The sequence below is a fragment of the Salmo salar genome, chromosome 18 (genome assembly GCF_965601325.2).
Source record: "Salmo salar chromosome 18, fSalSal1, whole genome shotgun sequence".
NCBI lineage: Eukaryota > Metazoa > Chordata > Actinopteri > Salmoniformes > Salmonidae > Salmo > Salmo salar.
In genome coordinates, this window is record NC_138308.1 from 35,143,301 (window position 1) to 35,394,713 (window position 251,413).

Sequence of the window (251,413 nt, forward strand, 5' to 3'; positions counted from 1 at the left end):
AATCAGCTGTCTTGTGACAAGGTAGAGGTGGTAAACAGAAGATAGCCCTATTTGGTAAAATACCAAGTCTATATTATGGCAAGAACAGCTCAAATAAGCAAAGAGAAACGACAGTCCATCATTACTTTAAGACATGAAGGTCAGTAAATCTGGAAAATTTCAAGAACTTTGAAAGTTTCTTCAAGTGTAGTCACAAAAACCATCAAGCGCTATGATGAAACTGCTTCCCATTAGGACCGCCACAGGAAAGGAAGACCCAGAGTTACCTCTGCTGCAGAGGATAAGTTCATAAGAGTTACCAGGCTCAGAAATTGCAGCCCAAATAAATGCTTGACAGAGTTCAAGTAACAGACATATGAATCAGGCCTTCATGGCCGAATTGCTGCATAGAAACCACTACTAAAGGACACCAATAAGAAGAAGAGACTTGCTTGGGCCAAGAAACACGAGCAATGGACATTAGACCGGTGGAAATCTGTCCTTTGGTCTAATGAGTCCAAATGTCAGATTTTTGGTTTCAACCGCCGTGTCTTTGTGGGACGCAGAATAGCTGAACAGATGATCTCTGCATGTGTGATTCCCACCATGAAGCAAGGAGGAGGAGGTGTGATGGTGTATTTTGTATTTGTATTTATTATGGATCCCCATTAGCTGTTGCCAAAGCAGCAGCTATTCTTCCTGGGGTCCAGCAAAATTAAGGCAGTTTATACCATTTTAAAAACATTATTATACATTCACAGATTTCACAACACACTGTGTGCCCTCAGGCCCCTACTCCATCACTACCACATATCTACAGTACTAAATCCATGTGTATGATGTTATCGTGTGTGTGTGTATGCATGTGACTGTGCCAATGTTTGTGTTGCTTCACAGTCCCCGCTGTTCCATAAGGTGTTTTTTAAATCTAGAGTTTATTGTAGTCATGGCTCTATGTAGTACTGTGTGCCTCCCATAGTCTGTCTGGATTTGGGGACTGTGAAGAGACCTCTTGTGGCATGTCTTGTGGGGTATGTATGGGTGTCCGAGCTCTGTGCCAGTAGTTTAGACAGACAGCTCAGTGCATTCAACATGTCAATACCTCTCATAAATACAAGTAGTGATGAAGTCAATCTCTCCTCCACTTTCAGCCAGGAGAGATTGACATGCATATTATTAATATTAGGTCTCTGTGTACATCCAAGGGACAGCCGTGCTGCCCTGTTATGAGCCAATTGCAAAACTAGGGCCTGTAGGACCTGCCTTGTTGATAGTGTTGTTAAGAAGGCAGAGCATAGTTTTTATTATAGACAGACTTCTCCCAATCTTAGCTACTACTGCATCAATATGTTTTGACCATGACAGTTTACAATCTAGTGTTATTCCAAGCAGTTTAGTCATCTCAACTTGCTCAATTTATTTATTACAAGATTTAGTTGAGGTTTAGGGTTTAGTGAGTGTTTTGTTCCAAATACAATGCTTTTAGTTTCAGAAATATTTAGGGCTAACTTATTCCTTGCCACCCACTCTGAAACTAACTTCAGCTCTTTGTTGAGTGTTGCAGTCATTTCAGTCGCTGTAGTAGCTGACGTGTATAGTGTTGAGTCTTCCGCATACATAGACACTCTGGCTTCACTCAGTCAGTGGCATGTCGTTAGTAAAATTAAATTAACGCAAGGGGCCTAAATAGCTACCCTGGAGAATTCCTGATTCTAACTGGATTATATTTGAGAGGCTTCCATTAAAGAACACCCTCTGTGTTCTGTTAGACAAGTAACTCTATCCACATTATAGCAGTGAGTGTAAAGCCATAACACATACGTTTTTCCAGCAGCAGACTATGATCAATAATGTCAAAGCTGCACTGCAGTCTAATAAGACAGCCCCCACAATCATTTTATCATCAATTTATCTCAGCCAATCATCAGTAATTTGTGTAAGTGCCACGTCCTGATCAAACTACAATAACAAATAACCTCTTTACTGGTCAGGACGTGACAGTCTGATTCAATGAATGAAGGAGCCTAGTTGTCTTTTTTTCCCAAAATTTCATTTAAGGTGCCCCAAAGCTTTTTACTATCATTCTTTTATTTAATTTATCTTATTTCTGTCTTTTCGGTAGATGTTGTAACCATGTATTGCTACCACTGTATCATCAAATGTATTATCTAAGTGAGTTTCAGAGATAATCAGAATATGAATGTCATCTGTTACAAGAAAGTTATTGACTTCATGTACCTTGTTTCTTAGGTTACATATGTTAATATGGGCTATTTGTAGCACTTTTCTGGATTGCTTGATTGTTTTTAATGGTTTACTGGGAAGCTTATCAGAGGTAGACTTACTCATGTTATTTACATTGGAGCTGATAGTGCAGAGTGAGCTGCATAAAGTGGTCTTCCTACTATTGCACACCGCCTCAGTGCTAACAGTGGAACTCATGACTACTGCTTACAATAGCTGTAGGATAAACAGATGTATTCGGTACATAAATTAAATTACTTACATTGTGTTTTCCAATGCCCCTAAGATCATGTACATTTCATGCAGCATTATGACGACTCATTGTCACAATGGTAGGGATTAACTGAGCTGGTCTTGGATCATTTACCAGTCATTGTTTCAACGCAGCCTTGAAATGCATGGACAGAGTCCAGGAGCCAAGATGATTTGGATGGACTCCGTCATTCCTGTAGAGTATCTTCTGTTTCCAGAAGGTGTCAAAGTTATCAATAAAAGTGACTCCAGAAGAGCTACAGTAGTCTTTTAGCCAGATGTGTAAAGCCAGCAGTCTGCTGAATCTTTCACACCCAACGATGGTACTGGACCTGAAATTATTGGCCCTTTTTTGGAGTCTTTTAATGCTAAAATCAGTTCTTTAAAATCCATTTTCAAATGTTCCGAGCTAGCCCTCCTGATGTCGTTTGACCCCACATGGACTACGACAGTGTCAGCTCCCTGCATCTGTGGTAGAACAGTCGACACGCCCTTGTTATGTCCTGTTCTTTTGCCTTGGGGACCGAGATGTTTCTCACCATAGAGCTGCCTATGATGACAGCTGGTGATGTTGAATGGGCCGGTCTCTCAGGCAGCCTCACGGTCTGGTGAGCTCCGAAGATCTGAACCCGAGGTAGAAGCCACCGGAGAGGGAGACAGAACCGAGGACGAAGATGCAGGTACCTCCAGATCCGATCTTGATTGGGAAGCCACCGAGAACGAAGGCTCCGGAACCTCTGGATCCAGGGCGGCAAAGCTGTTTTTGGTCTGTGTCAGTTCCTGGCTCAACATCTCCATGGAGACCCCCGTTGCCAGAGGACGCCTTCTTCGACTTCCACGGCAAGTGACGTACCTCCATGGCTGGTTGGCTGGGTCGAGAACAGCTCGGTTCTCCAGGGAAGGGGGAGACCACTTCGGGGATGGAACCCTGCCTAGCACCAGCCAGTCGGCTGTGGAGAGCCGACACAGCGGCGAAACTTCCACCAGACCAGAGCGCTGTCCGGCTACTAGAGTGGAAGAAAAATCAAAAGTAGGTGGGCGTGGGTTCCCCAGTAGCTTATGTAGGTTTGCTACTTGCTTGCTAAGAGTAGCCACTTCGCTCCTGTAGTCCTCCGCAAGCAAGCAGTTGCTACATTGAAAGTCAGCGCAGTCCGCTTTGTCCCGGAACAACGCAAAGTAAACACAGCTCCTGCAATGCTGGAAACGTTTAATGGCGGCCTCCATTTGAGACCTTTTTTTTTGAGGCCACCGAGTGTAGGGGTGCTTTGCTGCTGACGCTGTCTGTGATTTATTTAGAATTCAAGGCATACTTAACCAGCATGACTTCCACAGCATTCTGCAGCAATACGCCATCCCATCTGGTTTGCGCTTTGGGACTACCATTAGTTTTTCCACAGGACAATGACCCAACACACCTCCAGGCTATGTAAGGTCTATTTGACCAAGAAGGAGAGTGATGGAGTGCTGCATCAGATGATCTGGCCTCCACAATCACCCGACCTCAACCTAATTGAGATGGTTTGGGATGAGTTGGACCGCAGAGTGAAGGAAAAGCAGCCAACAAGTGCTCAGCATATGTGGGAACTCCTTCAAGACTGTTGGAAAAGCATTCCTCATGAAGCTGGTTGAGAGAATGCCAAGAGTGTGCAAAGCTATCATTAAGGCAAAGGGTGGCTACTTTGAATATATTTTGATTTGATTAACCTCTTACATCTAGACGTTCTGCTAGCGGAACACCTGCTCCAATATCCAATGATAGGCGTGGCGCGAATTACAAATTCCTCAAAAATACAAAAACTTCAATTTTTCAAACATATGACTATTTCACAGCATTTTAAAGATAAGACTCTCCTTTATCTAACCACACTGTCCGATTTCAAAAAGGCTTTACAACGAAAGCAAAACATTAGATTATGTCAGCAGAGTACCAAGCCAGAAATAATCAGACACCCATTTTTCAAGCTAGCATATAATGTCACAAAAACCCAGAAGACAGCTAAATGCAGCACTAACCTTTGATGATCTTCATCAGATGACAACCCTAGGACATTATGTTATACAATACATGCATGTTTTGTTCAATCAAGTTCATATTTATATCAAAAACCAGCTTTTTACATTAGCATGTGACTAGCATGTGACTAGCATTCCCACCGAACACTGCCGGTGAATTTACTAAATTACTCACGATAAACGTTCACAAAAAGCATAACAATTATTTTAAGAATTATAGATACAGAACTCCTCTATGCACTCGATATGTCCGATTTTAAAATAGCTTTTTGGTGAAAGCACATTTTGCAATATTTGAAGTACATAGCCCAGGCATCACGGGCTAGCTATTTAGACACCCGGCAAGTTTAGCACTCACCAATATCAGATTTACTATTATAAAAGATTGATTACCTTTTGTTGTCTTCGTCAGAATGCACTCCCAGGACTGCTACTTCAATAACAAATGTTGGTTTGGTCCAAAATAATCCATCGTTATATCCGAATAGCGGCGTTTTGTTCGTGCGTCCCAGACACTATCTGAAATGGTAAATCAGGGTCGCGTGCATGGCGCAATTTGTGACAAAAAAAATCTAAATATTCCATTACCGTACTTCGAAGCATGTCAACCGCTGTTTAAAATCCATTTTTATGCCATTTTTCTCGTAAAAAAGCGATAATATTCCGACCGGGAATCTCCTTTTAGCTAAACAGAGGAAAGTAAACAAAGCTTTCGGGCGACGCGGGCACGAGCCTGAGTCTCACAGTACTGTAACCAGCCACTACCCAAACGCGCTACTTTTTTTCAGCCAGAGCCTGCAAAGCCACGATTCAGCTTTTTACCGCCTTCTGAGACCCTATGGCAGCCGTAGGAAGTGTCACGGGACAGCTAAGATCCTCACTCTTCAATAAACAGAGACAAGAAGAACGACACCTTGTCAGACAGGCCACTTCCTGCATGAAACCTTGTCAGGTTTTTGCCTGCCAAATGAGTTCTGTTATACTCACAGACACCATTCAAACAGTTTTAGAAACTTTAGGGTGTTTTCTATCCATATGCAATAAGTATATGCATATTCTAGTTACTGGGTAGGAGTGGTAACCAGATTAAATCGGGTACGTTTTTTATCCAGCCGTGAAAATACTGCCCCCTAGCCATAACAGGTTAACACTTTTTTGGTTACTACATGATTCCATATGTGCTATTTCAAAGTTTTGATGTCTTCACTATTATTATACAATGTAGAAAATAGTAAAAATAAAGAAAAACCCATGAATGGGTAGGTGTGTCCAAACTTTTGACTGGTACTGTATATTTTTTGCATTAATCCACCAGATAATCCACCAGATACTATAGCTGCAGTCCTGCTCCCAGACTGGCAGTCAGAGCAGCGCTTCAGTGGTTATATCCCAGCCTGGCAGTCAGAGCAGCGCATCAGTGGTTATATTAATGAGATTTCAATCAAATCCAGTCAGTCAGTATAGCTCTCTGGTACAAATTGCCAAGGAACATTGGGCTCTGGGGTGAGCTCATTTAAATGAATCCATATTCAGTACACTGTGACCTGTGACCTGTTAGAACTGGCTGCGCCAATAGGTTCAATTAGAGAATGACATTGCATAATAGCCTACTGTGGCTATAGCCCTCTGTCTCTTACCAATTCCCTTCCTACTCCTTCCCTTTGGCCTTATTCCTTCCCCTTGGCCTTACTCCTTCCCCTTGGCCTTACTCCTTCCCCTTGGCCTTACTCCTTCCCCTTGGCCTTACTCCTTCCCTTTGGCCTTACTCCTTCCCCTTGGCCTTACTCCTTCCCCTTGGCCTTACTCCTTCCACTTGACCCTAACCCTTCCCTTTGGCCTTATTCCTTCCCCTTGGCCCTACTCCTTCCCTTTGGCCTTACTCCTTCCCCTTGGCCTTACTCCTTCCCCTTGGCCTTACTCCTTCCCCTTGGCCTTACTCCTTCCCCTTGGCCTTACTCCTTCCCCTTGGCCCTACTCCTTCCCTTTGGCCTTACTCCTTCCCCTTGGCCTTACTCCTTCCCTTTGGCCTTACTCCTTCCCTTTGGCCTTACTCCTTCCCTTTGGCCTTATTCCTTCCCTTTGGCCTTACTCCTTCCCTTTGGCCTTATTCCTTCCCTTTGGCCTTACTCCTTCCCTTTGGCCTTACTCCTTCCCCTTGGCCTTACTCCTTCCCTTTGGCCTTATTCCTTCCCTTTGGCCTTACTCCTTCCCTTTGGCCTTACTCCTTCCCCTTGGCCTTACTCCTTCCCCTTGGCCTTACTCCTTCCCCTTGGCCTTACTCCTTCCCTTTGGCCTTACTCCTTCCCCTTGGCCCTACTCCTTCCCTTTGGCCTTACTCCTTCCCCTTGGCCTTACTCCTTCCCCTTGGCCTTACTCCTTCCACTTGTCCTTACTCCTTCCCCTTGGCCTTACTCCTTCCCCTTGGCCTTACTCCTTCCCTTTGGCCTTACTCCTTCCCTTTGGCCTTATTCCTTCCCTTTGGCCTTACTCCTTCCCTTTGGCCTTACTCCTTCGCTTTGGCCTTACTCCTTCCCCTTGGCCTTACTCCTTCCCTTTGGCCTTACTCCTTCCCCTTGGCCTTACTCCTTCCCCTTGGCCTTACTCCTTCCCCTTGGCCTTACTCCTTCCCCTTGGCCTTACTCCTTCCACTTGGCCTTACTCCTTCCCCTTGGCCTTACTCCTTCCCCTTGGCCTTACTCCTTCCCCTTGGCCTTACTCCTTCCCCTTGGCCTTACTCCTTCCCTTTGGCCTTACTCCTTCCCCTTGGCCCTACTCCTTCCCTTTGGCCTTACTCCTTCCCTTTGGCCTTACTCCTTCCCCTTGGCCCTACTCCTTCCCTTTGGCCTTACTCCTTCCCCTTGGCCCTACTCCTTCCCTTTGGCCTTACTCCTTCCCCTTGGCCTTACTCCTTCCCCTTGGCCTTACTCCTTCCCCTTGGCCTTATTCCTTCCCTTTGGCCTTACTCCTTCCCCTTGGCCTTACTCCTTCCCCTTGGCCTTACTCCTTCCACTTGACCTTACTCCTTCCCTTTGGCCTTACTCCTTCCCCTTGGCCCTACTGCTTCCCTTTGGCCTTACTCCTTCCCCTTGGCCATACTCCTTCGCTTTGGCCTTACTACGTACCCTTGGCCCTTCTCCTTCCCCATGGTCATACTCCTTCCCGTTGGCCTTCCCCTTGGCCCTACTCCTTCCCCTTGGCCCTTCTCCTTCAATGTTTCCAGATCTGAAGGGTCTCCTGAAGCTTCTCCATGGTGCATACATTCTTTTGACTCATCACATACGCTGCTGTTTATTATCTATCCTGTTGCCTAGTCATTTCATCCTATTGCCTTGTCTCCGGTTACCTATCTACCCCCGCACATGGACTTGGTATTGGTACCCCATGTTTATAGCCAAGTTATCATTACGCGGTACTGGTACCCCATGCTTATAGCCAAGTTATCATTACTCAGTACTGGTACCCCATGTTTATAGCCAAGTTATCATTACTCAGTACTGGTACCCCATGTTTATAGCCAAGTTATCATTACGCGGTTCTGGTACCCCATGTTTATAGCCAAGTTATCATTACTCAGTACTGGTACCCCATGTTTATAGCCAAGTTATCATTACGCGGTACTGGTACCCCATGTTTATAGCCAAGTTATCATTACTCATTGTGGATGTTTTCATTGAGTTATTATTTTTCTCTCTGTGTTGTTGGGAAGGGCCTGTAAGTAGGCATTTCACTGTTAGCCTACACGTGTTGTTTACCAAGCATGTGACAAGCATGTGACTTTAGAGATAAACAAACATTGAAGATCTGCAAATATAAGTAATTACATTATTGCCGCGCACCTGCAGCAAGAAAACTCAGATGTGAGAGTGCTTTATAAAATGGTAGATCTGAAAAGATTGAAGGCTTAGGGCCAACGGAAGGAAAGTTAACGTTTATTGTCATGAGTCTTGTCCTGGGGCAGAACTGAACGATTTCCACTAGATAGGCCAGCTGCAAAGTCAAAATTGGCTATATTGTAAAAATTCATGAAAACTAAAATTTGCTTTTTGGTCTATGGTCAGGCATTAGGGTTAGCAGTATGATTAAGGGGAAAGATATATGGATAGAGGGGGGAGGAGAGACAGAGAGAGGGATAGAGGGGGGAGGAGAAACAGAGAGAGGGACAGAGGAGGGAGGGGAGACAGAGAGAGGGATAGAGGGGGAGGAGAGACAGAGAGAGGAACAGAGGGGGAGGAGAGACAGAGGGGGAGGAGAGACAGAGAGAGGGACAGAGGGGGGAGGGGAGACAGAGAGAGGGATAGAGGGGGAGGAGAGACAGACAGAGGTGGGAGGAGAGACAGAGAGGGGGGAGAACACAGACAGACAGAAAGCAGTCGGGACAGAGGGATAGAGAGAAAAATAAGCCATTGTCTGAGGGAAAGAGGAGATGAAAATAAATGTCACAGCTCAGTGTGTCCCACTATCTCCAAGCTTACCGCATTTTATTTAACCTTTATTTAACTAGGCAAGAGCAAACCCGACGACGCTGGGCCAATTGTGTGCTGCACTATGGGACTCCCAATCACGGGCCGGTAGTGATACAGCCTGGCTATGTTTTATGATAATGTTATTACGCAAAATACAGGGCTCTATGTATTACTGTAGTAGGACTACTGTATATAAAACACAGGGCTCTATGTATTACTGTAGTAGGCCTGCTGTATACAAAACACAGGGCTCTATTTATTACTGTAGTAGGCCTACTGTATACAAAACACAGGGCTCTATGTATTACTGTAGTAGGCCTGCTGTATACAAAACACAGGGCTCTATGTATTACTGTAATAGGACTACTGTATACAAAACACAGGGCTCTATGTATTACTGTAGTAGGCCTGCTGTATACAAAACACAGGGCTCTATTTATTACTGTAGTAGGCCTACTGTATACAAAACACAGGGCTCTATGTATTACTGTAGTAGGCCTGCTGTATACAAAACACAGGGCTCTATGTATTACTGTAGTAGGCCTGCTGTATACAAAACACAGGGCTCTATGTATTACTGTAGTAGGACTACTGTATACAAAACACAGGGCTGTATGTATTACTGTAATAGGACTACTGTATACAAAATACAGGGCTCTATGTATTACTGTAGTAGGACTACTGTATACAAAATACAGGGCTCTATGTATTACTGTAATAGGACTACAGTATACAAAATACAGGGCTCTATGTATTACTGTAGTAGGACTACTGTATACAAAACACAGGGCTGTATGTATTACTGTAGTAGGACTACTGTATACAAAACACAGGGCTCTATGTATTACTGTAGTAGGACTACTGTATACAAAACACAGGGCTGTATGCATTACTGTAGTAGGACTACTGTATACAAAACACAGGGCTGTATGTATTACTGTAGTAGGACTACTGTATACAAAACACAGGGCTCTATGTATTACTGTAATAGGACTACTCTATACAAAACACAGGGCTCTGTATTACTGTAGTAGGACTACTGTATACAAAACACAGGGCTCTATGTATTACTGTAGTAGGACTACTGTATACAAAACACAGGGCTGTATGTATTACTTTAGCAGGACTACTGTATACAAAACACAGGGCTGTATGTATTACTGTAATATGACTACTGTATACAAAACACAGGGCTGTATGTATTACTGTAGTAGGACTACTGTATACAAAACACAGGGCTGTATGTATTACTGTAGTAGGACTACTGTATACAAAACACAGGGCTGTATGTATTACTGTAATAGGACTACTGTATACAACAGGTTCTCATCTTCAATCTGATAAAACAGGAGTTTGAGAATATACAGATAAATCCAATAACGTTGTTGTCATAAGCAATAAGAATTACACTACAACTCTGAACAAACCTTACACATTTCCATATTACTCTGGTTCTTCTTGATGTTATGAAGATAAATCTTCATAGTAACATTAGCCATTTTTTGTATCCTGTTCTTGTAAAAGTAATTTCAGAACCAAATGAACAAGAAAAAATATTCTAAAAGTATTTTATACATTTTTTATGAGGTTTGTATTTCTCCCATTCTTGTTTGTTTCAGCCATGGCCATCAGTGACCCATTCTTCAGCAGTAACCAGTCATCCTGGATGTCTTTCCCTCCAGTCAGCATCAGACACAGGACAGACCTCAGGCTGCAGTTCCAGACTCTGTCACCAGAGGGCATCCTCTTCTACACAGCACAGCACCTCAGTGCCCGGGCCGGTAGGAACACAGTAACCATTCTATCCCTCTACACTGTTTTCCTGTCATTTGTGGTTTATAGAAATGTGGTAATAATATAAATACATTCAGAATGACAACATTAATGACCATCGTATCCCTCTGTCCCTCTCTGGTCATGTCATCCACAGGAGACTTCTTCTGTGTGTCCCTGACATCGGGGTTGGTCCAGCTGCGTTACAACCTGGGTTCTGGAACCAACGTGTTACAGTCCACTAACAGAGTGGACACCAGCGGAGGGACCTGGCACACGGTACCATGTCAAATCACATTTTATTTTATCACATGCTCCGAATATAACAGGTGTAGATCTTACAGTGAAATGCTGAATATAACAGGTGTAGATCTTACAGTGAAATGCTGAATATAACAGGTGTAGATCTTACAGTGAAATGCTGAATATAACAGGTGAAGATCTTACAGTGAAATGCTGAATATAACAGGTGTAGATCTTACAGTGAAATCCTGAATATAACAGGTGTAGATCTTACAGTGAAATGCTTACTTACAAGCCCTTAACCAACAAAGCAGTTTTAAGCGAAAAAAGACACACAATTGGTTAGGTGGCCGTATAACAGCAGCCATCTCCTCCTGCCCCATTATGTTCTTACACCTGTACAGAACAGACAGGAACATTCCAGCTGCTTACATGTGCTGAAAACACATCAGATATTTACAGGATCTGGCTAAATAATTAGAAAACACACACGCAATTAATATTTTCTGTAACAGTTTGATGTTTATCATTCCAGGTGAGGGCAGGCAGGACGGGCCACCAGGGGTTCCTGGTTCTGGACGGGCTGGAGGTGAAGCAGAACGACACCGAGGGAGGGATGTCCACTCTGGACGTGGCCACGGACCTCTTCGTCGGCGGGGTCTCCGACCTGAGCTCCATCTCTACGTTCTCCGTGGAGAGCGAGCCTGTGGGTTTTACCGGAGGCGTGAGAGAGCTCGTCTTAAACGGACACGACTTTGACCTGACGGAGACAGGGGCCCTGGGAGGGGCCAACGTGGGCGACTGGGACGGGACGGCGTGCGGGTACAAGGTGTGCCAGAACGGCGGCCGCTGTACTGCGTTGAGCGGCGCCGATTCGGACTCATTTATGTGCACCTGCCCTCCTCGGTGGACAGGTCCTGTGTGTAACCAATCGATGTATTGTGTCAATAACCTCTGTCAACATGAGTCATTGTGTTTCTCTGATCTTGTGACTGGCTCATACGACTGTTTCTGTCCTCTCGGGTGGGAGGGGAGGTACTGCGATAAGCAGGTAGGCCTATCCATGACCACTCTGAAGTTCGTTGGGAAATCATATCTGAAATACAGGGATCCTAAATTCAACACAAGGAATCTGAGGTACACGCAGGTTTCGTTTAACTTTACAGCAAGCAGGAACGAAGGGTTGATTCTGTGGATGGGAAGAGCGGAGCATGATGACGACGATTACCTTGCTGTCGGGCTTCAGGCGGGCCACCTCAAAATCGCAGTCAACCTCGGAGAGAGGCTCTCCCTCCCGCTCACTTTCAGAAACGTCACGTTGTGTTGCAACAAATGGCATTATTTATCTCTCTCTCTGAACAGTACCCTTATTCAGGTGTTCCTGGGTGATGAGAGGGTCCTTTTCGAAGATGTGGACCCCTTCGAGCGTTACGTTGCCATGAATTACGGGGGTCTGTTGTACTTGGGAGGGTTCGAGTTGCATAGGAACATCTCAACAGTGACATCTGGGCTGTTTACCAAAGGGTTTGTGGGAGATCTTAAAGATGTGCGTTTGTATCAGGACCCCAGACAACTGCAGTTCCTCCAAAACAGCAAAGGATTTAATGTTTACAAAAGTAATGAGTAGTTCTGTAACTCGTGAAAATAGGTAATTAGTGTGTTGTGATAAAGAAATTCATAGAATTGGTTTCTAGAATGTAATAGTTTAAGTTCTTTATACACTATTTGTATGGCAATCCAAGTTGTATTCATTATGCACCAAATGGAAGAAAACACAAACAAGGACAACTTCCTGGAATTGTTAATAAGCTCGTTGTTTTTTTATCCATTGTGTGCCCTGATGAACACAACTCTGTTGAAACTGCCAGCTCCTCAGTAGATGGTTAATACCCTAAGTATTCCAAACATTAAGAACACCTTCCTAAAATTAAGTTGCTCCTCTCCCTTTTACTCTCAGAACAACCTCAATTCTTTGGGGCATGGACTCTACAAGGTGTCGAAAGCATTCCACAAGGCTGCTGGCCCATGTTGACTCCAATGATTCCCACAGTTGTGTCAAGTGGCTAGATGTCCTTTGGCTGGTGGACCATTTTTGATACATACAGGAAACTGTTGAGCATGAAAAACCCAGCAGCATTGCAGTTCTTGACACACTCAAACTGGTGTGCCTGGCACTACTACGCCATTCAAAGGCACAAATCTTTAGTCTTGCCCATTCACCCTCTGAATGCCACACATACACAATCCATGTCTCAAAAAAAATGTTTTACCTGTCTCCTACACTGATTGAAGAGAAACTCAATAAGGGATTCACCTGGTCAGTCTGTGTCATGGAAAGAGCAGGTGTTCTTAATGTTTTGTCTACTCAGTAAGTCTGATTAGAATATACATTCCTCTCATAAAAAGGACATCTTTCTTCTCAACAATACAAAGATCAACTTTATTACCAGCTGTACATGAACACGGTGCAGAAGGCACACTTGATTTTCCAATGTCCTTGACAAGCCAAAATGTACATAGACAATATTTGTCGATAGAAAAAAAACAATTTATTTCTGTATAGCAATTTTAAAAAATAAAATGGAAAAACCAGAACAAGAGAAGCTGCTTTAATTAAAATGTTTTGTTTTCTGCTACTCAAATGGTTAGTTTCTCTCTCCGCTGTATTAAATTCATGTGAAACTGCTGAAGTCACCAGAACTTTCCCTCCATCTCTACTCCAACAGTCCATCTGGGTATGCCTGTTATTGTGTTTCATGCTATAGAAAACATTAAAAGAATAGTTCAGCCATTTTACATATTAAGATTTGTTTCTTTACCCTGAAAACAATCTATGGACAAGGGGACCGACTACAATCCACACTAAGTATTAGCAACATTAGCGTTTTGCGATCATTTCCCTGTCTAAGTCAATCTACCGTGTTTAGCATGTGTTAAATATCATGCCCAAATCATTGCTGCCTCCTTATCCATAGACTGATTTTAAAAGGTATGGAAACATATGTCAAATCATTGAGCTATCCCTTTAACCACTTGTTGTGATCCATATCAGAGCACAATGCTCAGTGCACCAAGTGACACGCAGAATACAGAAATATACGGTAAAATTAACACTTAAAAAACTGGAGATGTTCAAAACTTGAAATATCACCTCAAAGCTTTAACGGTTGGTTTTTAAGAAAGCAGATTTCAGAATGTGTTAATAATCCTACTGAAAGTGTTGACCTCTACTGGATTTTAAAAAGAACATATATAAAAGGGACAATGCCAGTAAAACTGTTGTAGGGTAGACCATCTCGGGGTGGGTAGTACAAAAGAAAACTCATGAGTGACTGTCTTTGGAACTTCTCCTCGATTTCTCATAATCAGAGTCTCTCCTGCTGTGTTTGTGACGGTTCCCGTGGTCACCGTCGCTATGGTGACGTTCTTTCCTCCTCTCACTGTGACCGTGGCGCTCGTCTTTAGAGTGGTGCCGGCTCCCTCTGTGGTGAGAAGAAGAGTCTTTACTCCGATCTCTCTCTCTGCTCCGGCTTCTATCACGTTTCTTTCCCCTCTCTTGGCTGTGGTTCCGGCTCTTCTCTCCGTGACGGGACTCACTGTGGTGCCGGTGCCTCCCATACTGGTCCCTGTCCTCCTTCTTGTGGCCCGACCCGGGCTGCCTGTCCCAGGGGTCGCTGTACAGAATCCTCTCTGCTGCCCCCTTCTGGTCCTCTTTGGCAGCGGCAGATGGGGGCAGGTTCAGGTTGGAATTGGATGACTCAGCAGAGGCAAACCTCTGAGGGTCACCACCATAAGCTAACGGTAGCCCCCCGGGGAAAGAGTTGGGAGATGTGGGTCCTGGACCAGGCTGAGCCCACTGTGTTATTCCAGCATGATTCTGCATCTGTGGGTCGTGAGGTGGCGGGTACATCATGGGTGGTGGGGGGCCAGTAGGGTAGCTGAAGTTGGTGGGTAGCTGGGGCGGGTGCTGGAAAGGTGGCGGTGCGGTGTTACAGAAGGGGGGGACAGGTGGTGCTGGCTGGTACTGGAAGTCTACAGGAGGTCCTCCAGGCTGGAGAGGGATGGGACCATAGGGACCAACCTGTAGTGGGCCATGGTCTGGAGGTGGGGGGCGTCTGTAGTCAGTCTGGTGGTGGTGGGAGGGGTATCCGTGCTGAGCTGCCATAGGACGATACTTCCTGGTGGTCAGAACAGGAACAGGTTGGGGGTGATCCTGTGATCCTGCTGATTGGACAGCAGTTGGTTCTTCAGTCATATTGGAATACGCAGAGCTTTTCTTCAGGATTCCACTCGGAAGGGGTTTTGGTGTGGGGACGCTTTCCTCGACAGAAGCGTTGGACGTGGCTGTAAGAGACAAGAGAATAGGTGTCTTCTCTTCTTTGGATTTGTCCTTTTCGCACAACGCCGAATCTCCTTTGTTTAAGGAGCCGTCTGTGTTGAGATCCGTGGAGAGGCTGGCCAGGAACGACTCTGTCGAGACGTCTGGAGGTTTGTCTTTCAGAGAGACCGACGGGCCTCGGTAAGCCACACCCTCCTCTTTCACCAACGCGTTGTTGTTAGCGGTAGACGTTTCAGCCAAGCTGGAAGACACAGGTTCCTCTGCTTTGACCGGTTTGGGTTCCCTCTTCTTGATGACAAAACCAGTCTGTCTGTGAGCACCAGCGCTGGGAGTCTTAGTGGTGGTGGAGCTTCCTGGAGTGGTTGCTGCTCCTCCGTCAGCCTTGGAGGTCTGTGGAGCCGAGGGCTCTCGACCATCATCACCCAGCAGTGGAGGGTTACCTGAGGAAGGAAGGAGCAAGCCGAAACGTAAGGTGTGGTTCAAAGACATGTTGCTATTATGAGTTAAAAGAAAAATAAACAAAGCTTCAAAATTGCAAATGGTGTTCAAGTGAGCACAGGCCTTTTATGTTTAGGTTTACCTGAGAAGTCTGGCAGGGGCAGAAGCTCCCCGCCCCAACTACGCAACACCCCCGGAAGGAAACGTAGTGGTTGGTACCCCTCTTCAGTATCTTCAGCTTCAGCTTTCTCAGAGATGTCTGTACTAGACTGTTCTGCTGTGACCACTTCCTCAGCTGTGTTCAGCAATGGTATCTCTTCTCTGTCCCTTTCTTTAGTACTTGAAGCGCACAGAGAGGAGATGTAAGAGTTCTCCTCCTCCTCCCGGGTAACTTCTTTGTCGTTTACAGTAACCGTAGTTGTCGCCGTCTCAGGTTTGCTCTCCGGTATGAACCTGGCCGTTTCGTTGATGTCGACGGGCAGGAAGTCCCGTTTACGCCTCTGGCGAATGATCAGGCCCAGCAGGAGGTTGGGGCGGTTGTTTTCCAGTCCTGTTAAAGAGCAACACCAATGAAAAGTAAAACATTTATGAAATAAAATCATAAAAAATGATTTTATAAATGAAACATTGGTTGGCCACACCCATGTATTATTTAGACAGTCCATTCAGAATAGATTCTTATTTGACAAAGACAACCTAATAACATAAAAGTAGGCTAAGTAAATGTTTTTAGATATTAAAGCGTCATGATTTACATTGTGAGAATATTGCGCATATTCCTTCATAAAAAGGTAAATGGGGTGTGGAATCATCATGGGTTGGTTTCCCAGACCCAGATTATTAGCTAGAACAGGGATGGGCAAACGTTTTGGCTCGAGGGACACAATGAGATTTCCAAATTCAACAGAGGGCTGCACATTTTTTGGGGGACCAATTTGTCAAAATCTATTTGCGGGACAGATAAAGGGCAGTTATTTCAAAATAGATACTTCTCAAGCAGCCTAGGTGGAGTAGACATTATGGTGCTCGTGAATTTCCTTTCTTTTTCAGCTTCAGACCAACGCCTACTACGAGTTGCTCGACCCGGTGTTAGAACTTTTAAGCTTCGGCTGAAAAAAGGTGTTAGCATGGTCAGAAATGCTACAAAAAAGGTAGCACATCGTTGGTTCTTAAATGGAATGAAATGGGCACGTGAGAGCGATAAGTTACGTAATAAAAACAGCTGCACCTATGGTGCCTTCAAAAAGTATTCACATTACTTTTTCCACATTTTGTTGTGTTACTGGCAGAGATGTTTGTCACTGGCCTACACACAATACCCCATAATGTCAAAGTGGAATTGTGTTTTTCAAAATGCTTAGAAATTAATAAAAAATGTCAAGTTGAAATGTCTTGAGTCAATAAGTATTCAACCACTTTGTTATGGCAAGTCTAAATAAGTTCAAGAGTAAAAATGTGCTTAACAAGTCACATAATAAGTTGACTGTACTCACTGTGTGTAATAGTGTTTAACATGATTTTGAACGACAACCTCATCAAAGATTTTTTCCAATGCCTCGCAGAGAAGGGCACCTATCGATCGATGGTTTAAGCTTGGTAAAATTATTAATTCACTTCATGAATAAACCCAGTCACTAGAAAAATACAGGCGTCCTTCCTAACTCAGTTGCCGGAGAGCAAGGAAACCGCCAAAACTTTAAATTGGATAATGAAACAATTTCTGTAATCCAAACATTTGGAATGGTCCGTGGGTATTTAAACAATAATCATGTCAAATCAGTTGTTGTTTTGTGATATCATTAACCTGTTATGGCTAGGGGGCAGTATTTTCACGGCCGGATAAAAAAACGTACCCGATTTAATCTGGTTATTACTACTGCCCAGAAACTAGAATATGCATATAATTATTGGCTTTGGATAGAAAACACCCTAAAGTTTCTAAAACTGTTTGAATGGTGTCTGTGAGTATAACAGAACTCATATGGCAGTCAAAACCCTGAGACAAATCCTGACAGGAAACTGAAATCTGATGTGTGGATATCACTTCAAACATTTTCCATTGAAACACACAGTGGCTTGTGAGTCATTTAGCACTTCCTAAAGCTTCCACTAGATGTCCCCAGTCTTTACAAAGTGTTTTGAGCCTGCTACCATCAAAATTGACTGAAAGAGAGGATGTTTACCTTGGTCACAGGAAATGGGCCATTACCATTGTGACGTCGGCGCCCATGGGTACTCTCCCTTTTCGAAACGTTTTGAAAGACAATGCAACCATCCCAATGGAATATTATTGAAGCCCTGGTTGAAAAAGCCCCTAAAGATTTATGTTATACAACGTATGACATGTTTGAACGAACTTAAATATATTTTTTTTGCCAGACGCACACGGTACATTTTCACTAGCCTTCGGAGCGCGCTAACGCTATTGGGACATAAATTAACTTTTTTGAACAAAACTACATTTGTTATGGACCTGGGATTCCTAGAAGTGCCTTCTGATAAAGATAATCAAAGGTAAGGGATTATTTACAATAGTATTTTTGATGGTTGATCGTTCCAAGATGGCTCAAAACATGTATAGCCTAGACTATTTTTCTGGGCATACCACGTCGTTTATTGCAAAGTGTGATTTCCCAGTAAAGTTATTTTTAAATCTGGCAAAGAGATGGCATTCAAGACATGTTAATCTATAAGTCTTTGACTGACAATATTACATTTTAACAATGTTTTCGAACAGTAATTTTGTAAATTGTAGCGCTAATAAACCGGAAGCATTTGAGGCAAAAGATTTTCTGAACGTCACGCGCCGATGTAAAATGCTGTTTTTATATATAAATATGAACTTTATCGAACAAAAAATGCATGTGTTGTGTAACATGATGTCCTAGGAGTGTCATCTGATGAAGGTTGTCAAAGGTTAGTGCTGCATTTAGCTGTGTTTTGGGTATTTGTGATGCATGCTAGTTGCTTTGAAAATGGCTGTGTGATTATTTCTGGCTGCGTACTCTGCTGACATAATCTAATGTTTTGCTTTTGCTGTAAAGCCTTTTTGAAATCGGACAACGTGGTTCGATTCAGGAGAGGTATCTATAAAATGGTGTAAAATAGTCATATGTTTGAGAAATTGAAGTTATAGCATTTGAGGTTTTGCATTTAGCATGACGCGATTCCACTGGCTGTTGATTAGGGTGGGATGCAAGCGTCCCACTGGCCCAGAGAGGTTAAATGAGAATTGTTTTACCCAGTCAGTAATCGTGAGCAGACATTATGTCAGCGTCATGGAACGCCCCCTTTTGCCAGAGTTTATAAAAGGACTCCTAACGAGATTTACATTAGACCAGACAGCATGGAGCGGTGGCTACACAGCTGAGAAATGGTTTAAAACTTTAGACCAGAAAATGTGGAGCTTTGATAATGGTTGCCATTTAACTAAAGACCAAAACATGCCGGGTTGCTGCCGGTGTGGACAGTGGTGTTAGCTGTACCCTGAATAATCAACCAGTTAGACCAGTATACGGACATCACAAATGTTTCTTAAACTACAAGATCCTCTGAAACTCGACGAGTGAAGAAGACTAAGACATGCACCACTTGCAGCTCTGCATGTAAAGTAATATAGAACTTTGACCAAAGACACGAGGAAGATTCCATCAAATGACCATTGGAACATCTGAAGGACCCAGGCTAACGGACAACCGTAGACTTAAAACAACCAGAGATTCTGTCAACTGACTTCCCAGAAAATGGACTGGGCGATTCCAATAGAGAGACAACAAAGACATCCAAGCGTAAATATGTGCTGCATTTCTAAATCCGAATGAACGGTTGTTAGGGTGCTAAATATCCATATTTATGATGAGCATATTATTCAACTGTATGTACGGTAGTTGAATTCCTTTGTCTCCTTCTTTTCCCACCCCTTTTATTAAAATGCCATCATATCAGGTTAGTCCACTAGGGACTTTTCATTGCATCATGTTAATAATCAGTATTCAATACTATATTGTGTGTGTGTGTGTGTTTGTATTTCTGTGTGATTATTTCATTAGTTAGTAAATCAATAATTAAGCCAATTTGTGTAAGCTGATTCATCATGGAGACTAGGGTTCGTGCAGATTTATGGGATATTACGACGTTCAGAATGAGACTGAAATAGGAGCAAATGATTAATGGATGACAGATAGCATGTCAAGTTTCTGATATTCTTGGGTTAAATCAGGGATTAACTTTTGGGTTCAGTTAAAGCAATTAACTTTTGTCCTGAATACAAAGTGTTACTTTGGGGCAAATCCAATACATTACACTACTCTCCGTATTTTTAAGCATAGTGGTGGCTGTGTCATGTTATGGGTATGCTTGTAATCGTTAAGGACTGGGGAGTTTTTCAGGATAAAAAAGAAACGTAATGAGCTAAGCACAGGTAAAATTTTAGTTCAGTCTGCTTTCCACAAGACAATGGGAGATTAATTCACATTTCAGCAGGACAATAATCTAAAAACACAATACCAAATCTACACTAGAGTTCCTTACCAAGAAGACAGTGAATGTTCCTAAGAGGCAGAGTTACAGTTCTGATTTAAATCTACCATTGAACTTCAACTTATTATACAATTGTGGGAGCCATTAGACTAGAAAAAGATTTGAACAGAGACAAGTGAGCATGCTTTTCAGTCTAGGAGTAGGCTTGATCTGGGTCTGGGTAACCAGTACCAGATTAATCCAACATATTTTCTTTGTTTATTAGGATCTCCTTTAGCTAATGAAAGTCTATTCGCCCAATATACGTAGAGAGCAGTTGGTTGTTACCTGGGCCATCAAAGGGAACCAGTTGGTGTGGGACTTTCTCAATAGCACCCAAGGGGATGAGATACATGTCTTTGACTTGTTTCAAGTTGTTGGCGACCACACCGAAGCGTTTACGGCTACTGAAGTAGGCATAGAGCAGAGTGTAGTGGATCTCATCCTCGTCGGTCTCAGGGGAAAAACGAATCAAACACACCTCCTGAAAAAAGATCAAAATAAAGGAGGAAAGAAGTTCAATTTAACTTAATACATTTATTTAACTAGGTGGGAGAGTTAATAAGTCATTCATTGTAAATAATAATTTAAGTGTCAGGGAACATGTACAATCCAAACAAATCTCAGACTACATTTTATGCATCGTACCCCAAACATAGCTACTAGCTAGACCGCTACTATTCATCTCCAGTTCAGGCACAGATTGTCTTGGAAAGATGAATATACTTTTACTGCCCAGGCCACCCATATGTAAAATGTTTGCACACATGACTTAGTCGCTTTGGATAAAAGTGTCTGCTAAATGGCATATCATATTTGTATATCATACTTGCTCTCGCATCTAGGCCAGGTTACTGTAAAAGCTCTTCATGACAACTTCTGATGTTTAAATTCATTTATCATATTTCAAGCAGGTCGGCCTACACTTTGAACGTACCTTTGTTCCAGTGGCTCTGATCTTGTCCAGGTAGTCCCATACAATCTGTGGGGAGATCCTCCCACCCATCTGGAAACTCTCCGGCAGATCCTGATAACAGGGATTATCACCATTTCATCCGATTGATTTTATAAAAAAAAAAACTTGTCATATTCCTTTGAGCATGGTGAAGTTATTAATTACACTTTGGATGGTGTATCAATACACCCAGTCACTACAAAGATAGAGACATCCTTCCTAACTCAGTTGCCGGAGAGGAAGGAAACCGCTCAGGGATTTCACGAGGCCAATGGTGACTTTAAAACAGTTACAGAGTTGAATGGTCACGTTAGGAGAAAACTGAGGATGGAACAACAGGAGGAAGCCTGTACAGAATAAAAATAATTCCAAAACATGAATCCTGTTTGCAATAAGACACTAAAGTAAAACTGAAGAAAAAAAAAAGAAAACAAAAAGGTAAATAAACTAACTTTATGTCCTGAATACAAAGTGTTGTGTTTGGGGCAAATCCAACACATCACCGAGTACCACTTCATATTTTCAAGCATGGTGGTGGCTGCATCATGTTATGGGCATGCTTGTCATGGGCAAGGACTAGGGATGGATATATATATATATATAATTATTATTTTTTAATAAAAAGAAACGGAATAGAGCTGCTTTCTAACAGATACTGGGAGACATTCACCTTTCAGTAGGACAACCTAAAACAATGCCAAAAGTACACTGGAGTTGCTTACCAAAACAACATTGAATATTCCTGAGTGGCCTAGTTACAGTTCACTTGAAAATCTTTGGTAAGACTTGAAAATGGCTGTCTAGCAATGATCAACAGCTAGCTTGAAGGAATTTTTTTAAATAATGAGAAAATATTGTACAATCCAGGTGTGCAAAGCTCTTATAGTAACCCAGTTTTGTTATGCTAGAGTTTTTCTTCAACTTTGGTATTGTATTGTGTTGATCGTTGACAAAAAAAAATCGAATGAAATCAATTTTAATCCCACTTTGTTTCAACAAACTTTCTGAAGGCGTTGTATTTCCAAAACGTTGGTTTACTTTAATGTAGCTGGTAGCTAGGTGTTGATAGAAACTGGCTGACTCATTTAGTGCTAATGTAGCATTAGCAGGCTGGTAGGGCTAATGTTAGCAGGAGGGTAGGGCTAACGTTAGCAGCCTAGTTGGCTAGCAACCTTGGAAGTTGATTTGTAACAATAAATTCATAAAGTATTTGCTTGTGGTTACGTTTATGCTATCTACCCTTCAACGTGATAGTTTGTTGAGTTGTTAATATAAATGGCATTTAGATAAAGGCATTCCATAACTAGAAAATCTAAAAGCTGTTGTAACACTATCACTTTCATGAATAAGCATTAGAGGATTTATAAACACATTTACACTATTTAAAGCATTATATTTCATTGAAGAAAAACAAAATATATGATGCATTTATATGAATTAATAAATATCTTTGTGCAGTTTTACCTCTGTCAGGTGGTCCAGGACACCGGATACAGGGAAGGCTTTAGTGAGGAGCTTGGCCACAGCAGGCATGTTGACAAGCCCTCTCCATAGAGGCTGCAGGTTGGACAGGAAGGAAGCCTCGCCATCTCTGCCACTCATAGACACTGACCTGGAGTCCAGGAATACAAACAACTTTAGAATAACCCTGCACTTAATTCTGGTTTATCGGTCATTTAATAATAAACAGTACCAGTCAAAAGTCTAGACACATCTACTCATTCAAGGATTTCTTTATTTGTGCGATTTTCTACATTGTAGAATAATAGTGAAGACGGCAAAACTATGAAATAACATATGGAATCATGTAGTAACCAACAACAAAAAAAGTGTTAAACAAATCCAAACATATTCAAAGCAGCCACCCTTTGCCTTGACGACAGCTTTGCATTCTCTCAACCAGCTTCATCAGGTAGTCAGTCACCTGGAATGCATTTCAATTAACAGGTGTGCCTTGTTAAAAGTGAATTTGTCTAATTTCTTTCCTTCTTAATGCCAATCAGTCGTGTTGCGACAAGGTAGGGGTGGAATACAGAAGATAGCCCTATTTGGTATAAGACCAAGTCCATATTATGGCAAGAACAGCTCAAATATGCAAAGAGAAAAGACAGTCCATCATTACCCTAAGACATGAAGGTCAGTCAATCCAGAACATTTCAAGAACTTTTCACGTTTCTTCAAGTGCAGTTGCAAAAACCATCAAGCGCTATGATGAAACTGGCTCTCATGAGGACCGCCACAGGAAAGGAAGACCCAGAGTTACCTCTGCTGCAGAGGATAAGCTCATTAGAGTTAACTGCACCTCAGATTGCAGCCCAAATAACAGACACATCAACAGTTCAGAGGAGACAGCGTGAATCAGGACTTCATGGTCGAATTGCTGCAAAGAAACCACTACTAAAAGGACACCAGTCCTTTGGTCTGATGAGTCCAAATTTGAGATGTTTGGTTCCAACCGCCATGTCTTTGTGAGACGCAGAGTAGGTGAACGGATTATCTCCGCATGTGTGGTTCCCACTGTGAAGCATGGAGGTGGTGCTTTGCTGGTGACACGGTCAGTGACTTATTTAGAATTCAAGGCACACTTAACCAGCATGGCTACCACAGCATTCTGCAGCGACAGGCCATCCCATCTGGTTTGTGCTTAGTGGGACTATCATTTGTTTTTCAACAGGACAATGACCCAACACCTCCAGGCTGCGTAATAGCTATTTGACCAAGAAGGAGAGTGATGGAGTGCTGCATCAGATGATCTGGCCTCCACAATCACCCGACCTCAATCCAATTGAGATGGTTTGGGATTTTTTTATTTAACTAGGCAAGTCAGTTAAGAACAAATTCTTATTTACAATGACGTTCTACCGCGGAACAGTGGGTTAACTGTCTTGTTCAGGGGCAGAACGACAGATTTTTAACCTTGTCAGCTCGGTGATTCGATCCAGAAACCTTTTGGTTACTAGTCCAACTCTCTAACCACTAGGCTACCTGTCGCACCACAGGATGAGTTGGACCGCAGAGTTAAGGAAAAGTAGCCAACAAGTGCTCAGCATATGTGGGAACTCCTTCAAGACTGTTGGAAAAGCATTCAAAGGTGAAGCTGGTTGAGAGAATGCCAAGAGTGTGCAAAGCTGTCATTAAGGCAAAGGGTGGCTACTTTGAAGAATCTAAAATCTATTTTGATTAAACACTTTTTTTGGTTATAACATCATTCCATGTGTTATTACATAGTTTGATGTCTTCACTATTATTTTACAATGTAGAAAATAAAGAGAAACCCTGGAATGAGTAGGTTTGTCCCAACATGACTGGTACAGTATATTTTCTAAATACATTTAGAATGGCCGTGTAAGTAACTCAACACCACTTTACTTTGTATGTTATTTTTTGTGTGACAATTACATTGATAGTCTTTGTGATTCCAACACAAGGACGAGAATGACGAAGAACAATATGGCCACTGTGCTTTGCCTTCTCTTTGGGTTGGAGGCCGTGTTACTGGAAATTGACTAACATTTGCGGATGTAAACAGGGGTAACTGACTGACTGTTCTGGGTAATTGACTGATTGATCCACATACCTCCCCTCGTAGTTGGAGAAGATTTTGGCGCTGAGGAGGCTCTCCTCTAGGACTTTGAGGTGAAGGTCGTCGTCCTTAGCAGATGAGGAGGAGGAGGGTGTCTCTCCCTCTGTAGAGGTAGTGGTGGCAGACGGTGTGTTCTTGGTCTGTCCCTCTGTATTGCTGGAGGTAGTGGTTGTAGACTGTGTGTTCTTGGTCACTGCCTCTGTAGTGCTGGTAGCAGACCGTCTCCTCACTACAGTAGTGGCCACTTTCACCACTTTGGTAGGAGCCTCCTCCACAGGTGGAGCCATACGACCTTCAGGATTTACAATTCCATTTAGTCCAATAGAAAACCACTGGTTAGACTTGACTTAAAGCCACAATTCTGAGTTTGTGGGGCTCATTTGGCATGTTTACCTCTTCTCCTCCTAATCCATCTCCCCTCTACTTCCATTCTATCTGATCAGGCATCAACACATATCTATAGTACTTCCACTATCCTTCAAAATAAAAGCAGAAACTGAAAGAACAGAATCAGGGCCTACCTGTGCAGATCTTACAGTTGAGGTCAAACAGGTGAGTCTTATGCAGACTGGTTGTATCTTGGAAAATATTGACGCTCTCTGCTGTTGTCGTCGACAACAACGACTTCTCTTGGGGAACTTCCACCGGCTCCTCTGTCACTTTGGGAGCAACCACAGGCTCTGGCTGGAAGAGTTCAAACAACAACAGTAAGAGTTCATAAGAAATGTATAGACACACTGGGTAAACGTCAATTGTATTTCCTTGATTCCTCATTGTCCTCACTGATGCATGTTGAGGTGGAGGCAAGGATAGACCAGGGCATGTTAATTTGAGTAAATACAATTGAGATTCACCCAGAAGTGATTAAAGGTATGAACTATTTCTTAGGAAGAGGACATGCTCAACACTAAATCCTGTTGAACCAATACTCCAGGAGGTCCATAAAGTTGTTAGCAGAACATCTGCAGCGTGTGGGCCTGTCTGTTCATGTCCCTTATTAACCCAGCTTCAATTTTATAAGGACTATGACTAGAGCTGTGGCGGTAACACGGTCACAGTAACATCCCTACCTTTGACCACTAACTATTCTAGAACCCAAAATATAATCACAGAAAAATTTAAAAAGGACCAGCACTCACTTGAACAACAAGCGTGGTGTTTCTTTACATGAGCTGTGTCTTACCTCCGGCTCTATGGCTTCTGGTGCCTTCCCAGGCTCCTGGCTCTCAATCTCTATCTCTCCTTTGTGTGTGATCTTAGTGATGGGTCGCCTCTCCACCTCTCTCTGCTCCTTCTCAATCATCTCAATCGCCTGGGGGGGAACAAGAACATATTGGTGAATGCATCTCACACAGAAAGAGCAATGATCACAGTCCATTTTGGTGAAAGGTCATTCATAGTTCACTTCACACAAACCGTTTTAACTTGTCAACGATAAAGCAATATGATTTGGTATGATGACTAAGTTTAACTTACAGGGAGGTGTGATCAACCAATGAGGTAAGCTATTTTCATTCTACATTGCCTTTTCTATACAGTGTTTTTAGGGCAGTTTTACCAGACATAGATGAAGCCTTGTCATGGACTAAAAACACACTCAATAGGGGCTCTCTGCTGAAAGTCCTATTTAGTCCAGAATTAAGATGAATCTGTCTGGGAAACCTGTTCTTAGAGAATTAGTCAAATACTTTGAAGGAGGGCAGGCAGTGGGTTTCAGTGTTGGAGGGCAGGCAGTGGGCGTTCAGTGTTGGAGGACAGGCAGTGGGTCCCGTGTGGCTCAGTTGGTAGAGCGTGGTGTTTGCAACGCCAGGGTTGTGGGTTCGATTCCCACGGGGGACCAGTACGGAGAATAAATGTATGAAATGTATGCATTAACTACTGTAAATCGCTCTGGATAAGAGCGTCTGCTAAATGACTAAAATGTTGGAGGACAGGCAGTGTGTGTTTTAGTGTTGGAGGACAGGCAGTGGGTTTCAGTGTTGGAGGACAGGCAGTGTGTGTTTTAGAGTTGGAGGACAGGCAGTGTGTGTTTTAGTGTTGGAGGACAGGCAGTGTGTGTTTTAGAGTTGGAGGACAGGCAGTGTGTGTTTTAGAGTTGGAGGACAGGCAGTGTGTGTTTTAGTGTTGGAGGACAGGCAGTGGGTTTCAGTGTTGGAGGGCAGGCAGTGTGTGTTTTAGAGTTGGAGGACAGGCAGTGTGTGTTTTAGTGTTGGAGGACAGGCAGTGTGTGTTTTAGTGTTGGAGGGCAGGCAGTGGGTTTCAGTGTTGGAGGGCAGGCAGTGTGTGTTTTAGTGTTGGAGGGCAGGCAGTGTGTGTTTTAGTGTTGGAGGGCAGGCAGTGTGTGTTTTAGTGTTGGAGGGCAGGCAGTGTGTGTTTTAGTGTTGGAGGGCAGGCAGTGTGTGTTTTAGTGTTGGAGGGCAGGCAGTGTGTGTTTTAGTGTTGGAGGGCAGGCAGTGTGTGTTTTAGTGTTGGAGGACAGGCAGTGTGTGTTTTAGTGTTGGAGGACAGGCAGTGTGTGTTTTAGTGTTGGAGGACAGGCAGTGTGTGTTTTAGTGTTGGAGGACAGCCAGTGGGGTTTAGTGTTGGAGGACAGGCAGTGTGTGTTTTAGAGTTGGAGGGCAGGCAGTGTGTGTTTTAGAGTTGGAGGGCAGGCAGTGTGTGTTTTAGAGTTGGAGGACAGGCAGTGTGTGTTTTAGAGTTGGAGGACAGGCAGTGTGTGTTTTAGTGTTGGAGGACAGGCAGTGTGTGTTTTAGTGTTGGAGGACAGGCAGTGTGTGTTTTAGTGTTGGAGGACAGGCAGTGTGTGTTTTAGAGTTGGAGGACAGGCAGTGTGTGTTTTAGAGTTGGAGGACAGGCAGTGTGTGTTTTAGTGTTGGAGGACAGGCAGTGTGTGTTTTAGAGTTGGAGGACAGGCAGTGTGTGTTTTAGAGTTGGAGGACAGGCAGTGTGTGTTTTAGTGTTGGAGGACAGGCAGTGTGTGTTTTAGTGTTGGAGGACAGGCAGTGTGTGTTTTAGTGTTGGAGGACAGGCAGTGTGTGTTTTAGAGTTGGAGGACAGGCAGTGTGTGTTTTAGTGTTGGAGGGCAGGCAGTGTGTGTTTTAGTGTTGGAGGACAGGCAGTGTGTGTTTTAGTGTTGGAGGACAGGCAGTGTGTGTTTTAGTGTTGGAGGACAGGCAGTGGGGTTTAGTGTTGGAGGACAGGCAGTGTGTGTTTTAGTGTTGGAGGACAGGCAGTGTGTGTTTTAGTGTTGGAGGACAGGCAGTGTGTGTTTTAGTGTTGGAGGACAGGCAGTGGGGTTTAGTGTTGGAGGACAGGCAGTGTGTGTTTTAGTGTTGGAGGACAGCCAGTGGGGTTTAGTGTTGGAGGACAGGCAGTGTGTGTTTTAGAGTTGGAGGACAGGCAGTGTGTGTTTTAGTGTTGGAGGACAGGCAGTGTGTGTTTTAGTGTTGGAGGACAGGCAGTGTGTGTTTTAGTGTTGGAGGACAGGCAGTGTGTGTTTTAGTGTTGGAGGACAGCCAGTGGGGTTTAGTGTTGGAGGACAGGCAGTGTGTGTTTTAGAGTTGGAGGACAGGCAGTGTGTGTTTTAGTGTTGCTTACGTGTCGATTCTCTCTTTGTCTCCATGCAGCCAGTTCCTTTGAGGCCAGTTCCTCAGGACTCATCCTTATCAAAGTGCCAGGAGAAATCTCCCCTTTCAGAACCCTCTTGAATAACACCTGAAATACACAAGTTATAAAGTCACATAGCTAGATGAACTGATATCAAAACATATTTTAGATTATGTTTGCGATGTATACGTTTCATGTAGTTAACGTTCAAACGTATATAATTGAAACAAAGTACCTACTACAAACTGGGACAAAATCCAGTATAATGTCCATAAAATGTCAGTATCAGAAGAGTCAGTATTGTCTAAAAGAGAATTCATTGCATCAAAATTGTTAACATAACGACTTACATTGTTTTTGGTGTCTTTGAGGTTGAACATCAAGCTCCGGTACTTGCTCTTGTATTTGCAGTCTGTGTCTCTGTAGAAGGCAAACAGCTCTCTCTCAGTCTTCTTGGCCACCTCAGCAGCCTTCTCTGGTGACGCCTGGAAATCAGACTCCTTCAGCCTGAGACAATGTAGGGCACAATAGAGGATTACACAGGAGGAATATAGAGGATCACCACCCTGCTCTACAGGCAGATACACTACATGGCCAAAAGTATGTGGACACCCCTTCAAATGAATGGATTCTGCCATTTCAGCCAAACCTGTTGCTGACAGCCATGCAATCTCCACAGCCAAACACTGGCAGTAGAATGGCGTTACTGAAGAGCTCAGTGACCTTGAACATGGGACCGTCATAGGATGCCTCCTTTCCAACAAGTCAGTCAAATTTCTGCCCAGCTAGAACTTCCCCGGTCAACTGTAAGTGCTGTTATTGTGAAGTGGAAACGCCTCTGGAAGCAACGTCAGCACAAGAACTGTTTGTCTGGAGCTTCATGAAATGGGTTTCCATGGCCGAGCAGCCGCACACAAGCCTATCATCACCATGTGCAATGCCAAGTATCGGCTCGAGTGGTATAAAGCTTGCCGATATTGGACTCTGGAACTTGCTGGATGCCAGGAGAATGCTACCTGCTCCAATGCATAGCGGCAACTGTAAAGTTTGGTGGAGGAGGAATAATGTTCTGGGGCTGTTTTTCAAAGTTCGGCCCAGGCCCCTTAGTTCCAGTGATGGGAAATTTTAACGCTACAGCATACAATGACATTCTAGACGATTCTGTGCTTCCAAATTTGTGGCAACAGCCTGGGGAAGGTCCTTTCCTGTTTCAGCATGACAATGCCCCCGTGCACAGTCAGGTCCATACACAAATGGTTTGTCGAGATCGGTGTGGTAGAACTCGACTGGCCTGCACAGAGCCCCGACCTCAAATCCATTGAACACCCTTGGGATGAATTGGAACACCGACAGTGAGCTTGCCTAATCGTCCAACATCAGTGCCCAACATCTCTAAAGCTCTTGTGGCTGAATGGAAGCAAGTCCCCACATCTAGTGGAAAGCCTTCCCAGAAGAGTGGAGGCTGTTATAGCAGCAAACGGGAACCAACTTCATATTAATGCCTATGATTTTGAATGAGATGTTCGACAAGCAGGTGTCCACATACTTTTGGCCATGTAGTGCATCACCAGACTGTTATAATGGTTATTAGACTAAACAGATTATAAATGTTGTTAAGTTACTGTTATAACATGTTTAATTACCTCTTCAGGAGGATGTCCTTCAGGGCGTCACGGACGCTCCGTCTGATCTGGTCAACAGACACGGGTTTCTTAGAGGAGGGAGACGACGACACCTTGGGCCTCTTGGTCTCCTGTTTCACTGACACTCCTAACGGGACACAGCCACAGAGAGTAGGAGACGTCGCAGAGTAGGGCATGTTCATTAGGACACCTTGTAGTAAAACATTTTAAATGTTTTTTTCCAATGGGAAAACAAGCGTTTCTTATTGGACAAATTCATATAGTCCCTCCCCTTTTACAGTTTCATGCCTACTGAACACGACTCCTGCGAGGGACATGGACAGCAGAATGTAGAAACACACAACACTACAACACACCTGATCTCTGATTTGAATCTTTGACTTCAGTCGACTGTCTTCTTTCCACAGAGTCCTGTTACAGAGTGAGACACAGAATATCACCTCAGTGAGATTCAAAATAATCTTACAAATTCAATTGTATATTAAATGTTTCTTTTTCTTGTTGGGCAGGGGGCTGTGCATCGTGGTGCTGAAAACATAACCACCATTTTAAAATGTCCTCAAAACAGACGTTGAATAGAATCACCATGGTAACCTAACACCCTTCCATCCATGTGTACACATGCAGGGAATAAAGAGGAAGTGAAAAGAGGTCAACCAACCCTTGAGTAGTGCCAACACTGGCTTTCATACATATCAGCTGAATAAACTGAAGAGGACTAAATCTGCACCACTACATTTAATCAATGGTAGGGCTTGTTGAAGATTATGTTTCTAAAACATTTGAGTTAAATGTAAGATTTTGACAACAGATAATATGCATATAAAGGTTTATCATCCAATCTCTTCTCATAGGCTTTAATATCATAAATATGCACTGCCTGATGGTAATCCGATATGTTACAGCTCCATTTAAGATTATTATAATATTATTATCCTGTATTCAGGCCTACATTACATTTACAAAAAAAATAATAATAAAGCATGCATTGCAGACTACTAGCAGAGTGAACCTTACCTTTCTGAAGGGCCTGACTCCCCCGGAGGTGACAGGATGTGGGGTTGGCTGTTTCTGCTTTGCGGCCATCTTGTTGTCCTGGGTCTCAGAGGGCTTCTGTTGTCCCTCTGTCCTGGCCTCCCCCTGCCCAGCACCGCCTGGCTCCTAATGAGGAGAAGAAGATAAATAACATGAAATATTTTTATTAGTATCTATATTATTTTTGTATTTTCAGGACACCATACATTCAAATCAAACCACAAGTTAAAATAAACTTTGAGATAGTGCAACTTAAAATCAATCTATTGACCTTATAGCACTTCAGAGAAATATACTCCCTTCTCCATTAAAAAGTCCATTCAAATCTAAACCCATTCCTAGTGCAGTAGAAATCCATCAACAGACCTTGGTGGTGGTGTACTGGTCCTTGGAACAGCACTGCAGACAAACATACTCCTGGTCCCCCCCCTCCATCTTCTTCACCTTGGCCAGGTCCAGACCAACACAGTCCCCATGGAACCAGTCATCACAGTGCCCACAGCCCACCATGAACCTGAACAGAACAAAACACAGACGTACACAGATGCACAAAACAAACCTGTTTAGAAGAACACGAGCTCACTTCCCAGGGAATATTCTACATGTTCATTGTGATAATTTATCCTAAGATGTAACAACTTAGTAATAACAGGTTTACAATGTTGCATAAGTACTACATTGAATATTCAACTCTAATCACTTTGGTGTAAAGAACACAACTCTTACTTGTTACTATGAGGTTTCTGGCACAATCCACAGTTCTTGTTTGGATCCCACACAACGGTCTCACTGTCTGCGGGTTCCTTCTCTGGTCCCTTCCCGGATTCTTTAGCCTGTTCTTCCTCGCTGGTTTCCTTCTTCACGACAGCAGGAGCGTTGTCGGGGATGAAGAGCTGTGGTTCCTCCACAGAGATGCTTCTGCTGACGTTCCTGCTTCTCTGTTTCTGAAGACACTTGTCTGGCTTCTTCACTTTAGGCTCGTCTTGCTCCTCCTCCTTCTCCTCCTCCGATGTCTCCTTCTGAGGATTGGCACGTTTACATGGTGTCCATCCAAACTGGGGTTGTGGTTGGGTGTCGGCCACATGAGAGTTGGACAGTTTGGTTGTAATCGTCGTCCCTGGCGACATACCAGCAGGACGCTTTCCAGAAGGCAGTGTTTTTTTGACCGGACCGCCACGGCCCATGTCAGGTAATCTCTGCTTTAGTTTCACAGGACGTCCATCTTGCGTCCTCTGAATCTTAGGGCCGGGTTGAGCTGGGTTGAATTCACCTCGCCTTTTCAAGGACACGATGACTTGTTTGGCTTTCATTTCGTCCATCTTGTGCATGTTGCCTCTCTGGTGGAGCTTCTTCCCCAGTGTGTGTTGTTGGGTTCCTTTGGGCCCCTTACCAGCTACCAGGTGCTTGTTCTTAGCTGAGGACAGTGCTGACAGCTTCAGCTTGGGCTGCTGCTTTTTGGCTGGATTATTAGTGGTAGGAACTTTGCTGTTTGGCAGGTGATGCTGCGCTGCTTGCTTGATACTGGCATCTTTCCTCACCCCCGCTGGATCATGCTTCTGAGAGTCACTTTGGTCGTCAAGTTTGGTCTCGACCAAGCAAGGACTACCTGGAAGCGCCCCGTTGGAGACCTGAACGTCATTGGGGTTGACGTAAGGTCCTAGCCCTAGGGGCAAGTCGTCAGCACAGTACTTCACGAAGAGCTGAGCAGCACCCACGCCTCCTCCACCCCCTGCCGTGGGATTCTGTACGTGTAACGGTTCCTCTTGCACCATAGTGTATTCCATCCCTTCACCGTACAGCGAGCCATCCTCATAACATTCGTCAGTGTTTTCAGCTGATGTGAAAGCGGTAAAGGAGGGTCCCGGGAGAAGCTCGATTTTGAAACCCCCGAAAGTGACCGTCAACCTCTGTAACACAACAACGGGCTTCATGGACGAGCCCAAGTCAAGGTCGTTGATATTCACCCTGCCGTCACCCAGGTAAAGCTCTCTCCTTAATTCATCAGCAGTAGTGATCTTCTCACTCAGAGTGGACTTCTTTCTTGGTCTCCCAGGTTTTCCCGGGGGCTTTTTGTTGTTGGAAGACCCTCTGCCTGCACTTCGCTCTGGAATTTAAAAGATGGAAAATGGAGCGTCACTCTCATTTGACAATATAAAACGAAGCAATAAGCCAACCAAAGTGAATTAAAAACTATGCACAACATCAACTTTTCATACTAGGAAAATGAAAGGGTGGAGGGGTACCATGAGTTTGCATGGCTTTTTATTTAGTGTCCTATCTTGTCAATGATAATAGCTGTATTTAGTGTTAATCACAGTAATGCTCCCGGTGTAGTCCTATTTACATAAAGTCCACTCCCACCGGAGACCAAGGTTCAATCCTCGCTCCAACCCTTCAAACTGCTTTTCCCACCTGCCTGTCTCCCCGCTTCCATCCCTTCAAAAACTGTTTCTCCCACCTGCCTGTTGCCCGCTTCCAACCCTTCAAACTGTTTCTCCCACCTGCCTGTCTCCCCGCTCCAACCCTTCAAACTGTTTCAACCACTTGCCTGTCACTACATAACAGCGCAAAAAGAATATATACACAAAATACACTCCATTGTAAAACGGAATTGTTGCTAACCTGGGGTAACTCCTAATGCGTATTTCCTGGGTCTGCCAACAGACCGTTTGACTGGCGGAGTCTCTGTACCAGCCAACCCACCACCAGCGGTACCGAGGATACCCTCTGTTGCACCAACATCAAGATCTGCAACTACGGGGAGAGAAGATTAGAGATTAAATAATAACTTACATTTATTTTAGAAGCATTAACAAACATCAGTAGTTACAAATAGTGGTTTCTATAAACACCCGTCGACTTAGCTTGTACTGTCAATTGAAGTTGTACAAAAGTCATTCTGACTACAAATACCTGTTGCTTCAGCAATCTGGAAGTTGGCGTCTTCATTATCTAAGATATTGAAGTGTGAACTTGCAGATCCAAACATGGGATCTTTATCACTAAGCATGTTCCTCAGTGAGTCTCCCAGCTGGTCGACACCTGTTCCAAAGTCATTACTTGCTTCACATTCCAAGTTCTGCCCTATCAGCAAGGAGTCATCTAACTGGTCACTGGGAATCAAATGGTTGAAAGTGTCCACTACATCCATGAATGCTGTTCCCTTCCTGTCAGCTCTGCAGGAATAAGAGGATAGGGTATTAATAACATAGGCTACAGTACAGACAACAGAAATGGCTCAGATTCAGAACAATCTATTTCAATCTTCAGACACTCTATATCAAATAGGTCCCCTATACTGGAGTCAACAGCCATGTAGGCAAGATCGCTAGTACATTAACTTTCATGACATTTCTAAAAACAGTTCCCGTACAGCAAATGCAACATTGACAAGCTAAAGTTAACTACCATTATTCAATAACAATCAATGGTGGATGACACCGGACATGTGTTGGACATTTGGGTCAGACAAGAGTGGCTGAAAGAGTAGATAGCTGCTGAATGAACAATAGCTAATAAGGATCCTAATAAACGAAAAATATTTCAGAAGAACATCAGTTAGCTAGCTAGCTAGCCAGCCAGCTAGGCTAAAATATATGACGTTGCTAGCTAGGTAGCTAGCATATTAATGAGAAATCAGCTAATACTTACTGTCAGGACTGACAGCTCCAGATAACTTCATTACAGGACTGCAAACACTATGTGTTTAGCTCCGTTTATGATATCTAGAAAGAGTCTAAAACCAAAACTTTCATCAGAGTGGCAGGAATCAGATGCAGACTGGTGCACAAGGTACGGGTCGTTAGCAGCTAGCTACTTCCAGTTAGCATAACAATCCAGCTAGCTAGCATACCTTAACGTAACTTACTGAGGGCGAGGATATACATGTATGCATTTGCGCCAAAACTACCTCATCTTCATGATTTGCTAGTTGATGCTACCAATGGATGCATCTGTGCCATATGCATGGCAGCCTTCGTTGTAAAGTTAGCTAGGCTACTCCTGTAACTGCAGCTAAACATATTGGCTAACCAGTTACTACTTAGCTAGCTGGAAAACAAGCTAGTGCAGGCCTGACTGTGACAGCGACGTGATAAGCTTTACTTAATAAAAGCACCATTCCCATGACGAAATACTTAGTTACTTGGTTGTACAACCACATAATACATGTAGTTAGTTAAGCATGCACAACAAATCATAGCCTATAGAAATAGGCTCGTTTAAAAAGAAATAGGGAAGCTAGCAATTGTACATGTTAGTTAGTTAGTTATCCAGCAGCGAGGAACATGATAGGCCGCGAGTTTGTTTGTAGCCTGCAGCTACCGAGCACATTCAGCACCACTGATCACGCCCCCAATTCGTCTCATTGGACGCCTCCACTGAGGACGTTTCAATATTCACAGCGAGATAAATGTATAATGGCACTTACATTTCTCTACTGTGTCAACGCCACTGCATTACGGAGCGATTCTAGTAGCTTTACACACTGTTTTAGCTAAATCCCCGACACTTCCTCGCTGCGCACCGCCGCCATTCGCCCCTGCCTGCTGCAAAGCTACTCCAAAGATTGTAATAACTAACCCAAGAGAGACCACAGCCTGTCGTTTCCAATGGGAACTCATGAGTCATAGTGGGCAGAACAAGCAAGGAAGGAGGGGCAGAGTCAAGAACGAGCCAGCAAGATCCTATTTGCTCGTTCCTGCATGTATTTACATATCTCCGTTGGGGAACGCCTATTCTGTGAAGTGAGCGTGGACAAAAACTAAATTGCCCGAGCACTCCTTCTGAACAACGCAATTTTTTGGGAAACTTTGACAGAGGGTAAAGTTTACAAATTCTAGTTTTGTGAACAAAAAAATGTATTTAAATGTTTAATCGAAGAGAACATTTCCAGAATATTGGTCAAAATCCATCTTCTTCATTTCCGGCCACTGGGCGTCCTTTCTCCACCATAGTTGGTAATGAGTGGAAATGCCAAGCGGATGCTTCACATTTATACATCTGGTGAAATATCTGTCTCATTGTTATTTTTGTGGCTACTCGGGCAAGTGACGTTGGTGTCACATGCCTCGTGTTTACAATGGCCCACGCAACAGGCGTCAACACTGCGTGGAGTACAGAGTACAGTGTTGATCATCAATCAAGCAACAAAGCCCTTTTTACATCAGCAGGAATTACTTTTACAGTAGCCTAATCCCAGTACTCCAAATAGCAAGCAGAAGCACAGTGGCCAGGAACAATTCAGTAAGTACATTGAAACTAAGAGACGAACCAGGGTCAGAGGGGAGGCCCTCCGGTGGTCAACGCATATAGCAGACAATGAAAGCGCTTACAATATTCGATGATTACATTTCTCTAAGACAAGCAATAGGCTACATGTCCACCACCAAGTCAAATCAAATTGTATTTGTCACAGGCGCCGAATACAACAAGTGTATTCTTACAGTGAAATGCGTAAGTACAAGCCCTTATTAACCAACAATGCAGTTTGAAGAAAAATACGGTTTAAGTATTTACTAAATTAAAAAAGTAAGAATATAGAAAAATAACAAATAATTAAAGAGCAACAATAAAATAACAGTAACGAGGCTATATACAGGGGGGTACCGGTACAGAGTCAATGTGCAGGGGCACAGGCTAGTTGAGGTAATTGAGGTAAAACGTACATTACCAGTCAAAAGTTTGGGCACACCTGCTCATTCAGGGGTTTTTCTTTATTTTTTACTATTTTCTACATTGTAGAATAATAGTGAAGACATCAGAACAATGAAATAACACATATGGAATCATGTAGTAACCAAAAAGTGTTAAACAAATCAAAGTTGAATTTAGATTCTTCAAAGTAGCAACCCTTTGCCTAATGACAGGTTTGCACACTCTTGGCATTCTCTTAACCAGCTTCACCTGAAATGCTTTTCCAACAGTCTTGAAGGAGTTCCCACATATGCTGAGCACTTGTTGGCTGCTTTTCCTTCACTTTGAGTGTGCAAAGCTGTCATCAAGGCAAAGGGTGGCTATTTGAAGAATCTCAAATGTAAAATATATTTTGATTTCTTTAACACTTTTTTGGTTACTACATGATTCCATATGTGCTAAACAGTTTTAGCTAAACAGTTGGGGCTCAAAACAGGTGTCCTGAATGATGGGTCTCCACTGATTTGTCCTATATCGCTATCTGTTCTATATTTCTATCTGTTTTTTATCTGTTCTGTATCTCTTCTATATCTCTATCTGTTCTATATCTGTTTCATATCTGTTCTATATCTCTATCTGTTGTATAGCTGTCCTATATCTATATCTGTTCTCTATCTGTCCTATATCTCTATCTGTTTTATATCTATATATGTTCTATATCTGTTCTTTATCTCTATTTGTTCTATATCTTTATCTGTTCTATATCTCTATCTGTTCTATATCTCTATCTGTTCTATATCTGTATATGTTCTATATCTGTTCTTTATCTCTATTTGTTCAATATCTTTATCTGTTCTATATATGTTCTATATATTTATCTGTTCTATATCTCTATCTGTTTTATATCTGTTCTATATTTCTATCTGTTCTATATCTATATCTGTTCTTTATCTCTGTCTGTTTAATATATATTCTATATCTATATCTGTTCTACATCTATCAGTTCTACATCTATATCTGTTCTTTATCTCTATCTGTTTTATTTAAAAAAGTCCACAGACCCACTCCAAAAAGGCTTTCGGAGCCATCATCGACTCACTGGGTCTTGTCCAACATGTCTCCGGACCTACTCACTGCCACAGTCATACTCTGGACCAAGTTTGTCCCGTGGAATAAATGTTGTGGATCTCAATGTTTTTCATCATAATCCTGGACTATTGGACCACCATTTTATTACGTTTGCAATCGCAACAAATAATCTGCTCAGACCACAACCAAGGATCATCAAAAGTCGTGGTATAAATACTCGGACAACCCAAAGATTCGTAGATGCTCCTCCAGACTCCCTCCGTCTACCCGAGGACGTCAGAGTACAAAAATCAGTTAACCACCTAACTGAGGAACTCAATTTAACCTTTCACAATACTCTAGATGCAGTCGTACCCCTAAAAACAAAAAACATTTGTCATAAGAAACTAGCTCCCTGGTATACAGAAAATACCCGAGCTCTGGATCAAGCTTCCAGAAAATTGGAACGTAAATGGCGCCACACCAACCTGGAAGTCTTCGGACTAGCTTGGAAAGCCAGTACCGTGCAGTATCGAAGAGCCCTCACTGCTGCTCGATCATCCTATTTTTCCAACTTAATTGAGGAAAATAAGAACAATCCAACATTTATTTTTGATACTGTCGCAAAGCTAACTAAAAAGCAGCATTCCCCAAGAGAGGATGGCTCTCACTTCAGCAGTAATAAATTCATGAACTTCTTTGACGAAAAGATCATGATCATTAGAAAGCAAATTACGGACTCCTCTTTAAATCTGTGTATTCCTCCAATGCTCAGTTGTCCTGAGTCTGCACAACTCTGCCAGGACCTAGGATCAAGGGAGATACTCAAGTGTTTTAGTACTATATCTCTTGACACAATGATGAAAATAATCATGGCCTCTAAACCTTCAAGCTGCATACTGGACCCTATTCCAACTAAACTACTGAAAGAGCTGCTTCCTGTGCTTGGCCCTCCTATGTTGAACATAATAAACGTCTCTCTATCCACCGGATGTGTACCAAACTCACTAAAAGTGGCAGGAATAAAGCCTCTCTTGAAAATATAAAAAACTATCGGCCTATATCGAATCTCCCATTCCTCTCAAAAAAAAATGAAAAAGCTGTTGCACAGCAACTCACTGCCTTCCTGAAGACAAACAATGTATACGAAACGCTTCAGTCTGGTTTTAGACCCCATCATAGCACTGAGACTGCACTTGAGGAAGGTGGTAAATTACCTTTTAATGGCGTCAGACCGGGGCTCTGCATCTGTCCTCATGCTCTTAGACCTTAGTGCTGCTTTTGATACCATTGATCACCACCAAAAATCAGAAACGTTCTGTCCAGAAATGGTGCAGAAAAATATATCCATGCTTTTGTCACTTCTAGGTTAGACTACTGCAATGCTCAACTTTCCGGCTACCCGGATAAAGCACTAAATAAACTTCAGTTAGTGCTAAACACGACTGCTAGAATCTTGACTAGAACTCAAAAATTTGATCATATTACTCCAGTGCTAGCCTCTCTACACTGGCTTCCTGTTAAGGCAAGGGCTGATTTCAAGGTTTTACTACTAACCTACAAAGCATTACATGGGCTTACTCCTACCTATCTTTCTGATTTGGTCATGCCGTACATACCTACACGTACGCTACGGTCACAAGACGCAGGCCTCCTTACTGTCCCTAGAATTTCTAAGCAAACAGCTGGAGGCAGGGCTTTCTGCTATAGAGCTCAATTTTTATGGAATGGTCTGCCTACCCATGTGAGAGACGCAGACTCGGTCTCAACCTTTAAGTCTTTATTGAAGACTCATCTCTTCAGTAGGTCCTATGATTGAGTGTAGTCTGGCCCAGGAGTTTGAAGGTGAACGGAAAGGCACTGGAGCAACAAACCGCCCTTGCTATCTTTGCCTGGCCGGTTCCCCTCTCTCCACTGGGATTCTCTGCCTCCTATTTTTCTAACTTAATTGAACGGGGTAGGCAGACCATTCCATAAAAATTGAGCTCTATAGGAGAAAGCCCTGCCTCCAGCTGTTTGCTTAGAAATTCTAGGGACAGTAAGGAGGCCTGCGCCCTATTACAGGGGCTGAGTCACTGGCTTACTGGTGCTCTTCCATGCCGTCCCTAGGAGGGGTGCGTCACTTGAGTGGGTTGAGTCACTGACGTGATCTTCCTGTCCGGGTTGGCGCCCCCCCTTGGGTTGTGCCGTGGCGGAGATCTTTGTGGACTATACTCGGCCTTGTCTCAGGATGGTAAGTTGGTGGTTAGAGATATCCCTCTAGTGGTGTGGGGGCTGTGCTTTGGCAAAGTGGGTGAGGTTATATCCTGCCTGTTTGGCCCTGTCCGGGGGTATCGTCAGATGGGGCCACAGTGTCTCCCGACCCCTCCTGTCTCAGCCTCCAGTATTTATGCTGCAGTAGTTTATGTGTCGGGGGGCTAGGGTCAGTTATATCTGGAGTATTTCTCCTGTCTTATCCGGTGTCCTGTATGAATTTTAAGTATGCTCTCTCTAATTCTCACTCTCTTTCTTTCTCTCTTTCTTTCTTTCTTTCTCACCCAGGTGGGACGCCAGGTGGTACCCCTAGAGGGGGTACTGTCATGCCTGTTCCCACTCATCCTCCCCCTTGAGGGTGCCAGTCTCTCCAGGATTACGCAATCAAGCCACCATTAGTACGCACACCTGCCTTTCCCAGTCGCGCGCATCTGCGCTCATTGGACTCAGCTGAACTCTATTACTTGTGTTTTTGCCTTCCCTTTAACTGTCTGTTCCCAAGCTCTGTTCCATGCTTTGGGATTTATGTTTGTCATATGTCCTAGTTTACCCGTGTGCTAACGCTGTTCCTGTCGTGTTCTATGTCCGTCCCTGATTAAATGTTTGACTCCCCGTACCTGCTTCTGCTGTCCGGCGTCACTCCTTACAACATCTATATCTGTTCTTTATCTCTATTTGTTCTATATCTTTATCTGTTCTATATCTTTTCTATATCTCTATCTGTTCTATATCTCTATCTGTTCTATATCTGTATCTGTTCTATATCTGTTTTTTTTTTATCTCTGTCTGTTCTTTATCTCTATCTGTTTTATATCTGTTCTATGTCTATATCTGTTCTATATCTCTATCAGTTCTATATCTGTTCTAAATCTATGTCTGTTCGTTATCTCTATCTGTTCTATATCTGTTCTCTATCTCTCTGTTCTATATCTCTATCTGTTTTATATCTGTTATAAATCTATATCTGTTATATATCTCTATCGGTTCTACATCTCTGTCTGTTCTATATCTTTATCTGTGCTATATCTCTGTCTGTTCTCTGTCTCTATCTGTTTTATATCTCTATACCTATCTGTTCTATATCTATCTGTTCTATATCTGTTCTATATCTCTATCTTTTTTATATCTGTTCTATATCTGTCTGTTCTCTGTCTCTATCTGTTTTATATCTCTATCTCTATCTGTTCTATATCTCTGTCTGTTAAATATCTCTATCTATTCTATATCCTACCTGTGTATATCTCAATCTGTTCTATATCTATATCTGTTCTATATCTCTATCTAATCAATATCCTACCTGTGTTTTATCGCTATCTGTTCTATCTCTATCTGTTCTATATCTATATCTGTTCTATAGCTCTATCTAATCTATAACCTACCTGTGTATATCTCTATCTGTTCTATATCTCTATCTAATCTATATCCTACCGGTGTATTTCTCTATCTGTTCTATATCTCTATCTAATCTATATCTATATCTGTTCTATATCTCTATCTATTTTATATCCCACCTGTGTATATCTCTATCTGTTCTAATCCTACCTGTGTATATATCTATATGTTCTATATCTCTATCTGTTCTATATCCTACCTGTGTATATATCTATCTGTTCTATGTGGTTGTTGTGATCTATGCCATGTTTTCTGTAAATGTTGATGGTTTTATGTCTTTGACATAGTGCTCTTGAATGCTGGACAAATTTCCTGTAAAAGGCCTAATAAATGAACTGAACTGATTATGGGGCATGATCACTGAGCCAACCATCTGTAGTAGGCTGAGATACCTCTCAATTGGCTTTGCAACGTTAAACAAGGCACAAAGAGACTTGTAGCTGTTGTGGTCCATTTTAGCTAAGTTGGTAGAGCATAGCGCTCGTAACGCCAGGGTAGTGGGTTTGATTCCCGGAACCACCCATATATAATATGTATGCAGTATGACTGTAAGTCTCTTTGGATAAAAGCGTCTGCTAAATGGCATATATTATTATATTATACAGTGCCTTCAGAACGTATTCACACCCCTTGACTTTTTCAAAATGTTGTGTTACACGGTGGGATTAAAATGGATTGAATGTCATTTTTTGTCAACGATCTACACAAAACACTCTGTAATGTCATAGTGGAAGAACAATGAACATTTGTTAAAAATGTTTTAAAAAAAACCACTAATATTCCGTTTTTCTGGGTAAGTCGCTAAAAGATTTGCACATTATTCTTTAGCTTTTCAAGCTGATTTAAGTCAAAACTGTAACTAGACCACTCAGGAACATTCAATGTCATCTCCAGTGTTGTCACATCCTGACCAGTAATAGGGGTTATTTGTTATTGTAGTGTGGTCAGGACGTGGCAGGGGGTATTTGTTTTATGTGGTTCGGGCTGGTGGTGTTAGTAGTAGGGTGTTTGATTTATTATTCCGGGTTTTGGGCACTGTTCTATGTTAATGTATTTCTATGTTCAGTCTAGTCATTTGTATTTCAATGTTTAGTTAATTGGGGGTTGGACTCTCAATTGGAGGCAGGTGTTTTCTCGTTGCCTCTGATTGAGGGTCCTATAAATAGGTATGTGTTTGTGTTAGTATTTTGTGGGAGATTGTTCTTGTTTAGCTGTGTGTGCCTGACAAGACTGTTATCGTCGTGTTTTTTATATACGTGTGTTTATTTTGGTTTTCCTTTGTCCGTTAATAAAAGATGTGTACATTTTCCCGCTGCGTCTTGGTCTCAACCCTACGACAACCGTGACAAGTGTAGATTTGGCCTCGTGTTTTAGGTTATTGTCCTGCTGAAAGGTGAATTTGTATCCCAGTGTCTGTAGGAAAATAAACTGAACCAGGTTTTTCTCTAGGATTTTTGTCTGTGCTTAGCTCTATTCCGTTTCTTTTTATCCTAAAAAAAACTCCCCAGTCCTTGCCGATGACGAGCATACCCATAACATGATGCAGCCACCACAATGCTTGAAAATATGAAGAGTGGTACTCAGTGATGTGTTGGATTTGCCCCAAACATGGCACTTTGTATTCAGGACATAAAGTACATTTCTTTGCCACATTTTTTGCAATGTTGCCTTATTGCAAACAGGATGCATGTTTTGGAATATTTTTATTCTGTACAGGCTTCCTTCTTTTCCCTCCTGTCATTTAGGTTAGTATTGTGGAGTAACTACAATGTTGTTGGTCCATCCTCAGTTTTCTCCTATCGCAGCCATTAAACTCTGTAACTGTTTTAATGTCACCATTGGCCTAATAGTGAAATCCCTGAGCGGTTTCCTTCCTCTCCGGCAAGTGAATTAGCAAGGACGCCTGTTTTTGTAGTGACTGGGTGTCTTGATACACCATCCAAAGTGTAATTAATATATTCACCATGCTCATATTCAATTTCTGCTTTTAAAAATGTTTACCCCTCTACCAATAGGTGCCCTTCTTTGCGAGGCATTAGAAAACCTCCCTGGTCTTTGTAGTTGAATCTGTGTTTGAAATTCACAGCTCGACTGAGGAACCTTACAGATAATTTTATGTGTGGGGTACAGAGATGAGGTAGTCATTCAAAAATCATGTTAAACACTATTATTGTACACGGAGTGAGTCCATGGAACTTACACTACATATTTTCATCCAAGCCTCACTGGGGCACATAACGCCGTCTAGACAGACAGGTTGCCTTCCACAATGTACCAGCATAGGACTGGGATTTCCAAGACTTACCTATATGCCCACCTAAACATGTATTTTTGACATGGGTACACCTCTAACCTCATCTCCAGTCTGATTCTGGTATACCAACAGACTAGGCTGCTATTCAGACAATCAGCAAACACCAGCAAATCATCTCTGTTGCGTGAAACACACATTTATATTTAATGGTAAAAGACAGAGACAAGTAAAAGAGACAGCTGTGTTACAAAGATAGACATCATCATTGCACAGGAAACATAGTAGTTATTCCTGTTGGTCAAAATACCACAAAACAAAATGGAGGACATACTTTCTAGCCTGCGTGCCAGATCTGTTTGTGCTACCATGTCATGCCACTCATTGCCATGCCAAACAGATTGTCTTGACAATTATAGCAATGGAGTTGGCAAGAGCACAACCAGAGCTGGACCAGGCTACATACTTTAGGCTGTAAGAGAAATAGTTCCACATCAGAGAAAGGCGTTAGGAACAGATGTGGCAACTAGAAATTGAGAGAAAATACCTAAATCGTATTTGAAATATACAAATTATACAAAATGTTAACGCAATTAGAATAAATAAAAATACCTTCATATAGCTTATTCAAGTACATATCTGTGATTGTTCCAGATTATTTCAACATATTCTCACGAATACTTTCAATTCAGTCAGCTTCAGGGTGAAAAAAAGATTTACAAGCATTATAAAAGTAAAGGGTTGTTCGATTGAAAGATGATCATGTTAAATAAAGAAAGAATATTCAAACGTAATGCTCCTTCTCACAACCAGTTTCTGTTTTCCAAAAAAGACATCATTCACTGTCAAACTACGTAGAGCCACAGTATTCCAATGACAGACTGGCAAACTTTTCACATTTTTAAGGACATGTTTAGAGTTTAAAGAATTCCCAAAGATCCTTACAAATCAGGGTGCATACAATTATGTATAAAACAGTTAATAACATAATTGTCCTTGCTAAAAACTGCTTCAACAAACGATTAGTCTGAGTAGAAGTGGAATTGGAACAGAGTTGGTACATTAGTGAGTTAGTGCAACATAATTTCCCCCATAAATCAGAGTAAATCATTTCTAGCAAACAGCAATAGTGATTCATTACAAAGAAATAAGAAATCAATTTGACCAGATAAACTAGGCCACATTGGCCCATATAGGAACAAATTAAATGAAAACGCTGTACTTTCACGTGCTTGCTCCATTCTCATGACAGAACTCAAAACATTGAGCCACGCCACCACAAGGTGGCAGCAGAACCACTACACCACGCCACCACTAGGTAGCAGCAGAACCACTTCGCCACACCATGCCACCACTAGGTGGCAGCAGAACCACTACACCATGCCATCACTAGGTGGCAGCAGAACCACTACACCATGCCACCACTAGGTGGCAGCAGAACCACTACACCATGCCACCACTAGGTGGCAGCAGAACCACTACACCATGCCATCACTAGGTGGCAGCAGAACCACTACACCATGCCATCACTAGGTGGCAGCAGAACCACTACACCATGCCATCACTAGGTGGCAGCAGAACCACTACACCATGCCATCACTAGGTGGCAGCAGAACAACTATGCCATTGCTGTAATATGATCATTATTTTGTACATTTTAGTCATTCGTAAAACATACACGTATCCCATAGATGTATCTAGCAACAGGAAAAGGCTGCTCTAACAACTTTGGCAGTTTCCTTCATGTCCAGGGATATAGATAAATACTATTAGCAGTCAATAATGAGAGCATGCCTTTATCAATGCCCATGTGTCGTCCCAAATGGCTATTCCTTACATAGTGCAATGCTTGTTAACCAGCAGCCCTATGGGGCAAAATGTAGTGCACTATATATGGAACACGGTGCCGGGCTCAGGTTAAAAGAAGTGCACTATATAGGGAACAGGGTACCATTTGTAACACAGCCCGTCTAACCATCCTTCCTCTCAATTCAAAAAGAAAAAGTTCCAAAGAACATATGTTTTGGTTTCTTCAGTAAATGAAACCCATAGTAGCAAGGGTCTGGGACATCACTGATGGAGGCAACATATATTCTCACAACAATAGAAGGATAGGACAGCCCTTGTTGGCCTCAGTCTGCACTTTAACAGTTCAGTAAATGGAGTGTGCTCACCACCATCTTTCCATGCATTGCCCAAGGGGTAAATCCTACTGTAACTTCCATTTAAGGCAAATGTCCACTTAGTCATGCATTGATGTCAATGTGAGACAAAGTGAAAATTAAACTTAAGTAGAAGTTAGGATTTGCCCTAATTGAACCTGCACTATATCAACACAGATCCTTATGGTCCTAAATCCAATATTAGATACAGGCACCATAGCAGGCCATTGGGTCAGTAGGTTCTAATACATAAACAGAAGGTCAACTGTGGCTCTTCCTCAATATTTACCCAAAATATTTGAGAGACTTTTGTCATTCGAGGGGTTAATGTTTCACGTTCTGGGTTGACTATCGACAGAAAACAAACAAAAACCTCCAGGTCAGTTAGTAAATGATTCTCCTTCCTATCTGCCTTGTGAGGTCACAGCCACGTCACGGTTAGGAGAGATTCCCTTTTTTAGATTCTATGTCTAACAGACCACTCTCACAAAACCAGAAAGCAGCCTGGATTCAATTTGAGCAAGATTCATTCTAAAGGGCGAGGCTAACCTTCTTGTGGCTTTTAAATACACTTTTACAATACTCCAAATAGGAAGTACCACAATATAAAACAAACATGACGTCACCTCACGAGAACTTTATCTAGGGCACTTTTTTCCTAGAAGTGAAATGACTTATGAACTGTTTTAAGAGGTATGGTGAAGGTGGTCAGAGTTGATTCAGAGTCGATTCACAGTCGATTCGGTTGACTCGGTTGTGTGTCAGGAGTAGCAGCAGCAGCATCGTAACCTTAGACACCAGAGGAGGCTGGTGAGGGGAGGACGGCTAATAATAATGTCTGGAATGGAGTGAATGTAATTACATCAAACACAAAGAAAACCATATATTTGATGTGTTTTGATATCATTCCATTAATTTCGTTCCAGGCCTTGCTATGAGTCCGTCCTCCGAATTGAAGTGCCACCAGCCACCACTGATTGTAACCATAGAGACCGAATTCACAGTTGTTTTACGAGTTCACAGGACAGACTCAATGGCTTCCGCGGTCTCCCTGGGGGATTGGTCGCCCGCTGAACCCAGGGTTTGGTGCGTGACGAGCGGGGAGGTCTCCTCGTCAGCCTGGGCGTTGGCTACCGCTTCCACCAGGACCTCCGCTAGCTCCTCCCCCAGGTGCTGTTGTTTCTTCATCTCCTGTTGGTTGATGTGGTGGAGGATCCCCGCCCCCAGGGCGTCTCCCTCCACGTTCACTACGGTGGTGGTGCGGTCCCTGCAAACACACACGCACATAAGTACATGTACATACGCACACATACACACGTACACACCCAAACACACACAATTTATTAGGATACTTTTTGTCAGAAGCTAAGCAGTAAATCAAGTCTGCTAAGATGAATCAGGAGCTCTCTTTAACTGTTAGCATACATCTAATGTAACATAACCCTAGTTGATATGATGAATCAGGAGCCCTCTTTAACGGTTAGCATACATCTAATGTAACATAACCCTAGTTGATATGATGAATCAGGAGCCCTCTTTAACGGTTAGCATACATCTAATGTAACATAACCCTAGTTGATATGATGAATCAGGAGCTCTCTTTAACGGTTAGCATACATCTAATGTAACATAACCCTAGTTGATATGATGAATCAGGAGCTCTCTTTAACTGTTAGCATACATCTAATGTAACATAACCCTAGTTGCTATGATGAATCAGGAGCTCTCTTTAACGGTTAGCATACATCTAATGTAACATAACCCTAGTTGATATGATGAATCAGGAGCTCTCTTTAACGGTTAGCATACATCTAATGTAACATAACCCTAGTTGATATGATGAATCAGGAGCCCTCTTTAACGGTTAGCATACATCTAATGTAACATAACCCTAGTTGATATGATGAATCAGGAGCCCTCTTTAACGGTTAGCATACATCTAATGTAACATAACCCTAGTTGCTATGATGAATCAGGAGCTCTCTTTAACTGTTAGCATACATCTAATGTAACATAACCCTAGTTGCTATGATGAATCAGGAGCCCTCTTTAACGGTTAGCATACATCTAATGTAACATAACCCTAGTTGCTATGATGAATCAGGAGCCCTCTTTAACTGTTAGCATACATCTAATGTAACATAACCCTAGTTGCTATGCAGAACACATCTATTTCTGTACAGGTCTACTGTCTACTGTACAGGTCTACTGTCTACTGTACAGGTCTACTGTCTACTGTACAGGTCTACTGTACAGGTCTACTGTCTACTGTACAGTCTACTGTACAGGTCTACTGTCTACTGCCTACTGTACAGGTCTACAGTCTACTGTACAGGTCTACAGTCTACTATCTACTGTACAGGTCTACTGTACAGGTCTACTGTCTACTGTACAGGTCTACTGTACAGGTCTACTGTCTACTGTACAGGTCTACTGTACAGGTCTACTGTCTACTGTACAGGTCTACTGTACAGGTCTACTGTACAGGTCTACTGTCTACTGTACAGGTCTACTGTACAGGTCTACTGTCTACTGTACAGGTCTACTGTACAGGTCTACTGTCTACTGCCTATTGTACAGGTCTACTGTACAGGTCTACAGTCTACTGTACAGGTCTACAGTCTACTGTACAGGTCTACAGTCTACTATCTACTGTACAGGTCTACTGTACAGGTCTACTGCCTACTGTACAGGTCTACTGTCTACTGTACAGGTCTACTGTACAGGTCTACTGTCTACTGTACAGGTCTACTGTCTACTGTACAGGTCTACTGTACAGGTCTACTGTCTACTGTACAGGTCTACTGTCTACTGTCTACTGTACAGGTCTACTGTACAGGTCTACTGTCTACTGTCTACTGTACAGGTCTACTGTCTACTGTACAGGTCTACTGTCTAGGTCTACTGTACAGGTCTACTGTACAGGTCTACTGTCTACTGTACAGGTCTACTGTCTAGGTCTACTGTACAGGTCTACTGTACAGGTCTACTGTCTACTGTACAGGTCTACTGTCTACTGTACAGGTCTACTGTCTAGGTCTACTGTACAGGTCTACTGTACAGGTCTACTGTCTACTGTACAGGTCTACTGTCTAGGTCTACTGTACAGGTCTACTGTCTACTGTACAGGTCTACTGTCTAGGTCTACTGTACAGGTCTACTGTACAGGTCTACTGTCTACTGTACAGGTCTACTGTCTAGGTCTACTGTACAGGTCTACTGTCTACTGTACAGGTCTACTGTACAGGTCTACTGTCTAGGTCTACTGTACAGGTCTACTGTCTACTGTACAGGTCTACTGTACAGGTCTACCGTCTAGGTCTACTGTACAGGTCTACTGTCTTTTTATTTTATTTATTTTATTTCACCTTTATTTAACCAGGTAGGCAAGTTGAGAACAAGTTCTCATTTACAATTGCGACCTGGCCAAGATAAAGCAAAGCAGTTCGACAACATACAAAAACACAGAGTTACACATGGAGTAAAACGACATATAATCAATAATATAGTAGAAAAATAAGACTATATACAATGTGAGCAAATGATGTGACATAAGGCAAAAAAGGCCATGGTGGCAGAGTAAATACAGTATAGCAAGTAAAACACTGGAATGGTAGATTTGTTATTTGAAGAAAGTTCAAAGTTAAAATATAAATAATATGGTGCAAAGGAGCAAAATAAATAAATACAGTAGGGAAGAGGTAGTAGTTTGGGCTAATTTTTTGATGGGCTATGTACAGGTGCAGTGATCTGTGAGCTGCTCTGACAGCTGGTGCTTAAAGCTAGTGAGGGAGATAAGTGTTTCCAGTTTCAGAGATTTTTGTAGTTCGTTCCAGTCATTGGCAGCAGAGAACTGGAAGGAGAGACGACCAAAGGAGGAGTTTTAGGGGTGACCAGAGAGATATACCTGCTGGAGCGCGTGCTACAGGTGGGTGCTGCTATGGTGACCAGTGAGCGGAGATAAGGGGGGACTTTACCTAGCAGGGTCTTGTAGATGACCTGGAGCCAATGTGTTTGGCGACGATTATAAAGCGAATGCCAGCCAACGAGAGTGTACAGGTCGCAGTGGTGGGTAGTATATGGGGCTTTGGTGACAAAACGGATGGCACTGTGATAGACTGCATCCAGCTTGTTGAGTAGAGTATTGGAGGCTATTTTGTAAATGACATCGCCGAAGTCGAGGATTGGTAGGATGGTCAGTTTTACGAGGGTATGTTTGGCAGCATGAGTGAAGGATGCTTTGTTGCGAAATAGGAAGCCAATTCTAGATTTAACTTTGGATTGGAGATGTTTGATGTGAGTCTGGAAGGAGAGTTTACAGTCTAACCAGACACCTAGGTATTTGTAGTTGTCCACAAATTCTAAGACAGAACCATCCAGAGATGTGATGCTGGACAGTTGGGCAGGTGCAGGCAGCGATCGGTTGAAGAGCATGCATTTAGTTTTACTTGTATTTAGGAGCAGTTAGAGACCACGGAAGGAGAGTTGTATGGCATTGAAGCTCGTCTGGAGGGTTGTTAACAGTGTCCAAAGAAGGGCCAGAAGTATACAGAATGGTGTCGTCTGTGTAGAGGTGGATCAGAGATTCACCAGCAGCAAGAGCGACATCATTGATGTATACAGAGAAAAGAGTTGGCCCAAGAATTGAACCCTGTGGTACCCCATAGAGACTGCCAGAGGTCCGGCAGGTTTACTGTACAGGTCTACTGTCTACTGTACAGGTCTACTGTCTACTGTACAGGTCTACTGTACAGGTCTACTGTCTACTGTCTACTGTACAGGTCTACTGTCTACTGTACAGGTCTACTGTATAGGTCTACTGTCTACTGTACAGGTCTACTGTCTACTGTACAGGTCTACTGTCTACTGTACAGGTCTACTGTATAGGTCTACTGTCTACTGTACAGGTCTACTGTCTACTGTACAGGTCTACTGTCTACTGTACAGGTCTACTGTACAGGTCTACTGTATAGGTCTACTGTCTACTGTATAGGTCTACTGTACAGGTCTACTGTCTACTGTACAGGTCTACTGTACAGGTCTACTGTCTACTGTACAGGTCTACTGTACAGGTCTACTGTCTACTGTACAGGTCTACTGTACAGGTCTACTGTCTACTGTACAGGTCTACTGTACAGGTCTACTGTCTACTGTACAGGTCTACTGTACAGGTCTACTGTCTACTGTACAGGTCTACTGTACAGGTCTACTGTCTACTATACAGGTCTACTGTACAGGTCTACTATACAGGTCTACTGTACAGGTCTACTGTCTACTGTACAGGTCTACTGTATACTGTACAGGTCTACTGTATAGGTCTACTGTCTACTGTATAGGTCTACTGTCTACTGTACAGGTCTACTGTACAGGTCTACTGTCTACTGTACAGGTCTACTGTCTACTGTACAGGTCTACTGTCTACTGCACATGTCTACTGTCTACTGTACAGGTCTACTGTCTACTGTATAGGTCTACTGTCTACTATACAGGTCTACTGTACAGGTCTACTGTACAGGTCTACTGTCTACTATACAGGTCTACTGTACAGGTCTACTGTACAGGTCTACTGTATAGGTCTACTGTCTACTGTACAGGTCTACTGTACAGGTCTACTGTATAGGTCTACTGTATAGGTCTACTGTACAGGTCTACTGTACAGGTCTACTGTATAGGTCTACTGTCTACTGTACAGGTCTACTGTATAGGTCTACTGTCTACTGTACAGGTCTACTGTAAGGTCTACTGTACAGGTCTACTGTATAGGTCTACTGTCTACTGTACAGGTCTACTGTATAGGTCTACTGTCTACTGTACAGGTCTACTGTACAGGTCTACTGTATAGGTCTACTGTCTACTGTACAGGTCTACTGTACAGGTCTACTGTACAGGTCTACTGTACAGGTCTACTGTATAGGTCTACTGTACAGGTCTACTGTACAGGTCTACTGTCTACTGTACAGGTCTACTGTATAGGTCTACTGTCTACTGTACAGGTCTACTGTACCGTCTACTGTATAGGTCTACTGTCTACTGTACAGGTCTACTGTACAGGTCTACTGTACAGGTCTACTGTATAGGTCTACTGTACAGGTCTACTGTACAGGTCTACTGTACAGGTCTACTGTACAGGTCTACGGTATAGGTCTACTGTACAGGTCTACGGTATAGGTCTACTGTACAGGTCTACTGTACAGGTCTACTGTACAGGTCTACTGTATAGGTCTACTGTCTACTATACAGGTCTACTGTACAGGTCTACTGTACAGGTCTACTGTCTACTATACAGGTCTACTGTACAGGTCTACTGTATAGGTCTACTGTCTACTGTACAGGTCTACTGTACAGGTCTACTGTATAGGTCTACTGTCTACTGTACAGGTCTACTGTATAGGTCTACTGTCTACTGTACAGGTCTACTGTATAGGTCTACTGTACAGGTCTACTGTATAGGTCTACTGTCTACTGTACAGGTCTACTGTATAGGTCTACTGTACAGGTCTACTGTATAGGTCTACTGTCTACTGTATAGGTCTACTGTCTACTGTACAGGTCTACTGTACAGGTCTACTGTCTACTGTACAGGTCTACTGTATAGGTCTACTGTACAGGTCTACTGTATAGGTCTACTGTACAGGTCTACTGTACTAGGTCTACTGTATAGGTCTACTGTACAGGTCTACTGTACAGGTCTACTGTATAGGTCTACTGTACAGGTCTACTGTACAGGTCTACTGTATAGGTCTACTGTATAGGTCTACTGTATAGGTCTACTGTACAGGTCTACTGTACAGGTCTACTGTATAGGTCTACTGTACAGGTCTACTGTATAGGTCTACTGTACAGGTCTACTGTATAGGTCTACTGTACAGGTCTACTGTACAGGTCTACTGTATAGGTCTACTGTATAGGTCTACTATACAGGTCTACTGTATAGGTCTACTGTATAGGTCTACTGCACTGACAGGTCTACTGTACAGGTCTACTGTATAGGTCTACTGTACAGGTCTACTGTATGTTACTGGAATGAACGTCTGATATTTTGATATAGCAGCTGGCCAAAATGAGTGAGTACATTAAGAGTGTGTCTATGCGTGTGTGTTTGTGTCTGTGTGTGTTTGTGCGTGTGTGCGCATGACCATGCATATATACAGAAATGTGTCTGTGTGCTTGTCTGCGTGTGTGTGTCTGTCCATGTGTGTGTGTGTGCTTGTCTGTGTGTGTGTGCTTGTCTGTGTACGTGTGTGTGTGCTTGTCTGTGTGTGTGTGCTTGTCTGTGTACGTGTGTGTATGCTTGTCTGTGTGTGCGTGTGTTTATGTCTGTCCGTGTGTGTGTGTCCATGTGTGCTTGCTGTATTGGTTCTCTATACTGTACATGTGTTACTTACACGATCCAGTCGACGGCCAGCATGAGTGACAGGTCGTTGGTGGGCAGGCCGATAGCCTCCAGGATGATGGCAATGGTGATGATACCCCCGGCTGGGATGCCTGCTGCGCCCACACTGGATGCTGTGGCTGTCACACTGTGGGAACAGAGCCACTGCATGTGATACATTGTCAGAGCATCAGACATAGGGTTGCAAAATTCCACTAACTTTCCCAAATTTCCCAGGTTGTAGGAATCTGGATTTCTGGCTTATTCCCTCCTGATTCCCGGGAATCTTCCAACTGGAATTTCTGAAAAACCTGGGAATTTTGCAAACCCCCTACCCACCATTCCTTCTGTCCCCACCCACCCTTCCTTCTGACCCCACCCTTCCTTCTGACCCCACCCACCATTCCTTCTGACCCCACCCACCCTTCCTTCTGACCCCACCCACCCTTCCTTCTGACCCCACCCACCCTTCCTTCTGTCGACACCCACCCTTCCTTCTGACGCCACCCACCCTTCCTTCTGACCCCACCCACCCTTCCTTCTGACCCCACCCACCCTTCCTTCTGACCCCACCCACCATCCCTTCTGACCCCACCCACCATCCCTTCTGACCCCACCCACCATCCCTTCTGTCGCCACCCACCATCCCTTCTGACCCCACCCACCATCCCTTCTTTCGCCACCCACCATTCCACCATTCCTTCTGACCCCACCCACCATTCCTTCTGACCCCACCCCACTCACAGGATGGTGAAGATCTGACCGGCGTTGAGCTCTATGTTGTTGAGCTGAGCGATGAAGACAGCCGCGACGCACTGGAAGATGGCCGCCCCGTCCATGTTGACGGTGGCTCCGATGGGAAGGATGAAACGACTGATCCGCTTGTCCACTCCGTTGTTCTCCTCTACACACTTCATCATGGAGGGCAGGGTCGCCGAGCTGAGGAGAGAGAGGGGGAGGGGTGGAGGGAGGGAGGGAGGGACCAGTAAGATACAGTGGTTAAATTACAGCATATTAATCTGGAACATTTTACAGTACTTTACTAGCAACTTCAGTTCCTCTGCTTTGACAATATTTACATGAGTATTCTGCAAGTGAAGATGTATTGAATAGCAAGAGAAGGAAGGGGAGAGAGGGAGAGAAATAGAGAGAGAATGAGAACGAGAGATAGCCACCCGAAAAACATATTGTAGTGTAACTTAAACCAAAACCCTTCCATACAGAGAGAGGGTAAAGACCACAGAACTAGAATGAATAGAAGTCAGAGGTTACCATCCCTTCTACTCATTCTATTTCTATGGTAAAGACCCTCCAGGAATGTCCTGGATCCCCATGGATTAGATAGAGAGGTGGTGGGGTCCAGGGTCTAAAGATTGAGGTTGGAACAACTCAGCCAAAGGTTTAGGTTACTTACAGCAGGCTACTTACAGCAGGTTACTTACAGCAGAGGATACTTGGAGACAATGTTTGTGTCCCAAATGGCACTACTTTTGACCAGAGCCCAGGTGTATGTTCAGGCTCTAGTCAAAAGTAGTGCACTATAGAGGGAATAGGGTGGGGTGTAGCCTTGGAGACAAAGCCTGCTAGCAATGCACTGCTAATGGACTGGGTTCATAGAGGTGGAGGGATTTACTGGGTAATCAGGTCACACTGGGTTCACAGAAGTGGAGGGATTTACTGGGTAATCAGGTCACACTGGGTTCACAGAAGTGGAGGGATTTACTGGGTAATCAGGTCACACTGGGTTCACAGAAGTGGAGGGATTTACTGGGTAATCAGGTCACACTGGGTTCACAGAAGTGGAGGGATTTACTGGGTAATCAGGTCACACTGGGTTCACAGAAGTGGAGGGATTTACTGGGTAATCAGGTCACACTGGGTTCACAGAAGTGGAGGGATTTACTGGGTAATCAGGTCACACTGGGTTCACAGAAGTGGAGGGATTTACTGGGTAATCAGGTCACACTGGGTTCACTGAAGTGGAGGGATTTACTGGGTAATCAGGTCACACTGGGTTCACAGAAGTGGAGGGATTTACTGGGTAATCAGGTCACACTGGGTTCACAGAAGTGGAGGGATTTACTGGGTAATCAGGTCACACTGGGTTCACTGAAGTGGAGGGATTTACTGGGTAATAAGGTCACACTGGGTTAGGGATTTACTGGGTAATCAGGTCACACTGGGTTAGGGATTTACTGGGTAATCAGGTCACACTGGGTTCACAGAAGTGGAGGGATTTACTGGGTAACCAGGTCACACTGGTTTGTTAATGTGTATACATTGATTGGCTGCTTTGTATGTTTGAGCTGATCTGAATCTTATGCAAAAAGCTCTTAAACGATGCCGAATGATAATTATCTTCCTGACACTGGTCAAAGACCCAAACAAGATGACTTTGAAGCGCCTCATCTGCTTCCTTCTATCCACCCCGTCTGACCAACGCTCTACAACCAGCGCCTCATCTGCTTCTTCCTATCCACCCCCGTCTGACCAACGCTCTACAACCAGCGCCTCATCTGCTTCCTTCTATCCACCCCCGTCTGACCAACGCTCTACAACCAGCGCCGCATCTGCTTCCTTCTATCCACCCCCGTCTGACCAACGCTCTACAACCAGCACCTCATCTGCTTCCTTCTATCCACCCCCGTCTGACCAACGCTCTACAACCAGCGCCTCATCTGCTTCTTCCTTTCCACCCCCGTCTGACCAACGCTCTACAACCAGCGCCTCATCTGCTTCCTTCTATCCACCCCCGTCTGACCAACACTACAACCAGCGCCTCATCTGCTTCCTTCTATCCACCCCTGTCTGACCAACACTACAACCAGCACCTCATCTGCTTCCTTCTATCCACCCCCGTCTGACCAACACTACAACCAGCGCCTCATCTGCTTCCTCCTATCCACCCCCGTCTGACCAACACTACAACCAGCGCCCATCTGCTTCCTTCTATCCACCCCCGTCTGACCAACGCTCCACAACCAGCGCCTCATCTGCTTCCTTCTATCCACCCCCGTCTGACCAACACTCTACAACCAGCGCCTCATCTGCTTCCTTCTATCCACCCCCGTCTGACCAACGCTCCACAACCAGCGCCTCATCTGCTTCCTTCTATCCACCCCCGTCTGACCAACACTCTACAACCAGCACCTCATCTGCTTCCTTCTATCCACCCCCGTCTGACCAACACTACAACCAGCGCCTCATCTGCTTCCTTCTATCCACCCCCGTCTGACCAACACTCTACAACCAGCGCCTCATCTACTTCCTTCTATCCACCCCCGTCTGACCAACGCTCTACAACCAGCGCCTCATCTACTTCCTTCTATCCACCCCCGTCTGACCAACGCTCTACAACCAGCGCCTCATCTGCTTCCTCCTATCCACCCCCGTCTGACCAACGCTCTACAACCAGCGCCTCATCTACTTCCTTCTATCCACCCCCGTCTGACCAACGCTCTACAACCAGCGCCTCATCTGCTTCCTTCTATCCACCCCCGTCTGACCAACACTATAACCAGCGCCCATCTGCTTCCTTCTATCCACCCCCGTCTGACCAACACTATAACCAGCGCCTCATCTGCTTCCTTCTATCCACCCCCGTCTGACCAACACTACAACCAGCGCCTCATCTGCTTCCTTCTATCCACCCCTGTCTGACCAACACTACAACCAGCACCTCATCTGCTTCCTTCTATCCACCCCCGTCTGACCAACACTATAACCAGCGCCTCATCTGCTTCCTTCTATCCACCCCCGTCTGACCAACACTATAACCAGCGCCTCATCTGCTTCCTTCTATCCACCCCCGTCTGACCAACACTACAACCAGCGCCTCATCTGCTTCCTTCTATCCACCCCCGTCTGACCAACACTACAACCAGCGCCTCATCTGCTTCCTTCTATCCACCCCCGTCTGACCAACACTACAACCAGCGCCTCATCTGCTTCCTTCTATCCACCCCCGTCTGACCAACACTACAACCAGCGCCTCATCTGCTTCCTTCTATCCACCCCCGTCTGACCAACACTACAACCAGCGCCTCATCTGCTTCCTTCTATCCACCCCCGTCTGACCAACACTACAACCAGCGCCTCATCTGCTTCCTTCTATCCACCCCCGTCTGACCAACACTACAACCAGCGCCTCATCTGCTTCCAGTGACAGTTTTTTATCCAACGAGAGACTGGGCCGACGGAAGCGCGGAGGTGGCCGCAGACAGGCGCACCGACGAGATGCTGCTCCCGACGGGGTAAGAACAAACAACTACCAGAGGCAGAGGGGACCGTTCACACGGTTCCAGAACCCACGAGACTGAGTGTCTTCAATTTATCAAGCAAGATATTGAGCCCTGCCCATGTCTCCTTGCTTAATAAAGGGTTATCTGTTGTATCTCAGTGCAACGATTTCGATGTTAAGGTAAACATCCATTTAAGGCAATACTTTAGCTCCCGTAATCGTGATATTTCTACTGAACATGTAGGTTGCTCACCTGCACATACTCTGACTCCTTTTAGAAGAGTTATTTTGTACCTCCAGCCAATCGCAATCAATCTATGGAGACATATTGCAGACTTGTTGAAAAAGATGTTGTTCATCTCCTTAAGAACAAACAGGAGTACATATCTTCCATAATTTACCTAAGAATGAAAAACAAGCTTTGCTTGATTTACAATCCGATACGTCAGTCCTTACCCTCCCTGCTGATAAGGGTGGGTCGGTTGTACAATCTGATACGTCAGTCCTTACCCTCCCTGCTGATAAGGGTGGGTCGGTGGTACAATCTGATACGTCAGTCCTTACCCCCCTGCTGATAAGGGTGGGTCGGTTGTACAATCTGATACGTCAGTCCTTACCCTCCCTGCTGATAAGGGTGGGTCGGTAGTACAATCTGATATGTCAGTCCTTACCCTCCCTGCTGATAAGGGTGGGTCGGTGGTACTGTCCGATACGTCAGTCCTTACCCTCCCTGCTGATAAGGGTGGGTCGGTGGTACAATCTGATACGTCAGTCCTTACCCTCCCTGCTGATAAGGGTGGGTCGGTGGTACAATCTGATACGTCAGTCCTTACCCTCCCTGCTGATAAGGGTGGGTCGGTGGTACAATCTGATACGTCAGTCCTTACCCTCCCTGCTGATAAGGGTGGGTCGGTGGTACAATCCGATACGTCAGTCCTTACCCTCCCTGCTGATAAGGGTGGGTCGGTGGTACAATCCGATACGTCAGTCCTTACCCTCCCTGCTGATAAGGGTGGGTCGGTGGTACAATCTGATACGTCAGTCCTTACCCTCCCTGCTGATAAGGGTGGGTCGGTTGTACAATCTGATACGTCAGTCCTTACCCTCCCTGCTGATAAGGGTGGGTCGGTGGTACAATCTGATACGTCGGTCCTTACCCTCCCTGCTGATAAGGGTGGGTCGGTGGTACAATCTGATACGTCGGTCCTTACCCTCCCTGCTGATAAGGGTGGGTCGGTTGTACTCATGGATAGGACTGTTTATGTAAATGAGTGTCATAGACAACTGTTTGACAACACCTTTTACAAGAAACTCAGAAGTGACCCCACTGCCCCATTTCACCAGCAGTATGATCTCTATTATTGAATGTCTTGATCCTCTCCCTGACAACTTTTGATGTTGAGTCATTATACACAAATATTCCACACAAGGGCAGTATTGAAGCTATGGAACATTTTCTTCTGCATCGTGACTCTAATGAACTACCTTCCAGTGCTGCATTATAACACTGGCTGAAATAGTACTCACACACAACTACTTCATGTTCCTAAGTGATTTCTTTATTCAGACGAAGGGTACTGCTATGGGATCCCCCATGGTTCCTAACTATGCTAATTTGTATGTGGGCTACATGGAGAAACAGGCCATTTTCAATCCTCTCAAAAAAAAAATTTCTTGCATAACATCATTATTTGGAAACGGCATATTGATGATATTTTTTTTCAATGGAGGGGTGATGCAAAACAGCTCCAGGCGTTCCATGCTTTTCTTAACTCCTGTTCTGAGCATCTGAGATTTACTATGCAATCTGATACACGTCAAATCAGTTTTCTTGATCTTCTGATCCTGTGTGAGGATAATGTTCTATACACTGATCTTTACAGGAAACCTACTGATCATAACAGTTTGAGGGCTGATAGTTGTCACCCGCTTCCCTTGAAAAACAGTCTGCCCTACAACCAATTCTGTCCAATCAAAAGAATTTGCAAAAAACAATCAGATTTGGACAGAAATATGGCTGAGACACAAAGAAAATTCAAGGAGAGGGGGTACAAAAATGGTCAGATTAATACTGCCATTGAGAAAATTCAAAACAAACCAAGACATGATCTTTTTCAAGGACAGTCTCGCAAAAAAAAAAAGCATTCTAACTACCTGCTATTCAAAGTGCTCTGAACAAATTAAGGGAATCGTTGGCACATTCTATGCTCCGATGACAGTATCAGTAATGTGGTTTCGGAGCCTCCCTTGATCGTATTCTCGCGGGGCAGAAATTTCAGAGATCAATTGGTAAACTCTGATTTTACCACCCCAAGATATCCCTACACAACATCTAATGGCTGTGCTCAATGCAATGGCACTTCTAAATGTAGATCCTTCAAAACACCCCCAAACAGGGAAACAGATCCCAATCAAAGGTGTTATTACGTGCTCCACTAAGGCAGTTATTTATCTTATAACTTGTCCTTGTGGTAAAAATGATGTGGGTAAAACAAAGCTCGAATTAAAAGGTACGAATCTCGGAGCATCGTAGCACCATTAGGTGATAAAACTCGATTTACCCAGTTACGGCCCACTTTTTGGAAGCAAACCACTCGATTTCGTCACTACGTTATATTGGTATCGAACATGTCACCCTCCCTAGGAGAGGGGGTGACCTCGACAATTTATTGTTAAAACGAGAGGCTGCCTGGATCTTTAATTTAAAGACTCTTGCTCCCTCCGGTCTCAATGTACTTTGATCTGAAGCCATTCTTGTGATTATTGCAAATGTTGTAGGCCTATGTAGCCAAATTGTATCTATGATTGTATGCTATCCATTCATGTTTTTGATATGTTATTTCTATATCTGAGAATTAACCAATGATATCCTTTGACATTATATAAACGAGTCACCCTGCAGTGTTTGTCATTATACCCTGATGAAGACAGCTTGTCTGTCGAAACGTTTTTCAAGCGTTCTACTCCGCTAACCAGCACCTCGCCTAAATTGGTGTGCGTTTCTTTTGCCTCTAGATTATTATGTTGTCACGTCTTCCCTAGACAGGTAGGCGGAGGAATACCTAGTACCCGGACAGGCAGAGGGATAGTACCCGGACAGGCAGAGGGATAGTACCCGGACAGGCAGAGGGATAGTACCCGGACAGGCAGAGGGATAGTACCCGGACAGGCAGTGGGATAGTACCCGGACAGGCAGAGGGATAGTACCCGGACAGGCAGAGGGATAGTACCCGGACAGGCAGAGGGATAGTACCTGGACAGGCAGAGGGATAGTACTGGTGGAGGGATAGTACCTAGACTGGTGGAGGGATAGTACCTGGACTGGTGAAGGGATACAGTAACAGAGGCCTACCTGGAGCAGGTGGCAAAGGCGGTGGTGAAGGGCGTGATGAGGCCGGACAGGAAGCTGAAGGGGTTCTTGCGTGTGAACCCAAAGTAGATGAGAGGCAGGACGACCCCCCCGTGGATGATATGACCCAGGACAGAGGCGAATATGTATTTCCCCAGACTGGTCACCAACAGAACCACATCCTCCATTTCCACAATCTTACTACCCACCAGGAACATGATGCCGAACGGGACGTACCTGAGGTAGGAGAAATATCGAAAGTATACCATTTGGTGAGGTGATGACTAACAGAATATTTATTTTTGCTGCAGATTTATATGAAAGGAAAAGCTAAAACATTTATCAGAAATGTAATTAAATGTTTAATTTGATTCAACATAAGTAGGCAGCTTCCCAGTCAAAAAGTAGCTTCTCATTTCAGTGTCAAATGCATAGCGTCAGCAGGCTACAACACCTCCTGCAGTTCTTAAGGAATAAACAGTACAGACTTTATCTAGTGAGCCATCAGAAGCTCCTCTTGTTTTCCCTTGGAAATAGTCTTGGGAACCAGGAGAGGCTAATCACATGATCTGGGTTGTTTAAGGTCACTCACCACATGATCCAGGACACCAGTACCATGGTGGCTTCATTGAAAGCGTTGAAGAAGCGTATGAGCTCCTCCCCCTCCTCTCCCAGCTTCCTCAGTGCCACCCCGAACACCATGGCAAAGAGAACCAGGCCCAAGATGTTCATACCATCTGGTTCTGTGCCCACAGGAACCTACATAGAACACATAACACACTTTTGTTTATGTATGGATGTTATTTAAAAAAAATTAAAAACACAGAACATCATAACACAGAATATCAAAGCATCAGAAAATAGAACATTAGAACATCAGAACATAGCCTTTCATTTAATTTGATTCAGTAGGCTACCGTTTAAATAGCCTCCTCAGATGATATTCAGCCCAGAGAAAAGAGCTATGCTCCCACTGACCCCTTCATGGGGGACCCACCACTATTGGCACTGGTCGGAGGAGGGTCTGCCATGTCTGTTCATCAGTACCCCTCAGACTGGTAATTCTCTGCCAATGAATGAGCCAAACATTTCTATGAGTGTCCCAAATGGTACCCTAATCCCTATAAATCATCATAGAGCCCTGGTTAAAAGTAGTGCACTATATAGAGCCCTGGTTAAAGTAGTGCACTATATAGGTAATAGAGTGCCATTTGGAACGCATGCCCATGTCAGTCTGGCAGCTGGGTACAAGAGGGTGATTCAGAAAGGGACTGGCCCTGTCCCCTCCAATCCTTGTCACCCCTCCCAGTCCCTGGTTCCTGTCTTCTCTTCCTCTACGGGCCCTGTGACGGCTGGGCCAAACTACCCAGCTGAGTGATGACATGGCTGGGCGTCCTTCCAGCCTCGCTTGGAGGTCAAGTCAACAAGTCAGAAAAATTGTCACGATCCAAGCCGAATACAGTGCAGTCGAGCTGCGCACATTAACCCTTGCATGCTGGTGATCTGTGTAGTTTGTTGGTGTTTCGTTTCTTTGGGACATCATCCCCTGTGAAGTGCTGTGCCTGATCAAAATGTTGTCAACAGAGGTGATAGTTGGGAGCATCTGCAGGAACAGGATGCGCAGGCCTTTCTGTTCTTTTTCCATCTGTAGGCTTTTAAAATGGTAGACTACTGAATGTTCCTCAGACAGGTGGGTGGGAGCTCATATCATCTGTGCTGACTGGACCAAGATATAAGTATCTTGGTGACAGAATCTCTTCTCCGTTTTTTTTTTCTTCTTCCCCAAACGTCTTCTGAAATTCACACAGAAATAAAAACAGATAAAGAATTCTGTGTCACCACGTTTTCCTGTAGCGATGATTGACCTTCTCACCCCAGCTCTGTACATATGCACGCATACACACAGACAAACACACACTCAGCAATGCCAACCAGCCACTACGTCTGAGTGTATCTGGCCAAAGCCCAGGGTGCTCCAGGAATCCATCCTCGGACCGTGCCAGACCAGGGTTCCCTGTTTGGACTCTCTCTCTTAAAATCAGAGTCGTTGGTCAAACTAACATGCTAGCTGGCCAACAGTCCGAGCCTGCCTGGCTATATGAGGGCTGAATATGACACGTGTCATGACATTGCCCTCTTTGGGTATAGCGAGTACCCTCCCCCTCTCTCTTATCACCTCTCTCTCCCTCCGACACCCAGGTTATGTTATCTCAGGTTGTAAATTCCATGAGGAGACTCTCCTCAGGGCTATGCAGTATAGAGAGAGAGAGCTTCACAGTAGAACAAAGGAACTTCTACATCACAGAACTTGAGAACTGAACAATATCCATGTTTTGGAGAATGTGTAAACGGTTGGTGGAGAAGCCAGCTACGACCGGTCTGTTTTGTTTAATGTTTGTGACCTCATGAAAGACAATACAGCCACATTACCACAACTCTGTTTATACAGGAGCCTCCGTTATGAGGTTTGCATCTAATTATTGTATAAAATTAATGAGTAAAGATGAAACTATTTGTGAAATTATGTAAGGTGATGTTGAACCATTAACGTGAGAGAATTGTATTCCCTTTAAAGTTTAACTAAGTCATTGGCCCGCCCCATGAGTACAGACATCGATCTGGCGTCATGGGACAGTCCTTTTCTACTGTTACAAATAAAACCCCCACCTGGAGAAATCCTCTTGAGACCATGTGTACCTCGATCACCGAGAGGGCGAAGGTTGAGTAGAGACCACAAAAACCTCAGTATAAGCTAAGGTTGTTATGGTTGAATGGTTGAATGGTTGAAAGTCTGAAACTATCGATCCCGACAGAATACGAGCAAATCTTAGATACTAATTACTAGTCTGCAGCTAGAAACTATGTTAACCTGAGATGTGAAGACCGACAACCGCCAAAACATCTATTCTATAAGAACATTTCTGAATGGGACTCTGAAGTGTCCGTTGTAACCACGAAAGACTTCTTAGAAGCAGATGGAGAGACGAGCGGATGAACTTTCCAACAGAAAGACGGACGATTCCAACAGAGATCTCTGACAACACACTGAGCGTAAATACACTGCTAAAAAAAAATAAAGGGAACACTTAAACAACACATCCTAGATCTGAATGAAAGAAATAATCTTATTAAATACTTTTTTCTTTACATAGTTGAATGTGCTGACAACAAAATCACACAAAAATAATCAATGGAAATCCAATTTATTAACCCATGGAGGTCTGGATTTGGAGTCACACTCAAAATTAAAGTGGAAAACCACACTACAGGCTGATCCATCTTTGATGTAATGTCCTTAAAACAAGTCAAAATGAGGCTCAGTAGTGTGTGTGGCCTCCACGTACCTGTATGACCCCCCTACAACGCCTGGGCATGCTCCTGATGAGGTGGCGGATGGTCTCCTGAGGGATCTCCTCCCAGACCTGGACTAAAGCATCCGCCAACTCCTGGACAGTCTGTGGTGCAACGTGGCGTTGGTGGATGGAGTGAGACATGATGTCCCAGATGTGCTCAATTGGATTCAGGTTTGGGGAACGGGCGGGCCAGTCCATAGCATCAATGCCTTCCTCTTGCAGGAACTGCTGACACACTCCAGCCACATGAGGTCTAGCATTGTCATGCATTAGGAGGAACCCAGGGCCAACCGCACCAGCATATGGTCTCACAAGGGGTCTGAGAATCTCATCTCGGTACCTAATGGCAGTCAGGCTACCTCTGGCGAACACATGGAGGGCTGTGCTGCCCCCCAAAGAAATGCCACCCCACACCATGACTGACCCACCGCCAAACCGGTCATGCTGGAGGATGTTGCAGGCAGCAGAACGTTCTCCACGGCGTCTCCAGACTCTGTCACGTCTGTCACATGTGCTCAGTGTGAACCTGCTTTCATCTGTGAAGAGCACAGGGCGCCAGTGGCGAATTTGCCAATCTTGGTGTTCTCTGGCAAATGCCAAATGTCCTGCACGGTGTTGGGCTGTAAGCACAACAACCACCTGTGGACGTCGGGCCCTCATACCACCCTCATGGTGTCTGTTTCTGACCGTTTGAGCAGACACATGCACATATGTGGCCTGCTGGAGGTCATTTTGCAGGGCTCTGGCAGTGCTCCTCCTGCTCCTCCTTGCACAAAGGCGGAGGTAGCGGTCCTGCTGCTGGGTTGTTGCCCTCCTACGGCCTCCTCCACGTCTCCTGATGTACTGGCCTGTCTCCTGGTAGCGCCTCCATGCTCTGGACACTACGCTGACAGACACAGCAAACCTTCTTGCCATAGCTCGCATTGATGTGCCATCCTGGATGAGCTGCACTACCTGAGCCACTTGTGTGGGTTGTAGACTCCGTCTCATGCTACCACTAGAGTGAAAGCACCGCCAGCATTCAAAAGTGACCAAAACATCAGCCAGGAAGCATAGGAACTGAGAAGTGGTCTGTGGTCCCCACCTGCAGAACCACTCCTTTATTGGGGGTGTCTTGCTAATTGCCTATAATTTCCACCTGTTGTCTATTCCATTTGCACAACAGCATGTGAAATTTATTGTCAATCAGTGTTGCTTCCTAAGTGGACAGTTTGATTTCACAGAAGTGTGATTGACTTGGAGTTACATTGTGTTGTTTAAGTGTTCCCTTTATTTTTTTGAGCAGTATATATATATTGATTGCAATGATTCCCGAATGAGTGAGCGTGCATGTGCAAAGGATTAGCATTTCAATTAATAATTATCAACTGTTTAGTGACTTGTAATTCCCGCCCTTCTCAGTCCACACCCACTTCCCTTTGTCCACCAAGCCGTCATATCGGCTTAGCCCACTAGGGAACCTCCCCTATCATTTCCTTGTAACCATATTTACTGTTTGATTGTTTATGCATGACATATGGCATATGACACATGACATAACTCAACAAACACAGGACAGTGACTGACATTGACGTCACAACAGAGTAGCTTGGTCTGATCAGGGTTAAGGATGTGGATGAATACTGATCCCTGAACGGTTCATCACTGATCACTTTTTAAAGAAAGAACCGTTAAACTTGTATTGAGTCCTTTCTGTTTGTTACCAGGCTCCAGTGATGTTGCTATGTGTGTTGCTATGGAAACGGATGGTCACTTGCGTAGTGTATTGTGACAAGTGTCTTCACCATTGGACAGTGAACCATAGAACAGTACGTTGTACAACACGTTGTGCTCCTCTTCTGTGTTTGCTGTCCTCCCACTGGTCTCTCATAGCTGTTTGGGACGTGCCCCCATTAACAGACCCAGAGCTGTTTGGGACGTACCCCCATTAACAGACCCAGGGCTGTTTGGGACGTGCCCCCCATTAACAGACCCAGGGCTGTTTGGGACGTGCCCCCATTAACAGACCCAGAGCTGTTTGGGACGTACCCCCATTAACAGACCCAGGGCTGTTTGGGAAGTGCCCCCCATTAACAGACCCAGGGCTGTTTGGGACATGCCCCCATTAACAGACCCAGGGCTGTTTGGGACGTACCCTCAATAACAGACCCAGAATATGCTGACTAGGATCTTCACTCCATTTCCACTTTCTTCCTATCTGTTTCATTATTTGTCCTGTCCGTGGACCAGCCCCCTCCTGTCCGTGGACCAGCCCCCTCCTGTCCGTGGACCAGCCCCCTCCTGTCCGTGGACCAGCCCCCTCCTGTCCGTGGACCAGATCCCTCCTGTCCGTGGACCAGATCCCTCCTGTCCGTGGACCAGATCCCTCCTGTCCGTGGACCAGATCCCTCCTGTCTGTGGAACAGCCCCCTCAACCATCTCCAACACAGACACCTGTTCTTTTATAGTGTATGTTTCTAATGTGTCTTTGTTCTTACTGTACTGTGGTTGTAATTCCACTTCCTTAAAAGTTGTCATTCGTTTTGTATTTTGGTTTTTCTTGGATGAATAGCCTATGACAGGCTAAATGAGACCCTAACAAACAATCAAACAAACAAACCAACAACTATGAGGGATCTCATAATCAGTACCTTCTGGTAGAGGATGGTTCCATTGGTGTCGTTTCCCACAGCAACCATCTTGTAATCAGTGGCATACTGTGACATGGAGGAAGAGACAGAGAAAACATGAATTGAATATTTTAAAAAGTAATAACTTTATTTAAACAACAATTATTTGGAAGTACATGTATGTTAACAAAGCCATTCATAAACAAGTAACTAGTTATATTAAAGTACTTAGGATCAGGTATTTATTGTCAGATGTATTAAGCGTTTGCACCTGTGCAAGGTTTGCTCCAATATCCTTCAGATCGGGTGGGAATGAAAGCTAAAACCATGAGTCATTTTTCCATTCTAGCTCTATGATTGTGTTCCTTCTGAACTCTACATTCTATGTTTTATACCCTTCAATAAATAACAGCTTAGCACCAGAACATGCAAACACTAAGCAGCCGAGACCCTGTTTCAGAGATGTCTTTAGTTCCTGTGCTGATGAATGCCTGTTTCAGATATGTCTTTAGTTCCTGTGCTGATGAATGTCTGTTTCAGATACCTGTCTTTAGTTCCTGTGCTGATGAATGTCTGTTTCAGATACCTGTCTTTAGTTCCTGTGCTGATGAATGCCTGTTTCAGAGATGTCTTTAGTTCCTGTGCTGATGAATGCCTGTTTCAGAGATGTCTTTAGTTCCTGTGCTGATGAATGTCTGTTTCAGATACCTGTCTTTAGTTCCTGTGCTGATGAATGCCTGTTTCAGAGATGTCTTTAGTTCCTGTGCTGATGAATGCCTGTTTCAGAGATGTCTTTAGTTCCTGTGCTGATGAATGTCTGTTTCAGATACCTGTCTTTAGTTCCTGTGCTGATGAATGCCTGTTTCAGATACCTGTCTTTAGTTCCTGTGCTGATGAATGCCTGTTTCAGATACCTGTCTTTAGTTCCTGTGCTGATGAATGCCTGTTTCAGATATGTCTTTAGTTCCTGTGCTGATGAATGCCTGTTTCAGATATGTGTCTCTAGGTCCTGTGCTGATGAATGCCTGTTTCAGAGATGTGTCTTTAGTTCCTGTGCTGATGAATGCCTGTTTCAGAGATGTGTCTTTAGTTCCTGTGCTGATGAATGCCTGTTTCAGATATGTGTCTTTAGGTCCTGTGCTGATGAATGCCTGTTTCAGAGATGTGTCTTTAGTTCCTGTGCTGATGAATGCCTGTTTCAGAGATATGTCTTTAGTTCCTGTGCTGATGAATGCCTGTTTCAGAGATGTCTTTAGTTCCTGTGCTGATGAATGCCTGTTTCAGATATGTGTCTTTAGTTCCTGTGCTGATGAATGCCTGTTTCAGAGATGTATTTAGTTCCTGTGCTGATGAATGCCTGTTTCAGATACATATTTAGTTTCTGATAAACAAAAAAAAAAAAAAAAAGCAACTTCAGAGATGTGGTGGAGAGGACCTGGCAGCCAGAGACCAGCAGACAATGGCAGAGACCCCTGTCCCCTGTCCACACACACTCCTTTTTCCTCTCTGTCCATTGAGGCCCTGCGCTCTGAAAGATCTGGACCCCCCACTGCCGTTCAGCGGACCCCCTACCCCCTACAGGTCCTTTCCTGTTTCAGCACGACAATGCCCCCATGCACAAAGCAAGTTCAACAAAGAAATAGTTTGTTGAGATTGGTGTGGAAGAACTTGACCGGCCCGCACAGCGCCCTGACCTCAACCCCATCGAATACCTTTGGGATGAATTGGGATGCTGACTGCGAGCCAGGCCTATTCGCCCAACATCAGTGCCCAACCTCACTAATGCCCTTGTGGCTGAATGGAAGCAAGTCCCCACACCAATGTTCCAACATCTAGTGGAAAACCTTCCCAGAAGAGTGGAGGCTGTTATAGCAGCAAAGGGGGACCAACTCCATATTAATGCCTATGATTTTGGAATGAGATGTTTGACGAGCAGGTGTCAAAATACTTTTGTTTTTGGTGTTTTCTAATAAAACTGTGTCCAAATAGAATTTATATTTGTTATCCTGATTTCCTTACCTCTCTTGGAATATCATTATATTTGTTTTCTTTAGGTTAACGGTCAGAGCCCAGGTCTGACAGAACCCGTGGTTAACGGTCAGAGCCCAGGTCTGACAGAACCCGTGGTTAACGGTCAGAGCCCAGGTCTGACAGAACCCGTGATTAACGGTCAGAGCCCAGGTCTGACAGAACCCGTGGTTAACGGTCAGAGCCCAGGTCTGACAGAACCCGTGGTTAACGGTCAGAGCCCAGGTCTGACAGAACCTGTGATTAACGGTCAGAGCCCAGGTCTGACAGAACCTGTGCAGATGATCTAGGTGCTGCTGTAACTCCTCCTTAGTGGGAGACAGTAGAACCAGGTCATCTGTGTACAGCAGACACTTGATTTCAGTGTTGTTGTAGGGTGAGACCAGGTGCTGCAGATTTCAGTGTTGTGTAGAGTGAGACCAGGTGCCCTGATTTCAGTGTTGTGTAGAGTGAGACCAGGTGCCCTGATTTCAGTGTTGTGTAGGGTGAGACCAGGTGCCCTGATTTCAGTGTTGTGTAGGGTGAGACCAGGTGCCCTGATTTCAGTGTTGTGTAGGGTGAGACCAGGTGCTGCAGATTTCAGTGTTGTGTAGGGTGAGACCAGGTGCCCTGATTTCAGTGTTGTGTAGGGTGAGACCAGGTGCCCTGATTTCAGTGTTGTGTAGGGTGAGACCAGGTGCCCTGATTTCAGTGTTGTGTAGGGTGAGACCAGGTGCCCTGATTTCAGTGTTGTTGTAGGGTGAGACCAGGTGCCCTGATTTCAGTGTTGTGTAGGGTGAGACCAGGTGCCCTGATTTCAGTGTTGTGTAGGGTGAGACCAGGTGCCCTGATTTCAGTGTTGTGTAGGGTGAGACCAGGTGCCCTGATTTCAGTGTTGTGTAGGGTGAGACCAGGTGCCCTGATTTCAGTGTTGTGTAGGGTGAGACCAGGTGCCCTGATTTCAGTGTTGTTGTAGGGTGAGACCAGGTGCCCTGATTTCAGTGTTGTGTAGGGTGAGACCAGGTGCCCTGATTTCAGTGTTGTGTAGAGTGAGACCAGGTGCCCTGATTTCAGTGTTGTGTAGGGTGAGACCAGGTGCCCTGATTTCAGTGTTGTGTAGGGTGAGACCAGGTGCTGCAGATTTCAGTGTTGTGTAGGGTGAGACCAGGTGCCCTGATTTCAGTGTTGTGTAGGGTGAGACCAGGTGCCCTGATTTCAGTGTTGTGTAGGGTGAGACCAGGTGCCCTGATTTCAGTGTTGTGTAGGGTGAGACCAGGTGCGCTGATTTCAGTGTTGTGTAGGGTGAGACCAGGTGCCCTGATTTCAGTGTTGTGTAGGGTGAGACCAGGTGCCCTGATTTCAGTGTTGTGTAGGGTGAGACCAGGTGCCCTGATTTCAGTGTTGTGTAGGGTGAGACCAGGTGCCCTGATTTCAGTGTTGTGTAGGGTGAGACCAGGTGCCCTGATTTCAGTGTTGTGTAGGGTGAGACCAGGTGCCCTGATTTCAGTGTTGTGAGACCAGGTGCCCTGATTTCAGTGTTGTGTAGGGTGAGACCAGGTGCCCTGATTTCAGTGTTGTGAGACCAGGTGCCCTGATTTCAGTGTTGTGTAGGGTGAGACCAGGTGCCCTGATTTCAGTGTTGTGAGACCAGGTGCCCTGATTTCAGTGTTGTGTAGGGTGAGACCAGGTGCCCTGATTTCAGTGTTGTGAGACCAGGTGCCCTGATTTCAGTGTTGTGAGACCAGGTGCCCTGATTTCAGTGTTGTGAGACCAGGTGCCCTGATTTCAGTGTTGTGTAGGGTGAGACCAGGTGCCCTGATTTCAGTGTTGTGTAGGGTGAGACCAGGTGCCCTGATTTCAGTGTTGTGTAGGGTGAGACCAGGTGCCCTGATTTCAGTGTTGTGTAGGGTGAGACCAGGTGCCCTGATTTCAGTGTTGTGTAGGGTGAGACCAGGTGCCCTGATTTCAGTGTTGTGTAGGGTGAGACCAGGTGCCCTGATTTCAGTGTTGTGTAGGGTGAGACCAGGTGCCCTGATTTCAGTGTTGTGTAGGGTGAGACCAGGTGCCCTGATTTCAGTGTTGTGTAGGGTGAGACCAGGTGCCCTGATTTCAGTGTTGTGTAGGGTGAGACCAGGTGCCCTGATTTCAGTGTTGTGAGACCAGGTGCCCTGATTTCAGTGTTGTGTAGGGTGAGACCAGGTGCCCTGATTTCAGTGTTGTGAGACCAGGTGCCCTGATTTCAGTGTTGTGTAGGGTGAGACCAGGTGCCCTGATTTCAGTGTTGTGTAGGGTGAGACCAGGTGCCCTGATTTCAGTGTTGTGAGACCAGGTGCCCTGATTTCAGAGTTGTGTAGGGTGAGACCAGGTGCCCTGATTTCAGTGTTGTGTAGAGTGAGACCAGGTGCATCAGATTCTTCTCATGATTTGGCCAATTCATTAATGTAGATGTTAAATAGTGTTGGACTAATTGAGCAGCCCTGTTTGTTGCCAATTTTAACCACACATTTGTTTTTAGTATACATTGATTTAATAAGATCACCAGTTTCAATTAATTTATCAAAAATACCGTGTGCCAAATGTAATCAAATTCTTTCTTGAAGTCTACAAAACATGAGTAGATGAGTGTGGAGGGGATAAATGTGGTCTGGTCTCTCTCTCTCTGAAACATGAGTAGATGAGTGTGGAGGGGATAAATGTGGTCTGGTCTCTCTCTCTCTGAAACATGAGTAGATGAGTGTGGAGGGGAGAAATGTGGTCTGGTCTCTATCTCTAAAACATGAGTAGATGAGTGTAGAGGGGATAAATGTGGTCTGGTCTCTCTCTCTCTAAAACATGAGTAGATGAGTGTGGAGGGTATAAATGTGGTCTGGTCTCTATCTCTCTCTAAAACATGAGTAGATGAGTGTAGAGGGGATAAATGTGGTCTGGTCTCTCTCTCTAAAACATGAGTAGATGAGTGTGGAGGGGATAAATGTGGTCTGGTCTCTCTCTCTAAAACATGAGTAGATGAGTGTGGAGGGTATACATGTGGTCTGGTCTCTCTCTCTAAAACATGAGTAGATGAGTGTGGAGGGTATACATGTGGTCTGGTCTCTCTCTCTAAAACATGAGTAGATGAGTGTGGAGGGGATAAATGTGGTCTGGTCTCTCTCTCTAAAACATGAGTAGATGAGTGTGGAGGGGATAAATGTGGTCTGGTCTCTCTCTCTAAAACATGAGTAGATGAGTGTGGAGGGTATACATGTGGTCTGGTCTCTCTCTCTAAAACATGAGTAGATGAGTGTGGAGGGTATACATGTGGTCTGGTCTCTCTCTCTAAAACATGAGTAGATGAGTGTGGAGGGGATAAATGTGGTCTGGTCTCTCTCTCTAAAACATGAGTAGATGAGTGTGGAGGGGATAAATGTGGTCTGGTCTCTCTCTCTAAAACATGAGTAGATGAGTGTGGAGGGTATACATGTGGTCTGGTCTCTCTCTCTAAAACATGAGTAGATGAGTGTGGAGGGTATACATGTGGTCTGGTCTCTCTCTCTAAAACATGAGTAGATGAGTGTGGAGGGGATAAATGTGGTCTGGTCTCTCTCTCTAAAACATGAGTAGATGAGTGTGGAGGGGATAAATGTGGTCTGGTCTCTCTCTCTAAAACATGAGTAGATGAGTGTGGAGGGTATAAATGTGGTCTGGTCTCTCTCTCTAAAACATGAGTAGATGAGTGTGGAGGGTATAAATGTGGTCTGGTCTCTCTCTCTAAAACATGAGTAGATGAGTGTGGAGGGTATAAATGTGGTCTGGTCTCTCTCTCTAAAACATGAGTAGATGAGTGTGGAGGGGATAAATGTGGTCTGGTCTCTCTCTCTCTAAAACATGAGTAGATGAGTGTAGAGGGGATAAATGTGGTCTGGTCTCTCTCTCTCTAAAACATGAGTACATGAGTGTGGAGGGTATACATGTGGTCTGGTCTCTCTCTCTAAAACATGAGTAGATGAGTGTGGAGGGGATAAATGTGGTCTGGTCTCTATCTCTAAAACATGAGTAGGTGAGTGTGGAGGGGATAAATGTGGTCTGGTCTCTATCTCTCTCTAAAACATGAGTAGATGAGTGTGGAGGGGATAAATGTGGTCTGGTCTCTCTCTCTCTAAAACATGAGTAGATGAGTGTAGAGGGGATAAATGTGGTCTGGTCTCTCTCTCTCTAAAACATGAGTAGATGAGTGTGGAAGGGATAAATGTGGTCTGGTCTCTCTCTCTCTAAAACATGAGTAGATGAGTGTGGAGGGGATAAATGTGGTCTGGTCTCTCTAAAACATGAGTAGATGAGTGTGGAGGGGATAAATGTGGTCTGGTCTCTCTCTCTCTAAAACATGAGTACATGAGTGTGGAGGGGATAAATGTGGTCTGGTCTCTCTAAAACATGAGTACATGAGTGTGGAGGGGATAAATGTGGTCTGGTCTCTCTCTCTCTAAAACATGAGTACATGAGTGTGGAGGGGATAAATGTGGTCTGGTCTCTCTCTCTCTAAAACATGAGTAGGTGAGTGTGGAGGGTATAAATGTGGTCTGGTCTCTCTCTCTAAAACATGAGTAGATGAGTGTGGAGGGTATAAATGTGGTCTGGTCTCTCTCTCTAAAACATGAGTAGGTGAGTGTGGAGGGTATAAATGTGGTCTGGTCTCTCTCTCTAAAACATGAGTAGGTGAGTGTGGAGGGTATAAATGTGGTCTGGTCTCTCTCTCTAAAACATGAGTAGGTGAGTGTGGAGGGTATACATGTGGTCTGGTCTCTCTCTCTAAAACATGAGTAGGTGAGTGTGGAGGGGATAAATGTGGTCTGGTCTCTATCTCTCTCTAAAACATGAGTAGATGAGTGTGGAGGGTATAAATGTTGTCTGGTCTCTCTCTAAAACATGTATGTTTTTGTCCATCAGTACCTGTCTCTCTACTTCTATCTGTCCATGCTGAACACAGATTACATATGTAGGCACTGCCCACTGAGAATGGCATCTCCCTCTAATAGAAACTGGTGATCTTATTAAATGTACTACAGTACATAAAAACAGGTTTTACCATGATGTAGTACTACAGTAGATAACAACAGGTTTTACCATGATGTCGTACTACAGTACATGACAACAGGTTTTACCATGATGTAGTACTACAGTACATGATGACAACAGGTTTTACCATGATGTAGTACTACAGTACATGATGACAACAGGTTTTACCATGATGTAATACTACAGTAGATGACAACAGGTTTTACCATGATGTAGTACTACAGTAGATGACAACAGGTTTTACCATGATGTAGTACTACAGTACATGATGACAACAGGTTTTACCATGATGTAATACTACAGTAGATGATGACCACAGGTTTTACCATGATGTAATACTACAGTAGATGACCACAGGTTTTACCATGATGTAATACTACAGTAGATGACGACAACAGGTTTTACCATGATGTAGTACTACAGTAGATGACGACAGGTTTTACCATGATGTAATACTGCAGTAGATGATGACAACAGGTTTTACCATGATGTAGTACTACAGTAGGTGACAACAGGTTTATTAAAACTGAATTATAGTAATGATTAATTGTTCTTCGTGTTGTTTTGTTAATGTTTGGTATCAGTAATATGAATGAAAAGGTGTTAAGTGGATGTCATTTCTCATTCCTGGCCTGCTGATGATTATTATTCAGCTCTGTGTGTGTATCTTGTTCTTCTATCCTCGTGGGGAGCTGCAATCCCCAAATGTCCCCATGAGAACATGGTTAAAAGGACACATTTGTGTGTGTGTGTGTGTGTGTTCCTCCCCAAACGTTGAACCCTCCTGACCCTCTTTCAGCCTTAATAGACAGACACTCACACAGTTCCAGGAAATGGTACCAGGCTGCCACTGGGCACATTAAAGAGCAACGAGGCGAGACAGGTTGCTAGGCTGTTTGGAATGGAATCACCTCACTATGGTAACGGTTGGTGAAAGGAAGATGAGAGGTGCTAAGACGAGAGGGAGAGCAGAACTCTTTATTCTGAGTCTCTTCATTCATGAATTTACATAGACTTTTAACGCTAAGGAAAGGATTTATGGTATATATATGAAGAGGTGAGCATAGGACAGTATGTGTGTGAGAGAGAGAGATGAAGAGAGAAAGAAAGTTAGAGAAAGAGATGAAGAGAGGCGAGAGAGAGAGGAGAGAAAGATGACGAGGGGTGAAGAGAGAGAGATAGATATACTTACAGAACGGAATGCTGCAGCCACAAGGTTAGCTGGGAACAAATTCCTGCAGAGGAAGACAAGATAAACAGGAGAGGTTTCATTAATGTGTTAGTCTTGAACCAGGGGTACATCCTAATAATATGCCCTTTCCTGAAGTGTGCACTTGTTCACTACTTCCCACAAATCATGAAGCATTGGATTAGTGGAGGCATGGATTAGTGGGAGTTTCATTCATATTTCTTAAACCAGTAATCTCCTTGTGAATGATTTTTTAAATGGTTTTGTTTAACCTTTATTTAACCAGGCAAGTCAAGTTAAGAACAAATGTTTATTTACAATGACGGCCTGCCGGGGAACAGTGGGTTAACTGCCTTGTTCAGGGGAAGAACAGATATTTATCTTGTCAGCTCGGGGATTCAATCCAGCAACCTTTCAGATACTAGTGGTTAGAAGTGATGGGAAGTGAACAAGTGAACACTTTGATGCAGGAGACATACTTGGGACAAAGCCCCTCTCTCTGGTTCATCAGTAACACAACAAGAAGCGTTTAACCACTACAAAGCAAGCCTTACACGATGAACAACCACAGAATCTGTTGTAAATTCACAACTTCAATCATGTTTTTCTCTGATTACATAATATTAATGATGGCAGAGGTTAAGAAACAAATTAAATGTTTAAATCAATTGTTCAATGAGGCCATGGAATTTATTTAACAATGGAATTTATTGAACTTATAAACCAACAACTCTTAAAGGAGAAGTTTACCCAAAATCCAGGGACTCCCAAGTGATTCCATATATTGAAACTATTTCAGTGGAGTTTGCCCTCTCCCCTTCTCTCCCTCTAGTGGAGAACTGAAACAGCTGCGGGTCATGTGACTAGTGACGTTGCTGGCTCTGCTCTGTGGTCAATGAATGCACAAATACGCAAACTGTGGACAAATTCATTGTTTTTTTGAAAGTGTACAGCCACATTAGCTAATTTTGTCAAAAGTACTAGCGGTTTTGAATCAGGAAATGTGTACTTTTCTACCTAAAATATTTGTGATTATTTTATATAATATTTTATGTAGCCGACTGCCATATCAGCAGAGATACCTAACAACTGACCACAGAGCAGAGCGAGGCCTGCATCCAGCATGACCCGTTTTTGCAGCTGTCTCAGTTCTGCACTCCAGGGGAGACAGAGGGGGAGAGGGCAAACTTCACAGAACTACAGTACTTTCAATGTATGGAATCACTTGGCAGTTCCTGGATTTTTTGTAAACTTCTCCTTTAATTTACCCACATAGTTAAACCACATAATGCTGGGGTGGTTCACTACCCACATAGTTAAACCACATAATGCTGGGGTGGTTCACTACCCACATAATGCTGGGGTGCAGCATAGTTAAACCACATAACGCTGGGGTGCAGCATAGTTAAACCACATAACGCTGGGGTGCAGCATAGTTAAACCACATAACGCTGGGGTGCAGCATAGTTAAACCACATAACGCTGGGGTGCAGCATAGTTAAACCACATAACGCTGGGGTGCAGCATAGTTAAACCACATAACGCTGGGGTGCAGCATAGTTAAACCACATAACGCTGGGGTGCAGCATAGTTAAACCACATAACGCTGGGGTGCAGCATAGTTAAACCACATAACGCTGGGGTGCAGCATAGTTAAACCACATAACGCTGGGGTGCAGCATAGTTAAACCACATAACGCTGGGGTGCAGCATAGTTAAACCACATAACGCTGGGGTGCAGCATAGTTAAACCACATAACGCTGGGGTGCAGCATAGTTAAACCACATAACGCTGGGGTGCAGCATAGTTAAACCACATAACGCTGGGGTGCAGCATAGTTAAACCACATAACGCTGGGGTGCAGCATAGTTAAACCACATAACGCTGGGGTGCAGCATAGTTAAACCACATAACGCTGGGGTGCAGCATAGTTAAACCACACAATGCTGGGGTGCAGCACTGCTGTCCTTGAGTGTTTCCATTCTCACCTTTCAATAAGTAACTGATTTAGACATGAGAAACCAGGTGTTTACTCGCTCTCTAATTGTCAATTAGTGACGTTAATAAGTTAGACAGCCATGTCATCTTAGGACAGCTCTCCTTTGTTAAATAGATATTTGATCTGAACTGAGTCACCTAGTAAAGTAAGTAAGTATAGATAAAACAAATTTAAATATAACCTTTACTTAACCAGGCAAGTCATTTAAGAACAAATTCTTATTTACAATGACGGCCTGCCGGGGAACAGTGGGTTAACTGTCTTGTTCAGGGGGAGAACAGATTGTCAGCTCGGGGATTCAATCCAGCAACCTTTCAGTTACTGGCCCAATGCTCTAACCACTAGGCTACCTGCAGCCCCAAGTTAAAGGTAAAGTAAAGTAAGCCAGTTATAAATGAAGTGTCAGTGAGATAGGATATATCAACATCTAGAATGTGGCACTTGAGGACGGAGTAAAACTAATAATCATCTGTATTCTCAGTTTGTAATAGATCACTAATACTTCAGGACAGGTGGTTTCTTGTCCCAGACAGTTTGTAATAGATCACTAATACTTCAGGACAAGTAGATTCTTGTCCCAGACAGTTTGTAATGGACCACTAATACTTCAGGACAGGTGGATTCTTGTCCCAGACAGTTTGTAATGGACCACTAATACTTCAGGACAGGTGGTTTCTTGTCCCAGACAGTTTGTAATAGATCACTAATACTTCAGGACAGGTATATTCTTGTCCCAGACAGTTTGTAATGGACCACTAATACTTCAGGACAGGTGGATTCTTGTCCCAGGCAGTTTGTAATAGACCACTAATACTTCAGGACAGGTATACACATGGCTATGATATATGGCTATGATACATGGCTGGGATATATGGCTATGATATATGGCTAGGATACATGGCTGGGATACATGGCTGGGATACATGGCTGGGATACATGGCTGGGATACATGGCTGGGATACATGGCTGGGATACATGGCTGGGATATATGAGGAATCTCACTGGACCCTTTGATCACTCGGCTAAGCATGCCTCTCCTTAATGTCAATATGCCTTGTCCATTGCTGTTCTGGTTAGTGTTTATTGGCTTATTTCACTGTAGAGCCTCTAGCCCTGCTCATTATCCCTTATCCAACCTCTCAGTTCCCCCACCCACACATGCTATGACATCTTCTGGTTTCAATTATGTTTCTAGAGACAATATCTCTCTCATCATCACTAAATGGCTAGGTTTACCTCCACTGTATTCACATCCCACCATACCTTTGTCTGTACATTATACCTTGAAGCTATTTTATCGCCCCCAGAAACCTGCTCCTTTTTCTCTCTATTCTGGACGTCACAGACGACCAATTCTCATAGCTTTTAGCCGTACCCTCATACTCATCCTTCTCTGCTCCTCTGGGGATGTAGAGGTGAATCCAGGCCCTGCAGTGCCTAGCTCCACTCCTATTCCCCAGGTGCTCTCTTTTGATGACTTCTGTAACCGTAATAGCCTTGGTTTCATGCATGTTAACATTAGAAGCCTCCTCCCTAAGTTTGTTTTATTCACTGCTTTAGCACTTTCTGCCAACCCGGATGTCTTAGCCGTGTCTGAATCCTGGCTTAGGAAGTCCACCAAAAACTCTGAAATCTTCATCCCTAACTACAACGTTTTCAGACAAGACAGAACGACCAAAGGGGGCGGTATTGCAATCTACTGCAGAGATAGCCTGCAGAGTTCTGTCCTGCTATCTAGGTCTGTACCCAAACAATTTGAACTTCTACTTTTAAAAATCCACCTCTCTAAAAACAAGTCTCTCACCGTTGCCGCCTGCTATAGATCCCCCTCGGCCCCTAGCTGTGCTCTGGACACCATATGTGAACTGATTGCCCCCCATCTATCTTCAGAGCTCGTGCTACTAGGTGACCTAAACTGGGTCATGCTTAACACCCCAGCCATCCTACAATCCAAGCTTGATGCCCTCAATCTCACACAAATGATTAATGAACCCACCAGGTACAACCCCAAAGCCGCAAACACTGGCACCCTCATAGATATCATCCTAACCAACGTGCCCTCTAAATACACCTCTGCTGTCTTCAACCAAGATCTCAGCGATCACTGCCTCATTGCCTGCATCCGTAATGGGTCAGCGGTCAAACGACCTCCACTCATCACTGTCAAACGCTCCCTGAAACATTTCAACGAGCAAGCCTTTCTAATCGACCTGGCCCCAGTATCCTGGAAGGATATTGACCTCATCCCGTCAGTAGAGGATGCCTGGTTATTTTTTTTAAATGCCTTCCTCACCATCTTAAATAAGCATGCCCCTTTCAAGAAATTTAGAACCAGGAACAGATATAGCCCTTGGTTCTCCCCAGACCTGACTGCCCTTAACCAACACAAAAATATCCTGTGGCGTTCTGCATTAGCATCGAACTGCCCCCGCGATATGCAACTTTTCAGGGAAGTTAGAAACCAATACATACAGGCAGTTAGAAACGCCAAGGCTAGCTTTTTCAAACAGAAATTTGCTTCCTGCAACTCAAACTCTAAAAAGTTCTGGGACATTGTAAAGTCCATGGAGAATAAGAACACCTCCTCCCAACTGCCCACTGCACTGAGGATAGGAAACTCTGTCACCACCGATAAGCCCACTATAATTGAGAATTTCAATAAGCATTTTTCTACGGCTGGCCTTGCTTTCCACCTGGCTACCCCTACTGCATTCAACAGCACTGCACCCCCCACAGCTACCTGCCCAAGCCTCCCCCATTTCTCCTTCTCCCAAATCTATTCAGCTGATGTTCTGAAAGAGTTGCAAAATCTGGACCCCTACAAATCAGCTGGGCTTGACAATCTGGACCCTTTCTTTCTGAAATTATCTGCCGAAATTATTGCAACCCCTATTACTAGCCTGTTCAACCTCTCTTTCGTGTCGTCTGAGATTCCCATAGATTGGAAAGCAGCTGCTGTCATCCCCCTCTTCAAAGGAGGTGACACTCTTGACCCAAATTGCTACAGACCTATATCCATCCTACCCTGCCTTTCTAAGGTCTTCGAAAGCCAAGTCAACAAACAGATTACCGACCATTTCGAATCCCACCGCACCCTCTCCGCTATGCAATCTGGTTTCAGAGCTGGTCATGGGTGCACCTCAGCCATGCTCAAGGTCCTAAACGACATCGTAACCGCCATCGATAAGAAACAATACTGTGCTGCCGTATTCATTGACCTGGCCAAAGCTTTTGACTCTGTTAATCACCACATCCTCATCGGCAGACTCAGTAGCCTTGGTTTCTCAAACGATTGCGTCGCCTGGTTCACCAACTACTTCTCTGATAGAGTTCAGTGTGTCAAATCGGAGGGCCTGCTGTCCGGACCTCTGGCAGTCTATGGGGGTACCACAGGGTTCAATTCTTGGGCCAACTCTTTTCTCTGTATACATCAATGATGTCGCTCTTGCTGCTGGTGAATCTCTGATCCACCTCTATGCAAACGACACCATTCTGTATACTTCTGGCCCTTCTTTGGACACTGTGTTAACAACACTCCAGACGAGCTTCAATGCCATACAACTCTCCTTCCGTGGTCTCTAACTGCTCCTAAATACAAGTAAAACTAAATGCATGCTCTTCAACCGATCACTGCCTGCACCTGCCCGCCTGTCCAGCATCACTTCTCTGGACAGTTCTGTCTTAGAATTTGTGGACAACTACAATTACCTAGGTGTCTGGTTAGACTGTAAACTCTCCTTCCAGACTCACATCAAACATCTCCAATCCAAAGTTAAATCTAGAATTGGCTTCCTATTTCGCAACAAAGCATCCTTCACTCATGCTGCCAAACATACCCTCGTAAAACTGACCATCCTACCAATCCTCCACTTCGGCGATGTCATTTACAAAATAGCCTCCAATACCCTACTCAACAAGCTGGATGCAGTCTATCACAGTGCCATCCTTTTGTCACCAAAGCCCCATATACTACCCACCACTGCGACCTGTACGCTCTCGTTGGCTGGCCTTCGCTTCATAATCGTCGCCAAACACATTGGCTCCAGGTCATCTACAAGACCCTGCTAGGTAAAGTCCCCCCTTATCTCCGCTCACTGGTCACCATAGCAGCACCCACCTGTAGCACGCGCTCCAGCAGGTATATCTCTCTGGTCACCCCTAAAACTCCTCCTTTGGTCGTCTCTCCTTCCAGTTCTCTGCTGCCAATGACTGGAACGAACTACAAAAATCTCTGAAACTGGAAACACTTATCTCCCTCACTAACTTTAAGCACCAGCTGTCAGAGCAGCTCACAGATCACTGCACCTGTACATAGCCCATCAAAAAATTTGCCCAAACTACTACCTCTTCCCTACTGTATTTATTTATTTTGCTCCTTTGCACCATATTATTTATATTTTAACTTTGAACTTTCTTCAAATAACAAATCTACCATTCCAGTGTTTTACTTGCTATACTGTATTTACTCTGCCACCATGGCCTTTTTTGCCTTATGTCACATCATTTGCTCACATTGTATATAGTCTTATTTTTCTACTATATTATTGATTATATGTCGTTTTACTCCATGTGTAACTCTGTGTTTTTGTATGTTGTCGAACTGCTTTGCTTTATCTTGGCCAGGTCGCAATTGTAAATGAGAACTTGTTCTCAACTTGCCTACCTGGTTAAATAAAGGTGAAATAAAATAAAATAAAAACATGGCTGGGATATATGGCTATGATACATGGCTGGGATATATGGCTATGATACATGGCTGGGATATATGGCTATGATACATGGCTGGGATATATGGCTATGATACATGGCTGGGATATATGGCTATGATACATGGCTGGGATATATGGCTGGGATACATGGCTGGGATATATGGCTGGGATATATGGCTATGATACATGGCTGGGATATATGGCTATGATACATGGCTGGGATATATGGCTATGATACATGGCTGGGATATATGGCTGGGATATATGGCTATGATACATGGCTGGGATATATGGCTGGGATATATGGCTATGATACATGGCTGGGATATATGGCTGGGATATATGGCTATGATACATGACTGGGATATATGGCTATGATATATGGCTGGGATATATGGTTGTGAGCATGCCTGTGTAGTTAACATACGCCAGCTGTGGTGTAGCTTGTGCTTCCCTACAGATAACTTTTCCTTGTGCAGAATATAATCCCTGGTTTAACAGCTGTCAGCTTCCCCTCAGATGCAGACAGACAGATGGACAAGCGGGCAGACAGACAGGAAGGCAGACAGATAGATAGGAGAGCAGGCAGAAGGTTTGACGGGCAGATAGTTGGACACAGACCGACAGACAGACAGTCATTCAGGTAGAAAGGGAGTTAGGTAGGCAGACACACAGACGGGCAGACAGGGAGTTAGGTAGGCAGACACACAGACAGGCAGCTATTGATAGCGAGAGAGACAGACACCCAATGACACACTGTGTAAGAACCTTTGTCTCGTGGGAATGCTATAGTTATTTCGTTTTTTTGCAGTGATTCTTCCTGTCACGGTCTGTTTTGTTTTTCTTACTGTTTTATATCGTACCATTATGCATAAACGAATCACGTAAATGAAAAACATATGTTGACTAATTCCCCCCCAAATATTGATCAATAATCATCTATATCCAGACCTTGGTCTGTTGATTTCTGAGAGCATGTAATCCCATGTAAGTACTGGAACAAGCATGCGTCTGGGCTCTCACGTGGGTAACCTATATAGGCTACAGTACTGCGCCCGGGTGAATTAGTGGAGCATACATCTACTCCACTACTACCCGCCCCTCAGTCATCTCACCCCCTCAGCCATGCTAGTTGATTTCCTTTCAAGAAACACTCTTTAACAGAATACATGTATTAGCCTATTGAAACAATAACCTCATCCCGCAACCGTTACCTTGCAAGATCTAAAAACGAATCCGTGGTCTCCTTGTTGGTATTGACGCTCTCGAGACCTAGATTATTTGTGTTTAGAGCCCCGGCACCGACTCCCGGTTTGATAATGAAGGCGAGGGACACACCGATTCCCGATGCGATGAGTGTGGTCACCAGGAAGTAGGAGACCGCGATGCCTCCTAGTTTCCCCAGGGAGCGCGTGTCCAGGCTGGCGGCGCCGGAGATCAGGCTGCACACGACCAGAGGAAGGATAATCATCTTCAACATCCTCAGAAGCATCTCACCGGGGAAAGCGAAATAAGTCATCTGCGCCCGGGTTAGGTTCATATTCCGAACCATCATTCCGAGGCCGACGCCTACTAGAACTCCAGACACCGTCATTATCACTAACATATTCCTATTCAAAAATCTCATCAACTTGTCTTTACGGCTTTTCTTCTTATTTCCATTCTTCTCCAAGATTTCGTCGGTGGAGACCGAATTGGTCATTGTGTGTCCGTTTATCTTCTCAATTTTGATGGAAATTGTGGGGCAGAACTCTGAATAACGGTAATTCGTGAGAAAATTGGCAGTTCCTGGAGAAGCTTGGGAGAACACACACTCAGATGAGTAGCAATTGCGAGTAGGCTGATGCAAGCGTTATTAGTCCTGTCAAACACAACGTGTTTCTCCACCAATGGTGAGAGAGGGGCTATACACAAAAAAAGAGGACATGCGCACTTCCTCCTTTTGCTCAATATTAAGACCATCTGATGCAACAGTGGGAGAAATTGCCTGGGTCTGCAACTGTGCATTTGTATTGATAGTGTTGTGACTGGAAATTTGAGAAAAATGTAAACATTTCAAAGATCTGAATCATGCCTATGGGGCACTGGTCATGTGCAAGCTATTGGGATGGGGCCTACCCTTTGACTTTTTTTTGTTGCCTGAATTTAAAATGGATTAAATTTAGATTTTGTGTCACTGGCCTACACACAATAACCCATAATGTCAAAGTGTAATTATGTTTTTAGAAATTTGTACAAATTAATTTCAAATAAAAATAGGAAATGTTGTGAGTCAATAAGTATTCAACCCCTTTGTTATGACAAGCCTAAATAAGTTCAGGAGTAAAAATGTGCTTAACAAGTCAAATAATTAGTTGCATGGACTCACTCTTTGTGCAATAACAGTGTTTAACATGATTTTTGAATGACTACCTTATCTCTGTACCCCAGACATACAATTATCTGTAAGGTCCCTTAGTAGTCGAGCAGTGAATATGAAACAAATTCAACCACAAAGATCAGGGATGTTTTCCAATTCCTCGCAAAGAAGGGCAGACATTGAATATACCTTTGAGCATGGTGAAGTTATTAATAACACTTTGGATGGTTCATCAATACACCCAGTCACTACAAAGATACAAGCGTCCTTCCTAACTCAGTTGCCGGAGAGGATGGAAACCGTTCATGGATTTCACCATGAGGCCAATGACTTTAAAACAGTTACAGTGTTGAATGGTCGCATTAGGAGAAAACTGAGGATGGATCAACAACATTGTAGTTACTCCACAATACTAACCTAAATAACAGAGTGAAAAGAAGGAAGCCTCTATAGAATAAAAATATTCCAAAACATGCATCCTGTTTGCAATACGGCACTAAAGTAAAACTGCACAAAATGTGGCAAAGAAATTAACTTTATGTCCTGAATTACAACGTGTTATGTTTGGGGCAAACACAACACATCACTGAGTACCACTCTTCATATTTTCAAGCATTGTGGTGACTGAATCATGTTATGGGTATGCTTGTCATCGGCAAGGATAAGGGAAATTTTGGGGGGATAAAAATAAACGGAATAGAGCTAAGCACAGGCAAAATCCTAGAGGAAAACTTGATTCAGTCTGCTTTCCAACAGACACTGGGAGACAAATGTACCTTTCAGCTGGACAACAACCTAAAACACAAGGCCAAATATACACCGGAGTTGCTTACCAAGGTGACATTTAATGTTCCTGAGTGGCCTAATTACAGTTTTGATTTAAATGGGCTTGAAAATCTGTGGCAAGACTTGAAAATATCTGTCTAGCAATTATCAACAACCATCTTGACAGAGCTAGAAGAAAAAAATAATGGGCATGTATTGTACAATCCAGGTGTGCAAAGCTCTTAGAGCCTTACCCAGAAAGACTCACAGCTGTAATCACTGCCTTACATAATTCTAACATGTATTGACTTAATGGTGTCAATACTTATGTAAAATGAAATATTTCTGTATTTCAGTTTCAATACATTTGCAAAAATGTCTAAAAACATGTTTTCACTTTTATTATGGGGTAGTGTGTGTAGATGGGCGAGAAAATAAATACATATAATCCATGTTGAATGCAGGCTATAACACAAAATGTGGAATAAATCAAGTGGATTGAATACTTTCTGAAGGCAGTGTATATGCTAGGAGCTAGGTGGTAGTCCTAATGGCTATAGGCTAGGCTACAGTTATTAATCATATAGCCTATCTCGGATATATTTAGGTGCTCCTAAAATCCGTGCATCGATGTGTACTGTCAGACCATTCAACTCTTATGTGCTTCATGTTGTCATTGAGACCGAAATACTTTGTTCCCGATCCCAAAATAACACGGGCAGTTGCTAAAGAAGACGAGGGGTGGGTTAACCGCACACCCACTTCCCAGTTCCCCCAGCCCTGCTAATAATCCATTCAACACTGTATGCAGTGTTGCCAACTCCTCAGTAAGGAAAGTAGCTATTGGCTGTCCTAAAAGTTGCTAAATGACGTCATCACCTAATTTGCATAATTGGCCATGTGCATGTAATAATGATGGACGCTGTAGGAGAGAGGAATAACGTCGCTAGTTGCTTTTTTTGAATATGTGTCGCTAGAGGGGTCTGAATACTCGCTAAATATAGCGACAAAGTCGCTAAGTTGGCAACACTGTCGAGCGGACAGGCCTTTTAAAGGCGGAGTAGTCTGCGTAGATCTCAGTCGTCCTACATCTTCAGATATTATGTAATGTCAGTTATTCTATAAGATTGAAAGTTGCAGCAATGTTATTTTATAGGCTATACATGAATAAATTGTAGGCTACAAAACAATCTCTGGTGATCTTGTGTTGTGTCATGTATATTATGGTGTAGCCTATAGGCTCTCATCATCATTATAATATGTCAATATGGAAAACAGTGCAACGATAGGCCTATTGCATTATAACAGATATTGGCTTGGCCAAATAGCCTGCAGTAATTTAATTTCCTATAGGCTTTGTGTGAATGATTGATTATTCAGAGATTTTTTATCTGGACTTCTGCCTACTTTGAGTGACACGGAGGCAGACTGTCATCTCTCCTATAATCCAACTAGATGGTGCCATAATAAAGGTTATTATTGGGAAATGTGTGCTTTTTTTCTCCCACTCAGAGATTCCTGTCCTCCTCCCAATAGGCCTACTGCCAGTTTGAAGTTTTTAAACATGCAGCCTTCTGATAAGTCCTAATTTACAGTCACTTAGAAAAGAGAAAGATATTTTGTAACTAAATCTGTCAGTTAGCTAAATGGCTAGGGTGGTAGGCCTAAGTTACTTACAGTAATGAACAAACGTAATAGGTCATTTTGGTATGATTATGTTATATATTTTATATGAGATTCATGTTGTCTATTAATCAGGTTCCAGATTTAGATATAGATTATCTTGATCAGCTGATTTCTCTCCCTGTCTGATGTTGATTTGTTATGTAACAGTGATTTTGTTATTTCCATTTACACTTTAGATTGAATATTCATAAAACTGTAAATTGTTTATATTCCATTGTGAAATCTCCGTCCACACTCAGGCCACAGGAGAGCTAAAACTACAACACCCTTATAGACTAGTGGGGATGGATGTTGTCATCTACAGTTTGAACTTGTGCACTAAAGCAAGTCTACAGGCTGCCATACTCTACAGTCTTTGAGACTACATTACATCTAGGCCTCGGTCATGACTCTCAGTTCCATTACATTACATCTAGCCCTTGGTCATGACTCTCAGTTCCATTACATTACATCTAACCCTTAGTCATGACTCTCAGTTCCATTACATTACATCTAACCCTTGGTCATGACTCTCAGTTCCATTACATTACATCTAACCCTTGGTCATGACTCTCAGTTCCATTACATTACATCTAGCCCTTGGTCATGACTCTCAGTTCCATTACATTACATCTAACCCTTGGTCATGACTCAGTTCCATTACATTACATCTAACCCTTGATCATGACTCAGTTCCATTACATCTAACCCTTGGTCATGACTCAGTTCCATTACATTACATCTAGCCCATGGTCATGACTCTCAGTTCCATTACATTACATCTAACCCTTGGTCATGACTCAGTTCCATTACATCTAACCCTTGGTCATGACTCAGTTCCATTACATTACATCTAGCCCTTGGTCATGACTCTCAGTTCCATTACATTACATCTAGCCCATTACATTACATCTAACCCTTGGTCATGACTCTCAGTTCCATTACATTACATCTAGCCCTTGGTCATGACTCTCAGTTCCATTACATTACATCTAACCCTTGGTCATGACTCTCAGTTCCATTACATTACATCTAGGCCTTGGTCATGACTCAGTTCCATTACATTACATTACATCTAACCCTTGGTCATGACTCTCAGTTCCATTACATTACATCTAGCCCTTGGTCATGACTCAGTTCCATTACATTACATCTAGCCCATGGTCATGACTCTCAGTTCCATTACATCTAGCCCTTGGTCATGACTCAGTTCCATTACATTACATCTAGCCCTTGGTCATGACTCTCAGTTCCATTACATTACATCTAACCCTTGGTCATGACTCAGTTCCATTACATCTAACCCTTGGTCATGACTCAGTTCCATTACATTACATCTAGCCCTTGGTCATGACTCTCAGTTCCATTACATTACATCTAGCCCATTACATTACATCTAACCCTTGGTCATGACTCTCAGTTCCATTACATTACATCTAGCCCTTGGTCATGACTCTCAGTTCCATTACATTACATCTAACCCTTGGTCATGACTCTCAGTTCCATTACATTACATCTAGGCCTTGGTCATGACTCAGTTCCATTACATTACATCTAACTCTTGGTCATGACTCTCAGTTCCATTACATTACATCTAGCCCTTGGTCATGACTCAGTTCCATTACATTACATCTAGCCCTTGGTCATGACTCTCAGTTCCATTACATTACATCTAACCCTTGGTCATGACTCTCAGTTCCATGACATTACATCTAGGCCTTGGTCATGACTCTCAGTTCCATTACATTACATCTAGCCCATTACATTACATCTAACCCTTGGTCATGACTATCAGTTCCATTACATTACATCTAGCCCATTACATTACATCTAACCCTTGATCATGACTCTCAGTTCCATTACATTACATCTAACCCTTGGTCATGACTCTCCGGTCCATTACATTACATCTAACCCTTGGTCATGACTCTCAGTTCCATTACATTACATCTAGGCCTTGGTCATGACTCAGTTCCATTACATTACATCTAGCCCTTGGTCATGACTCTCAGTTCCATTACATTACATCTAACCCTTGGTCATGACTCTCAGTTCCATTACATTACATCTAGCCCTTGGTCATGACTCAGTTCCATTACATTACATCTAGCCCTTGGTCATGACTCAGTTCCATTACATTACATCTAGCCCATGGTCATGACTCTCAGTTCCATTACATCTAGCCCTTGGTCATGACTCAGTTCCATTACATTACATCTAACCCTTGGTCATGACTCTCAGTTCCATTACATTACATCTAGCCCTTGGTCATGACTCTCAGTTCCATTACATTACATCTAGCCCTTGGTCATGACTCTCAGTTCCATTACATTACATCTAACCCTTGGTCATGACTCTCAGTTCCATTACATTACATTACATCTAGGCCTTGGTCATGACTCTCAGTTCCATTACATCTTGCCCATTACATTACATCTAACCCTTGGTCATGACTCTCAGTTCCATTACATTACATCTAGCCCTTGGTCATGACTCAGTTCCATTACATTACATCTAACCCTTGGTCATGACTCTCAGTTCCATTACATTACATCTAACCCTTGGTCATGACTCTCAGTTCCATTACATTACATCTAACCCTTGGTAATGACTCAGTTCCATTACATTACATCTAACCCTTGGTTATGACTCAGTTCCATTACATTACATCTAACCCTTGGTCATGACTCCGTTCCATTACATTACATCTAACCCTTGGTAATGACTCAGTTCCATGACATTACACATAAGAGTCATTGGAGGAAGGTGTCTTCTGTAGGGGGGAGTTTTGTTAAGATCCCTGACATTAACATGCATCACTTGTGTTACGGTTTTAAAAGCATAAGGACCTTATCTTTCATATCAGCGAAAAATTATTTTCAAAAAACAAAGGGTTAAATTGATACACACCCTTATAGGATGAGGGTTAGTGTTCCCACATGACCATATCTCCATGTAACAGCACATGTTTATAGATGACAGATGGAAGACAGAGAGACCACCTGTGCTAATTAGCTATCTAGCATGCTTCGGACACCTGTGTGTAATGGAAGAAGACTGCCAGAAACATGTTGTCACTGAAAAACACTGTCTTCTAGAACTGTGATAAAGCCGGTTAAAACATTGTACAGTAAGTGTATATTTAGCATTTGTGAAATTATTTTCATGTGACATGAAAGTAAAGCGCTTTATGATTCTAGAACCATATCGCAATTAAGAATCGATTCACATTTATATGTTTTGGCTGCCACACCAGCCTTCGCTTTGGTTCCCCCTCATGTCCAGCTCAGGCATTCGGCATCGCCGGCCTTCTAGCTGCTGCCGAACTTACTGCTGTCAAACGCCCTTCACTCATCAACCCAGGACTTGTCTCGTCATCATTACACACACCTGGTTCCAATCCCCACTATCACTGTATATATAATCCCTCTGCCATTTGTCTTTGTCGGTCATTGTAAATGTTACTTGTTTTCCTGAGAGGAAGTTCTCCTACTATTTCCTGAGTACTTTATATTTTGCACTTTGGGTTCGCTCTGTGCCTTGTTTATGAAGATATATTTCGAGCAAAACAGCATTTGGGTTTTGTCACGCTTTCATCTATGGTGCTTAAATAAATTCAGTAGTTCTAAACCTGCGACTTCTTCCTGCCTACTCCTCTCTACACCAGTGACAGCCACAGTCAGTATACTGCTGAAAATAACATATACTGAACAAAAATATACATGCAAAATGTAATGTGTTGGTCACATGTTTCATGAGCTGAAATAAAAGATCCCAGAAATGTTCCATTATGCACAAAAAAGGTTTTTCTCTCAAATTTTGTGCACATCCTTGATAGTGAGCATTTCTCCTGGGCCAGACTACACTCAATCATTGTACCTACTGAGAGATGAGTCTTCAATAAAGACTTAAAGGTCGAGACTGAGTCTACGTCTCTCACATGGATAGGCAGACCATTCCATAAAAATGGAGCTCTATAGGAGAAAGCCCTGCCTCCAGCTGTTTGCTTACAAATTCTAGGGACAGTAAGGAGGCCTGCGTCTTGTGACCGTAGCGTACGTGTAGGTATGTACGGCAGGACCAAAATCGGAAAGATAGGTAGGCGCAAGCCCATGTAATGCTTTGTAGGTTAGCAGTAAAACCTTGAAATTAGCCCTAGCCTCAACAGGAAGCCAGTGTAGAGAGGCTAGCACTGGAGTAATATGATAATTTTTGGGGTTCTAGCCAAGATTCTAGCAGCTATGTTTAGCACTAACTGAAGTTTATTTAGTGCTTTATCCGGGTAGCCGGAAAGTAGAGCATTGCAGTAGTCTACCCTAGAAGTGACAAAAGCATGGACTAACTTTTCTGCATCATTTTTAGACAGAAAGTTTCAGACTTTTGCAATGTTACGTAGATGGAAAAAAAAGTTGTCCTTGAAACAGTCTTGATATGCTCATCAAAAGAGAGATCAGGGTCCAGAGTAACGCTGAGGTCCTTCACAGTTTTATTTGAGACGACTGTACAACCATCAAGATTAATTGTCAGATTCAACAGAAGATCTCTTTGTTTCTTGGGACCTAGAACTAGCATCTCTGTTTTGTCCGAGTTTAAAAGTAGAAAATCGGGTATGTTTTTTATCCGGCCGTGAAAACACTGCCCCCTATCCCAAACAGGTTAAAAGTAGAAAATTTGCCGCCATCCACTTCCTTATGTCTGAAACACAGGCTTCCAGGGAGGGCAATTTTGGGGATTCACCATGTTTCATCGAAAATACAGCTGTGTGTCGTCCGCATAGCAGTGAAAGTTAACATTATGTTTCCGAATGACATCACTAAGAGGTAAAATATATAGTGAAAACAATAGTGGTCCTAAAATGGAGCCTTGAGGAACATTGAAATTTACAGTTGATTTGTCAGAGGACAAACCATCTACAGAGACAAAGTGATATCTTTCCGACAGATAAAATCTAAACCAGGCCAGAACTTGTCTGTGTAGACCAATTTTGGTTTCCAATCTCTCCGAAAGAATGTGGTGATCGATGGTATCAAAAGCAGCACTAAGGTCTAGGAGCATGAGGACAGATGCAGAGCCTCGGTCTGACGCAATTAAAAGGTAATTTACCACCTTCACAAGTGCAGTCACAGTAATATGATGTGGTCTAAAACCAGACTGAAGCGTTTCGTATACATTGTTTGTCTTCAGAAAGGCAGTGAGTTGCTGCGCAACAGCTTTTTCAACATGTTTTGAGAGGAATGGGAGATTCGAAATAGACCAATAGTTTAATATTTTCTGGGTCAAGGTTTGGCTTTTTCAAGAGAAGCTTTATTACTGCCACTTTTAGTGAGTTTGGTACACATCCGGTGGATAGAGAGCTGTTTATTATGTTCAACATAGGAGGGCCAAGGACAGGAAGCAGCTCTTTCAGTAGTTTAGTTGGAATAGGGTCCAGTATGCAGCTTGAAGGTTTAGAGGCCATGATTCATTTCATCAATGTGTCAAGAGATGTAGTATTAAAAAACGTGAGTGTCTCCCTTGATCCTAGGACCTGGCAGTGTTGTGCAGACACAGGACAACGCAGATTTACTCGCAGATTTAAAGTGGAGCCCGTAATTTGCTTTCTAATGATCATGATCTTTTCGTCAAAGAAGTTCATGAATTTACCACTGCTGAAGTGAAAGCCATCCTCTCTTGGGGAATGCTGCTTTTTAGTTAACTTTCCAACAGTATCAAAAATCCATTTTGGATTGTTCTTATTTTCCTCAATTAAGTTGGAAAAATAGGATGATCGAGCAGCAGTGAGGGCTCTTCGATACTGCACGGTACTGTCTTTCCAAGCTCGTCGGAAGACTTCCAGTTTGGTGTAGCGCCATTTAATTTCCAATTTGCTGGATAATTGCTTCCCGGTCTCAGGTATTTTCTGTATACCAGGGAGCTAGTTTCTTATGACAGACAAATGTTTTTTGTTTTTAGGGGTACAACTGCATCTAGGGTATTACGCAAGGTTAAATTAAATTTGTCAGTTAGGTGGTTAACTGATTTTTTACTCTGACGTCCTTGGGTAGGTGGAGGGAGTCTGGAAGGGCATCTAGGAATGTTTGGGTTGTCCAAGAATTTATAGCACGGCTTTTGATGATCCTTGGTTGGGGTCTGAGCAGATTATTTGTTGCGATTGCAAACGTAATAAAATGGTGGTCCGATAGTCCAGGATTATGAGGAAAAACATTAAGATCCACAACATTTATTCCATGGGACAAAACTAGACCAGAGAAGGCTCGGCCTCTGACTCCGACCCGTTGCTTAATGGGGAGAACCGGTTAAAAGTTTCTGTCGGATGAATGAGCAACACCGGTTGAGCATTCCTACAGCATTTCCTTCCAGAAGCCATGAGAAAATTGTCTGGCTGCGGGGACTGTGCGCAGGATTTTTACTACTATCTGTACTTATTTGTGGCACAGACGCTGTTTCATCCTTTCCTACACTTAAATTACCCTTGCCTAACGATTGCGTATGAAGCTGGACTTGCAGCACAGCTATCCTCGCCATAAGGCAATCGTTCTCCTGTATATTATGAGTACAGCGACTGCAATTAGAAGTCATACTGTTAATGTTACTACTTAGCTTCGGCTGGTGGAGGTCCTGACGAACCACGTCCAGATAAAGCGTCCAGGGTGAAAAAGGTGAATGAAAAAAAAATGAAAAAGTAAAAACCGGAAAGTTGGCAGGTAGCAAAGTAAGGTTAGCAACAAACTGCACAGCAGCACATAAACAAGTCTACAGTCCTCCAACCGACCTCACAACCACAGACCATGTGTAACCACGCCAGTCCAAAACCTCCATATCCGGCTTCTTCACCTGCAGGATTGTCTGAGACCAGCCACTCGGACAGCTGATGAAACTGAGGAGTATTTCTATCTGTAATAAAGCCCTTTTGTGTGGAAAAACACATTCTGGACCTGGCTCCCCAGTGGTTGGGCCTGGCTCCCAAGTGGGTGGGCCTATGCCCTCCCAGGCCCACACATGGTTGTGCCCCTGCCCAGTTATGTCAAATCCATAGATTAGGGCCTCATTTATTTATTTTCATTGACTGATTTCCTTATATGAACTGTAGCTCAGTAAAATCTTTGAAATTGTTTCATGTTCCGTTTATATTTTTGTTCATTGTACCTTATAGAGTAACGGTAGGTTACAGCACGGTATAGCCTAGGTTACTTTCGGTTTCGGATTTGAACTCAGGGTTGCCATGTCCACTTTTTTCTAGCATATTGGGCTACTTTGAAAACGATGTCGCAGGTGAAAATGTACTGGTCGCAGTTTTTTGGGAGGGGGTCAACTTCTAGATTGCACCGCGGCCGCCATAGCATTTCAAAAAGATATATTTCAATGTGATCTGTTGCTGCTGACTATCAAACGGCTGTTGAGTGAGTGAGTTTGGGGAGAGTTGGAGCCTTCTAGCCATGATCGGAAAGGTCCAGCCCCCAGGCGCTGCAGCAGGCAGCTGAGTCACGTGAGTGAGAGACAGAGAGCACACGCGCACGCCATAAAAACGTTTTACCAGTTGTAAGTAGACTATCTAAATTGTCATTTTTTTCCATAAAACATTCATGCGCTAGCACTGGAAAAAAAACTTTTAGCCCACTAGAACCCATTAGATGATTTAAACTGCATTATAATGTTGAATTTACTTATGGAAAAGCTTATCAAGCTATGGGTTTTACATGGGTTTTAAGCATGCTCTGTTCTTGGGTCTCGAGCGCTACACAAGTGGACATTTGAAATTGAAGTAATGGAACTCCCTTGCATGCTTCTGTTACAGAGAACAGTCCACAATGAAACTGACATTAAATGTGGAGAATGATACATAACATATGCTGGCCATCATGTAGCCAATTCAGTTCTATGCCATTGTAGGCTACTGTAGCCTTAGCCTACCATTTGATACAACAAATATGTTGAAATTATGGTATTACTGGAGTCCGCAAATCAATTCGTGCCAATTGTGTAGACTACATGGAGCTGGCAAACTGATTTAATAAATAGTCTTTAACTCTAATTTATTGTTGTTGTAGCCTTGTGTTATTATGCAATTATTAATGGCCATGTTTGTTTAGTTAATACATGTGGAAGTTATCAATTGTGATCATGGTCACAGATCGATGGCAACTGCCAGGTGTTGTTAGAATGCATTAGATTGATTTTAACAGTCAGACAGATTAGGCTACAGGTAAAAATAAAAAAAAACGCTGGCTGATGTTGTCAAGCATATTCAGTTCATATCCATATTATTAATATTTGTTCAGTGATTAAAATTAAGACCCCATCCTCAGTAGCCTATTCCAGCAGGCTATTGGACAACGCAAGCAATTTGTACCACAAATTCGCCTATCTCTACAAGTTGAATAAATGTGTCTGTCAATTTGAACTAAGCAAGTTGCTAAATCGTTCAGTTTACATCTTTAAATATTTTTTTATTTTTTTACATATAACCTTTCTTTAACTGGACATCTTGCCTACAGCTTGCCTAGACTACTGTATCTGAAATGAGATGTAGGCCTATCAGCGGCTATAGGCTACCTGCATCTAGTTAAGCAAACCATGGCAAAATTGAATTACAATCATAAACCCAGATTTGAGTCAGTAGCCTATGCCTATTGAAATGACAAGTCAGTCTTGCAAGTAGTCCATTTATAACGGGTTGTAGTCTTAACATCTAGAACATAATGAGGCACAATTGCCAGAAAAATTGTCTAACATTCTTATTTTTCTTATTTTTTTTAAGTGTTTTTTGTGAAGAGATTTCGAGAACCTCTGTCCAACTTTCATCACTCAAACGTTCCTGTCGGATTTAGTTATGCACATTTCAAAAGGGATTTATTGTCACGGTCGTCGTAGTGAATGGACCAAGGCGTACATGAATGCTCATGTTTATTTTACAAAATAAACCACGAAAACAATGAACGGACAACAAACAGTCTTGCAAACACAAAGCTATGCAAAGAACAACCTCCCACAAATCCCATGACAAACACATTCCTAATTATAGGACCTTCAATCAGAGGCAACGATAGACAGCTGCCTCCAATTGAAGGCCCTAATCCCAATTATCTAAACACAGATCTAAACACCCTAGAACAGACATAGAAATATACAAACATAGAACAATGACCAAAACCCCGGAATACATAAATCAAACACCCCTCTACATACACACACACCCCGAACCATATAAAACAAATACCCCCTGCCACGTCCTGACCAAGCTATAATAACAAATAACCCCTTTACTGGTCAGGATGTGACATTTATTGACAATCAAAGCAGTCAAACAAGTTAAATCGACATCCACTGATGGAAAATTATCTGTCGAGTTTAATAAGGTCAAATTATAATTTCTCTTGGGACATATTCAATTTCCTTTATTTCTTCACGCTAGCTCTGCAATTTTTATTATTTTGATGGAAAACCGAATTTTGATAATTACGTCGTTACAAGTTACACAGATATTCCTACTTAAATTCACTTGATTATGTTATGGAAAAGGGTTTATTGGGTTTAATGTGTCAACTCCTTTCTTGCTGGGCAAAAACATTTTGGCTAGTTTTCAGGCCTTTTGTGCGGGTTTTGAGTGGTCATTGGACTAGAAATTTGAGCTGAACCTGGCAACCCTGCTTGAATTTCACAGAAGGCTACTTTATTTTTCCGACATGCTGTAAAGACGGTAAGAATATTTCTAACTGCAATTAAAAGTGGATTATGTTAAACGTAGGCTGTCCTTGTTGGCTATGCTTTAAAACTACAACCTAAGCAGAGCTCAATAGCAGTTAGGCAAATAATAGTCGATCATGAAACGTTAAACATTCGGTGAAATGTAACATAAAGTAGCATGCGTAAAAGAAAACTGGAATTGTTGTAATGTATTTATTCTATTATAAAAAAAAGACTAAACCACATCCAATTTTTTTATGGACAAATGTGAGGTGAAATTAGAATTGGATTTAGTCTACTGTTTAATCACTTGCGTCTACAGTCTATCAAGTCCTCCCTTACAGTGCAACTCATAACAACCTAAGCATTACGAAACTTCTGTTAGATCAAATATGCCTTGTGTGTACCAAAATAGCAATACTTTTTTTCTAGACTAGCATACATTCGACCTTCTTTCATCGCCCCCCATACAAAACTCATCACTTCTTTAATAATTCAGGATCTGCTTAAGGTGGACAGCTTTTGGACAGAGATGGGTCTCTCGCTTCGCCTCCCTCTCTCGGCCATCACTACCACCAACAACCAGCGGTAGGTTGTTGGTTGCAAAGCACTATACGTCAAAAGTGATTTTTATACTCCCAAGTGATGATTTAAATGTACAGTTTATATCAATTTATGTGTAAATGTTATTCGAACATCACACATAAGATGCAGCTTTTTTTGGTGAGTGTTCGTTGAGTATTTTGTTGTAGAGAATTCCAGCTAATACTAGCTCGCAACTTACTATGTCTGGTGGGGGGGTTGTATATTTTGTACAGTGCGTGAGTGCAGAGTTGGATGGTGAGCCGTGCATTGCATGACGTGTAATTTTGTGCTGTTCCTATCAGAATAAAGCTCCATGACTGGTGTTACAAGTTCGAGTTCGTGTCGATGATAGATTGTACACAACGCAAGAAGAGTACTGTTACACTTAGAAGAACATATGCTTCCTTGAAGAAAAAGGAAGAATTAATATTAAGAGTAGTGCCTCATTGGGTGATCAAGTCAAATTACACCCCACTTTCACAATACCACAATGCAAACAAAAGCCACTATTACTAAAGGGGTTTTCAGTGATATCTAGAACTACTCAACAAGTCATCACGACTATTATATATTGCCATGCATCAAGCCTTCAGCATTACACAGTAGACTACATACCCAGTTCACAGCTCCCAGTTCGCCGTGCATTTTGTTTTCAGTATCGTCTAGAAAGAAAACAGATGGTGGTCATTAAGTAATGTAAGGGAACCTCTAGGGATGTGTGTACAAGAATGCACCTTACTTTAGCTAATAGCCTGTACAGTACCTGATCCTGCAGAGCTGGATGCTGATGTGAGGAGGGGGGGGGGGGGGCGTCATTCACACAAAAAGTCCTCCAAGGACTTTATACTCCAGCATACATAACAGTTTTGAACACAGTTGGAACTGAATTAGCCCAAGTATTTTTCACAATCGACTGCAAACACTATTTCTCACATCAATGCACTAACATGCCAAAAATCTTTCCTTGGACACTGTTTCAAAGCAATGTGTATGCTTTCTTCGTAAATATGTTTTTACGTTTTTCTTATTTAACTTCAGTTTACAATGACTTTTCTTGACTTGCCATGTATGTTGGGACTAGGTGATTTCATTATTGTATATACTATTGTATATACTATTGTATATACTATTGTATATACTATGGGTACTACTTAACGCTATGCTAACATCGGTGCGGTAGTTGGTCATATAAAAATTACAAAGAACATTATGCATAATGACAGTCTCACTTACTTCCATTGTTTATATTTTTATCAATGTAGGTTAGGTTCGATTAAGATTTGCTTTCGTTGACGTTGATACCTTCGACATTTACCTCAACTTAGGTGACTTTGATGAAGACGGAAAGAGTTCGGGTTAAGCGATTTTGACTCCGCCCACATTGAGCCCAGCCCCGACGTTTGACTCCGCCCACATTGAGTCCAGCCCCGACGTTTGACTCCGCCCACATTGAGCCCAGCCCCGACGTTTGACTCTGCCCACATTGAGCCCAGCCCCGACGTTTGACTCTGCCCACATTGAGCCCAGCCCCGACGTTTGACTCTGCCCCACATTGAGCCCAGCCCCGACGTTTGACTCTGCCCACATTGAGCCCAGCCCCGACGTTTGACTCTGCCCACATTGAGCCCAGCCCCGACGTTTGACTCTGCCCACATTGAGCCCAGCCCCGACGTTTGACTCTGCCCACATTGAGCCCAGCCCCGACGTTTGACTCTGCCCACATTGAGCCCAGCCCCGACGTTTGACTCTGCCCACATTGAGCCCAGCCCCGACGTTTGACTCTGCCCACATTGAGCCCAGCCCCGACGTTTGACTCTGCCCACATTGAGCCCAGCCCCGACGTTTGACTCTGCCCACATTGAGCCCAGCCCCGACGTTTGACTCTGCCCACATTGAGCCCAGCCCCGACGTTTGACTCTGCCCACATTGAGCCCAGCCCCGACGTTTGACTCTGCCCACATTGAGCCCAGCCCCGACGTTTGACTCTGCCCACATTGAGCCCAGCCCCGACGTTTGACTCTGCCCACATTGAGCCCAGCCCCGACGTTTGACTCTGCCCACATTGAGCCCAGCCCCGACGTTTGACTCCGCCCACATTGAGCCCGGCTCCGAACTGCACACTGAAAGACGGGCGCGGGCCATTGGAGCGGTCGTTACTAGTTACCAAAAACACTGCATGTTTCTGCATGTTTCTACAGTATATCTTAAAAAATGATTTAAAACCTATCCTTAACCACACTGCTAACTGTATGCCTAACGCGAACGTTAAATTAAAAAAAGTAAATCTTAGTTTTTATAAATACATTTGTACGAAAGGCCTATATCCAATTTTGACTTTGTGGCTGTGCTATCTAGTGGAAACCCTTTGCAGCGTATAGGCTATGTTACAACGTGCTATAGCTTCCTTTCGGTGTCGAGGCCTAAAAGGCTAATTTTATTTTCATGCTCTATACACTTTTCTTTTCCAACGTGCTGTAAAGACGGTAAATATATTTGTAAATGCAATTAAAAGTCCTTGTCGGTTATGCTTAACTAGAACTGGAAGCAGAGCTCTATAGCATAGTTAGGCCAATACTGGACGGTCATGAAGAGTTAAACATCCTGTGAAATTGTAAATTGCCATTTTATGTCTTTTCTAAGTTATTCATTAGATTATAAAAAAAATCTATACTACTGAACCACTTTTTTATAGAAAATAAATTAGATTTGGATTTTTAGATTTTTAGATTTAGGGAACTGTATAAATCACTCTACTCTAATCTATTGATTTTAGCTGAAATGGGCCATAGTACTGAAGTCAGGTCTACTGGTTAATATCTGTTTTTGAACCATCAACCTTAAGAAAGAACCTTTTGAAGAACTCTTTTCCAAATGTATACTGTTACGGTAGGTAGACTACCTACAGTTGAAGTCGGAAGTTTACATACACCAAATACATTTAAACTCAGTTTTTCACAATTCCTGACATTTAATCCTACAAAAAATTCCCTGTCTTAGGTCAGTTACGTTCACCAATTTATTTTAAGAATGTGAAATGTCAGAATAATAGTACAGCGACTGATTTATTTCAGCTTTTATTTCTTTCATCACATTCCCAGTGGGTCAGAAGTTTACATACACTCAATTAGTATTTGGTAGCATTGCCTTTAAATTGTTTAAATTGGGTCAAACATTTCAGGTAGCCTTCCACAAGCTTCCCACCCTAAATTGGGTGAATTTTGTCCCATTCCTCCTGACAGAGCTGGTGTAACTGAGTTAGGTTTTTAGGCCTCCTTGCTCACACACTTTTTCAGTTCTGCCCACAAATTTTCTATAGGATTGAGGTAAGGGCTTTGTGATGGCCACTCCAATACCATTTTGCCACAACTTTGGAAGTATGCTTGGGGTCTTGTCCATTTGAAAGACCCATTTGCGACCAAGTTTTAACTTCCTGACTGATGTCTTCAAATGTTGCTTCAATATATCCACATAATTTCCCTTCCTCATGATGCCATCTATTTTGTGAAGTGCACCAGTCCCTCCTGCAGCAAAGCACCCCCACAACATGATGCTGCCACCTCCGTGCTTCACAGTTGGGATGGTGTTCTTCGGCTTGCAAGCATCCCCCTTTTTCCTCCAAACATAATGATGGTCATTATGGCCAAACAGTTATATTTTTGTTTCATCAGACCAGAGGACATTTCTCCAAAAGGTACGATCTTTGTCCCCATGTGCAGTTGCAAACTGTAGTCTGGCTTTTTTATGGCGGTTTTGGAGCAATGGCTTCTTCCTTGCTGAGCGGCCTTTCAGGTTATGTCGATGTAGGACTCGTTTTGCTGTGGATAGAGATACTTTTGTACCTGTTTCCTCCAGCATCTTCACAAGGTCCTTTGCCTTTGTTCTGGGATTGATTTGCACTTTTCGCACCAAAGTACATTAATCTCTAGGAGCCAGAACGTGTCTCCTTCCTGAGCGGTGTGATGGCTGTGTGGTTCCATGGTGTTTATACTTGCATATTATTATTTGTACAGATGAACGTGGTACCTACAGGCATTTGGAAATTGCTCCCAAGGATGAACCAGACTTGTGGAGGTCTACAATGTTTTTTCTTAGGTCTTGGCTGATTTCTTTTGATTTTCCCATGATGTCAAGCAAAGAGGCACTGAGTTTGAAGGTAGGCCTTGAAATACATACACAGGTACACCTCCAATTGACTCAAATGATTTAGCCTATCAGAAGCTTCTAAAGCCATGACATCATTTTCTGGAATTTTTCAAGCTATTTAAAGGCACAGTCAACTTAGTGTATGTAAACTTCTGACCCACTGGAATTGTGATACGGTGAAATAATCTGTCTGTAAACAATTGTTGGAAAAATTACTTGTGTCATGCACGAAGTAGATGTCCTAACCGACTTGCCAAAACTATAGTTTGTTAACAAAAAATGTGTGGAGTGGTTGAAAAACGAGTTTTAATGACTCCAACCTAAGTGTATGTAAACTTCTGACTTCAACTGAATATTCAGTAGGGCCTATAGTGTAGTCTATTGGTTTTAGCTGAAAGGAGCCATAGTAAGATACTGAAGGTCTATTGGTTTTAACTGAAAGGAGCCATAGTAAGATACTGAAGGTCTATTGGTTTTAGCTGAAAGGAGCCATAGTAAGATACTGAAGGTCTATTGGTTTTAGCTGAAAGGAGCCATAGTAAGATACTGAAGGTCTATTGGTTTTAGCTGAAAGGAGCCATAGTAAGATACTGAAGGTCTATTGGTTTTAACTGAAAGGAGCCATAGTAAGATATTGAAGTTCTACTGGTTGATATCTGGTTCTGATCTTTATAATTGATGTTTATTTGTTAGAACAATTGTCTCTTTCAGGAATAATGGAGACTGGACCAGACAGTCTGTTTGTGACCCTCCTGCTTCTCCTCCACAGTTCACACTCTGAGTCAGGTAACTACAGTGTTAATTCACTCTGTGTGTGTGTGCTGACACAGGCAGCAACTAATGCTTCCTATTTGTGTGTGTGCATTATTGCATAGATCTTTGGACGTTTTGAATGGCACGTTTCTATCAATTACATTTGACAGTCTGTGTATCTTTAGTGATGGGTAATGTACCTACAGTCTGTGTATCTTTAGTGGTGGGTAATGTACCTACAGTCTGTGTATCTTAAGTGGTGGGTAATGTACCTACAGTCTGTGTATCTTTAGTGATGGGTAATGTACCTACAGTCTGTGTATCTTTAGTGATGGGTAATGTACCTACAGTCTGTGTATCTTTAGTGGTGGCTAATGTACCTACAGTCTGTGTATCTTTAGTGGTGGGTAATGTACCTACAGTCTGTGTGTCTTTAGTGGTGGGTAATGTACCTACAGTCTGTGTATCTTTAGTGGTGGGTAATGTACCTACAGTCTGTGTATCTTTAGTGGTGGGTAATGTACCTACAGTCTGTGTGTCTTTAGTGGTGGGTAATGTACCTACAGTCTGTGTATCTTTAGTGGTGGGTAATGTACCTACAGTCTGTGTGTCTTTAGTGGTGGGTAATGTACCTACAGTCTGTGTATCTTTAGTGGTGGGTAATGTACCTACAGTCTGTGTATCTTTAGTGGTGGGTAATGTACCTACAGTCTGTGTGTCTTTAGTGGTGGGTAATGTACCTACAGTCTGTGTGTCTTTAGTGGTGGGTAATGTACCTACAGTCTGTGTGTCTTTAGTGGTGGGTAATGTACCTACAGTCTGTGTATCTTTAGTGGTGGGTAATGTACCTACAGTCTGTGTATCTTTAGTGATGGGTAATGTACCTACAGTCTGTGTATCTTTAGTGGTGGGTAATGTACCTACAGTCTGTGTGTCTTTAGTGGTGGGTAATGTACCTACAGTCTGTGTGTCTTTAGTGGTGGGTAATGTACCTACAGTCTGTGTGTCTTTAGTGGTGGGTAATGTACCTACAGTCTGTGTGTCTTTAGTGGTGGGTAATGTACCTACAGTCTGTGTATCTTTAGTGGTGGGTAATGTACCTACAGTCTGTGTATCTTTAGTGGTGGGTAATGTAGCTACAGTCTGTGTATCTTTAGTGGTGGGTAATGTACCTACAGTCTGTGTATCTTTAGTGGTGGGTAATGTCCTAAATGCTCCTTCCTTTCTGTCTGTTCTCTTCAGAGAAGTTTGAAGTTATTGGTCCAACTGATCCTATTGTTGCTGTGGCTGGTGATGACATCATTCTGCCCTGTTACCTCAAACCCAACATCAGTGCTGAGGACATGACAGTGGACTGGCTGAACCTGGACTTCAAAGACGGTCGTGTCTTTCGTTACCAAAACCACAGAATCATACGAGAGGATCACATTCCCTCCTACATTGGAAGAACTGCACTGTTTGAAGAGGAACTGTGGAGGGGAAACACCTCTTTAAAACTGACCAGGGTACAAGGCACTGATGAGGGATTTTACACATGCGTAATTCAATCAAAGCCCTGGAATTGTAATTTCACTATTCAAGTCCTCGTTGAAGGTGACGTTTATTTGTATGTTAATGTAATAATCTAACTACAGTACAATGACATCACCTCTTTCCTTCATATTACTGGATACAGTATGTGTCTATTTGTTCACAGCCTGTCACCAGTTAACATCCAGTCTATGTGTGTCTGTAGCTGTAGGATCCAAGCCAGTGGTGTCCATTGAGGGACACAGAAAGGGAGGGATGGGTCTGCTGTGTGAATCAGAAGGCTGGCACCCTCAGCCTGAGCTGCTGTGGCTGGACAGTAAAGGAGTCAATCTCTCTGCTGGTCCTCCTGAGATACATAGAGACTTAAAAGGATTCTACAAGGTGAAACAACATGTCATTGTCCAGGAGACTAACACCAACCGCTTTACCTGCAGAGTCCAACAGAGCCGGATCAATGAGAAGATGGAGACAGAGGTTCACCTCCCTAGTGAGTAAAAACATAATATTATTTAGACATGAAACACTAGAGATATTGATGTGTTAATGTACAGTATATGTTTTAACCAAAGGCTTTGAGACAATACAAAAGATTAGTGTTTGTTATGATACACTCCAGTGCTGAGTGGTAGTATTAGTACCAAACCCTGTTGTTGATGTGTAATGATGTGTGGTAGTATTGGTACCAAACCCTGTTGTTGATGTGTAATGATGTGTGGTAGTATTGGTACCAAACCCTGTTGTTGATGTGTAATGATGTGTGGTAGTATTAGTACCAAACCCTGTTGTTGATGTGTGGTAGTATTAGTACCAAACCCTGTTGTTGATGTGTGGTAGTATTAGTACCAAACCCTGTTGTTGATGTGTGGTAGTATTAGTACCAAACCCTGTTGTTGATGTGTGGTAGTATTAGTACCAAACCCTGTTGTTGATGTGTAATGATGTGTGTGGTAGTATTAGTACCAAACCCTGTTGTTGATGTGTAATGATGTGTGGTTGTCACGGTTGTCGTTGGGAAGGAGGACCAAAATGCAGCAGGTATGTGGTTGCTCATCTTGAACTTTTATTAACTCAAAATGAACACCAAAATAACAAAACGAACTCACGATCAACGAAACAGTCTTCTCAGGCTCACACACGCTAGACAAGAAACAATCTCCCACAAAACAATTACCCATATATAGGACTCTATATCAGAGGCAACAAGGAAGCACCTGCCTCCAATTGAGAGTCCCAACCCCCCCCCCATTAACCTAACAGAAAAACACTCACTCGACTAAACATAGAAATACCTAAACATAGAACATAAACCAAACCCCGGAAATAATAAATCAAACGCCCTTCAACAAACACACCACCCCGAACCACATAAAACAAATACCCTCTGCCACGTCCTGACCAAACTACAATAACAATTAACCCTTATACTGGCCAGGACGGGACAGTACCCCCCCCCCCCCTAAAGGTGCTAACCCCGGAAGCACCTCAAGAATAACGAAAACCCCAAACAACAACAAAAAATCCCCCTAAACTAAAGGGAGGGAAGGGAGGGTGGCTGCCGTCACCGACGGCACTTGTGCTACACCCCCCCTCCCCTATGCAGGTGGTGGTTCAGGCTCCGGCCTATTGTCCTCCAGAGTGCCGACTGACCCGATCAGCCTCGGACCGTAGGCAGACTCCCCCTGCTCCGGATCATGGGCAGACCTCTTCCTCTCCATCCTGTAGGCAGACTCATTAATTAAACAGTTAATCACTTTAAGTTCTGAATTGTCAGGCTTACTCAGTTCAGGGTTGCTGCTAGACTCCCTTGGTTTTTGGTCATCGGCAGACTCCTGGCCGACGGGCCACTCTGGCTGATCCTGGCCGACGGGCCGCTCTGGCTGATCCTGGCCGACGGGCCGCTCTGGCTGATCCTGGCCGACGGGCCGCTCTGGCTGATCCTGGCCGACGGGCCGCTCTGGCAGCTCTGGCCGACGGGCCGCTCTGGCAGCTCTGGCCGCTCTGGCATCTCCGGGCAGCTCTGGCCGCTCTGGCATCTCCGGGCAGCTCTGGCCGCTCTGGCATCTCCGGGCAGCTCTGGCGACTCCTGACTGTGCCGACGCACTGGAAGCCTGGTGCGTGGTGCTGGTACTGGGGTTATCAGCCTGGGAACACGCACCTCCAGGCTAGTGCGGGGAGCGGGAACAGGACGAGTCGGACTGGGCTGATGCACTTGAAGCCTGGTGCTGGTACTGGACGTGCCAGACTGGGAACACGCACCTCCAGGCTAGTGCGGGGAGCGGGAACAGGACGAGTCGGACTGGGCTGACGCACTGGAAGCCTGGTGCGTGGTGCTGGTACTGGACGTGCCAGACTGGGAACACACACCTCCAGGCTAGTGCGGGGAGCGGGAACAGGACGAGTCGGACTGGGCTGACGCACTTCCGGGTCCGCACGAGAGACAGGAACTGGAAACACCGGGCCATGGAGGCGCACAGGCGGTCTTGATCTTACCTCCTGCACAACCCGTCCTGGCTGGATGGAACTAGTAGCCCTGTACGAGCGGGGTGCTCGTACAGGGCGGACTGGGCTGTGCAGGGGCCTGATGGTTGCCGTGCGTAGAGCGGGAGTTGGGTAGCCGGGTCCTAGGAGGCGTACCGGCGACCAGATGCGCTGCGCAGGCATCCTCCTACCAGGCTGGATGCCCACACTAGCACGGCACCTGCGAGGGGCTGGAATAACTCGCACCGGACTGTGCGTGCGTATGGGCGAGATTGTGCGCTCTTCCGCGAAACATGGCGCCCTCCACTCCATACGCTCCTCCATATAATCACGGGTAGCTGGCTTCTGGCTCTTCCTTGGCCTAGCCAAACTACCCGTGTGCCCCCCCCAAAATGTTTTATTGGGGGTGCCTCTCGTGCTTCAACGCTAGTCGTGTTCCTCGGTAACGTTCCCGGTCCTCACCCCATTTTCTCCATGGGCCCTCTCCGGCCATAATCTGTTCCCATGTCCATCTTTCTCGTTGGTCCAACTCAATTTCCCACTGCTCCTTACAATCCACCTGTTGCTCCTTCCTCTGCTGCTTGGTCCTTTTGTGGTGGGAGATTCTGTCACGGTTGTCGTTGAGAAAGGAGGACCAAAATGCAACAGGTATGTGGTTGCTCATCTTGAACTTTTATTAACTCAATATGAACACCAAAATAACAAAACGAACTCACGATCAACGAAACAGTCTTCTCAGGCTCACACACGCTAGACAAGAAACAATCTCCCACAAAACCTACACCAAACAATTACCCATATATAGGACTCTCAATCAGAGGCAACGAGGAAGCACCTGCCTCCAATTGAGAGTCCCAAACCCCCCATTAACCTAACAGAAATACACTCACTCGACTAAACATAGAAATACCTAAACAAAGAACATAAACCAAACCCCGGAAATAATAAATCAAACGCCCTTCAACAAACACACCACCCCGAACCACATAAAACAAATACCCTCTGCCACGTCCCGACCAAACTACAATAACAATTAACCCTTATACTGGCCAGGACGTGACAGTGGTAGTATTAGTACCAAACCCTGTTGTTGACGTGTAATGATATGTGGTAGTATTAGTACCAAACCCTGTTGTTGATGTGTGGTAGTATTAGTACCAAACCCTGTTGTTGATGTGTGGTAGTATTAGTACCAAACCCTGTTGTTGATGTGTAATGATGTGTGGTAGTATTAGTACCAAACCCTGTTGTTGATGTGTAATGATGTGTCGTAGTATTAGTACCAAACCCTGTTGTTGATGTGTAATGATGTGTGTGGTAGTATTAGTACCAAACCCTGTTGTTGATGTGTAATGATGTGTGTGTTTTAGGTGAGTTGTTTTATAGAACCCCATGGAGAATAACCTCTATTGTGAAATGCTGTCTGGGAGCCATCGCTGTGATTGGGTTAGCTCTGGCTATCTACTGCATATGCATTAAGAAAGGTAATGTAGATATGATATGAATGTTTAATTGTTAGAAAAAAATGTCTGCAATGTTTTTTTTCAACCCCAACACGTTCACAGTGGTTGTATTCTATGGATACAGGATAATATACTACACCTGCAGGTGATTAACATGTTAACACTGATGATGGATTTTAATCTGCAGGTGATTAACATGTTAACACTGATGACTGATTTTAATCTGCAGGTGATTAACATGTTAACACTGATGACTGATTTTAATCTGCAGGTGATTAACATGTTAACACTGATGACTGATTTTAATCTGCAGGTGATTAACATGTTGACATTGTGACTGATTTTAATCTGCAGGTGATTAACATGTTAACACTGATGACTGATTTTAACCTGCAGGTGATTAACATGTTAACACTGATGACTGATTTTAATCTGCAGGTGATTAACATGTTGACACTGATGACTGATTTTAACCTGCAGGTGATTAACATGTTAACACTGATGACTGATTTTAACCTGCAGGTGATTAACATGTTAACACTGATGACTGATTTTAACCTGCAGGTGATTAACATGTTAACACTGATGACTGATTTTAACCTGCAGGTGATTAACATGTTGACACTGATGACTGATTTTAATCTGCAGGTGATTAACATGTTAACACTGATGACTGATTTTAATCTGCAGGTGATTAACATGTTGACATTGTGACTGATTTTAATCTGCAGGTGATTAACATGTTAACACTGATGACTGATTTTAACCTGCAGGTGATTAACATGTTAACACTGATGACTGATTTTAATCTGCAGGTGATTAACATGTTGACACTGATGACTGATTTTAACCTGCAGGTGATTAACATGTTAACACTGATGACTGATTTTAACCTGCAGGTGATTAACATGTTGACACTGATGACTGATTTTAATCTGCAGATGATTAACATGTTGACACTGTGACTGATTTGAATCTGCAGGTGATTAACATGTTGAAACTGATGACTGACTTATCTTTTTAATCTGCAGGTGTGATAATAGATCAACTCAAACTGCAGCAGGGTACGTAGTGGTTTTATTGTCCCTAACCCAGATTACACACATGACTGTAAAGATTCACTAAGCAGACTACACCTTCTAGTTGACATGCAAATTATGTTCGCACTGTCTTCCATCTACTCTACACACATATCTTGCCTTCCTGTATTATACTGATGCTAAAATATTTATTCTAATGAGCCACTTACTTTATGTTCGTATTCTTATCTTTTATTATTTCTTATTGTTGTTGAATTGTCCAGAAGGAGCCTGCAAGTAAGCATTTAGTTGGACGGTGATTACCATGTGTATGCCGTACATATAGTGGCAAGAAAAAGTATGTGAGCCCTTTCTGCATAAATTGGCAATCAAATGTGATCTGATCTTCAGCTGAGTCACAACAATCAGGGATGCAAACCAGTCACCTTTTGGAGAAATTCACCGTTTTGAATCCAAAATAGCTAAGCTAGGCTAGCTAACGTTACAACATCAGATAAGCTAACGTTAGTAACCTAACCAATTCACCGTAGTATTAACTGGTGTACAACTCCTTGCAGTAACTCAAGTTATAACGCGTTAGTTGCTTACTGGACCCTGGCAATCTGTGAAATGTTAACTAGCTAACGAACTAACTACTGTCTGTGAACTAATGTTTTCCCTCTATAGTATGTGTTTATTTTTCAGAATGAGAGAATGAGGTGAATATTAGGATTTGCTTGTTAAACTAGTGGATTCAGGGATCAAGTGTAGCTGGAGCTGGGCCTGGCTTAAACTGGATGCCACTATAGAAGTGAAAGGAACACCACACACTTTCCCTCTTTCTCACTTTTTCAATACAGCGAATAAAAAGGAGTATGCCAGGTGTTCTCTGCCTGAAAGAGATCAAGTATACCAACAAAGGGTATCATGCTCTGCTGGCACATTGTAGAACAGATGTCCACAGGCTTAAAGTGTACAATGTAATAATGTGCAATGTAGCCCAAATATATTGTTTTGGTTGTGTTGAACTTGACAGTAACACGTGTGTGAGTGAGGGGGGATTATTTAATGTTTTACTCTGTGAACATTATTTTGCACACATGTAGGCTTGTGCACTTGATCGATGTCTACTATGGTGGCCACTATAATAAAGCAGAAATAGAATGCTTGTTTGTTTCATTCTATTTCTACGTAAGATGTTTTTTCCCCAAGTGCAATATTTAGATGTGTGTGGTCACACCGTTCTATTATAAAGGCTGTCATGGCTAACTGCAATATTAGTGGATTGTTTTTTTCTCAAGACTTGAGTGTCATTTGCAGTAAAGTCTAGGCAACAAATAACATTGGATTGCTTTCTTTACATTTTTTAGCTGTGAGTCAGGTTCACATGAATCACTTTTTATTTTACACACAGAGACTGATCATGTAGATCATATTCTTTGTTGTTTATTTAGTTAAAACCTGCATTTCCCCCTAGCAGGGATTTTCTTGCATGTTTCAGTGCAAAAAAAAGTGTCACCTTTTTGGTACCTTACCAGTTTGCATCTCTGTACAATAGACACACATAGTGTGCTTAAACTAATAACACATAAATTATTGTATTTTTTCTTGTCTATATTGAATACATAATTTAAACATTCACAGTGTAGGTTGGAAAAAGTATGTGAACCCCTAGGCTAATGACTTCTCCAAAAGCTAATTTGAGTCTGGAGTGAGCTAACCTGGAGTCCAATCAATGAGACGAGATTGGAGATGTTGGTTAGAGCTGCTTTGCCCTATAAAAAACACTCACAAAATGTAAGTTTGCTATTCACAAGAAGCATTGCCTGAGGTGAACCATAACTCGAACAAATGAGATCTCAGAAGACCTAAGATTAAGAATTGTTGACTTGCATAAAGCTGGAAAGGGTTACAAAAGTATCTCTAAAAGCCTTGATGTTCATCAGTCCACGGTTAGACAAATTGTCTATAAATGGAGAAAGTTCAGCACTGTTGCTACTCTCCTTAGGAGTGGCCGTCCTGCAAAGATGACTGTAAGAGCACAGCGCAAAATGCTCAATGAGGTTAAGAAGAATCCTAGAGTGTCAGCTAAAGATTTACAGAAATCTCTGGAACATGCTAACATCTCTGTTGACGAGTCTACAATACATAAAACACTAAACAAGAATGGTGTTCATGGGAGAACACCATGGAAGAAGCCACTGCTGTCCAAAAAAAACATTGCTGCACATCTGAAGTTTGCACAGCACTACTGGCAAAATATTCTGTGGACAGATGAAACTACAGTTGAGTTGTTTGGAAGGAACACAACACTATGTGTGGAGAAAAAAAAGGCACAGCACACCAACATCAAAACCTCATCCCAACTGTAAAGTATGGTTGAGGGAGCATCATGGTTTGGGGCGGCTTTGCTGCCTCAGGGCTTGGACAGCTTGCTATCATCGACGGAAAAATGAATTCCCAAGTTTATCAAGACATTTTGCAGGAGAATGTAAGGCTATCTGTCCACCAATTGAAGCTCAATAGAAGTTAGGTGATGAAACAGGACAACATCCCAAAACACACAAGTAAATCAACAACAGAATGGCTTCAACAGAAGAAAATACACCTTCTGGAGTGGCCCAGTCCTGACCTCAACCGAATTTGAGATGCTGTGGCATGACCTCAAGAGAGCGGTTCACACCAGACATCCCAAGAATATTGCATAACTGAAACAGTTTTGTAAAGAGGAATGGTCCAAAATTCCTCCTGACCGTTGTGCAGGTCTGATCCGCAACTACAGAAAAGTTTGGTTGAGGTTATTGCTGCCAAAGGAGAGTCAACCAGTTATTAAATCCAAGGGTTCACATACTTTTCCCACCCTGCACTGTGAATGTTTACACAGTGTGTTCAATAAAGACATGAAAACGTATAATTGTTTGTGTGTTATTAGTTTAAGCAGACTGTGTTTGTCTATTGTTGTGACCTAGATGAAGATCAGATCAAGTGTCATGACCAATTTATGCAGAAATCCAGGTATTTCCAAAGGTTCACATACTTTTTCTTGCAACTGTTTGTCTAATTAAACTTGAAACTTGAAGTGGTGTCCATACATACAGTGCATTTGGAAAGTATTCAGATCCCTTCCCTTTTTCCAAATTTTGTTACGTTACAGCCTTATTCTAAAATTGATCAAATTATTTTTTCATCTCATCAATCTACACACAATACTCCATAAGGACAAAGTGTAAACAGGTTTTTAGAAATGTTTGGAAATGTATTACAAATAAAAAACAGAAATAACTTATTTACATAGGTATTCAGACACTTTGCTATGAAACTCGAAATTGAGCTCAGGTGCATCCTGTTTCCATTGATCGTCCTTGAGATGTTTCTACAACTTGATTGGAGTCCACCTGTGGTAAATTCAATTGATTGGACATGATTTGGAAAGGCACAAACCTGTCTATATAAGGTCCCACAGTTGACAGTGCATGTCAGAGCAAAAACCAAGCCATGAAGTCAAAGGAATTGTCCGTAGAGCTCCGAGACAGGATTGTGTCTAGGCACAGATCTGGGGAAGGGTACCAAAAAATGTCTGCAGCATTGAAGGTCCCCAAGAACACAGTGGCTACCATCATTCTTAAATGGAAGAAGTTTGGGACCACCAGGACTCTTCCTAGAGCTGGCAAACTGAGCAATCGGTGTAGAAGGGCCTTGGTCAGGGAAGTGGACTAAGAACCCGATGGTCACTCTGTGGAGATGGGAGAACCTTCCAGAAGAACAACCATCTGTGCAGCACTCCACCAATCAGGCCTTTATGGTAGAGTGGCCAGACAGAAGCCACTCCTCAGTAAAAGGCACATGACAGCCCACTTGGAGTTTGCCAAAAGGCACCTAAATTACTCTCAGACCATGAGAAACAAGATTCTCTGGTCTGATGAAACCAAGAACTCCTGAATGCCAAGCGTCACGTCTGGAGGAAACCTCGCACCATCCCTACGGTGAAGCATGGTGGTGGCAGCATCATGCTGTGGGGATGTCTTTCAGTGGCAGGGACTGGGAGACTAGTCAGGATCGATGGAAAGATGAACGGAGCAAAGTACAGAGAGATCCTTGATGAAAACCTGCTCCATAGCGCTCAGGACCTGAGAATGGGGCAAAGGTTCACCTTCCAAAAGGACAACAATGCTAAGCACACAGCGAGACAATGCAGGAGTGGCTTTGGGGATAAGTCTCTGAATGTCCTTGAACCCAGAGCGACGCTACCCATCCAACCTGTCAGAGCTTGAGAGGCTCTGCAGTTAAGAATGGGAGGAACCCCCCAAATACTGGTGTGCCAAGCTCGTCGCGTCATACCCAAGAAGACTCAAGGCTGTAATCGCTGCCAAAGGTACTTCAACAAAGTACTGAGTAAAGGGTCTGAAAACTTATGTAAATGTGATATTTGAGTTGTTGTTTTTTTAAATTTGCAAACATGTATAACCTGTTTTTGCTTTGTCATTATGGGTAATTGTGTGTAGATTGAGGGGGAAAAAAACTATTTACAAATTTTATAACAAGGCTGTAACGTAACAAAACATGGAAAAAGTCAAGGGGTTTGAATACTTTCCGAATGCACTGTAACTGTATTCCTTTCAGATTGGTTTCATTTCTCCCTCAGCTGTTTATCAAAACCATGGCGAGGTGGCCTTTATTTTCATTTGAACTGCAGATAGCCCCTTTAAGGTTATTTTAAGCACATTAAAAGTGTTTCTTCTGATGTTGGAACATTGGTATGAGACAAGGAGTCCCAGAGAGAGACTACATCTTCTAGTGTTCATGTTAATGATGTTTTCACTGTCTTCCATCTATGTGCTATGACCATACATTATCAATCATCATTGATACTATTAAGGCCTATATAGCGTTTACAAAGTCAAGAGCTATTGCTTCAATTCAACTTGGGTAGTTCCATCTGTACCAATGACTTCTCCTGGTTTTAATTCCCGTTTGTTGTTGGATTCACTTCTCAACTAAAAATCTACGTTAAAGAATATGACTAAATCAGAATCAAACTGTATTTATAGTTTGATTTTGTTATTCTAAACATCAGATTTTGAATCCAACACATTATTAATTTACAGACTAACTAGAATTATGGCACAGATAGAACTATCCAAACAGGAGATACATCTCCGTCCAATGTTGATTTTTGGTTGTGTTGACAACCAAACACAATTCAATATTACTTTTGAAATATAAAAAATAGCCTATTAACGTGTTAACAAATTAGATGTTGGATTAATGTCTCCAACTCGGCCAAAAATAAAAGTTAAAGAATGGGATTAAGTCAGTGGCTCAGATGAAACTATCCAAGCAGTAGATACATAGGTTGTAATCTCAATGAACAACGTCAGTTATCCACGTTGAAATGACGTAGTGTGCCCAGTGGTTCGTTTCTGATACACCTGGATCACTGATGGACCAGTCACATTTATTTAATTAAATTAAGAGGTGGAGGTAGGGTAGAATATCTTCATTGGAGAAGTCGTCTCACAGAGCTGGACTCATTTAGGTGGTGGAACTCATTTAGGATTTGTGACGTTAGTGAAGTGATATGAGACAAGGAGTCCCAGAGAGAGACTACATCTTCTAGTGTTCATGTTAATGATGTTCTCACTGTCTTCCATCTATTCTACATATTTACAGTTGACTTCAAAAATAAGCTAGGTAAGTAGTGTCTTCAGATCATTACTTTGTTAGAATTATGTCAACCATTTTATGTTTTTCTTTGTTCGGAGAACATTAAAAATGTTCCTTCTGATGTTGGAACATTGATATGAGACAAGGAGTCCCAGAGAGAGACTACATCTTCTAGTGTTCATGTTAATGATGTTCTCACTGTCTTCCATCTACTCTACATGTTTACAGTGAACCTCATTGTGAAGCTAAGTAAGTAGTGTCTTCAGATCATCATTTTTTTCATTTAACCTTTATTGACCTAGGCAAGTCATTTAAGAAAAAAATATTATTTACACTGACGGCCTACACCGACCAAACCCGGACGACGCTGGGCCAATTGTGCGCCGCCCTATTGGACTCCCAATCATGGCCGGTTGTGATACAGCCTGGATATTGTTAACATTATGTAAACCAATGTTTTTAACATGGAACTTCTAGTGAAGTAGAACACTTAATGTTGTGCATATTAATGTTCCCTGACTTTTATCTGATGTTGGAACATTGATATGAGACAAGGAGTCCCAGAGAGAGACTACATCTTCTAGTGTTCATGTTAATGATGTTCTCACTGTCTTCCATCTACTCTACATGTTTACAGTGAACCTCAAGAAGGAGTTGGGTAAGTACAGTACTTTCTTCAGATCATCACTTTGCTAACATTATAACCAATGTCTCTTCTATAGATGTAACTTCTAGTGAAGTAGGAACCACATAATGTTGTTCTATTAATGTTCCCTGACTTTTATCTGATGTTGGAACATTGATATGAGACAAGGAGTCCCAGAGAGAGACTACATCTTCTAGTGTTCATGTTAATGATGTTCTCACTGTCTTCCATCTACTCTACATGTTTACAGTGAACCTCAAGAAGGATTTGGGTAAGTGCAGTCCTGGCTTCAGATCATCACTTTGCTAAAATTATGTCAACCATTTTATGTTTATTTTTGTATTTTTTTTGGTATTTGAACTGTAATCCAGGTCATTTGGTTCTGCTATTAGATGAAGCACAGGGATATTCACATTCATCTGTTGTATAAACAAAATATCTGACATTGTATTCTCATTTCAACTTTGCTGTGCTTTAAATTAGTTGAAAGCGCAGTGATAGACATTTGTGTGACAATCAAAAATCTAACATTGTTTTCCCACTGGAATTTGGTTATGCTTTTAGATGGTTGAATGCATAGTGATAACACATTAGAAATTCAACTAACTTCTGGCTGTATTTTTAGATGGGTGAATATACTGTAGGTTGTAATCTCATTAATCCACGTCTCAACCAAATATTACCCAGTTATCCACGTTGAAATGACGTAGTGTGTCCAGTGGTTAGTTTCTGATACACCTGGATCACTGATGGACCAGTCACATTAATGTTGATGTTCTAGAACAGGATGTGTTGAGACTGTAGAGGACCACTAGACTAGAGAGAGGTAGTCTCTGATACACCTGGATCACTGATGGACCAGTCACATTAATTTAATTAAATTAAGAAGTGGCGGTAGGGTAGAATATCTTAATTGTAGAAGTTGTCTCACAGAGGTACGCTGGACTCGTTTAGGTGGTGGAACTCAATTAGGATTTGTGACATTAATGAAGTGACATGAGACAAGGAGTCCCAGAGAGAGACTAGATCTTCTAGTGTTCATGTTAATGATGTTCTCACTGTCTTCCATCTATTCACATGTTTACAGTTCCACTCCCTGGGAAGCTAGGGAAGTAGTGTCTTCAGATCATCACTTTACTATTATGTAAACCAATGTCTCTTCTAGCTGTAACTTCTAGTGAAGTAGAAAACACGTTGTTCACATGAATGTTCCCTGACTTTTCTTATTATCTATGTCTACAGATAAGGTTGAGAAGGATCTCACTAGTCAACTGGGTAAGTAGTGTCCTTCATATCCCAGTGTCTTCAGACCATAGAATGATGTTCTAGAACAGGATGTGTTGAGGCTGTAGAGGCCCACTAGACTAGAGAGAGGTAGAATCTGATAATGATGGACCAGTCACATTTAATTAATGAAATTAAGAAGTGATGGTAGGGTGGAATATCTTCAGAACTTGTCTCACAGAGGTACGCTGGACTCATTTAGGTGGTGGAACTCAATTAGGATTTGTGACATTAGTGAAGTGATATGAGACATGTTTACTGTAACGTGCGTCGTATAGAGGGGACCAAGGCGCGGCATGTTGAGTGCTCATGATTATTCTTTAATGAAAACTAAACACTTTTACAAAGAAACAAAACGACAGCAAACAGTTCCGTCAGGCAACAGACAACAAAACGGAAAACTACCCACAAACACGCTAGAAAAAACACCAACTTAAATATGATCTCCAATTAGAGGTAACGAGGACCAGCTGCCTCCAATTGGAGATCAACCCAAAAAAACAACATAGAAAAACTAGAACTTAAACATAGAAATACCACCCAAAAACACCCCCGTCACGCCCTGACCTACTCTACTATAGAAAATGACATTTTACAAGGGTCAGGATGTGACAGTACCCCCCCCCCCAAAGGTGCAGACTCCGAATGCAACAAAAAAAACAACAAAAGAAACCACAAAACAAAAAGGGAGGGTGACAATTGTCTTTGGCGGCTCTAGTGCAGTACCCAGAACCTTACCATCCAGCAGATCCTCCAGCAGCAGAGGTGGCTCCGGTTCGGGGCGTAACCCCCGCTCCGCCCGCAGATCCCTCTGGTTCTGTACCACCGGACCGTGGATCGTCGTCGGATGAACCAGACTGTAGATCATCGCCAGAGGCTCCGGGCTGCAGGCTGCCGCTGGAGGCTCCGGACTGGAGGCTTTACTCGTGGAGCTGGAACAGGTCTCACCGGACTGGAGAGACGCACTGAGGACCGGGTGCGAGGAGCAGGCACCGGTCGTACTGGGCTATGGAGGCGCACTGGAGGGAGCGTGTGAGGAGCAGGCACAGGACGTACTGGGCTATGGAGGCGCACTGGAGGGAGAGTGCGAGGAGCAGGCACAGGACATACTAGGCTATGGAGGCGCACTGGAGGGAGAGTGCGAGGAGCAGGCACAGGACATACTGGGCTATGGAGGCGCACTGGAGGGAGAGTGCGAGGAGCAGGCACAGGACGTACTGGGCTATGGAGGCGCACTGGAGGGAGAGCGCGAGAAGCAGGCACAGGACGTACTGGGCTATGGAGGCGCACTGGAGGGAGAGCGCGAGAAGCAGGCATATACTCACCACAAATAGCACGGGGAGTTGGCTCAGGTCTCACCCCTGGCCCAGCCAAACTACCCGTGTGCCACCCCCCCCAAATTATTTTGGGGGCTGCCTCTCGTTCTTCCCCGGCAGGCTACGATACCTGTCTATTACCTGGCCCCAAGTCCAGTTTCTCCTTTCAATCCAATCCTCATTAGACCAGGTATCCATCTCTGCCCGGGCACGGCGCTTGATCCAATCGTGGTGGGTAGTTCTGTAACGGGCGTCGTATAGAGGGGACCAAGGCGCGGCGTGTTGAGTGCTCATGATTATTCTTTAATGAAAACTAAACACTTTTACAAAGAAACAAAACGACAGCAAACAGTTCTGTCAGGCAACAGACAACAAAACGGAAAACAACTGCCCACCAACACGCTAGAAAAAAACCCTACTTAAATATGATCTCCAATTAGAGGTAACGAGGACCAGCTCCGTCCAATTGGAGATCAACCCCCAAAAAACCCAACATAGAAATAGAAATACTAGAACTTAAACATAGAAATAGAAAACATAGAAAACCACCCAAAAACACCCCCTGTCACGCCCTGACTTACTCTACTCTAGAAAATGACATTTTACAAGGGTCAGGACGTGACATTTACAGATAAATTCAGGAAGGAGAAGGGTAAGTAGTGTCTTCAGATCATCACTGCTCGATTTACGTAAACCATTTTATGTATATATAGTTTTTGGAGCACAAACGGACAATCGGTAATTGCTATATTCATTTTTGGACTTATAAATTAATTATATGTACCCACTGATTCTTGAAGAATATAACTTATAAATTGTTAAAGAGCTTAGTTTAACCTCTATGGGCTAGGTGGGACGTCACCGTCCCACTCTATTCAACAGCCAGTGGAACAGCGTGGCACGAAATATAAAAAACGAAAAAATTCAATAATTTCAATTTTTCTAACATATGACTATTTTACACAATTTTAAAGATAAGACTCTCTTTAATCTAACCACATTGTCTGATTGCAAAAAGGCTTTACAGCGAAAGCAAAACATTAGATTATGTTAGGAGAGTGCATAGCCCAAAATAATCACACAGCCATATTCCAAGCAAGCATATATGTCACAGAAACCCAAAACACAGCTAAATGAAGCACTAACCTTTGATGATCTTCATCAGATGACACTCCTAGGACATTATGTTATACAATACATGCATGTTTTGTTCAATCAAGTTCATATTTATATCAAAAAACAGCTTTTTACATTGGCGTGTGATGTTCAGAAAATGTATCCCCACCGAAAACCTCCGGTGAATTTACTAAATTACTCATCATAAACGTTGACAAAATACATAACAATTATTTGAAGAATTATAGATACAGAACTCCTTTATGCAATCGCTGTGTCAGATTTTAAAATAGCTTTTCGGCGAAAGCACATTTTGCAATATTCTGAGTACATAGCTCAGCCATCACGGCTAGCTATTTTGACACCCGCCAACTTCGGGGCACACTAAACTCAGAATTAGTATTAGAAAAATTGTATTACCTTTGCTGACCTTCGTCAGAATGCACTCCCAGGACTGCTACTTCCACATAATCCATAGTTATATCCAAATACCTCCGTTTTGTTCGTGCGTTCAGGTCACTATCCAAAGGGTAACGCGCGAGTGCATTTCGAGACAAAATAATTCAAAATGTTCCATTACCGTACTTAGAAGCATGTCAAATGCTGTTTAAAATCAATTTTTATGGTATTTTTCTTGTAAAATAGAGATAATATTCCAACCGGACAATAGTGTATTCATTCAAAGAGGAAAATAAAAAAACAGTGTGGTCTTGTGAACGCGCATATCCAATCTCTTTTTCACCAGGCAGACCACTGAGAAACTGAGCTACTATACTCTGCCCAGAGACAGGAGACGCCTCAATCCACTTTCTGAAGGCTTTAGAGAGCCAATGGAAGCCTTAGAAAGTGCTACGTAACCCCAGAGATACTGTAGTTTTGATAGAGAATCAAAAGAAGAACTACAAATTCTCAGACAGGCCACTTCCTGCTTGGAATTTTCTCAGGTTTTTGCCTGCCATATGAGTTCTGTTATACTCACAGACACCATTCAAACAGTTTTAGAAACGTCAGAGTGTTGTCTATCCAAATCTACTAATATTATGCATATTCTCGTTTCTGGGCAAGAGTAGTAACCAGTTTCAATCGGGTACGTTTTTTATCCGGCCGTGAAAATACTGCCCCCTAGCCCAGACAGGTTAACCGTTGTACCCCATCAGAACCCTAAATATAACCTTGTTTAATCTCAATGTTTGTAAACAAAGTAAATGTAAACAAACACTATATAGCCTCCAAACATATTTAAAACTATAATGTTGGTACAGTATCATGGATGGTCAGTCCTTGCATCCATAGTTCTGTCTATGAATTTGAGAGTGATATTATTTCTCCAGCCCCTCCCTCAGCTTTCTACCAAAACAACAGTGGCTGGGATCACGCTTTGTTATTGTTTCAACTTCTGATTGGCCCTAGTTGTTCCTTCTGATGTTAGAACAATGATATGAGACAAGGAGACTACATCTTCTAGTGTTCATGTTAATGATGTTCTCGCTGTCTTCCATCTACTCTACATGTTTACAGAGGACCTCACTAAGAAGCTAGGTAAGTATTGTCTTCAGATCACCACATTGTTAGAATTATGTAAACCAATGTCTCTTCTATCTAAAACTTCTAGAGGGAAAAAACACAATGTTGTTCACATTAATGTTCCCTGACTTGTATCTTATTATCTATGTCCACAGATACGTTTGAGGGGAATCTCATTGTTCTGCTGAATGATTTAGGTGTGTGGAACTCAATTAGGATTTGTGACATTAGTGAAGTGATATGAGACAAGGAGTCCCAGAGAGAGACTACATCTTCTAGTGTTCATGTTAATGATGTTCTCACTGTCTTCCATCTCCTCTACATGTTTACAGATGGCATCAAAAAGATGCTAGGTAAGTAGAGTCTTCAGATCATAACTTTGAAAACATTATTAGAACCACAAAAGTTATATTTTCTCTAATTTACAGACTTTAGATAGGAAAACATTTTAAGAAGGTTATTTTGAGCACATTGAAGATGTTCCTTCTGATGTTGGAACATTGATATGAGACAAGGAGTCCCAGAGAGAGACTACATCTTCTAGTGTTCATGTTAATGATGTTCTCACTGTCTTCCATCTACTCTACATGTTTACAGAGGTCCTCAAGAAGGAGAGGAGTAAGTAGTATCTTTAGAGCATCACTTTGATAACATATAAACAAATGTCTCTTCTGTAGATGTAACTTCTAGTGAAGTAGAAAACACATCATGTTGTGCATATTAATGTTCCCTGACTTTTATCTGATGTTGGAACATTAATATGAGACAAGGAGTCCCAGAGAGAGACGACATCTTCTGGTGTTCATGTTAATGATGTTCTCACTGTCTTCCATCTACTCTACATATTAACAGAGTACAGAAAACTCTGCTGCCATAATAGTAAGTAGTGTCTTCAGATCATCACTTTGATAACATTACGTAAACCAATGTCTCTTCTATCTGGAACTTCTAGAGAAATAGAAAACACATGTTGTTCACATTAATGCTCCCTGACTTATGTTACTTTTTATGTCTACAGATGAGGCTGCAAAGGATCTCAATAGTCGTCTGGGTAAGTAGTGTCCTTCATATCCCAGTGTCTTCAGACCATAGAATGATGTTCTAGAACAGGATAGGTTGAGGCTGTAGAGGTCCACTAGACTAGAGAGAGGTAGTCTCTGATACACCTAGATCACTGATGGACCAGTCACATTAATGTTGACGTTCTAGAACAGGATGTGTTGAGGCTGTAGAGGACCACTAGACTAGAGAGAGGTAGTCTCTGATACACCTGGATCACTGATGGACCAGTCACATTAATGTTGATGTTCTATAACAGGATGTGTTGAGACTGTAGAGGACCACTAGACTAGAGAGAGGTAGTCTCTGATACACCTGGATCACTGATGGACCAGTCACATTAATGTTGTTGTTCTAGAACAGGATGTGTTGAGGCTGTAGAGGACCACTAGACTAGAGAGAGGTAGTCTCTGATACACCTGGATCACTGATGGACCAGTCACATTAATGTTGATGTTCTAGAACAGGATGTGTTGAGACTGTAGAGGACCACTAGACTAGAGAGAGGTAGTCTCTGATACACCTGGATCACTGATGGACCACCCACATTTAATTAATGAAATTAAGAAGTGATGGTAGGGTAGAATATCTTAATTGGAGAAGTTGTCTCACAGAGGTACGCTGGACTCATTTAGGTGGTGGACCTCATTTGGCATTTGTGACGTTAGCGAATTGATATGAGACAAGGAGTCCCAGAGAGAGACTACATCTTCTAGTGTTCATGTTAATGATGTTCTCACTGTCTTCCATCTACTCTACATGTTTACAGGGGACATCAAGGAGGAGGATGGTAAGTAGTGTCTTCAGATCATCACTGCTAGATTTACGTAAACCATTTTATGTTGATTTATTTTTTTGAGCACAAAGGGACAATTGGTAATTGCTATATTCATTTTTGGACTTATAAATGAATTATATGTACCCACTGATTCTTGAAGAATATAACTTATAATGATTAAGAGATTAGTTTAACTGTTGTACCCCATCAAAACCCAAAATATAACCTTGTTTTACCTCAGTGTAATGTAAACAAAGTAAATGTAAACAAACACTATAAAGCCTCCAAACATATTTAAAACTATAATGTTGATACAGTATCATAGATGGTCAGTCCTTTCATCCATAGTTCTGTCTATGAATTTGAGAGTGATACTATTTCTCCAGCCCCTCCCTCAGCTTTCTACCAAAACAACAGTGGCTGGGATCACACTTTGTTATTGTTTCAACTTCTGATTGGCCCTAGTTGTTCCTTCTGATGTTAGAACAATGATATGAGACAAGGAGACTACATCTTCTAGTGTTCATGTTAATGATGTTCTCACTGTCTTCCATATACTCTACATGTTTACAGTTCGCATCACTAAGAAGCTAGGTAAGTAGTGTCTTCAGATCATCACTTTGCTAACGTTATTAGAACCACAAAAGTAAAATTGTCTCTAATTTACAGACTTTAGGTAGGAAAACATTTTAAGAAGGTTATTTTGAGCACATAGAAGATGTTCCTTCTAATGTTGGAACATTGATATGAGACAAGGAGTCCCAGAGAGAGACTACATCTTCTAGTGTTCATGTTAATGATGTTCTCACTGTCTTCCATCTACTCTACATGTTTACAGATGACCTCACTGAGCAGCTAAGTAAGTAGTGTCTTCAGATCATCACTTTACCTGAATTATGTCAACCATTTAGTTTTTTTCTCCATTTAATCTCACTTTGAAAGGTTTATGTGAACTATTTTATAAAGGCAATGTGTAATCCAATTAAAAATGTAACTTGAGGCCACAGGTATGTGATGCCGACTTCAGACACGCTTCCAAAGTAAACACAAAAGAGAGAATTCAAAGCTCCCATAGTGTAAAAACAAACAGCAATGTACTTGCCAGTCAAAGGCTCCACGTTTCCGAAACACAGGTAATTTCAACGGCTACAGAGTCCATCCATGATCAAAGCAACAATGATCGAATTTAAACAGAAAAAAAGGGTATATTGTAGCAACTTTCTTAGTTCATGAAACAGCGATTAAAACAACTGTATGGTAACTCCATACCTGAGTCCTAGCTGACCCATAATGTATGGTAACTCCATACCTCAGTCCTAGCTGACCCATAATGTATGGTAACTCCATACCTGAGTCCTAGCTGACCCATAATGTATGGTAACGCCATACCTGAGTCCTAGCTGACCCATAATGTATGGTAACTCCATACCTGAGTCCTAGCTGACCCATAATGTATGGTAACTCCATACCTGAGTCCTAGCTGACTCATAATGTATGGTAACTCCATACCTGAGTCCTAGCTGATCCATAATATATGGTAACTCCATACCTGAGTCCTAGCTGACCCATAATATATGGTAACTCCATACCTGAGTCCTAGCTCCGTTCTGCCACCTCTGGTCTCTTGGCCTTCCCACCACTACGGGAGGGCAGCTCCCGCTCAGTGCAGTCCAAGCTCTTCGCTGTCCTGACACCTCAATAGTGGAACCAGCTTCCCCCTGAAGCTAGGACAGCAGAGTCCCTCCCCATCTTCTGAAACTACCTGAAACCCTACCTCTTCAAGGAGTATCTTAAATTATCGCCCCCCTTTCAAACTCTGACTTTGCTGATAGCTACTTTATTGAGGAAAAGTGTACTTACTATGCCTGTGATGTGTGGTTTTCCCACCTAGCTATCTTAAGATGAATGCTCTGGATAAGAACATCTGCTAAATGACTAAAATGTAAAACAATGAACAACACAGCAGCTTTGCAGTTCTTGACGCAAACCTTGGTGCACTTAAATATTTTGTCTTGCCCATTCAACTTCTGAATGGCACACATACACAATCCATGTCTCAATTGTCTCAAGGCTTAAAAATCCTTTAATGTGTCTCCTCCCCTTCATCTACACTGATTACAGTGGATTTAATAAGGGATCATAGCTTCCACCTGGATTCCACTTGTCAGTCATGGAAAGAGCAGGTGTTCTTCATGTTTGTATACTCAGTGTATATTGGTATCATGTCCTTCTGGCATAACAAGACTTCAGCTTAAACACTCCATGTGGAATAGCTGGTTTGATGTTTAGTCGAAGAAGATGGTTGGGGGTGAGAGGCTCCAAGTCATTAGGGTCACTAGATGTTTTAGTGATATACCTGTCATTGATGATGGACTCTACTTCACAGAGCAGGGTCTGCAGTCCTTCATCATCCAGTGTCTCCTGAAGCAGTATGACACTGAGAACCCTTCTGATTGTCCTTATCTGTCTCTCCCAAATACCACCATGGTGAGATCCAGTGGGAGGGTTAAAGATCCATGTGATGCCTTTTTAGAGCACGGTGTCCTGTATCTGAGCATTATCCAAGCCCTGAATGGCTTCCTTTAGCTCATGCTCTGCTCTGACAAGGTTGGTTTCATTATCCAAGAGGATAATCTTCACTTGTCCTCTCCTGGCAACAAACCTTCTGGTAGCATTTATTCAATAGTCAGTATCCAACGAATGTGCCACTTCTATATGTACAGCTCTTATCTTCAGGCATGTAAAGATGACTCCATACTGCAGACGGTTCCTCTGTAAAGATGACTCCATACTGCAGATGGTTCCTCTGTAAAGATGACTCCATACTGCAGACGGTTCCTCTGTAAAGATGACTCCATACTGCAGACGGTTCCTCTGTAAAGATGACTCCATAGTGCAGACAGTTCCTCTGTAAAGATGACTCCATAGTGCAGACGGTTCCTCTGTAAAGATGACTCCATACTGCAGACGGTTCCTCTGTAAAGATGACTCCATACCGCAGATGGTTCCTCTGTAAAGATGACTCCATACTGCAGACGGTTCCTCTGTAAAGATGACTCCATACTGCAGACGGCTCCTCTGTAAAGATGACTCCATACCGCAGACGGTTCCTCTGTAAAGATGACTCCATACTGCAGATGGTTCCTCTGTAAAGATGACGCCATACTGCAGACGGTTCCTCTGTAAAGATGACTCCATACCGCAGACGGTTCCTCTGTAAAGATGACTCCATACTGCAGACGGTTCCTCTGTAAAGATGACTCCATACCGCAGACGGTTCCTCTGTAAAGATGACTCCATACCGCAGACGGTTCCTCTGTAAAGATGACTCCATACTGCAGACGGTTCCTCTGTAAAGATGACTCCATACAGCAGACGGTTCCTCTGTAAAGATGACTCCATACCGCAGACGGTTCCTCTGCCACGCTTCATTTCAAACGGGCCAAAGTAGTCAACGACCACATTGGAGAAAGGTGGTGTCCACGGAGAGAGACCTTTTTGTCAGTGTTCTCCTGTAGTGGTAGCTCCAACTCATCAAATCATGCTGCTCTCATCATCGACTCGTGCTGCTCTCATCATCGACTCGTGCTGCTCTCATCATCGACTCGTGCTGCTCTCATCATCGACTCGTGCTGCTCTCATCATCGACTCGTGCTGCTCTCATCATCGACTCGTGCTGCTCTCCTCATCGACTCGTGCTGCTCTCCTCATCGACTCGTGCTGCTCTCCTCATCGACTCGTGTTGCTCTCGTTATCGACTCGTGCTGCTCTCGTCATCGACTCGTGTTGCTCTCGTTATCGACTCGTGCTGCTCTTGTCATCAACTCATGCTGCTCTCATCCTTTTTTCCACATGTACAGCAACTGTGGTAGCTATGAGAACCATGCGTGGTATAGTCCCTGTTCCCAAGAACGCCAAGGTAACCTGACTAAATGACAATCGCCCCGTAGCACTTACATCGATGGCCATGAAATGCTTTGAATGGCTGGTCATGGATCACATCAATGCCATCATCCAAGACATCCTGGACCCACTCCATTCCGCCCCAACAGATCCACAGATGACGCAATCTCTATTGCACTCCACACTGCCCTTTCCCACCTGGACAAAAGGAACACCTATGTGAGAATGCTGTTCATTGACTACAGCTCATTGTCAACACCATAGTGCCCTCCAAGCTCATCACTAAGCTCAGGACCCTGGGACTGAACACCTCCCTCTGCAACTGGATCCTGGACTTCCTGACAGGCCGCCCCCAGGTGGTGAGGGTAGGCAACATCCTCCATGCTGACCCTCAACACGCCCCTCAGGGGTGTGTGCTTAGTCCCCTCCTGTACTCCCTGTTCACCCAGTCTAGTCTAGTGGGTCACCCTTAAACACTGGTACAAAGATATGTAGTCTAGTGAGTCACCCTTAAACACTGGTACAAAGATATGTAGTCTAGTGGTTCACCCTTAAACACTGGTACACTAAGAACCTGTATTCTAGTGGGTCACCCTTAAACACTGGTACAAAGATATGTAGTGTAGTGTGTCACCCTTAAACACTGGTACACTAAGAACCTGTATTCTAGTGAGTCACCCTTAAATACTGGTACACTAAGAATCTGTATTCTAGTGAGTCACCCTTAAATACTGGTACACTAAGAATCTGTATTCTAGTGAGTCACCCTTAAATACTGGTACACTAAGAATCTGTAGTCTAGTGTGTCACCCTTAAATACTGGTACACTAAGAATCTGTATTCTAGTGAGTCACCCTTAAATACTGGTACACTAAGAATCTGTATTCTAGTGAGTCACCCTTAAATACTGGTACACTAAGAATCTGTAGTCTAGTGTGTCACCCTTAAATACTGGTACAAAGATATATAGTCTAGTGGGTCACCCTTAAACACTGGTACAAAGATATGTAGTCTAGTGGGTCACCCTTAAACACTGGTACAAAGATATGTAGTCTAGTGGGTCACCCTTAAACACTGGTACAAAGATATGTAGTCTAGTGGGTCACCCTTAAATACTGGTACACTAAGAACCTGTATTCTAGTGGGTCACCCTTAAATACTGGTACACTAAGAACCTGTATTCTAGTGGGTCACCCTTAAATACTGGTACAAAGATATATATAGTCTAGTGAGTCACCCTTAAACACTGGTACACTAAGAACCTGTATTCTAGTGGGTCACCCTTAAATACTGGTACAAAGATATATATAGTCTAGTGAGTCACCCTTAAACACTGGTACACTAAGAACCTGTATTCTAGTGGGTCACCCTTAAATACTGGTACAAAGATATATATAGTCTAGTGAGTCACCCTTAAACACTGGTACACTAAGAACCTGTATTCTAGTGGGTCACCCTTAAATACTGGTACAAAGATATATATAGTCTAGTGAGTCACCCTTAAACACTGATACACTAAGAACCTGTATTCTAGTGGGTCACCCTTAAATGCTGGTACACTAAGAACCTGTATTCTAGTGGGTCACCCTTAAATGCTGGTACACTAAGAACCTGTATTCTAGTGGGTCACCCTTAAATACTGGTACAAAGATATGTAGTCTAGTGGGTCACCCTTAAACACTGGTACACTAAGAACCTGTATTCTAGTGGGTCACCCTTAAATGCTGGTACACTAAGAACCTGTATTCTAGTGGGTCACCCTTAAACGCTGGTACACTAAGAGGTGGTAATGAAGACAACCTTTGATGCCTTACCAGCATTTCAGTGATAGCATTTTGGAGTAATGTTGACAATACTGCCCATGTTGTCAGCTCCACCCTGATCTGGGTTGAAAGGCCTTCCTCCCCTAGCTGGAAGTTGCAGCTGCCTACCTTTTGGTCTTACAACTGTGTGTTAGTTGACCTACGATGAATAGAGCTGTATGTGGTGGTAGTTACAACATTCTACTTTGACCCTGGCGCTGTGCAGTATGAACAGACCTGGTGAACAATGGGGATCCCAGGTCAGCCATGGTTTGTGACTGTGTGGTATGGAGACCTGTGACAACCTGAGTGGTGGTGGGCACCATTTTGCTTTGAGTAACCTTCCCCATGGTATCGTCGGGCCTTCCCATTGCATTCAGGTATTGTTCATTCCATCATCTGATTTGTTTCCCCATTTAGCTTAGCACTGTTAGCCAATATTTCAGCTTCAAGCTCCAATTCTTTATTTTGTGCCTTGAGTTGAGCCTCCTGTTTCTCCAATGCTTGTTTCCTTTTCAATGCTTCAGCTTTAACCAGTAAGGATGCCCTTTCAGCCTCCAAATGTAGCCTGATAGATGTGGTGGATTGTCCTGAGCAGCTGCTGTGTTGTGGTCTATTTACATGTTTTGATGAGACATTGGAGATAATTGTCTGGACCTCCTCATCAGTTTCTTTGTGCCGCTGCGCATTAGTTTGCTTCTTCCATCCATGTGTCCATATTGGTTGCAAAACAATTCAGTGTTGCTGTGTTTGGGCCATACCATTCAACCTGATACTTTGTTGCCTTCTCAGCAGGTAGCAAATCCTTTATGTACTCATTGAGATCAGTGCATATCTTTGTGTCAACAAATTCAATATTTCCATCATCCCCCATAAATTGTGTGATGTAATTTCTCTTTTTAGTAAGTGCACCCAACTTAGGACTTCTAGATCCTTTGAACTTTTGCAAAGTTTCCATTGGACACATGATTCCAAGCTCCACGAGCGATCGATTCCAAGCTAACAAGTTCCACAAATTCATCCAACACACAGAGCAGAGACAAAACGGAAGACCAACCACAATTCTCTCCCCTTTATTCACAGTGAATAACTCAAATCAAACAGTCACAGAGCTTCAATAGCATCAGTTACTTCTGTCACTGGGAACATCCATTTACAGTTGAGGAGTTACAGTAGTTTTACCTTGGTCAGATGACATGTTCGACTCTTTACCTCCGGTCCGATGAGTGATCACGCTGATAAACCATTCGTCAGCGTTCCATTCAGCAAAGTTTTTTGACAAATATAAAGGCAATTCGTAATGTCGCCATCAGACGCGATTCCAAAGTAACCACAAAACAGGGAACCCAAAGCTCTGATAGTCTGGCAAATATATTTATGTTTGTTTTTACACTAAGGCTCCACGTTTCCACTATTGTAAAGTGGTTGATCCACTGGATATCATAAGGTGAATGCACCAATTTGTAAGTCACTCTGAATAGAGCGTCTGCTAAATGACGTAAATGTAATGTAAATGTAATTTCCAAGCTGACCCATAATGTATGGTAACTCCATGCCTGAGTCCTAGCTGACCCATAATGTATGGTAACTCCATACCTGAGTCCTAGCTGACCCATAATGTATGGTAACTCCATACCTGAGTCCTAGCTGACCCATAATGTATGGTAACTCCATACCTGAGTCCTAGCTGACCCATAATGTATGGTAACTCCATACCTGAGACCTAGATGACCGATAATGTATGGTAACACCATACCTGAGTCCCAGCTGACTCATAATGTATGGTAACTCCATACCTGAGTCCTAGCTGACCCATAATTCCAAAACCCTAAATAGCTATAGGAAAGGGGAACATGGGAAAAATGGGTGTGTCCAGGTGAGGCTCCATATTGCTTTCAAATACCCATGATAACCATAATACACTGCTCAAAAAAATAAAGGGAACACTTAAACAACACATCCTAGATCTGAATGAAAGAAATAATCTTATTAAATACTTTTTTCTTTACATAGTTGAATGTGCTGACAACAAAATCACACAAAAATAATCAATGGAAATCCAATTTATCAACCCATGGAGGTCTGGATTTGGAGTCACACTCAAAATTAAAGTGGAAAACCACACTACAGGCTGATCCAACTTTGATGTAATGTCCTTAAAACAAGTCAAAATGAGGCTCAGTAGTGTGTGTGGCCTCCACGTGCCTGTATGACCTCCCTACAATGCCTGGGCATGCTCCTGATGAGGTGGCGGATGGTCTCCTGAGGGATCTCCTCCCAGACCTGGACTAAAGCATCCGCCAACTCCTGGACAGTCTGTGGTGCAACGTGGCGTTGGTGGATGGAGCGAGACATGATGTCCCAGATGTGCTCAATTGGATTCAGGTCTGGGGAACGGGCGGGCCAGTCCATAGCATCAATGTCTTCCTCTTGCAGGAACTGCTGACACACTCCAGCCACATGAGGTCTAGCATTGTCTTGCATTAGGAGGAACCCAGGGCCAACCGCACCAGCATATGGTCTCACAAGGGGTCTGAGGATCTCATCTCGGTACCTAATGGCAGTCAGGCTACCTCTGGCGAGCACATGGAGGGCTGTGCGGCCCCCCAAAGAAATGCCACCCTACACCATGACTGACCCACCGCCAAACCGGTCATGCTTGAGGATGTTGCAGGCAGCAGAACGTTCTCCACGGCGTCTCCAGACTGTCACGTCTGTCACATGTGCTCAGTGTGAACCTGCTTTCATCTGTGAAGAGCACAGGGCGCCAGTGGCGAATTTGCCAATCTTGGTGTTCTCTGGCAAATGCCAAACGTCCTGCACGGTGTTGGGCTGTAAGCACAACCCCCACCTGTGGACGTCGGGCCCTCATACCACCCTCATGGAGTCTGTTTCTGACCGTTTGAGCAGACACATGCACATTTGTGGCCTGCTGGAGGTCATTTTGCAGGGCTCTGGTAGTGCTCCTCCTGCTCCTCCTTGCACAAAGGCGGAGGTAGCGGTCCTGCTGCTGGGTTGTTGCCCTCCTATGGCCTCCTCCACGTCTCCTGATGTACTGGCCTGTCTCCTGGTAGCGCCTCGATGCTCTGGACACTACGCTGACAGACACAGCAAACCTTCTTGCCACAGCTCGCATTGATGTGCCATCCTGGATGAGCTGCACTACCTGAGCCACTTGTGTGGGTTGTAGACTCCGTCTCATGCTACCATTTGAGCGAATGCACTGCCAGCATTCAAAAGTGACCAAAACATCAGCCAGGAAGCATAGGAACTGAGAAGTGGTCTGTGGTTACCACCTGCAGAACCACTCCTTTATTGGGGGTGTCTTGCTTATTGCCTATAATTTCCACCTGTTGTCTATTCCATTTGCACAACAGCATGTGAAATTTATTGTCAATCAGTGTTGCTTCCTAAGTGGAGAGTTTGATTTCACAGAAGTGTGATTGACTTGGAGTTACATTGTGTTGTTTAAGCGTTCCCTTTATTTTTTTGAGCAGTATAGAAAACCTGATTGGTCATTTAAAGGTGTTACTTCTGATGTTAGATCAGTGGTATGAGACAAGGGCCGGGATTCATTTCAAGGCGCATTAGAACACAGCACACTATAACAGAATTTTAAAAGTATTTTACGCTTGAGTCGACATGTGCAGTGTTCACCATGAATGTGATCTCTGTGAATGCTGGTGGAAAAAGCCTTTAAAAAGTCCTTTGTCAGCTGTGAAGTGCCCTGCGGTATACTGCACATTGGATTGAGTCACGACCAAGGAGTCCCAGAGAGACTACATCTTCTAGTGTTCATGTTGAATTCTCTCTAATATTCCGACTTTAAGTAGGAAAACATTTTAAGAAGGTTATTTTGAGCACATTGAAGATGTTCCTTCTGATGTTGGAACATTGATATGAGACAAGAAGTCCCAGAGAGAGACTACATCTTCTAGTGTTCATGTTAATGATGTTCTCACTGTCTTCCATCTGCTCTACATAGAGGACCTCACTCGGAAGCTCGGTAAGTAGTGTCTTCAGATCACCACTTTGCAAACATATAAACCAATGTCTCTTCAATCTAGAACTTCTAGTGTTTCTAGTGATGTTCTAGAACAGGATGTGTTGAGACTGTAGAGGACCACTAGACTATAGAGAGGTAGTCTCTGATACACCTGGATTAAATTAAGAAGTGGTGGTAGGGGACTTCTGAGTGGTGCAGTGGTCTAAGGCACTGCATCGCAGTGCTAGCTGTGCCACTAGAGATCCTGGTTTGAGTCCAGGCTCTGTCGCAGCCGGCCGCGACCGGGAGACCCATGGGGCGGCGCACAATTGGCCCAGGGTGGTCCGGATTAGGGAGGGTTTGGCCGGCAGGGATGTTCCTGTCCCATCGCGCTCTAGCGATTCCTGTGGCAGACCGGGCGCAGTGCACGCTAACACGGTCGCCAGGTGCACAGTGTTTCCTCCGACGCATTCGTGCGGCTGGCTTCCGGGTTAAGTGGGCATTGTGTCAAGAAGCAGTACGGCTTGGTTGGGTTGTGTTTTGGAGAACACATGGCTCTCGACCTTCGCCTCTCCTGAGTCCGTATGGGAGTTGCAGCGATAAGACAAGACTGTAACTACCAATTGGATATCACGAAATTGGGGAGAAAAAAAAATCTAAACAAAGTAGTAGGGTAGAATATCTTCATTGGAGAAGTTGTCTCACAGAGGTACGCTGGACTCATTTAGGTGGTGGAACTCAATTTGGATTTGTGACATTAGAGAAGTGATATGAGACAAGGAGTCCCAGAGAGAGACTACATCTTCTAGTGTTCATGTTAATGATGTTCTCACTGTCTTCCATCTACTCTACATGTTTACAGTTTACCTGAAGAAGCAGTTGGGTAAGTACAGTCCTGGCTTCAGATCATCACTTTGCTAAATTTACATAAACCGTTTTTTTTGTTTGGGGGGGGGGGGGGTTTGAGCACAAAGGGACAATCGGTAGTTGCTACATCCATTTTTGAGTTATACATGAATCATGTATATATTCTTGAAGAATATAACTTATTAATGATTAAGAGATTAGTTTAACTGTTGTACCCCATCAGAAGCCAAAATATAACCTTGTTTAATCTCAATGTTTGTAAACAAAGTAAATGTAAACAAACACTATATAGCCTCCAAACATATTTAAAACTATAATGTTGATACAGTATCATGGATGGTCAGTCCTTGCATCCATAGTTCTGTCTATGAATTTGAGAGTGATATTATTTCTCCAGCCCCTCCCTCAGCTTTCTACCAAAACAACAGTGGCTGGGATCACACTTTGTTATTGTTTCAACTTCTGATTGGCCCTAAGTGTTCCTTCTGATGTTGGAACAGTGGTAGGAGACGAGGGCCGGGATTCAATTCAAGACGCATTATAACACAGCACACTATAACAGACTTTTAAAGGTAGTTTACACTTGTCAACATGTTCAGTGTTCACCATGAATGCGATCTCCATGAATGCCGGTGGAAAATGCCTTTAAAAAGTGCATTGTCAGCTGTGAAGTAACCTGCAGTATACTGCACACATTGGATTGAATCCCGACCAAGGAGTCCCAGAGAGAGACTAGATCTTCTATTGTTCATGTTAATGATGTTCTCACTGTCTTCCATCTACTCTACATGTTTACAGAGGGCATCACTGTGGATCAGGGTAAGTAGTGTCTTCAGATCATCACTTTGATAACATTATTAGAACCACTAGTTCTCTAATTTACTAACTTTAAGTAGGACATTTTTTTAAGAAGGTTATTTTGGCCGGGCCCGAGGGCAGAGAGACGGGTCCCGGGAGCCATCTTCTAGTGTCATGTTAATGATGTTCTCACTGTCTTCCATCTACTCTACATGTTTACAGGTGACCTCACTGAGCAGCTAAGTAAGTAGTGTCTTCAGATCATCACTTTACCTGAATTATGGTCAACCATTGTATTCTTATTTGTATTTAATCTCAACTGCAATCCAGGTGATTTGGTCAGATGAAGCACAGGGATATTCACATTAATCTGTTGTATAAATAAACAACATATGACATTATATTCTCATTTGAACTTTGCTGTGCTTTAAATTAGTAGAAAGCACAGTGATAGACATTTGGGTTACAACAAAACCAAAACTCAAACATTGTTTTTCCACTGGAATTTGGTTGTGCTTTTAGATGGTTTTAAAGCATAGGGATAAGACACTGGGAAATTGTCTTTTTGAGTGGGTGAATATACTGCAGGTTGTAGTCTCATTGATCAACGTCTCATCCAAATATTACCCAGTTATCCACGTTGAAATGATGTAGTGTGTCCAGTGGGTAGTTGCTGATACACCTGGATCACTGATGGACCAGTCACATTTATTTAATTAAATTAAGAAGTGGTGGTAGGGTAGAATATCTTTATTGTAGAAGTTGTCTCACAGAGCTGGACTCATTTAGGTGGTGGAACTCAATTAGGATTTGTGACATTAATGAAGTGATATGAGACAAGGAGTCCCAGAGAGAGACTACATCTTCTAGTGTTCATGTTAATGATGTTCTCACTGTCTTCCATCTCCTCTACATGTTTACAGTTCCCCTCCCGGAGGAGTTGGGTAAGTACAGTACTTTCTTCAGATCATCACTTTGATAACATTATGTAAACCAATGTCTCTTCTATAGAAGTAACTTCTAGTGAAGTAGAAAACACATCATGTTGGGCATATTAATGTTCCCTGACTTTTATCTGATGTTGGAACATTGATATGAGTCCCAGATCATCACTTTGAAAGGTTTATGTGAACCATTTTATAAAGGAAATGTGTAATCCAATTCAAAACTTACCTTGAGGCCACAGGTATGTGATGCCCACGTCAGACACGCTTCCAAAGTAAACACAAAACAGAGAACCCAAAGCTCTGATAGTGTAAAAACAAACATAAATGTATTTGCCAGACTAAGGCTCCATGTTTCCAAAACACAGGTAATTTCATAGGATACAGAGTCCATCCATGATCAAAGCAAAAAAGTATCAGATTTAAACAGAAAACAAAAGGGTATATCATAGCAGCTTTATTAGTTCATGTAATAATGATTAAAACAACTATGGTAACTCCATACCTGTGTCCTAGCTGACCCATAATGTATGGTAACTCCATACCTGTGTCCTAGCTGACCCATAATGTATGGTAACTCCATACCTGAGTCCTAGCTGACCCATAATGTATGGTAACTCCATACCTGTGTCCTAGCTGACCCATAATGTATGGTAACTCCATACCTGAGTCCTAGCTGACCCATAATGTATGGTAACTCCATACCTGTGTCCTAGCTGACCCATAATGTATGGTAACTCCATACCTGAGTCCTAGCTGACCCATAATGTATGGTAACTCCATACCTGAGTCCTAGCTGACCCATAATGTATGGTAACTCCATACCTGAGTCCTAGCTGACCCATAATGTATGGTAACTCCATACCTGAGTTCCAGCTGACCCATAATGTATGGTAACTCCATACCTGAGTCCTAGCTGACCCATAATGTATGGAAACTCCATACCTGAGTCCCAGCTGACTCATAATGTATGGTAACTCCATACCTGAGTCCTAGCTGACCCATAATGTATGGTAACTCCATACCTGAGTCCTAGCTGACCCATAATGTATGGTAACTCCATACCTGAGTCCTAGCTGACCCATAATGTATGGTAACTCCATACCTGAGTCCTAGCTGACCCATAATGTATGGTAACTCCATACCTGAGTCCTAGCTGACCCATAATGTATGGTAACTCCATACCTGAGTCCTAGCTGACCCATAATGTATGGTAACTCCATACCTGAGTCCTAGCTGACCCATAATGTATGGTAACTCCATACCTGAGTCCTAGCTGACCCATAATGTATGGTAACTCCATACCTGAGTCCTAGCTGACCCATAATGTATGGTAACTCCATACCTGAGTCCTAGCTGACCCATAATGTATGGTAACTCCATACCTGAGTCCTAGCTGACCCATAATGCCAAAACCATAAATAGGTAGAGGAAAGGGGAACATGGGGAAAAAGGGGTGTGTCCAGGTGAGGTTCCATAGTGTTTTCAAATACCCATGATAACCATAATAGAAAACCAAAAACATGATTTCATCAACCATACTCCATAATTTATAATGCAATATTCATACTTACATTCAATCAGTCAATATTTCCTGATTTCTAATTTGGCAAAACATAAACATTTGTAATGAGACTGAAAATAAGGAATTTGTCTCTAACACATTTTATGGTTCTTCTATTTTTGAGCACATCAAAAGGTCCATCAGCAGTTGCTACAATTATTTTTGGCTTAGAAATGAATGATATGTACCCATTATTCTTCAAGAATATAACTTATTAATGATTAAAGAGCTTAGTTTAACTGTAGTACCCCATCAGACCCCAAAATATGTGCTTATTTTACTGCAATGTTTGTAAACTAAGTAAATGTAAACAAACACTGTATAGTGTCAAAACATGGTTAAAACTATCATTTTGATATCATGGATGGTCAGTTCTTGCATCCATAGTTCTGTCTGAATAGGGGGTGATTACATTTCTCCAGCCCCATCCCTCAGCTTTTTACCAAAACAGTGATGGGGATCACTCTTTTTGTCATTGTTTCAGCTGCTGATTGGTCATTTAAAGGTGTTACTTCTGATGTTAGATCAGTGGTATGAGACAAGGGCCGGGATTCATTTCAAGGTGCATTAGAACACAGCACACTATAACAGACTTTTATAAGTATTTTACGCTTGAGTCGACATGTGCAGTGTTCACCATGAATGGGATCTCTGTGAATGCTGGTGGAAAAAGCCTTTAAAAAGTCCTTTGTCAGCTGTGAAGTGCCCTGCGGTATACTGCACATTGGATTGAGTCACGGCCAAGGAGTCCCAGAGAGACTACATCTTCTAGTGTTCATGTTGAATTCTCTCTAATATTCCGACTTTAAGTAGGAAAACATTTTAAGAAGGTTATTTTGAGCACATTGAAGATGTTCCTTCTGATGTTGGAACATTGATATGAGACAAGAAGTCCCAGAGAGAGACTACATCTTCTGGTGTTCATGTTAATGATGTTCTCACTGTCTTCCATCTACTCTACATGTTTACAGAGGTCCTCAGAGAAGGAGAGGAGTAAGTAGTATCTTCAGATCATCACGTTGATACTTTTACATAAATCATTTTAGGTTCCAAAAAAGTGTTGTTGAGCACAAAGGGGCAATTGGTAGTTGATACCTCCATTTTTGGATCAATGTACCCATTGATTCTTGAAGAATATAACTTATACATGATTAAAGAGCTTAGTTTAACTGTTGTATCCCATCATAACCCAAAATATAACCTTGTTTTATCTCAATGCTTGTAAACAAAGTAAATGTAAAGAAACACTATACAGTGGGGCAAAAAAGTATTTAGTCAGCCACCAATTGTGCAAGTTCTCCCACTTAAAAAGATGAGAGAGGCCTGTAATGTTCATCATAGGTACACGTCAACTATGACAGACAAAATTTGAAAAATAATTCCAGAAAATCACATTGTAGGATTTTTAATGAATTTATTTGCAAATTATGGTGGAAAATAAGTATTTGGTCACCTACAAACAAGCAAGATTTCTGGCTCTCACAGACCTGTAACTTCTTCTTTAAGAGGCTCCTCTGTCCTCCACTCATTACCTGTATTAATGGCACCTGTTTGAACTTGTTATCAGTATAAAAGACACCTGTCCACAACCTCAAACAGTCACACTCCAAACTCCACTATGGCCAAGACCAAAGAGCTGTCAAAGGACACCAGAAACAAAATTGTAGACCTGCACAAAGCTGGGAAGACTGAATCTGCAATAGGTAAGCAGCTTGGTTTGAAGAAATCAACTGTGGGAGCAATTATTAGGAAATGGAAGACATACAAGACCACTGATAATCTCCCTCGATCTGGGGCTCCACGCAAGATCTCACCCCGTGGGGTCAAAATGATCACAAGAACGGTGAGCAAAAATCCCAGAACCACACGGGGGGACCTAGTGAATGACCTGCAGAGAGCTGGGACCAAAGTAACAAAGCCTACCATCAGTAAGGGCATTGAAGATGAAACGTGGCTGGGTCTTTCAGCATGACAATGATCCCAAACACACCACCCGGGCAACGAAGGAGTGGCTTCGTAAGAAGCATTTCAAGGTCCTGGAGTGGCCTAGCCAGTCTCCAGATCTCAACCCCATAGAAAATCTTTGGAGGGAGTTGAATGTCCGTGTTGCCCAGCGACAGCCCCAAAACATCACTGCTCTAGAGGAGATCTGCATGGAGGAATGGGCCAAAATACCAGCAACAGTGTGTGAAAACCTTGTGAAGACTTACAGAAAACGTTTGACCTGTGTCATTGCCAACAAAGGGTATATAACAAAGTATTGAGATAAACTTTTGTTATTGACCAAATACTTATTTTCCACCATAATTTGAAAAAAAATTCATAAAAAATCCTACAATGTGATTTTCTGGATTTTTTTTATTCTCATTTTGTCTGTCATAGTTGAAGTGTACCTATGATGAAAATTACAGGCCTCTCTCATCTTTTTAAGTGGGAGAACTTGCACAATTGGTGGCTGACTAAATACTTTTTTACCCCACTGTATAGCCTCCAAACGTATTTAAAACTACAATTTTGATACAGTATCAGTATCAGTCCTTGCATCCATAGCTCGGTCTATGAATTTGAGAGTGATGTTATTGCACACTGTCAACATGTGTGGTGTTTACCATGACTGTGATCTCCATGAATGCCGGTGGAAAATGTCTTTAAAAAGTGCTTTGTCAGCTGCGAAGTGCCCTGTGGTGTAGCGCACATTGGATTGAATCTCGACCAAGGAGTCCCAGAGAGAGACTACATCTTCTATTGTTCATGTTAATGATGTTCTCACCGACTTCCATCTACTCTACATGTTTACAGACATATCGTAGAATGCTAAGTTGTGTCTTCATATCAGCACTTTACTAGCATTATGTAAATGTCTCTTCCATGTAACTTCTAGTGAAGTAGAACACACACAATTATGTTCACATTCACGTTAACCACTTAGCTACCGTTAGCCACAACAAATTGGAATTAGTAACATATACATTTTACAAATTTGTAACATATTTTACATTCTGGAAATGATGTTGATGTCATCATGTCATTGTGTTTGCAATAATGCATGTTTCTCTCCACAGTGGATGTGACTCCAGACCAGGGGTGCTCAAGTCCTATTTGAGACGGTCCAGTGATACATTTCCTAGGTGGCAAAGGATCAGATGGATAATCAGCGTAGTATCAAACCCCCACCTCACAACCCCACGCAAACTGTTCACACCCCTCTTGTTGGCCAAGAGAAAATGTTGCCGTTTTAAAGCTCATTTCCTGCAATTCTACACATTTTGCATGGGGGCAGAGATTTTTTGGGGGCTGTTTTAAAGTTGATTTCCTGCAATTCTACACATTTTGCATGGGGGCAGAGATTTTTTGGGGGCTGTTTTAAAGCTGATTTCCTGCAATTCTCCACAGTCTTCCATGTCTTATGTGTGTTTATATGATACCAGGGGTCGAAGCCCAACCAAGTAAAAAAAAAGAGCCCATTCTGCTCCTTCACTGAGAAACTCTCCATTCTTCAGCCCTGGTGTTATTGATAGTATCTCAGTGGTCATCTGTCCTGTAGATGTCACTGACGGACTGTTTTAAAACAAACAAGGCAGGTATAAACAGTTAATAAAAGCATGTAATAGGAGAGAGTTCATGTACATGAGTTCTCAGATTTCCTATCAGTCTTTTGTTGTTGTAGAGTGGGCCAGTTTACTGTTTATTGGATAGGACAGAGAGGTAAAGGTAGGAATGTTGAAAGAGCAATGGGTTGGATCGGAACCCATTCTGGTACTGGACATCCCAGACCACTGATTATTTGACTAATCTTTGACGTGTCTTTCACCCGTCCCTTGGACTGTTCTGTCTTGAGGAGAATGCGCTATATATTTTTATTCTCTGTGTTTTCTAACAGTATTTGTTCTGTATCCATTCTGCTGTGTGCTTCTATATTTAGTTAAGTATGTAGCATCAACACAAAATAAATGTTTAGAAATGTATCATTTGATTATAACATTTTCCAAATAAAGTGTGTTTTATCTCCATCATTGTCATCAGACTACTGTACTACCACATCCCTAGTCTCAGGTGGCCGTCCCTAGTCTCAGGTGGCCGTCTCTAGTGGCCGTCCCTAGTCTCTAGTGGCCGTCCCTAGTCTCAAGTGGCTGTCTCAAGTGGTCGTCCCTAGTCTCTAGTGGCTGTCTCAAGTGGCCGTCCCTAGTCTCAAGTGGCCGTCCCTAGTCTCAAGTGGCCACCTCTAGTGGCCGTCTCTAGTGGCCGTCCCTAGTCTCTAGTGGCCGTCCGTAGTCTCAGGTGGCCGTCCCTAGTCTCAAGGAGCCGTCCATAGTCTCAAGTGGCCGTCTCAAGTGGCCGTCTCTAGTGGCCGTCTCTAGTCTCTAGTGGCCGTCTCTAGTGGCCGTCTCTAGTCTCTAGTGGCCGTCTCTAGTGGCCGTCTCTAGTGGCCGTCCCTAGTCTCTAGTGGCCGTCTCTAGTGGCCGTCCCTAGTCTCTAGTGGCCGTCTCTAGTGGCCGTCTCTAGTGGCCGTCCCTAGTCTCTAGTGGCCGTCTCTAGTGGCCGTCCCTAGTCTCTAGTGGCCGTTCCTAGTCTCAGGTGGCCGTCCCTAGTCTCAGGTGGCCGTCCCTAGTCTCAAGTGGCCGTCCCTAGTCTCAAGTGGCCGTCCCTAGTCTCAAGTGGCCGTCCCTAGTCTCAAGTGGCCGTCTCTAGTGGCCGTCCCTAGTGGCCGTCCCTAGTCTCAGTGGCCGTCTCTAGTGGCCGTCCCTAGTGGCCGTCCCTAGTCTCAAGTGGCCGTCCTTCCAATCCCATCTCATTCACTATTGAAGTATGGAGAACTTCAGTTTTGCATTTTGAGGTTCAATGGGAGTGCTGGCATTCACCACTGGCATTTGATTGGCTCTGAGTAAACATTTTTTATCCCAACAGGAGAGACATTTCCTTGTTTTTTTTTTGTTTTTTTTGTCCTTGTCTTGCTTCATATGTTTCAGTAGCCTATGCAGCATTAACTTAGTCTCTAGCATGCTAGCTTGTTGCAAGTGCTACTTTTTTGTTGTTGTAGAAACACTGTATCTTTGAAACTCCAACGATGCAAGATACTTGATTGGTTTGATAAGTGGCCACTCGTCACTAGTTTCCATCTAGACTCTGCTGTACTCCAACCTTTTCATCTTCTTTTTTCTCAGGTTTCCAATGGTACACTACATGACCAAAAGTATATGGACACCTGCCCATTGAACATCTCATTCCAAAATCCTAGGCATTAACATGGAGTTGGTCCCCCGTTTTGCTGCTATAACAGCCTCCATTCTTCTGGGAGGCTTTCCACTAGATGTTAGAACGTTGCTGCATCAAAGTAGACGTCTTGCAAAACTCCAAATCCCTGAAAGCTCCAGCTCGTCATCTCTAGCTGAAACCTTTGATAAACAGGTATTGTTTCAATTTAAATCTTGCACAAGACAGTCCACAGAATTGTCAATTTAAAGACATTTAGCCAATTTGTTAATTACTACATTTAGCTAACATTAGATAGTTAATCCAGAGATTCTTACCCTTTGCCTAGAACGCAGCAGTCTCATCCAGATCACCATGGTATTTGTAGTTCTTTATGATAGCCACATTAGCAGCTAATTAGCATTTCATTTTTTTGTGGATAAATACAGGTGAATATATTGATTATAGTCACCTTGTCCTAGAGAGATTTGGACAGATATCAAAATGTCAAGCCAGGGTAAGCCTACACAAAACACAGCCATTATTTTAAGTGTTTCTAAAATCCACTATGGGAAAAATGAATTGTGTAAAAAACGATTGGAACCATTTCCCTGTTTAACTGTTTTATGGGTATTATGACTCGTACTGTGGTACTCTATTAATCTGGCCCAGACGCCCAGGAAGGTGTGTCTTTCACATGGTGAAAGTTGATTTAATTTGTTTTGGAACCGGGCTGCCTCCCGGGCGTGAGCCAGGTACCCCATTCAAAGCCCACGACAAAGTCGTCTCAAAGCAAAAGTGACGTAATTAAGCATGTAGGATTCTGTGTTTTCACATACAAAAGTGATTGCTTTTGATAAAAAACACTTTATCTGCCTTCCCAATGACAATTCGAACATATTCTATGGAAAAGAGATGTATATTTCTGGACGATGCGACTAAATGACAAAGCCCTCAGATTACTGTTCCATTTGAGAGGGCGCTCCTCCCTCACCGCTTTTGCCTGTTCAGGTCACCGGCCATAGACCAGTGCCCCATGGCTCAGCATAATGGAATCCGCCCATTCAGAGATGTGCACAAAGCTGGGCTGACTGGAGTGGTAAGATCAGAGAGGGAGGGGGGATCGGAGGTGGAGTAACAGGGAGGAGGGAAGGAGAGAGTGAGGGAAGGAGGAGAGCGCAGTGCAAGCCTGCTGTAAACTTTCCTTCTCTCTATGACTCTGCCTGTTCTCTGGCCCTCTCCAATGGGTTCTTCATTTTTTACTTTGTAGTCATTTAGCAGACGCTCTTCTCTGACTAGTGCATTAACCTCAGTGGATAAAGCAATAACATAATATCAAGATCATAACCCTCTTTCAAATAGTCTCTATCTGTGAAAATCAGTGTTGATAAGGGTCAAGGAGCGCATCCCAATAATATCGCCTTTCTCCTAAAGTGTGTGTTCATTCACTCCCCATCAAATGTAAAAGCATTGGTGTTGGCATTGGCTAGACAGAGTTTATATACACCAGTAATATGCTTTCAATCCCACGAAGGGAAGTAAACAAGTACACACTTTGGGAGAAAGAAGAGATAATTGGGATGTAGCCAAGGAAAACAAAGTACAACAGATAAGCTACTTATCTTTAGGCTACTGTAGCCTCAGCCACACAGAGACAAAGACAGAGGGCTAAAATAGCCCCTACCCTCAGCCACTACTGTAGCCCCAGAGACAGCCCCTACCCTCAGCCACTACTGTAACCCCAGAGACAGCCCCTACCCTCAGTCACTACTGTAGCCCTAGAGACAGCTCCTACCCTCAGCCACAACTGTAGCCCCAGAGATCAGCCCCTAGCCTCAGCCACTACCCTCAGTCACTACTGTAGCCCCAGAGACAGCCCCTATCCTCAGTCACTACTGTTGCCCTAGAGACAGCCCCTATCCTCAGTCACTACTGTAGCCCTAGAGACAGCCCCTATCCTTCAGTCACTACTGTAGCCCTAGAGACAGCCCCTACCCTCAGTCACTACTGTAGCCCCAGAGACAGCCCCTACCCTCAGTCACTACTGTAGCCCTAGAGACAGCCCCTACCCTCAGTCACTACTGTAGCCCCAGAGACAGCCCCTACCCTCAGTCACTACTGTAGCCCCAGAGACACCCCTACCCTCAGCCACTACCCTCAGTCACTACTGTAGCCCCAGAGACAGCCCCTACCCTCAGTCACTACTGTAGCACCTAGAGACAGCCCCTACACTTCAGTCACTGCTGTAGCCCCAGAGACAGCCCCTACACTTCAGTCACTACTGTAGCCCTAGAGACAGCCCCTACCCTCAGTCACTACTGTAGCCCTAGAGACAGCCCCTACACTCAGTCACTACTGTAACCCTAGAGACAGCCCCTACCCTCAGTCACTACTGTAACCCCAGAGACAGCCCCTACCCTCAGTCACTACTGTAGCCCTAGAGACACCCCCTACCCTCAGCCACTACCCTCAGTCACTACTGTAGCCCTAGAGACAGCCCCTACCCTCAGTCACTACTGTAGCCCTAGAGACAGCCCCTACACTCAGTCACTACTGTAACCCCAGAGACAGCCCCTACCCTCAGTCACTACTGTAGCCCCAGAGACAGCCCCTACCCTCAGCCACTACTGTAACCCTAGAGACAGCCCCTACCCTCAGCCACTACCCTCAGCCACTACTGTAGCCCCAGAGACAGCCACTACCCTCAGTCACTACTGTAGCCCCAGAGACAGCCCCTACCCTCAGTCACTACTGTAACCCTAGAGACAGCCCCTACCCTCAGTCACTACTGTAACCCTAGAGACAGCCCCTACCCTCAGTCACTACTGTAACCCTAGAGACAGCCCCTACCCTCAGTCACTACTGTAGCCCTAGAGACAGCCCCTACCCTCAGTCACTACTGTAGCCCTAGAGACAGCCCCTACCCTCAGTCACTACTGTAGCCCCAGAGACAGCCCCTACCCTCAGTCACTACAGTTGCCCTAGAGACAGCCCTTATCCTCAGTCACTACTGTAGCCCTAGAGACAGCCCCTATCCTCAGTCACTACTGTAGCCCCAGAGACATCCCCTACCCTCAGTCACTACTGTAGCCCCAGAGGCAGCTCCTACCCTCAGTCACTACTGTAGCCCCAGAGACAGCTCCTACCCTCAGTCACTACTGTAGCCCTAGAGACAGCCCCTACCCTCAGTCACTACTGTAGCCCCAGAGACAGCCCCTACCCTCAGTCACTACTGTAACCCCAGACACAGCCCCTACCCTCAGTCACTACTGTAGCCCCAGAGACAGCCCCTACCCTCAGTCACTACTGTAGCCCCAGAGACAGCCCCTACCCTCAGTCACTACTGTTGCCCTAGAGACAGCCCTTATCCTCAGTCACTACTGTAGCCCTAGAGACAGCCCCTATCCTCAGTCACTACTGTAGCCCCAGAGACAGCCCCTACCCTCAGTCACTACTTTAGCCCCAGAGGCAGCTCCTACCCTCAGCCACTACCCTCAGTCACTACTGTTGCCCTAGAGACAGCCCTTATCCTCAGTCACTACTGTAGCCCTAGAGACAGCCCCTACCCTCAGTCACTACTGTAACCCCAGAGACAGCCCCTAGCCTTAGCCACTACCCTCAGTCACTACTGTAGCCCCAGAGACAGCCCCTACCCTCAGTCACTACTGTAGCCCCAGAGACAGCCCCTACCCTCAGCCACTACTGTAGCACCAGAGACGGCTCCTACCCTCAGTCACTACTGTAGCCCCAGAGACAGCTCCTACCCTCAGTCACTACTGTAGCCCTAGAGACAGCCCCTACCCTCAGCCACTACCCTCAGTCACTACTGTAGCCCCAGAGACAGCCCCTACCCTCAGTCCCTACTGTAGCCCTAGAGACAGCCCCTACCCTCAGTCCCTACTGTAGCCCTAGAGACAGCCCCTACCCTCAGTCCCTACTGTAGCCCTAGAGACAGCCCCTACCCTCAGTCCCTACTGTAGCCCTAGAGACAGCCCGCCACTACCCTCAGTCACTACTGTAGCCCTCGAGACAGCCCCTACCCTCAGCCACTACTGTAACCCCCAGAGATAGCCCCTACCCTCAGTCACTACTGTAGCCCCAGAGACAGCCACTACCCTCAGTCACTACTGTAGCCCTAGAGACAGCCCCTACCCTCAGCCACTACTGTAATCCCCAGAGACAGCCCCTACCCTCAGTCACTACTGTAGCCCCAGAGACAGCCTTTATCCTCAGTCACTACTGTAGCCCCAGAGACAGCCCCTACCCTCAGTCACTACTGTAGCCCTAGAGACAGCCCCTACCCTCAGTCACTACTGTAGCCCCAGAGACAGCCACTCCCTCGCCACTCCCTCAGTCACTACTGTAGCCCCAGAGACAGCCCCTACCCTCAGTCCACTACTGTAGCCCCAGAGACAGCCCCTACCCTCAGTCACTACTGTAGCCCCAGAGACAGCTCCTACCCTCAGTCACTACTGTAGCCCCAGAGACAGCTCCTACCCTCAGTCACTACTGTAGCCCTAGAGACAGCCCCTAGCCTCAGTCACTACTGTAGCCCCAGAGACAGCCCCTACCCTCAGTCACAACTGTAACCCCAGAGACAGCCCCTAGCCTTAGCCACTACCCTCAGTCACTACTGTAGCCCCAGAGACAGCCCCTATCCTCAGTCACTACTGTTGCCCTAGAGACAGCCCTTATCCTCAGTCACTACTGTAGCCCTAGAGACAGCCCCTATCCTCAGTCACTACTGTAGCCCCAGAGACAGCCCCTACCCTCAGTCACTACTGTAGCCCCAGAGGCAGCTCCTACCCTCAGTCACTACTATAGCCCTAGAGACAGCCCCTACCCTCAGTCACTACTGTAGCCCCAGAGACAGCCCCTACCCTCAGTCACTACTGTAGCCCCAGAGACAGCCCCTACCCTCAGTCACTACTGTAGCACCAGAGACAGCCCCTACCTTCAGTCACTGCTGTAGCCCTAGAGACAGCCCCTACACTCAGTCACTACTGTAGCCCTAGAGACAGCCCCTACCCTCAGTCACTACTGTAGCCCTAGAGACAGCCCCTACACTCAGTCACTACTGTAACCCTAGAGACAGCCCCTACCCTCAGTCACTACTGTAACCCCAGAGACAGCCCCTACCCTCAGTCACTACTGTAGCCCTAGAGACACCCCCTACCCTCAGCCACTACCCTCAGTCACTACTGTAGCCGTAGAGACATCCCCAGTCACTACTGTAGCCCCAGAGACAGCCCCTACCCTCAGTCACTACTGTAGCCCTAGAGACAGCCCCTACCCTCAGTCACTACTGTAGCCCCAGAGACAGCCCCTACCCTCAGCCACTACCCTCAGTCACTACTGTAGCCCCAGAGACAGCCCCTACCCTCAGCCACTACTGTAACCCTAGAGACAGCCCCTACCCTCAGCCACTACCCTCAGCCACTACTGTAGCCCCAGAGACAGCCACTACCCTCAGTCACTACTGTAACCCCAGAGACAGCCCCTACCCTCAGTCACTACTGTAGCCCTAGAGACACCCCCTACCCTCAGCCACTACCCTCAGTCACTACTGTAGCCCTAGAGACAGCCCCTACCCTCAGTCACTACTGTAGCCCTAGAGACAGCCCCTACCCTCAGTCACTACTGTAACCCTAGAGACAGCCCCTACCCTCAGTCACTACTGTAGCCCCAGAGACAGCCCCTACCCTCAGCCACTACTGTAACCCTAGAGACAGCCCCTACCCTCAGCCACTACCCTAAGCCACTACTGTAGCCCCAGAGACAGCCACTACCCTCAGTCACTACTGTAGCCCCAGAGACAGCCCCTACCCTCAGTCACTACTGTAGCCCTAGAGACAGCCCCTACCCTCAGTCACTACTGTAGCCCCAGAGACAGCCCCTACCCTCAGTCACTACTGTAGCCCTAGAGACAGCCCCTACCCTCAGTCACTACTGTAGCCCTAGAGACAGCCCCTACCCTCAGTCACTACTGTAGCCCCAGAGACAGCCCCTACCCTCAGTCACTACTGTAGCCCCAGAGGCAGCTCCTACCCTCAGTCACTACTGTAGCCCCAGAGACAGCTCCTACCCTCAGTCACTACTGTAGCCCTAGAGACAGCCCCTACCCTCAGTCACTACTGTAGCCCCAGAGACAGCCCCTACCCTCAGTCACTACTGTAACCCCAGAGACAGCCCCTAGCCTTAGCCACTACCCTCAGTCACTACTGTAGCCCCAGAGACAGCCCCTATCCTCAGTCACTACTGTTGCCCTAGAGACAGCCCTTATCCTCAGTCACTACTGTAGCCCTAGAGACAGCCCCTACCCTCAGTCACTACTGTAGCCCCAGAGACAGCCCCTACCCTCAGTCACTACTGTAGCCCCAGAGACAGCCCCTACCCTCAGTCACTACTGTAGCACCAGAGACGGCTCCTACCCTCAGTCACTACTGTAGCCCTAGAGACAGCCCCTACCCTCAGCCACTACCCTCAGTCACTACTGTAGCCCCAGAGACAGCCCCTACCCTCAGTCACTACTGTAGCCCTAGAGACAGCCCCTACCCTCAGCCACTACTGTAGCCCCAGAGACAGCCCCTACCCTCAGCCACTACTGAAACCCCAGAGACAGCCCCTACCCTCAGTCACTACTGTAGCCCCAGAGACAGCCCCTACCCTCAGTCACTACTGTAGCCCAAGAGACAGCCCCTACCCTCAGTCACTACTGTAGCCCCAGAGACAGCTCCTACCCTCAGTCACTACTGTAACCCCAGAGACAGCTCCTACCCTCAGTCACTACTGTAACCCCAGAGACAGCCCCTACCCTCAGTCACTACTGTAACCCCAGAGACAGCCCCTACCCTCAGTCACTACTGTAACCCCAGAGACAGCCCCTACCCTCAGTCCCTACTGTAGCCCTAGAGACAGCCCCTACCCTCAGTCACTACTGTAGCCCTAGAGACAGCCACTACCCTCAGTCACTACTGTAGCCCTCGAGACAGCCCCTACCCTCAGCCACTACTGTAACCCCCAGAGATAGCCCCTACCCTCAGTCACTACTGTAGCCCCAGAGACAGCCACTACCCTCAGTCACTACTGTAGCCCTAGAGACAGCCCCTACCCTCAGCCACTACTGTAATCCCCAGAGACAGCCCCTACCCTCAGTCACTACTGTAGCCCCAGAGACAGCCTTTATCCTCAGTCACTACTGTAGCCCCAGAGACAGCCCCTACCCTCAGTCACTACTGTAGCCCTAGAGACAGCCCCTACCCTCAGTCACTACTGTAGCCCCAGAGACAGCCCCTACCCTCAGCCACTACCCTCAGTCACTACTGTAGCCCCAGAGACAGCCCCTACCCTCAGCCACTACTGTAACCCTAGAGACAGCCCCTACCCTCAGCCACTACTGTAGCCCCAGAGACAGCCACTACCCTCAGTCACTACTGTAGCCCCAGAGACAGCCCCTACCCTCAGTCACTACTGTAACCCTAGAGACAGCCCCTACCCTCAGTCACTACTGTAACCCTAGAGACAGCCCCTACCCTCAGTCACTACTGTAACCCTAGAGACAGCCCCTACCCTCAGTCACTACTGTAGCCCTAGAGACAGCCCCTACCCTCAGTCACTACTGTAGCCCCAGAGACAGCCCCTACCCTCAGTCACTACTGTAGCCCCAGAGACAGCCCCTACCCTCAGTCACTACTGTTGCCCCAGAGACAGCCCTTATCCTCAGTCACTACTGTAGCCCTAGAGACAGCCCCTACCCTCAGTCCCTACTGTAGCCCTAGAGACAGCCCCTACCCTCAGTCACTACTGTAGCCCCAGAGGCAGCTCCTACCCTCAGTCACTACTGTAGCCCCAGAGACAGCTCCTACCCTCAGTCACTACTGTAGCCCTAGAGACAGCCCCTACCCTCAGCCACTACTGTAGCCCCAGAGACAGCCCCTACCCTCAGTCACTACTGTAGCCCCAGAGACAGCCACTACCCTCAGTCACTACTGTAGCCCTAGAGACAGCCCCTACCCTCAGCCACTACTGTAATCCCCAGAGACAGCCCCTACCCTCAGTCACTACTGTAGCCCCAGAGACAGCCTTTATCCTCAGTCACTACTGTAGCCCCAGAGACAGCCCCTACCCTCAGTCACTACTGTAGCCCTAGAGACAGCCCCTACCCTCAGTCACTACTGTAGCCCCAGAGACAGCCCCTACCCTCAGCCACTACCCTCAGTCACTACTGTAGCCCCAGAGACAGCCCCTACCCTCAGCCACTACTGTAACCCTAGAGACAGCCCCTACCCTCAGCCACTACCCTCAGCCACTACTGTAGCCCCAGAGACAGCCACTACCCTCAGTCACTACTGTAACCCCAGAGACAGCCCCTACCCTCAGTCACTACTGTAGCCCTAGAGACACCCCCTACCCTCAGCCACTACCCTCAGTCACTACTGTAGCCCTAGAGACAGCCCCTACCCTCAGTCACTACTGTAGCCCTAGAGACAGCCCCTACACTCAGTCACTACTGTAACCCCAGAGACAGCCCCTACCCTCAGTCACTACTGTAGCCCCAGAGACAGCCCCTACCCTCAGCCACTACTGTAACCCTAGAGACAGCCCCTACCCTCAGCCACTACCCTCAGCCACTACTGTAGCCCCAGAGACAGCCACTACCCTCAGTCACTACTGTAGCCCCAGAGACAGCCCCTACCCTCAGTCACTACTGTAACCCTAGAGACAGCCCCTACCCTCAGTCACTACTGTAACCCTAGAGACAGCCCCTACCCTCAGTCACTACTGTAACCCTAGAGACAGCCCCTACCCTCAGTCACTACTGTAGCCCTAGAGACAGCCCCTACCCTCAGTCCCTACTGTAGCCCTAGAGACAGCCCCTACCCTCAGTCACTACTGTAGCCCCAGAGGCAGCTCCTACCCTCAGTCACTACTGTAGCCCCAGAGACAGCTCCTACCCTCAGTCACTACTGTAGCCCTAGAGACAGCCCCTACCCTCAGTCACTACTGTAGCCCCAGAGACAGCCCCTACCTTCAGTCACTACTGTAACCCCAGAGACAGCCCCTAGCCTTAGCCACTACCCTCAGTCACTACTGTAGCTCCAGAGACAGCCCCTATCCTCAGTCACTACTGTTGCCCTAGAGACAGCCCTTATCCTCAGTCACTACTGTAGCCCTAGAGACAGCCCCTACCCTCAGTCACTACTGTAGCCCCAGAGACAGCCCCTACCCTCAGTCACTACTGTAGCCCCAGAGACAGCCCCTACCCTCAGTCACTACTGTAGCACCAGAGACGGCTCCTACCCTCAGTCACTACTGTAGCCCTAGAGACAGCCCCTACCCTCAGCCACTACCCTCAGTCACTACTGTAGCCCCAGAGACAGCCCCTACCCTCAGTCACTACTGTAGCCCTAGAGACAGCCCCTACCCTCAGCCACTACTGTAGCCCCAGAGACAGCCCCTACCCTCAGCCACTACTGAAACCCCAGAGACAGCCCCTACCCTCAGTCACTACTGTAGCCCCAGAGACAGCCCCTACCCTCAGTCACTACTGTAACCCAAGAGACAGCCCCTACCCTCAGTCACTACTGTAGCCCCAGAGACAGCTCCTACCCTCAGTCACTACTGTAACCCCAGAGACAGCTCCTACCCTCAGTCACTACTGTAACCCCAGAGACAGCCCCTACCCTCAGTCACTACTGTAACCCCAGAGACAGCCCCTACCCTCAGTCACTACTGTAACCCCAGAGACAGCCCCTACCCTCAGTCCCTACTGTAGCCCTAGAGACAGCCCCTACCCTCAGTCACTACTGTAGCCCTAGAGACAGCCACTACCCTCAGTCACTACTGTAGCCCTCGAGACAGCCCCTACCCTCAGCCACTACTGTAACCCCCAGAGATAGCCCCTACCCTCAGTCACTACTGTAGCCCCAGAGACAGCCACTACCCTCAGTCACTACTGTAGCCCTAGAGACAGCCCCTACCCTCAGCCACTACTGTAATCCCCAGAGACAGCCCCTACCCTCAGTCACTACTGTAGCCCCAGAGACAGCCTTTATCCTCAGTCACTACTGTAGCCCCAGAGACAGCCCCTACCCTCAGTCACTACTGTAGCCCTAGAGACAGCCCCTACCCTCAGTCACTACTGTAGCCCCAGAGACAGCCCCTACCCTCAGTCACTACTGTAGCCCCAGAGACAGCCCCTACCCTCAGCCACTACTGTAACCCTAGAGACAGCCCCTACCCTCAGCCACTACTGTAGCCCCAGAGACAGCCACTACCCTCAGTCACTACTGTAGCCCCAGAGACAGCCCCTACCCTCAGTCACTACTGTAACCCTAGAGACAGCCCCTACCCTCAGTCACTACTGTAACCCTAGAGACAGCCCCTACCCTCAGTCACTACTGTAACCCTAGAGACAGCCCCTACCCTCAGTCACTACTGTAGCCCTAGAGACAGCCCCTACCCTCAGTCACTACTGTAGCCCCAGAGACAGCCCCTACCCTCAGTCACTACTGTAGCCCCAGAGACAGCCCCTACCCTCAGTCACTACTGTTGCCCTAGAGACAGCCCTTATCCTCAGTCACTACTGTAGCCCTAGAGACAGCCCCTACCCTCAGTCCCTACTGTAGCCCTAGAGACAGCCCCTACCCTCAGTCACTACTGTAGCCCCAGAGGCAGCTCCTACCCTCAGTCACTACTGTAGCCCCAGAGACAGCTCCTACCCTCAGTCACTACTGTAGCCCTAGAGACAGCCCCTACCCTCAGTCACTACTGTAGCCCCAGAGACAGCCCCTACCCTCACGTCACTACTGTAACCCCAGAGACAGCCCCTAGCCTTAGCCACTACCCTCAGTCACTACTGTAGCCCCAGAGACAGCCCCTATCCTCAGTCACTACTGTTGCCCTAGAGACAGCCCTTATCCTCAGTCACTACTGTAGCCCTAGAGACAGCCCCTATCCTCAGTCACTACTGTAGCCCTAGAGACAGCCCCTATCCTCAGTCACTACTGTAGCCCCAGAGACAGCCCCTACCCTCGGTCACTACTTTAGCCCCAGAGGCAGCTCCTACCCTCAGTCACTACTGTAGCCCTAGAGACAGCCCCTACCCTCAGTCACTACTGTAGCCCCAGAGACAGCCCCTACCCTCAGTCACTACTGTAGCCCCAGAGACAGCCCCTACCCTCAGTCACTACTGTAGCACCAGAGACGGCTCCTACCCTCAGTCACTACTGTAGCCCTAGAGACAGCCCCTACCCTCAGCCACTACCCTCAGTCACTACTGTAGCCCCAGAGACAGCCCCTACCCTCAGTCACTACTGTAGCCCTAGAGACAGCCCCTACCCTCAGCCACTACTGTAGCCCCAGAGACAGCCCCTACCCTCAGCCACTACTGAAACCCCAGAGACAGCCCCTACCCTCAGTCACTACTGTAGCCCCAGAGACAGCCCCTACCCTCAGTCACTACTGTAACCCAAGAGACAGCCCCTACCCTCAGTCACTACTGTAGCCCCAGAGACAGCTCCTACCCTCAGTCACTACTGTAACCCCAGAGACAGCTCCTACCCTCAGTCACTACTGTAACCCCAGAGACAGCCCCTACCCTCAGTCACTACTGTAACCCCAGAGACAGCCCCTACCCTCAGTCCCTACTGTAGCCCTAGAGACAGCCCCTACCCTCAGTCCCTACTGTAGCCCTAGAGACAGCCCCTACCCTCAGTCACTACTGTAGCCCTAGAGACAGCCCCTACCCTCAGTCACTACTGTAGCCCTAGAGACAGCCACTACCCTCAGTCACTACTGTAGCCCTCGAGACAGCCCCTACCCTCAGCCACTACTGTAACCCCCAGAGATAGCCCCTACCCTCAGTCACTACTGTAGCCCCAGAGACAGCCACTACCCTCAGTCACTACTGTAGCCCTAGAGACAGCCCCTACCCTCAGCCACTACTGTAATCCCCAGAGACAGCCCCTACCCTCAGTCACTACTGTAGCCCCAGAGACAGCCTTTATCCTCAGTCACTACTGTAGCCCCAGAGACAGCCCCTACCCTCAGTCACTACTGTAGCCCTAGAGACAGCCCCTACCCTCAGTCACTACTGTAGCCCCAGAGACAGCCCCTACCCTCAGCCACTACCCTCAGTCACTACTGTAGCCCCAGAGACAGCCCCTACCCTCAGCCACTACTGTAACCCTAGAGACAGCCCCTACCCTCAGCCACTACCCTCAGCCACTACTGTAGCCCCAGAGACAGCCACTACCCTCAGTCACTACTGTAGCCCCAGAGACAGCCCCTACCCTCAGTCACTACTGTAACCCTAGAGACAGCCCCTACCCTCAGTCACTACTGTAACCCTAGAGACAGCCCCTACCCTCAGTCACTACTGTAGCCCCAGAGACAGCCCCTACCCTCAGTCACTACTGTAGCCCCAGAGGCAGCTCCTACCCTCAGTCACTACTGTAGCCCCAGAGGCAGCTCCTACCCTCAGTCACTACTGTAGCCCCAGAGACAGCCCCTACCCTCAGTCACTACTGTAGCCCCAGAGACAGCCCCTACCCTCAGTCACTACTGTAGCCCCAGAGACAGCCCCTACCCTCAGTCACTACTGTAACCCCAGAGACAGCCCCTAGCCTTAGCCACTACCCTCAGTCACTACTGTAGCCCCAGAGACAGCTCCTATCCTCAGTCACTACTGTTGCCCTAGAGACAGCCCTTATCCTCAGTCACTACTGTAGCCCTAGAGACAGCCCCTATCCTCAGTCACTACTGTAGCCCCAGAGACAGCCCCTACCCTCAGTCACTACTGTAGCCCCAGAGGCAGCTCCTACCCTCAGTCACTACTGTAGCCCCAGAGACAGCTCCTACCCTCTGTCACTACTGTAGCCCTAGAGACACCCCCTACCCTCAGTCACTACTGTAGCCCCAGAGACAGCCCCTACCCTCAGTCACTACTGTAGCCCCAGAGACAGCCCCTACCCTCAGTCACTACTGTAGCACCAGAGACAGCTCCTACCCTCAGTCACTACTGTAGCCCCAGAGACAGCCCCTACCCTCAGTCACTACTGTAGCCCTAGAGACAGCCCCTACCCTCAGCCACTACCCTCAGTCACTACTGTAGCCCCAGAGACAGCCCCTACCCTCAGTCACTGCTGTAGCCCTAGAGACAGCCCCTACCCTCAGCCACTACTGTAGCCCCAGAGACAGCCCCTACCCTCAGTCACTACTGTAACCCCAGAGACAGCCCCTACCCTCAGTCACTACTTTAGCCCCAGAGACAGCCCCTACCCTCAGTCACTACTGTAACCCAAGAGACAGCCCCTACCCTCAGTCACTACTGTAGCCCCAGAGACAGCTCCTATCCTCAGTTACTACTGTAACCCCAGAGACAGCCCCTACCCTCAGTCACTACTGTAACCCCAGAGACAGCCCCTACCCTCAGTCACTACTGTAACCCCAGAGACAGCCCCTACCCTCAGTCACTACTGTAACCCTAGAGACAGCCCCTACCCCCAGCCACTACTCTAGCCCCAGAGACAGCCCCTACCCCCAGTCACTACTGTAGCCCTAGAGACAGCCCCTACCCTCAGTCCCTACTGTAGCCCTAGAGACAGCCCCTACCCTCAGTCACTACTGTAGCCCTAGAGACAGCCCCTACCCTCAGTCACTACTGTAGCCCTAGAGACAGCCCCTACCCTCAGTCACTACTGTAGCCCTAGAGACAGCCCCTACCCTCAGTCCCTACTGTAGCCCTAGAGACAGCCCCTACCCTCAGTCCCTACTGTAGCCCTAGAGACAGCCCCTACCCTCAGTCACTACAGTAGCCCTAGAGACAGCCACTACCCTCAGTCACTACTGTAGCCCTAGAGACAGCCACTACCCTCAGTCACTACTGTAGCCCTCGAGACAGCCCCTACCCTCAGCCACTACTGTAACCCCCAGAGATAGCCCCTACCCTCAGTCACTACTGTAGCCCCAGAGACAGCCACTACCCTCAGTCACTACTGTAGCCCTAGAGACAGCCCCTACCCTCAGCCACTACTGTAATCCCCAGAGACAGCCCCTACCCTCAGTCACTACTGTAATCCCCAGAGACAGCCCCTACCCTCAGTCACTACTGTAGCCCCAGAGACAGCCCCTACCCTCAGTCACTACTGTAGCCCTAGAGACAGCCCCTACCCTCAGTCACTACTGTAGCCCCAGAGACAGCCCCTACCCTCAGCCACTACCCTCAGTCACTACTGTAGCCCCAGAGACAGCCCCTACCCTCAGCCACTACTGTAACCCTAGAGACAGCCCCTACCCTCAGCCACTACCCTCAGCCACTACTGTAGCCCCAGAGACAGCCACTACCCTCAGTCACTACTGTAGCCCTAGAGACAGCCCCTACCCTCAGTCACTACTGTAACCCTAGAGACAGCCCCTACCCTCAGTCACTACTGTAGCCCCAGAGACAGCCCCTACCCTCAGTCACTACTGTAGCCCCAGAGGCAGCTCCTACCCTCAGTCACTACTGTAGCCCCAGAGGCAGCTCCTACCCTCAGTCACTACTGTAGCCCCAGAGACAGCCCCTACCCTCAGTCACTACTGTAGCCCCAGAGACAGCCCCTACCCTCAGTCACTACTGTAGCCCCAGAGACAGCCCCTACCCTCAGTCACTACTGTAACCCCAGAGACAGCCCCTAGCCTTAGCCACTACCCTCAGTCACTACTGTAGCCCCAGAGACAGCCACTATCCTCAGTCACTACTGTTGCCCTAGAGACAGCCCTTATCCTCAGTCACTACTGTAGCCCTAGAGACAGCCCCTATCCTCAGTCACTACTGTAGCCCCAGAGACAGCCCCTACCCTCAGTCACTACTGTAGCCCCAGAGACAGCCCCTACCCTCAGTCACTACTGTAGCCCCAGAGGCAGCTCCTACCCTCAGTCACTACTGTAGCCCCAGAGACAGCTCCTACCCTCAGTCACTACTGTAGCCCTAGAGACAGCCCCTACCCTCAGTCACTACTGTAGCCCCAGAGACAGCCCCTACCCTCAGTCACTACTGTAGCCCCAGAGACAGCCCCTACCCTCAGTCACTACTGTAGCACCAGAGACAGCTCCTACCCTCAGTCACTACTGTAGCCCCAGAGACAGCCCCTACCCTCAGTCACTACTGTAGCCCTAGAGACTGCCCCTACCCTCAGCCACTACCCTCAGTCACTACTGTAGCCCCAGAGACAGCCCCTACCCTCAGTCACTGCTGTAGCCCCAGAGACAGCCCCTAGCCTTAGCCACTACCCTCAGTCACTACTGTAGCCCCAGAGACAGCCCCTATCCTCAGTCACTACTGTTGCCCTAGAGACAGCCCTTAACCTCAGTCACTACTGTAGCCCTAGAGACAGCCCCTATCCTCAGTCACTACTGTAGCCCTAGAGACAGCCCCTATCCTCAGTCACTACTGTAGCCCCAGAGACAGCCCCTACCCTCGGTCACTACTTTAGCCCCAGAGGCAGCTCCTACCCTCAGTCACTACTGTAGCCCTAGAGACAGCCCCTACCCTCAGTCACTACTGTAGCCCCAGAGACAGCCCCTACCCTCAGTCACTACTGTAGCCCCAGAGACAGCCCCTACCCTCAGTCACTACTGTAGCACCAGAGACGGCTCCTACCCTCAGTCACTACTGTAGCCCTAGAGACAGCCCCTACCCTCAGCCACTACCCTCAGTCACTACTGTAGCCCCAGAGACAGCCCCTACCCTCAGTCACTACTGTAGCCCTAGAGACAGCCCCTACCCTCAGCCACTACTGTAGCCCCAGAGACAGCCCCTACCCTCAGCCACTACTGAAACCCCAGAGACAGCCCCTACCCTCAGTCACTACTGTAGCCCCAGAGACAGCCCCTACCCTCAGTCACTACTGTAACCCAAGAGACAGCCCCTACCCTCAGTCACTACTGTAGCCCCAGAGACAGCTCCTACCCTCAGTCACTACTGTAACCCCAGAGACAGCTCCTACCCTCAGTCACTACTGTAACCCCAGAGACAGCCCCTACCCTCAGTCACTACTGTAACCCCAGAGACAGCCCCTACCCTCAGTCCCTACTGTAGCCCTAGAGACAGCCCCTACCCTCAGTCCCTACTGTAGCCCTAGAGACAGCCCCTACCCTCAGTCACTACTGTAGCCCTAGAGACAGCCCCTACCCTCAGTCACTACTGTAGCCCTAGAGACAGCCACTACCCTCAGTCACTACTGTAGCCCTCGAGACAGCCCCTACCCTCAGCCACTACTGTAACCCCCAGAGATAGCCCCTACCCTCAGTCACTACTGTAGCCCCAGAGACAGCCACTACCCTCAGTCACTACTGTAGCCCTAGAGACAGCCCCTACCCTCAGCCACTACTGTAATCCCCAGAGACAGCCCCTACCCTCAGTCACTACTGTAGCCCCAGAGACAGCCTTTATCCTCAGTCACTACTGTAGCCCCAGAGACAGCCCCTACCCTCAGTCACTACTGTAGCCCTAGAGACAGCCCCTACCCTCAGTCACTACTGTAGCCCCGAGCAGCCCCACCCCAGCCACTACCCTCAGTAACTACTGTAGCCCCAGAGACAGCCCCTACCCTCAGCCACTACTGTAACCCTAGAGACAGCCCCTACCCTCAGCCACTACTGTAGCCCCAGAGACAGCCACTACCCTCAGTCACTACTGTAGCCCCAGAGACAGCCCCTACCCTCAGTCACTACTGTAACCCTAGAGACAGCCCCTACCCTCAGTCACTACTGTAACCCTAGAGACAGCCCCTACCCTCAGTCACTACTGTAACCCTAGAGACAGCCCCTACCCTCAGTCACTACTGTAGCCCCAGAGACAGCCCCTACCCTCAGTCACTACTGTAGCCCCAGAGGCAGCTCCTACCCTCAGTCACTACTGTAGCCCCAGAGGCAGCTCCTACCCTCAGTCACTACTGTAGCCCCAGAGACAGCCCCTACCCTCAGTCACTACTGTAGCCCCAGAGACAGCCCCTACCCTCAGTCACTACTGTAGCCCCAGAGACAGCCCCTACCCTCAGTCACTACTGTAACCCCAGAGACAGCCCCTAGCCTTAGCCACTACCCTCAGTCACTACTGTAGCCCCAGAGACAGCCCCTATCCTCAGTCACTACTGTTGCCCTAGAGACAGCCCTTATCCTCAGTCACTACTGTAGCCCTAGAGACAGCCCCTATCCTCAGTCACTACTGTAGCCCCAGAGACAGCCCCTACCCTCAGTCACTACTGTAGCCCCAGAGGCAGCTCCTACCCTCAGTCACTACTGTAGCCCCAGAGACAGCTCCTACCCTCAGTCACTACTGTAGCCCTAGAGACAGCCCCTACCCTCAGTCACTACTGTAGCCCCAGAGACAGCCCCTACCCTCAGTCACTACTGTAGCCCCAGAGACAGCCCCTACCCTCAGTCACTACTGTAGCACCAGAGACAGCTCCTACCCTCAGTCACTACTGTAGCCCCAGAGACAGCCCCTACCCTCAGTCACTACTGTAGCCCTAGAGACAGCCCCTACCCTCAGCCACTACCCTCAGTCACTACTGTAGCCCCAGAGACAGCCCCTACCCTCAGTCACTGCTGTAGCCCTAGAGACAGCCCCTACCCTCAGCCACTACCCTCAGCCACTACTGTAGCCCCAGAGACAGCCACTACCCTCAGTCACTACTGTAACCCCAGAGACAGCCCCTACCCTCAGTCACTACTGTAGCCCTAGAGACACCCCCTACCCTCAGCCACTACCCTCAGTCACTACTGTAGCCCTAGAGACAGCCCCTACCCTCAGTCACTACTGTAGCCCTAGAGACAGCCCCTACACTCAGTCACTACTGTAACCCCAGAGACAGCCCCTACCCTCAGTCACTACTGTAGCCCTAGAGACAGCCCCTACCCTCAGTCCCTACTGTAGCCCTAGAGACAGCCCCTACCCTCAGTCCCTACTGTAGCCCTAGAGACAGCCCCTACCCTCAGTCACTACAGTAGCCCTAGAGACAGCCACTACCCTCAGTCACTACTGTAGCCCTAGAGACAGCCACTACCCTCAGTCACTACTGTAGCCCTCGAGACAGCCCCTACCCTCAGCCACTACTGTAACCCCCAGAGATAGCCCCTACCCTCAGTCACTACTGTAGCCCCAGAGACAGCCACTACCCTCAGTCACTACTGTAGCCCTAGAGACAGCCCCTACCCTCAGCCACTACTGTAATCCCCAGAGACAGCCCCTACCCTCATTCACTACTGTAATCCCCAGAGACAGCCCCTACCCTCAGTCACTACTGTAGCCCCAGAGACAGCCCCTACCCTCAGTCACTACTGTAGCCCTAGAGACAGCCCCTACCCTCAGTCACTACTGTAGCCCCAGAGACAGCCCCTACCCTCAGTCACTACCCTCAGTCACTACTGTAGCCCCAGAGACAGCCCCTACCCTCAGCCACTACTGTAACCCTAGAGACAGCCCCTACCCTCAGCCACTACCCTCAGCCACTACTGTAGCCCCAGAGACAGCCACTACCCTCAGTCACTACTGTAACCCTAGAGACAGCCCCTACCCTCAGTCACTACTGTAACCCTAGAGACAGCCCCTACCCTCAGTCACTACTGTAGCCCCAGAGACAGCCCCTACCCTCAGTCACTACTGTAGCCCCAGAGGCAGCTCCTACCCTCAGTCACTACTGTAGCCCCAGAGGCAGCTCCTACCCTCAGTCACTACTTTAGCCCCAGAGACAGCCCCTACCCTCAGTCACTACTGTAGCCCCAGAGACAGCCCCTACCCTCAGTCACTACTGTAGCCCCAGAGACAGCCCCTACCCTCAGTCACTACTGTAACCCCAGAGACAGCCCCTAGCCTTAGCCACTACCCTCAGTCACTACTGTAGCCCCAGAGACAGCCACTATCCTCAGTCACTACTGTTGCCCTAGAGACAGCCCTTATCCTCAGTCACTACTGTAGCCCTAGAGACAGCCCCTATCCTCAGTCACTACTGTAGCCCCAGAGACAGCCCCTACCCTCAGTCACTACTGTAGCCCCAGAGACAGCCCCTACCCTCAGTCACTACTGTAGCCCCAGAGGCAGCTCCTACCCTCAGTCACTACTGTAGCCCCAGAGACAGCTCCTACCCTCAGTCACTACTGTAGCCCTAGAGACAGCCCCTACCCTCAGTCACTACTGTAGCCCCAGAGACAGCCCCTACCCTCAGTCACTACTGTAGCCCCAGAGACAGCCCCTACCCTCAGTCACTACTGTAGCACCAGAGACAGCTCCTACCCTCAGTCACTACTGTAGCCCCAGAGACAGCCCCTACCCTCAGTCACTACTGTAGCCCTAGAGACTGCCCCTACCCTCAGCCACTACCCTCAGTCACTACTGTAGCCCCAGAGACAGCCCCTACCCTCAGTCACTGCTGTAGCCCCAGAGACAGCCCCTACCCTCAGTCACTACTGTAGCCCTAGAGACAGCCCCTACCCTCAGCCACTACCCTCAGTCACTACTGTAGCCCCAGAGACAGCCCCTACCCTCAGTCACTGCTGTAGCCCTAGAGACAGCCCCTACCCTCAGCCACTACTGTAGCCCCAGAGACAGCCCCTACCCTCAGTCACTACTGTAACCCCAGAGACAGCCCCTACCCTCAGTCACTACTGTAGCCCCAGAGACAGCCCCTACCCTCAGTCACTACTGTAACCCAAGAGACAGCCCCTACCCTCAGTCACTACTGTAGCCCCAGAGACAGCTCCTACCCTCAGTTACTACTGTAACCCCAGAGACAGCCCCTACCCTCAGTCACTACTGTAACCCCAGAGACAGCCCCTACCCTCAGTCACTACTGTAACCCCAGAGACAGCCCCTACCCTCAGTCACTACTGTAACCCCAGAGACAGCCCCTACCCTCAGTCACTACTGTAACCCTAGAGACAGCCCCTACCCCCAGCCACTACTCTAGCCCCAGAGACAGCCCCTACCCCCAGTCACTACTGTAGCCCTAGAGACAGCCCCTACCCTCAGTCCCTACTGTAGCCCTAGAGACAGCCCCTACCCTCAGTCACTACTGTAGCCCTAGAGACAGCCCCTACCCTCAGTCACTACTGTAGCCCTAGAGACAGCCCCTACCCTCAGTCACTACTGTAGCCCTAGAGACAGCCCCTACCCTCAGTCACTACTGTAGCCCTAGAGACAGCCACTACCCTCAGTCACTACTGTAGCCCTAGAGACAGCCCCTCCCCAGAGACAGCCCCTACCCTCAGTCACTACTGTAGCCCTAGAGACAGCCCCTACCCTCAGTCACTACTGTAGCCCCAGAGACAGCCCCTACCCTCAGCCACTACCCTCAGTCACTACTGTAGCCCCAGAGACAGCCCCTACCCTCAGCCACTACTGTAACCCTAGAGACAGCCCCTACCCTCAGCCACTACCCTCAGCCACTACTGTAGCCCCAGAGACAGCCACTACCCTCAGTCACTACTGTAACCCCAGAGACAGCCCCTACCCTCAGTCACTACTGTAGCCCTAGAGACACCCCCTACCCTCAGCCACTACCCTCAGTCACTACTGTAGCCCTAGAGACAGCCCCTACCCTCAGTCACTACTGTAGCCCTAGAGACAGCCCCTACACTCAGTCACTACTGTAACCCCAGAGACAGCCCCTACCCTCAGTCACTACTGTAGCCCCAGAGACAGCCCCTACCCTCAGCCACTACTGTAACCCTAGAGACAGCCCCTACCCTCAGCCACTACCCTCAGCCACTACTGTAGCCCCAGAGACAGCCACTACCCTCAGTCACTACTGTAGCCCCAGAGACAGCCCCTACCCTCAGTCACTACTGTAACCCTAGAGACAGCCCCTACCCTCAGTCACTACTGTAACCCTAGAGACAGCCCCTACCCTCAGTCACTACTGTAACCCTAGAGACAGCCCCTACCCTCAGTCACTACTGTAGCCCTAGAGACAGCCCCTACCCTCAGTCACTACTGTAGCCCCAGAGACAGCCCCTACCCTCAGTCACTACTGTAGCCCCAGAGACAGCCCCTACCCTCAGTCACTACTGTTGCCCTAGAGACAGCCCTTATCCTCAGTCACTACTGTAGCCCTAGAGACAGCCCCTACCCTCAGTCCCTACTGTAGCCCTAGAGACAGCCCCTACCCTCAGTCACTACTGTAGCCCCAGAGGCAGCTCCTACCCTCAGTCACTACTGTAGCCCCAGAGACAGCTCCTACCCTCAGTCACTACTGTAGCCCCAGAGACAGCCCCTACCCTCAGTCACTACTGTAGCCCCAGAGACAGCCCCTACCCTCAGTCACTACTGTAGCCCTAGAGACAGCCCCTACCCTCAGCCACTACTGTAACCCCAGAGACAGCCCCTACCCTCAGTCACTACTGTAGCCCCAGAGACAGCCCCTACCCTCAGTCACTACTGTAGCACCAGAGACAGCTCCTACCCTCAGTCACTACTGTAGCCCCAGAGACAGCCCCTACCCTCAGTCACTACTGTAGCCCTAGAGACTGCCCCTACCCTCAGCCACTACCCTCAGTCACTACTGTAGCCCCAGAGACAGCCCCTACCCTCAGTCACTACTGTAGCCCCAGAGACAGCCCCTACCCTCAGTCACTACTGTAGCCCTAGAGACAGCCCCTACCCTCAGCCACTACCCTCAGTCACTACTGTAGCCCCAGAGACAGCCCCTACCCTCAGTCACTGCTGTAGCCCTAGAGACAGCCCCTACCCTCAGCCACTACTGTAGCCCCAGAGACAGCCCCTACCCTCAGCCACTACTGTAACCCCAGAGACAGCCCCTACCCTCAGTCACTACTGTAGCCCCAGAGACAGCCCCTACCCTCAGTCACTACTGTAACCCAAGAGACAGCCCCTACCCTCAGTCACTACTGTAGCCCCAGAGACAGCTCCTACCCTCAGTTACTACTGTAACCCCAGAGACAGCCCCTACCCTCAGTCACTACTGTAACCCCAGAGACAGCCCCTACCCTCAGTCACTACTGTAACCCCAGAGACAGCCCCTACCCTCAGTCACTACTGTAACCCCAGAGACAGCCCCTACCCTCAGTCACTACTGTAACCCTAGAGACAGCCCCTACCCCCAGCCACTACTCTAGCCCCAGAGACAGCCCCTACCCCCAGTCACTACTGTAGCCCTAGAGACAGCCCCTACCCTCAGTCCCTACTGTAGCCCTAGAGACAGCCCCTACCCTCAGTCACTACTGTAGCCCTAGAGACAGCCCCTACCCTCAGTCACTACTGTAGCCCTAGAGACAGCCCCTACCCTCAGTCACTACTGTAGCCCTAGAGACAGCCCCTACCCTCAGTCACTACTGTAGCCCTAGAGACAGCCACTACCCTCAGTCACTACTGTAGCCCTAGAGACAGCCCCTACCCTCAGCCACTACTGTAACCCCCAGAGATAGCCCCTACCCTCAGTCACTACTGTAGCCCCAGAGACAGCCACTACCCTCAGTCACTACTGTAGCCCTAGAGACAGCCCCTACCCTCAGCCACTACTGTAACCCCCAGAGACAGCCCCTACCCTCAGTCACTACTGTAGCCCCAGAGACAGCCCCTACCCTCAGTCACTACTGTAGCCCCAGAGACAGCCCCTACCCTCAGTCACTACTGTAGCCCTAGAGACAGCCCCTACCCTCAGCCACTACTGTAGCCCCCAGAGACAGCCCCTACCCTCAGCCACTACCCTCAGTCACTACTGTAGCCCCAGAGACAGCCCCTACCCTCAGCCACTACTGTAACCCTAGAGACAGCCCCTACCCTCAGCCACTACCCTCAGCCACTACTGTAGCCCCAGAGACAGCCACTACCCTCAGTCACTACTGTAGCCCCAGAGACAGCCCCTACCCTCAGTCACTACTGTAACCCTAGAGACAGCCCCTACCCTCAGTCACTACTGTAACCCTAGAGACAGCCCCTACCCTCAGTCACTACTGTAACCCTAGAGACAGCCCCTACCCTCAGTCACTACTGTAGCCCTAGAGACAGCCCCTACCCTCAGTCACTACTGTAGCCCCAGAGACAGCCCCTACCCTCAGTCACTACTGTAGCCCCAGAGACAGCCCCTACCCTCAGTCACTACTGTTGCCCTAGAGACAGCCCTTATCCTCAGTCACTACTGTAGCTCTAGAGACAGCCCCTACCCTCAGTCCCTACTGTAGCCCTAGAGACAGCCCCTACCCTCAGTCACTACTGTAGCCCCAGAGGCAGCTCCTACCCTCAGTCACTACTGTAGCCCCAGAGACAGCTCCTACCCTCAGTCACTACTGTAGCCCCAGAGATAGCCCCTACCCTCAGTCACTACTGTAGCCCCAGAGACAGCCACTACCCTCAGTCACTACTGTAGCCCTAGAGACAGCCCCTACCCTCAGCCACTACTGTAACCCCCAGAGACAGCCCCTACCCTCAGTCACTACTGTAGCCCCAGAGACAGCCCCTACCCTCAGTCACTACTGTAGCCCCAGAGACAGCCCCTACCCTCAGTCACTACTGTAGCCCTAGAGACAGCCCCTACCCTCAGCCACTACTGTAACCCCCAGAGACAGCCCCTACCCTCAGTCACTACTGTAACCCTAGAGACAGCCCCTACCCTCAGTCACTACCCTCAGCCACTACTGTAGCCCCAGAGACAGCCACTACCCTCAGTCACTACTGTAACCCCAGAGACAGCCCCTACCCTCAGTCACTACTGTAGCCCTAGAGACACCCCCTACCCTCAGCCACTACCCTCAGTCACTACTGTAGCCCTAGAGACAGCCCCTACCCTCAGTCACTACTGTAGCCCTAGAGACAGCCCCTACACTCAGTCACTACTGTAACCCCAGAGACAGCCCCTACCCTCAGTCACTACTGTAGCCCCAGAGACAGCCCCGACCCTCAGCCACTACTGTAACCCTAGAGACAGCCCCTACCCTCAGCCATTACCCTCAGCCACTACTGTAGCCCCAGAGACAGCCACTACCCTCAGTCACTACTGTAGCCCCAGAGACAGCCCCTACCCTCAGTCACTACTGTAACCCTAGAGACAGCCCCTACCCTCAGTCACTACTGTAACCCTAGAGACAGCCCCTACCCTCAGTCACTACTGTAACCCTAGAGACAGCCCCTACCCTCAGTCACTACTGTAGCCCTAGAGACAGCCCCTACCCTCAGTCACTACTGTAGCCCCAGAGACAGCCCCTACCCTCAGTCACTACTGTAGCCCCAGAGACAGCCCCTACCCTCAGTCACTACTGTTGCCCTAGAGACAGCCCTTATCCTCAGTCACTACTGTAGCTCTAGAGACAGCCCCTACCCTCAGTCCCTACTGTAGCCCTAGAGACAGCCCCTACCCTCAGTCACTACTGTAGCCCCAGAGGCAGCTCCTACCCTCAGTCACTACTGTAGCCCCAGAGACAGCTCCTACCCTCAGTCACTACTGTAGCCCTAGAGACAGCCCCTACCCTCAGTCACTACTGTAGCCCCAGAGACAGCCCCTACCCTCAGTCACTACTGTAACCCCAGAGACAGCCCCTAGCCTTAGCCACTACCCTCAGTCACTACTGTAGCCCCAGAGGCAGCCCCTATCCTCAGTCACTACTGTTGCCCTAGAGACAGCCCTTATCCTCAGTCACTACTGTAGCCCTAGAGACAGCCCCTATTCTCAGTCACTACTGTAGCCCTAGAGACAGCCCCTATCCTCAGTCACTACTGTAGCCCCAGAGACAGCCCCTACCCTCAGTCACTACTTTAGCCCCAGAGGCAGCTCCTACCCTCAGTCACTACTGTAGCCCTAGAGACAGCCCCTACCCTCAGTCACTACTGTAGCCCCAGAGACAGCCCCTACCCTCAGTCACTACTGTAGCCCCAGAGACAGCCCCTACCCTCAGTCACTACTGTAGCACCAGAGACGGCTCCTACCCTCAGTCACTACTGTAGCCCTAGAGACAGCCCCTACCCTCAGTCACTACCCTCAGTCACTACTGTAGCCCCAGAGACAGCCCCTACCCTCAGTCACTACTGTAGCCCTAGAGACAGCCCCTACCCTCAGCCACTACTGTAGCCCCAGAGACAGCCCCTACCCTCAGCCACTACTGAAACCCCAGAGACAGCCCCTACCCTCAGTCACTACTGTAGCCCCAGAGACAGCCCCTACCCTCAGTCACTACTGTAACCCAAGAGACAGCCCCTACCCTCAGTCACTACTGTAGCCCCAGAGACAGCTCCTACCCTCAGTCACTACTGTAACCCCAGAGACAGCTCCTACCCTCAGTCACTACTGTAACCCCAGAGACAGCCCCTACCCTCAGTCACTACTGTAACCCCAGAGACAGCCCCTACCCTCAGCCCCTACTGTAGCCCTAGAGACAGCCCCTACCCTCAGTCCCTACTGTAGCCCTAGAGACAGCCCCTACGCTCAGTCACTACTGTAGCCCTAGAGACAGCCCCTACCCTCAGCCACTACTGTAACCCCCAGAGACAGCCCCTACCCTCAGTCACTACTGTAACCCTAGAGACAGCCCCTACCCTCAGCCACTACCCTCAGCCACTACTGTAGCCCCAGAGACAGCCACTACCCTCAGTCACTACTGTAACCCCAGAGACAGCCCCTACCCTCAGTCACTACTGTAGCCCTAGAGACACCCCCTACCCTCAGCCACTACCCTCAGTCACTACTGTAGCCCTAGAGACAGCCCCTACCCTCAGTCACTACTGTAGCCCTAGAGACAGCCCCTACACTCAGTCACTACTGTAACCCCAGAGACAGCCCCTACCCTCAGTCACTACTGTAGCCCCAGAGACAGCCCCTACCCTCAGCCACTACTGTAACCCTAGAGACAGCCCCTACCCTCAGCCACTACCCTCAGCCACTACTGTAGCCCCAGAGACAGCCACTACCCTCAGTCACTACTGTAGCCCCAGAGACAGCCCCTACCCTCAGTCACTACTGTAACCCTAGAGACAGCCCCTACCCTCAGTCACTACTGTAACCCTAGAGACAGCCCCTACCCTCAGTCACTACTGTAACCCTAGAGACAGCCCCTACCCTCAGTCACTACTGTAGCCCTAGAGACAGCCCCTACCCTCAGTCACTACTGTAGCCCCAGAGACAGCCCCTACCCTCAGTCACTACTGTAGCCCCAGAGACAGCCCCTACCCTCAGTCACTACTGTAGCCCTAGAGACAGCCCCTACCCTCAGCCACTACTGTAGCCCCAGAGACAGCCCCTACCCTCAGCCACTACTGAAACCCCAGAGACAGCCCCTACCCTCAGTCACTACTGTAGCCCCAGAGACAGCCCCTACCCTCAGTCACTACTGTAACCCAAGAGACAGCCCCTACCCTCAGTCACTACTGTAGCCCCAGAGACAGCTCCTACCCTCAGTCACTACTGTAACCCCAGAGACAGCTCCTACCCTCAGTCACTACTGTAACCCCAGAGACAGCCCCTACCCTCAGTCACTACTGTAACCCCAGAGACAGCCCCTACCCTCAGCCCCTACTGTAGCCCTAGAGACAGCCCCTACCCTCAGTCCCTACTGTAGCCCTAGAGACAGCCCCTACGCTCAGTCACTACTGTAGCCCTAGAGACAGCCCCTACCCTCAGTCACTACTGTAGCCCCAGAGACAGCCCCTACCCTCAGTCACTACTGTAGCCCCAGAGACAGCCCCTACCCTCAGCCACTACTGTAACCCTAGAGACAGCCCCTACCCTCAGCCATTACCCTCAGCCACTACTGTAGCCCCAGAGACAGCCACTACCCTCAGTCACTACTGTAGCCCCAGAGACAGCCCCTACCCTCAGTCACTACTGTAACCCTAGAGACAGCCCCTACCCTCAGTCACTACTGTAACCCTAGAGACAGCCCCTACCCTCAGTCACTACTGTAACCCTAGAGACAGCCCCTACCCTCAGTCACTACTGTAGCCCTAGAGACAGCCCCTACCCTCAGTCACTACTGTAGCCCCAGAGACAGCCCCTACCCTCAGTCACTACTGTAGCCCCAGAGACAGCCCCTACCCTCAGTCACTACTGTTGCCCTAGAGACAGCCCTTATCCTCAGTCACTACTGTAGCTCTAGAGACAGCCCCTACCCTCAGTCCCTACTGTAGCCCTAGAGACAGCCCCTACCCTCAGTCACTACTGTAGCCCCAGAGGCAGCTCCTACCCTCAGTCACTACTGTAGCCCCAGAGACAGCTCCTACCCTCAGTCACTACTGTAGCCCTAGAGACAGCCCCTACCCTCAGTCACTACTGTAGCCCCAGAGACAGCCCCTACCCTCAGTCACTACTGTAACCCCAGAGACAGCCCCTAGCCTTAGCCACTACCCTCAGTCACTACTGTAGCCCCAGAGGCAGCCCCTATCCTCAGTCACTACTGTTGCCCTAGAGACAGCCCTTATCCTCAGTCACTACTGTAGCCCTAGAGACAGCCCCTATTCTCAGTCACTACTGTAGCCCTAGAGACAGCCCCTATCCTCAGTCACTACTGTAGCCCCAGAGACAGCCCCTACCCTCAGTCACTACTTTAGCCCCAGAGGCAGCTCCTACCCTCAGTCACTACTGTAGCCCTAGAGACAGCCCCTACCCTCAGTCACTACTGTAGCCCCAGAGACAGCCCCTACCCTCAGTCACTACTGTAGCCCCAGAGACAGCCCCTACCCTCAGTCACTACTGTAGCACCAGAGACGGCTCCTACCCTCAGTCACTACTGTAGCCCTAGAGACAGCCCCTACCCTCAGTCACTACCCTCAGTCACTACTGTAGCCCCAGAGACAGCCCCTACCCTCAGTCACTACTGTAGCCCTAGAGACAGCCCCTACCCTCAGCCACTACTGTAGCCCCAGAGACAGCCCCTACCCTCAGCCACTACTGAAACCCCAGAGACAGCCCCTACCCTCAGTCACTACTGTAGCCCCAGAGACAGCCCCTACCCTCAGTCACTACTGTAACCCAAGAGACAGCCCCTACCCTCAGTCACTACTGTAGCCCCAGAGACAGCTCCTACCCTCAGTCACTACTGTAACCCCAGAGACAGCTCCTACCCTCAGTCACTACTGTAACCCCAGAGACAGCCCCTACCCTCAGTCACTACTGTAACCCCAGAGACAGCCCCTACCCTCAGCCCCTACTGTAGCCCTAGAGACAGCCCCTACCCTCAGTCCCTACTGTAGCCCTAGAGACAGCCCCTACGCTCAGTCACTACTGTAGCCCTAGAGACAGCCCCTACCCTCAGTCACTACTGTAGCCCTAGAGACAGCCACTACCCTCAGTCACTACTGTAGCCCTCGAGACAGCCCCTACCCTCAGCCACTACTGTAACCCCCAGAGATAGCCCCTACCCTCAGTCACTACTGTAGCCCCAGAGACAGCCACTACCCTCAGTCATTACTGTAGCCCTAGAGACAGCCCCTACCCTCAGCCACTACTGTAATCCCCAGAGACAGCCCCTACCCTCAGTCACTACTGTAGCCCCAGAGACAGCCTTTATCCTCAGTCACTACTGTAGCCCCAGAGACAGCCCCTACCCTCAGTCACTACTGTAGCCCTAGAGACAGCCCCTACCCTCAGTCACTACTGTAGCCCCAGAGACAGCCCCTACCCTCAGCCACTAACCTCAGTCACTACTGTAGCCCCAGAGACAGCCCCTACCCTCAGCCACTACTGTAACCCTAGAGACAGCCCCTACCCTCAGCCACTACCCTCAGCCACTACTGTAGCCCCAGAGACAGCCACTACCCTCAGTCACTACTGTAGCCCCAGAGACAGCCCCTACCCTCAGTCACTACTGTAACCCTAGAGACAGCCCCTACCCTCAGTCACTACTGTAACCCTAGAGACAGCCCCTACCCTCAGTCACTACTGTAACCCTAGAGACAGCCCCTACCCTCAGTCACTACTGTAGCCCCAGAGACAGCCCCTACCCTCAGTCACTACTGTAGCCCCAGAGGCAGCTCCTACCCTCAGTCACTACTGTAGCCCGAGAGGCAGCTCCTACCCTCAGTCACTACTGTAGCCCCAGAGACAGCCCCTACCCTCAGTCACTACTGTAGCCCCAGAGACAGCCCCTACCCTCAGTCACTACTGTAGCCCCAGAGACAGCCCCTACCCTCAGTCACTACTGTAACCCCAGAGACAGCCCCTAGCCTTATCCACTACCCTCAGTCACTACTGTAGCCCCAGAGACAGCCCCTATCCTCAGTCACTACTGTTGCCCTAGAGACAGCCCTTATCCTCAGTCACTACTGTAGCCCTAGAGACAGCCCCTATCCTCAGTCACTACTGTAGCCCCAGAGACAGCCCCTACCCTCAGTCACTACTGTAGCCCCAGAGGCAGCTCCTACCCTCAGTCACTACTGTAGCCCCAGAGACAGCTCCTACCCTCAGTCACTACTGTAGCCCTAGAGACAGCCCCTACCCTCAGTCACTACTGTAGCCCCAGAGACAGCCCCTACCCTCAGTCACTACTGTAGCCCCAGAGACAGCCCCTACCCTCAGTCACTACTGTAGCACCAGAGACAGCTCCTACCCTCAGTCACTACTGTAGCCCCAGAGACAGCCCCTACCCTCAGTCACTACTGTAGCCCTAGAGACAGCCCCTACCCTCAGCCACTACCCTCAGTCACTACTGTAGCCCCAGAGACAGCCCCTACCCTCAGTCACTGCTGTAGCCCTAGAGACAGCCCCTACCCTCAGCCACTACTGTAGCCCCAGAGACAGCCCCTACCCTCAGTCACTACTGTAACCCCAGAGACAGCCCCTACCCTCAGTCACTACTGTAGCCCCAGAGACAGCCCCTACCCTCAGTCACTACTGTAGCCCCAGAGACAGCCCCTACCCTCAGTCACTACTGTAGCCCCAGAGACAGCCCCTACCCTCAGTTACTACTGTAACCCCAGAGACAGCCCCTACCCTCAGTCACTACTGTAACCCCAGAGACAGCCCCTACCCTCAGTCACTACTGTAACCCCAGAGACAGCCCCTACCCTCAGTCACTACTGTAACCCTAGAGACAGCCCCTACCCCCAGCCACTACTCTAGCCCCAGAGACAGCCCCTACCCCCAGTCACTACTGTAGCCCTAGAGACAGCCCCTACCCTCAGTCCCTACTGTAGCCCTTGAGACAGCCCCTACCCTCAGTCACTACTGTAGCCCTAGAGACAGCCCCTACCCTCAGTCACTACTGTAGCCCTAGAGACAGCCCCTACCCTCAGTCACTACTGTAGCCCTAGAGACAGCCCCTACCCTCAGTCACTACTGTAGCCCTAGAGACAGCCCCTACCCTCAGTCACTACTGTAGCCCTAGAGACAGCCCCTACCCTCAGCCACTACTGTAACCCCCAGAGATAGCCCCTACCCTCAGTCACTACTGTAGCCCCAGAGACAGCCACTACCCTCAGTCACTACTGTAGCCCTAGAGACAGCCCCTACCCTCAGCCACTACTGTAACCCCCAGAGACAGCCCCTACCCTCAGTCACTACTGTAGCCCCAGAGACAGCCCCTACCCTCAGTCACTACTGTAGCCCCAGAGACAGCCCCTACCCTCAGTCACTACTGTAGCCCTAGAGACAGCCCCTACCCTCAGCCACTACTGTAACCCCCAGAGACAGCCCCTACCCTCAGTCACTACTGTAGCCCCAGAGACAGCCCCTACCCTCAGTCACTACTGTAGCCCCAGAGACAGCCCCTACCCTCAGTCACTACTGTAGCCCTAGAGACAGCCCCTACCCTCAGCCACTACCCTCAGTCACTACTGTAGCCCCAGAGACAGCCCCTACCCTCAGCCACTACTGTAACCCTAGAGACAGCCCCTACCCTCAGCCACTACCCTCAGCCACTACTGTAGCCCCAGAGACAGCCACTACCCTCGGTCACTACTGTAGCCCCAGAGGCAGCTCCTTCCCTCAGTCACTACTGTAGCCCCAGAGACAGCTCCTACCCTCAGTCACTACTGTATCCCCAGTGACAGCCCCTACCCTCAGTCACTACTGTAGCCCCAGAGACAGCCCCTACCCTCAGTCACTACTGTAGCCCCAGAGACAGCCCCTACCCTCAGTCACTACTGTAGCACCAGAGACAGCTCCTACCCTCAGTCACTACTGTATTCCCAGAGACAGCCCCTACCCTCAGTCACTACTGTAGCCCTAGAGACAGCCCCTACCCTCAGCCACTACCCTCAGTCCCTACTGTAGCCCTAGAGACAGCCCCTACCCTCAGCCACTACTGTAGCCCCAGAGACAGCCCCTACCCTCAGTCACTACTGTAACCCCAGAGACCGCCCCTACCCTCAGTCACTACTGTAGCCCCAGAGACAGCCCCTACCCTCAGTCACTACTGTAACCCAAGAGACAGCCCCTACCCTCAGTCACTACTGTAGCCCCAGAGACAGCTCCTACCCTCAGTTACTACTGTAACCCCAGAGACAGCCCCTACCCTCAGTCACTACTGTAACCCTAGAGACAGCCCCTACCCCCAGCCACTACTGTAGCCCCAGAGACAGCCCCTACCCCCAGTCACTACTGTAGCCCTAGAGACAGCCCCTACCCTCAGTCCGAACTGTAGCCCTAGAGACAGCCCCTACCCTCAGTCACTACTGTAGCCCTAGAGACAGCCCCTACCCTCAGTCACTACTGTAGCCCTAGAGACAGCCCCTACCCTCAGTCACTACTGTAGCCCTAGAGACAGCCCCTACCCTCAGTCACTACTGTAGCCCCAGAGACAGCCCCTACCCTCAGCCACTACCCTCAGTCACTACTGTAGCCCCAGAGACAGCCCCTACCCTCAGTCACTACTGTAACCCCAGACATCTGATGATCTATTTAACATATCAACTAACCACATCATATGATATAGCCATCTGATGATCTATTTAACATATCAACTAACCACATCATATGTTCTAGCCATCTGATGATCTATTTAACATATCATCTAACTACATATGATATAGCCATCTGATTATGTATTTAACATATCAACTAACAACATCATATGATATAGCCAGGTTTCTTCCTAGGTTTTGGCCTTTCTAGGGAGTTTTTCCTAGCCACAGTTCTTCTACACCTGCATTGCTTGCTGTTTGGGGTTTTAGGCTGGGTTTCTGTACAGCACTTTGAGATATCAGCTGATGCAAGAAGGGCTATATAAATACATTTGATTTGATGCCCTACTGCACAGTCGATGACGTGGCACGCAACCATTGGTTGATGAAATGCAACGTCTGCACATCTAGTCAGGCAGTAACTCAGTCAGAGGGTTCCCGCTGTAAGGGAGGCAGACGGCGACTAGCTCAACGAGAGAAAGAGCATAGAAATATAACTTATAGAGCTGATATTAATGTAGATACCCAAGTAGTACATGCAGAAGACCTAAATCACTGTCTGGGTGAGTATGTCATGATTTCATACTGAATGAGCATACAGTACACAATGGGGAGTGTGGATATACAGTGGGGGGAAAAAGTATTTGATCCCCTGCTGATTTTGTACGTTTGCCCACTGACAAAGGAAGGATCAGTCTATAATTTTAATGGTAGGTTTATTTGAACAGTGAGAGACAGAATAACAACAAAAATATCCAGAAAAACGCATGCCAGAAATGTTATAAGTTGATTTGCATTTTAATGAGGGAAATAAGTATTTGACCCCCAGGTTATCCTGCGCCAGCTCTACGCACTGTACCCCCGTTCACCAGCACAAACCAGTTCGTCCTGTGCCAGCGCTCCACCCTTGCTGGGCTAAAGTAAACATCCAGCCAGGACGGGGTGTGCCAGCCCTAAGCTCCAGATCTCCAGTGCGCCTCCACGGCCCAGTATACCCTATGCCTGCTCTGCGCACCCCGTCTCCTGTGCATCTCCCCAGTCCGGTGAGACCGGTTCCAGCTCCACGTAGGAAGCCTCCAGTGATGATCTATGGTCCGGAGCCTCCAGTGATAATCCATGGCCCGGAGCCTCCAGTGATAATCCATGGCCCGGAGCCTCCAGTGATAATCCATGGCCCGGAGCCTCCAGTGATAATCCATGGCCCGGAGCCTCCAGTGATAATCCATGGCCCGGAGCCTGTAGGGATGATCCATGGCACAAAGCCTCCAGCGATGATCCATGGCGCGGAACCTGTAGTGATGATCCATGGCACGGAGCCTCCAGCGACGCTCCCCAGTCCGGAACCTCCTGAGGCGGCCTGCAGCCCGGAGTCTTCAGCGGCGGCCTGCAGCCCGGAGTCTTCAGCGGCGGCCTGCAGCCCGGAGTCTTCAGCGGCGGTCGGCAGTTCAGAGCCTCCGGCAATGATCCACGGTCTGGTTCCTCCGGCGACACAGAAGCGGGGGGGGTCAGCGGGCGGTGTGGGGGCTACGCCCCGAACCAGAGCAGCCGCCAAGTATAGATGCCCACCCGGACCCTCCCCTATGGGTTCAGGTTTGCGGCCGGGAGTCCGCACCTTTGGGGGGGGGGGGGGGTACTGTCACGCCCTGACCTGAGAGAGACGTTTTTCTCTGTTTAGTTAGGTCAGGGTGTGATATGGGGTGGGCATTCTATGTATTTATATTTCTATGTTTTGGCCAGGTATGGTTTCCAATCAGAGGCAGCCGTCTATTGTTGTCTCTGATTGGTAACCATACTTAGGCAGCCTTTTCCCACCTGTGTTTTGTGGGTAGTTATTTTCTGTTTCTGTTCTGTTTGGCTTTTCGTTTTGTTTCTTTGTTCAGGTGTTTCATTGTTTAATAAATAATAATGAACACTTACCACGCTGCGCTTTGGTCCCCTCTCTATGACAGCCGTAACACAACCAGCGACCTTCCATGTAGACATTTGTCAGGTGCATCGTAAAAAGTGGACCAAGGCGCAGCGGGTATCGTGCTCATCTTCCTTATTTATTTGGATAAACGTAAACACTTAACAAAAATAACAAACAACGACGAAAAACAGTCCTGTAAGGCTACACAGCTATACATGAAACAACTACCCACAAAAACAGTGACAAAAAAAACCCTACTTAAATATGCCCTCCAATTAGAAGCAACGAAGAACAGCTGCTTCCAATTGAAGGCCAAACCAAAACCTGAACATAGAAATAGACTAAATAGACATTCAAACATAGAAATAGACAACATAGAACATTACCCAAAAACCCAAGACACATAAATCAACACACCCCTGCCACGTCCTGACCATACTATAATAACAAAATGACCCCTTACTGGTCAGGACGTGACAACATTACTTTTGGCATTGAGGGTCTAAAGTAGGCTTTGGAGTCTGACGTCAGAGGCTGGAGAGAGTAAAGTAGGCTTTGGAGTCTGACGTCAGAGGCTGGAGAGAGTAAAGTAGGCTTTGGAGTCTGACGTCAGAGGTTGAAGAATGATAAGTAGGCTTTGGAGTCTGACATTAGATGTTGAAGAAAGATAAGTAGGCTATGGAGTCTGACGTCAGAGGTTGGAGAGTTTCGTACTGCTCCGTGAACCTTGCCCTTGCACACAAACAGAAAAACAACAACACCACTGTAAAAAGCCAGGGGTCTATTCTCTAGGAACCAAATGGAAGAAAATAGCCAAAAACATTTTGCCAAACATTTTCCGTTGCGGTTTGCATTAATGAACACACCCCAGATTAAATAGGTTTGGCAGTGTTGACCCTTACCGGGTGAAGACGCCAGATCAAGTAAAAAATAAATAAATGAAACCAAGATAATGTATAGTGATAGACATGACTTTCCCCTCAGATTCCATTTAGGCTTCATAGCGTACATTACCTACCACACATTCTGAACACACACAATACAATACAGAAGTTAGCTACACATTAAAATAAATATATTTACACAAAGAAAATAAATAACTCCCAAACAAATCACACCGAAAGTCTCATAATTACAAATGATAGTTATGACCTGAAAACGTTGTTCGCCTCTCTCTCTCACGCCTCACACTGACTGGGATGGGTGTTAGAAATACCAATAATCTCAGAAACCCACAACTAAAATCTCACGTTTTGCGTCAGATGCTTGACTATGTTCTGGGGGAAGATTTTAAGAGAAACATACTGACGTGACATGTGAAGTCTCCACCCCCCTAAACAGAAACTCTCTGCAAGTTTCAGGCCAGTCTGTGTTAAATGTCCCCCTCACCTACGAAATCATCCAAATGATCAGTGACGAAAAATCTGCACCACGGAACAAAGACAGCCTGTTGACAGACGATATCAGTTATATTACATGTGTCTGTCCACGAGAGATTAGAAATACCATTGTTCCCAGTTTGAGGTCTATGACGATGGTTTACCCTGTCCTAATCTGAACTGGGGAGAGGACTGGGGACCAGTGATGGAGTCTGTGTCCCATATGGCACCCTATTCCCTATGTAATACACTACTTTTGACCAAAGCCCTCCTCAGTCAAAAGTGGGGAACTAAATCAAGAATAAGGTGCCATTTTGGGACGTACCCAGAGTCTCTTGTTATCTTGTCCCTTCCTAGTGACAGTTTGATCGTCTCTGTGACTTGGTTCATACAGGTGGTACCCAGAGTCTCTTGTTATCTTGTCTCTTCCTAGTGACAGTTTGATCGTCTCTATGACTTGGTTCATACAGGTGGTACAGATGTACAACACATCTGACACTTCAGTTGTGACACAAATAATACTTTTTAGTATTTGAGTTTGTATGCATTTCTCCCCTCCAAACCTTTTGCAGTTAAAAAGTTGTGGTTCTTTCTATCAAGACGTATGTGTTAAATGTGTTGTACCACCTGTGTGAACCTGACCTATAAGGTCAATGTACCATTTTAACTGGTCCACCTATCCATTGTTCTTGTCTTATACACATTTGTCAGTAACCTCCAGTATAGCTCACAATTGCATATGTTAGAATACAATGTATATCACTGTCTCTGTCACTATCTCCTCTCATTGACCCAATGGTCAAATGAAACACAAGCAAATCTATTAGCACACTTCTTCATGAAGACACCATTTAATTAAGTGCATAAATCGTACATGTACAAAGACATCAGTTAAGCTGGCCAGAGCCAACCGCTGCTGGTGGGGGGTTACAGCTTGCTTTACTTTGCTGTTTTACATGAGCCCATGTATAGTTAGTGACCCATGTAGACTTGAATGTGTGCATGAAATCATGGAGCCTTAGGAGGACCAAGGAGAAGAAGGAGCATCAATAGAGTTAACAGTCTCTGGAGGACCAAGGAGAAGAAGGAGCATCAATAGAGTTTACAGTCTCTGGAGGGCCAAGGAGAAGAAGAAGGATCAATAGAGTTTACAGTCTCTGGAGGACCAGTGATTTTCAACATGGCACCGTTATAGGATGTCACCTTTCCAAAAGTCAGTCCATCCAATTTCTGCCCTGCTGCCCCGGTCAACTGTAAGTGCTGTTATTGCGAAGTGGAAACGTCTAGGAGTAACAGCGGCTCAGCCACAAAGTGGTAGGCCACACAAGCTCACAGAACGGGACCGCCGAGTGCTGAAGTGCGTAGAGCGTAGAAATTGTCAGTCCTCGGTTGCAACACTCACTACCGGTTTCCAAACTGCCTCTGGAAGCTACGTCAGCACAATAACTGTTCACCGGGAGCTTCATGAAATGGGTTTCCATGGCCGAGCAGCAGCACACAAGCCTTAGATCACCATACACAATTCCAAGCGTTGGCTGGAGTGGTGTAAAGCTTGCCAACATTGGACTCTGGAGTAGTGGAAACGCATTTTCTGGAGTGATGAATCACGCTTCACCATCTGGCAGTCCGACGGACTAATCTGTGTTTGGTAGATGCCAGGAGAACACTACCTGCCCCAATGCATAGTGCCAACTGTAAAGTTTGGTGGAGGAGGAATAATGACCTGGCGCTGTTTTTCATGGTTCGGGCTAGACCCCTTAGTTCCAGTGAAGGGAAATCTTAACGCTACAGCATACAATGACATTCCAAAACGATTCTGTGCTTCAAATTTTGTGGCAACAGTTTGGGGAAGGCCCTTTCCTGTTTCAGCATGACAATACCCCCGTGCACAAAATTAGATCCATACAGAAATGTTTGTCAAGATTGGCGTGGTAGAACTTGACTGGCCTGCACAGAGCCCTGACTTCAACCCCGTCGAGCACCTTTGTGATGAATTGGAACGCCGACTGTGAGCCAGGCCTAATTGCCCAACATCAGTGCCCAACCTCACTAATGCTCTTGTTACTGAATGGAAGCAAGTCCCCGCAGCAATGTTCCAACATCTAGTGGAAAGCCTTCCCAGAAGAGTGGAGGCTGTTATAGCAGCAAACGGGGACCAACTCCATATAATTGCCCATGATTTTGGAATTAGATGTTCGATGAGCTGGTCATGTACTGTACAGTTTTGGACTTTTAAATTAACTATATATAGCCATTGATTCTTGAATTAACATAATTTATAAATGCCTCATGAGCTTAGTTCAACTTTCTTACCCTATCAGAACCCAAAATATAACCATGTTTTACTCCATTGTTTGTAAACAATAATTGTAAACAAACACTATATAGCTTCAAAACAAAAAAGTGGCGTGGTGACCGTTTTGTCTTTGTTTGAATCCCAGAGTTCCCCTTCGATCGGTCGCGGTCCAAAGCCCAGAGTCCTTATTAATGTAGTCCAGAGTCACGACCCGACCAGGACCTCAATAATGTAGTCCAGAGTCACGACCCAACCAGGGGGATTTTTTAACCTGTCTGGGCAACGTCCCACCCTAATCAACAGCCAGTGGAATCGCGTTGTGCGAAATACAAAACCTCATAAATGCTATAACTTCAATTTCTCAAACATATGACTATTTTACACCATTTTATAGATACACTTCTCCTGAATCGAACCACGTTGTCCGATTTCAAAAAGGCTTTACAGCAAAAGCAAAACATTAGATTATGTTAGGAGAGTACCCTGCCAAAAAAAATCACACTGCCATTTTCAAAGCAACTAGATGCATCACAAATACCCAAAACACAGCTAAAAGCAGCACTAACCTTTGACAATCATCATCAGATGACACTCCTAGGACATCATGTTACACAATACATGCATTTTTTGTTCGATAAAGTTCATATTTATATATAAAAACAGCATTTTACATCGGCGCGTGACGTTCAGAAAATATTTTCCCTCAAATGCTCCGGTGAATCAGCGCTACAATTTACAAAATTACTATTCGAAAACATTGTTAAAATGTAATATTGTCATTCAAAGAATTATAGATTAACATCTCGTGAATGCAACCGCATTGCCAGATTTAAAAATAACTTTACTGGGAAATCACACTTTGCAATAAACGACGTGGTATGCTCAGAAAAATAGGCTAGGCGATACATGTTAGCGCCATCTTGGAACCATCTAAAATCAAAAATACTATCGTAAATATTCCCTTACCTTTGATTATCTTCATCAGAAGGCACTTCCAGGAATCCCAGGTCCACAACAAATGTAGTTTTGTTCGAAAAAGTTAATAATTTATGTCCCAATAGTTCCTTCTTGTTAGTTCCTTCTTGTTCCTTCTTGTCCTTCTCGTTCCGAAGGCTACTCATAATGTATTGAAGCGCGCGGGACTTGTCGTCACGAATGTGCAAAATAAATATATTTATGTTCATTCAAATATGTCAAACGTTATATAACATAAATCTTTAGGGCCTTTTTCAACCAGAGCTTCAATAATATTCAAGGCGGACGATTGCATTGTCTTACTAAACGTTTCGGAACAAAAGGTTTCCCATGGGCGCCCGCGTCATAGTAGTAATAGCCCTCCCCCTGTGACCAACTTCCCAAGCCTCTCTTTGGGTCAGTTTCTACCATAGAAGACTCAAACCACTTTGTTAAGACTGTCGACATCTAGTGGAAGCCTTAGGGAGTGCTAAATGATTAATAAGTCCCTGTGTGTTTTAATGGCAAAGGTTTGAAGTGATTCCACACATCAGATTTCCATTTCCTGTTAGGATTTGTCTCAGGGTTTTGACTGCCATATGAGTTCTGTTATACTCACAGACACCATTCAAACAGTTTTAGAAACTTTAGAGTGTTTTCTATCCAAATCTACTAATTATATGCATATTCTAGTTACTGGGCAGGAGTAGTAACCAGATTAAATCGGGTACGTTTTTTATCCGGCCGTGCAAATACTGCCCCCTATCCCCAACAGGTTTTAAGATACTTTTCCAGGTTATCCATCTGAAACTTTGCACATAGTGTCCACAAGATGGCAGCAGTGTATCGGAATTACAACCAGAGTGATGGCTTTACCAGTGATCTTTCTCTTGCATTTCAAAGATGGTGGTAAAAAAACACTGGTTGATTCTTTCTTTGTATTTTCTTCTACCAGATCTATTGTGTTATATTCTCCTACATTCAATTCACATTTCCACAAATTTCAAAGTGTTTTCTTTCAAATGGTACCAAGAATATGCATATCCTTGCTTCAGGGCCTGAGCTACAGGATGTTAGATTTGGGTTTGTCATTTAGGCGAAAATTGAAAAAAAGGGGGCTATTCCTAAGAGGTTTTTAATCGACATCCACGTCTTCGGCACCCGGAGAACTGTGGGTTAACTGCCTTGTTCAGGGACTAGTAGGTACCAGGCATACCGGTTTGAGTCAAGAACAGTTTTTTTTTTTTTTTTTTTACATTTGAGTTATTTAGCAGAGGCTCTTATCCAGAGCGACTTACTGTTAATGCATTCATATTAAGATAACTAGTTAGGGCAACCACACACAGGCATAGTAAGTACACTTTTCCTCAATAAAGTATTTATCAGCAAAGTCAGAGCTAGAAGGGGGGGGCTTATTTAAGAAACTCTTTGAAGAGGTAGGATTTCAGGTGCTTTCAGGAAGATGGGCAGGAACTCTGCTGTCCTAGTTTCAGGGGAAGCTGGTTCCACCATTGGGGTGCCAGGACAGAGAAGAGCTTGGACTGGGCTGAGCGGGAGTGGCCCTCCCACCCCTATGGGTGCTCGGGTTGGGGAATAGGGTTTGAGCATAGCCTGAAGGTAGGGAGGCGCAGTTCCTCTTGCTGCCTTGTAGGCAAGTACCATGGTCTTGTAGTGGATGCACGCTTCAACTGGAAGCCAGTGGAGTGTGATGAGGAGATGGGTGACATGGGAGAACTTGGGAAGGTTGAAAACCAGGTGGGCTGCAGCGTTCTGGATAAGTTGCAGGAGTTTGATGGCACAAGCGGGGAGCCCAGCCAACAGAGAGTTGTAGTAGTCCTTTTCTAGAAGCAGACCGTGACGACCCTGATGGAGAAATTGTACAACGATTGCTCTGCAAGTAGAAAGCCCGAGCTCTCAATCACCATACGTGGTGTTAACAACAGACTGTTGGACAACTATGAACACACTGTTGTCATGACGTTGCCCTCTTTGAGTACAGGGAGGACAGTTGACCCCCTCCCCCTGGCACCATCCCCCAACCTACCTCCCCCCACCCAGGCCCTGTGTGAAGGGGTGGTAAAATTCTAGGAGGAGAATCTCCTACCACATGGCCCAGTTGAGACACAGGAAATTCTTCCAACTCACAGAATTGGGGAACCGAATGACATTTATGTTCTGGAGAAGGTATGGAAGATTGGTGAAGAATCCAGCTACGAACTGGTCCGCTTGGTACAATTTTGTGATACTCAGAAGAGACAATATAGCCATATTACCATAAAACTGTTTATATAATAGCCTCGGCTATGGGACTTGCATCCAAATGGTTGTATAGAATGTATTAATAAGGATAAAGCTAGTTTGTAATACATTGAGATGCTGTGTACTGATGTTAATGTGATAGAATGTATTTATGTTCAAAGATTAAATCAGTCATCGGCACGCCCCCAGGGACACAGACAGGACCAGGCGTCATGTGACAAGCCTGTTCTATGTTCACTATAAAACCCCACCCTGATTTACTTTCTTCAGACCAGGCCTCCACTCCATTGCGAGTTGGCCAATAGGTTTGACCATCCAATTCCTCTACTGAAAGTGAACTATACCACGTGGTTAACTTTTAGACTATCGATACCGACAGAATAAGAACAAGTCTTTGATATTAATTATTAGTCTGCAGCTAAGTAAATTATATCATTGAACGCGAAGACCGACGAAACATCTATTCTATGAAGACATTAATGAATGTCGCTTTGAAAGATCCATTCTAACCGAGAGAGAGAGAGAGAGAGAGAGAGAGAGAGAGAGAGAGAGAGAGAGAGAACTCTCCAACAGAACGACTCTCCAACAAGGATCCCGACACACACTGAGCGTAAATATATATTGATTGCAATTGTTCCCGAATGAGTGAGCGTTCATGTGCAAAGGATTAGCATATCAATTGTTAATATTAATGAACTCTGTGTGCCTCCTCAGCTGACCTTTTATGACCCATTGTTTAACAAGACACCAGCCATGCCTGTTTAGCCCACTAGGGCACATTACTCTACCAATTCTTTGTGACGATAATTACTGTTTGTATGCTTTCTGTGAATTACTTAGTTTACTAAATAAATGATTTTAAGACAATTGATGTATGGATGACTCTTAGTAAAGGCTGGATTTGTGCAGATACAACAATTTACGACGTTTGGAATGAGACTGGACGCGAGGTAAAATACACCATTTAAACCAGAAGATAATCGGCCTATACTATAATATAAGATTATAATATAGGAAAGTTATATTAGGAAAATTATAACTTTGTAATCTGAATATTTTCCTTGGTGCCCCGATCTAGTTAATTATAGTTAAACGATTAATCAGTTTAATCGCGTGATAATAATTACAGGGAGTTATTTTGATAAACATGTCTTCAGTTTAATGGTACCCCAAAGACACGACACTGTCATACATCACTACAACAAGCCAGCACATTGTCACAACACAACTGATTGGCCAAGAGCGTGCAAACCTGTCATCAAGGCAAAGGGGTTGCTACTTTGAAGAATCTAAAATATAATATATACTGCTCAAAAAATAAAGGGAACACTAAAATAACACATCCTAGATCTGAATGAATGAAATAATCTTATTAAATACTTTTTTCTTTACATTGTTGAATGTGCTGACAACAAAATCACACCAAAATAATCAATGGAAATCCAATTTATCAACCCATGGAGGTCTGGATTTGGAGTCACACTCAAAATTAAAGTGGAAAACCACACTACAGGCTGATCCAACTTTGATGTAATGTCCTTAAAACAATTCAAAATGAGGCTCAGTAGTGTGTGTGGCCTCCACGTGCCTGTATGACCTCCCTACAATGCCTGGGCATGCTCCTGATGAGGTGGCGGATGGTCTCCTGAGGGATCTCCTCCCAGACCTGGACTAAAGCATCCGCCAGCTCCTGGACAGTCTGTGGTGCAACGTGGCGTTGGTGGATGGAGCGAGACATGATGTCCCAGATGTGCTCAATTGGATTCAGGTCTGGGGAACGGGCGGGCCAGTCCATAGCATCAATGCCTTCCTCTTGCAGGAAATGCTGACACACTCCAGCCACATGAGGTCTAGCATTGTCTTGCATTAGGAGGAACCCAGGGCCAACCGCACCAGCATATGGTCTCACAAGGGGTCTGAGGATCTCATCTCGGTACCTAATGGCAGTCAGGCTACCTCTGGCGAGCACATGGAGGGCTGTGTGGCCCCCCAAAGAAATGCCACCCCACACCATGACTGACCCACCGCCAAACTGGTCATGCTGGAGGATGTTGCAGGCAGCAGAACGTTCTCCACAGCGTCTCCAGACTCTGTCACATCTGTCACATGTGCTCAGTGTGAACCTGCTTTCATCTGTGAAGAGCACAGGGCGCCAGTGGCGAATTTGCCAATCTTGGTGTTTTCTGGCAAATGCCAAACGTCCTGCACGGTGTTGGGCTGTAAGCACAACCCCCACCTGTGGACGTCGGGCCCTCATACCACCCTCATGGAGTCTGTTTCTGACCGTTTGAGCAGACACATGCACATTTGTGGCCTGCTGGAGGTCATTTTGCAGGGCTCTGGCAGTGCTCCTCCTGCTCCTCCTTGCACAAAGGCGGAGGTAGTGGTCCTGCTGCTGGGTTGTTGGCCTCCTACGGCCTCCTCCACCTTTCCTGATGTACTGGCCTGTCTCCTGGTAGCTCCTCCATGTTCTGGACACTACTCTGACAGACACAGCAAACCTTCTTGCCACAGCTCGCATTGATGTGCCATCCTGGATGAGCTGCACTACCAGAGCCACTTGTGTGGGTTGTAGACTCCGTCTCATACTACCACTAGAGTGAAAGCACCGCCAGCATTCAAAAGTGACCAAAACATCAGCCAGGAAGCATAGGAACTGAGAAGTGGTCTGTGGTCCCCACCTGCAGAACCACTCCTTTATTGGGGGTGTCTTGCCAATTGCCTATAATTTCCACCTGTTGTCTATTCCATTTGCACAACAGCATGTGAAATTTATTGTCAATCAGTGTTGCTTCCTAAGTGGACAGTTTGATTTCACAGAAGTGTGATTGACTTGGAGTTACATTGTGTTGTTTAAGTGTTCCCTTTATTTTTTTGAGCAGTGTATATTTTGATTTGTTTAACACTTTGAAAATAGTAAAAGTGAAGAAAAACCCAAGAATGAGTAGGTGTGTCCAAACTTTTGACAGGTACTGTATTTCATTGTCTCTCAGTATGTGAACACACATTTTCGTACTTGTTTTTCTACGTTAACATACAATAATGTTTATGTTCAACCAAATAGAGAAATGAGCAAAGAGTGGGATACGGCACGGGTGGGATTTGAGGAGGTACTTTGAGAAAGCTATTGCACAGCATTGCACTTTCAATATGTAAGTGATATTTCTTCCCATTTCCCCAGTATATTTTTAGGGCAGTTGAATTGTGGGTACATACCATAATACCAGTTCATACTGTACTGTACCAGAATCCCATTCTGTTTGATATTAATAAATACTTTAGGATCAGAAGGAGCGAGCGACAGTCACCTGCTCCTGCCACTAGCCTTGCCCCTGTCCAATGGATAGAGAGGAACAGCAGAGGAAACCTAATTCACCAAACACCTGAACAAAAAAGGTCTAAGAAGGCCTCTAGACATGGTAAGTGTTATGTACCTGTTTAGTTTAGTGTATTTGTTTATGCATTTAAAGTGTAATTATTGTTTTCTAAATAGATAGCATATGCCAGTCCTGGCTGCCTCATGTTAATTGTATATTATTGTCATCAGAAGTCACTCTTGAGTGGCGCAGCGGTCTGAGGCATTGCATCGCAGTGCTAGAGGCGTCACTATAGACCCTGGTTTAATCCCGGGCTGTATCACAACCGGCCGTGATCGGGAGTCCCTTAGGGTGGCGCACAATTGGCCCAGCGTCGTCTGGTTTAGGGGAGGGTTTTAACTGGGTAGGCCATCATTGTAAATAAGAATTTATTCTTAACTGACTTGCCTAGTTAAATAAACTAATGGGGGCGGGGGGTGAGTATTGCCTTAAGAAGAGCTTGACCCTGGGGCAGGGGTGTCAAACTCATTCCACGGAGAGCCAAGTGTTTGTGGGTTTTTCCTTTCAATTAAGACCTAGACAACAGGTTGAGGGGAGTGAGATCTCCCTTGGGGGATTTCTTAGCATACTTATCAAGGCTAGGATCGTTACACTACTCCCTCAGTTCAGAAAACTCAACCTGTGCTTCTATATCACAAATCCCTCATGCCTTAGATTAACAGGACATGCTTTTGACCCTCATACACTACCCTACATCAACACATCAGAGTAGCAAATGGTAGGAGGAGGTATTGACCTCAGGTAGGCTTGAAGCCAGGTCGCTTGATCCTAAGGAAATCACACTACACACAACAATCCCAAGAGAGTAAGGGCCTCATCAAGGCTAGTGTCATTCAACTTGTCAGGCAGCATGACTACCTTGTTATGACATTTCTAACTAGTACTAAATGCAGTTGCAATATACTGACCAATTTTAGCTGGCTCACTGGCTTTCACTTCAATGCGGGATGAAATACAAAGTGGTGCTATAAAACCTTCAAATCCTCAGACTGACTGACTGTAACCTCAGCCTCTGTCTTGCAGGCATGAACTCTTAGGTTGCATTTGTTGAAAATAGATTCAAAATGTTATATTACTTCCAAAATAAGAGGAACCACAGCTAAAACCACATTGTAATGCACTTGTAATTTAATGAGATGCAGTTGAAGTCGGAAGTTTACCTACACTTAGGTTGGAGTCATTAAAACTCGTTTTTCAACCACTCCACACATTTCTTGTTAACAAACTATAGTTTTGGCAAGTCGGTTAGGACATCTACTTTGTGCATGACACATGTAATTGTTCCAACAATTGTTTACAGACAGATTATTTCACTTATAATTCACTGTATCACAATTCCAGTGGGTCAGAAGTTTACATACACTAAGATGACTGTGCCTTTAAACAGCTTGGAAAATTCCAGAAAATGATGTCATGGCTTTAGAAGCTTCTGATAGGCTAAATCATTTGAGTCAATTGGAGGTGTAATTGTGGATATATTTCAAGGTCTACCTTCAAACTCAGTGCCTCTTTGCTTGACATCATTGGAAAATCAAAAGAAATCAGCCAAGAACTCAGAAAAAATCATGTAGACCTCCACAAGTCTGGTTCATCCTTGGGAGCAATTTCCAAATGCCTGAAGGATCCACGTTCATCTGTACAAACAATAGTACGTAAGTATAAACACCATGGGACCACGCAGCCGTCATACCGCTCAGGAAGGAGATGCGTTCTGTCTCCTAGAGATGAACGTACTTTGGTGCGAAAAGTGCAAATCAATCCCAGAACAACAGCAAAGGACCCTGTGAAGATGCTGGAGGAAACAGGTACAAAAGTATCTATATCCACAGTAAAACGACTCCTATATCGACATAACCTGAATGGCCACTCAGCAAGGAAGAAGCCACTGCTCCAAAACCGCCATAAAAAAGACAGACTACGGTTTGCAACTGCAAATGGGGACAAAGATCGTACTTTTTGGAGTAATGTCCTCTGGTCTGATGAAACAAAAATATAACTGTTTGGCCATAATGACCAACTTATGTTTGGAGGAAAAAGTGGGAGGCTTGCAAGCCGAAGAACACCATTCCAACCGTGAAGCACGGGGATGGCAGCATCATGTTGTGGGGGTGCTTTGCTGCAGGAGGGACTGGTGCACTTCACAAAATAGATGGCATCATGAGGGAGGAAAATTATGTGGATATATTGAAGCAACATCTCAAGACATCAGTCAGGAAGTTAAAGCTTGGTCGCAAATGGGTCTTCCAAATGGACAATGACCCCAAGCATACTTCCAAAGTTGTAGCAAAATGGCTTAAGGACAACAAAGTCAAGGTATTGGAGTGGCCATCACAAAGCCCTGACCTCAATCCTATAGTAAATTTGTGGGAAGAACTGAAAAAACATGTGCGAGCAAGGAGGCCTACAAACCTGACTCAATTACACCAGCTCTGTCAGGTTGAATGGACCAAAATTCACCCAACACATTGTGGGAAGCTTGTGGAAGGCTATCCAAAACATTTTACCCAAGTTAAACAATTTAAAGGCAATGCTACCAAATACTAATTGAGTGTATGTAAACTTCTGACCCATTGGGAATGTGATGAAAGAAAAAATAATGAAATAAATCATTCTCTCTACTATTATTCTGACATTTCACATTCTTAAAATTAAGTGGTGATCCTTTTCTGACCAAGACAGGGAATTTTTAGTAGGATTAAATGTCAGTAATTGTGAAAAACTGAGTTTAAATGTATTTGGCTAAGGTGTATTTAAACTTCTGACTTCAACTGTATATACATGTATATGCTAGACCACACCCACATGACTGTTTATTGGTCAGTAGCGGCCATGTTTTTTGAGATACTAGCTTGCACAATTGAGCGTTGAGAGACCTTGGTCAATACATGCTATGTATCAAGTTTTGTGCAGATCGGTCATTCGGTGCCAGGTAAGTACTGTTTTTAAGTGTTTTTCGCAAAATTGGAAATGGTAGGAAATCCATCATGGTGGACTTTATGGGTTATTGCTGCAATTTTCTTCCTTGTGTGGAGAGGGAACTATGTACCAAATGTCATGACTCTAGGACACATGGTGTGAGGGGTGTAGCCCTAATAATGTGCAAATATTGTACAACCCAGGTGTGGAAAGCTCTTCTTAGAGACTTACCCAGAAAGCATCACAGCTGTAATCGCTGCCAAAGGTGAGTCTAACAGGTATTGACTCAGGGGGTTGAATACTTATCTAATGAAGATATATTAGTATTTCATTTTTCATACTTTTCTTTACAACTGTTCCATGTTATTTTCACTTTGACATTACAGAGTGTTTTGTGTAGGTAGTTGACAAGAAATTACAATTTTAATCCAACCTCTTAACACAACAAAATGTGGAAAAGATCAAGGAGTGTGAATACTTTCTGAAGGCACTGCAGTAAAATGATGATCTGAAGACACTACTTACCTAGCTTCTCAGTGAGGTCATCTGTAAACATGTAGAGCAGATGGAAGACAGTGAGAACATCATTAACATGAACACTAGAAGATGTAGTCTCTCTCTGGGACTCCTTGTCTCATATCACTTCTCTGACGTCACAAATCCTAATTGAGGTCCACCACCTAAATGAGTCCAGGGTACCTCTGTGACACAACTTCTCCAATGAAGATATTCTACCCTACCATCACTTCTTAATTTCATGAATTAATTGTGACTGGTCCATCAGTGATCCAGGTGTATCAGAAACTACCCACTGGACACACTACGTCATTTCAACGTGGATAACTGGGTAATATTTGGATGAGACGTTGATCAATGAGAATACAACCTATATTCACCCACTCAAAAAGATAGCCAGAAGTTAGTTGACTTTCCAATGTGTTATCACTATGCATTCAACCATCTAAAAGCACAATGAAATCCCAGTGGAAAAACAATGTTTGATATTTGGTTTTGTTGTCACCCAAATGTGTATCACTGCGCTTTCAACTAATTTAAAGCACAGCAAAGTTCAAATGGGAATACAATGTCAGATATGTTGTTTATTTATAGAACAGATTAATGTGAATATCCCTGTGCTTCAGCTAATAGCAGATCCAAATGACCTGGATTACAGTTGAGATTACATAAAAAGTACATGGTGCAAGTAATCAATGTTTTTCGAAGTTCTGACAGATTATAACAGCAATGGTGAAGATTTCCACAGACCTGTGATGACCTATGCATGCTATCTTGAACATGCACGCTTTATATGGTTACATTAGAAGAAATGTATCAACATTTAAAGGAGATTTATCTACTGCTTGGATAGTTCCATCTGAGACACTGGCTTAATCCCATTCTTTAACTTTTATTTTGGGCGAGTTGGAGACACAAATTCAACATCTAATTTGTTTTGCACCTGACAGGACTGTTTGGCTGTCGGTTTTCTTGTTTTGTTTTGTGTAGTGTTCTTTAGTAAATTAAACTTCTATGATGAACACTAACTCCGCTGCACCTTGGTCCCCTCTTCCAGACGATCGTTACAAGATGTATATCCTGCTAGGATAGTTCCATCTGTGCCACTGACTTAGTCTGGTAGTAATTCCAGTTTGTCTAGAAATTAATAATATGTTGGATTCACGTCTCCATCTCAACCAAAAATCTAAGGTATAGAAAGGATTATATCAAATCGAACTTTAAATACATTCTGATTTGATTTAGTCATATTCTTTAACTTAGATTTTTGGTTGAGATGGAGACGTGAATCCAACAACAAACGGGGATTAAAGCCAGAATAAATCAGTGGTACAGATGGAAAATTCCAATCAGAAGATTAAGCTCATTCAAATGTTCATATTTGTTTCCTTTGACAACCTAACACAATTCAATATCACTAAATATCAGTAAATTGGACATCAAGCAGAGCTTGAAAACTGAGGCCTATTATACTGTCTATTTTTAGTTGAACCCTGGGTTGAACTGAAACAATGGCTGTTGATGTTGTTTAGACTTAAATAGTATCAATGATGATTGATAAAGTATGGTCATATTTAATTAGGACATCGCAGAGAATATGGAACAACAGTTGAAATACAAGGTAAAGGATTTCACCGTTTTCTCCTTTGCCCTGGATGAGAGCAGTGATGCATGTGACATGGCGCATTTGTTGATATTCTTACGAGGTATAACCCCAGACAAATTACAGAGGAGCTTCAGTGCAGTCAATGAAGAGCACAACCACAGGGAAAGATTTATTGGAGGAGGTTAATAAGTGTGTGGCAAAGTTGTGACTGAGTTTTAAAAAGTTATCCAGTGTGACCACTGATGGGTGCCCAAACTTGACAGGAAAAAACGTTGACCTTTTGAAATGGATACAAGATCAAGTAGCTGAGCTGAACCCAGATCAGAAAATTGTTTTCCTGCATTGCATTATTCATCAGAAGGTGCTCTGTAAATGTGCTCTGAAAATGATCCATGTGGATATAGTCACTAAAGTGGTAAATTTCATAAGAGTAAAATCTTTAAACTACAGGCAGTTTGTCTCACTGTTGGAAGAGACATGAGTCATGACTCGTGTCATGCAGATCTCCCCTACCACACAAGCGTGAGATGGCTGAGTTTGGGGAAGGTGCTTTAAAGGGTGTAGGACCTGAAGTTGGAGAGTGCTGAGTTTTTGCAAATTAAAGGAAAATATGTGTATTTCCCTCAACTGCAAGATAAAGAATGGTTGGCTGATTGTGCCTTCACCGTGGACATCATGGCCCTCATGAATGAACTGAATTACAAACTACAAGGGAAGGGCCTTTTTGCACATCAGATGTACAGCCTTGTCAAAGCCTTCAATGGAAAATTACTCCTCCTGACCCGCCAAGTAGAAGCCAACAATGTCACCCATGGCAGGCAGCCAAGTGGTTAGAGCGTTGGGCCAGAAACCGAAGGGTTGCTGGATTGAATCCCTGAACTGACATGGTAAAAATATGTAATTCTGCCCCTGAGCAAGGCAGTTAACACACTGTTCCCCGGGCGCCGAAGGCGTGGATGTCGATTAAGGCAGCCCCCCTCACCTCTCTGATTCAGAGGGGTTGGGTTAAATGTGGAAGATACATTTCAGTTGAAGGCTTTCAGCTGTACAACTGACTAGGTATCTCCTTTCCCTACTAGTCTGTTCCCTATCAGATGACCAGTGGGAGAAGCTTTGAACTGTGAGTTTTCTTGTCCTTTTGAGGATTTCAAAGTGTTGGAAAATGACATGCTGTTGGTTTTCTCTCCTTTCACCTTCAATGTGGATAATGCTCCCACTGACCTGCAATTTGATCTTATCGATCTTCAGTCTGATGTAGTGATTGGAGAACTATTCAAAACAATGTCACAGATGAGGTTCTATGCATCTCTCGATGAACAAAACTTTCCGAAGATTAGGAGTCATGCTCAGAAGATGTTTGTACTGTTTGGGTCAACCTATGTATGTAAATTGACATGGTCAGTGATGAAATATAACAAGTCAAGGCACAGATCATCTCTTACTGACTCTAACCTCGCAGCAATCCTGCGCATAGCTACATCAGAAACTATACCTATAATTCACTGCTCTAGTGAATGCCCATCAGAGACTTCACTCCTCACACTGACTGAGTGGTTTAAATGAAATGTTGAGCTCTCTCTCTTTCTTGTGTTTTTGTGCATAACCATTATTTAAAGAGTTCTGTCCATGGTAGTGTACTTTTCCTCTCTGTGTAGTTCATTGCATGTTTAATAATGAAAATACCTACCAAAAGGAGATCATGGATGTGGTTTATTTCTGTGCATGTTAAACAAGTAAAATAAAATCTGGACGTGATTTACAGTAGATATATCTGTCAACACAGTCATACACATGATGTATAATCCATGTATAATCCTGTAATATGATTCTGGCCCGCGATGGCAAAAATATATTCTAATATGGCCCTCCATGGAAAATAATTGCCCAGGCCTGTTCTAGAGTCATCCCAGACAGTTCTTGGACCTAGCTCATGCATACATGTTTATACAACGGGTGGGTCTAATCCTGAATGCTGATTGGTTAACCACATTCCAGCCGGGGTCTACTCCACAAGTTGCCACAGGCTAAATCTATGATGTTAAAATGCCTATTTACTCATTTCCATCTGACTGATCAATCCACTGTCTCATCAGCCCAGCCAGGCAGTGTTGTTGGCTAGCTCCTCTGAACAGCATTGTCCTGGCAAGTGATTATATTTTCTATGCCAGGCGAAATCGCGCCTCATTAGCTCACTGTTATGGACGTTTCCAAATAAATGTCACTAGAAAACAGCTTAAACAAATGAAAATGCAGCTACTTTGCTGTTATTTTGGCTGCAATTTGTTGACAGGACTGTAAGTTATTCATAGTTGGCTAGCTAACAAGCAAGGGATAAGAACGTTGATAACCAGTATGGCAATGGAACATTTAGAAAGAATGACTGGGTCGCGTCCATAGATACAGAACAAAAAGACTGAACGACTGGGTCGAGTCCATAGATACAGAACAAAGGTTTGTGTTGGGACTATATCTTGTAGAAGGATAAAATAGTATGAATAAATTAATCCAAATAACGTTTTTAATAAAAATATGTCAATCATTATTTGAATATGTTGGTAACCCATTGTACCAAAGTGATAATGCCCTTGAAGCCGGTGTTTGGAGGACATATTGGCACGGATCTCGACTTCATCTCGGGCCTAATACCACCCGTGCAATATATCCTCCAACTACCGTTGGGCATTATCACTTAAATATTGCATAGTTATAACTCTTAACCTCTGAAGGATTAGCCTCTTTCTTTTTTTAAATCTTCGCCTAATATGACATACCCAAATCTAACTGCCTGTAGCTCAGGCCCTTAAGCAAGGATATGCATATTCTTGGTACCATTTGAAAGGAAACACTTTGAAGTTTATGGAAATGTAAAAGGAATGTAGTAGAATATAACACAATAGATCTGGTAAAAGATAATACAAAGAAAAACCAACCATTGTTTAGTATTTTTTTGTACCATCATCTTTGAAATGCAAAAGAAAGGCCATAATGTATTATTCCAGCCCAGGTGCAATTTAGATTTTGGCCACTACATGGCAACAGTGTATGTGCAAGGTTTTAGACTGATCCAATTAACCATTGCATTTCTGTTCAAAATTTTGTATCAAGACTGCCCAAATGTGCCTAATTTGTTTATTAATAATTTTTCATGATCAAAATCGTGCACTCTCCTCAACAATAGCATGGTATTCTTTCTCTGTAATAGCTACTGTAAATTGGACAGTGCAGTTAAATGAACAGGAATTTAAGCTCTCTGCCAATATCAGATATGTCTATGCCCTGGGAAATTTTCTTGTCACGTACAACCTCATGCTAATCGCATTAGCCTACGTTAGCTCAACCGTCCCATGGGACACCGATCCCGAAGAAGTGAATTAATACTGTTTATGTGTGCATAGCTTTGTTTTATAGAACCACAACAATAAGATTCCAAGTCATTCAGATTACCAAAATCATATAAACATCCTCAAATGGAAACAGCTGTGTGTGTGTGTGTGTGTGTGTGTGTGTGTGTGTGTGTGTGTGTGTGTGTGTGTGTGTGTGTGTGTGTGTGTGTGTGTGTGTGGTGTGTGTGTGTGTTGTGGTGACTATCAAGAGTACAGTGATGGGCCTGAACATCATGCTCTAATTTGACAGGACTATAGTGGGCAGAACCAAACCAATCAGTTATAATTGTATAGTGGGTGAGGGCATTCACAGCCGACTGATCAGATGGGAGAGGGCATACCAGCCAACCGTTTTTACATGGTCCTTCTAGACAGATTTAGTCTGTCATTTCTAAGGATTTAGCGACCAATATTTTTTACAGGTAGTCTCTGAAGAACCGCTTTATACACAAAAAGTAGCCAATGCTGGGCCCTTCTGGTAGTAAGAGACTCCCAGCCAACAACTATACCAATTACATTTTCAATCAAATGTATTTATAAATCCCTTCTTACGTCACCTGATGTCACAAAGTGCTATACAAAAACCCAGCCTAAAACCCCAAGCAATGCAGATGTATAAGCACGGTGGCTAGGAAAAACTCCCTAGAAAGGCAGGAACATAGGAAGAAACCTAGAGGGGAACCAGGCTCTGAGGGTTGTCCAGTCCTCTTCTGGCTGTGCCGGGTGGAGATTATAAGAGTAAGGGCCAAGATGTCGAAATGTTCATAGAGGTTGTAGAGGGTGCAAAGGTCAGCACCTCAGGAGTAAATGTCAGTTTGCTTTTCATAGCCAACCATTCAGAGTTAGAGACAGCAGGTGCAGTAGAGAGAGAATCAAAAACAGTAGATCCGGGACAAGGTAGCACGTCCGGTGAACAAGTCAGGGTTCCATAGCCGCAGGCAGAACAGTTGAAACTGGAGCAGCAGTATGACCAGGTGGACTGGGGACAGCAAGGAGTCATTAGATCAGGGAGTCCTGAGGCATGGTCCTAGGGCTCAGGTCCTCAGAGAGAAAGACAGCGAAAAAGAGATACTTAGAGGGAGCATACTTACATTCACACAGGACACCTAATAAGACAGGGGAAATACTCCAGATATAACAGACTGACCCTAGCCCCCGACACATAAACTATCGCAGCATAAATACTGGAGGCTGAGACAGGAGGGGTCGGGAGACATTGTGGCCCCATCCGACAATACCCCTGGACAACTTACAACCCTGAGACAAGGCTGAGTATAGCCCACGAAGATCTCCCTCATGGCACGAACCCGAGGGGGCCGCCAACCCGGACAGGAAGATCACGTCAGTGACTCAACCCACTCAAGTGAGGCACCCCTCCTAGAGACGGCATGGAAAAGCACCAGTAAGCCAATGACTCAGCCCCCGAAATAGGGTTAGAGGCTGGGAATCCCAGTGGAGAGAGGGGAAGCGGCCAGGCAGAGACAGCAAGGGCAGATTATCGCTCCAGTACCTTTCCGTTCACCTTCACACCCCTGGGCCAGACTACACTCAATCATAGGACCCACTGAAGAGATGAGTCTTCAATAAAGACTTAAAGGTTGAGGCCGAGTCTGCGTCTCTCACATGGATAGGCAGACCATTCCATAGAAACTTAATTCTATAGCAGAAAGCCCTTCCTCCAGCTGTTTGCTTACAAATTCTAGGGACAATAAGAAGGCCTGCATCATGTGACCATAGCGTGCGTGTATGTATGGCAGGACAAAAATAAGAAAGATAGGTAGGAGCAAGCCCATGTAATGTTTTGTAGGTTAGCAGTAAAACCTTGAAATCAGCCCTAGCCTTAACAGGAAGCCAGTGTAGAGAGGCTAACACTGGAGTAATATGCTCACATTTTGGGGTTCTAGTCAAGATTCTAGCAGCCGTGTTTAGCACTAAATTAAGTTTATTTAGTGCTTTATCTGTGTAGCCGGAAAGTAGAGCATTGCAGTAGTCTAATCTAGAAGTGACAAAAGCATGGATACATTTTTCTGCATAATTTTTGGACAGAAAGTTTTTGATTTTTGCAATGTTACGTAGATGGAAATAGCTGTCCTTGAAACAGTCTTGATATGTTTCGTCAAAAGAGAGATCAGGGTCCAGAGTAATGCCAAGGTCTTTCACAGTTTTATTTGAGACGACTGTACAACCATCAAGATTAATTGTCAGATCCAACAGAAGATCTCTTTGTTTCTTGGGACCTAGAACTAGCATCTCTGTTTTGTCCGAGTTTAAAAGTAAAAGAAATTGCCGCCATCCACTTCCTTATGTCTGAAACACAGGCTTCCAGGGAGGGCAACTTTGGGGCTTCACCATATTTCATCGGAATGTACAGCTGTGTATCGTCCGCATAGCAGGGAAAGTTAACATTATGTTTCCAAATGACATCACCAAGAGGTAAAATATAGAGCGAAAACAGTAGTGGTCCTAAAACGGAACCTTGAGGAACACCGAAATGTACAATTGATTTGTCAGGGGACAAACCATCCACAGAGACAAACTGATATCTTTCCGACAGATAAGATCTAAACCAGTCCAGAACTTGTCTGTTTCCAATCTCTCCGAAATAATGTGGTGATCGATGGTATCAAAAGCAGCACTAAGGTCTAGGAGCACGAGGACATATGCTGCACAACAGCTTTCTAAAAAATGTTTTAGAGGAATGGGAGATTCGATATAGGCCAATTTGTTTTTTATATTTATGGGTCAAGGTTTGAATCCCGGCCCTTGTCTCATACCACTGTTCCAACATCCGAAGGAACACTTGGGGCCAAACAGAAGTTGAAACAATAACAAAGCGTGATCCCAGCCACTGTTGTTTTGGTAAAAAGTTGAGGGAGGGGCTGGAGAAATAATATCACTCTCAAATTCATAGACAGAGCTATGAATGCAAGGACTGACCATCCATGATACTGTATCAACATTATAGTTTGAAATATGTTTTAGACTATTGTGTTTGCTTGCATTTACAAGCATTGAGATAAAACAAGTTTATATTTTGAGTTCTGATGGAGTACAACAGTTAAACTAAGCTCTTTAATCATTAATAAGTTATATTCTTCAAGAATCAATGGGTACATATAATTCATGTATAAGTGTCACGATCGTTATATAAATAATCAGACCTAGGCGCAGCGTGAGTAGAGTTCCACATTTTATTGATCGTGAAACTTCCCAAAAAATCAACAAAGATATAACGATGTGAAATACGTAGCGCACAATGGCACTAACACAAAACAATATCCCACATCGCAGGTGGGAAAAGGAACACACTAAGTATGATCCCCAATTAGAGGCAACGATTATCAGCTGCCTTCAATTGGGAACCATACACATACACCAACATAGAAACCCCCCCTAGTCACGACCCCCCCTAGTCACGACCTGACTTATTGTCAGGGCGTGACAATAAGTCTGTATAAGAAACACGGATCACATGGGCTTCGAAAAAAAATGGCAGACGGAAGGGAGGGTAGTGTGGCAGGTGCCGCTTCTCCTACGAATGCTGTTATTTTGTCTAAAACATCAGGTGTACGCCGACCCCAGCTAAGTAACTCATGCAAAGATTTAAAGTGCAATTATGCGTTTTATCTCCAGTACATTGCCATGATTGTCAGTTATGTAGCTGCTCTACTGATAATCTCAGTGCGTCCTTGCTGGGATGACACAATCAATCTACTGCCGGAGAATATCAACACCAAACACATTGGTTCACCGTTCCACGGAAGCGGACAGTACACAGCATACCATAATGTTCTGAATAATGGCCAAGTCTATCTCGCTCCCTATTCCATTGAACCACTTAGGCGTAACAAACACAAGTCCAACATTTATCGGAAACTGTTAAACTACCTATTCTCTACCCTCCTGCTCTCCGGGGATGTGTTACTCAATCCTGGGCCTAACATCACCGAGCCAGCGATACTCACCGGAGTGGAAAGCAGTGGATGGCCTCGTCCACTGATCGTCGCCGCTGTGGAAGTGGGTGAGTGCTATGGTCCCATGGTTTCTCTCGACTTACCCGGCTCCAGGATGGAATTTGACTCTGCAAACATATCCAAGTCGCTATATGTGATCCCTGACTCTGCTTCTGGTACGTAAGCTGTTTTAATTAGTTCCCCGCATCCAGTGCAAGCGGGAGGCATAGTTAATTGCACTACCAAACTGCCCCTAATCAAAACGAAACAAAACGGCCTAAACCCAGCCGTCAAAAAACACAGAAAATGTAACTTTTTTCAATGTGTCAATCACTCTCGAGTCATCTGGGACCCACGAGCTAAACCCAAGGGACTACTAGGGGGGCACTTGAACATGAACGTGTCATTCCAAAAAGTGATCAAATTCAACATCTTCTCGCAGACTCCAACCTTGACTTCCTCTGCCTTTCAGAGACATGGCTCCATAAAAACTCTCCATATGCTGCTTTGATTGTGCCTGGCTACAATTTTTTCAGGAGAGACAGGTTTGAAGGAAGAGGAGTGGGTCTGATGATTTACATTAAAGAACATATCCGATGTAAACAAATTGAGTGGTCATGTGATAATGAACTAGAATGTATTGGCCTGAACGTTACACTGTCTCTCCAAATGTCTTTTACCCTTATTGGAACGTATAGACCACCTTCCACCAAAAGTGTGTTTTTTGATCAGTTTAATAACATGCTTAGGGAATGTGATTTTGGGAAAGAGGTCATCTTAATGGGAGATTTTAACATTAATTATGAAGACAAGTCTTGTAGGAAAACCCTCAAATGGATCACTAATACCTTTGACCTTACACAGCTAGTTAAAGGGCCAACCAGGGTGACTTGTTGCTCTAAAACACAGATTGATTTGGTGTTCAGTAATAAACCAGAGAGAGTGACTAAATCATTCAATATGGTTACTGGGCTGTCTTATCATAATCTGACACTTATAGCCAGAAAACTTTCTAAGAACAGGTTTAACGTCTCTACTGTTAGAAAGCCGGATCAACTAAGAATACCTAAGAGTGAATTAAACTATTTTGAAAACGCAATTAAGGGAATTAACTGGAATGGTCTCTTGTCCTATACAGATGTGGAAGCTGATAGTCAGGTTTTTCTATCCATAACCCAGACTACAATAAATGGTTTCCTAAAGAATATCAAATCCAAACCTGGCCAAAAGAGCACTCTTCCTTGGCTAAATGGAGAAATCTGGAAATTTATGAAAGAACGAGATTATGCTCTAAAAACAGCCCTAAAATCCAAATTAGAGCATGATAGACGTAGGTTTACCATGTTGAGAAATAAGGTGATGAAAGAAATCAGACAAGCCAAGGCAAACTTTTTTTATGAACATAATTGATGAAGAAAAGGGAAATTCTAAATTGATCTGGGAGAATCTAAAAAAGTTAACCGGGAAAGACCATAGTAACACCGCAAAAAGACTGTTATTCACCATGATTTCTAATCTAACACAGGATGCAGTTGAAATAGCAATAGCCTTCAATTCCTACTTTTTTGAATCTGTCAGGGTACTGTCACAGAACCCTTCACTGGTTTCTTGGGCTCAGTGCTAGTGAATGACGCTCAACCTGTCTTCATCATAAGGGAGGTTTCTGAGTCAAAGGTGAACAACGTGATTAGCTCACTAAAGAACTTTAAAGCCAAAGATGTGTTTGGGCTAGACTCTATCTTTCTTAAAAACTACAAAGAGTCACTCATTGGCCCCATTACTAAGGTCACCAACACATCTATTGGTCAGGGGGTGTTTCCAAGGGTATGGAAGTCGGCCATAATAACGGCCATCTTTAAATCGGGTGACCCTGCTGACGTGAGTAGGGTAGTATATGGGCTTTGGTGGGGCTTTGGTGACAAAACGGATGGCACTGTGATAGACTGCGTTCAATTTGCTAAGTAGAATGTTGGAGACTATTTTGTAAATGACATCGCCGAAGTCAAGGATCGGTAGGATAGTCAGTTTTACGAGGGTATGGTTGGCAGCATGAGTGAGGGATGCTTTGTTGCGAAATAGGAAGCCAATTCTAGATTTAATTTTGGATTGGAGATGCTTAATGTGAGTCTGGAAGGAGAGTTTACAGTCTAACCAGACACCTAGGTATTTGTAATTGTCCACATATTCTAAGTCAGAACCGTCCAGAGTAGTGATGCTGGACGGGCGGGCAGGTGCGGGCAGCGATCGGTTGAGAGCATGCATTTAGTTTTACTAGCATTTAAGAGCAGTTAGAGACCACGGAAGGAGAGTTGTATGATATTGAAGCTCGTCTGGAGGGTTGTTAACACAGTGTCCAGAGAAGGGCCAGAAGTATACAGAATGGTGTCGTCTCCGTAGAGGTGGATCAGAGAATCACCAGCAGCAAGAGCGACATCGTTGATGTATACAGAGATGTATGGAACGGGCAGGTAGCTGGGCCCTCGGGTCATTGGTTTTAGCTGAAATGAGCCATAGTAAACTACTGAAGGTCTATTGGTTTTAACTGAAAGGAGCCATAGTAAGATACTGAAGGTCTATTGGTTTTAACTGAGAGCCATAGTAAGATACTGAAGATACTGTTACCGTTATCAGGCCTGTCACAGCATGTTGCATAACATCATCATTTGTACCAAGGAAGGCCATATCATAAGCCCCAACCCAATTGTTGTACAAAATGGGCACGTAAATAGCTCTAATTATTCTCTGAGGAACTCGTCATTTTGGTCTCTCCACAGTAGATATGCTGCCATTTTATCAGTTAAACCCACCTCAAGTGGCAATTTAGAATTAATCTCCAATTTAAATGTATATATTGTTTTCTATTCATTGAGCAACAGGAAGTGAAAATGTAATTTTGATTAGAGGAAGGATTTAATTTAACTAGGATTCATTTAAAACTAGGTTTAATATTTGGTGCAACAAGATGAATAGATAAAGCTTGGTTTAACCCAGTTTAAGAGTTGATCCATGTTGGTGCAACCCACCCTGGGATATGAAGGACACTACTTACCCAGTTGACAAGTGAGATTCTTTTCAACCTTATCTGTAGACATACATATTATTAAGATAAAAGTCAGAAAACATTCATGTTAACAACATTATGTGTTTTCTACTTCTTTAGAAGGTACATAGAATATATATTGGTTAACATAATGTTAGTGAAGTGTCATGACGTTGGCCTGTGGGTAAGGTTTATGACCCCCCCCCATAAATACCTTTCTCCCTTCCCCTCTCTCTCTGACCCTACTGAAGGACTGTTGAATAGCCTTTGTTAAATATAGAGAGTCTGGGAACATCAAACAAATGGGGAAAAGGAACCATATTTCGGTAATAAAACCAGTTGGAAATATGCTTTGGAACTTAATGAGTATGGATGTCAGTTCGGTTGTCATCTGAGACATTATGACTGATGACAGGACGACATAAACTGTACCTGGAAAAGTATACACCCTCTAGTTATCAGAGTCACATGAAATTGTTATGCATTTGAAATGTTTGATATTGAAATTGTTTGTTAGGAGATTAAATGTAATTTTAGCTTCCAATTGAGAGAATTGGGTTTTCATAAGGAAAGTGCCCTGCTTGATCAGTGGCCCGCCCCTGTGAAGAGACAGGGGTCATAAACGATGAAACACATCCTTCTCCCCTCGCCACTATATAAGACAATGACACAATGTAACCAGGTTAGTTCCACTACGTGAGGTCTGCAGCCTCTGCGTTACAAGGACACACATGTCAAGTACAGAACTAAGCCAACCTCGGCGCTTTGGTTGTGAATGGTATGAACTTTAAATGCTTATTCACTACAGAAGTGATACTTCTTAGCCGTTGAGTTAGCAGCGGCCGCTGTAGACGTGGGCTAGGAAAGGACAGACGACGGATCCAGTCTAACACACAACGAAGATACTACAAAGTATCTATTTTATCACCATTGACATTCTTCCGAGGACCGGAAGATCTCTGTTGGCCAACCCGGCCAGCATCTAAGACCAACCTACCGAAGCGCGCTGCTCAGAGTAAATATTTATTGCATTTTCCTTTTCCAAATGGGCGGTAATTTAGAATGCATACGATAATGTATTTACAATAGCATAGCTGCTTTCTTTGTTCCTCAGTCTTCCCGCTCTTTCATTCAAGCCCAACCCCCTTTCTTTGTGTAACAAGCCGCCATGTCGTCTCCGTCCACCAGGGACGTTTTCTGTATGACATCATTTGTATTCTGTGTATATGTAATTCTGTGTGATTAGTTAGGTATTTAGTAAATAAATAATTAAACCCAATTTTGTATTGCTGATTCAACTTGTTAGCCAGAGTTCGTGAAGATATCCAAGAATTTACAACTTTCATTATGAGACTGAAATAAGGTGAGGATTAAGATGACGGCTATCGATGTAAAATATTACTAAGTCTTTTAAGAGTTTATTCGGAAGATAACGGCTCTATAAACATTCTTCTGTGGTGCCCCGACTTTCTAGTTAATTACATTTACATGATTAGCTTTATCAGGTAATATTAATTACAGAGAAAGGATTTTATAGAATAGCATGTCATATCACTTAATCTGGCATAGCCAAAGACACAACAGAAGTGATGATCTGAAGACACTACTTACTTAGCTTCCCAGTGAGGTAAGACTGATCCTCCCTACCATCATCTCTATGTTCCTCCCTACCACCACCTCTAACCTTAAATGAGTCCAGGGTTCCTCTATAGAGGAGACTGATCCAATAAAGATGGTCCTCCCTACCACCACCTCTAACCCTAAATGAGTCCAGGGTTCCTCTGTAGAGGAGACTGATCCAATAAAGATGATCCTCCCTACCACCACCTCTAACCCTAAATGAGTCCAGGGTTCCTCTATAGAGGAGACTGATCCAATATAGATGGTCCTCCCTACCACCACCTCTAACCCTAAATGAGTCCAGGGTTCCTCTGTAGAGGAGACTGATCCAATAAAGATGGTCCTCCCTACCACCACCTCTAACCTTAAATGAGTCCAGGGTTCCTCTATAGAGGAGACTGATCCAATATAGATGGTCCTCCCTACCACCACCTCTAACCCTAAATGAGTCCAGGGTTCCTCTGTAGATGAGACTGATCCAATAAAGATGATCCTCCCTACCACCTCTTGACTTCATTCTCCAATGATAATTCATCTTGCTCTAATCATATCTAATAATTTCCATCATCTAACTCAATAGATCCTACTGTATGTACATATGAATCTGTGGAAGTCAGCAAGTCTAGAGTCTATGCAGACAGGTGAGGCATCTATATAAATGGCTTATGCCTGTTCCTGTAATAGTGTCAGTTTAACATGTGTTTCTCTGTGACTGGTCCATCAGTGATCCAGGTGTATCAGAGACTACCTCTCTCTAGTCTAGTGGTCCTCTACAGTCTCAACACATCCTGTTCTAGAACATCAACATTAATGTGACTGGTCCATCAGTGATCCAGGTGTATCAGAGACTACCTCTCTCTAGTCTAGTGGTCCTCTACAGCCTCAACACATCCTGTTCTAGAACATCAACATTAATGTGACTGGTCCATCAGTGATCCAGGTGTATCAGAACTACCTCTCTCTAGTCTAGTGGTCCTCTACAGCCTCAACACATCCTGTTCTAGAACATCAACATTAATGTGACTGGTCCATCAGTGATCCAGGTGTATCAGAGACTACCTCTCTCTAGTCTAGTGGTCCTCTACAGCCTCAACACATCCTGTTATAGAACATCAACATTAATGTGACTGGTCCATCAGTGATCCAGGTGTATCAGAGACTACCTCTCTCTAGTCTAGTGGTCCTCTACAGTCTCAACACATCCTGTTCTAGAACATCAATCTATGGTCTGAAGACACTGGGATATGAAGGATACTACTTACCCGGTTTACTGGTGAAAACCTTTTCAATCTCATCTGTAGACATATCTTTTTTATATATATTTTGTTATTTAACCTTTATTTAACTAGGCAAGACCGTGAAGAACAAATTCTTATTTACAATGACAGCCTACTTGGACAGCCCCAAACGCTGGGCCAACATGTCGACTCAAGCGTAAAATACCTTTTAAAAGTCTGAAATACTGTACTGTGTTATAACACGCCTTGAATTGAATCCCAGCCCTCGTCTCATTCCACTGTTCCAACATCCGAAAGAACACCTGGGGCCAATCAGAAGTTGAAACAATAGCAAAGCGTGATCCCTGTTGTCTTGGTAAAAAGCTGAGGGGCTGACCATCCATGATATAAAATTAGAGTTTTATATTTGTTTTAGTGTTACTTACATTTACTTTGTTTACAAACATTGAGATAAAAAATATATATATTTTGGGTTCTGATGGGGTACAAAAGTTAAACTAAGCTCTTTAATAATCAATAAGTTATATTCTTCAAGAATCAATGGGTACATATAATTCATACATGTACAAAAATGAATGTAGTAATTACTGGTTGCCTGTTTGTGCTCAGCAAAAAAAAGAAACATAAAATGGTTGACATAAATCTAGCAAAGTGAATATCTGAAGATACCCCTCTCTTTCTTGAGGACCTGTAAACATGTAGAGTAGATGGAAGACAGTGAGAACATCATTAACATGAACACTAGAAGATGTAGTCTCTCTCTGGGACTCCTTGTCTCATATAAATGTTCCAACATCAGATAAAAGTCAGGGAACATTAATATGCACAACATGATGTGTTTTCTACTTTTTTTTAGAATAGATATTGGTTCTAATAATGTTAGCAAAGTGATGATCTTTAGACACTACTTGCCCTTCTCCATGCTGAGGTCATCTGTAAACATATAGAGTATAAGGAAGACAGTGAGAACATCATTAACATGAACACTATGTCACTTCTACTCCTGCTCCTCCACTTCGGCGTGCGGCGTCCTCGGAATACTAACCACCGGTCCTGGGAATCATCATCGCGCTCACCTGGCACTCATCAGTGCGTGCACCTGGCACTCATCGTTATGATTCACAACTGGACCTCTTTATAGGTCCCTTCCTTTTGTTCATTTCTAAGTTGGTATTGCACCTGTGTTCATTTTACCTCGCTTCTGTTACACTGTCTTGTTGCATGTTTGTTGTTTTCATTAAACCTTTTACCTGCTTCTTGACTCACGGCGTCATCGTTACAAAATACCAACTCCAACAATGGAAGCAGCAGGAAAATCAGATATCTCTCAGACGGTCAACGAAGAGGGCTACCTTCTGCGTCAGAACCATAACCAGCTGGAACAACTGGGGACGGCCATGGAAGAGGTCCTTCGCAGTTTGCAGTGTCTCGAACATTCCCGGGAGGCGCAGCATTCTACTCGTGGAGGATACATTAGAACCAGCCTACCCAGTGAGCCAGCCCAACAGCCCATTCAGCAACCCGCTCAGGTCCTACGATGCCCATTTATCCCTCCCAGAGAAATATGACGGTACCCCATCCAAATGCTGTGGTTTTCTACTTCAGTGCTCCCTTTATTTTACACACCAGATGGGAGCCCACACCACTGAAAGGGTCTAAGATTGCCACTGTTATTTCTCTGCTGACGGGGCGGGCATTGGAATGGGCTACGGCCATCTGGGAGAGAGGAGAAGAGGAGCTAAATTCATATGAGGGGTTCATGGCTCTGTTCAAATGTATCTTCGATCATCCCCCAGAGGGCAGAGAGGGAGGTGAGTGTCTACTTCAATTACGCCAGGGGGATCAGATGGCTGCTGAGTACGCGCTCACTTTCCGGACAGTAGCAGCATCCAATGGATGGAATGAACCGGCGCTTCACACGCTATTTAGAAGAGCTCGACAATCTTACCCTGGACGCACTCATTGCGATGGCCATCCGTCTGGATAACCTTCTCCAGGAGTGTCGGAATTCTCATCGCTTCTCTCCCTCCTTCGGCGAACACTCGGAATCTGAGCCTGAACCCATGGAGGTAGGGGTCACACACCTCCCCGCGGCAGAGCGCCGCAGATGGATACAACTGGGGCTCTGTATGCACTGTGGTCCAGGAGGGACCGACACAGTACATCCAGCGGTGTCCGACACGTCCGAATCCGGGATCTACTAGAACAGAGGGATGGTCACGTGATCTGCCATCTCCTGGGCCAGGAGTGAGTATTCCATCTTCATCACTTCCTGTTAGGCACTTTTTGGTGTCCATCTCGTTGGTTGACTGTCCCTCATGTCCTGTGTCAACAGCTTTAGTGGATTCCTGTGCCGCAGATAATTCTATGGATCAGACCCTTGCCTCCTCTCTCAATATTACTTCATACCCACTCTCCTCTCCTTTCCAGTGCAAGGCCTCGATTGGGGGACATTAGGATCCGGAACCATTACACACATCACTCAACCACTCACCCTCACCGTGGAGTCCAATCATCAGGAGAATATCCCCTTCTTCATCACCAGTGCACCAGTTCACAAGATCGTCCTTGGCTTCAAATCCACAACCCCACCATTTCATGGTCGAGGATGAGAATCACAGACTGGCCACCTGTATGCCGGAGGACCTGCTTCCCTGTTCCCTGTGATTCCACATCGGTTGAGAGTCCTTTGGTTGCCCTTCAGCCCAACATCCTTGAGGTCTACCAGGATCTGAGGGAGGTATTCTCCAAGACCCAGGCCACCTGTCTCCCTCCTCATCGCCCCTGGGACTGTGCCATCGACTTGCTTGCTGATGCAACACCCCCGCATAGACGCATCTACCTTCTGTCTGTGGCTGAGACCTAGGCCATGGAGGGTTACATTCAGGAGGCGCTCCAACAGGGGTTCATCCGCACGCCCACTTCCCCTGCATCGGCTGGTTTCTTCTTTATGGCCAAGAAGAATGGAGGATTACGGCCTTGCGTTGATTACATTTACATTACATTACATTTACGTCATTTAGCAGACGCTCTTATCCAGAGCGACTTACAAATTGGTGCATTCACCTTATGATATCCAGTGGAACAACCACATTACAATAGTACATCTATATCTTTTTGGGGGGGAGGGTAGGGGGCGAGGGTTAGAAGGATTACTTAATCCTATCCCAGGTATTCCTTAAAGAGGTGAGGTTTCAGGTGTCTCCGGAAGGTGGTGATTGACTCCGCTGTCCTGGCGTCGTGAGGGAGCTTGTTCCACCATTGGGGTGCCAGAGCAGCGAACAGTTTTGACTGGGCTGAGTGGGAACTGTGCTTCCGCAGAGGTAGGGAGGCGAGCAGGCCAGAGGTGGATGAACGCAGTGCCCTTCTTTGGGTGTAGGGACTGATCAGAGCCTGAAGGTACGGAGGTGCCGTTCCCCTCACAGCTCCGTAGGTAAACACCATGGTCTTGTAGCAGATGCGAGCTTCAACTGGAAGCCAGTGGAGTGTGCGGAGGAGCGGGGTGACGTGAGAGAACTTGGGAAGGTCGAACACCAGACGGGCTGCGGCGTTCTGGATGAGTTGTAGGGGTTTAATGGCACAGGCAGGGAGCCCCGCCAACAGCGAGTTGCAGTACTCCAGACGGGAGATGACAAGTGCCTGGATTAGTTGATCATGAAAAGTTAAACATCCTGTGAAATGGCAAACTGTACATTGCCATGGTCTGTATTTTCTATGGTATTCATTTGATAATTTAAAAAAGTACTATCAAACCACTTCAAATGTTTTCCTTTTTTTATAGACAAAGAAATGTTCATTGGAATTAGGGTATTGTATAATCACTCTACTCTAATCTGTTGATTTTAGATGAAATGGACCATAGTACTGAAGTCAGGTCTACTGGTTAATATCTGTTTTTGAACCATCAACCTTAACAAAGAACCTTTGAAGAACCCTCTTTTCTAACTGTATACTGTTACAGTTGGTGGCCTACCTGTAAAAAAGTCAGTCCTTCTCCTCTCCTCTCTACCTAACTTCACCTCACAGTCTTACCTGAGTTATCTCTTAGAGCCCTGCCATTCCCAACCAATCAGAGCGTTTGGAAATGTATATATGAACACTGCACCCATCCACTTAGTTCAGAGCGTTATCATCGTCTGATGGGAGAGGCCGCATGTTTCTGAGGACTTTTTATTGTCGATAGTAACACGAACGTCTGAACTTTGTGTGTGCATCGAAATGTAAGTTGTAGGGTGGGGGAGTTATTGGGGTTTTACATGCTGTGTAATAATAGGTAATTACCATTAATTACTTCATGTTACTTTGATTAGTTTCAGCCAAATCAAAATCCAATTGTATTGGTCACATACACATATTTAGCTGATGTTATTGCAGCTGTAGTGAAATGATTGTGTTTCAGCTGATTGTGATCCAAATGATTGTTCCAGCTGATCCATATGATTGTGTTCCATCTCCAACAATGCAGTAGTATTTAACAATTCACAACAATACACACAAATCTAAAAGTAAAAGAATGGAATTAAGAAATATATAAATATTAGGATGAGCAATGTCGGAGTTGCATCAACTAAAATACAGTAGAATAGAATACAGTACATACATATGAAATGAGTAAAGCAGTATGCAAACATTTTTAAAGTTGACTAGTGTTCCATTGTTAAATTTACTGATGATTCCATGTCTATGTATATGGGGCAGCAGCCTCTAAGGTGCCGGATTGAGTAACCAGGTGGTAGCCGGCTAGTGATGGCTATTTAACAGTCTGATGGCCTTGAGATAGAAGCTTCTTTTCAGTCTTTCGGTCCCAGCTTTGATGAACCTGTACTGACCTCGCCTTCTGGATGGTAGCGGGGTGAACAGGCCGTAGCTCGGGTGGTTGATGTCCTTGATGATCTTTTTGGCCTTCCTGTGACATCGGGTGCTGTAGGTGTCTTGGAGGGCAGGCAGTGTGCCCCCGGTGTGTTGGGCAGACCTCTCCACCCTCTGGAGAGCCACTGCGGTTGTGGGCGGTGCAGTTGCTGTACCAGGCGGTGATACAGTTTGTGAGAGTCTTAGGGGCCAAGATTAATTTCTTCAGCCTCCTTGCACCTTCTTCACCACACTATCTGTTAGGGATGCCCTATTCCCTATATATAGTGCACTACTATGGGCTCTGGTCAAAAGTAGTGCACAAAATAGGGAATAGGGTACCATTTGGGATAGGGATGCACGACATATCGGTAAGCACATCGGCATCGGCCGATATTAGCTAAAAATGCCAACATCAGCAAAGACCTGATGTCTAGTTTAACGTCGATGTAAAAAATAAAAAAACAATGTCAAAGCTGACGTGCATACCTACAGTATATAACTTAGATTACATACATACCTATATAACGTAGGTAGATGACGTACATACCAATATAACGTAGGTAAATGACGTAATGACGGCACAAAAAATACAGCGCTACACAGAACAAAAGCAGAAAAATACAAAGCGCACACTTCCAACAACTAAACAAGTTCAAGTCCAGCAGTCATTTGAAAGAGTAAAAAAAATTCAGCTAGACAACTTAAAGGTGAAAACCATTAACACCAAGATAATGGAATTCATTGCCGTTGACAATCAACCGTCCTCTGTCGTGGATGATGTTGGCTTTCACCGACTGGTCGAGCCCCGGTACACACTATTTTTTAGATGTTTCCCTACCGGAGTTACACGGTATTGTTGAAACTCACATCCATGAGCGTCACTGCTATTAGCTTCATGACTGACATTTGTACCAGCGATGTCAGCTCCATGAGCATTAGGAGTCTGAGAAATAAGAGAAATAAGAGAGATAAGCTCAACTGCGTCTGCAGCAGACATGATACCTTCTGTCATGGCATTGAAACGCCTGCTCAGCAAAACTGCTGACACAGACTGTGGGGTTAAAACTTACAAAATAATTTGGTTCGGTGGCATTCTCTCTGAGCCTCTTTACTGTGTCGCCACCATGCTCAATACAAGGTACAAGGACCGCTACTTCGATGCAGACAAGAAACAGGGTTTACGTGAAATGTTACATACACAGCTGGACAAGATGGAAACTGACACAGTGACAGTGCGCACCGAGGAAGAGAGGCCATGGACAGACAGAGCTGGAACTTCACTGCTTGACATGCATGAGGAAATCCTGGTTGAGAATGAAACGAGTAAACAAATGAAAAACGAAACAGCATATCAAGTAAGTGAAAGAAATAGGTTTTGATTATGTTTTACTGGTAATGGGGACATACATAAATGCCAACAAAATAACTTTTTGGTCAGTGTGGTGGGGTGTGTGTGTGTGTGTGTGTGTGTGTGTGTGTAACCTTTATTTAAACTAAGCAAGTCAGTTAAGAACAAATTCTTATTTACAATGACGGCCTACACTGGCCAAACATGGAAGACACTGGGCCAATTGACTCCCAAACACGGCCGGATGTGATACAGCCTGGATTCGAACCACGGACTGTAGTGATGCCTCTTGCACAGAGATCGAGTGCCTTAGACCGCTGCGTCAGTCTGTGTTAACTATTTAACTGTACTAGAATGCTTCAAAGGCCGCAATTTTTTTAAATATCGGTTATCGGTATCTGGGTGTTTTTGGCATGGAAAATATCGGATGTCATATCGGTGCACCCCTAATCAGAAGGTGCTCTGTAAATGTGTTCTGAAAATGAGCCATGTTGTGGATACAGTCCCTAAAGTGATAAACTTCACAAGGGCAAAATCTTTAAAGGGCAAGATCTCACCCACCTTCCGACACTACTAGTCTGTTCCCTATCAGATGACCAGCGGGAGAAGTATACATCGCTGCTGCGTGCTTTGAACTGTGAGTTTTCTCAACGTTTTGAGGATTTTCAAAGTGTTGGAAAATGACATGCTGTTGGTTTCCTCTCCTTTCACCAATGTGGATAATGCTCCCACTGACCTGCAACTTGAGCTTATCGATCTACAGTCTGATGCAGTGATTGGAAAACTATTCAAAACAAGGTCACAGATGAGGTTCTATGCATCTCTCGATGAACAAAACTTTCCGAAGATTAGGAATCATGCTCAGAAGATGTTTGTACTGTTTGGGTCAACCTATGTATGTAAACTGACATGTTCAGTGATAAAATATAACAAGTCAAGGCACAGATCATCTCTTACTGACTCTCACCTCTCAGCAATCCTGTGCATAGCTACAATCAGAAACTATACCTATAATTCACTGCTCTAGTGAATGCCCATCAGAGACTTCACTCCTCACACTGACTGAGTGGTTTAAATGAAATGTTGAGCTCTCTCTCTTTCTTGTGTTTTTGTGCATACTCGTTAACAAGAGTTCTGTTCATGGTAGTGTACTTTTCCTCTCTGTGTAGTTCATTGCATGTTTAATCATGAAAATACCTACCAAAAGGAGTACATGGATGAGGTTTATTTCTGTGCATGTTAAAACCTCTTAGGGATAGGGGGCAGTATTTTCACGTCTGGATAGAAATGTGCCCAGAGTAAACGTCCTGCTACTCGGGCCCAGAAGGTAGGATATGCATATTATTAGTAGATTTGGATAGAAAACACTCTGAAGTTTCTAAAACTGTTTGAATGATGTCTGTGAGTATAACAGAACTCATATGGCAGGCAAAAACCTGAGAATAATACAACCAGGAAGTGGGAAATCTGAGGTTTGTAGTTTTTCAAGTCCTGGCCTATCCAGTATACAGTGGCTTAGGGTTCATTTTGCACTTCCTAAGACTTCCACTAGATGTCAACAGTCTTTAGAACCTTGTTTCATGCTTTTACCTTGAAAATGGAGCAAATAAGAGCTGTAGTAAACTGGTGTGCCAGAATAAGGGATGAGTTCAGTCACACGAGCCGCCTTGGGAGCGCGCTGAGTTCATATTCATTCCTAAAGAGAACGGATTTGTCCGGTTGGAATATTATGGAAGATTTATGTTAAAAACATCCTAAAGATTGACACTATACATCGTTTGACATGTTTCTACACACGTAAATATAACTTTTTTTAAAACTTTTCGTCGTGTAATTTTCCGCGCTCTTCCATCATTTGGAGTAGTGGACAGAACGCGCAAACAAAATGGAGGTATTTGGACATAAAGATAAACTTTATCGAACATTTATTGTGGAGCTGGGATTCCTGGGAGTGCATTCTGATGAAGATTTTCAAAGGTAAGTGAATATTTATAATACTATTTCTTAGTTTTATTGACTCCAAGATGACGGATTTCTGTTTGGCTTGTTGTTGGTGTCTGAGGGCTGTACTCAGATTATTGCAAATTGTGCTTTCGCCGTGAAGCTTTTTTGAAATCTGACACAGCGGTTGCATTAAGGAGAAGTGTATCTATAATTCTGTGCATAACACTTGTATCTTATCAAAGTTTATGATGAGTATTTCTGTAATATGTGTGCTCATTGTGCTCATTCACCGGCAGTTTAGGAGGGAAAACATTTCTGAACATTACGGGCCAATGTAAAATGGGGGTTTTGGATATAAATATGAACTTTATCGAGCAAAACATACATGTATTGTGTAACATGAAGTCCTATGAGTGCCATCTGATGAAGATCATCAAAGGTTAGTGCTTAATTTTAGCTGTATTTCTGGTTTTTGTGACGCCTCTCTTTGCTTTGAAAATGGCTGTGTGGCTTTTCTTGTTTAGGTGGTGTCCTAACATAATCTAATCTTTTGCTTTCGCCGTAAAGTCTTTTTAAAATCGGACACTGTGGTTGGATTAAGGAGAATCTTATCTTTAAAATGGTGTATAATACTTGTATGTGTGAGAAATTTGAATTATGAGATTTTTGTTGTTTTGAATTTGGCGCTCTATTTTTTCACTGGCTGTTGTCAAAATCAATCCCTCTAATGGGATCCGAGTGTTAAGGGGTCTCTAAGAGGTTAAAAAAGTAAAATAAGTAATATATATCTGGACGTGATTTACAGTAAATATGTCTGTCAACACAGTCATACACATGATGTATAGTCCTGTAATATGATTCTGGCCCACGATGGCAAAAATATATTCTAATGTGGCCCTCCATGGAAATAATTGCCCAGGCCTGTTCTAGAATCATCCCAGACAGTTCTTGGACCTAGCTCATGCACAGATTAATTTACAACTCTGTGGCGCCAGGGCAGATCTGATAAGATCTCAGCCTGGCAGATTCTCACACAAGGCTGTAGAGAGAGGGTGACGTAAATCTTGACACTTTGTCAATCCAAGTAATTTGTTTCTCTCTTTCTCCAAGAGGTGAATGTTTATGTTTATATTGATGCTGTGTTTATAGCCCTGTTATAAGTGTAATGCCATTTGCCATTTATTCATGTACATATGTTTGTACAACGCTGATTGGTTAAAACCGCATTCCAGCCAGTGTCTACTCCACAAGTTGCCACAGGCTAAATCTATGATGTTAAAATGCCTATTTACTAATTTCCATCTGACTGAGCAATCCACTGTCTCATCAGCCCAGCCAGGCAGTGTTGTTGGCTAGCTCCTCTGAACAGCATTGTCCTGGCAAGTGAGCACATTTTCTATGCCAGGTAAAATCGCGCCTCATTAGCTCACTGTTACGGATGTATCCACATAAATATCACTAGAAAACAGATTAAACAAATGTAAATGCAGCTACTTTGATGTTATTCTGGCTGCACTTTTTTGACATGACTGTAAGTTAGTCATAGTTGGCTAGCTAGCAAGCAAGGGATAAGAACGTTGACAGCCAGTATTGCAATGGAACATTTAGAAAGAATGACTGGGTCACGTCCATAGATACAAAACATAAAGACTGAACGACTGGGTCGAGTCCATAGATACAGAACAAAGATTTGTTTCGAGACTATATCTTGGAGGACATATTGGCACGGATCTCAACTTCATCTCGGGCCTAACAGCACCCGTGCAATATATCCTCCAACTACCGTTGGGCATTATCACTTAAATATAGTGTAGTTATAACCCTTAATTAATACTGTTTATGTGTGCATAGCTTTGTCTTATAGAACCACAACAATAAGATTCCAAGTCATTCAGATTACCAAAATCATATAAACATCCTCAAATGGAAACAGCTGTGTCTGGGTGTGTCTGTGTGGTAGTGACTATTAAGGTTATAGTGATGGACCTCAACATCATGTTCTAATTGGACGGCACTATAGAGGGCAGAACCAAACCAATCAGTTTTAAGTATATAGCGGGTGAGGGCATTCACAGCCGACTGCTCAGACGGGTGAGGGCATTCACAGCCGACTGCTCAGACGGGTGAGGGCATTCACAGCCGACTGCTCAGACGGGTGAGGGCATTCACAGCCGACCGCTCAGACGGGTGAGGGCATTCACAGCCGACCGCTCAGACGCTCAGACGGGTGAGGGCATTCACAGCAGACCGCTCAGACGGGTGAGGGCATTCACAGCCGACCGCTCAGACGGGTGAGGGCATTCACAGCAGACCGCTCAGACGGGTGTTACAACTCTGTGGCACTTATAATGGATGATTTGATCAATTTGGGCTCCCTTCAATGTGCAAATACGCAAGTCCTCAGTGTCAATATGAGACATAGAGATGATTGTTACAGGTTATAACAGATAGACCAATATTATTTATACAAAAAGTGAAGAGTGAACATTTCCTAATATAGAGGAGACTACATTCGATACAGTCAGTAACACACATTGTGTCCTGTCAGATTGATAGTTATTGAACCACATGCAAGATGCCTGATCTAGGCCTATTTCAGACAACCTTTGAACAAGGAACTGTATATATACTGTTACAGCAGGTAGCCTACCGAGACTCACCAGACAGTTTATTAGGTACACCCATCTAGTACCGGGTCGGATCCCCATTTACCTCCTGAACAGCCTGAATTCTGGTGTGGGAAACATTCCACAGGGATGTTGGTACATGCTGATGTGATGGCATCACTCAGTTGCTGCAGATTGAACAGCCCGTTCCGTCTCATCCCAAAGATGCTCTATAGGGTTGAGGTCTGGGGACTGTGCTGGACGCTCAAACCAAACTCACCGTCATGTTCCAGGTGATGTTTTTCCTCTCCTCTATTGTCCAGTGGTGGTGATGGTGTGCCCTCTGGAGCAGCTCCTTCTTGTTTTTATCTGATAGGAGTGGAACCCGGTGTGGTCGTCTGCTGCAATAGCTCATCCATGACAAGGACTAACGAGTTGTGTGTTTCTGAGATACCGTTCTGCACACCACTGTGTTGTACTGCGCTGTTATTTGACTGTTGGCCTTTTTGCCTGTTAAACATCCTCCAATGGAAACAGCTGTGTTTGTGGTGGTGACTATCAAGACTACAGTGATGGACCTGAACATCTTGTTGTAACTAGAAAGCACAATAGAGGACAGTGTGACGACCCTCCCACTCTGTCTGCTGTAACAACCCTCCCACTCTGTCTGCTGTGACGACCCTCCCACTCTGTCTGCTGTGACGACCCTCCCACTCTGTCTGCTGTAACAACCCTCCCACTCTGTCTGCTGTGACGACCCTCCCACTCTGTCTGCTGTGACGACCCTCCCACTCTGTCTGCTGTGACGACCCTCCCACTCTGTCTGCTGTGACGACCCTCCCACTCTGTCTGCTGTGACGACCCTCCCACTCTGTCTGCTGTGACGACCCTCCCACTCTGTCTGCTGTAACAACCCTCCCACTCTGTCTCTGTCATTAAACACTAGAGATATTGATGTGTTAATGTCCAGTATATGTTTTAACCAAAGGCTTTGAGACAACAATACAAAAGATTACTGTTTATTATGTTACACTCCACTGCTGTGTGGTAGTATTAGTACCAAACACTGTTGTTGATGTGTGGTAGTATTAGTACCAAACCCTGTTGTTGATGTGTATTGATGTGTGGTAGTATTAGTACCAAACCCTGTTGTTGACGTGTAATGATGTGTGGTAGTATTAGTACCAAACCCTGTTGTTGATGTGTAATGATGTGTGGTAGTATTAGTACCAAACCCTGTTGTTGATGTGTAATGATGTGTGTGGTAGCATTAGTACCAAACCCTGTTGTTGATGTGTGGTAGTATTAGTACCAAACCCTGTTGTTGATGTGTAATGATGTGTGTGGTAGTTTTAGTACCAAACCCTGTTGCTGATGTGTAATGATGTGTGTTAGTATTAGTACCAAACCCTGTTGTTGATGTGTGGTAGTATTAGTACCAAACCCTGTTGTTGATGTGTGTTAGTATTAGTACCAAACCCTGTTGTTGATGTGTAATGATGTGTGTGGTAGTATTAGTACCAAACCCTGTTGTTGATGTGTAATGATGTGTGTGGTAGGATTAGTACCAAACCCTGTTGTTGATGTGTAATGATGTGTGTGGTAGTATTAGTACCAAACCCTGTTAATGATGTGTGTGGTAGTATTAGTACCAAACCCTGTTGTTGATGTGTGGTAGTATTAGTACCAAACCCTGTTGTTGATATGTAAGGATGTGTGTGGTAGTATTAGTACCAAACCCTGTTGTTGATGTGTAATGATGTGTGAGGTAGTATTAGAACCAAACCATTGTCACGTCCTGGCCAGTATAAGGGTTAATTGTCATTTTAGTTTGGTCAGGACGTGGCAGAGGGTATTTGTTTTATGTGGTTCAGGGTGGTGTGTTAGTTAGGAGGGCGTTTGATTTATTATTTCCGTGTTTTGAGTTATGGTCTATGTTGATGTATTTCTATGTGTAGTCTGGTTGATCTGTTTCTATGTTGAGTTAATTGGGGTGGACTTCCAATTGAAGGCAGCTGTGTGGTGTTGCCTTTGATTGGAAGTCCTATATTAGTTGGGTGTGTTTGTCTGTGTATTGGTGGGAGATTGTTTCGTGTTTAGCGTGTGTAAGCATAACAGGACTGTCAGTGTATCGTGCGTTCGTTTTTGTTATTTTGTATGTTCGTTTTGAAATTTATTAAAAGTTCAAAATGAACCATCTCAACTCTGCTGCATATTGGTCCTCATTTTCCGATGATGATTTCGCCATATCGTCCTCCGACGAAGAAATCCCTGACAACCATGGTGTTGATATGTAATGATATGTGGTAGTATTAGTACCAAACCCTGTTGTTGATGTGTAATGATGTGTGGTAGTATTAGAACCAAACTCTGTTGTTGATGTGTGTTAGTATTAGTACCAAACCCTGTTGTTGATGTGTAATGATGTGTGTGGTAGTATTAGTACCAAACCCTGTTAATGATGTGTGTGGTAGTATTAGTACCAAGCCCTGTTGTTGATGTGTGGTAGTATTAGTACCAAACCCTGTTGTTGATGTGTAATGATGTGTGGTAGTATTAGTACCAAACCCTGTTGTTGATGTGTGGTAGTATTAGTACCAAACCCTGTTGTTCATGTGTAATGATGTGTGTGGTAGTATTAGTACCAAACCCTGTTAATGATGTGTGTGGTAGTATTAGTACCAAGCCCTGTTGTTGATGTGTGGTAGTATTAGTACCAAACCCTGTTGTTGATGTGTAATGATGTGTGGTAGTATTAGTACCAAACCCTGTTGTTGATGTGTGGTAGTATTAGTACCAAACCCTGTTGTTCATGTGTAATGATGTGTGTTAGTATTAGTACCAAAACCTGTTGTTGATGTGTAATGATGTGTGTGTGTGTGTGTGTGTGTGTGTGTGTGTGTGTGTGTGTGTGTGTGTGTGTGTGTGTGTGGTAGTATTAGTACCAAACCCTGTTGTTGATGTGTAATGATGTGTGTGGTAGTATTAGTACCAAACCCTGTTGTTGATGTGTAATGATGTGTGTGGTAGCATTAGTACCAAACCCTGTTGTTGATGTGTGGTAGTATTAGTACCAAACCCTGTTGTTGATGTGTAATGATGTGTGTGGTAGTTTTAGTACCAAACCCTGTTGCTGATGTGTAATGATGTGTGTTAGTATTAGTACCAAACCCTGTTGTTGATGTGTGGTAGTATTAGTACCAAACCCTGTTGTTGATGTGTGTTAGTATTAGTACCAAACCCTGTTGTTGATGTGTAATGATGTGTGTGGTAGTATTAGTACCAAACCCTGTTGTTGATGTGTAATGATGTGTGTGGTAGGATTAGTACCAAACCCTGTTGTTGATGTGTAATGATGTGTGTGGTAGTATTAGTACCAAACCCTGTTAATGATGTGTGTGGTAGTATTAGTACCAAACCCTGTTGTTGATGTGTGGTAGTATTAGTACCAAACCCTGTTGTTGATATGTAAGGATGTGTGTGGTAGTATTAGTACCAAACCCTGTTGTTGATGTGTAATGATGTGTGAGGTAGTATTAGAACCAAACCATTGTCACGTCCTGGCCAGTATAAGGGTTAATTGTCATTTTAGTTTGGTCAGGACGTGGCAGAGGGTATTTGTTTTATGTGGTTCAGGGTGGTGTGTTAGTTAGGAGGGCGTTTGATTTATTATTTCCGGGTTTTGAGTTATGGTCTATGTTGATGTATTTCTATGTGTAGTCTGGTTGATCTGTTTCTATGTTGAGTTAATTGGGGTGGACTTCCAATTGAAGGCAGCTGTGTGGTGTTGCCTTTGATTGGAAGTCCTATATTAGTTGGGTGTGTTTGTCTGTGTATTGGTGGGAGATTGTTTCGTGTTTAGCGTGTGTAAGCATAACAGGACTGTCAGTGTATCGTGCGTTCGTTTTTGTTATTTTGTATGTTCGTTTTGAAATTTATTAAAAGTTCAAAATGAACCATCTCAACTCTGCTGCATATTGGTCCTCATTTTCCGATGATGATTTCGCCATATCGTCCTCCGACGAAGAAATCCCTGACAACCATGGTGTTGATATGTAATGATATGTGGTAGTATTAGTACCAAACCCTGTTGTTGATGTGTAATGATGTGTGGTAGTATTAGAACCAAACTCTGTTGTTGATGTGTGTTAGTATTAGTACCAAACCCTGTTGTTGATGTGTAATGATGTGTGTGGTAGTATTAGTACCAAACCCTGTTAATGATGTGTGTGGTAGTATTAGTACCAAGCCCTGTTGTTGATGTGTGGTAGTATTAGTACCAAACCCTGTTGTTGATGTGTAATGATGTGTGGTAGTATTAGTACCAAACCCTGTTGTTGATGTGTGGTAGTATTAGTACCAAACCCTGTTGTTCATGTGTAATGATGTGTGTGGTAGTATTAGTACCAAACCCTGTTAATGATGTGTGTGGTAGTATTAGTACCAAGCCCTGTTGTTGATGTGTGGTAGTATTAGTACCAAACCCTGTTGTTGATGTGTAATGATGTGTGGTAGTATTAGTACCAAACCCTGTTGTTGATGTGTGGTAGTATTAGTACCAAACCCTGTTGTTCATGTGTAATGATGTGTGTTAGTATTAGTACCAAAACCTGTTGTTGATGTGTAATGATGTGTGTGTGTGTGTGTGTGTGTGTGTGTGTGTGGTGTGTGTGTGTGTGTGTGTGTGTGTGTGTGTGTGTGTGTGGTAGTATTAGTACCAAACCCTGTTGTTGATGTGTAATGATGTGTGTGGTAGTATTAGTACCAAACCCTGTTGTTGATGTGTAATGATGTGTGTGGTAGTATTAGTACCAAACCCTGTTGTTGATGTGTGGTAGTATTAGTACCAAACCCTGTTGTTGATGTGTAATGATGTGTGGTAGTTTTAGTACCAAACCCTGTTGTTGATGTGTGATGATGTATGGTAGTATTTGTACCAAACCCTGTTGTTGATGTGTAATGATGTGTGTTAGTATTAGTACCAAACCCTGTTGTTGATGTGTGGTAGTATTAGTACCAAACCCTGTTGTTGATGTGTGATGATGTGTGGTAGTAATAGTACCAAACCCTGTTGTTGATGTGTAATGATGTGTGGTTGTATTAGTACAAAACCCTGTTGTTGATGTGTGGTAGTATTAGTACCAAACCCTGTTGTTGATATGTAATGATGTGTGTGGTAGTATTAGTACCAAACCCTGTTGTTGATGTGTAATGATGTGTTTGTTTTAGGTGAGTTATTTGATTACGCAACCCCATGGAAAAGGACCTCTATTGTGTTATGCTGTCTGGGAGCCGTCACTGTGATTGGTTTATCTCTGGCTATCTACTGCATATGGAAACATAATAAGAAAGGTAATGGAGAGATGATATGAATATTTCATTGTTAGAAATAAATGTCTGCAATGCTTTTTTCAACCTCAACACATTCACAGTGTTTGTATTCTATGGATACAGGATAATATACTACACCTGCAGGTGATTAACATGTTAACACTGATGACTGATTTTAACCTGCAGGTGATTAACATGTTAACACTGATGACTGATTTTAACCTGCAGGTGATTAACATGTTAACACTGATGACTGATTTTAATCTGCAGGTGATTAACATGTTAACACTGATGACTGATTTTAATCTGCAGGTGATTAACATGTTAACACTGATGACTGATTTTAACCTGCAGGTGATTGACATGTTAACACTGATGACTAATTTTAACCTGCAGGTGATTAACATGTTAACACTGATGATTTATTTTAATCTGCAGGTGATTAACATGTTAACACTGATGACTGATTTTAATCTGCAGGTGATTAACATGTTAACACTGATGACTGATTTTAACCTGCAGGTGATTAACATGTTAACACTGATGACTGATTTTAACCTGCAGGTGATTAACATGTTAACACTGATGATTTATTTTAATCTGCAGGTGATTAACATGTTAACACTGATGACTGATTTTAACCTGCAGGTGATTAACATGTTAACACTGATGACTGATTTTAACTTGCAGGTGATTAACATGTTAACACTGATGACTGATTTTAACCTGCAGGTGATTAACATGTTAACACTGATGATTTATTTTAATCTGCAGGTGATTAACATGTTAACACTGATGACTGATTTTAACCTGCAGGTGATTAACATGTTAACACTGATGACTGATTTTAACCTGCAGGTGTGATAATAGATCAACTCAAACTGCAGCAGGGAAAGTAGTGGTTTTATTGTTCCTAACCCAGGTTACACACATGACTGTAAAGATTCACTAAACAGACTACACCTTGTAATTTACATGTTTATTTAATGAAATTAAGAAGTGGTGGTAGGGTAGAGTATCTTTATTGTAGAAGTTGTCTCACAGAGTTACGCTGGACTCATTTAGGTGGTGGAACTTAATTAGGATTTGTGACATTAGGGAAGTGATATGAGACATGGAGTCCCAGAGAGAGACTACATCTTCTAGTGTTCATGTTCTCACTGTCTTCCATCTACTCTACATGTTTACAGAAAAACTCGGTAAGGGGTTGCTAGGTAAGTAGTGTCTTCAGATCATCACTTTAATAACAACATTATGTAAACCAATGTCTCTTCTATAGATGTAACTTCTAGTGAAGTAGAAAACACATCATGTTGTGCATATTAATGTTCCCTGACTTTTATCTGATGTTGGAACATTGATATGAGACAAGGAGTCCCAGAGAGAGACGACATCTTCTGGTGTTCATGTTAATGATGTTCTCACTGTCTTCCATCTACTCTACATGTTTACAGATGACATCACTAAGGAGATGCTAGGTAAGTAGTGTCTTCAGATCATCACTTTACAAACATTAAGTAAACCTATGTTTCTTCCAAAGATGTAACTTCTAGGGAAGTAGAAAACACATAAATGTTGATGTTCTAGAACAGGATGTGTTGAGACTGTAGAGGACCACTAGACTAGAGAGAGGTAGTCTCTGATACACCTGGATCACTGATGGACCAGTCACATTAATGTTGATGTTCTAGAACAGGATGTGTTGAGGCTGTAGAGGACCACTAGACTAGAGAGAGGTAGTCTCTGATACACCTGGATCACTGATGGACCAGTCACATTTTGATTCTATTTATTTATTTCACCTTTGTTTAACCAGGTAGGCTAGTTGAGAACAAGTTCTCATTTACAACTGTGACCTGGCCAAGATAAAGCACAGCAGTTCGACACATACAACAACACACAGTTACACATGGAATAAACAAACATACAGTCAATACATACAGTGCAAATGAGGTAAGATAAGGGAGGTAAGGCAATAAATAGGCCATGGTGGCAAAATAATTACAATATAGCAATTAAACACTGGATGAATGTGCAAGTAGAGATACTGGGGTGCAAAGGAGCACGATAAATAAATAAATACAGTATGGGATGAGGTAGTTGGATGGGCTGTTTACAGATGTGCTATGTACAGGTGCAGTGATCTGTGAGCTGCTCTGATAGCTGGTGCTGAAAGCTAGTGAGGGAGTTATAAGTCTCCAGCTTCAGTGATTTTTGCTGTTCGTTCCAGTCATTGGCAGCAGAGAACTGGGAGGAAAAGTGGCCAAAGCAGGAATTGGCTTTGGGGGTGGCCAGTGAGATATACCTGCTGGAGCGAGTGCTACGAGTGGGTGCTGCTATGGTGACCAGTGAGCTGAGATAAGGCGGGGCTTTACCTAGCAGAGGCTTGTAGATGACCTGGAGCCAGTGGGTTTGGCGACGAGTATGAAGCAAGGGCCAGCCAATGAGAGCGTACAGGTCGCAGTTGTGGGTAGTATATGGGGCTTTGGTGAAGAAACGGATGGCACTGTGATAGACTGCATCCAGCTTGTTGAGTAGAGTGTTGGGAGGCTATTTTATAAATGACATCGCTGAAGTCGAGGATCGGTAGGATGGTCAATTTTACGAGGATATGTTTGGCACCATGAGTGAAGGATGCTTTGTTGCGAAATAGGGAGCCGATTCTAGATTTAATTTTGGATTGGAGATGCTTAATGTGAGTCTGGAAGGAGAGTTTACAGTCTAACCAGACACCTAGGTATTTGTAGTTGTCCACATATTCTAAGTCAGAACCGTCCAGGGTAGTGATGATGGACGGTCGGCGAGGTGCGGGAAGTGATGGGTTGAAGAGCATGCATTTAGTTTTACTTGCATTTAAGAGCAGTTGGAGGCCACGGAAGGAGAGTTGTATGGCATTGAAACTCGTCTGGAGGTTAGTTAACACAGTGTCCAAAGAAGGGCCAGAAGTATACAGAATGGTGTCGTCTGCGTAAAGGTGGATCAGAGAATCACCAGCAGCAAGAGCGACATCATTGATGCATACAGAGAAGAGAGTCGGCCCGAGAATTGAACCTTGTGGCACCCACATAGAGACTGCCAGAGGTCCGGACAACAGGCCCTCCGATTTAACACACTGAACTCTATCAGAGAAGTAGTTGGTGAACCAGGCGAGGGAATCATTTGAGAAACCAAGGCTGTTGAGTCTGCCAATAAGAATGTGGTGATTGACAGAGTCGAAAGCCTTGGCCAGGTCGATGAATATGGCTGCACAGTAATGTCTCTTATCGATGGCGGTTATGATATTGTTTAGGACCTTGAGCGTGGCTGAGGTGCACCCATGACTAGCTCTGAAACCGGATGGCATAGCGGAGAAGGTACGGTGGGATTCGAAATGGTCGGTAATCTGTTTGTTAATTAACTTGGCTTTCAAAGACCTTAGAAACGCAGGGTAGGATAGATATAGGTCTGTAACCGTTTGGGTCTAGAGTGTCTCCCCCTTTGAAGAGGGGGATGACCGCGGCAGTTTTCCAATCTTTGGGTTGCAACAATTTCGTCAGATAATTTTAGAAAGAGAGGGTCCAGATTGTCTAGCCTGGCTGATTTGTAGGGGTCCAGATTTTGCAGCTCTTTCAGAACATCAGCTATCTGGATTTGAGTGAAGGAGAAATGGGGGAGGCATGAGCGAGTTGCTGTGGGGAGTACAGGGCTGTTGACCAGGGTAGGGGTAGCCAGGTGGAAAGCATGGCCAGCCGTAGAAAAGTACTTATTGAAATTCTCAATTATAGTGGATTTATCCGTGGTAACAGTGTTTCCTAACCTCAGTGCATTGGGCAGCTGGGAGGAGGTGCTCTTATTCTCCATGGACTTTACAGTGTCCCAGAACTTTGAGTTTGAGCTACAGGATGCAAATTTCTGCTTGAAAAAGCTAGCCTTAGCTTTCCTAACTGCCTGTGTATATTAGTTCCTAACTTCGCTGTAAAGTTGCATATCGCGGGGCCTATTCGATGCTAATGCAGAACGCCACAGGATGTTTTTGGGCTGGTCAAGGGCAGTCAGATCTGGAAAGAACCAAGGGCTGTATCTGTTCCTGGTTCTACATTTTTTGAAAGGGGCATGCTTATTTAAAAGGGTGAGGAAGGCACTTTTAAGGAATGACCAGCCATCCTCTACTGACGGGATGAGGTCTATATCCTTCCAGGATACCCCGGCCAGGCCAATTAGAAAGGCCTGCTCGGTGAAGTGTTTTAGGGAGTGTTTGACAGTGATGAGGGGTGGCCATTTGACCGCAGACCCATTACGGATGCAGGCAATGAGGCAGGGATCGCTGAGATCTTGGTTGAAAACAGCATAGGTGTATTTGGAGGGCAAGTTGGTTAGGATGATATCTTTGAGGGTGCCCGTGTTTACGGATTTTGGGTTATATCTGGTGGTTTCATTGATAATTTGTGTGAGATTGAGGGCATCAAGCTTAGATTGTAGGATGGCTGGGGTGTTAAGCATGTCCCAGTTTAGGTCCCCTAGCAGCACAAGCTCTGAGGATAGATGGGGGGGCAATCAGTTCACATATGGTGTCCAGGGAACAGCTGGGGGCAGGGGGGTTTATAGCACGCAGCAACGGTGAGAGGCTTGTTTCTGTAAAGGTGTATTTTTAAAAGTAGAAGCTCGAATTGTTTGGGTACAGACCTGGATAGTAAGACAGAACTCTGCAGGCTATCTCTGCAGTAGATTGCTACACCTCCCCCTTTGGCAGTTCTATCTTGTCTGAAAATGTTATAGATAGGGATGGAAATTTCAGGGTTTTTGGTGGTCTTCCTGAGCCAGGATTCAGAAACACGGCTAGGACATCCGGGTTGGCATAGTGTGCTAGGGCAGTGAATAAAACAAACTTAGGGAGGAGGCTTCTAATGTTAAGATGCATGAAACCAAGGCTATTACGGTTACAGAAGTCAACAAATGATAGCGCCTGGGGAATGGGAGTGGAGCTAGGCACTGCAGGGCCTGGATTCACCTCCACATCACCAGAGGAACAGAGGAGGAGTAGGATGAGGGTACGGCTAAAGGCTAAAAGAACTGGTCGCCTAGTACGATCAGAACAGAGAGTAAAAGGAGCAGATTTCTGGGCATGGTAGAAAAGATTGAAAGGCATAATGTACAGACAAAGGAATGGTAGGATGTGAGTACAGTGAGCGTAAACCTGTGCATAGAGTGACGATGAAAGAGATATTGTCTCTGGAAATATAATTTAAGCCAGGTGATGTCACCGCATGTGTGGTAGGTGGAACTAAAAAGTGTTAAATAAGGCTTACTGAGCAGGGCTAGAGGCTCTACAGTGAAATAAGGCAATAACTACTAACAAAACAGCAATGAACGAGGCATATTGACGTTAGCAACAGGCATGCGTAGCCAAGTGAACATAGGAGTCCAGTGAGTGGCTTCAGGCAGCTAGCGGCCGGGGCTAGCAAAAGGGCCTTGGAGGGGTGTCGCGACAGAAGAAAGTCTGTTGTGGCCCCTCGTGCTTTACGTCGGCAGACAGATCGCGGCTAATATGCTAGCAGATGGGCATTCAGGGGAGAACGCGACGGCGGAGACAGTTGAGAGAAACCCCCTCGGGCGAAACACGTCAGTGGTCTATTAGTGATGGGTCCGCGGGGGTCCAAAATAGGTATAGTAGCCCAAGGAGTGGCTCGCCGGGAGATAGGCATAGCAAGGCTAGCGCCAGGCTAATTGGTTCTTGCTTCGGGACAGACGTTAGCCAGGAGTAGCCACTCGGATAGCAGCTCGGTAGCTGCAATGATCCAGGTGAAAAAAGTTCGGAGCTTGCGGTAGGAATCCGGAGATATGGAGAAAAATAATTCCGATTTGCTCTGGTTTGGGTCGCGCTGTGCAGACTTGTGAGTTGTCCGTGCTAGAGGTAGCTGATGACCGCTGATGACTAGTAGCTAGTTAGCTGGCTAGCTTCTGTTGGAGTTCCGGTTCAGAAGACGGATCAGCAGGGCTCTGTGTGGTAAAACCGGGCAAATTGGCAAACTAGGTATAGTGGCCAAAGAATTTGTCCGATGGGCCTCTTAAGCTGACAGTCCGATGTGTTGTAGACAGTAGCGGGCCGCAGTTTGCTAGTAGCCAGTCAGCTTGTAGCAAGTTAGCTGGCTAGCTTTTGATGGGGGATCCGGATTCTTAAGTATAAAATAGCAAATCCGTACCACATTGTGGGAGGTGGGTTGCAGGAGAGTATATTCAGTCCGTAGAGGCAAAGTGATAATAAAATATTTAAAAAATATATGAAAAAAACAAGTAAAAACGATGTTTACATGAGACAGGGAGGGACAAGACAATAATACACATCCGACTGCTGCGCCATCTTGGATCATAATGATCATATGATCAACATAATCTGGGATCATAATGTCAATGTTGATGTTAGAGAACAGAATGTGTTGAGGCTGTAGAGGCCCACTAGACTAGAGAGAGGTAGTCTCTGATACACCTGGATCACTGATGGACCAGTCACATTAATGTTGATGTTCTAGAACAGGATGTGTTGAGTCTGTAGAGGCCCACTAGACTAGAGAGAGGTAGTCTCTGATACACCTGGATCACTGATGGACCAGTCACATTAATGTTGATGTTCTAGAACAGGATGTGTTGAGGCTGTAGAGGACCACTAGACTAGAGAGAGGTAGTCTCTGATACACCTGGATCACTGATGGACCAGTCACATTAATGTTGATGTTCTAGAACAGGATGTGTTGAGGCTGTAGAGGACCACTAGACTAGAGAGAGGTAGTCTCTGATACACCTGGATCACTGATGGACCAGTTACATTAATGTTGATGTTCTAGAACAGGATGTGTTGAGACTGTAGAGGACCACTAGACTCTAGAAAGAAAAGGTTCCTGGAGGCACCTTTAGGGGTTCCTCAGATTGCAACACCGGCGGAACCCCAAAAGGTACTTCCAGGAACCTTTTCCCTAGGGAACCTTTTAAAAAGGTTCCTCAAATAACCCTTTAGGGTAATAAGGTTCCTGTAGGAACCTTTTATGTCCCATGTATTCTATTATTATTAATACTAGATGGTAACTTTACAAGTAAAGTTGTGGGGCTTGCTAAAGCTCTTTAAAAGTATGTGTGATAGTCGTAGAAGTTTAAAACATTTTACTTGAATATTTAAAGCAAAACAGTTTTAAATTATGTATGGTTATGAAAAACATTATAGTAGTGTCTGCAATAGTAAATGTGTAGACTGATTTGGTTAATTTGAAGTTAGCATAGCCTGAACATGTGAAAGTGGGTTTTAGTTTCTCTTGCTTGAATGGTTCAAGAGTTACTTTTGGTGGGTTATTTTATGGAAATGTTTGCAACATTATATAGGATAGATTGAACATGTGAACGTTTGATTGGTGTATGTTTACAGCTGGAACAATTTAAGAGTTACTGTTGCTGGGTTATGTTATGCTACTTTATGCACATAAATATGCACAATAAAGTTATTATAGGTCTGCATAGTTTGAGGTCTGGATTAAACAACACAAATGTCCACTTACAGTAGTTTGTGATATCCATCAGTATGTTGCTCATTTTCATAACCAACAGTCTCTTACTCTATATTTCAGATGTTGAAACCATCAGAAGACATGCAGGTGTGTTTTATACTATGTGACTCTAGCTGTATTTTAGGGAGGAATAGTGTCCTCACTGTCCTGTTGACATATATATATATATCACTTAGAATTTCAGTGCTATTACATATTTGCAATCCCTAAATGCTATTTGTTCAGTATAAAAACACCATTTCCACCATATCAACCTCACTAAACATTGTGGTGGTGTTATGGGGTATCCAGTAGTTAGCATTACGCATGAAAGGTTCTAGGTCCCACCCAGGTCAACTGCATATCCCTGGAAAGCTTATCTCATTGGCTACAAGACTGTCAAGGTGCCATCTTAGCCAATCCCCTGTGTAATAGATGCCTACAGCGCATAAGCAGGCAACACATCCTATTTTTGATGCGCAAAGATATAGTCACTCGTGGACATTTGATCTTGCCATTAAGTCATACATCATCAGATAACATTGGTAATAGGGTTGATTTGTTCTTACCAACCTAAGGATTCATTTGATACCCCCATGTAGCTATAGCTCAAACACAGATCAAATTGAAGCTTACCTTTTAAGATGTTTGCTGTTTGGTGAAAACGTTGTGTAAAATAAACATTTTGACTCTTGGGGCTGGTGATCAATAACGGTAGGTCACGGGCAGACAAATAAGATATCCTCATGATCTGTGGAGTCCCAGCTTTTGGTGTGTATCAACGTTTTACGTGTTTATTTTGTTTATGCTTCACAACGCTAACTGGAATGTAGGTAGCAGCCAACTTGAAATGAGGTCATCGGCTCAGTCTGCTCTTATATTAAATTCTATATTAAATTCTTAAATTCGTATGCCCATATATGGTAGTAAGTCACATCAAAGATTTGAAGGCACCAATCAATAACCAAGTGTCACGTCCTGACCAGTAAAGGGCGTTATTTGTTATGGTAGTTTGGTCAGGGCGTGGCAGGGGGTGTTTGTTTTATGTGTTTCGGGGTTTTTGGTTTATGTTCTATGTAAGTATATTTCTATGTTTATTCTAGTGTGTCTATTTCTATGTTTAAGTTTCGTGGGTTGACCTTCAATTGGAGGCAGCTGTTCCTTGTTGCCTCTAATTGAAGGTCCTATTTATTAGGGGTGTTTTTCCTGTGTTTTGTGGGTGGTTATTTCCTGTTTTGTGTATGTTGCACCTGACGGGACTGTTTACGGTCGTTTTGTTATTTGTTTGATTTTGAGTTTAATAAAAGTAATTATGAGCACGTCACACGCCGCGTCTTGGTCCCCATTAGACGACCCGCGTTACACCAAGATATAACGCAAACGTCTAGCGGTTCGAATCTCATCATGGACAACTTTAGCATTTTAGCTCATTTGCAACTATTTAGCTACTTTGTAATTTCTTAGGTTAAATGGGAAGGGTTAGCTAACCCTAACCATTACCCCTAGAGATAGCTAACGCTAGCATTAACCACCTAGCTACCGTTAGCCACAAAAAATTGGAATTCGTAACATATGATACGTTTTACAAATTTGTAACATATTTTACAATCTGGAAATTTCAACATATTGTCCGTTTTGGAAACTCGTAACATATAGTACTAATTGCCGTTCGTAACATATCATACAAAATGGGTTATGGACATCCACAAATGAATACATACGAAACGTAACGTATCATATATCACACTAAATGGAGTGTCTCGGATTTAATTACAGAATAATAGCAACTGCTTTGAGACCACGTTGGTGTATTAGACAGCTCTTAATGCAGTTCTACCTCCGACACTGTCAAAACAGATCTGATTGAATCCAGCCATAAATCATGTATTAACATTAATTTAGAGGTTCTCACCCATGACCTAATGAAAACTGCTACAGGATGTCCTGTTCTCTCTACCTCAGTCACACATGGACCACTAATAGAGGAAGACAGTATCATGTGTCAGAGATCAATACAGTAACATGTTGTCTTCCACTTGTATTATACCAACTGATGTTGATGTCATTGTGTTTTACCATAGTGTATTATACCACTGTTGTCATGTCATTGTGTTTACCATAGTGTATTATACCACTGTTGTCATGTCATTGTGTTTACCATAGTGTATTATACCACTGATGTTGATTTCATTGTGTTTACTATAGTGTATTATACCACTGATGTTGATGTCATGATGTCATTGTGTTTACCATAGTGTATTATACCACAGATGTTGATGTCATTGTGTTTTACCATAGTGTATTATACCACTGTTGTCATGTCAATGTGTTTACCATAGTGTATTATACCACTGATGATGAAGTCATTGTGTTTACCATAGTGTATTATACCACTGATGTTGAAGTCATCATGTCATTGTGTTTACCATAGTGTATTATACCACTGATATTGATGTCATGATGTCATTGTGTTTACCATAGTGTATTATACCACTGATGTTGATGTCATGATGTCATTGTGTTTACCATAGTGTATTATACCACTGGATGTTGATGTCATTGTGTTTACCATGGTGTATTATACCACTGATGATGATGTCATGATGTCATTGTGTTTACCATAGTGTATTATACCACTGATGATGATGTCATTGTGTTTACCATAGTGTATTATGCCACTGATATTGATGTCATGATGTCATTGTGTTTACCATAGTGTATTATACCACTGATGTTGATGTCATCATGTCATTGTGTTTACCATAGTGTATTATACCACTGATGTTGATGTCATCATGTCATTGTGTTTACCATAGTGTATTATACCACTGATGTTGATGTCATCATGTCATTGTGTTTACCATAGTGTATTATACCACTGATGTTGATGTCATTGTGTTTACCATGGTGTATTATACCACTGATGTTGATGTCATTGTGTTTACCATAGTGTATTATACCACTGATGTTGATGTCATTGTGTTTACCATAGTGTATTATACCACTGATGTTGATGTCATTGTGTTTACCATAGTGTATTATACCACTGATGTTGATGTCATCATGTCATTGTGTTTACCATAGTGTATTATACCACTGATGTTGATGTCATGATGTCGTTGTGTTTACCATAGTGTATTATACCACTGATGTTGATGTCATCATGTCATTGTGTTTACCATAGTGTATTATACCACTGATGTTGATGTCATGATGTCATTGTGTTTACCATATTGTATTATACCACTGATGTTGATGTCATTGTGTTTACCATAGTGTATTATACCACTGATGTTGATGTCATCATGTCATTGTGTTTACCATAGTGTATTATACCACTGATGTTGATGTCATGATGTCATTGTGTTTACCATAGTGTATTATACCACTGATGTTGATGTCATTGTGTTTGCCATAGTGTATTATACCACTGTTGTCACGTCATTGTGTTTACCATAGTGTATTATACCACTGATGTTGATGTCATTGTGTTTACCATAGTGTATTATACCACTGATGATGATGTCATTGTGTTTACCATAGTGTATTATACCACTGATGTTGATGTCATCATGTCATTGTGTTTACCATAGTGTATTATACCACTGATGTTGATGTCATCATGTCATTGTGTTTACCATAGTGTATTATACCACTGATGTTGATGTCATCATGTCATTGTGTTTACCATAGTGTATTATACCACTGATGTTGATGTCATCATGTCATTGTGTTTACCATAGTGTATTATACCACTGATGTTGATGTCATCATGTCATTGTGTTTGCAATAATGCATGTTTCTCTCCACAGTGGATGTGACTCCAGACCAGGGGTGCTCAAGTCCTATTTGAGACGGTCCAGTGATACATTTCCTAGGTGGCAAAGGATCAGATGGATAATCAGCGTAGTATCAAACCCCCACCTCACAACCCCACGCAAACTGTTCACACCCCTCTTGTTGGCCAAGAGAAAATGTTGCCGTTTTAAAGCTCATTTCCTGCAATTCTCCAGTCTTCCATGTCTTGTGTTTATATGATACCAGGGGTCGAAGCCCAACCAAGTAAAAAAAAAGAGCCCATTCTGCTCCTTCACTGAGAAACTCTCCATTCTTCAGCCCTGGTATTATTGATAGTATCTCAGTGGTCATCTGTCCTGTGGATGTCACTGACTGACTGTTTTAAAATAAGGCAGGTATAAAGTTGGAGGGAGTTCATGTGCATGAATTCTCAGATTTCCTATCAGTCTTTGTTGTTGTAGAGTGGGCCAGTTGATTGTTTATTGGATAGGACAGAGGTAAAGGTAGGAATGTTGAAAGAGCAATCGGTTGGATCTGGACCATCCCAGAATACTGATTTCTTGTTAATGTTTGACAATTTTTTTACACATCTTTCACCCCTTCCTTGGACTGTTCAGTCTTCATGAGAATGTGCTATATATATCAAATCGCATTTGTCACATGCGCCAAATACAACAGGTTTATACCTTACCGTGAAATGCTTACTTACACGCCCTTAACCAACAATGCTATAAGTTAAGAAAAATAAATGTTAAGTAAATTTTTATTTTTTTTCTGTGTTTTCTAACAGTTTGTTGTGTATCCATTCTATTTTGCTAGCAACACAAAATACATTTTTATAAATATCATTTTATAATAAATATACACTGGTACATGTTGGTCTGTCTAGTCCTTTATACACTGGTACATGTTGGTCTGTTTAGTGCTGCTGACTACATTGCAGATACATGCCAGATTTCGTAGCTTCTAGATGGTTAAATACATAACTAACCACATACTATATAGTAATCTGATGATATATTTAACATATCAACTGTCACAGGCCGGCTCATAGCCTGTGGCAAAAATGAGGGGACATGAACAGGTATAGGCCAATCAAAAGGTTCTTTATTGTAAACCAAAAAACTGTTAACTTTAAACAAAGAAAAAGGAATGAGGTGTGGAAATGTCATAATGTAGGGTATATGTAAAGTGCATGGATGCACGAATCCTTGTGTGTGAACATGACTGAGTGGAAACTAAGTAAACCTACAAAGGAACAAACAAAACAGGATCATACCTGGAGGAGCAGGGAGAGAGAGAGTGGTTAATGAAGCAGTTTAAATACCCTGAGCCCAGGTGGCTCCAATCACGCCAGCTCCAATCACTAACGACCCTCCCCTGCCTGCAGGAGGAACCGCCCCTGCACTGCAGAGGGGCCGTGACACCCCCCTCCTTAAAATGGGGGTCCCACCCTCACTCCAAATTACGACCCAACATATTTAAAAACAATCCAAAATTCCCCCAAACAAACAAAACAGATACCAGTCCCGGCTCCTAGCAGTAGCCCCGTGTCCCATAGCTGACTGTCCGCCCTCAAACTCAGCAGCCCTGGTACCTGGGGAGCAATTTAACAAAAGAGGCACAGACCGCCCACAGGGTTCAGCAGAGAGAAAATACAAACTAGGCTAAAGGAGCACGGGACAGAGCATCAGCAATGATATTATCCTTACCACTAATGTGTCTAATATCGAGGTTGAATGGTTACAAGAACAAAGCCCAACGCATCAGGCGCTGGTTGGGATTTTGCAAGGACTTCAGAAAAGTGGGTTGTGGTCAGTGAACACAGTTAAAGGGGTTAAACCAGAACCAACATAGACTTCGAAGTGCTGTAAAGCCCAAATGAGACCTAAAGCCTCCTTTTCAATTACAGAATAGTTTTGCTGATACTTATTACATTTCCGGGAAAAGAAACTGACTGGACACTCAACATTGTCATCATTTTCCTGGAGAAGCACAGCCCCAATTTGACTGGTGTCTACCTGCAATTTGAAAGGTTTCTCAATTTGGTGCTGCCAACACGGGTGCCAAACACAAAAGAGCCTTAACTGCATCAAATGCCTCTTGACACTGGGTGGACCAGATAAATTCAGCCTTGGCCTTCAACAGATTGGTCAGGGGGGACACTACTACCGAAAAGTAGTTACAGAAAGCACGGTAGTACCCCACCATTCCCAGGAAGCGCATCAGTTCTTTCTTTGTGGAGGGCTGTGGGAACTGCTTCACAGCCTGAACCTTGGCTTCCACGGGACAGACAACACCCTGACCAACAACCTTGCCTAGGTATGTGACTGTAGCTTTGGCAAACTCACACTTTGCCAAATTGATAGTCAACCTGGCCCACACCAGTCTTTCGAACAGGGCTTGCACTCTCCAGACATACTTCTCCCAGGAGTCTGAGTAGACGACCACGTTGGAATCCAATTGCAGTCCCTTCTCCTCAGATACACAAAATCCGTTTGATAGGCTTAGCATCTCCGATGTCTATGTCATGCTCAATTAAGTGGGTTTTCGATAGTGTCAGAAAACAAAAACAGGGTAGCTTCTAATAAGAGCTACCAATTCATCACGTTTCTCAGAGTCTATATTATCTACCAAAACCCCAAGGTTTTGCAAAGTCTGGGAGTTTTTCAACCGACCTTGTAAGACCTCATCCGAAACCCTAACTACCTCCTGTTCTCCCCCCTCCACAAAGTTAAAGCCACAAGATGCAGTGACTGTAGCAGCAGTCAACGCTGACCTCACCGCAGGAGTGCCTTCCACTTTGCTTAGATCACAGGAGTGATAACATTTTAACAGGTTCACATGGCATAATTTAGAGGACTTCCTATGACCAGGGGTTTCAATAAGATAGTTCAAATCTGACACTTTGCACAACACAGTGAAAGGACCACAGTATTTTGCCTGAAAAGGTGAACTTACAAGAGGCAAAAAAGAGCAAGTACACGATCACCGGGACTAAACTCACGCAGCTCAGGCTGTCCGTCATATTTAAGTTTCATTTTCTGTTGAGAACATTTTAGTTTCTTTCGCCAGTTCACCAGCCCTATACAACTTCAACCTAAAACCATTTACATAGTCAATAAGGTTCCAAGGTGGTTCCTCAGGCAAATAACCATCCTGCAGCACTGCTAAAGGCCCACGCACCTTATGACCAAACACTAAGTCATTTGGGCTACACCCTGTGCTTTCCTGCACTACTTCACGAGCAGCTAGTAACAACCAAGGTAACCCCTCCTCCCAATCTGCAGACAGTTCTGTACAGTATGCACGAAGCAAGGATTTTAAAGTTTGATGAAAACGTTCCAAAGCTCCCCGACTCTGGGCATGGAACGCAGTAGACTTATTGTGTTAAACTTTAAGCTGTTTGAGAACCTGAGCAAATAAACCTGGTTTGGCTTGCTTGTGCGCTGACACGTATCACAAGTTTTAATAAACTGAGATACATCCCGCTTTAAACGTGGCCAGAAAAAATAACGGACTATGCGATCATAAGTTTTACGAACACCCATATGACCTGCCACATCACCATGTGAAGTTTGCAACACTTTATTTTGCAAAGTAGTAGGTACAACTATTTGAAAGACTGGTTCTGCTAGACCCTGATCATAGTGTGGAACCCATTTCCTGACCAACAGCCCATCAAGAAGAAAATAGCACTGAGCACTACTCCTCACCACTGAATCAGGAACAACTTTCTCAAACAGATCAGCCAAGGTAGTATCGGCCTTTTGCTCAGCCATCAATGAATCTCTAGAACTAGTCAACTGTTCTGTCTGGAGTTTGACTGGCAACTCAAGACTTTCTGGCTTACTCTCAACCTTATTACGAGAGGCAGCGCGGGTAACAGCACAAACTGGAAATACCTCAGGAGACAGTTGCGATCTGGAGATACACTTGCTGGGGGACACTGAAGGTTGCTTCGTAAAGATGTTTAGTTTGCCATCTGCCCACACCTTACTACCTGCCAAGTCATTCCCCAAAATCATGTGGACTCCCTCTACTGGCAACTGGGGTCTAACCCCAACATCTACATCACCCTCTACCAGACCACATTTTAGGGTAACTTCATGTAAAGGAGAAGAGAATGGAACTAAACCCATACCACGTACCATTACACATCTGCCAGTATCAGACTCCTTAGAGAACGGCAAAACATATTCCAGAATAAAAGAATCTAAAGCTCCAGTGTCTCTTGATCGAAACATTTTGGTTGCCACCTTTTAGGGACACTACACCATCTGAAATAAAGGCTGAAAAATCACAGTGGGAAGACTGAGAATCAAACTCAACTAGTGGCTGAAAAAGCTCACCCTGGTGGTCAGAGGCTGTAACAGGAGCTGCCATCACAGCAGGTTTAACTTGACCTGACTTTTTGGATTTAAGTAGAGGACAATCTTTCTTCCAATGTCCTTCAACTAAACAGTAGCGACAGGTATTAGCATTCACCGGTGTTTTAAGTCCTCCAGACCCAAACTTCTGCTGAGGCCTTTGGAAAGAAGCTCCAGAAAAAGTTGAACTACTATTCCTAGGAGTAAAGTTATTTTTATGGTACATGTCACTGTTTGACTCAAAATGGCTTTTATGAGTTAGCCTGTACTCATCTGCAAGGACTGCTGCATCACTTGGAGACTTAACTTTACGTTCATTCATGTATGTAGCAACCTGGTCAGACAGAATTTTTGAATTGTTCAAACACAATCAAATTAGACAGACCCTCAAAAGTACTAACTTCAGAAGCTGTACACCAACAATTAAATGCAGAAGTCAAATCACAAACAAACTCAGAATAGGTTTGTGAATCCAGCTTTTTCCTGTAACGAAAACGTTGACGATATGCCTCTGGCACAAGTTCATAGACCTTCAGAACTGCTGATTTAACTTTAGCATACACTTTACTGTCAGCTACACTCAGTGCTGCAAAAGCCTCACGTGCTTTACCTATAAGTACACATTGCAACATAGTCATGTCCAAATCAGACCAAGCTCTACCTTCCGCAATACGCTCAAATAAAGTAAAGTATGGATCTGGATCTGACTCATCAAATTTAGGCAACAAACAAAGATTCTGTGAAACATCAAACTGTGGTAATTCTTTTGGTCTATTAGCATTTCTCAATTGCTCTAGCTCCCTCTGCTGCTCAAAAGTTAATGAAGGGCTAGACTGAAAACTTGTACCTTCACTACGAGCAGACTGACCCCAAAAAACACCTATTTCCTTAAGACCCTGCTTTAATTTAACTTTAACAGTCTCTTTAATTTTTTTATCAACAATCTCAATCTGATAATGTTCAGCAATTTCAATTAACTGGTCCTTAGTACACAACTCTAAGGCTACCTCTGAAGGAGCTTGAACAAAACTGCTCAGAATGGAAGACATTTTCCTCAACCAATACAACTATTACAAATGCTAAAAAAAACAAACACACAACTCACCTGCTGTCAGTCTGGGTTCAAGGACAGGAGCCACACCCCACTATCCTCCAAAAACAACTAACTAACTGGCCCTGGTCTTCGTGCAGTCACATGTGGTGGGGTTTTATGCACACAAAACCAGTGGAGTGGAAAAGACAACCAGAACTGGCGGCCCCCCCATAACCACGGAGGTGCTCCCGAGCCGATGTAGGGGAAAAGGGAAGCTCTACCCACGTTCACTGCCACCTAAAACAAAAACACCACGAGCCTCCTATTGACACTCGCTGATCAAAGCCTAAACAGGAGAGGACTCCCACTTCAACAAAAACCCAGAAAAACCCAGAGTGAATTGTTAACCAAATTTAGCTACCAAGCTAACTGAACCAAAATAACACATGGCTCACAACGGGCTCTTCAACAATATTGGCCTAACCAAAACATCCCCTCAAAACAGAAACATTTCAGATTGCCAACTTAACCCAAGTTAACTATAACACAATAGTCAAATAAGCCAAATTACAAATAAACAAACGTATCAATAATAAAGCAAAGACAACCTAGACAAAACCTTAACCAACTATGACAAAATGTTAAAGTAAACTAAAATACTAAAGTACAATAAACTTTAACTTACGGATGAGCCCCCACTTGTCACAGGCCGGCTCATAGCCTGTGGCAACAATGAGGGGACATGAGGTGTGGAAATGTCATAATGTAGGGTGAAGGTAAAGTGCATGGATGCATGAATCTGTGTGTGTGAACATGACTGAGTGGAAACTAAGTAAACCTACAAAGGAACAAACAAAACAGGATCATACCTGGAGGAAGGAGGAAGGAGAGAGAGAGAGAGAGAGAGAGAGAGAGAGAGAGACTAACCACATAATATATATTAATCTGATGATATATTTAACATATCAACTAACCACATAATATATATTAATCTGATGATATATTTAACATATCAACTAACCACATCATATGATGCAGCCTATCTGATGCATGACTGCACATTTGATGACGTGGCACTCAACCATTGGTTGATGGAATGTAATGCCCGCACATCTAGTCAGGCAGGAACTCAACCAGAGGGTTCCCGCTGTAAGAGAGGCAAACAGTGAATAGCTCAAAGAGAGAGAGAGAGCATAGAAATAGAACATATAGAGCTGATACATACTCACCTAAATCACTGACTGGGTGAGTATGTCATGATTTCATACTGAATGAGAATACAGTACACAGTGAGTGTGGATATGGCAGTATACTGCACGTTTCATTCAACTTTGACTGAAATCAGAGCACTGAGAAGACAGATGCAGGTGTAAATCAGCCCTGAGAAGACAGATGCAGATATAAATCAGAGAACTGAGAAGACAGATGCAGGTATAAATCAGAGCCCTGAGAAGACAGATGCAGGTGTAAATCAGCCCTGGGAAGACAGATGCAGATATAAATCAGAGAACTGAGAAGACAGATGCAGGTATAAATCAGAGCCCTGAGAAGACAGATGCAGGTGTAAATCAGCCCTGGGAAGACAGATGCAGATATAAATCAGAGAACTGGCAAAACAGATGCAGGTGTAAAATCAGAGCACTGAGAAGACAGATGCAGGTGTAAATCAGCCCTGAGAAGACAGATGCAGGTGTAAATCAGCCCTGAGAATCAGATGCAGGTATAAATCAGAGCCCTGAGAAGACAGATGCAGGTATAAATCAGAGCCCTGAGAAGACAAATGCAGGTATAAATCAGAGACACAAGAAGACAGATGCAGGTATAAATCCGAGCCCTAAGACAGGTGCAGGTATAAATCCGAGCCCTGAGAAGACAAATGCAGGTATAAATCAGAGCCCTGAGAAGACAGATGCAGGTGTAAATCAGCCCTGAGAATCAGATGCAGGTATAAATCAGAGCCCTGAGAAGACAGATGCAGGTATAAATCAGAGCCCTGAGAAGACAAATGCAGGTATAAATCAGAGACACAAGAAGACAGATGCAGGTATAAATCCGAGCCCTAAGACAGGTGCAGGTATAAATCCGAGCCCTGAGAAGACAAATGCAGGTATAAATCAGAGCCCTGAGAAGACAGATGCAGATATAAATCAGAGCCCTGAGAAGACAGATGCAGGTATAAATCAGAGCCCTGAGAAGACAGATGCAGGTATAAATCAGAGACACAAGAAGACAGATGCAGGTATAAATCCGAGCCCTAAGACAGGTGCAGGTATAAATCCGAGCCCTGAGAAGACAAATGCAGGTATAAATCAGAGCACTGAGAAGACAGATGCAGGTATAAACGCTACATACTTGGTTTTCTAAAATAGCAACAACAAAGTATAACAATGAAGAAGTTACAAATGAAGGATACACCTACCCATTTCTTTTATATAGTATATTCTACAGTCCACACCTTGATGCCAAAAGAGTGATCCATTCATGTATTTGACAGGGTTGGGGTCAATTCCATTTTAATTTGAGGCAATTCAGAATGTAAACATATTCCAATTCCAAACTGTCCTAATTAAAAGGATGAAGAGGGTTGGAATCAGAATGTGAGTGTAGTTCCTGAATGTAATGGAATTGAAATGGAATTGACCCCAATCGTGATTTCTCTCTCTGACAGGTATGTTGGTAATATTGCATAGAAAAAGGCCCAGATCCAAGGTCTGTGAAAAATAGCCTTGGAATAGGGTGCCATTTGGAATACAGACACAGTCTTTCCCAGTGGACCAACTGGATCACCACAACACATAGCCATCTTCACATTGTCAGACCAGACTTTAAACAACAGGTTCAAGTCTACACAGTCATGATAAAGTATAACTTTTAACAACAGGTCCAAGTCTACACAGTCATGATAAAGTATAACTTTTAACAACAGGTCCAAGTCTATACAGTCATAATAAAATATCTATTTCAACAACGGGTCCATGTCACGACCGTCATATAAATAATTGGACCAAGGCGCAGCATGAATAGAGGTGCACATTTTAATGATAGTGAAACTTATCAAAACAACAAAGATATAACGACGTGAAGTATGTAGCGCACATAAGCACACGTACGAAACAATATCCCACATCGCAGGTGGGAAAAGGAACACACTAAGTATGATCCCCAATTAAAGGCAACGATTATCAGCTGCTTCCAATTGGGAACCATACACATACACCAACATAGAAATATAATACCTAGAAACCCCCCTAGTCACAGCCTGACCTATTACACCATAGAGAACCCCAAGGGCTCTCTATGGTCAGGGCGTGACAGTACCCCCCCCACCCCCCCAAAGGTGCGGACTCTGACTGCAAAACCTGAAACTAGATAGGGAGGGTTAGGGTGGGCAACTAGCGTCGGTGGCGGTTCCGGTGCGGGACGTAACACCAGCTCAGACCGCAGATCTAGCCATGGAGCCGGGCTGAACGCCGTGCCCGGACTGGGCACTGGAGCAGAGGAAGGTTCCGGCTATGGAGCGGGACTGGACGGTGTGCCTGGACTGGGCACCGGCGCAGAGGAAGGCTCCAGCCATGGAGCGGGAATGGACGCCGTGCCTGGACTGAGCACCGGCGAAGAGGAAGGCTCTGGCCATGGAGCGGGACTGGACGGCGTGCCTGGACTGGGCACCGGCGCAGAGGAAGGCTCCGGCCATGGAGCGGGACTGGACACCGTGCCTGGACTGGGCACCGGCGCAGATGAAGGCTTCGGCCATGGAGCGGGACTGGACACCGTGCCTGGACTAAGCACCGGCGCAGAGGAAGGCTCCGGCCATGGAGCGGGACTGGACGGCGTGCCTGGACTGGGCACCGGCACAGAGGAAGGCTCCGGCCATGGAACGGGACTGGACCCGTGCCTGGACTGAGCACTGGCGGAGAGGAAGGCTCCGGCCATGGCACCGGCACAGGAAGCTCCGAGCCGTGTTCCGTCACTGGAGTGCGGGGAGCCGGCACAGGACCTACCGGGCTGGGAAGGCGCACTGGAGGCCTGGTGCGTGGAGCCGGTACAGGTTTCACCAGACTGATGACACGCTCTTCAAAACGCCTGCGCTGCAGCATACTCCTAGCCAACACCTCTCTCCGATAACCCTCCTCAAACTGCTCCATCAACTCCCAGACGGTCTCTGGGTCTCAACTCGGCCGATCGCCCCTTGTGCCCCCCCCCCCCCACAAAAAAAAACTTGGGGTTGCCCTTGGGCTGTTTGTGGCCGCGGACCCCGGCGTCGTCGCTGTCCTCCTTTACTCCTCGGCATCCACCCAGTATCTCTTCCCATGACCAACTCTCCTTCACCTCCTGAGCACGCTGCTTGGTCCTCACTTGGTGGGATATTCTGTCACGACGTCATATAAATAATTGGACCAAGGCGCAGCGAGTAGAGTTCCACATTTTAATGATAGTGAATCTTATCAAAACAACAAAGATATAACAATGTGAAGTACGTAGCGCACATAAGCACACATACGAAACAAGAGGTGAAAAGGAACACACTAAGTATGATCCCCAATTAGAGGCAACGATTATCAGCTGCCTCCAATTGGGAACCATACACATACACCAACATAGAAATATAATACCTAGAAACCCCCCTAGTCACGGCCTGACCTATTACACCATAGAGAACCCCGAGGGCTCTCTATGGTCAGGGCGTGACAGTCCAAGTCTACACAGTCATAATAAAATATCTCTTTTAACAACGGGTCCAAGTCCACGCAGTCTTAATAAAATGTAATTTCTAACAACAACCAGCAACCCAAACCCAAGTGTTAGAAAGTCTTCCTTCCATATAGACATTACTGTTGGTATTGAGGGTCTAAAGTAGGCTTTGGAGTCTGACGTCAGAGGTACGAGAGAGTAAAGTAGACTTTGGAGTCTGACGTCAGAGGTACGAGAGAGTAAAGTAGACTTTGGAGTCTGACGTCAGAGGTACGAGAGAGTAAAGTAGACTTTGGAGTCTGACGTCAGAGGTACGAGAGAGTAAAGTAGACTTTGGAGTCTGACGTCAGAGGTACGAGAGAGTAAAGTAGGCTTTGGAGTCTGACATTAGATGTTGAAGAAAGATAAGTAGGCTATGGAGTCTGACGTCAGATGTTGGAGAGTTTCGTACTGCTCCGTGAACCTTGCCCTTGCACACAAATAGAAAAACAACAACACCAGTGTAAAAAGCCAGGGGTCTATTCTCTAGGAACCAAATGGAAGAAAATAGCCAAAAACATTTTGCCAAACATTTTCCGTTGCGGTTTGCATTAATGAACACACCCCAGCTGAAATAGGGTTAGCAGTGTTGACTCTTACCGGGTGAAGACGCCAGATCAAGTAAAAAATAAATAAATGAAACCAAAGATAATGTATAGTGATAGACATGACTTTCCCCTCAGATTCCATTTAGGCTTCATAGCGTACATTACCTACCACACATTCTGTACACTTATAATACAATACAGGCGTTAGCTACACAAAGAAAATAAATAACTTACAAACAAATCACACCAAAAGTCTTATAAAATAATTACAAATGATAGTAATGACATGAAATCGTTGTTCGCCTTTCTCTCTCACGCCTCACACTGACTGGGATGGGTGTTAGAAATACCAATAATCTCAGAAACCCACAACTAAAATCTCACGTTTTGCGTCAGATGCTTGACTATGTTCTGGGGGAAGATTTTAAGAGAAACATACTGACGTGACATGTGAAGTCTCCACCCCCCTAAACAGAAACTCTCTGCAAGTTTCAGGCCAGTCTGTGTTAAATGTCCCCCTCACCTACGAATTCTGTGCATAACACTTCTATAGTGTTCAAAGTTTATGATGAGTATTTCTGTAATACGTGTGCTCAACATTACGCGCCAATGTAAAATTACTGTGGTGAAGGTAGTAGTCTTAATAGTATTAGCTGCTGTTGTTGTTCTGGTTATTATTGTCTGTGGTGTGGCTGAGAGAGGACAGTGCTGCTCTGTGTCACCCAGGGTAGGGGACAAAGTGTCTCTGCAGCAGGCAGTCACAGGTACCCTGGAGAGGGTAGAGGTCATCTGGAGTGGGCGAGGGGCATAGGGGGGAGGAGGAGGAGGAGACTTAGGCGGGGCCAAAGTGCAAAAGGAGGTGTCGTCTCCGTCTTCCTCCAATAGCAAGGTGGGCGTGAGGCAGACCTCCAGAGAGACAGGCCACCGGATGACAACCACACCGATGACAGACAGGTGGGCGTGGTCGCTAAGTGGGGGAGTGGCGAGGGTAAAGGGGCTGACTCAGAGCAACCCTGAAGGCTGCTGGGAAAGGGACGGGGTGGCGGTAGCCACCACAGACAGCACGCCGCCGAATGTGGGCGGGGGGGCATCGCAGGATCTCTCGTCCATAGGATCGGCTGCGGGGGTGAGGGGGGCAGGAGGAGAGCTGGACGACGCAGCGAGCCCTCCTGTTTTAGGTCTTCCTGGATGCAGCACAGCATGTTGTTGATGAGAACACGTTTCTCCAGGCTCGCTCAGAAGCCGGTGGTTATAAAGCTTCATAAGAGAGATGTTGAAGATGGCCTGTCTCTGGAGGTTGTATGACACCTTGGAGGGAATAGAGATGTAACAAGTTACTACAGTGGACAGTCTGGTGGATGTTTACTACTGTATTATGGGACATATTCACATTGAGATAAGTTGACTTAATGTGGACTTGAGTAAAACATAATTGACTTAAGTCCATGTTTTATTGATTCAATTCCATGTTAAGTCTACTTATCTCAGGTTTGAACCCCAAATGAATAAGAACTTCAGTATGTTATCAATATAATATATTATATTGTGTATGTGAGGAGAAAAATATAACTTATGACACTTAGGATAAAAGCATACTGTATAAACGGTTCAAGAAAAGAAATGAACAAGATCTTTAAATATTGTAGGTCACCTTGGAGAGGCCTAGGCTGAGGCCGTTGGGGTTGGGGGTCGTTGTAGTGGTCGTGGGCCACGGTGGCGCCATCGCTTTGTCTTCCAACACCCCTTCATCCTAGTCTAGTTTCCGCTTTGCCCCTTATACAAACATATATCTGCAACAACAACAACACACAAGTATTGCTAAAAGTTTAATATGATGATGATGATGACAATGGCGCCGACAGAGAGGGCTGCCTCGCTTCTAGTTCTTAGGAAACTTTGCAGTATTTTTTTTATGTATTCTTTCTTACATTGTTAGCCCAGAAAATGTTATGTGTTATTACATACAGCCCGGAAGAACTATTGGATATCAGAGTGGCGGAAATTCACTATCACTACCAGCATTACGACCAGGAATACGACTTTGTTCGCACCACCCAGGGCAATTGAACTGATTCCAGAGGCTGACCCAAAACAACGCCGGCGGAGAAGAGGAGTCAGAGCGGTCTTCTAGTCAGACTTAGGAGGCATGCACACCACCCACCGCTTCCGAGTATATTACTTCCTAATGTTCAGTCCCTGGAAAACAAGGTTGATGAGATCAGGGCAAGGGTTTCTTTCCAGAGAGACATCAGGGATTGTAACATACTCTGTTTCATGGAAACATGGCTCTCTCGGGATATACTGTCGGAGTCGGTCCAACCATCTAGATTCTCAGTCTATCGCCACAACAGGAATAAACATCTCTCCGGGAAGAAGAAGGGTGGGGGTGTATGTTTCATGATTAGCGACTCATGTTGTAATTGTAATAACATTCAGGAACTCAAGTCCTTTTGTTCACCCATCCTAGAATACCTCACAATGAAATGCCTACCGTATTATCTCCCAAGATAATTCTCTTCGGTTATTGTCACAGCCGTGTATATCCTCCCTCAAGCCGATACCATGACGTCCCTACTGTAAGTCGCTCTGGATAAGAGCGTCTGCTAAATGACTAAAATGTAAAATGTAAATGAACTGTACAACTCCCGCTGGAAAAACACTCGACCATTGTTACTCCAACTTCCGGGATGCATACAAGGCCCTCCCCCGCCCTCCTTTCGGTAAATCTGACCATGACTCCATTTTGCTCCTCCCTTCCTATAGGCAGAAACTCAAACAGGAAGTACCCGTGCTAAGGACTATTCAACGCTGGTTTTACCAATCGGAATCCACACTTCAAGATTGTTTTGATCACGTGGATTGGGAAATGTTCCGGGTAGCTTCTGAGAATAATATTGACGTGTACCATAGCCCAGTACATCCTGTGCCTGCTCCTCGCACTCTTCCTCCAGTACGCCTCCATAGCCCAGTACGGCCGGTGCCTGCTTTGAGCACGCGGTCCTCAGTGCGTCTCCCCAGTCTGGTGAGACCGGTTCCAGCTCCCTGTAGGAAGCTTCCAGTGATGATCAATGGTCCGAAGCCTCCAGCGATAATCCATGGCACGAAGCCTGTAGGGATGATCCATGGCACGAAGCCTCCAGTGATGATCCATGGCCCGGAGCCTCCAGTGATGATCCATGGCACAAAGCCTCCAGTGATGATCCATGGTGCGGAACCAGTAGTGATGATCCATGGCACGGAGCATGCAGCGAAGGTCCCCAGGAGGCAGGAGACGAGGAGCGTCCAGGATTTTGCCCTGGAGTTCAGGATCCTGGCAGCCGGTGCGGGATGGAATCACGGGGCCCTGATCGACCATTACCGCTGCAGTCTGCGTGAGGACGTCCGTCGGAAGCTGTCCTGCAGAGACACCACCCTCACCTTCGACCAGCTGGTGGATCTGTCCATCCGGCTGGACAACTTGCTGGCTGCTCGTGGATGTCCAGATCGGGTTCTGGTGGTTCCTTCCTCCCGCACCCCCTCTCCTATACCCATGGAGCTGGGAGAGAGGGTGCACAGGGAGACCGGAGGGGGTTCCTGCTCGTGCACCATCTATGACCGCAGAGGTCACACTGCTGGTCGGTGCCGGGTAGGTTCTTCTGGTAATCGAGGTAGCAGGCAGGGTGATCTGGCGCCACCCCAGGTGAGTAGGCACCATTCTCATCCAGAGCCCTCTGTTGCCCATATACACTGCTCAAAAAAATAAAGGGAACACTTAAACAACACAATGTAACTCCAAGTCAATCACACTTCTGTGAAATCAAACTGTCCACTTAGGAAGCAACACTGACAATAAATATCACATGCTGTTGTGCAAATGGAATAGACAACAGGTGGAAATTATAGGCAATTAGCAAGACACCCCCAATAAAGGAGTGGTTCTGCAGGTGGGGACCACAGACCACTTCTCAGTTCCTATGCTTCCTGGCTGATGTTTTGGTCACTTTTGAATGCTGGCGGTGCTTTCACTCTAGTGGTAGCATGAGACGGAGTCTACAACCCACACAAGTGGCTCAGGTAGTGCAGCTCATCCAGGACGGCACATCAATGCGAGCTGTGGCAAGAAGGTTTGCTATGTCTGTCAGCGTAGTGTCCAGAGCATGGAGGCGCTACCAGGAGACAGGCCAGTACATCAGGAGACGTGGAGGAGGCCGTAGGAGGGCAACAACCCAGCAGCAGGACCGCTACCTCCGCCTTTGTGCAAGGAGGAGCAGGAGGAGCACTGCCAGAGCCCTGCAAAATGACCTCCAGCAGGCCACAAATGTGCATGTGTCTGCTCAAACGGTCAGAAACAGACTCCATGAGGGTGGTATGAGGGCCCGACGTCCACAGGTGGGGGTTGTGCTTACAGCCCAACACCGTGCAGGACGTTTGGCATTTGCCAGAGAACACCAAGATTGGCAAATTCGCCACTGGCGCCCTGTGCTCTTCACAGATGAAAGCAGGTTCACACTGAGCACATGTGACAGACGTGACAGAGTCTGGAGACGCCGTGGAGAACGTTCTGCTGCCTGCAACATCCTTCAGCATGACCGGTTTGGCGGTGGGTCAGTCATGGTGTGGGGTGGCATTTCTTTGGGGGGCCGCACAGCCCTCCATGTGCTCGCCAGAGGTAGCCTGACTGCCATTAGGTACCGAGATGAGATCCTCAGACCCCTTGTGAGACCATATGCTGGTGCGGTTGGCCCTGGGTTCCTCCTAATGCAAGACAATGCTAGACCTCATGTGGCTGGAGTGTGTCAGCAGTTTCTGCAAGATGAAGGCATTGATGCTATGGACTGGCCCGCCCGTTCCCCAGACCTGAATCCAATTGAGCACATCTGGGACATCATGTCTCGCTCCATCCACCAACGCCACATTGCACCACAGACTGTCCAGGAGTTGGCGGATGCTTTAGTCCAAGTCTGGGAGGAGATCCCTCAGGAGACCATCCGCCACCTCATCAGGAGCATGCCCAGGCGTTGTAGGGAGGTCATACAGGCACGTGGAGGCCACACACACACTACTGAGCCTCATTTTTACTTGTTTTAAGGACATTATATCAAAGTTGGATCAACCTGTAGTGTGGTTTTCCACTTTAATTTTGAGTGTGACTCCAAATCCAGACCTCCATGGGTTGATAAATTGGATTTCCATTGATTATTTTTGTGTGATTTTGTTGTCAGCACATTCAACTATGTAAAGAAAAAAGTATTTAATAAGATTATTTCATTCATTCAGATCTAGGATGTGTTATTTTACTGTTCCCTTTATTTTTTTGAGCAGTTTATTTGTGTCTGTCACTTTTCCAGATTTTTTCCCCCCCTCATTCCCAGCATAAGGCACTAGTAGATTCAGGCGTGTCTGGGAATTTTATTGATCAAGCGTTTGCTCATAGTTTAGGGATACCCATTGTACCCGTGGATGTGCCTTTCCCCGTTCACACATTAGATAGTCGACCATTAGGGTCAGGGTTTATCAGGGAGGCGACAGCTCCTTCGAGTATGGTGACGCAGGGGGGTCACAAGGAAAACATTTGTCTTTTCCTTATTGACACTCCTGCGTATCCCGTGGTGCTGGGTCTACCTTGGCTAACGTGCCATAATCCCACTTTTTCTTGGCCACAGAGGGCTCTCATGTGGTGGTCGCGAGAGAGCTTCGGTAGGTGTGTAGGGGTTTCCGTTGGTGCTACTACGGTGGAAAGTCCAGACCAGGTCTCCACCGTGCACATCCCCCCCGAATATGCCAATTTGGCTCTTGCCTTCTGTAAAAAGAAGGCGACTCAATTACCACCCCATCGACAGGGGGATTGTGCAATAAATCTCATGGTAGATGCTGCACTTCCCAGGAGTCACGTGTATCCCCTGTCGCAAGCGGAGACGTTGGCTATTGAGACATATGTCTCCGAATCCCTGCGTCAGGGGTACATTCGGTCCTCCATTTCACCCGTCTCCTCGAGTTTCTTTTTTGTGAAGAAGGATGGAGGTCTGCGCCCGTGCATTGATTATCGAAGTCTCAATAAAATCACGGTGGGGTACTGTTACCCGCTACCTCTGATCGCCACGGCAATTGAGTTAATGCACGGGGCGCGCTTTTTCACCAAACTGGATCTCAGGAGTGCGTACAACCTGGTGCGTATCCGAGAGGGAGACGAGTGGAAGACAGCATTTAGTACCACCTCAGGGCATTATGAGTACCTCGTCATGCAGTACGGGTTGAAGAATGCTCCATCAGTCTTCCAATCTTTTGTAGACGAGATTTTCAGGGACATGCACGGGCAGGGTGTAGTGGTGTATATCGATGACATTCTGATATACTCCGCTACACGTGCCGAGCATGTGTCCCTGGTGCGCAGAGTGCTCGGTCGCCTGTTGGGGAATGACCTGTATGTCAAGGCTGAGAAATGCCTGTTCTTTTAACAGTCTGTCTCCTTCTTAGGGTATCGCCTATCCACGTCAGGAGTGGATTGAAGGCTCACTCATTCGGGAACAATTGCAATCAATATATATTTACGCTCAGTGTGTCGTCGTTCTTTGTTGGAGAGTTCGGTTCTGTTGGGGAGTTTTCTCCGCGTTCTCTCTCTCTCTCTCTCTCTCGGTTAGAATGGATCTTTCAGAGCAACATTCATTAATGTCGTCATAGAATGGATGTTTCGTTGGTCTTCGCGTTCGATGATATAATTTACTTAGCTGCAGACTAATAATTAATATCTAAGACTTGTTCTTATTCTGTCGGTATCAATAGTCTAAAAGTTAACCACGTGGTATGGTTCACTTTCAGTAGAGGAATTGGATGGTAAAACCTATTGGCCATGGAGTGGAGGCCTGGTCTGAAGAAATGTAAATCAGCGGAGGGTTTTATAGTGACCCTTGAACAGGTTTGTCAAATGACGCCTGGTCCTGTATGTGTCCCTGGGGGCGTGCCTATGACTGAGCTAGACTTGGTTACAGAAATACAATTCTATCCCATTAACATCAGTACAATAGCATCTCAATGTATTATAAAAACGTCATCCTTGTTAATACATTCTATACACCCATTATGATGCAAGTCTCAAGCTGAGTCTATTATATAAACAGTTTTATGGTAATATGGCTATATTGTCTCTTCTGAGTATCACAAAATTGTACCAAGCGGATCAGTTCGTAGCTGGATTCTTCACCAATCTTCCATACCTTCTCCAGAACACACATGTCGCTCGGTTCTCCAATTCTATGAGTTGGAAGAATTTCCTGTGTCTCTCTATGGGCCATGTGGCCAGAGACTCTCCTGGAATTTTAGAGTTTTTAGAAATCAATCAAATCAAATTTATTTTTATATAGCCCTTCGTACATCAGCTGATATCTCAAAGTGCTGTACAGAAACCCAGCCTAAAACCCCAAACAGCAAGCAAAGCATGTGAAAGAAGCACGGTGGCTAGGAAAAACTCCCTAGGAAAAACTCCCTAGAAAGGCCAAAAACCTAGGAAGAAACCTAGAGAGGAACCAGGCTATGAGGGGTGGCCAGTCCTCTTCTGGCTGTGCAGGGTGGATATTATAACAGAACATGGTCAAGATGTTAAAATGTTAAAATGTTCATAAATGACCAGCATGGTCAAATAATAATAATCATAGTAGTTGTCGGTTCCATAGCCGCAGGCAGAACAGTTGAAACTGGAGCAGCAGCACGGCCAGGTGGACTGGGGACAGCAAGGAGTCATCATACCAGGTAGTCCTGAGGCATGGTCCTAGGGCTCAGGTCCTCCGAGAGAAAGACAAAAAGAGAGAAAGAGAGAAAGAGAGAATTAGAGAGAGCATATTTAAATTCACACAGGACACCGGATAAGACAAGAGAAATACTCCAGATGTAACAGACTGACCCTAGCCCCCCGACACATAAACTACTGCAGCATAAATACTGGAGGCTGAGACAGGAGGGATCAGAAGACACTGTGGCCCCATCCGATGATACCCCCGGACAGGGCCAAACAGGCAGGATATAACCCCACCCACTTTGCCAAAGCACAGCCCCCACACCACTAGAGGGATGTCTCCAACCACCAACTTACCGTCCTAAGACAAGGCCGAGTATAGCCCACAACGATCTCCGCCATGGCACAACCCAATGGGGGACGCCAACCCAGACAGGAAGACCACGTCAGTGACTCAACCCACTCAAGTGACGCACCCCTCCCATGGACGGCATGGAAGAACACCAGTAAGCCAGTGACTCAGCCCCTGTAAAAGGGTTAGAGGCAGAGAATCCCAGTGGAAAGAGGGGAACCGGCAAGGCAGAGACAGCAAGGGCGGTTCGTTGCTCCAGCCTTTCCGTTCACCTTCACACTCCTGGGCCAGACTATACTTAATCATAGGACCTACTGAAGAGATAAGTCTTCAGTAAAGACTTAAAGGTTGAGACTGAGTCTGCGTCTCTCACATTGGTAGGCAGACCATTCCATAAAAATGGAGCTCTATAGGAGAAAGCCCTACCTCCAGCCGTTTGCTTAGAAATTCTAGGGACAATTAGGAGGCCTGCGTCTTGTGACCGTAGCGTACGTGTAGGTATGTACGGCAGGACCAAATCGGAAAGATAGGTAGGAGCAAGCCCATGTAATGCTTTGTAGGTTAGCAGTAAAACCTTGAAATCAGCCCTTGCCTTAACAGGAAGCCAGTGTAGGGAGGCTAGCACTGGAGTAATATGATCAAATTTTGTTGGTTCTAGTCAGGATTCTAGCAGCCGTATTTAGCACTAACTGAAGTTTATTTAGTGCTTTATCCGGGTAGCCGGAAAGTAGAGCATTGCAGTAGTCCAGCCTAGAAGTAACAAAAGCATGGATTAATTTTTCTGCGTCATTTTTGGACAGAAAATGTCTGATTTTTGCAATGTTACGTAGATGGAAAAAAGCTGTCCATGAAACAGTCTTGATATGTTCTTCAAAAGAGAGATCAGGGTCCAGAGTAACGCCGAGGTCCTTCACAGTTTTATTTGAGACGACTGTACAACCATCCAGATTAATTGTCAGATTCAACAGAAGATCTCTTTGTTTCTTGGGACCTAGAACAAGCATCTCTGTTTTGTCCGAGTTTAAAAGTAGAAAGTTTGCAGCCATCCACTTCTTTATGTCTGAAACACAGGCTTCTAGCGAGGGCAATTTTGGGGCTTCACCATGTTTCATTGAAATGTACAGCTGTGTGTCGTCCGCATAGCAGTGAAATTTAACATTATGTTTTCGAATGACATCCCCAAGAGGTAAAATATATAGTGAAAACAATAGTGGTCCTAAAACGGAACCTTGAGGAACACCGAAATTTACAATTGATTTGTCAGAGGACAAACCATTCACAGAGACAAACTGATATCTTTCCGACAGATAAGATCTAAACCAGGCCAGAACTACAACCCTTTACACACAGGGCCTGGGTTGGGGGGAAGGTAGGTTGGGTGGTGGTGCAAAAGGGAGGGGGTCAACTGTCCTCCCTGTACCAAAAGAGGCCAACGTCATGACAACATATTCTGTCTGCCGGTATTGCATTTATGCTTCATAGCACCTCAGGGGTAGCAGCTTGGGGGGTGTCCGACGTAAATGTATTGACCTGGGGTGGGGGGACCGTTAGTATATGCGCTGATTAGAAATAACATTTGTTTTAAACCATAGGAGGCTGTCTAGACATGATATATTCTGTCGGGGCTGTTTTACTTTTTAGCCCCCACATCCTCTGGGGTGAGATAAATACGTATTTGAAAGGCTTGTGTGGTATTGAATCGAAAGCGCCCACCCCAATTGAAGAGACGCACACACAATCCTAAAACAGCCTCACACACCTTTTTGGTTTCAAACGCCCCATGCAGACACACACCCCCACCCCCTTTTGTTTTGAAACACACACACACACACACACACACACGCCCGCACACACCCATGTGCACGCACACGTCTATTCCGAATGCCTTTTTCACCGGGACAGGCATGTTGATTGTCTTTTCGCTCTGAGTCCCTTCGTTAAAGGTGAGATACAGCTTTTAAATCCCTTTATTTAATTCATATTTAGTACAGACCTTTTTAAAACATCTTATAATTAATACAAAACATTTTACTACGCAATATTGAAACATGTAATGTTTTTATGTATAAACATTGTTGTACAACAGCTATACATACATTATTACCAGACACAGTACTACACTTTTAATAACCTTTAAAATGTTTCTAACTGTCTGTTGTAGGAAAGACTGTATTCGTATAAAATAAGACATTGTTTTGAAACGCACATGCCCATATTTCCCCGAAAAAGCCTTTCTCCGCGACAGACCGGGGCGTGAAAGAAAACGAGATATTCCCGTTCATTAAAGGGTGAGATATAGCATTAATACAGTTTATTTAATTCTAAATCATTAGTACATACATTTTAAAACACGCTATAATTATTTAAACATTTTTACTATCCCTTTCTTATAGATAAAGGGCCTGGTTATAG

At 44.8% G+C, this 251,413-nt stretch overlaps 4 protein-coding genes, 1 long non-coding RNA gene and 1 other non-coding gene across 20 annotated transcripts; 3 read left to right on the plus strand and 3 right to left on the minus strand.

The window, feature by feature from the left end:
* Positions 1-13,379: 13,379 nt before the first annotated feature.
* Positions 13,380-35,650, minus strand: LOC106577366 (PHD finger protein 3). Of its 3 annotated transcripts, XM_045701773.2 has the most exons (19): positions 35,514-35,650; positions 34,736-34,820; positions 33,998-34,260; positions 33,707-33,838; positions 31,811-33,188; positions 31,451-31,598; positions 31,067-31,210; positions 30,406-30,460; positions 30,050-30,176; positions 28,757-28,913; positions 28,398-28,514; positions 25,984-26,112; positions 25,322-25,484; positions 24,795-25,092; positions 22,682-22,829; positions 21,200-21,289; positions 20,551-20,746; positions 15,887-16,294; positions 13,380-15,746 (listed from the first exon to the last, which is right to left on the minus strand). In XM_045701773.2, the coding sequence occupies exons 3-19, from the start codon at positions 34,233-34,235 to the stop codon at positions 14,290-14,292; spliced, it is 5,385 nt and encodes a 1,794-aa protein (XP_045557729.2). In that variant the 5' UTR covers positions 34,236-34,260; positions 34,736-34,820; positions 35,514-35,650; the 3' UTR covers positions 13,380-14,289. The 3 variants fall into 3 exon arrangements, with proteins under 3 accessions (XP_045557729.2, XP_045557731.2, XP_045557730.2); XM_045701775.2 differs by lacking the exon at positions 34,736-34,820; XM_045701774.2 differs by lacking the exon at positions 35,514-35,650 and having other exon boundaries at positions 34,736-35,403.
* trnaa-ugc (transfer RNA alanine (anticodon UGC)) lies at positions 26,565-26,640 on the plus strand. Its single transcript has one exon. It is a non-coding gene; the product is annotated as a tRNA-Ala (tRNA).
* A 79-nt stretch (positions 35,651-35,729) lies between the features above and the next one.
* LOC145861736 (uncharacterized) lies at positions 35,730-42,740 on the plus strand. Its single transcript, XR_014381373.1, has 2 exons — positions 35,730-36,328; positions 40,328-42,740. It is a non-coding gene; the product is annotated as an uncharacterized LOC145861736 (long non-coding RNA).
* Positions 42,741-43,856: 1,116 nt separating this feature from the next.
* Positions 43,857-84,326, minus strand: LOC106577368 (neutral amino acid transporter A). The gene is made up of 8 exons (XM_014155332.3): positions 82,939-84,326; positions 75,019-75,061; positions 66,789-66,854; positions 61,398-61,564; positions 60,809-61,042; positions 53,961-54,155; positions 53,230-53,364; positions 43,857-47,111 (listed from the first exon to the last, which is right to left on the minus strand). The coding sequence occupies exons 1-8, from the start codon at positions 83,424-83,426 to the stop codon at positions 46,862-46,864; spliced, it is 1,578 nt and encodes a 525-aa protein (XP_014010807.1). The 5' UTR covers positions 83,427-84,326; the 3' UTR covers positions 43,857-46,861.
* Positions 84,327-93,903: 9,577 nt separating this feature from the next.
* LOC106577369 (butyrophilin subfamily 3 member A2) lies at positions 93,904-139,428 on the plus strand. 13 transcript variants are annotated; one of them, XM_082964915.1, is made up of 26 exons: positions 93,904-94,052; positions 101,637-101,711; positions 102,921-103,271; positions 103,414-103,695; positions 107,057-107,170; positions 108,181-108,213; positions 113,839-113,859; positions 114,061-114,081; positions 114,470-114,490; positions 114,729-114,749; positions 115,721-115,753; positions 119,713-119,733; positions 119,874-119,915; positions 120,051-120,071; positions 120,316-120,336; positions 120,571-120,597; positions 120,737-120,769; positions 121,547-121,567; positions 122,129-122,149; positions 122,394-122,414; positions 131,246-131,266; positions 132,108-132,128; positions 132,911-132,931; positions 133,133-133,153; positions 133,834-133,854; positions 138,481-139,428. In XM_082964915.1, the coding sequence occupies exons 2-26, from the start codon at positions 101,642-101,644 to the stop codon at positions 138,519-138,521; spliced, it is 1,341 nt and encodes a 446-aa protein (XP_082821041.1). In that variant the 5' UTR covers positions 93,904-94,052; positions 101,637-101,641; the 3' UTR covers positions 138,522-139,428. The 13 variants fall into 13 exon arrangements, with proteins under 13 accessions (XP_082821041.1, XP_082821039.1, XP_082821045.1 ...); XM_082964913.1 differs by lacking the exon at positions 93,904-94,052 and adding an exon at positions 96,129-96,210; XM_082964916.1 differs by lacking the exon at positions 93,904-94,052 and adding an exon at positions 96,188-96,210 and having other exon boundaries at positions 101,619-101,711.
* A 102,388-nt stretch (positions 139,429-241,816) lies between these two features.
* Positions 241,817-244,836, minus strand: LOC123728801 (SERTA domain-containing protein 2). Its single transcript, XM_045701818.2, is given in 4 exon segments — positions 241,817-242,062; positions 242,065-242,171; positions 242,173-242,252; positions 242,596-244,836. Coding segments are annotated over 4 exon segments (438 nt in total). The 5' UTR covers positions 242,731-244,836; the 3' UTR covers positions 241,817-241,946.
* Positions 244,837-251,413: the final 6,577 nt, after the last annotated feature.

Coding starts and splice junctions, on each gene's coding strand:
- LOC106577366 (XM_045701775.2), bottom strand. CDS start 34,235: ATGGATGTAGTGGACACTTTCAACCATTTGATTCCCAGTGACCAGTTA. Junction 28,515..28,756: donor TCAAAGACACCAAAAACAAT/GTAAGTCGTTAT, acceptor TGTGTATTTCAG/GTGTTATTCAAGAGGGTTCT. Junction 26,113..28,397: donor GACAAAGAGAGAATCGACAC/GTAAGCAACACT, acceptor GTTCCCCCCCAG/GCGATTGAGATGATTGAGAA.
- LOC106577368 (XM_014155332.3), bottom strand. CDS start 83,426: ATGACCAATTCGGTCTCCACCGACGAAATCTTGGAGAAGAATGGAAAT. Junction 75,062..82,938: donor TCGTTTTTAGATCTTGCAAG/GTAACGGTTGCG, acceptor CTTCCTCTGCAG/GAATTTGTTCCCAGCTAACC. Junction 53,365..53,960: donor GGTCAGATCTTCACCATCCT/GTGAGTGGGGTG, acceptor CTGTTCCCACAG/TGTGACAGCCACAGCATCCA.
- LOC106577369 (XM_082964915.1), top strand. CDS start 101,642: ATGGAGACTGGACCAGACAGTCTGTTTGTGACCCTCCTGCTTCTCCTC. Junction 122,150..122,393: donor TCGCATCACTAAGAAGCTAG/GTAAGTAGTGTC, acceptor ACATGTTTACAG/ATGACCTCACTGAGCAGCTA. Junction 122,415..131,245: donor TGACCTCACTGAGCAGCTAA/GTAAGTAGTGTC, acceptor TGCTCTACATAG/AGGACCTCACTCGGAAGCTC.